Source organism: Saccostrea echinata, unplaced genomic scaffold (genome assembly GCF_033153115.1).
Source record: "Saccostrea echinata isolate AGI-Se365-2 ecotype Australia unplaced genomic scaffold, CSIRO_AGI_Sech_v1 ptg000012l, whole genome shotgun sequence".
NCBI classification, from domain to species: domain Eukaryota; kingdom Metazoa; phylum Mollusca; class Bivalvia; order Ostreida; family Ostreidae; genus Saccostrea; species Saccostrea echinata.
The window spans coordinates 11357334-11636061 of record NW_026889761.1 but is presented as its reverse complement, the minus strand read 5'-3'; the positions used below and the strand labels follow the sequence as shown (position 1 = coordinate 11636061).

The window sequence follows — 278728 nt, the reverse complement described above, 5'->3', positions numbered from 1 at the left end:
AACAGTTTAGCGCAAATTTGTCATAGCAATATTCCAACCTCACCCCATGTAGGTCCTGACCATTGAAGCATGGGTGTAACGACAATAGGCTATCAAAACATTGCATGAAGATGTATAGATAAATATTGATATATCTTACTGTCAAGGATAGCAGGGTCAGATTCATCACGGTGACTGTTATGGCCCGCGGACCTCTTGTCCTCTGGACTAGTAATCATTCATTATAAAGAATTAAAACATCTTTATGTTTTACGGTGGATATTTCATAAAACTAATTTTATGACTAAAGAAAATAAAATATTTTTTTAATCTTTCGAATCAAGGAAAGTTCAGCTTATTCATTTGTATTCATTTCCCTAGTATACTTTTTCCAAAAGGAAAGCGTGGGTGCGATTTTGTACGAGAAAGAATTTCGATATCACGTGGTTTTCATTCAGGATTGGATATATCACTAGTGCACAAAAAATGAAAACAACATTGATGAATGTGAGAATATAAATTTAGAAAAATAAACCGTTCTAGTATTCACAAAAGGTGACACAGGCAGATGGCTCTCTCTCTCTCTCTCTCTCTCCCCCCCCTCTCTGTGTGTGTGTGGCTTTTAAGTGACTAGAATTCATGACTTGAACTACAAAATACTTTTACTTTCAAGCTAGTTGACATAGAATCCATTTAACATGGACATGGAAATTTTGTCTGGGGTGTTTAAACACACACACAAATATACATCCTCACACACACATACACACACACAAAAGACGTGTTAATCTATGTTCACTATTTTCTCAGCTGCTAATACTTGTTAATAGTTGACGCATTTTCTGAATGGAATGAACTATTAAAGAATCGACAACTGTTAACAAAACTAAGACAATTCGAGAAAACAGATTTCTTAGTATGATAAATCTTTTAGGGGAAAAGAAAATTCAAATCAATCAATATATAACATTCATCGGATTGTTTTTCTCAACATTTAGAGCTGAATGAAAAGATTGCTTCAAATACACTGTTTTTAGAAAAATAAAATTTACTATCTAAGCTGAATCAAAGGACAATTTTAATTTAATACAGGTGAGGATCAGACTAAAAAACAAAATTTGTGCTTTTTTAAAGCAAATATTCTGTGATCACTTCTTTTTAAGCAAATAAAGCATTGCAATTTCATTCACATACCATGTCTATAACATCATGCGTAAAATTTCACAGGATCTCAACGACATAATCACGCCGTAGTAAGCAATTATGTTTCGCTCCGGAGAAGAAAAACATTCCATCCTATTCAAGTTTTCCGTTGGTGTAGCAACAGGAAGGGCGTGCTTCAAACAGGACTTCCGGATTGTGTTATGTTTTACGCTACACGTTAAAAGTTATACTAGGTATTTAGATTGTCCTATATCTAGCAACTGGTTACTGTTTTAAATTTCTAATATCTTTGAAACGTGATTGATTTAAATATTGTAATTTAAGGGAAAGTCCTATCTTTTATATAAAATAGTTCAACAAATAGAAAGATCTTTTTAATTTTAGTTAGTCTGAACTGATATATTTAAAAAAAAACAAACACACAATATATGACTTTAAAATATTCCGAGAAAATATATATGTATATATATGGAGGCCTCTCTAAACCAAAAGATACTTCTTCCAGTTTTCATTTAAAAAAAAAAAAATCTTTATTACTTTTTACACTGGCTGGTATAGATAAATTACCAATAATGTTTTTAACATTAACACATAATCACAGATTTTTCGATTAGTGCAATTTCTTTTTTCTTAAGGTATGTTGCAGAGTAGTGTACAATTGTTGGTGTATCATATTATTGCCTTACATACATGTCAACTTGTTCTCGACAATGAAAAACAAAATAAATCTTTTCTACCATCATTTAAATATATACTTTAAGAATTAGATTATTATTTTTTAAAAATATTTTTTCAGAGAAATGAATTTTTATGATTACATCAGGATTAACTTTATCCAAAAATTTCAGTTTACCTGTATTGTAAAAATACATGGTTATTTAAACTTAAATCATGTCTCAACAAGCCATTCATCTATAAAATTTCTGAAATTCTAAGCCCTGCTTATCACCGACTGAAAAAAGATAGATGTTATACTTTATCTTAACATGTCTGAACTTGTTCACAACTGAAAGAAAAAATAAACCACTTCTTCCCTATTTGGAGTGCTCATTCTCAAAGAGTAATACACAATGACCTAATTTGTCATCTAACCTTGATTCTATTTTTATTGCTTATTCAACATCACAAATATAGATGAAATCTGTAAGTTTATCGTAAAGAAACCGAAACCATAGGAGAAAAACATGAAGTTGAAATTAAACTTAATTTCACTAAATACTTACAAATATTCACTAACAAAGAAATTATGCATATCTAAATATAAAAATTCTTTTATCAATCTAGAATTGCCATTTAGTTAAGAGATTCTGTTATTTTAACATCCTCGCAAGCCAGGGGTCCTGAGTCAACATGTTGCCGTTGGACCAACGGCAACGTGTTGACTCAGGACCCCTGGCTTGCGAGGATGTTATTTTAACTGCATTATACACAAGTTTTTAAGAGACAATATTACTTATAATCAATTTCTAAAATGTAACAAATACTCTGAAAGTAGAAAATTATTGGAACAAATCATTTTAAACTTGATGTAATTTTTGAAAACATTTTTTCAGATGTGTGAATTATCCCATCTTAAATTTGATGCCTATTTTGAAGAAAAAAATATAGTCGATTTAAATTTAAAACAAGTCTAAGCATGATCTACTACATTTATCGTGTTTGAAACACATATTTATCGATGTATAAAAGTATCTGAGACTAAAAAGTGTACAGTGAAGACATGTCTAAACTTGTCCAAACATTTAACTATACATTAATTTGAACGCATGAACTTCCTTATTTGGTCAACCTATTTTGTGTTATGTAGACCGTTTAAAAATCTATTTTTACTGCTTATATCATATCGCATAAAGATACAACACCGTGACATGTCTGAACACGTCAAAGCAGCACTTAATTCCACATGTCGATCATGTTTCGCAATTATCCTCTTTCCCCTATTTACTTTCCTCAAATCAGTACAATAACATTTTTTCGTACATTTTTTTTTTGCAGAGGATTCTTTTCTCTTTCTCTCGCTATCGTTCTAATATCGAGATTTAACGGTCTCCTACTTTCCAAAGATTTGGTTTCTTCAAGAAATGCTGAATAACACATTGTCCAAAGATGTAGAGCTTTTTCATGGACATAAAGAAAAACGGAAGTTGCTTTTTCCTTAACCACTTGAATGAAGTGTGCCTTCTAGTTATTTATACAAAACTCAATTTTCTTAATTACAAACATATTTACATCTCTTTGCAGAAGGGCAGAGGAAATTGACAAGAATCGGAACTTAAGATAAGTGTTGTAAACAGACAAACCAGGGTTTAAAAACGTAACATGCTGGGACTTGTTTTACTATATAGGCCAGGAGTAAACCGAACGTATGTGTGTGTATCCAAGGCGTAACCAAGGTGTCAGAAGCGTGCAACACGTCAAAACACGATTTAAAGCTTATAAATAATCCCTGTTTCTACATAATTAAACATCTTGGCATGCTTGCTGAAGTGGGAAGGCGAAATAAGACACGCATAAAACTTGTCCGGACTTGAATTAAAAATAATCGACGACAGTAGATGTTAATATCCTTCGAGGCCATAGGTAAAAAAAAAAAATACAGGAGCAGATCTATTCAACGATATAACTGCCAACATTTATTGCCTGATAGGGGCTAAGATAAAGAAATGAAATGTTGAAAGATGTCTAATTGTTCAATAAATGATTGCACAAAATAAGATGATTCATCAATTAAAGTAAATACTTGGCAGGAAAAATTCACCCTCTCAGGTCTGCTAAGCAGGTTCGATAAAATGCATAGCTCAAAATTACGTTTACTTTACTAAGCATATGGTATTTTACAAAGTTCATTCATGCTTTTTTTCATTTTCTATACAATAACTATTTTAAAAGCAAGTAATCTGGTTCAATAGAGTTGGCATTTCATGAAAACAGTTATTTCCATTACCATCTTAGACTTATGTCAATAGCACATAAACTATTGTTAGGTCATTATTTAAACACTGAATTGTCTACGGATTTTTCCGTTTGCCCGATCATTACAAGGAGCACGCGGGTGGTGTGACCGGTCGACAGGGGATACTTACTCCTTCTTGGCACCTGATCCTAGCTACCTCTGATGTTTTTAGAGGTTTGTGTTCGCTCTGCTTCCCGATTTGTATTGTTTCAATGGACTTATGAGCTTGACTACTGTTAGTTACCTCCATATTTCATTCTCGGTAGTGTTTGATATTCGGGGATATCCCATACCTACAAATTAACAACCTTAATAAAGAGGGTTTTCAACAAATTTTCGTTCCCATAGTATACAAATTAAAATAAATTCATTTTTTCCCAAACACACACACACACAACTAAAACTAAATTACCAACATTGACACATGGCAAGTGCATATTTCCTAAAATCTAATAAGTTTCTAATGGTGCATGAGAAAAAGCTAGCTTTATCGTTCTAGTCCAATTGTACGAAATAATCAGTTTCCCTTGGGAATAGACAAATAATGATTTATAACTAATTTCATAGATTTGAATTTAATTTTAGAAAGAGAATTAAATGCAATTAAATACAATTTAATTATGAATAATTACTTCATACTTAGAAACACTCTCTTTTTACCCAAACTTTAACCCTTTAACCTTTCAACACATTTGAAGAAACCTAAATTGTTTTTGAGATTGCACACACCTGATACGAAATACAACCTACCAAAAACTCAACAAGCACGCTTTGTAAGAACTCATCACGAAACTAGTATAAAATACTAATTACACAGTTAAGAAAGTTGTAATTATGCTAATATATTGTGATGTTGAAGGATAAAATTTTATTTCTCTTTGATTTAAATACGCACATCGTGTACTTTCTCACGAAGAAAACCGTCAAATATTTCATTGACTGCATAAGCCGACATTTAAAGTTAAGTTTTTAAAATTTTATCTGTTTAATTAATTTCTGTGAACACCCTAATCGTGTTAAAACTATTTGATCTGCACTTCACATGCTGTTCTTAAATAGAATTATCAACATTAAATGAGTCAATACATTGAAACGTCCGACAACTTTCAATAAAAGAAAAGTAAAGCAAACTCGTTTGTCAAACAGTGGACCACCCTCATAGAGGGAGTAAAAATGATGACGTGGTTAGGGCCCCACTAAGAGTCATCCTCCAAACCAGTAAAAAAATCAAGCATGAAAGTCTACAAAAGGTGCTAGACGATAGAAATCATAACTAAGTAGGAGTGTGAAAAAAAAAGGAAAAGAGAATCTGTATTAAAACAAAATTTGTGATTGTTCAACATCACAAATAAATATTGAAAAGAGAGGAAGCTATTGAAGATCTACCAAATCGTCACAGGCAAAGAAGGAGATACTTATAAACTTAAAATTACAAACACTTTTTTCAAAGGAGAAGGAAATTTGGACCGCATATAATCCACTCTTCCGTTATTTAATAAACCATTACAACAGAATTCTATATAAAAAACATTGTAGGTGTATCTGTATAGAAGGCAAGACTGGGACTTCTGGAGCATTAGTTGATATATGATCATATTACAATCACACAAAGCAGAGATCTTTCACTGCGTATATTTATTTTGATAAAGAAAACAAAAAAACAGTTTTAAAATTTTAATGCCATATTCAGTTTTTGTTTATAAAGAATAAAAGCAAATTAAAATTTTAATACCATATTCATTTTTAAGAATAAAAGCAAATTTCAAAATAACAAACGTCAACGTTAAATATTTCTTTAAACTTAAACATTAAAGTATTAATACTTATTAACAAAATCAACAAATTATAACTCATTTATAAAATAAATCAATTAAAGTAAATTTAAAATAATATTAAACATACAACAATAAAAAAGATGTTTCCGTGTCTACAGTATTATAAAAGTAATGTCTATATCACATATTCATCTGTCTTTGGTGACTTAACCCTCTGACCAGATGAAAAAAATATAAAGTTCATTATCTACAAAGTTTACAATGTGACACGGAGATACAGAATTGTTGTGCCCAGCCTACACTTAGGGCAATTCACTCTCATTCCTGTTCTATCTGCTACATCACACATAACACAAACCACATCATTCAATGATTTGTACACAATTTCATTTTTGATCATTAACATGGGTTAAAGATGCCTTGTTTACCTTGTAAATATATGATAACCGTAAATAAGTACTTCAGGCCAATTTTCTGGTAGCCTTAGTCCACCACATTATTATTGCTACTATTATAGAGAATTAATATCAAGGATCGATAACTACAAGTTTTCACACAGGATCTCTCAAAAATTGTTTACACTAAAAATTTTGCATAGTATAAAATAAATCCTAGAATGTAGATGAGAGAGAGAGAGAGAGAGAGAGAGAGGTGTTAGTTTTAGTTACATTATAAAAGGAAAACGATTAGTATATAACAATAGTAAAGAGGATGTGAATTTACTCAATGCACAATTTAGATGTCTAAAGATTAAAAAATTGCATACCATATAATTTTCTTGCAAATATAAAACACAAATGAAAATAATTAGGATAGTAAGAACATACACTTATCAATAAAAGGGTTTCCAATACATATTCACATATGTAAGTTTTAGCATGCATGTATTTATATTTTTTTGTGTGTGTAAGCTTATCGCCTAAAGAGCGTAAAATTTCATCAGATTTATTTTAAGAATATTGCATGTGCTCTATTTTTAGCATGTATATATATGAATGTATACGAATGTCTTGTGCATGAATGATTTATCTCTTTAAGAGGCCGACATGTGTTATATCCTTACAAGTAAAATCTTGTTTTTAATTAACAATGATAGATTCCACTTCTTCACGTAAGATAAATTGTAGGTCATTATCAGTGACATTTTAGCTTAAAAAGTTACTACTCTCTGTTAACATTTACCTATGCAACTGTGTCAACTAATAATTTTAAAACAAAGTCACCTTGTGTATTCGTCCCATGAATAAAAAAAAACTTTAAAGATTTGCTTTGAAAGATAAATAATAATTTCTTGAAACCCAAAGGAATTGCAAGATCTTTTGCAGTATGTGAAGGGAAGGTAATGGAATCTTACAAGCTGTTTACGAATGAATAATCAGAGCAGTGTACGTTTACTTATCTGATATATTCCACACTCCATCGTCAAAAGAGAGTCTGATGATCTGGAAAAAAGATGTAATCTGCCAGAACTCTGACAGTTTGACTCTCACGAGTCAATGCACGAGGTCAAGCAAAAAACTATCAATAAGGTCACTAGGTTACGTCTAAAGACACTGCAGTAAGAAGTTTGTGTATAAACAAATTTGTTTTTGGCGTAAATTTTTATGCGATTTAAAGCACCTCGGTCAATGTGGGTTGGCGGGAAAACTTTGTTAGTAAACACAACCTACAAAACCATCTACCAGTGTGACCTAGATATGTCCTCTTTACTCAAAAGACGTTTTTAATTTGAACAAAAACAGGCAGAGGTGAATAGCAAGTGATTATTGATGATGAGATTTAGATGTTAAGAGGATTCATAAAAAGGTCGTTAAAATCAGTCAAGCAAGTTTTGGCGGGAAAATACTACTACGTCTTTTCCTTTAGAGGAAATATGTTGTATCCCTTATCGACAGCATATCCTGTTTTGCAATTAAGCTGAGGAATACCACATTTGTTTATTGTAAAAAAAAAAGGAGACATTTTAAAAGACTACTATAATATATGCCAATATATTTCTATCTCAAAGATACGGCTAGTAAAGGTCTGTTTATTTTTGGCAAAATAGCGCGTTTCAATGTGCACCATACCCTTCATCCTACAGCTACAATGTTTTATTGTTCTTTGCTAAACTGCTGGCGGGAAATGTATCGTGTCGGTCCTGTTAGCATCTCAAAAGTTATGAATGACACAAATAGAACATGATGTATGTGTTACGAACATCATAAATTTTCCCAGAATAAAGGTTAATGTGAGATTATGTGAATAAAGTTAAATAGTTCAACACTTAATACTACAAATGTTTCGTTAACATCTTATGTTTAATAACTTTAAATGAATTTTAAAAAAGATTAAATGATTGTAATCAGTTAAATAACGAACAAAAGTTAAACAATTTCGCATGATTTTATTTGCAGGAGTATACATATTAGATAAACAAAACAAGCAATTATTGCCTTATAGCTGGTGACAGGGCAATTTAATTTCTTTGATTGATTGGTGGATTGTGTATGTTGTTTAACGTCCCATTCGAGAATTTTTCACTCATATAGAGACGTCAGCGTATATCGGTGAAAAGCTTCAAATTTAGACCTATACTCGGCACGCAGGGCCATTGAGCAATGAGGGTCCTTTCTCGTGCCAACGCTACCGTGACACGGGACCTCGGTTTTTAAGGTCTCATCTGAAAGACCCGTGACTTTACTTCTAATGCCGGGCGCTTGGCGAAGGAACAGTCACTAATATATATTTAAGTCTTAGGTTTGACGCGGCGCGGCGAACAAGAATCGAACCCGGGCCTTCCGATCACAAAGCGAGCGCCCTACCACTAGTCTACCGTGACCGGTATTTTTTTTTAAATGAAGCTTTATCTAAAGCATTACTAGGTTACGTATTTGTAAGCAGTGTCTCCTGTGTCCCTGTGATTAGTACCCTATGTGACTTATATACGTAAATGTGGGTTAATTCACATCACGTACAACACCTGGATAAGTTTTTACAACATTTTTGTGGATTAACTTAAACCAGAATCACTTTTGTAATGTCATATGATAAAGTAAAGATTGCCATAGAAACATGGCGTACATGAATTTTGATTTGGGCAACATGACGTGAATTACATTAATTCAGTACAAATAGTCCTTGAAAATAAAATTTGTAAAACGACAAAATCAATCAGAACGAATCAATTGATAATGCAGTCGACGCAAAGAAGAAGAAAAACATGCAATGCACACACTTGAATCAAGGCAATTTCATTTCCTATAGAATGCACTGTTCTAGCAGTATGTGTTTATTATACAGCTGTAATATATACCGGCACCAAAATACGAATTTAAAATCTAAAAAACGAAACATTATAAAATTATTTTAATTTGTAGACCATAAGACAAAATGTTGTAAAAGATAAAATAATAGTCAATTCTTCACAATGTATAATTACATTTAAGTAAAGATAATCGATACATTGAAACAAAGAAAATGTTTGGTAAAACGTCAATGTATATTTTGCATGTATTAATACTACAATTAGTACCACAAAATGAACATTCTGACTCAAATACATTTAAAATGAAATGAAAATGATAATACTATTTGTTTTCTTGAAAACAAGCATAAATAAACATACATTGTTATGAAAACAATTATAAATAAACATGTATTTACCATTCTTCCTACAGCAAATTTCTACTTAAAGATATGCTAGGAAGTTAAAATGACAACCATACGTATTGCTTGATTCATGAACCCGGAAAATAAGACCAACTTTCCTTAAAATGTAATATATGAGTATTTTCCTATTTTGTAAGCAAACAGCTAATAGATTTTTTGCACAACATTATGAACTTAAAACTACATAAAACGTTTATAATTTGTAGTTAAAAAGTAACTGCAATAAAGGTGTAATAAAATTACTGTTATACAATCAGTATATTAAAACCCTAAAGGTTCAGCATTGCCTATAACTTAAAAGTATTTTTTATTCTCTGAAATTTTTTTAGAGATAAAATCAATGACTTAGAAAAAATAGCAACAAACGAACAATACCTCCGGTTACGGCAATTAAGAATGGTAAAAAAAAGTCATTGTCAATCATACAACTCGTATTAAAACTGCAAGTAGCTTTCATAGTACTACTAGTGTAGATTTATATTAAATGATATTTACAATGTTTAGCAAATGATTACTAGTTTTTAACACATTTTATCAAAATTAGTATATAACGAACAAAACATGGAGGTTAAATTTAATGAATACATCATTTTTGTCATGAGCACTGGAAAAATAGCATAAGGTAGAAAAGTACATTTTCTGTTGTTTTAAAATCAACTTTGATACAATATAGTAAGAAAAACAGACTAAGAAACTAAGAACAATACGTATACTTAGATCATCTTTATTGTCAAAAAAAGTAATATTTGAAAAGCTTTTAGAACGAAGTAATATATCATACTTAATATGTAACCCTATAGTTTATTTCTGTTATCATTCATAATAATAAATAAACCAAATCTCTGACATTTTCCATTACAAATACAGATATAGATCTCGCCGACATCTATTTCACAGTCAAATGTTCTAAAATTATTTACCGAAAAAAGTCTTCACCTCCATTTCAAGACATGCCTGAGATGAAAATCTTCAGTAAATTCATTTATTATACAAACCCAAAAAGTGGTTTATAAGAAAGAAGTGCATTTTTATTTTACCTGAAGGGTTATGAATTTAAAATACACTCATAAAACAAATTATACATATCCCAGTGGGTCCTGCATTAAATCAAAAATAGATTGTCTTCAAGATCTGTTGACATATACAAAACAGTCATATATTTCCTGTTTTGGAAACAAGGCACAAACTATTCTTGTAATAGAACCACAAAAACGGTGTTAGCCAAGGTCACCTACTGTCGCCATAATTAATAAGATTGATGATTCACATCATGGGTCACCGAGACGCCAGACCATTACAGTTACGTAACTAACACGTCTCTCAAATACTTAAATTTGATAGCCAAACAAGATACACTGTGTTATTTTAGACTGGCTGGTAATGATGCACAACAAACTCTATTAAATCAAAATGATACATTACTTTAAGCTTTGTGTACCTTGGAGTATTTAGTTGTAAGCAGACCTCATGTTACTTTTGCAATTAAGAGCATTTTCCTGTTTGTTTTCTAAACGTACAAGAGTTTTTTTTAATGGTATTAAGAATTCCCATTCCTTTCTAAATATACATGTTATTCAGATATAGAAGTATTTCTTCAATTTCTTTTCAATTGGCTTAAAGTGCATTTTAACGATTGTCGTACGTAAGGGAAACGTTAAAAGCAGTGTTTCGTGTAATGGCTAATTTTATGCATTGATGTATCGTTTTGGACAAGGGACTTGAATGAACGTGTTTGACCTTCACCTGTCATTAAGAAAAATGCATGAATCATCTAGTTTAATAAAGTAAAAACATTCTGATTCTAATCTCACCACGATCGACCAACGTTAGACAGAGATAAGTTTATTCCACTAAATCAAACAAAATTGCACCTCGGATCAGGGTGGGCATAAAGACCTGTGCATCTTCGCCCATTTACCAGTCAGAAAGGTAAATCTGTGAATGCAATGATTCACTGCTTGATTAGAGTCAGTTGGGGGATTTTTTTAAAGTTAACCCTTTAGTCGTTAAAATCCGGAAATAAGAAGTGGATTGAGTCATTTGAAAGTTCTCGTGTTGTCGTTGCATTTCATGAATACTTTCTGGGAATGTCTCATTTCAGTTATGCCTCTTTCTTACTTGGGTTAAACAAATTCATTTCAATTCTGACCATATTTACATGATTTTCTTAAAGAAATTAATACAGGTCAATGTAGACCTTATTTCCTGTTACCAAAGATGCAAAATAAGCAACTAACATCTCTTCCAAGCCCATATCTTATAATACGTTGTTCAACCCTCGATGAAAGTTTCTAGGTAAAAATATCCTAACCGATCCCCCCCTCTCTCTCTCTTTTTGATCTGTAAATTTGTTGTAATTTTAGCAATATAAAACATCAAAGAAAATTTACTAGTTTTACCGAACTATAACTTTGACCCTTTAACCTTGACCTTAGAGTTCGGCCTACTTTTGAAGAACTTTAACCTTGGCCATAACTTTTGAACGATTGGTGCTATGTCTTTCATATTTTACAGGTGTATTTTTTGTGAGAAGGCCTTTCCTTGGGCACCATTAATTTTTGCCATTTGACCTTGACTATTTTTTTTAAAACTTTAACCTTTTTCATATCTATTTAATGGTTGCTGCTAGGGCTTTCTTTTTTCACAGGTATATTCCTCGAGACAAGACCTTACTTTGGGTAGCAACATATTTGATTTGCATTTGAGAAAGTTTAACATTTGCTATAAGTTGCCATACGGGGGCATCAGTGTTTCACAAACACATCTTGTTTCCTTACTTTTCGAATGTCCCTTCTAGAAATCCTCGTGCCTTTCATTAACTAAACGTGAAGCCAAAAGCAGTATATTTGCCTTAAAATTACCTATATACTCGCTAATAATTCGGTTCTGTTATAAATCAGTACGGTTTTTGCCAAAAGAATGAGTGCACTTTAGAGCGTCATTTGGAACCTTTTCGGCCACCCATTTTAAGCCTTGAATTAGACTATATCGCTAAGTTAATCTATGATTATTGTGCATACATATGCTTTTGATATTTTTACTTCGAATTTTTTGTTTAGCATATTTCTATAATTTCACACGACGTCATTGAAAAGAACATGTATAAGCCTTAAATTCCGGAAATTTGAACGGACCACTTTCGAATTTAAGGTACCCGCAAATGGGCGGAGATATTTAAATCGCATGGAAGTGGACACATAATGTAAACATTTGCACTTTATTTCAAGATTGATTCCACAGTATGAATTTAAATGGAGGAGAGAGAGATTGTGTAGTTGTATGATTCACATAAATAATAAATGATTCATGACCATACGTACATATTGATAATTTTTATGATCCGTATCCATATGTTTGCTACCTAGCACCGAATCAGCTCAATATCTTAAGTTTTCGTATATATCTGTATAAAAAATGCTCCCCCCCCCCCTTAATGTATTTTTTAGGAAAGATTCACATTTACATGGCTTCGATGTCACACTACATTTAATCGTAATTCACTGTACATGTTGTATGTAGTAATACAAACATGTGTAGTGAAACAATTAAAGTATTACATGTATGTAGTACTCACGGTGATACCGGTACATATTTTATTATATGCATGTATAGATAAATAACACTTGGAAATGAAATATAAAGTTTTAAGTTTTAACTGAAAATTTGATTTGCTAGGTTAACATGAAAATTCCAAGAAATACAAACTATCTGTGAAGATTATGCACTTCATGTTATGCTATTGATGATGAATTTCATTTCTTTTTACAATGTCATTGTAATATACAAGCGAGGAATATACTTATAAAAGCCATGCTAGATAATTATTGTTCCTCATTCTATCTCGAATCACCCATACAGAAACTTGAATATATATACTTAGTCCAACTCGTGAAGTTATACTGACTGTTTGCACTTTTATAAAACAATCATTAGAATTAAGAAATAAAAGGTCCACATCGGTATAACATATATTGAGTAAATTACTTAAATTGTGCCTATTGTTATTATATATTATTCATTATTCTTTGTTATTATATATTATTCATTGTTCTCTGGGTTTTTTTTTAATTTTGCAATAAAGAAATTATAAATGTAATTTAAATTAACATTTTTGACGGAACAAGTGTATTTGATATTAAAAAACATGGTCAAAGAAAATTCTACAACGTTACTATGTCGATAATCACTCGCAAATGTCTTCAATATCGGTTTCATTTCGGCAATCAAAATATTGTCACGTATGATACTAGTGTTTAGGAATGTGTCTGTAGATGCTTGCAGACCATAATACAGAGGCGACATGAACTAGCACAGCTACATGTACCTACTAAATGTGCACCTGATTTGCACTGGCAATACCAGAATTTCTTTCAAAATTCCAAATGAAAAACACAATTTAGTGAAAGAAGATGAGGTAAACTTTAAGGCTTTAATAAAATTTTCGCAAAATTCTTCAATATTTTGAAGTTGCTCAGGCCGGTACACACGGCGAGATTTGTAATATAGTACAAGTAGTATATTCATATTATTATACTCCCCTGTACACACGCTTATACATGTCTTATTAGATTGTTAATAGACTTTAGGTATTTCTACGTGTTTCCCTCGCATTATCTCTCTCTCTCTCTCTCTCTGCACTGCATTAAAACTGGAAAGACCACCATTATGGAAACAGCGGCGGAACACTCGTACGTGTACTTGGTGCACATAATGTATCGCTAGATGAGGTGCAAAGAGAACCCCAGAAGTTATAAAAACTTCTTTAGAATAGATAATGCAGCATTTGAGCAACTTTTACAATCACGTGTAGTTACTCCTTTTGATCTCCTTCCCATAAAACATATGTTTACTGCTAAAGTCGACCATTATTTACCATGTCCTTTTTTTTTGTTATGATAAAAATAGGATGACCCCAATGTGAGTACTTTTGATTGTATTAAAAATGAAAGGTAAGTTAAGACTTGTATAAGAAATAGAGCTTTGTATAAGAAATAGAGCTTTGCCCTTTTCTTAATAGTTTTATGATTCGAAAAATCTTATGATTAACTGTATTAAAAGTCTATCCATAGTAAGATTTTGTACTTAAATACATATTCGTGTGTACAGCCATGAAGTCGATTGACAGACACAATGAAAGCATATCGAACAGTGGAATGTCACGTGAGTAAAGTGATTATAATATGAAACGGGTCAAAATAGGTTGACACTCGGTGACCTGTTAATTTAGTAGCTAATTCAACTGACGTTTGGAGAATTTTTCAAAAAATTACATATGAGCCGCAAATTGTCCAACATTGCCCTTTGGATATGTATAAGTTTAGATCATAATACACATTCTGTGCAAATGAGACGAATGGACAAGTTGCGGCTCGATGTAAACAATGTCGTTGAAAACTGGTATGCATATGAATAACAATAGAAATGTGACAAAACTGCTATACCCCGTCGCAAAAACCAGTGTCGCTCGGCATTATTTAATATTTCCATTTGATATAATATATCAAATCCTGCTCTTAAGATATTGTTTAATAATACTGATTCAAAAAGTTTATAAATTTCGGAAATTTATTTTTGGCAAAGCATCGGGACCCAACTCTCATAGCTAAAGTGCACTGATCCTTTGTAGCTAATTTCAGATTAATATTCTATTGTATTAACCTGTGTTACAAGATATGTTTTGGAGTATGACATCGATATTTGATCTTTTATTAACAATTTAAAACAAATATATTAAAAATTATTAAATTGAAAACTTATTAAACTATTAATTTGATTTATGCATATGGTAAATTTGGATCTTCATTTCCTGCTTTAGATTAATTTCTGACCATTGTAAACGATTATCGTTGGAATTGTTACAAAATTACTATAATATTACCATATTTAAATAAAGAATTTCTGGGACTCGCTAATAAGTCAGACATAGAGTTTTTGAGTATATAAGGTAAAGGAATATTCCAATCTATTTACTTTTTGTGTTATACACCTTTTACCTACAGATAACAAATCAAGTGCAATTTGGTGGAGGAAGGGTTAATATAAAGTCGATTCATAAAAAAGAACATCCAACATTTTTTTAATCGATGTGGACATCATTACCTTACAACGGATAACTCAAACTTTAAACTGTGGTAGTGACTCATATTCACACGCCTGTCTAACATAAATAGGTGTGTAAATAGTGAATCCATCACTGAACTAGTAACAGTGACGAGTAGTAGCCTTATACTAGTAACAGTGACGAGTAGTAGCCTTTTACCCCACCTCTGTTAATTTTTTGATGAAATCCTGGCTTACGATTGGTTGAAGTCTGTCACGTGAAGGGGGTGTATTACTTATACCTAGTCGCTTGAAAATCAATACATGGTCGATACGGAGTTATCGTTCTTTTGTAACGTTAGAACAACTCGAGTTCACGCGATTTGCCGAGTGTCTGTTGACAATGTTACAGTAAACTAATGTAAGTAAAGAAGATGGAACCTTTTTTTCCTTTACTGAAAGTCTTCAAAACTTTCAGTACGTTATAACAGCACAAAACAATCTCAAAACAACATTACGTCACACAACGTGACGTCATAATAGGCATTGTATGAGTGATGAAACATATATAGAGTGAGGAAAACAATTCTACAAACCACAGACAATGCATAAATATTTTATCGGTGGGGTAAATTCGTTACATAGTTTTTTAGTGACAGGGTACGGGATGATACCTGGTTAGTAAATTTCATACCTGGCGAGGCGAAGCCGAGCCAGGTATGAAATTTACTAACCAGGTATCATCCCGTACCCTGTCACTAAAAAACTATGTAACTAATAATACTAGTAACAGTGACGAGTAGTAGCCATCGCTTCTACTATATCAGCTTATTACGAGGTGTTAGAGAGTGAGTGAATGGATACTTTTATGACGACACGGCTAGACAGAACACAGAGTTTATCAGTAATACATTAGTGTCATACGTCACTGACCACAATGTTCTTTGCTCTGATGTCCGGTCTACTCAGTGCTTGTACACAACTACCGTGATCTTAAAGGTTAAAGTGACCAAGGGCTTTCAATATAAAAGACCTAGTAAATGTTTTTTTGGCTGGCTTGGAAGTAAAAAGAGGTCAAATAATATGATTATAATAATTTTGAAATGTTTCCTTTTGATTTACAAGGTAACCTAGATTCTCCATTCTATTTGCCTGCAAAGCAGAGAAAACAAAACGCTACATCTGTGCATTCTGTTTGAAAAAAAAAACCCCTAACCTTTTGTTCTTATTTTGAAAAGTTACTTATTCCACGTTAAATTATACTTTTGTTTTATTATTTCCTTTTATATATAAGGTTCGATATAAGTATTTTCATGGCAAATTCCCAAAGAACATAGATGTTGTGTGTTCTGGTCTTGAACTCCCAGGTGCCCCGGTTATAGAAGTGCTTTACAGTTAATAGCCAATTTTCTCTTGATATTAGGAAGTTCTTTTCGTTCTCCGTTCAGTCAAGTATCCCAATTCATCATTTGTCAAACATTATATTATATATTAGATGTGAAGTATACTTAGAACAAGGTAAATAAATTTAGCGTCATATCGTGAACACCTTGGGAGATCGCTGTTGAATTAAGTTTCTGGGCATATATAAATGTACCCCCCAAGAAGGAGGCTCTTGCAATAAAAATGACTCAAGGCGATCAAGAAATAATGAATGTAAGTATGCCACATAGCTACTGAGAATTACAGTTTTTATTGTACCTTTACTAGTTACAACATAGGTGATTGCACACACACACAAACACACACACTTCTTTGGTATGCTATGAAGGACTCTTTTAACTTTTCCCCCTAACTTATAAGTTGAAGAAGTACAATATTCTGTTAAACTTCAAATTTTTTTTAAAAAATCAAAGAGATGACATCAGCTTACCTTGCTCTGTTTTTAAATATGGGCTTTACCTGGCGTGCAGATCGAGACCTCAACTTTTAGATACCAGGAAACTAGACTAGCCGCTCAGGTAATCAGTTGTCTGGAGTCCACGAGGTGTTGATCGCTTTCACCATCAGTACATACCGAAGACTATGGATCTGATCTCCCTCTGTATGAGAAGCAGTCCAGGCCAAGTTTTTTTTATTGGACAAATGTTGACCTGAAAAACAAAATATTTTAATGAATTAAGACACTCAAAAAACACATTCATATCAGTTAACTGTTGGTTTTTAAGAACTAAAACATAACACAATATTTTTTTCCTTTTTTTTCTTCGATGTTGTTAGTTAAGCATCGATGCATTTGGCTTTATATCAGTTTTTATCCAACTTCTTTTACATGTAATATATGCTTTCAAAGAAAAAAATGCTTTGGTCATGAATTTTATTTTCATGTTCACAACTAAAGCTATCGTGCTATTTAAAGCATACGCTATTGTTTAGCATAATGCTCATGTGTATGTCCGTTTTAGGGTTTCTATTATTTCCTGTGATTGTACCGAACAAAACATTCGCTATATTCAGGTTGATAAAATCTTTTTCCATTACGTTATCGACATCGAATAATTCAGTAAAGTGTTTCAATTTCCGGATTTTAATTTCTTGTCGAATAAAAATCTACAGCTATTGGCTGAGTGTCAACAGAAATATTGTACGTATTATGGTGTTCTTAAAATTGCACAAGACGTTTGGAAAAGATACGTCAAAGATAGGATGAAGTCATGCCGAGTAAATATCAAAATTTATGCTGCATTTGACACGTGGACTCGTGGAGGATAGAACACGAGGGCCCAGGTCCAGGATTTAAGTTAAAGTGAACACGTCTTTGTAGAGGAGTGGAGAACTCTGCATCTTCCAAATACACGGTTATTGAACAGCCATTAGTTTCAATGGTAATTCATATCCTCGTTACATGTCACGAACTTCCGCTATTGTCCACAAGACGTCAAAGCAAATTGGCAACTTGCCAATTTCGAGTATGCCACTTCCTGTTTTTATTTATTTACTTTTTACAATACTCTACTTCCTCGAAATGCATATAGTTTTACGATCAAGAATGTATAATAATATGGCACTCTTCCAACCCTTTGTAGGGCGCTTTGTATATATTTTCAAATCACATTCATTTATTATATAGAAATATTATGATGTAAAATGAGGTAGTACTTAGTGTGTACAAGTATTGTAAACTTTTTTTTTTTACAATCTTGATCTTATTTAACAACATATCAATGTGACCTGTATTATCTAAATCGGCTGCACCTCGGTTGACAATGGTTTTCTTGGGGTGAAAATTTTCAATGTTACTTTTAACTACATGCAGTATTTGATTTATATTATACGGAATGTTTTATAAAAATACAAATAAAGGTGAAGTGTGCGCGCATAGATTCAGCGCAGTCAATGTTTTTTTTTTTTATTTTATTTTTGAATACCACCCGTCGTTAAGCAATGTTGACTGTTGCTATGTTCTATAGCGCTGAGGGCGTGGTTTCATCACTCAGAGGCTAACAGTGTTTTTTTTTTTAACAAATGTTTCTTGACAAATCAAATTCAAGTACTTTACATGAAAGTATAACATTTCATAAAATTTATGGAAGGCACGGTGTTCTTTATATTTTAAAATTAGGCACAGGCTGTCTTCCAGATTTCAGCAGTAGAGGAAATATAAAGGTTACACTGTTTTTGGTATTTGTGTTCCCACTTCTAAAACCTTTAAAGGACTGCTGTGCATACTGATCAAGAAATTGTTGAAAATAATCTAAAATAATTTTGAGAAATTGCAGATATTAATTATTCAAAAATAAAATAATTACCAAACATTAAGACCTGCTCCATTCTACGAAAGTATCCTTTTTACTTCTAATTTCGTCAGTTGCAGGGACTTATACATGTATTTTGCTTTCTTAATACATGTGAATTAAGATTTTAAACTTTTTTAGGGGGGTTAAACACCTAGGCAAAATTAGGGTGAATAAACTTTTGCAATCTGCAAAAATACTTTTTTTTGTTGCAAAGTTAATCAAAGGAATATCTTTTCTTCATACATTGTCAAAGAGTTATGAAAATCCTGAAAACTGCCATTAAATCCGTATAGAACTTTTTAAACAAGAGCTCTATACGGCATTAAAAGCAGATTTAAAATACTTGAACAGAGAACAATCACTGAAGCCGGCAACTCAAGAGGCTGACACGGGTCGGGCTCTGTATACAAGCAGCAATTACGTAACATCTGTCACCGTCACTGTGTATCTCCTAATTAGCGATAAATGACAGAAATGCATTATTAATACGGTGCAGTGTAAAAAAAAAATCAAATCCACCGAAAAGTCATCTAAGCGGTGAACCAGACCAAATGTCTGCTTAGAAATTGTAAAATTTTGCTAACAGCTAGCATCATTATGAAGGGAGGTCGAGGACCCTGCCATTAACTTTTGTCACCAAATTACCCTCCCTACTTGTATTGAAACAAATGAGAGATTTCTCCGTGAAGACTGACTTAAACCATAAACTTTCTGTGATACAAGTCGTTGATCATGTTTATTAAAATTACATGATGATTGGGTACCCCATGCCTAGAAGGCACTATCGGAACTGATTACTGAATATCTCAATCTGGCAAAGTAATCGTGGGCACATGAATGCTCTGCGTCAAAATCTCGCGGATCCGCGAGCGTTGACATGGCGACCGCGTGGCTAAGGTTGACGTCCGGTAAGAAAATGACGAAGAAATGAACTTCATCAGAAACAAATTTTCTTTCTAGCATAATTTATCCACTATTAATTATTAGTTTCTTGCAAGCAAGTTGATTGCTATATTCTGCACAGTTCGATATATGCATTATTCAGGGGTCGGACCACTTGTATGGGGAGGAGGTCTCAGCTGTTGAATCTAGCTTAGAATTTAATGATCTTAAGTACCTGTAAAGGTATTTTTCTGCAACATGTTGTAATCCCCCTTTGTAAAATTCACTCTTCTGTAGTTAAATACAGCATAGACTTTTCAATTAAATCTCGTGTCATCGACCTATGTTTTATACTTATTTGACAAATTATCCCCACAAGACATGAAAGACTCGTGATAAATAAGCATCCCTGTTGATTTCAATTAAGACTAGGAGAAATTGTAATATGGCCAACAGTATGATATGGCTACCGGCCATTGACTCGACTTCACGATTTTCGGGAGCTGTATGTCTAGTTAGGCCTTAGATACGATTTTCCATTAAGATAACGAGCGGCAGTAAAAATTACATGAAAATTGAATAATCAAGATTTCAGAACATAAAATGTTATCCCGTGCCCTCCATCAAACGACACGTAGGTCGATGGTCTTTCGCCTCCCAGCATTATAATATTGGTTTAAGTGTACTTAAGTTGTAAACTTATGTCAGTTTACCGGAATAGACTCCGTTAACGAAAGAGTAGATTCGGGTTATAGAAGAATCGGCAGCGGACCATTGTTTACGATTGATTATTTAATTCTCTTCTATAACTGGAGAACGGAATTTTTTTTTCTAATTTCATATTTTTTTCTATTTTCATTTTGTCAGCATGACTCAGGTTAATGGAAAAAATCAATTGAGAATGCAATCAGCACGGGTGCCTGACCCTTGCAATCATATTAAAGAGTAGCATTTTAATTACAATTTTGTTGATTACATTTAGCTGAGGCTCTATTAATGAATAGGGCTGTAAGCAAATCGTATTGGTGGTACTCGCTACTTGCTCAGAAACTTATTTTGCGATGCCGCCTGATAAGCTAACCCATGTTACTTTTCTCTTTTACCTCAACCAGACAAACAAACAATGTGGTTTCTTACATAACAAGATAAAAGGGTTAAAAGTTTGATTCCAATCTACCCCTCACAATACATCCCCGTAATCTGACCCAAGGGGGGACGAACGGAGAGGAAGATCCTGGAGATATCTTGTAGTTTTTGACTGCTGTCAACAAGGGCCCCTTACGTTCTTGTGCAAAATCTGATCTCAAGTGGTTTGTTACAAAGGCCTCCAGATGTTCCGTCTTAATACCTTCGCTAAGTGCTTTGCAACAAGCTTCTTTTTTTCTTCTAAAATAAAGAAACTACTGTTTCTTCACCTCATCATATCTTTTTTCATCTTACTTTGGTATTAATTTGAAAGGTATATGTTACAAAGCAGAGTTTGGTTTCCTTATATTTGAGGAAGGACAGGGAAAGCGGATTTTGTGAGTAAAGGCGTTAAAGCGATTTGGAACCAAAAAACCCCCATAAAATCATAATCGTTATCTTTGAGGAATAAGGCATCTCATGAATCATCTCCGAAGCTCGCGCAAAAATAATTCTATCCGCCAGTTGCCATGGCGACTAATTTGAGTTCTTTGTTGCTGACAGGGGCTGGAACATCTTTCGGAATTTTCTTGTTTTTGCTTATTCTTCAGAGAGATTGGCACAACCAGAGAGTTTCATGTTGATTTAGGAGATAGAGATGGCGTGTGCCTATGTCTACTGCGCACGTGTGCATCATTAAAACAGTAAATACTAGCCGCCTTGTGGTTTCTCTGGGGAGTGCTGCCCAGGGGCAAATGCAAATATTTAAGTCTGGTCAAGGGAAAGAACCAGACATAAAGTCCAACTGTGGACGAAATACATGCGATCTAAAGAAAGAACATTTCCTAACATATTATTTCTGAAATTAATGAACACTACTTCTCGATAAATTCTAATGCACCTATTTCAAATAAAATTATGGGGGGGGGGGGTTGTTTACCAACATTCAAAATAAAATTACACATACGCATTAGTGGTAACGGATTAGGAAAACTGCACCAGAACATACATGTATGTACTCCGAGGTCTTGGTTGTTATAGAATTTAGAAGACAGGTACAGGATCTATCTATCCTATCTGTTTTTCTTCCCGTTAATATCCACCAAGTTGTGACAACTCTGTATCCGGTGTAAGTAAATGTGGAAATACAGGAGAATATCAAAATATTCCCTGTGTGTGTTTATTTTTGTCTGATGCACAGAGTGACACCGACTCTCAAACAAGACAGTGCTTCGCACGGGAAAGTTGAATTCTTTGCTTCCTTTAAAATAGATTCTAGTATAAGTATAAGCACTACCCATGCACTTGAGTTCCTATGCCCCCCCTCTTTATTCAAAGGGCTGTGGTTTGTAATTTTTAACTGATGCATCCCCCTGAATAAGCATCTATAAGAGCCCACACTCTAAAGTCAAGGTTTCCGTGTATTTTTCTCATGCATTTTTTTTTTTTTGTTCCTTTTCACATACACATAGCAAATTTTCAATCGCAAACAGCTGTTACGTATCGATTTCTTTTGACGCATTCATCAACAGCCAGTACAGATATTTAAAGTGAAAACAATGGTTGGCTTATTTTTTTCCTCGTATCCCTGCGCTTTTTAACGTCTATCTCCTTCATGTAACATATTGTAGGAGCTGTGTGTTGAACAACAAATACTACAACTTCAAACATGTTCTTCTCTCTCTTCCGATACATGAATTAAAAGACGCAATTCTTTCAAGAAATACAATAAAAATTTTATGTTCTTTATATCTTTTATTTTTTACAACAATAAGTTTCTCAACAACTTTTCTGACTTTTGTTTTGAGGAACACCAAATATGATGAAAGCATACAAACGTTTACTACATAACATTCAAACAGCGAACACCAAATATCTTCACACATACACAAAAATGAACACTTTGGATGTTAAGTCGTAAAAAGAGTTATCAAAAACAAGAGAAATTTGAGATCATTTTTTCTTTATGGATTTTCTTGACAAATTTGTGCGATGTACAGAAAGTCTAAGGTTGAGAGAAACTTTTTTTTTCTTTCAGTCTTTTCATTTTTTTTTCTCTTTCAATATTTTCCATCCTCTGGTATTTCATACCACAAAACAATAATAAATATGGCAGAAACGTGTCAAATGTTCTGTATTAAAATATCTGAATATATATTTATAAATAATATATATCTATGAAGATATGTTCCACTTTTTCGTGAAACTTTTTTTTCTCTCAAAGATGTAGTTCTGTTAATTATCTTTTTACAAATAAATAGCACAATTACAAATAGGGATTTGTTTTCTTTATAAGAATTGACAAATAATAAAAAATTATATAAATAATTGATGAGATCATACTGCTAGCAATGACACTGTCATTGTCCGGTTGTCAATTGCACATTTATATATAAAGTCTGCCCTTGCACTGTCCACAAGTCCTCAATATGAAGCCGTGTACACATTTACACAGGCGAAGTCACAAATTGTGCAAAAGGGGCATGTTTCGCTTTTAATATCGAAAAGGAAACAGGGCTCACAATGGTAACTGCAAGAAAGCTTTGCAGGATTTCTTTTTTCATCCCATACACATTAAGTCCAAATAAACTGTAATTAGCGTAGGTCTCGGGAATTTTGGCAAGAATAGGGCGCTCTTTGGCAAAATAGTCCTGCATGGAATGCTCACTGCTTTATTTTGAAGATCGGGCCCTCCATTGTAGATCCCTGTTTCTAGCACTATAATCCTGTTAAAAAAAGAGATCCATCAGTAAAATACAACTTTAACATCGTGTTTGGTAATCTGACAAAATAATGAGCTATTGACGCTCTGAAACCAATTAGCTACATGCCCCAAAAGAACATTAACGTTATCAAGTGTTTACTATGAAATTGTTTGGCAAGGTCGTTGGCATCACTTCGTACAACCTTAAAATACCCTACGCCTTCGTCAACATATGGTTAAAAGTTGACAGTTATAAATGAGGAAATGTCACATGATTTGTTACCTTGTATGACACAGGGATGTTTTAATTTCTTATCAATGTGTAGCCAAAACTCAAAATTAAAACATTTTTCTTTCTAAAATTGGTGTTAAAGGTGAAATTGACTTCATTTGCATACAAGATAATAAGCGTAAGACGACCTAGAGCTACGTATCCCATAAGGCACCGCGGTAAGATAAACTGACAGTTATGACCTACAAAAAGCTGCATAAGGAATCGGGCTTTATGCAAATGTACGTGCGTTTCCCAGGCCTTTTCTCCGGCGGAGCGCGAAACACCTTGTGTTAACTACTACGGCGTACTACGAGATGCCTGCTTGTAAAATTCTGAATGACCCCATTCTGACTCGAGTGTCGGCCATGTGGCATTTCTTCACTAAATTTAAATCTCCAAATTTTTAAAACGTGCAATCACCGCAAGGTTTTTTTCTGCTGGTCGTGCACTAGTTTGACTTTTTTCGTGGTCGTAGCTGTTGCACTATTACATTACTCTATTCAATTGATGGCACCAGCTGATCTTTATCGCGATGTAATCTTTCCCTATTTCCCCCTAGCTGTGTGACTTTCCAATAATACGATTACTTCACATAACACGTCTATATATGTACTGAAAGGTTTTAAAAATATGCCCATATTATTTCTTCCGCGTTCAGATGAATCAAAGTCTGATTGTTTTACACCTAAATAAGTATTTTTTTTAAAACTTGGTATATCTTGTTGATATCACTGTTCGAAATTTCGTGTCATGTTTAGCAGACAAGTGCAAATGAAAACGTAAACAAAATCAAAACCCTATTTTGATTCTTCTCCAGATTTTATTGGGCATGTCTCCAGATATTAGCTTAAACCATCGTATGTTGTGTGGGTTTATACTATTTATAGAATCTATATTTGTTTTCGGATTCCATAGTGATTCCCTTACCTTTCTTCATCATTACGTCAAATATTACAAAGAAATCCGAAGGCAGGCATTGATTTTTGTGCAGGATATACATGAATAATTAACTTACATTTAGAAGCCCTTTACATTAAGGGGCTACAGCCGCAGTTGTTTGGTCACTGTCGCTGATGGGGATAGATCGGCCCTCTTTCTCTTTTTCATAAAATCTGCAGAAAATAGAAAAAAGATTTAATTAAAATTTTATCTCACTTTATAAAAATCATTAATATTCCTCACAAAGATATTTATATATGTTTCATTTACAGTACAATGGACATAAATTTCAAGTATATATATAAGTCCATATATAAGTGTAATTATGTTATAAACATATGTTTAGTTCTTGTGAACAAAGGAAAACTTATCTGTCAACAACTCATTACATAAATTATAATTGGGAAACAAATATAGAGTGTAAACAGATTAACGGTCTTGATTGTCAATTTCTTGTATTATGTCATGAAATATTGCTACTTGATTATTACGGCCTGTGTGTATATATAACAGCACGTGTCAACCACTATTACCCGTCCAGCTCGGCATGGGGTGACATGATTGATACAACATAGCTAACGACGACATAAATAGTAAAGTTTAAGTATTGGATACACCGCGCAAAAGCGAAACAATGAACAGCTTTGTATAAACTTGCACAGGGAGATCATGAATGAACCAGGGTTAACGGAAAAGTTGGCATCTCGTCAAGGCGAATCGACATACAGCAATGGTGACACGTCCGTGCACGATCAACCTCGCGTCCAATCGCGCGACCTAAAACTAGTTTCAAAACATTCCCGCACTAAGTTTAAAGATCCGAACCAACACGTTGGTTTTTAAATAGCCAGAAATACACATGGTGTTTCCATTTACAGGTCTACAAATTAAACAATTTCCCCATCAGCTACTCGTACTGATTGTGAGAATTCGTGACTCATCCCCGTACGCACACACATCCGCGGCAATGTCAAAATTACAACTGCCAAGCAGATCGTAGTATTTGTATCAAGTGCAGAGTTTGTTGGTTTGACCTAGATTTGACAAAACACCTTTCCAACTGCGTTGTTTATGTTAACTTAAATTCATCCTAATCAATAAACATTGCAGTTTAGGGGATATGATAAGAAATGCGTAGATTATCGGTTGTCATGCGGAAACACATGCCGTACCAAGTTCCTCATGTGAAAGGAGACAGAAAACGCGAGTCACATAAACGGAACGAATTACAAAAATATCGCAAAATCAACCTATTCTCTCTCAAAATAGTACGTTGAAGGTCCCAGAAATTTTACTTACTTGGCATCTTTGTCTGTTTCAGAACAGGGGGTGTGTTATTGCACGTTGATTCCGTTTCACTTTTCTCTGTATCATTTTCCAATTCCATTTTCCTCTTCAGTGGATGAAGTCGCTCCTGTTTTGATGTGTATATCCTTGTGTAAAATTCAGGGGCCGTAGTTGTAAGTTCCCACCTATCTGATAGTGGAGTGTCCTTACAAATGTCAAAATCGTACTTTTCTTTTGCTACTTTTAAGTCCTCATTTAAACATTCTTTATAAATTTTGGTCATGTATTCCCTCTCCATTACACTCGGAGAACCAAATAAATTCCGGCAACACTTCGGTTTAGGTTTTATTTCGACCATATTTACTGTTTTCACTGTACCACTAGCTCCGTCTAGCATACTGAAACTAACGTGCTCTCGATCCGAATAATAACACTAGAGTAATAGCAAGTCAGAACACGCTACGGTAATCTTGATCATGGCAGCCAATCGTTGCGCAGTTGGGCGGGGTTAGCTTTCATATCATCACGTGACGTCGACGTACATAATAATCAATATGCATGTTATAGTATAAACTACAAATGTTACGATTCCTCACATTTAATAAAAAAATGTACATAGCAATGGGTAAATAGTGGAAATCTTAATAGTGTATTTTAAAAACCTGGTAATAGCAAGCTTTTCTTAAAGCTGCAGTTAACATGGTTAACGTAGTAAACATGGAAAAGTCAGTTATGGTTTATTGAATATCTAAAAATAGACACGAGCCTGGCGTGTTGGCACTTGCTCCAATGTTTACTGAGGCGAAACTTCCTAGCCAATACTTTACTGCATTCAAAGGGAGATAAGACCATTTTTGTTCATTATACTTTTTGGAAATGGAAATTATTTTAACACCCCTCCCTTCATTTTTTTTTTAAAAATATTTACAGAAAATAGAGTATTGGTTGTTTACTGTTCAGATTTGTCAGTCCTCCACTTTGTTCATTGAATTGGAATGTTCACTCGACACTTCTGAGGATTAATATTCCAGATTCTGTTTGATTTCGTGTATATTCAACAGATGTTTGGTGTTATGGGTTAGGTCACAGTTCGTCTGGCCAGTATAAATATTTAACCAGGTTGTGCACACGCACTTTAATTCAATTTCAACATTTTTGGTGTGTATTTAGTCCAACAGATGACAGTGTAATCTGACATAAACCACTCAAACAAAGAACTTATGCTTGAAAATCTATAATTGTCAAATGAAATATTATCGGAGATGAAAAAAAAATGACATCACAAAAACAACAACAAACAAGAAACATAAATGTCAGTTATATTCAATATGCTCGCGAAGATTAGGCAACGGGGCCAATATTTTATGCTGCCCTTTAGATCGCCTCAAACCAGTATCGTGAAACTTGATATCGTTGAACATTTATCCGTGCGGTACCTTAGTAGATGATGGAACTGGGCCATGTCTTCATAAATGGTAATTAGTATACATAATCCACTAATTAAATGCACATTACGAGCTTTGACCACAAACCAGGATGCTAATGAACTGTTTGAAGTAACGGTATGGTGTTTCTGAACAGTATCTCCACTATATATAAGGAGTATCTAACTGGTCAAAAGGATTATAACATTCCCGACATTTCGACATAGTTAACCTTACCAAATCAGCATATTGCATCATTTCATTTATTATCATTAGCACAATAGTAAGCCTAATAAAATTAAATAATTTTTTTCAAACATGAAAAATCATTTCAACTTTTTAAAAAAATTTCAATAAGCTATGTCGACTTCATTCAAATAAATCAAAATCTTTGCGAAACCGTTATCAAGTAATCTGCATGAAATATCGATGTATAATTACTTAAAAATCTCCACCAAAGTAGACAGATAAAATCACGAAAAGATAGAAAAAGTTTCGGCATCTTTTAAAAACTTCTGCAGATTACCAAAAGAGGATTATGATAAATGCTTATCATAAATCAGATGTCCAAATATTTTGTTATGAAAAGATAAACGCGCTACACATGTTTGTTTATTCCTTTCATCATAGGGATAAGTCAAATAAGATCTATTTAAAGACAGATATTTAACAAAAGTAATCCTCGGAATGAAGAGGTATTAAACTGTGTTGTGGGACGCTACCACCGGCTCCAAAATTAAGCACTTAATGGCTCAAAAGATGATAAATTCTGGGAGGTCATTTTGGAATGACCCAACTTCCAAATTTTATAAGAAGATGGTTTTCTTTTTTACTTAAGGACTGGAAGAATGTAAAAATTTCCCTTTCCCGCCAAATGCTAAAATGTGGCAATCCCTGGGGACGGTACGACAGAATTATCTCCCGTTGAGAAGTAACAGTTTCGGCACATTCCGGCTTTTGTCGGCGAGGCTATCCAATTAAGTCACAACTAATTTCTAAATCGATAAAATCACCATGTAATGATTTGTAATTGGATTTTTATTGTGCAATCAAGCGCTAGTATCTTTGAGGTTGAATTAGCTAACTTCTACCATGGCCCAAAGATCAAACAGAAGCAGACAGACAATTCGAAGCGCCACCTTTTCCTTACGGTTAATTTGGGTTTATTTCCGATAATCAAAGAAACAAGTTACTGAAGGGGAAACAATTTGTAGTAAATGCCTCTGCGTGTGTTAATTTCACGTCAGTTTAAAGCTTGTTTTCACCTCTCCTTGATAACGTCCTTTCAAGCTGCTTGCGCAAACAGATGCACAGATGCGCCGTTGATAAACTGAGCCAAAATAATCATTTCTTGAAATTAATGAATTAAAATCAAAAGATTGCTTTCGTTGCATGTTAATCCACAGCGAATCTCAAGATAATGGGGTTTTGTCTCTATTAAATTTTCTTTATGTCACCTTTTATATTCTTTAATTGCCTTTCTTTATCTGAAATCGTAAAGAAATTTTGTGCTTAAGGCAGTCTCATAGACTACAACCAAACATTTTCAGTTTTGGGGAGGGGGCACTAACAAGCCAAAAACAAAACAAAAAAAAAACCAAACAAACAAACAAAAACAAAACAAAACAAACAAACAAAAAACAAAACAAAAAAAACAAACAAACAAACAAAAAAAAAAAAAAAACCAAACAAACAAACCAAAAAAAAAACCAAAAAAACAAAACAAAACAAAAAACAAACAAACAAAAAAGAGGTAGGAGTCATCATATGTAAGTATCTTTGTTTTCTACAGGATACTATATCCACGCTCTCCAGGCCATCTTCCTACGAATTAACACCCTCACTTTAATTAATAATAAAAAATAAATGAATACACATGAAATATCAGTTTAAAATATTATATATATAACATCCGATCCCTCTTCAGGCGGATTTGATGGTAGGAGTTGCATCCGACATTACAAATACCCACGACCATACATTTATTTATTTCAAATTTAGGTTCATGGCAAATGGCATAAACAGATTCCTCTTGAATTAAAAAAAAAACTAAAAAGGAATAATTTTTAACTTACTGTAAAAAATGTGAAGCTTTATAAAACACTAGAATCACTTTTCATTTTTTTTAAGCATGGATTTTTTCTTTCATTATAATTTATAAATCATAATTTTTCTTTCATTTGTACCAAGTCTAACTGGTTATCCCGCATCCCCCTTTAGAACTGACTGATAGAGTTTATTTACTCTCTCTCTCTCTCAAAGAAAACCTATGAAGTCTTGGTGAGTAATTTTTCATCCTCAGCTCTTTAATTTATCTGGATTACTTGTACACAAACATATATATCTAAGTGTGTTTTGACCGGATAGTGATTTAAGATAGTAGATCCTTTATTCTCCATTCCTTATCTAAATAAAACGAAACATTACACGTCCAATAAGCCTCTTTGGTCATCTAATTACTGTTTGTCCATTTGGTACGGTATAGTACCTCAAAGTGACCAACCTTTTGAACTTGGATTTTTGTGGATAAGAGTTTTTTCACTAAAACTAATTTGCTTGTGTAAATAGAGATTCAACATACGAAAAAGCGCCTAAAAATTAAATGAATAATTTAAATTAAAAAAAAAATGAAATAAAAAACATGCAACCATTTAAAGTATCACCTATGATATTATTTTTCAAGCAGATTTACATTCGAAGGCAATGAAAGATTTTCCCCAAAAGTATATGGTTAACAGATGCCTTTTGTATTACGTAAAACTCATTCACGGGACCTAGAATAGGTGAGAATGATAGATCAATTTTCACAATAACTAGAAAGAAATGCCGACTTTGGCCCGTTACATCACTACCCTATGCGAAACAAAGTGCCACCTTGGCGATAAAACCCCCTAACTATTCCAGCTACAGTTTTGCTTTGTGTAATCTCCCTTTGTTCTCCCTGATTGCGGACATGATTGTAAACTTGTTCCCCCGCCCAGGTTCCGACACCTAAGCAGACTCGGGGTACGTGAGGAGCTCCCGTGGTGCCCCGCTATTCTCTCCCGCCTGTTCACAGAGGGCCCTCTCACTGATGACTTTGTAATGTTCCGCAAATCTCGCTCAGTGGTGTAGGGAAAATCCTCGTAGTATATGATTTCACAGAAAACGTGATAGACAGGCACATAATGACCATGATAACCATAATCATGGTACCTAGTTTACACTTAAAATCTTTCTTCTTATTAAAAATTCTCCTGTTTTTAAAAATAATAAATCCATCATATTTCATTTATTGAATTGAATAATTAGGATTGGACCAAAATAAGTTCACAAATACGAGAGAGAGAGAGAGAGAGAGAGAGAGAGAGATTTGAGTACTCTTTAATAAGAAGAGCAATATTTATTTCCATGGTTGTCAAGTACATTTTGATTAATTTAAACTCCGTAAACATCGCGCCTTTTCAGCATAAATCTTCCTTAAATTCACGTTAAATAGAGTGGTCACTCCAACAAAAACGGTGACTGATGGAGTCTGTCGAGGAAAGTAAACTATAGAGAGATGAATATCCGTCCAGGTGTGCGCTTCTTGCAAACTAACTAAAAGTTTCCGGAAGTTATGTTTTGTAATTTAGTCTTCATAGAATTCGAATACAAAGAGGAAAGAACATTAATAAATACATCGCTGATATAATTTTGATTCTTGAAGACTGGGGCTTTAAAAGACGAGTAGATCTGTCAGAAAAATAGTAAATGAAATGTCAAAATAAGCCGTAAAGGCTACTGTTGGATTTTTAAATCACGTTTGTTTGAGATGAAAGCAAACCTGATACCCAGTCCCTCACGGTAGATATAACAATTACAGCAGCATTACAAGGACAATATGGAATCTTATCCAGAAATTGTTTACATTAGTGGGGTGACATGTTGGTCGCAGGACCCGAGGATGCGAGTTAGATAAGGGTGTCACCAATGCCCGAACGATATTGTCCAATTTTCCACCACCCACCCATATGACACGGATACACCCCAGGCAGTATTTGCAATGTTTTGACAAGTGTATATTTATGAAGCGAGATCAATTTGATAAAGTTTCAAAATTTTAACGGCAATTTCGTTTTAGGGCATTGTGCCTTTTAGTCAAATTAGGTTGTATTACAATAAGGAGATCATCTACATTAATTATGTATGTGTACAAACATTTGATTCGAAAGCGATAAGGTGACAATACAGACAAATTAATGTGTTGTCATTTGTAAAAGGGCATGTACATTTGTATAGAAAAATTCCCTTTATATGTTTAGATATAGTCACACCGGAATTTGTGTCATGGGTTAAATTGACAGGTACGAAATAACTGGATTATCAATTATTTTCCGCACATTAGGCAACACAAAATCAAAATGTCAAATAAATCACCCCCCAAAACTTTCTCATGTTAAGAAGATTTTAATAAAATGCGAGGGATGATTGAATACAAAATACAAACATGGTAACGGTTGGGTTAATTAAAGCCGGTTCTATTGTCCGCGGTATAAGATCCGACTGATAGTGTCTGAATTACAGGAGAGCGGTTTATTGTACCTGCCAGCACGTCATCACCTTTCTACTACACCTGTCTGCCAATATTACCTATCTGTTACATATATAGCTGTCAGAAACCTGTCTAGAATACAAGTGAATCAAGATTTTTTTTTTTTTTTTTTTTTACATTCATTGATAAACTGCAGTGAAACAGATAAAATGAATGAAATATTTGAAAGAATTTTTTTTTGTAAGTCCCAGAAAAATCTGATATGTTGAAATAAAAGGAATAATTTAAAACTCCTCTGAAAAAAAAAAACCTACAGAAAATATTCTCACCCTGAATTTATTTTAAATTGTGTCCGTAACATATTTCCTCTCTCTCTCTCTCTCTCTCTCTAAAAAAAATAAATAAAAGAAATAAAGGCTACACCGACTTCATTAATCTAATTAACGATTTTATGTAAAGATGAATCATTGTGTATTGGTTGCTTTAAAAAAGATATAATATTACATCCATGGCAATTCCTAGGACTACACTGTGTTTTGTGAGTAAATAAACCGTCGTCATTAGAAAGTGACACAGAAAAAAATGTTGGCTGTCAAGTGCAAATATTTGGCAGACGGTACATGCCAATCGAGTAATACGCACTTTTGGCTCATTAACTTATACATGTTTGGCAATTAAAAGTCTCCATTTACTAGATCGAAATTAATCTTCCTAATGACAGCTTAATAAATCATAAGATTACCTCACAGAAGTCGAAAAGTAAACCTTCGATGAACATTTCAGCGCCACGGGGTAGCGCGCCAATGTCTCACAAAATGGTTCATTGAATGCAGGCATAGACAGGCCGGTGGTCCACCCCGCGCGCGGGCAACTAAATTTTGTGTATATTATGCAATATAAAAATTATTCATTGTTAAATATTCATGGCTAAAATTCTGTACTTCAATACCAAATAATTAAAGCCAAATTGCCATCTATAGTTAAAAAAAAATACTAAAAACTAACACAAGATAATTATATAGGGATCGATGATAAAGTTGTCCATTTAGTATTATAAGCATCCCAGTGACATTACTTTATCATCTCTATATATCCCCTTTTTTGGGTTTAAAATGACATTTTATTATTACATGCTTTATTTCATTAATAGAGAGAGAGAGAGAGAAAAAAAAACAAATCGGTCGTCCATAAACACTTTGTTATATCAAATCTGAATTCCCTAGATTTTTTTCTCAAAAATAATATTAATATTCTAAAAATGCATGAGGAAAAATGATCCAAATGGATTTTTATACTTTTTGAGTTAAGACTTGGTCTAGAGAAATTTATTTATTTATTTATTTATTTATTTTAACATGAAATAAATAAATGCCATTTACGTTAAATTTGTTACATGTTTTAAAAATTGTCTTTTTATGTACGAATCGAATATATTTTGTAGTTACTTTGTATTTTTGTCAAACGACCACACTAGTAAATTGTAGATGGATTTTGTAATTGAAAAAAAAACCCCTTAAAGTATACATTTGAACACAGGAAAGAATAAACTAACCTGGCTTTGTTGGTTTGAACATATTTTATTGTAGTTTCTAAATTTTACAAAGGGAGTTCTAAAAACTTATTACGCCCTCTCCCGACATGTAAATTACAAAGATTAAATTAGGTCACAGTTAAATATGTACATTCAAAATATTCAATATTTGTGAAATTTACAAATCAATGCAATTTAAAGAATCATACATATAATTTTGTATATACATGTATATATAAATAAATATATTTATATTAATACTAATACTAACATGTGAATCTGCCAGAATGTTTAATAAAAGTTTGAACAGTAGAGAAAAGACGTTGCTGAAGGAAAAGGGTTGAAATAGGCTATGCAAGCTGGTCAATCTTGTTCACTTTTTGTGAATAAAATATTGTTTTAATTAATTATTGATTTTATGTATGTTATTGTTTGTTGTATTCATGACTATATGCCAATGTATGAAGGTGTTGTCAATAAATAAATGAATTGAAATAGTGAAATTAAAAAATGCTCTTTGAGACATCAGATAGTATATGTATTGATTAAGAAATGACCATTTATTGTATAATAACAAAATAATAATAATTCATAATTAATCGTGTCTGGCATGTAAACAAAATATTCAATATATCTGTGCCAAATTTCGTTACCGCCTAGAGTCACTATATAAGCTTTTTTTGTATGTGTACCTGTGCCAGATTCCAGAGTCAAAATATAGGAAATTGGGACATAATTTAAACTGCAGTTTTTATATAACGACCTTGAGCTTCAAGGATAATCCTTTTGAGTAATTCCAATAAAAACACGATTATGAGTAGTTGTGTCAGTAATCATATCAGTGCTAGGTGTTTGTTTTCTATCTGGAATAACAACTGTAAAGAAAACACAAGAAAAATCAAGAAGTTGATGTTACCCAGTGTAAATGATTATAGAAGAATACATATTTGATTTGCGTATTCTGGATATAATACATGTACATGCATAAATTTAAACAGTTCAAGAGAGAGAGAGAGAGAGAGAGAGAGAGAGTCATAATCTTAAAAGAAAAAATTAAGATTGATCTCATTTACCGCTTGAATTAATAGTCCAACTGTCATATTTTAAATTAACTGGATGTTGTGGAATACAAAATGTACTGCAACTGTTGTCATATTGTAAATTTTGTATTTATACTGACACCCAGTAAATCTATCGTTTCCAATATATTATTAAAGTATGAATGTTTTTTTAATGACAAGCCGCTTTTAAGTTGAATCCTTTACATTACTCTCTATGTCCCTTGCATCTATTAATACTCGAAACAAAATATAACTGACACAAATAATGTCGATTTTTGGACATTGGCAGTAGTAAAAATTGGTCATGGTTTATTTTTTGGTGATTTAAAAGTGTCCATGGTCAATGTCCCTTGGCCGTAGACGTCCCATTACTGCCATGCAGCGCCTCTGATGACCCTCAATTATAGAGGTGTTCAATCCATTAGCATTCATTATTTGTACAATAAAAACGTCAATGTGAGGTGTCTACGTTGACGTCCGCGTCCATTTATCTCCATGACAATACAGGTAACAATGTAAGTAAATGGTTCTTTCTTCTCGAGACTCTTTACTTCCCGTGTCAGACTGCCATTATTTCCTTTTATTGGCGATTGAGAAAGTGAGGAATTTGGCGAGTTATGAATCAAACGGTTAATTAAAGGTTACCTTCATGGGAAAAGGACGATTTATGGTCTTAAATTTCCTTCCCACTGAAAGCAAAATAAAAAAAAAAGATAATGAACTCAAATTATAGACTGGGTCAGCGAGTAATTCTTTGAAAATTCACGCAAACTTTACCGGTGTTTTGAAGATTTTTTTCCCATTACTTTCTGGCAATTGGAAGAGTTTTGCGATTTTATATCATATCTACGAATCTAGATGCTTATTTAAATTACTTTTTAAAATAAATATCTACATTAAGTTTGTTTCCTTTCTTTCATTAGTTACTTTTGCAGGTAGGACTGCGAACTGTCAGGACATAACGACACCGTCACGTAACTTTTCAACAGCTGTTCATTGAACAAAAATGGCATTCATTATGGCATGTAGAACCGTTATGCAAATGATGTTATTTGCATACGTCGTATCTAAGCTCATTACTGGACATCAGTTGATAAGATTCAGCGCGGGACTGGCACAGGACCGCAGTAAAATTTCTTTCTTACTTACCTTACACCTCTTGTTTTAATCGCAGTATTTAGTAAGGAATTAGATGTCTGAGGACATAAATAAATTATAGATAAATTTGACACTGAAAGTCCGATAAGCATGTGGCTGGTCCGATTATTTTATTTGTACTTAGCACCAATAAAGATACGCAAGGTTTGCATGTAGACCAAATGGGCCAGTGACGATAACTTTTGTGGTACATTTTAATTCAATGAACCAAGTGCACAGGGACTTTAAATATACGAATGTGTTACGTAATAGAGCAATTACTTACATAAATTGGGCAAAAGTATGTGAATTAGCCAACCGCAGTCTGGATTCAACACTGCAAACCACTCTTCAGAAGAGGCAGGAAGCGGATATTGACATAGAGGTCTTTAAATGACTTAATTTCAAGTGAATTCTATAATAGTTACATAGAACAGACCTCATCCTCTCGAAAAGAGGGAATGACAATATTTTTTATATAATTAATACACCATACTTAAAAAAAATCCCCGAACAATCGCTGAAATTGCTTTTAACCTTTGTTGTTATTAAACTGAATAGTTTGTGACCATTGTTTCAAAATTTTATGGGTTTAAACTAACAACACACACAATGTCCAGATTATGTCATTCGTTGCTCAAGATGCCGGGCGGTTTTGTTCTACACTCTGTCGCAAAATGGCAAATTTTACGCAATATTAAAACGTCTCTTTTAAAACCTTTCCCCCCAAGAACAATGGCTGAAATCGCTTGAGCTTTTTTTTCATAATATCTAAAAGTTATGTTTCAATAAACCTTTTAGTTCATGATTTTTTTTTTTTTAAAATGGGTTATAAATAACACACGAATTAACAACGTTCAAATTTTATCATTGGTTCATTTGTGCAATATGCTCAAGATGTCCACGGTTTTGTCCAAAGGGATGTCTGCCGTTCCTCGGATTTGATTTGTTCTTCATCTAGTAAGTCAACATCTGATTTAATTCATCTGTCCAAAGTATTGTAGGTTTCAATCAAATTTTGTGTATGATGCCATCTGACGAAAGGAAAGTCCCCTTCGCACGAGGCCTGCACGCGCTTTTTCTCGCGCACCAGGCCGCACCTGCTCATGCGTTGCGACACATTCTGCACTGTGCAAACAACGCCGTAAAGAAGCTGCAAGACGGAATTTATCTTCTATGCTACCCGTAATTACTGCAGACCTGTCATTTGTGTGGGATACTTAGCTCTAATGAAATTAAAACTCTATGAACTTTTTATCTTTAAGCACCGTTGTTTGTTATCAAAGATCGATCGCAAAAATCGTCATCTGTTTCTAAATTACGACTTGGAGGCTTTGGTTTGAGACGTATCGGGCTAGTTATTGAAATACTTCGCTGTGAAGTTTATTTAATTATGTAAGTGAAACTTTATAAATATCAATAGCACATCGGTGACATACAGGTGGGCATAAAAGCTGGTTATAATTAGCCTTTGTGCAGCAGGTATGGAAGGTGTCAGAGGAAAAGAGTAACAATGGAGCCTGCTTTGATTGACAAGAGAAGGACTTTGTCAACATCCATAGGACTTTTTGTCAACAACTCTACACGTATATAATACACACAGCCGGCCCTTGTTTTTCTACTTAAAGTGTACTCGGAAATTGTAAATGAAACTGGACAAAGACTGACCACTGGGGTACCGGTCAGTTTTAAAACACAACGGAAAATCACGGTAGTGACATTTCCTTTGTTCTATGAACAGAAAATGTCCGCTTATATTCTGTCATATTTCAGCGCATATATCCACAAAAAAATCGCTTAAGAAATATATATACTGAAATAAAAATTTTCTGCATTTTAAATTGATACAAAAGTTCAAAATTTTGAAAAAGGGACCAACATGGCTAAATTCCTCCCATTGAAACAAGTATATAATTTAACTCTACAATATCCATTAGCATATATTTTTTCCACATAAACACCATCTTGCTTTTCAGGCAAAGGGACAAGGAGGAAAAAAAGACAGCAGGTATCAAGGCGTCCCTCCCTAATTTGGCACGAATCCCCTCACGTTAAGTATCCAGTACGCATATGATTGTCTAAAACCCTTTTGAACACCATGGAAAAGTGCCTTAAATTGTCCTGGTAATTTGTAGATATTGGACAGTTTTATTCGAAACCAAATGAAGGATATAGCGCCAAATTATACCCTTAACGGAACAATTTACTTTTGACGTTTTTATGGCGTTACACGTAGACGTAAAATGGCCCAACACAGTCGTTAAAAATAATCCCATTATGTGAAGGCAAATGCTGATATTCTACGAAGCTTAACCATTTCCAGTCATAAAACAATAATAAGATGGCTTAAGTGGGACTATCTCGTTACGTTCGTTTCTATAGATTTGCGCCTGAAGTTTTGTAACAGGAAACTTGCTTTTTGAAGTCGGCCATTTTTATCAATTGTAGACCATTGTCATGTCTGAATCAAAATGTGACAGGTTGTTGCCATCTCATTTAGCTGTCAGAATTTTCTTTTTTAAGCCAATTCAAGTCATTTCGCATCTGTTTTTGATTATCAATCAATTGTCCACTTTGTCCAATTGGTAATAGGAACTGACCAAATGGTCATTATATTTTGTAAAACTCCTCTTTTTGTCACGCGCAAGTTCATAAATCCCAATTATTCGGGTTAATTTGAACACATTTTTTATCGGAAAAATGCTCTTGGCTCAAACCTTTATGAACTTTTATAATTCGTTCGTGACATTCTCCGGCAAATTTGAATAGCTAATCTTGAAAACTTGAGATTTAAGGATGCTGCATTCTAACACTTCATTTGAACAGATGTTATAAGAGAGAAAGAGAGAGAGGAGAGAGAGAGAATATTCCAATATTTTAAATAAATATTGATTATATGGCCTTTTGTTATCTGGGACACGTTTTAACTTTAACTTGCAGAAGATATCTTTATATACCAGTTTTAATTTGTCAGATTGTACAACAATTTATAATTGGAAATTAAAAAATAAAAACCCATGATTCTGAAATAATATGAATACAGCTGTAATAATAAAAAAGAAGGTCCGATTGTGGCAATGATGTTTCTATCATTACCTGAACCTTAAGGTTTAAGTTAAGCCAAATTTGAGCACTTATGTCTACATCAATCAATTTGCACAAATATAAAGAGAGTTCATGAATTTTTTTTTTATTTACATCTACCTTATATGAAAACGAAGATATGCCTTTAAACTGTGGAATTTGTACAGTGTCAAATTGGAATGTCCAAATGACAAGATATGTATGTCAGCTTTATCTAACGGTTGCTTTAAAGTTTTAACGATGTGACAAAAACAAATAACGTATTTCGCCTCAAGACTGTTTACTAAAGCCACATTCTTATCACTTCCGAGTACTGTAACAATCATAAGATATTGATTTTTGAACACCTTATTTTATGGTCATTGAATTTTGTTGACAGACAATTGATGGTCTCATTCATCGGCTGATCAGAAGGAATAACAAGTGCTACTAATTGTTCTGTTACGTCATAAACGAATTGAACAAAGTGTTTTCAATGTTAACGATTAAAATGATTGTAAACATCTTCAGATCTCTGTGTTTTCACCTCGATGGTGTGAAAGTATGTGCCCTGAAGAATCCAAACTAACGCTATCACTGCCATCTGAAGGAGCCGCCATTTCTTATTACGTCACCACCTGTCCACGAATGGCGCATTTTTCACATTAGCAGACGGTAATTGGAGAGAACGGTTATGTTTTACAACTATTTGGACTATAGATTTGGGAGACATTTAAAAGGGTAAAGCACAATAATCCCATAAAAAGTTCAATTAATTGTTGAACGCAAATTAACGTAAATTAAACAGGAAGCCCTAAAAGGCTCAAATATCGGTCTGCATAACTCATAATTCTAGAAACATGATGTAGATAAGAACTAAACGCAATGAAGAAAATTATTTGAAAATGTTGCTCAAATAAGATATTGGATTGCTAAATGCGATCTCACAACATTAGTGATGAAGATATCGCAAACATTTATCAACGAGTGGATTTTGATAAAAATGAAGTTTTCATCAAATCGACGCTTGTCACCTGTTTGTTCTTCAGTATACTTCTGTATAGGTCTGTGTGTGTGATTTATAAGGTTTTTATTTAAATAAAAATTATCAAGCGACATATGTAATGACATTGTTATATTAAAAACTATCATTCATATTCATACTCTGCCTTGCTCACTGGTCAAATAAATTTCATTCTCTGATAAATTATACAGTGTAGTTGTATAGGAAAGGCACCAGTGTCCCCCTTCTTGATATTTTCACACGAAAAGTACACAATGACGAAGATTAAATTTTACAATTTAATTTCACACCAACAAAACAACCACTCAAACTTCGGACATTCTAAATAATAATTCAGACCTTTAATCCAATTTCCTTCTCTCGGATCAATATTGACCGAGTCATTGGTACTGTCAGTCAACGACCCCTAATCAGTGTATCAACATCGCGCCATGCCAAGGTGTTCCATGTCCTCATGTTTGAAGTACGTACATGTACCAAATTTGTATATCAAAATCTCGTATCCTTTGTCTGGTCGTACCATGGATGGGAACCAATCCAGGTTTATCACTGGGGCATAGGATCCAAATTGCTTTACACACACACACACACACACTGTAATTTAGAAAAGCAGCTTATGTTGCCATTTATGAATTTTGTTAAATATTGATATTAATTGACGTCTATGTTAAATCAAAGAAAAACATGATGTTTGTATTACATGTATTAATTTTTTTTTTCAAGAAATAGAATTCATAAGCTGCATTTTGACGCTTGTTTCTTTGGAAAGACCAGAGATTATCCTGGTAAATTCTTGTATTCATTATGTAGCAGATATTGATGATTAAAAAAGGCATGGGAAATTAAATGTTTAATCACCAATTGAAGTAAGTATCATACTTTTCTTTATTAAATATTGGAAATTAAATATACAAATTATTCAAAAATAATATATCATGACCAAAAATACCTTGAAGTCTATGAATGTATGCAAGAAAAAAAATACACTGACACATTTATAGGTCAGTTAACCCTGATAGCCAGTGAGTGCAGAGCTCACCCTGGAAGCATGGAATGTTCCATATGAAAACCATCAAGGTTAGCCTATATAACGGAAACTGATAGGAGGAGAAAGTACAAGGTAAAAAGCACCTGTTTATTGGTATCTATCGGTCAACAGAACACTGTATTCTGTTATCTAACTCTTGTACACACTGTGGGACAGGTTTATAACAGGAAGGGGTCGATGACCACGGGCTGACCATTGCTTCACCCGATCATGTTTGGTCAGATTTCGAGGCCTCCTGTTTCTGCGGCGTAACCTAACAATGACAGACATTTCTCCAGACAGAAAGGGCTTTTTATGGCACCGGGGTCACTTAAGGTGAAACCACTATGCCGTAATCTGGTGTATAGATACTCTATGGTGCTGCTGATTAAGGATTATTCTTTAGAATTTTATACTGTGTAATCATGCCTCGTGGCCTCAACCTTTGTCGTATTGTATAGGAAAATACAAAATTTCTTTTTTAACAGGTATGTGTCCTGACCAAAGGAGGATATCAACCTGCGACACTGACCTCTTACACTGGACGTAAAACAGTGATAACGTAAAGCAATGATTAAGTTAAGCAATGGTGAAGTAAAGCAATGGTAAAGTAAAGTAATGATGAAGTAAAGCAATGGTAAAGTAAAGCAATGATAAAGTAAAGCATTGATAAAGTAAAGCAATGATAAAGTAAAGCATTGATAAAGTAAGGCAATGGTAAAGTAAAGCAAAGGTTAAGTAAAGCAATTGTAAAGTAAAGCAATGATGGAGTAAAGCAATGATAAAGTAAAGCAATGATAAAGTAAAGCAATGATAAAGTAAAGCATTGATAAAGTAAGGCAATGGTAAAGTAAAGCAAATTATGAAGTAAAGAAATCATGAAGTAAAGCAATGATGAAGTAAAGCAATGATAAAGTAAAGCATTGATAAAGTAAAGCGATGGTAAAGTAATAAAAAATGATAAAGTAAAGCAATGATAAAGTAAAGCAATGATGAAGTAAAGCAATGATAAAGTAAAGCAATGATAAAGTAAAGCAATGATAAAGTAAAGCATTGATAAAGGAAAGCAATGGTAAAGTAATAAAAAATGATAAAGTAAAGCAATGATAAAGTAAAGCAATGATAAAGTAAAGCAATGATAAAGTAAAGCAATGATAAAGTAAAGCAAATTATGAAGTAAAGCAATCATGAAGTAAAGCAATGATAAAGTAAAGCAATGGTAAAGTAAAACAATGGTGAAGTAAAGCAATGATGAAGTAAAGCAATGGTAAAGTAAAGCATTGATAAAGGAAAGCAATGGTAAAGTAATAAAAAATGATAAAGTAAAGCAATGATAAAGTAAAGCAATGATAAAGTAAAGCATTGATAAAGTAAGGCAATGGTAAAGTAAAGCAAATTATGAAGTAAAGCAATCATGAAGTAAAGCAATGATAAAGTAAAGCAATGGTAAAGTAAAACAATGGTGAAGTAAAGCAATGATGAAGTAAAGCAATGGTAAAGTAAAGCAATGATGAAGTGAAACAATGGTGAAGTAAAGCAATAGTAAAGTAAAGCAATGATAAAGTAAAGCATTGATAAAGTAAAGCATTGATAAAGTAAAGCAATGATAAAGTAAGGCAATGGTAAAGTAAAGCAAAGGTTAAGTAAAGCAATTGTAAAGTAAAGCAATGATGAAGTAAAGCAATGATAAAGTAAAGCAATGATAAAGTAAAGCAATGATAAAGTAAAGCATTGATAAAGTAAGGCAATGGTAAAGTAATAAAAAATGATAAAGTAAAGCAATGATAAAGTAAAGTAAAGGTTAAGTAAAGCAATTGTAAAGTAGAGCAATGATAAAGTAAAGCAATGATAAAGTAAAGCATTGATAAAGTAAGGCAATGGTAAAGTAAAGTAAATTATGAAGTAAAGCAATCATGAAGTAAAGCAATGATAAAGTAAAGCAATGATGAAGTAAAACAATGATAAAGTAAAGCAATGATAAAGTAAAGCAATGATAAAGTAAAGCATTGATAAAGTAAGGCAATGGTAAAGTAAAGTAAAGGTTAAGTAAAGCAATTGTAAAGTTAAGCAATGATAAAGTAAAGCAATGATAAAGTAAAGCATTGATAAAGTAAAGCAATGGTAAAGTAATAAAAAATGATAAAGTAAAGCAATGGTAAAGTAAAGCATTGATGAAGTAAAGCAAATGTTGAAAAATTCGTTAGATTCATAGTAGACATAAATAACTATTTATTTATAAGAAATTATATTAGATATAAATATTAGTTTACTGGGTGTATCTAATAACAATTAAATAAATACTATGAAAACGACAGATACCGAATAATATAAGGCTATATTCGCCGTTCAATTGCAAATGAAAACTTGGCCCTTCTCAAGGAAGTATTGTGTGTGTGTGTTTTAATATAATTTCTGTAATATGTCGGTGCTTACCAGAAGTCTCCCAGCCATTTTATGTGACACAAAACGGATACTTCGGACAGTAAATGCTATTTTATATGCCGTGATTTTTTTGTTGTGTCTTTTTATTCAGAAATCAGCTGGACTCTAGACCACCAGGAGACCATACCACCGCCATTCACGAGAAGTCTTATTTGACAGTGTGAACAGGATGGGATATCACATTTTATATTATATTTCACAGGTGTTTATTCAGTAAATTCATATTACTGTTACACGAAACTTGATAAACAGAATATCGTTTTTGGACAGTTCGGTTAAAATCCTCGCCGGTGACTGCACTGACGTGAACTAAATACAGAAATGCAAATTAAAGCTTTATTCAAAAATAAATAGTAAATAAATTCTACAATAAATAATTAATAGGCATCTCCCTTTACTACATGCGTTCAGTCTATATGACAATGTCATTCACTTCATCACTTGATTATAATTTGATACCTTTCTAGATCCGGCTTTTAATAGTAAGTTTCACAACCTTGAGAAACTGAAGAAGCCTGTTACAAATTGCCCTCTAAATGTGAAAAAAAAAAATCATATCCATATCCATCGAGACTAAAAATCTCACAGATTCTCCATCTTGTGATTTACTGGCGACTTATGGCCCAAAATGTTTCTTCGTTTCTCTGTTGATTGTATCTGATAATACTACCTCATTTGACACCATCTGGAGATGTATGAGGTAACGGTTGTTATAACATATGGTGCCGTGGCATTGTGTTAATCTGAGAGGAGCACTACCAACCTCGCTCTCACAACAGGTGCGACCAGGTAGGAGAATGCAGTAGAGAAGCAGAAAAGGCCAATCTTGAGGCGATAAATATTTACTTTTCTCATCCAATTTGACAACACGAATAAAATTTCATGGATCAGTTTAAGGGTTAAAAGTCAAAATGTGCTTGAGAACACACAAGTGTGTCAACTCTTATGAAATTGTTTGCATTTAAAAAATTGCATGATTCACTAAGACAGAACGCTTGTTTTATACAAAGAGACCTCAAATCGATTGCTTGAAAGAAATTTGAATAGTACTAGGATTATCAAAAGAATAAAAGGTCTGAGATATCAAAGGCGATTTCCTTGGTTCCTCATACAATACATGTAGAGTGAAGAGGACTTGAATTAGAGGCTGATAGCATTAAGAGATTTCGATAAAAATTCACCAATTCCGCAACATTCGCCACATGCTATTTTGCGAGAAGCAATGTCCGTCATTAGAGACAATAGACCCCAGAACAAGTTGTGACCAACACTATTTAAAGAAAAACTAATTGAAATGACAGCTAAATATCGTCTGATGGGATACCGTCAGCCTTGTCGTCTGCTTCACGTGCGCGGCGGACGCCTGCTGACTGTGTGCTGGACCACTGAGCCAGATGACCATACATCCGGATGACATGTCAGCGCCTGTCGAGATGGGATGGGGTGCTGATGGGGAGATAATGGGGATGGAGGCAGACACTGATAACAGTAATGTTCATAAACTCTGCGGAACCAGTTTGCTGACAGAGATAGAAGTAGACAAAGATATCGTCTCCCTCTCGTTGTGATTTAAGTTCAAACTGGAAAATTCTAATTTCTATGAAGTTATATTATTAATTAGTATCATTAAGAAATTAAAATGAAAGTGCTTATTTTTTTCGTTTAGCTTAAAAGAATGCTGTATTTCGTTATAAAATTTATGTTATTCGGGACCAAAACAAAAAAAAATCTTTAAAGATGCGACAACTGATTTCATTTGCAGCTGTTACAGTACGTATTTCAGGAAACATGTAATTACAAATCCAATAACGAACCCAGAAAATACCAATTTTCTCTATTATAAAACGAACACCTGTGATTTTTCCGGATTTATCTGTTTTTTATTTGATTGAGTCTCTATCTCGGATTACTAATAAAATGTCTTTATTGTTGGCCAAAGAAAAAAAAAATGGACACAAGAATGACCGATCCAAGTCGGAATTTTCACAGCCCATGTTTGACAAACACCTATCAGACATACATCTTTGATCTTTTACAAGTGTTTAATTACTTATTTCACAAGATGGCTGCAAAGCACTTCCGGCTAACGAGATAGTAGTATTTGATTGATAGTCGAGCAAAAGAAGTAGTTAACGGTAGTCTCGTTTTATAGCGATGGGTGCCTTTGAACATTAAGGGGCCCAAATAGAGTAACCCCGAATCTAAGGGTGTTTATTGACGTTAGTTCGTGATTTATTGTAGTGTGACTGCTTAAAAGATGAATTAAACTTTGAACGGAATTCTTAAGGAAATTTACGAAGGCGGTCGTGCGGGGACGTGTGAAATGTGGGAGGCATAAAGACACTTCATTAATCAGATCAATTTCCGATAAGCAAATGAAGAGTTTTAATATTTTATTAAAATTTCCGTTATGCTTTGTAGCAATAGGATGTACAATATGTCATTGCATTACGCTCGATGCACTATAATTCTGTCCTTCGGATGTCATTTTATCATAGTAACGTGTTTGTAAGAATATAATAAAAAGTCATTTGTTATTCTAACAAAGTCAACAGTTTTTACCTGGATTTGATTTCTATTTTAAAGTTCAGAAAGCAAACGACGAAATTCTTTTTGAATTGCCGAGTCTCTTATTGCCAAAAATCAATCAATATTACACCCATCTGTCATCTCTGTTAGTGACCAACAACAGATTTAATGCGAACAAAAGAAACAGCATTATTAGAATAAGTGACGTCATTCTGCAATATGTTACCGGTCAATTTATTATTTATTGCCCTTAAGGCTAAAATCAGTAACTGTAAAGTTCTTTGTTGTAGTTGTAAGACATGGAATGGTGCAAAGTAACGGATTACGACTACTTTGATCATCGGCGGTGCTGGAAGCCCCGAAGCTGAACATGTACGTGTAAAAATCGAAGTAGCATGCGACTACAGTGTTGGATCAGTTTCACTGTTTGCAATTGGTGCAATTTTTTTGGTGCTTTATAAATCTTTTTTTTTATTATTTTTTTTTTATTTAGAGAGAGAAAGAGAGAGAGAGAGAGAGAGGAGAGAACTCTAAGAAATATTGCCTCCGTTTTTTATTATTCACCCGGAACGGAAACATTTAAAATATTTCTTTGTTAGTCAAAATTAGCATAACTGAATATTTCAGAAATGACATCACACATTTGTATAGCACTTTACAACATCTTGTTTCGGGTTACTTTTGATTTGATACAGATGACATCAAAGACAAACAAAGGTCATTAGGGGAATAGACAAAACCTATGCATCGTCACCCCTGGAGAAACGAAAATCGCTCTCCCGAGCTCTCTGTCACCGCGATGAGTTTCCGTCTTTTGTGAGTGACACTAGTTCTCGCGACTTTTTGCCTTATCGCGATCAGAAATTGTCCTTTGAATGAAGAGACAGAACAAAGACTTTTTGAACCGTGGACTTACGATAAAAGCTTGCATGTAACATATTGTGCTGGTATTTTTTTTTGTTGGGGCGGGTCGTTACGGTGGGAACTAGCTTGTCAGGTTACACGTGATGGTCGGTATTTGTTTGATTTATTTTCCCGTATTTTTTTTTTCTAATAAAGGTAGCCTATAATTAAATAATATGGCACAATGATTATTCAGATGTTTTTCTTTACAAAATACAAACATATAGATCATTAGAGAGAGAGAGAGAGAGAGAGAGAGAGAGAGCAACAGATTTCTAATTAAAGGAAGCCTTTTTCTTAATTATAGATCATCTCACCCGCTCTTTTCTCTTTATGTAACAAAAATCTATTCATACGAGTATTACGTAAACTTTTTTTCTTTTTTATTTTACGCTCATTTTTTTTCTCCGGATATCGGTAAAAATTTTAAGGGGGATATAGGGTTAAAGTTATTACGTCTAAGTACATTTCAACTCTAAAGGATATTGTTCCCAAAAATTTTGAATAAAAACATCAGACAAATTAATATGCAACCATACTTCCCATCAACCATTTGTCGCAGAGAAATCTCCAGTTTCACGCCTCGATCACCTTTTGTGAATTAATCTCTGCTGATATTCATGAATGATTTTATCACACGACGAAACCTCCATAAATGAAGTTTTAACGGCAATACATTGTGATTTTATTTTTTAAATTTTTTGGTTATAGTTAATATGTTTTTTCCATACATTTTTTATAACATATAATTTAAACTTAATGAAAAAGAAATCCAAAATTCTCTTTGGCACATGTTCTTTTAAAATCTCCATATAATCTCCATTTCATTGAAATTTATTAAATCATTTAGAAATATATTTAATACCTTAATTACCACATTTTTTTTTTTTTACATTCAGTGTTTTATTTTATTCTAGAAATACAAATGATCTCCTAAGTATAACTACACTCATTCATCTAAACGGTCAATAGAAACAATAAGTGTTCGATATTAGGCCTACTAAATATATACAAACCAAATCTTGAAGTATAATGTTTTTTATTGGTAACAATTTTGAAGCTCTCCTCTCTGACATAAATCAAAAGTCTTACGTTCTTGTGTATATATTGACAATTTTTGGAAATCTTTAGAGTGGTTCAAATGCAAAAGAATTTGACGAATTAAAAATTCAACCTTTCTGCATTCCTAGCTATGAGTGACTACGAAAGAAAGAAATAATTATAAAATTAAAAACCTTCATACCACTGTTAAATTGACATGGTTACAATTTTTATGATTATTCATTATTTATAGGATGTCCCATGGTTTGTGGTTATAAATACTTATAATATAGAGTATTTTTGGTATGGAATGATTATTTTGCGTTGTTTCCCGATGTTTCCTGTGGTACATGTATACATGATAAATAAGTGTAATAAATATAATTTGTGAAGAAATGTCCAACAACCCCCGGGGTTGATTTTTTTTTTTTTGGGGGGGGGGGGGGGTCCTGTCTACAAGTACCTGTGCCTGTGGTCGGAAAGGCCCAAGAAGTTGCGATTGTCACTCACAGGGGGGGAGGGGGGGGGGTTGCATGCTCCCGGCGGGTAAAAAGTATCAAATAAAAAAAGTCATATACGAAATACAAAAAACAACACGTATTGTTTTTGTAATTCATTACATATAGATTTTTTAATATACAATGCACATACAGTACTGTAGATCTACTATTTTATACGCCGGGAGCAAGCCCCTGTGATCCATATTGTATTTATAAAGGATTAAATATGTGATAACTATATTAATACACTTGAGGTAGAATACCTTTATACATATAGTTTCAAATCACTACTACGATGCATTTATTTTCTTTTAAGAATTGTAAAATTCAGTTGATTTTAGCAATCTAATTAAAATTAGACTTGTATTTCCGCTCCTCTACCATACGTTTCAATACATAATATTGTATTGAAGAGTATAGTAGAAGAGCGAATATACAAGTCTTATTTTAATTAGATTGTAGATTTTAGAAACATAGATTTACCAGATTAAAGGGACAAAACCTGACCAATCAACTACTTACTTTTAAAACCTCTTTTGAATATAAGCATCGGTGGTTCAGTGGTAGAATGCTCGCCTGCCACGCGGGCGGCCCGGGTTCGATTCCCGGCCGATGCAACTTTTTTTTTTTTTTTTCAAATTAAACACATCTTGTTTCAGAATACATACATATGTACACATAAGATTTTTTATTGAACAGTAAATTATATAAACAATGATACACAAAGAAAATCCTCCCTATAATTATAGTACTTTTGCTCAAAGTGGTTACAGTTTTTTTAATTTGTTGCTGTCACCAACAGTCGTCCGCATAGACTACCATGTTTTAGACTTACTTCTAGTTTATCAATTTCTTTTTTAAATCTACTAATTAATTACCATTACCCTCCGAAAAGCCCGTCTTTCCTAGAGTGTTCTTGCCTGTCTTACATATCCTGCTTCTACACGGAAATAGTAAATTATTAATTAGAGTTATTCCTCTTTGAGCGAGGAAACCATAACAATGGACAGCGATCACATCTATATTTAACTTGGAAATTCCCTACTTGTTCTTGCACAAGAGATGATAGTCTAATGTGTTATTTTATTTACTGAGTCCATTTTTTTCAATCTCTTCAGGTAAGCTTGTTTCAGCTTTTAACTATGCTGGGACTTGTAGAGTGAATCAAGGCAAATTTAAGTGTTACTATCATATCACTGAATGTCTTAAGTAGTTATGAAACTCAGCCATGTTTAAAATACATTTTATACGGTAGACTGAGTCATTGACATCGATTTTTGCTTTATTCTTATGTGTGTGATATTCATTGTATGGGTATATTTATTTTTAAAGATATGAGGAGACTTAATTTCTTTCTTCCGTAATCAGGCTATCTTTTTGTTGTTTGTGATGTACACAGTGAAAGGGGGATCACTCCAATCATTGAACAAGTTTCCACATGTCTAATTCGTATAAAACTTGCCAGATTTCTACCTGTTATATTATATATTATACGAGGGTTGTCCGGTAAATTCATGGACAAGTTGTCTAGAGTGAAAAAAATAATCATCACTGCGTTCTAAAATTTTTACTACTCATTAGTACATTTTTCATCAATATACATAGCAAATTTCAAATAGACATATGCATAAATAAACAAATGAGTTTTTATGTCGTGTATGGTATCGCCTTACGGCGCACGGATGATAACGTCAAATGTCTAAAGCAGCGTCACGTTTCCTCTTTGCTAATAAAAAAAAAATGTTGAATAAGCCCCACGTAAACTCGGGAATTTCATTAATGCGCATACTCATGATACTTGAGTTTTCCTTTATTCCTCCATAAACAGTCGATGAACCAATCTCGCGCACACATGGGATCTTCTGAAAATATATTAGTGCGTTGTGGACAGTACTCTCACTATCATTCAACGAAATAGGCTACCTTATGTCGACTGTCTACAGTGACAGCGTTTTTCGCTATTGCCTGTAGCTGTTTCTCCGTATGATTTGTTCTCTACCCGGGTACTCGATCAAAAAGATTTCGCTTAGAAAATTCCCATTTCACTCGTATACTAAAGATCTAGTGATATTTTTATATTTATCATCTGTAGTCATTTAAAGTCTCTTAGGGCGTCATTGCTACATCTAAATCAAACTGAACTGCTCTCCGGTGCGCCGTACGTAACGTCATCAAACGTCGCCATTTTTCGTGTGTTGTGTTTACCACTTTGAAGTTTCCCATTTCAAATGCTTGGGAAACTGCCAAAAATTAAGCAAATGTCTTGTATTAAAAATTGGATAATTTTTACCTCAATCTTCTCTATTCAATACTTTTATTTCGAAATAATACTTGTGTATTCTTTAATGAGACTCTGGGTTTTTGATCGTGCGCCGTAGGACCGTACCCTGTGTACATTCAAGCATAATAAAATCTTTATTTTTGTCTATATTTTGTCAAGAAAATTAAGATGCACTTAAACTGATAAAGATTTGCTGAAAATTTCAGCTAAGTACGTGCGCCTATTATTTTTCGATAAAAACGCTTTGTCCACGATTTTACCGGACAACCCTCTTATATATTATCGTATTGTATGATTATGTATTCTTAAAAAGAATATTTTGGGAAATTTTGGTATTTAGTTAATTAAAGCCGAGTCATGGACAGAAATATTGGCAAGCATGTGATTATGAAGAAGTTCTCACATAAGCAGACTCAGTTAATTAAATTATTATATTTTATAAAGCCCTATTTTAGTTCGCTCCGTTGAACTTTTGAACAGGCAATTGCTGCATGAATAATGACATATTAAAAATGAAATATAGTTTACAACCCACAAGTAGATCAAAGCACTACATAAAACTATGAGGCGGTATTAGTGCTTAATATTAAGTAAGCTTTTTATTTAGTAATTGTAAACATGTGCGAATCTATTGTACTCCATGCAATGACAAGCATCGAATACCGACACTTACCTAACAATGTTTACAACACAGGTACTTTACTGTGCAGTGTGAAAATTTGCAAAATGAGGAAAGAGAATACGTATTTACCTTCTGCCAAGAAGATCTTCCAGCGGTACGAAAGAGCCAAGTTTCAGGAGAATATTTTGTTGGTGGGGACCGTTGGGGCGGGTAAATCAGCCACAATCAACACCATCAGCGCCGCCCTGTCGGGAGAAAAGAAATATCGCGCCCCTATCGGGTCCCAGCTCTCCTCCCCAGACGCTAAAAGAAAGAGGACCACGACACATCTTATGTGGTAAAATGTTCTATTTAGTTATGTTTGTAAAATGCATTTATTTATTTATTTATTTTTAGCATACATCTAATTGATGGCACGTCAAACGTTGCATTATTCGATCTTTTCCATTTGTAGTGTCTAATTTTCCATTTGTACTGTATAATTTTCCATTTTCTTCATTTTCATCTATAATTTTCAATTTGTGTTGAATTTTTTTCTATCTGGAAAATAATACAATGCAAATGGAAATTTTTTTGATACAAATGGAAAATTACAGAATACAAGTGGAAAATTATACAATACAAATGAAAAATTGAAAAACAATTCAGATGGGAAATTATACAAAACAAATGGAAAATTATAGAATACAAATAAAAATTACACAATACAAATGGAAAATTATACAATGCAATAGAAAATTGTACAATACTTACAAATGAAAAATTATACAATATAAGTGGGAAAGATCGTAAATTGCAAACTTTGACATGCCATATTTATTGATAATAAGTTCGATACTACATGACTGTATAGATGATTTGAATTACAGAAAACTCCAACAGAGTTTAACATCTCAAATATGAATAACAGAAGTTTATGAACCTTTTTTTAAAATTGAAATAATAAATGAATGCTGAAATATTACAGCTCATATTGCCTTTTATAGCGAGCGCAGCGAGCGGCGCGAAGCGCCGCTCGTCACTGCGAGCTCTAACGACAACGCCTGGGCGAAGAGAAAATTCGGACTACTGCACATTCATTCAATAGAATTTTTTTCCGCAGTAATTCTGACCCACAATGCATCGCTTCTTGTTCTCGCTGCTAACTTCGTTCACGCGGTGACAACAACTAAAATTTCACAAAAAATAAACTCACCTTAATTAATGGCTATTGCATGCAGATAGTAGATTAAACGTTCTTTGTTAAAATATTTGCACTTTTTAAACTTTGTTTATGGAAATGCAGCTAACGTACGACGTCATGTGACGTCACAGTCTAAGACGTTCCAAATGTCTCGTGCGGTTTGAAGAGGCGGATCTTAAGTACCAGTCCGCGTAAAAATCAGACAAAAGTAATATTTAAGTGATTCGCTGAGGTTCTCAGAATTCAATGATTTTCCACACATAGATTTCTCTTGCACTATGATCCATGAATGTAAAATGAAAAATGTTTTGGATCATGGTTACTATGGAAACCTGGTCAAAGTTATTTCCTTAGCAACCAGCCAATTTTTCCATATGAAAGGACAAAAAATCACTTATTTTTAAAGCCTGAAATTATATATAAAAACTTAAACAATTGTTCTTATTTATTGGTATAATAAAGACACACACTTTAGGTGTTTAAACAACACAAGACATTGATATTTTATTCAAAGGTAGTACTGTGGTAGACATTAGAATATATAAATGTTTTTGCATTTTTGCTGACTCAGCATTTTCCTCGATTTTGGCAATATTGAAAGTCAATTTAAAATTAATACCAAGCAAATACAGCTGTTGTGTTTATTTCACATAAAAGGGGAGGACTACCTCTTTTAGACTCTAACTTCGAAAACGCGGGTTTTTTGAAAAATCCTATCCGTTGCCTAGCAACAAAGTTGGATGTTTTGATAAAGAAAAAGTGAAAAATGGTAAAGAGTTGAGTCAAAAATCTTATAAATTATTATCTTTTAGTTGTAGATACAATTTTTCAAGTAATAGAAAACAACTCTCATTTATTTAAAAAATGAATCAATAATTTATATTCATTTATCTCTATGGCAACAGAAAATTTTCCATAGCAACAATGCAAAAAGGGTTATTTTTGGCATTTTTGTATAGAGTTATAATAGATACAAATAGATAATTTTTCTTTAAAATACAATTTGGCAAAACTGTCAATTTAATATGGGTCTGATAAAGTATTTTTGTACTTTATTAACCCATGGCAACAAATCTGATCATTTATCAACCACTTTTGTAACCACAATATCCTTTTACATTCAGTCATTTTTGGGGCTAAATTTTAAGGGCTGAAATGAGATTTTCAACAAAAAAACATTCTGAATGAAAAATAAATACCTTAAGATACAATATTATTATGTATCAAAAAGTTTGTATGGATGACAAGATTCCATAATCAAATAATACTTGGGTTGCCATGGCAACATGTTGCACAATGGCCAGGAAGCAAACTATCTGTTACCAAAATATTTTATTTGAAATTTTGGCTTTCAGTATTCATACCTTTTGCTTGCATTGAAATAAGCAAAACACTCGGGAAACTTTAGCATTCATAATTTAAGAAACTGTATGTTTTTATGGTTACCATGGATACACTTTGAAGTTAGTGTTGCTTAGCAACTGTGTAATATAACCAAATTTTGAAATTTTCTAATATTTGGGGAGAAAAACTTATTTTAATTGAGATGAATTCATCAATTTAAAATTATTAATTAAAAAAATACTACAGCATTACATTCTAGAAACTTCAGTGGTGTATGAATGCTTTTCTGATTACATTTTGTTTGGTACCTGCCTGTCTGTTTGTCTGTAAACTTTTCACATTTATAACTTCTTAAGAACCATTGTACCCAAACTTCCCAAAAAGTATCATTGGATAAAGGATAATCAAGTTTGGTAAAATGAAGGGCCACACCCTCTTTAAGGGCGAGATAATAAAACAAGAGGCCCATGGGCCACATCGCTCACCTGAACGCAATGGCTAGGACAAAGCACAAATCAATTCAGTATTGAAAAGTTTACAGGGGGATGGTGGCTTGAATTTTAAACTACCTGAGGATGCTTCCATATCAATATAACAAATGGTTTTGCTGTTCTTCGGTAGGGATTTTTAAAGATTTTTTCCTATATATTCCTTTGTAAAATTTGATACCCAATTGTGGCCCCTCCCTACCCCCAGGGGTAATCAGTGGAACAAAATTTAATCTACACTACCCGATGATGCTTCCATATCAATATGACTAAACATGGCTTTGCTGTTCTTGAGACAAAGATTTTTCCTTTATATTCCTATGTAAAACTTAGATCCCCCATTATGACCCCACCCTATCCCCGGGGGACATGATTTGAACAAACTTGAATCTACAATACCATAGAATGCTTCCATTTCAATATGAATAAACGTGGCTTTGTTGTTCTTGAGAAAAAAATTTTTAAAGTTTTTTCCTATATATTCCTATGTAAAACTTTGTACCCCCATTGTGGCCCCACCCTAACCCCAGGGGTCATGATTTGAACAAATTTAAATCTACACTATCTGAGGATGCTTACATATCAATATGACTGAACAATGTTTTGCTGTTCTTGAAAAGAAGATTTTTAAAGATTTTTTCCTATATATTTCAATGCAACACTTTGATCCCCCCTTGTGACCCTACCCTACCACCGGGGGTCATGATTTAGACAAAGTTAAATCTACACTATCTGAGGATGCTTCCATATCAATATTACTAAACAAGGTTTTGCTGTTCTTGAGAAGAAGATTTTTAAAGTTTTTCCCTAAATATTCCTATGTAAAACTCTGTTCCCCCATTGTGACCCCATCCAACCCCCGGGGGACATGATTTGAACAAACCTGAATCTACAATACCATAGAATGCTTCCATGTCAATATAACAAATCATAGCTTTGCTGTTCTTGAGAAGAAGATTTTTAAAGTTTTTTTCCTATATATTGCTATAGAAAACATTGATCCCCCATTGTGGCCCCACCCTACCCCCAGGGGTCATGATTTGAACAAACTTGAATCTACACTATATAACAAAGGTTTCTTATAAGTTTCAACTTTTTTGGGCCATTGGTTCTGGAGAAGAAGATTTTTAAGATATGCCACCAAATTTTCACTATTTCTGAATTATCTCCCCTTGAATAAGGGCGTGGCCCTTCATTTGAACAAACTTGAATCCCCTTCCTCCGAGGATGCTTTGTGGCAAGTTTGGTTAAAATTGGCCCATTGGTTCTGGAGAAGAAGTTGGAAATGTGAAAAGTTTACAGACGGACTGACAGACAGACGGACTACAGACAAAATGTGATCAGAAAAGCTCACTTTAGCTTTCAGCTCAGGTGAGCTAATGAATGAAAATTTTATGTCATCATTTAAGGATCCTCTTTACACTGCACCCTAATTTCAGGGTACTTTTGTTTAGTTAGACTGACCCACCATTTGACATAAAATAGAATAATTTGTAATCTGCACTATATGTCATAATTTAAAATAAGTAATCGAAACATTATATTAGACTTAGATAGAGTAGCTGAAGACTTTTCAATGTGTATGTACATGTATTCTGTATTTGAGTAAATAAAAGCTATTTTCGTTTTCATTACTTCATTGTTTTTGAATTCGAAGGTTTTCCCTACATGAAAAAAAGGCACACTCCCTATATTAAAAATTAATTAGTTGATTTCAAATATCCGTCTTTACGCTGTATAATTTTCTCAAAGTCCAAAAAACATATTTCATCAGTGTAAAGAGGGTCCTTAAAATTCTTCTCAAGTACCACTAGGCCAGCTAAAATATACGAAACTTATATGGACGCATCCTTGGGTAGTGTACATTCAAATAAAATTATTTAAAAACGACTCCAAGGGAGGGGGTTGGGGGTAGGATGAGGCCTTACTGTACGATCAAAGATTAATATGGAAATTTATAGGAAAGGATCTTCTCATGAACCACTTAATAACTTAAGAGATATCTGAGGACAAAACTTCAGATGGTCCTAAGACAGATTTTATAAGCTTGACCCAGAAGCTCCCTTAGGAATGGGCTTACTTGGATATACTTAGGAGATTCTTAAGATAATTCTAAAATGTTGCAACATCGCAGACTATGTTTATATAACAAAGAAATATATATAACATTTAATTAAAAATACAGAGTCATATAATAAATATCTTTATTATTTTTTGGCTCACCTGAGCCGACTTCTCAAGAACCACTAGGCCAATTTCAACCAAACTTGACACAAAGCATCCTTGGGTAAATGGGATTTAAGTTGAAGTTTGTTCACAGGAATTGCCACGCCCTCTTTCAAGGGGAGATAATCAAGAATTCGTGAAAATTTGGTAGCATCTTTTAAAAATCTTAATCTCAGGAACCACTGGACAAGGAAAAATGAAAATGTGAAGTATTCATTACGTATTCTAAACTCAAGATTGTCCATATCATAACCACCGGGGATAGGGCAGGGCCACAGGAAGGGGTCAAAGTTTTACGTATGAATGTAGGGTAACTGTCTTTAAAGTCTTCTTCTCGAGAACAGCAAAACCATGATTAGTCATAAAAGTATCCTCAGGTAGTGTAGATTCAATTTTATCCCAATCATTACTCCTGTGGGTAGGGCAGGGCCACAACAGGGGGTAAAAGTTTACTATAGGAATATATAGGAAATACATGTACATGTATCTTAAAAAAATCTTCTCAAGAACAACTAAACCATTATTAGACATATTGATAGAGAAGTATCCTCAGGTAGTGTAGATTCAAGTTTCTTCAAATAATGACCCATTGGGGTGGGGCGCAGACACAACAGGGGCCCAAACTTTACATAGGAATATATAGAAAATAATCTTAAAATTTTTTCTTCTTTAGAACAGCAATACCATTATTAGTCATATTAGTACAGAAGTATCCTTACATAGTGTAGATTTAATGACATCCAAGGGTAGTTCAGGGCCACAACAGGGGGTCAAATTTTTACTTAAGAATATATAGGGAAAAAATATTTAAAATTCTTCCCCTCAGAAACAAAACCATGATTACTAATATTGAAATGGAAGCATCCTGAGGTAGTATAAATTTAAGTTTGTCGCCCATAAACTTTTCGATATTGATATGATTTCTGCTTTTTCCAAGCAAATGTGCTCAAGTCAGCAATGTGGGCCTTTTGGTTCCTTTTACTACACAATAACACACTTCTCTCTCCTAAAAAATGATGCAGAAGAAATTAAAATGCATATTGGAAAATTGACTGTACATAAATAGATACCTGGTATCGCTTTTCATATAATTATCAAACCAACAAATAATCAAACATATATTTCCGTAAGTAAATTTTCTTTACATATGCACTGTGAGGGAGTAATGTAGTGAACAGTGCATATGGAACTTATGTAGTTCTGTGGGGGAAATATTGAAAAAAAAAAAAAAAAGACTGGAGTCATCATCCCAATTTTTTTCAGGCCAGCGAGCTACAGATATGCAGCAAGGAACTTATATCGCCTCGCTATTAAGGAGCTATCTTTTTCAGTTGCTAGCGCTCTCAAGCAAGCGCTAGTAATAAGTTTTTTTATTAGTATACGCATCCTCGGCATCACGGTACTGCATTCTGGTAATACTACTGTACCATGTAAATTCCGTTATATCAGCAGAAAATACACATGATCTGAAGTTCCCTGTCTTATTCTCTTACCTGTTATAATCTGTACAAAAATGTATATAAGGTAACAGTTACTTAGATATTATTAGATATTACTTCTATATTACTTATCTTCACCCTTTTCATTCAATTCTTGGATATTATAATGCCAAGACTGAAGAGATCAGTCATTTCTAAAATTATAATAAATACCTAGCTTTTACTACCTCACTTGATCATTCTGGCAAGTTCAGAAATATAACCTAGAATATTTTTTTCGAGCTTGCCGGAAAGACCCAAGAAGATGCGATTGCACAAAACGGTACCGCACTGGAATATTTTAAACTAGGTGCCCATTGGTTCTATTAATGTCTTATTTTTCACCCCAGATTGAAATTACAGTAAACTACAGAATGCTTAAAGCAGAGTTAATTAGTTGTGTTATTGTGAAGCCCACTCTAGAATTCACCATTCTGAATTGAGCCCCCCCCCCCCCCCCATTCACTACACCAGTTCACCACCGTGCCTTCTTATTGATGATCATTCGAGTCAGCAAATTAAAGTTCCAATGATTCTGATATCTACTTCTGTGTTTCATGATGGCTACAACGCTAGCTCAACTATCGTTTTAAAGACTGGTTTGTAAATACTAGAAAATAGTGATATGTAAATGTCTTCTTCCATTTCAAGGTACAACAAGCATGCATAAGTACTGGATGAGTGACCTTTTCACTATATAGAATCATGCAAAAAAATCTGTGATTATCCTTATATTCACATGTAGTTTGACTTAATGACTCAAGATATAGTGAGACAAGAAAGAAAATCCCAGCTTCACCGTAATGTAACTTCAAATACTTATGAGTAGTGATGAAAAATAGACAGTACTTTTAGCAACTTCCCCGACGCCGTGATCAATCATCGATTAATGCATTGTACTTTGACACTTACAGTCATGCTTGCAATTACACTAGCATAGGATGAGAACAGTTTCAGGAAGTCAAGGACGTCTTAAGTTCATTTTTGGATGAGACTCAAAATAACTTGACTTTAGTCATGGTACATAGCTCATTATTATGAGTTTAAAAATATTGGATGGTCTAACATATTATAAAGATACTCCCAGTATCTCTTAAGATACGTTTTAGTCCTAATATAATTTCCATAGCTGGAAGGCCCGGGTTCGATTCTCGTTTGCTGCATTGCTACAAACCTAAAACGTAAACATAGGTAGTGACTGTCTCTTTGCCAAGCACCCGTCACTAGAAGTGAAAGTCACAGGTACTTTGGATCTGACCTTAAATGTTATGGTTGGCGTTGGCAGATAAAGAACCTTTAATGATCAGTGGGTCTGAGTGCTGAGTAAAGGTGTAAATTTGAAGCTCTTTATCAATGTGGATGTAAATTATTACTTTAGTGTCTAAAACAACAATAAATAATCAATTGATTTCCAGATATTTTCAAAACCAATAGAGATTTTCACAGAGAAAAAAAAATATTGCCATAAGTTTCAACCGTAAGAGAAATCTTTTCACAAAAATTCTTAGAGATTCTTACGTGTAAAATTTAACATAGCTTTATGATAGCCCTTATCTTTCATATGGAATGGTAGCTAAGCTACATTAATTTAAGGTACTATATCCACGGTAATCATAAAAAAATATACTATCTGAAGAAACAGGTATGCTAAAGCTACTTGTATAACCAGTTAGTTTTGCCAATTTGAATAATAAGCAAAAACTGGGGCCAAGTATTTCGCAAACAAAAAGTTTGTTTTCTGGCCAAGGTGGAACTTGTTACCATGGCAACCCAAGAGTTATTTATTCTATGGAATCTTTACATCAACAAAGATATTTTGATACATACTACTTGTATCTATTTGTGTTTATTTTTCATTCAGAAGGCCTTTTTCGGAAAATCTCATTTCAGCTTCCCCCAGAAATACCTGTATGTAAAAGGGTAAAGTGGTTACAAAATTGGTTGCTAGCTATAGGTATTCAGAATTGTTGCTATGGGTTAATTAAGTAAAATTTACTTTTATCAGACCCATATTAAATTGACAATAGCTAAATTGCAATTTTAAGAATAATTATCTATTCGTTTCCATTATAACTCTATACAAAAATGCCCAAAATAAACCTTTTTACATTGTTGCTATGGAAAACTTGCTGTTGCCATGGAGATAAATAATTATGAATTATTGATTCATTTTTAAAATAAATGAGAATTATTTTATATTGCTTGAAAAATTGTATCTGCAGCAAAAACGTAACAATTTATAAGATTTTTGACACAACTCTGTACCATTTTTCACTTTTTCTTTATCAAAACATCCAACTTTGTTGCTAGGCAACGGATGGGATTTTTCAAAAAACCCGCGTTTTCGAAGTTAGAGTCTAAAAGAGGTAGTCCTCCCCTTTTATGTGAAATAAACACAACAGCTGTATTTGCTTGGTATTAATTTTAAATTGACTTTCAATATTGCCAAAATCGAGGAAAATGCTGAGTCAGCAAAAATGCAAAAATATTTATATATTCTAATGTCTACCACAGTACTACCTTTGAATAAAATATCAATGTCTTGTGTTGTTTAAACACCTAAAGTGTGTGTCTTTATTATACCAGTAAATAAGAATAATTGTTAAAGTTTTTATATATAATTTCAGGCCTTAAAGATAAATGATTTTTTGTCCCTTCACATGGAAAAATTGGCTGGTTGCTAAGGAAATTACTTTGACCAGGTTTCCATAGTAACCATGATCCAAAACATTTTTCATTTTACATTCATGGATCATAGTGCAAGAGAAATCTATGTGTGGAAAATCATCGAATTCTGAGAACCCCCATGAATCACCTTTTGTCTGATTTTTAGGCGGACTGGTACTTAAAATGAAGTGAACAATGCGCTCGCCCCAACGGTCGCACCGTCAACATATTAAAGAAATGTCTAATAATGAAATATTTTAAAATATACGATTGTGCGTTATAATTTTTCATTATCAGGTATAGAGGGTGTGGCATAGATGAGACTAGAAGGAAAGACATGCATGCACCAAAATATATACCATTAGGGGAATAGACAAAACCTATGCATCGTCACCCCTGGAGAAACGAAAATCGCTCTCCCGAGCTCTCTGTCACCGCGATGAGTTTCCGTCTTTTGTGAGTGACACTAGTTCTCGCGACTTTTTGCCTTATCGCGATCAGAAATTGTCCTTTGAATGAAGAGACAGAACAAAGACTTTTTGAACCGTGGACTTACGATAAAAGCTTGCATGTAACATATTGTGCTGGTATTTTTTTTTTGTTGGGGCGGGTCGTTACGGTGGGAACTAGCTTGTCAGGTTACACGTGATGGTCGGTATTTGTTTGATTTATTTTCCCGTATTTTTTTTTTCTAATAAAGGTAGCCTATAATTAAATAATATGGCACAATGATTATTCAGATGTTTTTCTTTACAAAATACAAACATATAGATCATTAGAGAGAGAGAGAGAGAGAGAGAGAGAGAGAGCAACAGATTTCTAATTAAAGGAAGCCTTTTTCTTAATTATAGATCATCTCACCCGCTCTTTTCTCTTTATGTAACAAAAATCTATTCATACGAGTATTACGTAAACTTTTTTTCTTTTTTATTTTACGCTCATTTTTTTTCTCCGGATATCGGTAAAAATTTTAAGGGGGATATAGGGTTAAAGTTATTACGTCTAAGTACATTTCAACTCTAAAGGATATTGTTCCCAAAAATTTTGAATAAAAACATCAGACAAATTAATATGCAACCATACTTCCCATCAACCATTTGTCGCAGAGAAATCTCCAGTTTCACGCCTCGATCACCTTTTGTGAATTAATCTCTGCTGATATTCATGAATGATTTTATCACACGACGAAACCTCCATAAATGAAGTTTTAACGGCAATACATTGTGATTTTATTTTTTAAATTTTTTGGTTATAGTTAATATGTTTTTTCCATACATTTTTTATAACATATAATTTAAACTTAATGAAAAAGAAATCCAAAATTCTCTTTGGCACATGTTCTTTTAAAATCTCCATATAATCTCCATTTCATTGAAATTTATTAAATCATTTAGAAATATATTTAATACCTTAATTACCACATTTTTTTTTTTTACATTCAGTGTTTTATTTTATTCTAGAAATACAAATGATCTCCTAAGTATAACTACACTCATTCATCTAAACGGTCAATAGAAACAATAAGTGTTCGATATTAGGCCTACTAAATATATACAAACCAAATCTTGAAGTATAATGTTTTTTATTGGTAACAATTTTGAAGCTCTCCTCTCTGACATAAATCAAAAGTCTTACGTTCTTGTGTATATATTGACAATTTTTGGAAATCTTTAGAGTGGTTCAAATGCAAAAGAATTTGACGAATTAAAAATTCAACCTTTCTGCATTCCTAGCTATGAGTGACTACGAAAGAAAGAAATAATTATAAAATTAAAAACCTTCATACCACTGTTAAATTGACATGGTTACAATTTTTATGATTATTCATTATTTATAGGATGTCCCATGGTTTGTGGTTATAAATACTTATAATATAGAGTATTTTTGGTATGGAATGATTATTTTGCGTTGTTTCCCGATGTTTCCTGTGGTACATGTATACATGATAAATAAGTGTAATAAATATAATTTGTGAAGAAATGTCCAACAACCCCCGGGGTTGATTTTTTTTTTTTTTTGGGGGGGGGGTCCTGTCTACAAGTACCTGTGCCTGTGGTCGGAAAGGCCCAAGAAGTTGCGATTGTCACTCACAGGGGGGGAGGGGGGGGGGTTGCATGCTCCCGGCGGGTAAAAAGTATCAAATAAAAAAAGTCATATACGAAATACAAAAAACAACACGTATTGTTTTTGTAATTCATTACATATAGATTTTTTAATATACAATGCACATACAGTACTGTAGATCTACTATTTTATACGCCGGGAGCAAGCCCCTGTGATCCATATTGTATTTATAAAGGATTAAATATGTGATAACTATATTAATACACTTGAGGTAGAATACCTTTATACATATAGTTTCAAATCACTACTACGATGCATTTATTTTCTTTTAAGAATTGTAAAATTCAGTTGATTTTAGCAATCTAATTAAAATTAGACTTGTATTTCCGCTCCTCTACCATACGTTTCAATACATAATATTGTATTGAAGAGTATAGTAGAAGAGCGAATATACAAGTCTTATTTTAATTAGATTGTAGATTTTAGAAACATAGATTTACCAGATTAAAGGGACAAAACCTGACCAATCAACTACTTACTTTTAAAACCTCTTTTGAATATAAGCATCGGTGGTTCAGTGGTAGAATGCTCGCCTGCCACGCGGGCGGCCCGGGTTCGATTCCCGGCCGATGCAACTTTTTTTTTTTTTTTCAAATTAAACACATCTTGTTTCAGAATACATACATATGTACACATAAGATTTTTTATTGAACAGTAAATTATATAAACAATGATACACAAAGAAAATCCTCCCTATAATTATAGTACTTTTGCTCAAAGTGGTTACAGTTTTTTTAATTTGTTGCTGTCACCAACAGTCGTCCGCATAGACTACCATGTTTTAGACTTACTTCTAGTTTATCAATTTTTTTTTTAAATCTACTAATTAATTACCATTACCCTCCGAAAAGCCCGTCTTTCCTAGAGTGTTCTTGCCTGTCTTACATATCCTGCTTCTACACGGAAATAGTAAATTATTAATTAGAGTTATTCCTCTTTGAGCGAGGAAACCATAACAATGGACAGCGATCACATCTATATTTAACTTGGAAATTCCCTACTTGTTCTTGCGCAAGAGATGATAGTCTAATGTGTTATTTTATTTACTGAGTCCATTTTTTTCAATCTCTTCAGGTAAGCTTGTTTCAGCTTTTAACTATGCTGGGACTTGTAGAGTGAATCAAGGCAAATTTAAGTGTTACTATCATATCACTGAATGTCTTAAGTAGTTATGAAACTCAGCCATGTTTAAAATACATTTTATACGGTAGACTGAGTCATTGACATCGATTTTTGCTTATGTGTGTGATATTCATTGTATGGGTATATTTATTTTTAAAGATATGAGGAGACTTAATTTCTTTCTTCCGTAATCAGGCTATCTTTTTGTTGTTTGTGATGTACACAGTGAAAGGGGGATCACTCCAATCATTGAACAAGTTTCCACATGTCTAATTCGTATAAAACTTGCCAGATTTCTACCTGTTATATTATATATTATACGAGGGTTGTCCGGTAAATTCGTGGACAAGTTGTCTAGAGTGAAAAAAATAATCATCACTGCGTTCTAAAATTTTTACTACTCATTAGTACATTTTTCATCAATATACATAGCAAATTTCAAATAGACATATGCATAAATAAACAAATGAGTTTTTATGTCGTGTATGGTATCGCCTTACGGCGCACGGATGATAACGTCAAATGTCTAAAGCAGTGTCACGTTTCCTCTTTGCTAATAAAAAAAAATGTTGAATAAGCCCCACGTAAACTCGGGAATTTCATTAATGCGCATACTCATGATACTTGAGTTTTCCTTTATTCCTCCATAAACAGTCGATGAACCAATCTCGCACACACATGGGATCTTCTGAAAATATATTAGTGCGTTGTGGACAGTACTCTCACTATCATTCAACGAAATAGGCTACCTTATGTCGACTGTCTACAGTGACAGCGTTTTTCGCTATTGCCTGTAGCTGTTTCTCCGTATGATTTGTTCTCTACCCGGGTACTCGATCAAAAAGATTTCGCTTAGAAAATTCCCATTTCACTCGTATACTAAAGATCTAGTGATATTTTTATATTTATCATCTGTAGTCATTTAAAGTCTCTTAGGGCGTCATTGCTACATCTAAATCAAACTGAACTGCTCTCCGGTGCGCCGTACGTAACGTCATCAAACGTCGCCATTTTTCGTGTGTTGTGTTTACCACTTTGAAGTTTCCCATTTCAAATGCTTGGGAAACTGCCAAAAATTAAGCAAATGTCTTGTATTAAAAATTGGATAATTTTTACCTCAATCTTCTCTATTCAATACTTTTATTTCGAAATAATACTTGTGTATTCTTTAATGAGACTCTGGGTTTTTGATCGTGCGCCGTAGGACCGTACCCTGTGTACATTCAAGCATAATAAAATCTTTATTTTTGTCTATATTTTGTCAAGAAAATTAAGATGCACTTAAACTGATAAAGATTTGCTGAAAATTTCAGCTAAGTACGTGCGCCTATTATTTTTCGATAAAAACGCTTTGTCCACGATTTTACCGGACAACCCTCTTATATATTATCGTATTGTATGATTATGTATTCTTAAAAAGAATATTTTGGGAAATTTTGGTATTTAGTTAATTAAAGCCGAGTCATGGACAGAAATATTGGCAAGCATGTGATTATGAAGAAGTTCTCACATAAGCAGACTCAGTTAATTAAATTATTATAATTTATAAAGCCCTATTTTAGTTCGCTCCGTTGAACTTTTGAACAGGCAATTGCTGCATGAATAATGACATATTAAAAATGAAATATAGTTTACAACCCACAAGTAGATCAAAGCACTACATAAAACTATGAGGCGGTATTAGTGCTTAATATTAAGTAAGCTTTTTATTTAGTAATTGTAAACATGTGCGAATCTATTGTACTCCATGCAATGACAAGCATCGAATACCGACACTTACCTAACAATGTTTACAACACAGGTACTTTACTGTGCAGTGTGAAAATTTGCAAAATGAGGAAAGAGAATACGTATTTACCTTCTGCCAAGAAGATCTTCCAGCGGTACGAAAGAGCCAAGTTTCAGGAGAATATTTTGTTGGTGGGGACCGTTGGGGCGGGTAAATCAGCCACAATCAACACCATCAGCGCCGCCCTGTCGGGAGAAAAGAAATATCGCGCCCCTATCGGGTCCCAGCTCTCCTCCCCAGACGCTAAAAGAAAGAGGACCACGACACATCTTATGTGGTAAAATGTTCTATTTAGTTATGTTTGTAAAATGCATTTATTTATTTATTTATTTTTAGCATACATCTAATTGATGGCACGTCAAACGTTGCATTATTCGATCTTTTCCATTTGTAGTGTCTAATTTTCCATTTGTACTGTATAATTTTCCATTTTCTTCATTTTCATCTATAATTTTCAATTTGTGTTGAATTTTTTTCTATCTGGAAAATAATACAATGCAAATGGAAAATTTTTTGATACAAATGGAAAATTACAGAATACAAGTGGAAAATTATACAATACAAATGAAAAATTGAAAAACAATTCAGATGGGAAATTATACAAAACAAATGGAAAATTATAGAATACAAATAAAAATTACACAATACAAATGGAAAATTATTCAATGCAATAGAAAATTATACAATACTTACAAATGAAAAATTATACAATATAAGTGGGAAAGATCGTAAATTGCAAACTTTGACATGCCATATTTATTGATAATAAGTTCGATACTACATGACTGTATAGATGATTTGAATTACAGAAAACTCCAACAGAGTTTAACATCTCAAATATGAATAACAGAAGTTTATGAACCTTTTTTTAAGATTGAAATAATAAATGAATGCTGAAATATTACAGCTCATATTGCCTTTTATAGCGAGCGCAGCGAGCGGCGCGAAGCGCCGCTCGTCACTGCGAGCTCTAACGACAACGCCTGGGCGAAGAGAAAATTCGGACTACTGCACATTCATTCAATAGAATTTTTTTCCGCAGTAATTCTGACCCACAATGCATCGCTTCTTGTTCTCGCTGCTAACTTCGTTCACGCGGTGACAACAACTAAAATTTCACAAAAAATAAACTCACCTTAATTAATGGCTATTGCATGCAGATAGTAGATTAAACGTTCTTTGTTAAAATATTTGCACTTTTTAAACTTTGTTTATGGAAATGCAGCTAACGTACGACGTCATGTGACGTCACAGTCTAAGACGTTCCAAATGTCTCGTGCGGTTTGAAGAGGCGGATCTTAAAATGAAGTGAACAATGCGCTCGCCCCAACGGTCGCACCGTCAACATATTAAAGAAATGTCTAATAATGAAATATTTTAAAATATACGATTGTGCGTTATAATTTTTCATTATCAGGTATAGAGGGTGTGGCATAGATGAAACTAGAAGGAAAGACATGCATGCACCAAAATATATACCAAACCTTGTGGACATGACTGGATTGGAGGATATTGACTCACGTGAACAGGAAGAGCTGTTGGAAATGATATTAATGGGAAAGATTCCGAACGAGACTTCAATTCCCGCATTACAAGACATGGAGAGAAGAAGCCCAGGAACATTACGAAGACGTTTTCCATTTATCTACAATCCTCGGCGCATTCATAAAATATTGTTTGTCGCTAGCGCTAACGAGCCTATACCGACCAAACTGATCCAGAGTGTCAGAAATGTTGCACAACCTGACGGAAGCCCATCCAACTACAACCCTAGATGTAGGATAGTAGTTTAGTTTTCTACATAATATAATCCAAGTATTGCTGTAGATTAAAAAAAAAAATACTTCCTTGTAATTAAGCGCTATTTTTCGTTTGCTTTATTTTGCGATTGAGCAGAATTGTTCAGTATCATTCATGCAATGAAAGATTTACGTCGAATATTGCCATAACCAAACTATTCCGTAAGAAGAGCTTAAACATTGGTAATACAAATTCTGTGCGTATTGGCTAATATTGAATACATTTGTATTTCTTACAGATATCCCGGTGTTTGGTTTATTGACAAAGGAGGACCTTGTAGATTGGGAAGACGCTGAAATTCAAAATCGAGAGCGGGAATTTCTTCAGAACCTCGGTATCGACCAAACAGCCTCGTATTCACGGTGGCAAAATAACTCAACAGGGGATTTTTCGAGCAAAGTGCTCTACTTTCTAGACAGATTATTGTCCCCTGAAGTCCGAATGGTTCTTGATCAAGTGTTCTTCTTCAAAATTTGGATGGGATCCCTCTGGGAAAATCCGTTATATATTTTCCCACTAATGATTGTACCATTCGTTGCTTTTTTCATGGCGTATTCTCTTTCTGATGTCATCATGCCAGAATTCGAACTTCTAGATTTTCTAAGAATGAAGACAAAACAATAATGTCAAACATCTTTAGATTAATGTCTCTTTTAAATACTCTCTGAAAATTCATTCTGATTTAATTCCCTTTTCTCCTAGTTTATTTTTCTTCTAATTCTTAATGTTTTTTCTTTGATAACATTGATGTGTTTTAGATTTGAGTGAGTTGAATATATGACACCATTTTCTTGTGAGATAATTTCAATTGTTTCTCTTAATTAAACGTTTTATTTCTTTCATTACTCTGAAATATATTGACTGAGTGGTTTATAGTATTTGTAGAGAATAAAAAGATAACATTAAATTGATTATCACATTCTATACATGTACATTACATGTAGTATAGGACATATTCATTGAACTTATAACGGCATTTTATTTTTTTTATATCATTGAATTGTAATTATTGTTTATGTACTTATAAAACCTTAATGAACTGGGTTTTTTTTTTAGATTTATTGATTTGATACAATACAAAAATTAATATTTTTAAAGATTTATTAGATTAAATGTTATTAGAATTGGTAAAATTCCAGAATGTAATATTTTTGAGATTTAGATTTGAACATATTTTATTATGTACTGAAACATAAATTGATTGTGCAGCAGGCATAGCCTATATAAGCCCTCTCCACAGGTACAAGGTTTGTTTTTGAGATTTACATGTATTAGATTACTAGTAATGTTTACATTTGATGTAATATCTTAGCAATGATATCAACACATTCTTAAAACATGATCTAATGTGCTGTCACATAGGCAAGTCACACGACTTACTGATTTTTTCCCCCAGATTTTCTTGTATATTCCTTACAAAAAAAAATGCTATAGTAAACTATAGTCAATGCTTAAATAGTTAACTATAGTGATAACTTTGACACTTTAATTTACTATAGTGATAACTATGACACTATAGTGATAACTTTGAAATACTATAGTGATCACTATGAAAACTTTGATTTACTTTGGTAATAACTTTGAAAATTTTGGTTACCTATAGTGATACACTATAGTGATCTTCACCATGAAAACTTTGATTTACTGCAGTGATAACTTTGATTTACTATCGTGATAACTATAAAAATTTGATTTTCTATAGTGATAACTTTGACACTATAGGGATCTTCACTATGAAAACTTTGATTTACTATAGTTATAACTTTGAAAACTTTGATTTACTATAGTGATAACTTTGACACTTTGATTTACTATAGTGATAACTTTAAACACTTTGATTTACCATAATGATAACTTTGAAAACTTTGATTTACTATAGTGATAACTTTGAAAACTTTAATGTAGAACTATAGTTTACTATAGTATTTTTTTGTCAGTGAATTATAACACGATCATCAAGAGTGTATTTTAATAAAACTGTTGTCTTTCAGCTGTGTATTTAGCATCCATAGCACTCAATAAAATATGCCAAAGATCGTTATAATACATTTACTTTGTACCTCCATTGATTTGAAAAAGAAATATGAAAGCTAGTTTTGTATTTTTATTTTTTGTAAACATCCATAGTACATTTAAAGAAATACATTTTAAAACATGCAATAATTTACAGTCTATTATTTAAAATTATATATTCTCTATATTCTTTTCTTTTATCGACTAATGTTTACATTTCATACACATGTGTTTTTCATATAAAGTGTGTTTCAATTCACGGACTGGGGAGGTCAAAAAGTTAAAGTATTGCTTTATATTTACATTTGCAAATATTTTCCATAATATAACATTATTTGAGCAAGGCATTTTAGTCACAAATGTAAATGTAAGTAATACCGGTATCATTTTAAAACTTTGATCGGGATGTAAATACGGCTTGGTCTTCGGGCTTTATGGTATTTGATCACATGACCAACCCGTATCTTTAATATTTTGACGTCATCAACGTTGAATGCCGTACAAGTGCACTGATATATATATAAAAAAAATCACGCTAACGTCTTATCAAAAAAATAATTTAGTTATACGGTGCTGCATATCATTTAACAGGTATACATGTAATATACTGAAGCGATCAATAAATGAAAATGCATAAGCACTGAATTGTAAATTTGTCAGCACAGCCCGAGCCGTCCGTGTTACGACACGTTGAACGTCCAAAATTTACAATTCAAGGCTTTATTGTGATTTTTTATTGGTAATGTATAATATTAAATATATCACATATAAATAGTAAACGACAAGCAGTTCAGGAATTAAACAGTATTCAGTTTTCTTCAGCAGCTAAATTTTAAAAGTAACTTATTTAGACTATCTGTTGAAATCTGTTCACAACACGAAATATTGCATTAATATTTTCCATTCACTAGTACATAATCAAAATAATTATTTATAGAAATGTATACATGTACATCATTGTGTAAAACTTCTCCAGAGTAAACAAGGAGATGAAGCACCGACTTTAAGTTTTTTTAGGGTCTTTGGAAGACAAATTCAACAATAACAGTAAAATATATGAGAACAACAAAATAATGCCAACAGATATTAAAAGTGCGTCAATCAATAAAACAGTATTATCAGATCTCCTATTAAGTATACGATTCTATCTTTTATGATTTATTAATCTTAAAAGTGCTTTTTCTGGGGATAAACTTTACTGGATCATTATTTTTTAGCCTTCATCAACCTCACATGACGTTGAACTCGTATATTCTCCAATACTTCGAGCCTTTTTGGTCGCTAGCTGATATTCGGATTCGTTCTCCGGGTCCAGGTGTCTTCATAGTCCCCTCCCAAATGTTTCCCTTTTTCTCCATTGGAGAATCATGTAGCAGGGCTTGAACGATATTGGGAGAAGAGAATCGGAAAATAATCTGCGCATGCGTTTTTAATTCACAAGTGACAGGGGATAGGAGTCGACATTCATACTGTGTTGTTTGAGGAAAGACTTTTGGGAATGGCTCGCAGTTAGGATAATCTTCGCTGCAGAAAACCAAGTAAGCTATTCTTGGGGAATAAGTCTCCGCATTCTCGTTTTTTGTGAGTATGCTAAGCTTGTAATAACCTTTTGAAGGGAACTTAGCTTTGACACTGAGTTTTCCTTTATCCCTCTCTAGTAAAACATAATTATCGTTTGGATTGAGATTTTTCGTTGCATGCTCCAACCTGGCAATTGCTTCAATTTTTTTCGTTGTTTTGATCTGAAAATCAAGTTTTCCGTTTTTACTCTCCACCACGGCGTTTTTCCCAGTAGATCTATGAAACCCTGCTTCAACAGAGTCGTGATAAGGACCAAAAGGGCCTTGATGTTTTGGGAAAGCAAACGCATTGCCTTCACCTTCCTCACATTTCAGCACGTAATTTGCTAAAGCAGTCAGCTCTTCAACTTTTGGATCATTGCGACCGAAAAGTTTTAGTATGTAGGTACCTTTTTCAGGTGGAGCAACCCGAATTCTTATTTTATTGCAACCCATATTTTCTACAAGTGCATACTGATCAAAATCACGAGCAGACAGTTTTTTAGATAACCGCGCCATAACGAAAAAATAGGAAGATTTTGGATATCCCATGGTAATCTCTGTTTTGTTAGAAAACTTGAGGACACCATCAGGATGTGATACGGGCTTGATTTTCCATGTGTACATTCCTGTAAAGCCTTTCAATCGTTTGTTGAATACCTCTAGTGTAAGAGGTCTTGGGAGAAGTTGCCATGCTTGACTTTTGGACATATCACTATCCATATAAGGAAAATGTGTCACGATGAAATGCTTGGGTTCTGTCAAAAAATGGAAATCGGAGAATTTCTTAACAAAATTGCCTCTGTCGTCACGTGATCCTGCTCCCCACGTACACTCTACAAATTGCCAGTCGCCGTTTAAATATACAGCGTTCCACGCATGCTCTGGAGTTTTGTCAGTCGTAAAGCTCGTTTCCGGGTCGTAATTGAACGACTTTGAGTATCCGGAAATGACTTTCACTGGAATTCTACATTCTCTGTAACACAAACGAAATGACAAAGTTCTGGTTAAAATGACCTTTTCTTAGAAAGATAACATAATTAAAAGCTAAATATGTAATTGTTTACCTGCATAATTCTGAAAACAGGTTTGCATAACCTATGCATACAGAACTACGCATGCGTAGAACAGCAGCTCCACTTGTGTCAATATTTCTGTCGTGAAAGTCTGGACGAGTGTCATAACTGTAAAACAGATGATACATCTATTGGTAATGCACTTCCAGTCAAGCATATGCTTACAAATGTTTGTGGCTCGCTCGTCGATGCAGTGGTTAGAATCAATAAGTAAAAATTTGATCTGTAAGTCGCGGGTTCGAATCCTAGGATTCGAATGAGAGTCATGAGACCATATAACACTGAGGCCCGGTGTTGCACAAGGTGTTGACATTAAAAAATATACCCTACTGCTCAATGGCCATAAGTATCGATACATGTCTAAATTTGCAGCATTGGTGGAGTCCCAATATGAGCGTAGGGATGTAAAGAAACAATTAATCGATTAATAAAATGTTTAAGGACAATGATGTTCAGTAAATTTGCAGTGAATTACAGTCAGAAATAATTTTTTATTGTGGTCGATTAAGCTGAAGAGGGAATGGAAAATGATGAAATTAAACGTATTTACAACATTTCATCAACTTATTCATTGAATTCTTTTATTCTTGTGACAATGTGTGATTTCAAAGAATACATGCGATTCATTATGTTGAAAGTTTTGATTCTTTTGCAGTGACATATGGTCGCCTGAGAATTACAATGTTCTATCTGAATTTTGTAAACTTTTGGGAAATTGATAATAACGGTCACAGATCAATACCCGTAAATCTGGAAATTTTTACTGTAGATGAATTTTTAGCAACGCAGCTATGTTAAGGCTTCCCGAAGCTTTAAAACGCGCTCAAAACATATTATGTCATTGCGAGGTCGGTTTTGGTTTTAATTTATAAGTATTGAACTTAAGTATTTCCAATTTATATAGAGGGTTTCCTCTGCTATATATTAACATATTTGTTATGATATCACATGACTTTGTTGATCACGTGACGGTCATTTATAATTTTTTGAAGTGTTTCATATAAATCGCTTCGGCGCAGGTGATTAACATAATTATTATTAACATTTTGTTATATAGATAAACTCATCGTATCCTTGTGTATACGAAATGTGCTTGGGAAAAGTCATAGTATTACTTACATACAAAATATTTCCTGAGAAATTCAACTTACCTACAGATTAGATTTGAGGGTATCTTACACACAATATCGTAATCTGTATTAAAACAAAGCCAACACACATTTTTCCCAAGCAAGATTCAGTTAGAGAACAACCTCTTCTTACAGATTTCCACAAATATTCTCAGATTAATCCTCATTAATCACCTGCGCCAGACTCTTTTATACACACAATATAAATTCTACCTCCAACCACGGGTATGAAACAGAGTACATTTCAAAAGTATATTTTTCATAAGCATTTTGAACATGCTTAATTTCAATCAAGGGTAGGTAAGCGGTGTATTTTTAAAATATTCGGACATATAAGACTTAAAAAACCTTTAACGACCCGTGAATTTTGCAATAGCTATCTAGCATTTTACATGCAGTTTGGAATAAGTGTTAAGTTCATGACACTCTCCCCGTCATAACACCACAAGTTTGCAGTGACTTGACGTCATTTTCCATTATGACGTCATATTTTGGTAGTTCAGAGATGTGAAGGCACATAGTGCACTGTGATATTCTACGGGAAGCCTTAACCTACCTGCGAAATTTGCGCGTGCATTGCATTCGCAAAAATGTTTTTTTTTAAAATAAATCAACATGTAAAGAATTTCCTTTTTTCTGAAAGTTGGTGTCTATTTTTAACTCAGTGAATAGGCGTCGGTAAGCACTGGTCATTTTTAAAAAGAAACCTGTTTTTACAGGCCCGTAGGAAGCAATTTCAGTTTGGGGGGGGGGGGGGCACAGCCATACATTTTTCAGTTGACGTTGAGGAGGCACTACCAAAAATTTCCTGACAAGCAAAAAAAAAACAAAAAAAACAACAAAACAAAACATCAACTATCAACTACCAAAATTCTTTAACAAGCTTAAAAAAAAGGTCATCAGACGTTTTTATTGAGGGGGCACAAGCACACATTATCTATGTTTACTATAGTAATCTATATATCGGCAAAATTATTAGGGGGGGGGGGCACGCCCCCCCGTGCCCCCCCCCCCCCCGGTTCCTACGGCCATGTTTTATACTACTGTAACTACAAGCTAATTACCCGTGCGTGTAAATTGCCCTCATTATATGCAATATCGTCCGATGGTTTGACAAGCACTGAGACGGTATGTCCCTTTTTAATTCTTTTGGCAAGAAAGAGAGACCAGTTATTTTATCTAACCATGTATCAACACGGTCGATAACTCGAACTCAGTGCATTTACTAGAGAGTTCCAAATGTAAACACGGCGTGTAAATTTTAAATGAGAAAAAAACCAAAGGTTGAGAAAATTAGTTATATTTTTGTCTTTATTTGGATCATATTTTAGGTTAAAAGGCATACACAACCTCTAAAAGGTTTGTTTTAATTAATTTAGAAGTTATTTTCAGTGCAAATCCTTTTGTATTTTTATCTTCAAAATTGTTTCGGAGCGATTCTGCAATTTCTTGCCACGTTGTGAGTATATTGGTGGTATTCCAACTGTGCATACTAATTTGAAACATAAACTGATATGAAAATCTTAAGTGAATTTTATTTTTTGCGCCAGTGACAATTCGCAAAATTTTAAAGCGTAAAAATTGATCAACAGCTTTTTGACCAAAATTCGCAAAATTAAATCGACGTAAAAATTTCGAGATTTACGGGTATCTTGTTCACAGATTTGTATTATTTGTAGGTTGGGTGGGCATGGTGGTTATATATTAATAGAAAATACGTGTTCATTACATCTTTAAAAACTTTTTTACATTATTTTGATAAACAGTACATGTAGCTCTTTAAAATAATCGTAAGCCTCTGGTCCCATGGTTCAGATCCAAGAGAAGGACTAAACTGGTCATGAATTGAAAATGCATTACATATACATGTATTAAAACTCTTCAACTTTACTCACGGACAACTCAGGCAAACGTAGTACGACTACAATGAGTATATAAACTTTTACCAAAACTGTAAAATTCATGGCTCATGGTCCTAGCATTTGGGCCCAGGCCGAGGTCATTAGTCAATACAATGAGTACTAAACCCTTCTCCTAAAATTTGAAATCTATGTCACCAGGGGCCCAGCGCTTAGGCAGGACCCAGGGTAGGGCTACGCTGGATATGTATTAAAATTTATTATACAATGTGCCTTATCAAACTTCTGCATAAAATAATAAAAGATAATGATTATGCAATCCTCTACATTCTCCAAACTATAATTTTTGTCTTTGAAATCATAGGTCCATTTCTAGTGGTGTATATTAAAATGGCATTATCTTTTGAAAATCATGATATTCAAGTGACAAGCCCCATGGTTCACTAATCAAGTTTTTATTAAACCTTCACATAAAATTAAGAAGTATGCGTACATGTATACTTGTTTGTCTATTACAATATTACACCGTTAAAATAACAGTCTGATTAAATCAAACCTTCACTAGTTCCTTTTTATTTTGATTGTCGCGTGACAATCAAAATAAAAAGGAGCTAGGGAAGGTTTGATTTTAATCAGACTGTTAAAATAAATACGAATGTTTAAGTGCACTTTTACATTCAAACTTTGCAACACCCCCCTTTTTCATCAAGTCTGATATTGATCAGATCATGTGATCATTGGTAAACATTATGATCGGACAGTAAGGGAGACATGACACTTTAATATTTATAGATTTGCATCAAGTTGAGACAGAAAAATTACAAACTATTATTGTTAACATTCTCTTTATTTTTGTCCATGGGAAATAATGGATTTTATATAGGTAGATGGATCTCAGCGAGCAGATTCCAACTAAGCATAACTCATTTTTGACTATTTTGGTACTTGGAACATTATAATTCTCATGTAGGTGGCGATATTTTGACATTTCTATATATTTCTGTCTAGGAAAACACTGTTAAGTTTTCCAGTTTTATTCATTTTCATTTTAAAATACTATAATTCAATTTCATTAAAAAGTTGGTTCTTTGCTGTCCAAAAGAAGGTTCTAAAGTTATTCTATGCAGGTAAAGATTAATATGTGAATTGATATCACTTAAAATCCTGTAGCAGACAGGTCCCCTGACCTCATCCCTCGCTGGTTCTATACATGTCTTTGCGAGTTTTCAAGGACCAAATTGCAACACTGCTCTCTCTCTCTCTCTCTCTCTCTCTCTCTCTCTCTCTCTCATCATTTGAAAATGATCCAGAATCCATGCTTAAGCTTAGATGATATCAGATATGTGCCAAGTAATGTAAAAAATTATTGTCACAGAATCGTTAATTTTTGGAAGTAATATCAAGATTATATTTCTCTTTGTCTATAGTCTTGACTAGCGAGTGAATAAAATTGGAATTAAAATGCAATTTAAGAATACTTAAAAACATTTTTTTTTAAAATTCAAATTATGAGATAAACAATTTTATAAGCTTTACAATAACCTGATGTTTTCAGTTATCCAACGATAGAAGGCGCGGATCTTTTCTAGATCTGATGTTGCTCCTTCATCAAGGTGGGCGGCCAGCTTTGCAACTGATAGTGTGGCGGATCTAGGTGTCTACAAAATAGAAATCAGTTTCCAATGTCCAAAAAAGTCGCTGAATCCCTTTCTGTTTTTGGATAACAGTTTTTATTGAGATGAAATTTCACTGAGTCTGCTGGGTGGAGAAGATGCACGAATCGTATTATGAAATACATGTACACACACAGTGGTCTGTTTTTGGTTACAGTTAAAAGAAGTATATTTTATCATGCGTAACATTCAATTCTAAAACTACTTTGTTTGAATTTTAATTCAAAGGTGCCAATTGTCACAATGGCTAGAATTGAAAAGAGCAGTGTTAATTATAGTAAAGGAGTATGCCCTATTTGCTCAGGTAAAGCAAAGAGGGAAAATGCCACCTGTATTTAATGTAAATTAAACCCGGTATGAGGAAAGAAATGCATATTTAATAAAAAGATAATTGAAAAATACAATGACAGTGCACAAAAAGAAATGAAAGTAAGCAAATGGACCGCTTCATTAGAAATTTACAGTCACGAAAAGGTGGGTAATATACGGTTACTTCCGTATGTGCTGATAACAGCGATTAAAAAAAAACTTAACCAGACTTTAAACAAACAAAGAATGTCTCACCTTCAAGGCGAAATCGTCAATGTTTTTAAACGTATCCTCTCCTTTGACTAAGTCTCGTTTCAGTTTACGTGGGGGTCGAGGCTGTGGGAGGGGGAGGTCCTCCCCTTCTGTGTATTTCTGGGATGACTGTGTTGAACCCATGGTAGCTATAAATGAAAACGAAAAAGATGGAAAGAAAGTGGGGAAAACATTAAATGAAACAACCATGAACTCTCACGATCTACCCCGATGGGTGAATTTAATTATAAATTGATGAACTGGTCATGTATCAATTTGTTTTTGCTTTTAAAGTAATAAAATTTTAAAGTAATAAAAACTATTTTATTTATTATTTCTTAATTGTTTGACATGCTTGATTGATTCGCAATGTTTGGTTTCGATTTAGGTGTATACACACATTACATATATACATTTGTATTGATCAAATTTCACACTCAAAGTGTACTTTAGACTTACTGTTCAGAAGTTTTAATTCCAAAGGCTACAAACTTAAAATCCTTCTGATTGTGAAAGTAAACGGACAGTTTATACATGTACCTTAATTATTCGTGGGATTTCCCATGATCACATATAGTATATGCAATAAAGTTTACCTACAAAATGTGTCTTATCTGCGAGTACATTATCTACACCTTAATTACTGTCCGAAAATGATTGACAGGACAACTGAATGTACAAAGCTAGGTACACAGAAAAAATAGCTATATATATAAATATATTTACCTGTTTATTCAGAAGGACAATGACAACTATTTAGTTCATTCTGTTCGCCAAGGTTGGTCTCACACTCTCACTCTATGGACCTATATATACAAATAGTTCGTCACGTCTTAAAAAATTGGGATTTTTTTGTCATCTAAATATAGAATTAGCCAGAACAGATCTCTAAATAAATAATTAAATCTTCTGATAATAGATATGAATAACATATGTAGTACTCCAATTTAAAAAAATAATACCAATAGTGAAAGAGGATTGGAATTCAATATAAAACATAAATCTCTTAGACACTCTCATATGCATACTATTTGGTCACGCCTACCCACCCGTTCCCCTTTATCCCCCCCCCCCGGGGGGGCACCATAATGATCAGTGGTGTATGTCGAAATGACAAGAATTTGAAAATTTATTTTATTACTGAGCAATACACGTACAAATCCAAGGTTGCAGTTATGTAGATGGCTCGAAAATTATTAAACTCTCCTGGAATTCGCCCACCCTAAATCTTTCATTGGGGGAGTGGAGGGGGTCAAGAATTTTTTAACTTTCTCACAAAATAGAATTGTTGCAATTCAATGGATAATTAAGAGACGTGATTATCATATGAAAATATTTTATCAAAATTCCTCCCTCCTCTGTTATAACTGTTCCTCATGAACTACTTATCAATGTATAGTAATTTAAGTTATAGATCCTTGAGTAAGGGGGAGTCAAGTTTGTTCAAGTGAGGGGATGCATTCCCTTTCGGTGGGAGATAGATATCAAAACGTGAGAAGGGGTTATTAAGAAATCTTCTAAGAACTGAGGCATATATAAACACCGAATCTTATTTTGAAGCTTCTCTTCATAATTTGGATTCACTCCCCTCCCTTTTCTGAAATGATCCAGGATGGAGGCATGGTAGAGGTTCAAAATTTTACAGATCATACACAAGAGGAATTTTTTTTTCGATAACAACAAGGCTTATTTGTAAAACCTATTTTCTGGCATCCTACTGTAGATTTGTATTTGTTCAATCAAAGTGATTCTATTTTACATAGAAAAGTCGTTTTTTAAAGGCAGAAAGCCGAAGGGGGATAAAGAGTGGGGTCCTGGCCTACTTTTTTTCGGACCATAAAACCCCCACAATCTTATGAGAGATCAACAAAAGAATTCCTAAAATACCAACGAATACAAGTTATAAGGTATAAATCCAGGCCCGTAGGACGCGGTTTTGGGGGGGGGGGGGGTGTTCATCAGACGACTTTATTGAGGGGGCACAAGCATATAGTACCTATTTTTCTAAACTACTCTATATGTCTGCAAAATAATTGGGGGGGGGCACGCCCCCCCCCCGTGCCCCCCGGTTCATATGGCCATGAAGTCTTGTAAGACTATCAGATGTTACGTATATTAGTAAGGGGGCGTAAATGGATGGAGATGAAACCTGTCTATAAGGAATTATGTTGTGTGTGGTGCACCCCTTTTAATTTCCATGTGGTGTACTTCCTTTCACAAATTCATGAATCTGTCTATGCAGTGTTACAGTTTATCACACTAGGATACAAGCAACTGTGCATTAGGAGTGTTCTTGCATTGCCGTAGGAACCAGGGGGCACGGGGGGCCGTGCCCCCCCCCCCAATAATTTTGCCGATATATAGATTACTATAGAAAACATAGATACTATATGCCTGTGCCCCCTCAATTAAAAAAAACGTCTGATGACCTTTTTTTTCTGCTTGTCAAGAAATTTTTGGTAGTTCATAGTGCCCCCTCAACTGAAAATGTATGGCTGTGCCCCCCCCCCCCCCAAACTGAAATTCTGAAATTGCTTCCTACGGGCCTTTCTTGTAATTTGAAATGGGGGTGGGGTTGAGGTTTCAAATTTTTGCATAAGAATGTACATCAAATTAAAATAAAATATAAACTCATATATTCCCAAGATCAATAGGACTATAATTTTTCTAATAAATATTTGAATTTCCACAAAGACAATCATCAGTCTTACATACTTGCACGTACTATGCAGATTTTAATTCGTTCAGACCATGACCTCGGGGGCCACGTTGAGCTACATACGTTATTCAAAGTACTATACATGTAGGTACATGTATCCATGAAAAACCTTCATCTCATGTATAGCGATGATACAGTTTTTCTATTATACATGTATGTACAAAGGCAAATTTACACAGGCACCCAGTCTCAAGGATGACGCGCGAAAGAATTTAAGTAACTCTTTACTGAATATGGGGAAATAGTACATATGTCATGATGTGTGTAAGTAGACTCTTTGGAATACTTTTCCGAAAAATAAGATTATGCACTTTGCTTTGTTTTTTCAAATTATAATGGGCAATGATAATGAACCTTTCTAGTTGTTTTTGTTCATTCTAGAAAATTGTAACTGTAGGATTCAGGCGTATCCCTATATTCCTTGTCTCGATTCAAGACGGGAAACTACACGGGTCGGTTATGAAATCAAAATATATACTTCTCGTTCTGGTATGTTTATTATATGTACATGTATAATTAAGAGCCATTCTCTGTAATGACTTGAACTTTTATATAGGAGCTGTGGCACGCATAGTCTCAGAATTTCTCCAAACTCTCTATGATAAAAGTCTTTGATACCGTAAATTCAAATCAGGCAAAAATTGGTTGCTACGTGTCATGGTTACCATAGCAACATGTCGTAAAGTTTGAAAAATGGCATTTTTCAACATGTTCAGAGTCCCACAGTTAACTTTTGCAGCAAAGCAAACAAGTGGCAATGATTGTTTCTGAAAGTTAAAGGCCTGATGTCTTAAATGCATGATAAACATGTTTGGTAAATCAACTATAACATACGTTACTATGGAAACAAAGTATTCAAAAGTAATAATTTTGTTCATTTAATTTTATAAAGTCATACACTTAAGAATAAAAACAATTATAGGTTGAAATGCAAGCAAATAATAGACAAGAGATCCTTGTAGCATATACCAAGAACAAAATATGATATTTCTTATAGGTTGGCAATGGTTGCCATGGTTTTAATACCACGAAGGGATTTTAAATTTACTCTCTTAGTGTTTTAATCTTATCCTATCTTTTTAAAAAGCATATTTCTATATAACTGATGATCAATTTTTAAAGGCCTTGGTGTGTCCCTAATTTTCACATTTCAAAAAATTCAATTTCAATTCTTTAAATAGTGCGTTGCTATGGAAATAAGGCGAAAAAACATGCATAAAAATCTTTAAAATACTCTGTTTCCTTGGATACGTACCCTTGTATGTAGATTCCCAAAACTTTTATGATTGATATATGTGAACAACTAACCTGACTTTAAATTTTGACTACCACCCAATCTCTAACTGGATGCAAAAATCTGGCACATAGGGTCCAATATTGACATAAAATTAACAAAATCGAACATTTTCTCTTCTTGGTAACCATAGCAACATTGTTTTATTTTTCAACAACCTTTATCAATATATGATATTCAACTTTAGTTCTACGAGATAAGTACCATTCAAGGTGATTCAAATAATATGTTTCTTGATTAAAAGGTTAGCAAATTCCTAAGGCAGCAAAAAAAATATCACTTTAAACAACTAGTACGTTGTTTCCATGGTTACACTGCAAAGTAATCATTAATCTCAATTTTTCTTATGTTGTCGGTGTTGCAAGGTCCTAAGGATGTATATGTGCCAGTCGTGAATTTTATTGTTTTTCCTCAAGACAGTATCATTAATCCAATCATAGCAACAGATTTTGCATGGTGACACTGTGTTACCATGGCAACCATGAAAGTTATTTTTAGAATAATATTGGCAATGCCTAATTACATAAGTTAAATATTTTTCATTGTTTTTCTTAGGTTTTTGATTGAGTTTAATCATGTAACATCTATCATTTGTGAATATTGAGCTTTTTTCAGCATTTTTCAGCATCTAAAATGTATTCCAAATGTACCCATGGTTACCACTTACTTAGAGATAAATTCTAAATAGTTTCTTTATAGCATAAGTGGCAACAAGGTGTCATGTTTTTAGGAGAATAGTGTGTTTGTTTTTCTTAGTCTTTATTAAGGCTTAATAAAGATTTAAAGTAGCTGAAAATCTCAATTTTTTCAACTTTTCTGGCTGTTACCATGGCAACCAAGACACATAGCAACGAAATTTGATTTGATATATGTTTCTGGTGTCAAGTTGTAATAATGGGCAAAGTTTCATCAAAATCGGTGACCATGCGTGGCAAAGAAGTTTAAGTGGTTACAGAGAATCGCTATTAATACCTATATATATATAATATAATTAAGCCTTTGATTTGAGGTGAAAGTTTGTACGTAATCAGGTAAATATTAAATGCAGCCATCATGCATTTTACTCTCTTTTATGAATAACTAGATGATTTTTTTTTAAATTTTAAAATAGATTTTTATATAAGTGAGGTAGGGCACAAACGCTTGTAATGGTTGTAATGGTTTGGACTGTGGATATAGGCCTAGATAGCTCAGTCGGTAGAGCACCTAACTAGTGATGCGGGGGTCCCTGTCCAACCATACATTTTCTCCTTTCCTGTTACATAATTTGATGGACAACTGGACTTGCAGGTGAAAGTCCTGCCAGAGGCAAAAAGGACTTGTGTTGTGTCTTCGAGGGAAAAATTGCAAACAATTTAAGGAGGGAGGAATGTAAAGAGCCGTAGACTTAGCCTGGATAGCTCAGTTGGTAGAGCACCTGACTTGAGATTCAGGGGGCCCGGGCCCGAATCCCAACCTGGTCTGTCGCATTTTTCTCCTCACCTGTTACATTATGGGGCGTGCCATGCCCTGGAAATGACAGGCATGGCCGTCGGAACCGGGGGTGGGGGGCACGGGGGGGGGGCGTGCCCCCCAATAATTTTGCCGATGTATAGAATAATATAGAAAACATAGCTACTATATACTTGTACCCCCTCAATAATAACGTCTGATGACCCCCACTCCCCCTTTTTTTTGCTTGTCAAGAAATTTTGGTACTTGATTAGTGCCCCCCAACTGAAAATGTATGGTTGTGCCCCCTCAAAGTGAAATTGCTTTCTACGGGCCTGACAGGTAAAAAAAAAAAAAAACTGCAGGAAAGAGCCTGGTTGGTGTCTTCGAAGGCGAAGACCTTTAAGGAGGGAGGAATGTAGTGGTGATGAGTTCGATCGCCGGTAGCCAGATAGCTCAGTTGGTAGAGCACGTGATTAGAGATTCAGGGTAACCGGGCTTGAATCCTGGCCAGGTTCGTGGCATTTTCTCCTCTCCTGTTACACTATAATAAAAGTTGACCCAATAGTATAATAATTATGATATAGGGGTGTACTTTTATCACAGAAACAAGTTCCCGTGGGCATGGTGGGGTAGGGGAATCAGTGAGACAGGTGAACGGATCTTTTTTCCACAACCACTTTATCCTTCTCAACCTAACCCCAACCTCGAAATAAATGATAAATGATATAAATGTATCGATTCTTAGTCCTAGACTCAGTCGATCACGGACACTTGCTACAAAAAAGGATGCATGGATTAGTATATATTTTGGACTATTTCAATTCTAAATGATCCAACTATTAAATTTTTACAATATTCAGAAAATATATCATAAATTTCTAAGATGTTCAATATTCTCATTTTTTGTCGTTCTTTTGTATATTTATCACTTTTATCATGTTTATATGGTATGGTTGAAAATTTTTGAAGAAAAACAAAATAAACTGCAAATTGAACTTTATGACAAAACGTTTATTTCACATTTATATAATAATTTTTTTTTAACCAAAAATGTTTGTTTGTAGCAAGTTTTGAAAGGCGCAACTTTATTTCTAATCGGGATCGACATACATTTCCGATTTCCGTATGTTGTCGAATGATGGATGCAGAAGTTGAATCTGTTATGAATTATTTCTGTTTATGACAAAGGTGGAGAATGGAGTAGAAAATTTGAAATATTGACCTGTCTCTGCCACGAGGCAGTGACAGAAAGTAAGCAATCAGGTACATTTTTTTCTTGATAATCGTGAAAGTAAAATGACAATCTACATTTGTAGATTGGTGTAGCCTATCGGATTCAGAAGGACACGGTCAAAACATGATGACCTATTACGTAACTACAGTGACACAAAGGGTGAAATTTTCATAATAATTCAAGGGCAGATTAATACTGTTTTATAATTTCTCTTGCTATAATGCACAATTGCGTATAATTTGACATTGGGATGATTCCGAATTTTCTCAGTCATACCATATAATCTGTCTCATATGGAATATGATATTGTAATGGTCTGGACCGTGGATATCGGCCTGGGTAGCTCAGTCGGTGGAGCTCCTGACTAGTGATGCAGGGGTCCTGGGTTCAATTCCCGGTCCAGCCATACATTTTCTCCTTTCCTGTTAACGATTTAGTGCTGTTGAACACCCTGGGACCTGCAGGTGAAAGTCCTGCCAGGTGCAAATAAGAACTTGGGTTGTGTCTCGAGGGTGAAGACAATTTAAGGATGGAGAAATGTAATGGTTTGAGCCGTGGATATTGGCCTGGGTAGCTCAGTTGGTAGAGCACCTGACTAGTGATGCAGGGGTCACGGGTTGGAGTCCCAGTCCAGCCATACATTTTCTCCTTTTCTGTTACAATATAAAATAACAATTGTCTTGAAAGAAAATATCATCAATACTTTGAAATTTTATCTTTTCCAAACCATTTTAGCCTAGCATGCCGAAAACTTGGAAGAAATCCTTATGGCACAAAAAAATCTATTATAATTAGTTCAATATGTATCTGCAGCCATTATAAAGTGTCTTACTAGAGCATAGTAATTATATCCTTGTGACAAGACAGGGTATGTTTTACCTTGAAGTCTACCATATAATAATTATGACACCAAATACTTCTTGGTGGTTCTTTTTTATGCAAATGAGAAGAACTGTACAATAACTACAGATTAACAGTTTATTTTTTAATTTATAGTGATGATGGAAAGTTATATCTTTGTTTAAAAGTTGAAAGAGACATAGGACTCATTCAGGTTAATAGTGTTAGTATATATAATGTTAATATTTTAATAAGGATACTTTTTCTAACAAATTGCAAACTTTCAAGACTACATGCAAAAAAATTCTTATTTGCATATTACATGAATGAGTGGAACTTAATAAGATTGTCACAAGAAGGTAAACTGGATACTTATGTTAAGATCAAAACAAATTTTGGACTTGAAAAATATTTACTTTGCCTACCATTTGAACAAAGGAAAGTAATATGTAGGTTGCGTACATCTTCTCACAATTTACAAATAGAAAGAGGTCGTTATTTGGGCATTCCTAGAGATCAAAGACTTTGTACTAAATGCTCAATGAATGTTATTGAAGATGAAAAACACATACTTTTTGATTGTTTGAATTATGTTACAGAAAGAGAGAATATGATGAATATTATACAAACACACTGTATCAATTTTGCTTATTTAAATAATGAAAATAAGCTGTTGTGGGTTCTAAACTGTGAAAATATTGAAGTGCTTTTTGCTGTATGTGAACTAGCTAGACAAGCCATTTAAAATATTATGCATATAAAGTCACATTGCAACATTTTCTTTAAATATATAGTACATGTAAATATATGTAATAATAATACATACAAAAATTGACACTTCATGTATTGTAATAGTTAGTACTTTTGCATTGCCACGTGGTATCTTTTGCAATGCCAGGACTGTAAAATCTCCCCACTTTGCATTAGGGTACACGGTAGTACTATATCATTTATCAACATTACTTACGTATACAGTGTCAAATTGTACAATATACAAATACATGTACTGTAGATTATTATTTAGTATACACATAAATTGTCTGTACTGTTTGTAATTGTAGAAATCATACTTGTTGTTTGTGATGCCTGAAAGGGCCCTGATTTGGAAATAAAGAATCTTATCTATCTATAACGTTAATAACATAAATAATTGTACGTTTAAAAATTGAAAATAAAGCAATTCACAATCCAGAATGGTTCCTGTAGTGAGGTCTAGGTGCTTTTTGTGGTCATGCATGCAGTTTTATCATGTTGACCCCCTTACTGTCTCCATCTGATTTGGAGCTATAGGTATCAGTATATTGGCCGGTGTGTGAATTGTTCAGCATTCTTCTGTTTATATCCTCCTAAATACATTTTCATTACATTGAAAAATTATAAATTTGCTTTGAATATACATTTCTCGCATCTTTATATTTATATGATTATATGCATGTACATGTACTAAGTGTTTTGTAGCAATTAAATCTTCAGATTTAATTTTACAAATGCATGTAAACACTGAATAAAATAAATGATAATGAATCATATTCTAAATAAAAGTGGGAAAACAATATTTTAGGAAAACACATAATAAAATACACCCCTCAAGTGATAATTATAAACTGTGGTATTGTCAGTCTGTTACCTGCATGATCACTATATTAAAATTTTAATTGTGACTGCATGGGAACAATTTTTCAACACTTCAACTCACTGCAGAATCATCTGGTTGGTTGAAAAGTAATATCCAAATGCTCATGTAGATTAGTGAGGTCACTAGAAAAGTGGTTTCACAAGTCATTTAGAATATTCTTTTCTCATTGTTTAGTGTTTTCCCTAAGAACTGGCTACCAGCCACAGTGACCAATTCAGTTGATAAAAATGCAGCTTTAAAAAAAAAATCAAAATCAAATTGTTGTAAGGTCCACAGAGATTTGTAATGAACTTCATCTCAAGCCTGTTACAATTGATCTCTAACCTTTTACTTTGAAGTAAAGGGAAAATACTGTTGTATAACTTATTGAGACTTGCCTTGAGCAACACCCTGTATCTCTTATATGATGTTTAGAAAACTCCTTCTCTAAATATCATGAATATTACAAAGATCCCTAGAGTGTGATCTCCAGTTTGTTTACAGACTTAGTGACTTTGCTATGTCTGACTCAGTATGTTTATGAGACAAGAAACAGAAAATTATGAATACTGTATACAGAACCCTTTTACACTTGCAGACAGTTTTGACCTGTTTAAAATTTACACAGTTACAAATCTGTTTAAGAAGTTATACTGTGTTATCTTTGAATTCACCCCATTTTAAATTTGCCCACCTTTGTATAGTGCAAAAAGGGGCAATAATAAAATGGGCACGAAAATTTCCCTGTATACAGTAATGAGAGACCCATTTCAAAAGTGATGACTTTTGATAGTGTTAAAACCCTGTAGACTTTGAATTTGCTGCTGTATCAATACAATTGTTTCAAATCAGGAAGCTTAAAAATGAAAAAAAAAAAGTTTAACAGCCAATGGAGAGATATGAATAAAATTAGTGGAAAAGATTACCTGAAGTTGAGGAAGAATTTATTAGATTTTATGTAAATAAGGCTATAAATACTTGCAGTGCTTGTGATTTTTTAACCCGTATTCACTGCAAGATATTTCAAAAATCTGCATTGAGTAAACAGAGTTATTTCTCTTGTCATGGAATCTTATGGCTTACTTTAACACAGTATTAAAAGCTTGCATCTGAGTTTTTTTTTTTTTTTTTTATCAGATATAGTCTTAAAAATTTAAATGACTGTTTTTTGATTGAAGTCTTTCAAAAATAACTAATGTACATTTTTACTAGTCATGTTTGACACAAATGCTTTTTTAACAATGATTTTGGAATTGTAGGAGTTGATTTGGAGTAACATGATGGAAATCACAGAAGAAAACAATCCTAGTCGAAGTCCACTAAACAAAGATGGCGCACCAATGTTCTTTGTTGGAGAGGATATTCTCATCAAAGGAAAGGTCAGTTAAGCATGAGGGACATGAAAGGCTAATACCCTACTACAGTGTATTTGTACTTGGTATGTTTTAAAGATAAAACATTAGCTGCTAGCGCTGTACAGTTGTCCTGTTAAAGGATTTTGTATGCAATATATAATATGATTTTGAATTAAAACTATTCTAAAAACCAACATCATTCTGTTATGCATTTACCATGAGTCCATTATTGATATTTGCTATGAATTTGGCACCAGCAAACCTTATCTATCTGATATAAATAATAATGTTAACATGTTTGACGATACAAATTAAAAGTTGAGGTAGTTAATGTCACTGAGAAAAAAAAAAGAACATGCTGTAATTTTGTACATGCGTTAAATTTGTCTTCAGGGTGAGAATGCTTTGTTTGAGGAGCTGCCAGAGGGCAAGAGAATCATCCTGGGTGTTTGTGCCATGCAAAAGAAATCTAACTCCAAACCAATGCATGAGATTATAGATCGTCTGGAGAAGTTCATGCAGATCCAGGCTACTATATTTGATGAAGATGTAATCCTGAACAAACCAATCGAGGAGTGGCCTATAGTAGATGTACTGATTAGTTTTTTCTCGGCAGGATTCCCGCTGGACAAGGCCATTCAATACACTAAACTTAGACAGCCTTTTGTTATTAATGACTTAGAATCTCAGTACATACTTCTTGACAGGTAACTTTATTCTTACATTTACTGTAAACGAACTTAATTTTAGTGCCTTTCATGCTGCTTATAGATGTATGTTTCCATTGAAAAAAAAAATTAAGGTTATAATGTTTTCTTCATTATTTATTGAAATTATTGGTTAAAAATGTGAGATGTTTTGGTAGAAAGCCAGAAAATTTATGATTATTCACGATACTATGAAGTGCATCTTGCATTTGTTTATTACAGTATTTGGATATGTTTGGTATCGTAGAGCCATAATACAGTTTCATTAAAATACTGCTATTTATGTTTTTTTATATTGTAGAAGAGAAGTGTACAAGACATTGTTTCAAAATGAAATCCTACATCCACGATATACAGTATTAAACAGAAAAGAAGATGACTCCACAGAGTGTGAGCACCAGAAAACAAACTATTATATAGATAACATATTAAGAGATTTTATAAAATCTTTGTATGATTTACTTAAATCTAAATTAAATTGAAAATATTTCTCCAGTGGTAAATAAAATAAATGTGCACAATGTTTTACAAAACATTATGTTTAAACAATTAACTTTTTATTATATACATGTATATATAATAACTTTATTGATAATGTGGGATCATTTTACTTTGTTGGGTTGTGGATGTCTGTGGGAAACAAAAATTTTATAAGTGATATCATGGCTAACTTGTACATACAGTATATTCAATGAACTCATTTGCTGACAAAGTTATCATTCAAGGGGATGTAAATTTGTTGGTAAGGATAAGGATGGGTAAGGATGACCCATGAAATCCATACCATTGGTTCCTCCATAAATAATGATGTTTCCACAGTATATTCATGATACAGTAGTCTTATCTTAGAACTGTATTTATATCATGTAACAAGGGAGTTTTAATTTTACAGCTCAAGTCGTGATCTCAGATGACACAATAGAAGTAGATGGAGAGACGTTTCACAAACCTTTTGTAGAGAAACCTGTGTCAGCCGAGGACCACAATATCATTATTTATTTTCCCCAGTCAGCTGGCGGGGGGAGCCAGAAACTATTTAGAAAGGTAAATAAATCAGAGAGGGTGAATACTTAAGGTGAAAGCCAAAAAGTGGAATGTCAAAGTCTTTTAAAGAAGTGTCTGTATATTTTGCTAAGTTTAAGTTGAGGATGGTTTAAAAAGATGAATTTAAAAAAAAAAGGATTTTAAAGAGTTAAGGCTGATATATGGGGATAAATCAGTGCAACCTGTAACATTATGTTTTTTTTTTCTTTTTATTTTTCAAAGTTCTTAAAATCAAGTGTGGTGTTAAAAGTTCAGTAGTCTAGTGACAGAAATAAATGTAATCTGAAGGTTTGAAATAAGAATAATTCATGTTCTCTCATCAGTTGAGGAGTCCAGGTAGGAATATTCTGCATTTTCTCTTCTTGAATTTTAATTCTCAAAGCAGTAGCTCGTTATTGTTGGTTTCAGTTTTTAAAATGATAATTATTATTTTTGTGGATAAGGTCTGAATGTACACACAGCTATTTACATGTTGAAAGGTTCATGATGGTCACCCACCTCCCCCCTACACTTGCTATGGGCTGTGGAACTATTTAGGCCAAGACTCAATTCCTGTGAGTGAACTGTTGATTTATCTCCCCTTGCTTTGATACAGTGGTGTAATACACCACAGCATAATACATGTTTCAGCATATTCTGTAACTCCAGCTTGAACCAGCACTGCTAAATAAAATTTGAATATGGGCATGATTTATTACTGCACTATTTTTTCATATAGCCTAAATCCTAGTAGATTGTATGATTTGGGAGCATTGGAATATGCTAATTTGTGTTACATATAACCACGTCAGTATAAAGAGGTGTTACCATACAGAAAAGTTAATCCATATACATGTATAGTCACACAAAATTAAATATCTGGTTCTCATGCCACTTTCTTTTACAAAAAATGATAAGAGAGGGACACATTTTCAGCTCACCTAAGCCAAAGGCTCAAGTGAGTTTTTCTGTTCATAGCTGTCCAGCAGTCTGTCATCTGTGAACTTAACATCTTTTATTTTTTATTCTTTTGTTCACAATTTCAACCAAAATTGGCAAAAATACCCCCAGTAACCTAGGGATGGGATCAGAGTGGCTACAGTAAGGGGTTTTTACTGATCTACATATTTATTTGTCCGAATTATGGTTAAATGTTTGTGACAAATGAGGTCGCTATTCCATTTTTGAAGCCTATTTAAAATTTTTTTTGATTTAAATTTTTTTAATTCCAAATTGAAACAATGAATCAATTTCTGTTTTTGTTACATAATTCATTGTGAGGATGTTTTTGAATATTTTTTTATTTTTCCATCAAATGATATCTGAATCTTTTTTTTCTTTTATTAAACTTTCAGTTAAATTATCTATGTTGCCTACTACATGTATTAGTATATAGATGCAGGTAGTCATGAGAACCAGATAAGTTTTGCCTTATATTAAGTTTGCTTGATTAATTGTTCTCGAGAACTTGATAAAAATCTGACTCTGTTAAATAATATTGTAGAGAAGATTTCGTGTAAGTATGAATTTGTAAGATGAATTATACCCTGTTATACATGCATTGAAAACTGTTTGGGAAGTTTATGGTGGAAATTAAAAGCATAACGGACACCTGCTGAGATATGACTACGGTAATATTTAATTGAGAAATCAAAACTTTTGCTTCTTTATTTGTAAGAGATGAAGTAAAATTGAAAACTGTACTATATAACCAGATTGCTTAAGATTTTGGGCATTTCTCCATTTTATATTCTATTGATCAGTTTCAAAGGTGGGTGACCGTTATGTTCATACTTCATTATTTTATTGTTGGAATGTTACTTGTGTTAACAGTTATTCATGAACTTAGTTGCATTGATGGTTTTTTCATTATGGATGAAATATACTCTTTGGGCCAGATTGTGAAGCAGAACAATCTATTAATACAATTCGTATTGATCAGTGATATCTGTTTGACAATGTTAACAGTTTTGTTATGCTATTGCGTTAGTTTGTGGGTGACCTACTCTGGTTGTAATTTTCTTATTTCACAAATAAGTAAGAGTCTGGTTGTACTATCTTTTATACTATCGGTTAGTTATTCTTGACTCCTGACCTTGCCATTGGTAAGTGTTTCAAACGATGTTAACAAATGTTAATCTATTTTTCTTCTAACTTTGCATAATTGATAAATCAGAAAGTTTCTCAATGAAGATGGACTTGATCTTTGACCTTGGTAAATGTTTTACAAGGGCATGCTTCTTTCAGTTACCTTTGTGTCTTGAGCAGGTAATTCTAAATCAATCACTGCAATCATTTGGTTTCATGTTATCAAAATGTGAAAAGTTTGCAATCTGGCCTTCTGGTCTTCAGTTTCTTATCAGGATTTTGTTGAAATAGATTGTAAGGTAAAATATTTAGGTGCCACTGAATAAATAGGATAATCATCATCTATTTCTGAAGGCATTCTGATTGTTATTTGGTGTCATACCATATAGAATATATAGTATTTATATGAATGTTTGGAAGAATGATTATAAGCAATTGGAGCATTACAATAATCGAAATATGTTATTTGAAGTGGTTTTAAATTTTGTGAATTGTGTAGAAACTGTATTTTTTGTTTTGCATATGTATTTGCATTGTATGTAACAATGATGATACATGTACACACTCAGGGATCAGCAGTAACTGTCTAGTCAAACTAGTGTCCAATATATTTTCCAGCTTTGCCGTAAACTTTTGCAAATTGGTAGTCCTGATGTAAAATTTAACCCTTATTATTAATTTTTGCTCATTGTCCCCTCTAATATGTACTTATTATCTTTGATGCAACTCCAAACTAAGGGGTAATATGTTCATGCATTCTTGTTAACCACAGAGGAAATACTGTATACAAGGTTATTTTCACCCCTTGTTATTTTCGGCCTCTCACACTTTCAAACAATTTTGCCCCATTTTAATTACCTAGATACAGTTGAATAAAAGTAGCCCTTTTCTAAAGGATGACTGCACTTAAGGACATGCGGAATTTGCGACAAAATAAACTTTCAAAACAAGCATTTTTCTTTTCATTGCATGAATGGTCAACATCCAATCCACAACTTTATGTAATTACGTTTAATAAAAGTGTGTATTTACGAAGTTCGAATCTGTTTTCAAAGGCAGGGGTCATCATAATTTCTTGAATTTTCGTTCGATAATGAGGACGCCCACTTTTTTACTGACTTTATACATAGTCAGCGCATGTTTGTCTATTGTTCTACGTTCAACAGTAGTTGTATATTTGCATAAATAATACTGTGTCAAAAGGAGATTAATAGACAAACATGCGCTCATGGTTAAAAAGAGAAAAAACTGCTTCTTCTTACATTCGCTCTCCGTGTTGTAACCAAGGACTGTGACATGTTGAATATTATAATTCACCACGTGATTTCTACCTCAGGTAACTTTGTGAATACTTTATTCCGTCACGTGACTTGTAAGGTAGCATGTTTTGTGCTAACTAGGACATTGTGTTCGAACACGTTAAGTCATCTGGCATTGATATGAAATCTGCTTTAATCACATTGACGTGCTCATATTGTTAATTTCGTTTTGAAACCTTTGTCAGAAGTGTATTTGTGCCATACAGAATAAAGAGGGAGATTGGAAAGAGTGATCACGTTAGCTTTTCCAAACATGTCATTGTTATTTATCAAGTCTAATTTTAGACCCATTCTTACAATGTTAGCTCCACCTCTCATGCATATCTAATGTTCAATCAAGGGCAGGTAAGTGTAAATTCACTATATTTGGAAAGCAGTAAGGACAAAAAACATTGAATCATTTTATTGTATTACAGTCTAAGATCATTTTAAGATATAAATGTGGTTCCAAATTGACAATATTCTTTCATAAACATACAAAAGTGAGATAAGGTTTAGATATAAAAGCAACAGAAGCAACCGAAAAAGACCCAAAAACAGGTGTTAAGTGCAGTCATCCTTTGCCCACTTGCAAAAAGGGCAAAAATAAAACAGCGCGAAAATTTTCCTTCAAACAGTAATGGTAAAATATGCGTTCTAAATATGCAGTATCAGTGGTGCAAAATCTAAATTAATCAAAAATTTCCAAAGAAAATAAGAAATGTTTTTATAATCTTGATAAAATTTCAGACATAACCTCAGTACCATGGGTTATGTTTAAAGAACTAATGGCATTAGAAAATACCATTTTCTGGTTTTATATGCAGGAACTTTTTTTTTCCTTTCACATGTACTTTCTCCAGAAAAAATCATGATACAGGCTATGTTGTCAAACATTTTCTAAACATTTACATGTACCAGTACCTTCACTAGAAAAATGAATTAAATTTTCCTTGTGGACTGAAAATTGGCAATAAAAATGTCAGAAATCTAAGACGTATGTATACATGTATGCAAATTTATAAAGGCAAGCAATAATTTGGTTACTCCAGTTTGAACTGCAGTAAACTTTGTTATTGGTCACTATGTTGTCATTGTATCTTTCTGTCGATAGATTACACAAATTATTTGACTTTTCAAAATAAAAGTAATCGTAGAATAATATGCTAAAATCCTATCAGGAAAAATGACCGTAAGGTATATCCATCCTCGCAATTTTATGGGTTCAAAGTAGAAAAACTACATTTATTTTCAATGAATATAGTTTAAATTAATAAATAATTGCAAAAATATATAGGTTGCCATATTTTTTAAGATGTAAGACATAAATAAAGAAATAGAAGCATATGTCAGCATTAAAAAATTGTACATTTTTAGTAAACAGTATTATAAGAATAATGTAAAAACTGGTTCAAATACATAATTGTGATGCTGAAAGTTCCAAAATAATTGCTTTTTTATAGGGTGAATTCACCATGCATCGGACACCCTCGCACTTCAACAAGTTATAGCGATATCGCTACCGACCGAATATTATCAAAATGGAACTTAATATGTAGTATGTGGTTAAAATATAAATTTTTGACACAACCGTGCCCTATTTATTGAGAAAATATCATTAAAAATCGATTTTTTCGGAATAAGTCAGAATTCACCATGGATCGGACAATATTCACCATGCATCGGACATACGATATTTAAACCAGAAAAATATCATACCTTGATCTCGGTGCTTTAAAATGAGTGATATCAAAACATTTTTATCTTTTATTTAAAAACTAACCTTATAATTAAATTTGAATGACTATTTCGATCCACAAATGTGAAGAGATTTTAGTTGCATCACATCGCCTTAGAAAGGCTTTACAATACTAGTGATTTGGCAACTCGCGCCTTTGTCTCGTGGGTTATCATCATCTGGTTTAAAGAAATAAACAGAGTCCACTTCTAGTCGTCATATATCGATTATTTGTATTTTCACTGAAAATTTGGAGTTTCTATTTTCTATTTCCGTAAAAAACAGCTGTCATTTGGGTTTTATATGAAAATGGAAGTGATTACCCATGCATCGGAAAGTGTCCGATGCATGGTTAATTTGTGTCCGATGTACGGTGAAATAAACGGTGTCGAGTGGTTACGTTCCGATTCCGTGTTCGACCCGCGTGGTTACGACCCCAGTGGTTTCGTTCCGCGTATGTATATATATATATATACCTACAGGTAAATAAAGGGGGTACACACTGCGCGGTAAACAAATGGATATTTGGTAGCTGTATGTTGGTTACATATGGCTTCAGAGAGGGATACGTGTCAACAATAGGTGGTAGTTCTGTATGAGTAAAGTCAACATTCAGTCAATAGTATCAATAGTAAGATGGTTTCTTGTTATCGTTTTTATCTTACTATCTCGGAAAGGGATGTGAATAATTTGACTTAGTAATGATTTTAGTAATAATGGGTCGAACACAGAATCGTGTCGAAACCACGCGGGTCGAACAAGTAATTGGGACGTAACCACGCGGGTCGAACAAGGAATCGGAACGTAACCACCCGCATTCAAATAAACATACTAGTTAAAAACAACTCTAAGAAATATTATACAAACATTGAAGTAAAATTTTTGAAAATTTTTGTAAAATTATCAATTGTTGATAAATTTTACCTAGGTCAGACGAGTTCCGTTGACGTCTATTTAAAAGAACGACAACTCTAAAAATTGCAAAATCGTAAATTTCTGGTTACTCCCCTTTGATGATGCAAAATATGACGTAATTTCAAGGCCATTCCTGTGGTATTTTTATCACAACATGAAAATAAAAATCGGCATCATTAAAAAGTTTAAATCTTCACCTTTAAGACAGAAACAAGTAAAAGCACGGGGAGACTCGGGTTCAATGAAAGTTTATTGCTTAAAGTTGTCCGAAGCAAGGTATGTGTCCGAAGCATGGTTAACTCACCCTAAATATGTTTGAATTGTGAATATCAGGGAAACCAGTTTACATTAGAAGTACAATAAGGAAAATGCCTGAGTATAGATACATGAGAAGGAGTTATTGCCTTTAGCAACATTTTTTAAAGATTGAATAATGGATTAAATATAGAAAATATTAATTTTTTTTAATTCTTGTGCTAAACAGTATTTGTTATTACACCCATTGAAAAGCATTTTTCCAAAAAATATATTTCTATGGGGTATGAATTTAAATTAATAACAGTGTTTGCAAAAACCTATGACATCACAGGAGGCTGGAAATACTTTAACATGGATATTTATGTGTGTTGTTCACTTCAGGAATCATTACCAAGCATATAATAGCTGGTGGTTATTTCTGCAATACCAGAATTAAGTATGGCATGTATTAAAAATGATAAAACTTTAAGAATTTTTATTGTGTCTTTAATTTAAACTACCCCCATACTTAAATTTCCATGTTTACAGTAAAAGCAATGAAACAAATTAATTAAGATTTTATGGGTTAAAAATTGACCATGATATGAAATTTAAACATGATTTTTATTTTTCATGTACTTTCTGAAAAGAATAATTTTTACATGCCCAGTTCAGAATGACCAGGCCGGCTTCTGAGAAGCAAAATCTGCAAGACTGCATGGATCTAACTTTTACTTCACTCATTTGGATGAGCCTTAATCTTGAACCCAGGTAAAAATAGCGTTTACTTTTATTTATTACAGATTGGTTCCAGAAGTAGTGTATATTCCCATCATAGCAGGCTTAGAAAGACAGGGTCATATATCTATGAGGACTTTATGCCTACAGATGGAACTGATGTCAAGGTCAGTAAGGAATATTTACTTGAAACTTAAAACTTGATGATTTTCAGGTTTTAATATTGTTAACAAATCCTAGCTAGCTTATAATTTTTCTGCTCATTCCATACGCAAAATTTTAAATTATCAAATGGTAATTTGATGCAAATTTGAAAGTTAGGATAATTCGTGCCACATCAAGTCAGGAAAACATTTTTAAGTCAGCTAGGAATTGAAATATCCTAATTTAGGTAATGTTAAACCACAAACATACATGCTTTTACTGAATAAATTCTTGTGACAATGAAATTAACATAACACTGGTTTGTATTGTATTATTTAATAAAATTTGCATTCTTTGCAGGTATACACTGTTGGACCAGACTATGTCCATGCTGAAGCTCGCAAGTCTCCAGCCCTGGATGGTAAAGTAGAGCGTGATGAACACGGGAAGGAGGTGCGATACCCTGTGTTACTGAGTGCCAAGGAAAAAATGTTAGCAAGGAAAGTCTCACTGGCTTTCAAGGTTAGTGACAAAATCATTGACAATCTGTAGGATTATTAGGCTTTATTGCTGGATAGTTATAAACTGTGCCTTTTTTTCACCGTAACTTTGAAATACAAATTATTTTCGTGGTAGTTGGGGCTTTATTGACCTTGGATATCAGACTAGCTCAGTGGTTAGAGTACCAGGCTAGTAATACAGGGGTCCTGGGATTGATTCCTGGTCAAGCCATATATTTTCAATATTCATTCTTCCTTTAATACTACATTAAGGGCTAGTGTTGGGGAAGGAGGGCTTGTTCAGGTTATATGTAAATTAGTCATTCCTCACAAGGTGAACTTGTGTTGTTGTGTGTCTTTAATGTCAAAGACTATTAAAGGAGGGAGGAATGTGGTAGTTGGGGCTTTATGGACCATGGATATCAGCCTATCTTAGTGGTTAGAGCACCTGACTAGTAATATAGGGGTCTGGGATTTGATTCCTGGTCCAGCCATATATTTTCTTTATTCATTCCTCCTTTTCTACTATTTCTGTTGATCCCTCACACTCTTTTTGCAGCAAACAGTGTGTGGTTTTGACTTACTGAGGGCAAATGGGAAATCTTATGTCTGTGATGTCAATGGATTCAGTTTTGTCAAGAATTCTACAAAGTATTATGATGACTGTGCCAAAATACTTGGGTCTGTATCAAAGTTATCTTCTAGTTCTTTACCAGCAGTCAATGAAGAATATTTTCTTTTGCATTATTGAAGGTTTGACAGATTTGATTCACATATAGAACTATGTTACAGAACTATGATAATGCGAGCTCTTGCCCCCCAGCTTCACATTCCCTGGCTACTTGGATCCGCCCCTGAGGATATTCCTGTAGTTCCAACGACATCTGGATCTATGTAAGATATCCACTCAATAACATGCTGAAAGTGTAACACCTTTTCTCATTTTGAAAATATAAATTCTGGACATATTTTTTTCCCTTATTTTCATCAAGTTGTTAAAACTTTTTTGTCAAGTGTATGTATATGTATATGCTGACAATACAAGTTAAGAAGGGATGATACTGTATTTTATCTTGTAACACTTGTAATTTTGATTTGCCCACACACAGTTTTGTTCCAAGAGATAAAGCTTTCATCATTGAATTCACCTTGTTTTGAATTTGCTGACTGATGATTAGGGCAAAAGAGGCAAAAAATAAAAGGGGGGCCAAAAATTTTCCTGTATACAGTACATGTATGGATCATTCAGGTTGGCAATTTTTTGAATGTTTCTTAGGATGGAGTTGAGAACAGTTGTTGCTGTAATTCGACATGGAGACAGAACACCAAAACAGAAAATGAAGATGGAAGTAAAGCATAGAAAGTAAGTCTCCAGGAAGTTTCATTGTCGTCCAAGATGATTTCCCAGTACAGTATGTTCTCTAATTTTTGCATAACATTAATACAAAAAATACATTCATATTAACAATATGTCATATATGATTACATTTTCACCCAATGTACGTACAATGAAGGTGCATGGACTTAAATACACTGTAAATGTCTAACTTTGTTACATGTTCTATCCCACTAGATTTAGGTAGTGAATATACTATCTAATACATGTATACCCAAATATGATTTAGGTGGATAGAAATTTTTAGGATGTACATGTACTTGTATCTGAACTTGTTACTCATACAGTATTTCTTTGAGACAGTAATCATCACATTGTTTCAGATTTTTTGAGCTCTTTGAGAAATATGATGGCTACAGAAAAGGACATTTAAAACTAAAGAAGCCGAAACAACTACAGGAAGTATTAGACATTGCTCGATTTCTACTGTCGGAGAACGAAGCTTCGCAGGATCCGGAGATCTGTGAGAAAAAAGTCAAACTCCAACAGCTAAAACTGGTGCTAGAAATGTACGTCTTTTTCTTTTCCGTATTTGACATTTCAATTGTAATGAATATGTTGTTGCTAACTTTAAAAAAAATATTCATATAAAGTTCAAAATTATGTATTTAACAACAAAATGCTCCAAAAAACATATAATTGTTTCAGATTGAATATACATTATATATTTTAGCTGAATATTAGTAGAATTTTCATCTGTCTTGCAAAGAATTTGCTGAATTATAAGTTCTTTCTGCTTTTGTTTGTCATGATTCTACTTCTTAATCATGATTTTGATATCTACAACCAATTTATCTAGGAATGAATATCACTCTACATTTATAGACGGGAAACACATTAAAATTATTTTACAGATTCTTTCTTCCATTCTTTTCCTGAAAGAAATTCTGACTTTTGTGTTGGTGAAAAGTTACTTCCTTTTAAAATTGTAAAAACTTTATAATCCTACATCTACATGTATCTGTTATCTCCTGAACTCAAGAAACTTACTGAATTGCATAATGCGTGCTTTTCATGTTGAAGTAAATGTTGACTACATTGAATCTAAAATTTGTTTCCTCTTAAATAAAGCTTAATACACATGTAAATAAAGCCATTGCATTTCCTGCATGGAATTTCTTGAGAGTAACAGGTTCTCTTTTCTTTGCACTTCTGCCTATGCAACTCCTACATCTAGCAATCATATTATTATAGACCTCATATTACACTTGCATGTTCTCTATGAATAAAAAAGAGATCATTATGTAAGGAGAATACATAAAACTGAATTCTGTAATTAATTAATTAATTTTCTTATGTGTTATTGATTTTGAATTGATGAAATCTGTACAGATATTCTGATATAAAAGACCTGTATCTATTTAGCTAGCTGACATGTTCAGTAAATGTGAAGTATTTTATATTGTTAACCAACTTTAACAAATATACAGATACATAAATTAGTAAAATACCATGAACAACTCATTCTCCACAAGGGCATGTTTTTTGTTTTTTTAAAGAAAATCTCAAGATATCCATTTAAAAAGCTGTCTGATTTTGGAGTTTTATTATGGATGATTGGCATGATTGTAAGCCTAGATTTTCAGGGTAGCAGGAAGTGGTTTGGGATTAGGTATGCTATCAGTGCTGTATATTACTAACAGCTGGGTCTGCTGGGAAGTGTAAGGTAGCTGTTAAATGTATATATATCCCTCATCTGTTCATGTTGTTAAATTTTTAGGTACGGTCATTTCTCAGGAATAAATCGCAAAGTTCAGCTGAAATACCAGCCATTTGGACATCGTAAATCTAAGCGCTCTTCTAGTGAAGATGGTGTGTAGATTGTATTGTATTATGTCTTAACTGACCAGTAGTCCTGTCTTTTAATCACTCAATAATTTGTGTTGTGTATAGTCACATCAGCCATCTGCATGCCCTGTTTCTTGTTTTGTTTGCTTTGCTTTGCATCATTGGGTTGCTGACATCAATACTAAATAACAATGATAACATCAATTTTATATTTTCTTTATTTACATTCAGTTTAAAAGTCCACCATAGTTTTACTCCATGTATAATTTTTTTTCTGAAATTATGTTCTAAGATGTATACTTAAAGTTTTTTTCTGTATCCATTAGAAGTAGGAAATGTAAATATTCCTGTAGTTGTCTTTAAGGGGATTGATGAATTTAACCAGAAATAAACTAATCCCAGCACAAATATCAAACACAGACCAGAGATTTATTTTATTGTGTATGCATATGAAAGAGGGAATGTCACTGTCATGAGAAAAAAAAAAGACGTCAAGCAGATCAATGTATAATTTTATTTACTAAGTACAATGTACACTGTAGTTCTCTGTATGCAGTTATATTAGCTAGGTTCATGCTTTAGTGCCTATGCACAATTGTTGGTAAAGCTAATTCCTGAAAGTATGACATACATGTATTCTATAATTATCATGCTGTGAATATTAGTATTACTTATTCATGGTTGCAATAGCAACATGACTTACATTTGCTTTAAGTTTGAATATAAGGTTTAAAGTGAGTACATCTTCAATATATACATGTATAGCGGTACATGTATATCAAACAACTGATCTAAAAGTTTTGTTTAAGATTTACATTTAAATCATTTCTGATCATGTACATTATTCATCTTTTGGTATGAACCCATTTGAGAACAATTGTTACATGTGTAAATATTCTTCTCACAATTGTGTCCAAGCAATGCACCATAAATGGAAGTTGCCCTTTGAAGAAAATATGTAATTAAGCACCAGGATTAATGATTTCTGGCAAATGTACAGGACAAGTATTTGCGAAGTACACCTGTACATGGATCTTTCAAGTGTATAATACTGTCTAACCTCTCATTCTTTATAATTTTCAGTCAGCTTTCTGCTTTTACTATGCTATTTACAGGCATCCAGATAGTGAAACCAGTTGCCTCTGCATTTTTTTTAACTCTTGCGCTTTTTCTTTTTTCTTTTTTAACCTGAGTGCATCATGATAATTAACTTAGGTCTGGAGAATGTTTGAATCTTTTGGGTCCTCTCTCTATATAGGTACAAATTTACTGGCATCCACCGCAAGATTCAGCTGAAGTATCAGCCCTCAGGGCGGCCATTTGCCACCTCCAGTGAGGGTCTGTACCCAGTGTGTGTGCAGATAAATGGGTGGTGGATCCAGAGCACTTCTTTTATTTTCAGGGGAGTACTCCGCTGAAAATTTATTTTCTTAACAACCATGGAGGAAGATCACAAGAAGTGAAAATTAACGATCATTACAATTATTTTGTTTATTTTCTGAGAAGACATAACAGACTAAATTTTTTAGGCATTGAATTTCAAAAGGTTTGAGTGAATATGAGTACATGTATTGTAGAAAAAGGGAAATGACTCTGGATACACGACCTGTTTCGTTACTTCCCTTGAATTAAAAAAAATCTTTTGCTTATTTCACTGGTGTGAGATTTCGTTAAGTTAATTGTTGTTTGCTTGTTGAAATATACAGTTTTTTATGGAAAAAAATTTTGATTTCATTGATTAAACTTTTATGTGTAAACTTTCATCAAATGAATTTAAACATTTGAGATATGTTAGTGTATTCTTATTTAATAAAGAATATGATTATTTTATTAAAACATTTACAGGCCATTTACATGCATGTTATATTGTCAAATGAAACATATCATTGATTTTTGTTTTGAGATTTTAGAAGTTTCTTCAGTTGATTATTCTAGTAACCAAAGATAATCTTTATTCTTAGAAAATAAAAAAGAAATAGAAATATGAAAAACTTAAAATTGGAAACCATTGAAAAGAATCAGATTTATACTTTGTAAAATTAACCCAAAAAATGCTTACTTCCTAGAATTTCTCATTGAATGACTTTAAAAACAGAACTGTCATATTTTCAGATGATGTACCTCACCCCCCATCTTTACTTCTAATTGTTAAGTGGGGAGGGGAGTTAACTCCAGCGGGTAAAGTGCAGGCAGAGGAACTAGGGAAAGCGTTCAGGACACTCTACCCAGGAGGTCAAGGTAAGACCTAAGTCAAGGACACATTCAGGACACTCTACTTGGGAGGTCATGGTAAGACCTAAGACAAGGACACCATTCAGGACACTCTACATGGGAGGTCAAGGTAAGATTTAAGTCAAGACACCTTTCAGGACACTCTACCCAGGAGGTCAAGGTAAGACATAAGTCAATGACACCATTCAGGACACTCTACCTAAGAGGTCAAGGTAAGACCTAAGACAAGGACACCATTCAAGACACTCTACCTGGGTGGTCAAGATAAAATTTAAGTCAAGACACCTTTCAGGACACTCTACCTGGGAGGTCAAGGTAAGACCAAAGTCAAGGACACCATTCAGGACACTCTACCTGGGAGGTCATGGTAAGACCTAAGACAACGAAACCATTCAGTACACTCTACCTTGGAGGTCAAGGTAAGACCTAAGTCTTGACACCATTCAGGACACTCTACCTGGGAGGTCATGGTAAGACCTAAGACAACGAAACCACCTGGGAGGTCAAGGTAAGACCTAAGTCAAGGACACCATTCAGCACACTCTACCCGGGAGGTCAAGGTAAGACCTAAGTCAAGGACACCATTGAAAAAAAAAATATGGGGAAGTAGTGAATAGTGTTCCACATAATTATTCTTTGACATCTGTATATAATTTTTTTTTTTCGATTGTAAAGAAAATGATAAATAAAATTCTTTGATTAATTTACTTTGTGCTGTAAAAATATTAATAATATTAAATTCTTTTTTAAGTGCTCTGCATCTACATGTATTTAATGCATTTATAATGTATTCAACACAGGACAGTTTGAAACACCAGGCCTTGGATTTTTAAGGCTGCACAGTACTTTCCGACATGACTTAAAAATCTATGCATCAGACGAAGGCAGAGTTCAAATGACAGCTGCAGCATTTACAAAGGTCAGAGGTCACTAGAACAGGATTAAACTGAAACTTGATAAAACTGACACTTTAAGTGATCATTTAGAGGACTATAGTTACAGTTAATTGAGGATCCGTCTTGATTGTTTATATGTGAGAAACTTGTGAGAGTAAATTTTTGTTAACGTGGTTGATATGTAATTTTTCAGGGTCTTTTAGCATTGGAGGGAGAATTACCCCCGATATTGGTCCAGATGGTGAAAAGTGCCAACACCAATGGTCTACTGGACAAACAAGGGGAAACCTCCAAATATCAACAAGTGTAATCCTATTTTAAGTTCATTTTCACAACTCTTGCCTGCTAGTTACTAATACAAATCTTTTCAGATGGATAAACTTAACTTTAATTTTCACTTTGAAATTTTAATTCGCTTTTAAAATACAAATTAATGTAGGAATTCTAAAGCTTTCTCAATATATCTTCTTGTGTGTCTTTAAAATGAAGTAAACTAGTATTTCAAATAAATAATAAAGTACAGTATTATACTAATATCGTATTTATAGTTTGTACTTAAAAAAATAAGCGTACAGCATGCTTAATCAGTAATCTGTAAAACTGGGAATGTTCTTGGCTGTTGCTTTCAGATTCCAAGAAGGGTAAATATCTTACAAAGCAATGCCTGATGTATTTATTTACAAGTTCACTTTAAATGCATTTAAAAAAACAAATACTGGTAGATCTTTGTATTATCTTTTAAAACATTTTGCTGTGACAATTTATAGTGCTTATTGCACAAATATTTGCAGATGATTTTAGAAATGGAAGCCATTAAGTTAAAAATATCAAGTAAATGTATAACATTATTCCAACAACCTGCAGAATAGTTATTACATTATTATATTACATTATTAAATTACACAGGATATTATTTCGCTGGTCAACCTGAAGAGATGTCTTAATAAATGAAACTAGGTTATAAATGTCTTAATAGTTGTGAATTTGAGCTTAAAGATACTTTTCAAGGATATTAATTACTGAAAAAAAAATCAGAATATGAAATGCATTAGCGTAAAATAAGAAAAAAAAAAGGATATATGCTCATAAAAAAATAAGAAAAAAAAGAATAGGATATACATGTGTATGCTCACAAATTGATTAAAATGCTGTTATTTTAAAAGACTGGTCTTTGTCTCTAGAATTCTTTTTTTTTTTTTTTTTTTACTTTGAACATTAAGTGATTTGTTTTTTATAAGCATTATATGGTAGAGTAAAACTATCATTGGATATACATGTATGTAACTTAAGATTCATATTTATATTTTATCCTTCTTTTCAAAAATGCATCCATAAGCTTGCTCAATAATGCCTTTAATCACTATTCCTACCTATATCATATACAAATTACTGGTTTACATACATGTACACTGTATATGCAAATACATGTATCTTAATTTTAGAATCAGACTGAATTTTTATTCAATTAAATGGTTTTACATACACTTTATATGCAAATATTTTTATTTTAGAATCTGTATTTTAAGTAGAATGAATAATAATTACTTAGAGCAGTGCACATTAGTAACATGATTTCATAGTTTACGGAATAGTTAGATTTTTCCACAGTGTATTAAATGAATACACCAGAGCTGGTTATACTTCAGTGCTCAGTAGTAGTGTAGAAGATTCAGGGATTCATGTTTTAATTAAGATATAACAATAGTAGTACATTAACAACAGGAAAATTAAAGAGATAGAACTTTCTTTCAAGTTCCAAGTGAATCAAACTTTCTATTGTACATATAGAATTAACCCAGTTTCTCTCTTTAATGAATGAATATTTTAGGATTATTAAAGCCTTGTTAAAAAAATAAATTTGAAAAATTTCAAAATGTAGTATGATAATGCAAAGTTTGATTGAATTTTTCTACAGTGTGAAAGAGAGATTGACACAGATGCTGAATGAGGACAGAGATTTTAGTGGAGAGGATTATGAAAAGGTAAATCTTTTGTGATAATGATACAATGATAATGAGATTAAAAAGTCTAGTTCTCAGTAGAAATATTGCTTTAGTTAAAAGTGACTTGATCCTGTATTTGTATGCGCATGTACCGTATGAACTATAATGTTTGATAGATTAACATTTCCAATGTTCCATAATAATAGAAGAAAATTGTACGTGTATTGTTAAAGAAATTTGATCAGCTGTGTTTGAATCAGGCCTTTACCTATTCTATTTTCTAGTTGGCTCCCACAAACAGCGAATCTCTCATTAAAGCCCTGGACTTCATTAAAAACCCTGGGAAACTGTGTGAACACGTGTATGCCATGGTGAAGGAGCTGACAGCTAAAATAAGGACACTAAAGCTGGAGCACAGGACCAGAGGTTTGTTTTAGGTCCTGTTACAGATCCATTCAATCAGCTTTCCTTTGTAGTTATACATGTACAATGTATTCAAATATAAATAAACAGGTTATGATTTCTTAAGATTCTACTGCTCCAAGTTGTAATTCATAATACAGAAATAACTCATTCACAGAGACACATGTCAGGTATTTACAAATCTTTTTGAATTGAAGGAATGTTAATTGCATGTACAAAGAAATTGGTGTACTATGTTCTATTGAAAAAAATAACCTACAGTGTCTGTCATTTGTCTGTTTGCAAGAGAAAATGTCAGCATGAGTATACCCTCTCTACTAGTATGCATAACTGTAGTGGTATATTTTACAATTTTTCACCAACTGGATTTTTCAGATCTGAAGCTTTATCATGGAGAATCCTGGGAGCTGTTGATTCGTAGATGGGCCAAACTGGAGAAGGATTTCAAAATGAAAGGCGGCAGATTTGACGTCAGTAAGATTCCTGACATATATGACTGTATCAAGTACGACCTACAGCACAACCAAAAAACAATACAATATGAGAGAGCCAAGGAGCTGTTTGAATGTTCTAAAGCACTGGCAGACATTGTTATTCCTCAGGTAAGGTCATGTGTTTTAAAGCATCAGCAGACATTGTTATAGCTTGTGTATATTATTAGTAATTCAAAAACTTGCACTGCAGTAAAACTTAATACTGATTTGTCAGAAAATTACCTGGAAATTTATTGAAGTCACCAGCTTATTACACTGATTGAATGGGAGTATAGATGGAGATGAGAAGCTCCGTATCTTACAGAGTATGTGTACACCTCTGATGACCTCTCTATACACTTATGTTTTGTAGGAGTATGGAATTACACTAGATGAGAAGCTCCACATTTCACAGAGTGTGTGTACCCCTCTGATGAGGAAGATCCGGAGTGACCTGGAGCAGTGTGTTTGTCCAGATGACGAGGAAGAGAGCACAAGGCTAAACTCACTGTATGTATCAGAATGTAAATCCACTAAAATTTACTGTTTAGTATGATATTTCAGACACCAAGATTTTTTAGTCATAGAGCAAAAAAAAAAAAGAAGGAAAAAAAAGAAATCCATTTTTTCTGTGATATTTTACCTGGAACATCCAACAGGAGGATGTGTAAGCTGAGATAATATTTATGTAATGCTACATGTACATAAATGTCTGTATTGTAGGTATTCCTTAGGAGTTGCCTCCCCTGAAAGATTTGTCAGGACTCGTCTATACTTTACCAGTGAGAGCCACATTCATTCTTTGTTAAACATGCTCAGATATGGAGGTCTCAGAGATGTAAGTCATACACACTGGCTGCATTGCAGTACCAAAAATTTTGAAAGCAGTTTGATTATTATTACTGAAAAATATGATCTTTTATTTCCAAGAAAATATTGCATATTATTACTGAAAATTCAAAAGAAAGCATTTCACTCAAAGTTTAGTGTCCATTTTTCTGTAAGTCATCCAAAAACACTTCTGTATTGGACATTATCAAACAGACAATAACATATATCAAGATATGAACTAATGTGGTAGACAGTGAAGCTTTGGTATGCAGAGCTGAAACCTAAAAAGTTCAGTACTGCATCCAGATGTAACTAGAGCCATGAGACACCAGTATTATGTTATATCCACTGGGCTACATGCTCAAGTACTCTGCATCAACTGATCTGTGATTTTTAAGGGCTAAGCGCAGCGCAAAGCGCTTTCTGTCATCTTAATTCTACTTCCGTTCGCGATCCAGCGCCACTAAGCAAGTTAGATAACTCCACTGGGTTTTCTGAAAATATGCAACTGGAAATCCCTGACGCTCTTTCGGCTATTTTAGTGTAATACTGCGTTACGTGCAGTTCTAATAATAGGAGTCAAGTAGTAAGGTATAGAGTATGCATGTACATTGTACGAAAATCCACTGTTAGTAGATAGGGGCGGTTCTTATCTCTATACATTGTATTTCATTTAAAATCGTGTCGGCACATACCACTTGTGTACCATGTAGCTAACAATTGCTGCATCTATGGCGCAGATACCTTAAAAACGGTTAATTATATGTTATGTACATATAATGTAGTGATTGAATAAGTACATATTTTTAAAACTCAGATGGGATTTTAATAAGTATTTAAAACTCAAACTGGAATTAAGTTATTTAGTAGAAAATTTCGCATAAAATTGATTTACAATGTACCTACTTTTGTACGTTCTATATAATTTATATCCATATTAACTAATATTTCTTCTTCTAGACCCTTATTTAAGACAATGTAACTAAAAACAAGTCTTCCTACTATCACCCTTGCACCATGCAGAGAGCTATCAATGAAGTTGATTTTCACATCTCAGTGTCAATTAGTAACAGACTGGAATGCATTCATGAACTGTCTTTACTTGTGTTGTGTTTTATACTTGTAATATGGGTAAAAAAATATGATGTAAATAATTCGCAAAGAAAGGCAGTTTGCGGCTGTACGTACACGTAGGGAACGTGGAGGCTGTGTTTTCAACGAATCCACTTAGATAGGAAAACTAATTTCTCGGAAATATTGATGACAAATATTGTGCTTTAAAATTGTGTGTGCAGTGTGCAAGATCTGGCGGAAAATGCTAAAACCTTAATTAAACATTCTTAGCAATGTACAGGAATAGCGCTGATGAAATGTTAAGCATACTTGTGTTAGGAACCTAGGAAGAAATAGTTTAGGTAAAGGTGTGCATGTGTTGCTGATTTGTCTGCTAAGCGACTTAATTAGGACTAAGTAAAAACAGAATAAAACAATGTTGCATACCTTCATAAAGATTTATTCATACTTGAGATTAATATAATGTCTTTTCTTTCTTGGGCTGTTGAATTATTTATCATGGAATTAGCAGAAAAATTACGGGTCAATTATTTTCAGTACTAGTATGCCTTTTTAACACACCAGTGCTGTGGATATTTTTTCCCTCTCAACATGTTTTGCGTGGTAGTTAATTTCATACATAAACAAGTACTAGTAAAGATTGGTGTAAGGTATCAAATATCCGTAAAAAAAAAAATACTGAAGCATTTTAAGTATTTCAACAAGAGTCCAAAAATTACTTTTTGGGTTTTAATGACATATTTTTATTCCGAAGAAGAAAAGTATAAAAATTTTATTTTAAAAAAGTAAAATTTACAAATCAGAAACATATATTGTAGATCAACAGAAAAGACTAATTTTTTTATGCAAATACATTATAAATCATGTACATGTATATGAAAATCAGATGTAAAGGATAGCTTTGAATGTGTTATCATCAAACGAAGAAGACAAATATAATATCCTTAATTATAATCAAAATGTATATTTTACCAATTATCTCTAACAAAATGACGTAAACTCTACGGGTGCTCATTTAATAGATTTTTTTCATATGATGATGCCAATATGCTGCACAGCGCGATGAATGTGAAGTTTAAAAAATGTATAATGCACAGCTGTAGCATATTTAAAACAAAATGAAATATATAGTCTAAGTTTTATTTATCATTAATAAATACCGGACGCTTGTAGCGATTGTGTAAATATCTTACACACTCCATTAATTTATTTCTTGTAAAATCCTTTCTACAGATTAGTAAATGTAAAAATCGTTCATGAATATGAAAAAAAAGAGATATACTAAAAAACAATTAAATGAGAATACTAGTATTCGATAGTTTTTAGATCTTTAATTCATAACTTTAATAAAATATGTTATCAATAAGGAAAAATTTTATCGACGCAATAAAAAATAACATTTTTATTTTTTTGGAGCACTTTCTAAAATTAATTCACAATCACAAACAGCCATCTTCAATTTGAAACACTCGTGAACACGGAATGAATTATTAAAAATTATCACCAGAACATTTTAGCTATCAGTGTTGCACATTAATGAGAGGAATATCAGCGACATTTTTGTGTTCAAAATTATTTAAAAATATACATTTTCCAGCAAATGTATAGCTACATTTATAGTCTAAATTTGGTTGGAAAGCTCGTCGACCATCCCCCCCCCCCCCCAATGAATTGCGATTTATACGCAAACCTACCTCTTATAGACTCCTATAAGGCGATGGAGAACGAAAATATTTTTACATGTTCTTTTTTTCGTTTCTTTCTTTTTTTTTATTAGGTTTGAGAAATACATTACTGTTTGGACTAAATATCTGTTATTTAATTTTTATATATATATATATTTTTTTTTATAAAGAAACGGAGAATCTCGAACCTTCAAATGTTTCCTCGTCTGGTTTGAAAAGGCGGATATAAGTTTTATTTTAAATTAAGTGAATATGTATTGAAGAACTGTGCTCACCCCAGCGCGGTTGCACTGTCAACATAATACTTCTTCCAATACAACAGGCAATTTAAATTCAAAATAATTCTGATGAATTTCAAACATTGCATAGCGCTTCCCAGTACTTTCAGTACTTTGATTTTTGTTGTTGTTGTTGACAATTTCATGTATTTGTAAGCATTTTAATGCAGTTTTAAATTTACTGTTTAGAAAAAAATATCTTTAATATACTGTTGAGTATCAATTCAATAAATTACCCTAGTGCCTAGTGGAAATCTTCTTTACCATCTGTGTGTGTGTGTGGGGGGGGGGGGAGGGGCTATTGATTCAGAAATTAACTAATAAAATTTTCAGTAATTATGAATAATTATTTTGGGACTGATAAGAAAATTATTAAGTAATGCAATATAGATTTTCAGTAATTTTTTCCTCTTTCAAATTTACCCATCTGCACGTGTGAAAGTTTTGTCTGTACTTGAAAGTACTGACTACTCTGCGAAAAAGTCTGCATTTTAAAGAAAGTTAGTGACTCTATGCCATGTTTGTTAACTGAAGGCACATTCAATAAGAAGTATTAAATTTATAGCAAAAATTATTGCAGTATGATGAGGTAAACTTTTCTTGCATAAGTGTAATAATGTTCCTATGCAGTATACAATATGATAAATCTATAATTATATTTCAGGAGGCATCTGATGAGCAGTGGAAGAAAGCAATGGATTTTATAAACAATACACCAGAGCTGAATTACATGTCCCAAATCATTGTAATGATGTTTGAGGACCCAAGCAAGGTAACTATTTAAAATGACACCCATAATAACAGCCAGAGCATCAATAGTTTAGATCTAATTATTAAAGTACATGTATACCATATTTATCCCAGTAAATGCCCAGGTCTCTTCCTCGGTCCTGGTTATTTTTATACTTTGAGTTTTTGACAACCATATAATGGTATGAGGTCTTTTGTCTGCAAAACCTGTCTCTCAGCTGTTTTGTGTCCATTTACACTAATCTCACTTGTACACAAAATGTGGAAATCATAAAAACCTTGTCAACTGAAGCACCATGGGAGGAAAGAGTATGGCACAACGTAAAATTGTATTATTAAAAAAAAAAAATGTGTAATGCTCATTCAAAGCATGTACATATCATATCTCACACACTGTAGTGCTTGGAAACTCCAGATGTTTTCACTTGATACATTTTTGGGTTAAGGTATTTTGCGATTCAAATGCAAGACACATGACTTAATAATTTTCATTACATGTACCAGTATATAGCTGTGTACACTCATTTTGGGTGTAAATGATATCTTGAACACTGTGACAGTGCAAGTCTCATCAAATCTTGTCAGTTTTCCAGTTTCAGAAAGTGACTGAAGTACATGTACAGTAATTTATCTAAGTAATCATAGATGTTATACTCACAGATCATTCAACAAATGTCTGATTTTGATGGGTTTTAACCAGTTTTTCTTTTTAGCTTCATGCTCTTTTATAGGGTACCTCATCAGAACGCTTCCATGTTGAGCTCCATTTTAGCCCTGGGGCATATAGTTATGGAGAAAAGGGATTCCATTACCCCTTGGTTCATTCCAGGTCCATGGCCTACAAAAATTCAAATAATCCACTGGTAAGGCTGTAGTTCAGAGCATCTGCTCAGGTAGTGGAATGCATCAGATACTCTGCATAGGTGGAAGTTTTGTTTGTGTTGAATTCAACATTAAATTGTAGATGAAGCTGGATGTTGCAAAAGAATTGTCAGAAGAGAGAAAGCTGTACAAACATGGACATTATGAATGGTCCAAAAGTCCTAAGGACTATCAAAATCGACCCGTGTCAGCTCCAATGATTATACAGGAACAGGAAGAGCTGGAGGAGGCTGATATCTTTGAGCATGCTCATAATAGTGTCCAAAACAGTGAGAAAGTAAACAGCAATATTGGAGCAGATCAGGGGGACCACAGCAGTGAGCTTATCAAAGAGTCAAAGTTCACTTTGGAACCAGTCAAGGATTCAAAGTTCACATTGGAACCAGTCAAGGAGTCAAAGTTTAAGACTGAACTTGTGAAAGAGTCAAAGTTTGTAAGCGAACCAGTCAAGGAGTCAAAGTTCACAGTAATGCATTTTCCCCTATTTCATTGCAGTACAATGTATAAATTACAGAGTTGTAGACTATGAAATTAGTTATGCAAATGAAATATGATGGCATTATTCAGTATAAATCAGATTCCAGTCATATTCTGAGATACATGTATATATAGGACACTGGCAGAAGTACAATGTTTCAGTTTTCTATAAAATGTATGAATCATTACACTGGTTCTTTCAAAACCATATCAGGATCTCATTATCAATTGATATTTTTATGATAAATTTGAATCTGAATGAATAACCTTTTGTGCATGGCTTACATATTTTTATCAGTTGACTTTATTTAGTTTGTAAAATTTCGATTTTGCATATTACATTGAGAAAAACTTTTTTTCAGACTGTAAAAGTTCCAGAACAAAAGTCTCCTAAATGTAACCCTGACATTCCGGAATGGGACTGGGGAAGTGACCCAGAACATGAAGAGGAAAAAAATCTCCAGGTTAACGTGTCATAATAGACACACGTGGCATAAAAGATACATGTGTTATAATAGATACATGCGTCATTATAGATACATGCGTCATTATAGATACATTTGGCATAATTTAAACAATAAAATGCTTTCTTTGGTTGTTATTACGGGAATTAACATTGCACTATTGCAGAAAAAATTACATAACCAGCATAAGCAGGTTATGTAATTTTTTTCAGCAATAGCTGCAATGTTAATTCCCGTACTAACAAACAAAGAAAGACATTTTATTGTTTATATTTATATCTGTGCAAATATTCATTCAAAATAGGATTTAGCAGATGAAATACAGGTGACTCGAGATGGCGCGAACTCTGATCTCGAGAAGTTCTCGATCTCTCAAAGTGAACCTCCGGTCCCGTTTTTTTTCTCTATATAACTAAGTAAATTTACTCCTGATCTCTTGAACTCCTGATCTCTCGAAGTTCTCTATCTGGAGAACCAAGATCTGGGTCCCGTTACACATATTTCATTGTTTTTTACTCTCTATCTCTTGAAGTTTTGATTGCACATGTATACAGGCCAATTAAGCGTAAATTTAATGCAGCTTGGACTTACCTGGATAACAGTGAATGCCTGGGGCTGGGATTGACATGTTAATTGTGTGTTTACATAGATGATACTACACCTGTGAGTCGTCCGAGTGTTGATATAATTAATTGGTTTATTGGTAAAATATAAACAAATCGCTTCACAACTTATTTCGACTGGACGAGACGATAATTTCAAGAAAATAATTAAAGGACGTGTCAGAAATATTCCATAGATTATGAACTTTAATATTATCAGAGTCTACACAATCCCAGTTTGGCAAACATTGCACAAGAAATCCTATCTCAAGAATTGAATACCGATTAATTGCGAGCAATCTGGTGAAGGACCGATCAAGCCCGGGGAATAGGCACATTGACAATTGCTATTCAGGTTTCATGTAATCATGAAATGAGAAAGAACAAGGTATGGTTTCAATACAAATCTTGCCCTATGTTTTTCTTAAAAATGAAAGTGATGTAAAATATTAAGGGTGCGTTCCTTTCACGCTTCCGAAAATCCAGAACGCGTAGAATTGCAATGGAATGATTTGGAATCCGATTCCGGACGGATTCTCTCTGTCCTTTCTAAAGAGGTGGTGCAGCGGGAATTATTACGTAACAAAAATGGCGGAGAAAAACGTGCTTTATCAATGTGAAGACTGCAATTTGTACTTTTCCAGCTTAGATGATGTTAAAATGCATAGATGCACAACGGAATCAAGTAAGTTTTGTTACTGTGCATACGTTTTACTGCAAATGCTTATTTAAAAACTTAAATTTATAGGGATATTTAGTGCACACCTTATTAGCCATCATAAAGGCCCAAGATGGGTCAAGAAAATCTTAAAGGGAAAGTGGGGGGGGGGGGGGTACAAACCTAAAAAAATGACATATTTACGAGGAAAAAAGTGCATTAAAAAGGACAAGTAAAAATTGTAATAGTAGGGAAAGGGGTCGATCACAGCGGCGATCTTTTTTCGAAAGCATATCCAAATGGTACTAACTAAATGAATGTTTACCTTTTAGCACCCCTCCCCCTTTTTTAATTCTGCCATTTATATCTTTTGCAATGCAGCAGTATGTACTTTGATATTAATGTATACTATTAGTATAAAAGATATTTTTTCTCATTTAGGCGGAGGAAATAATTCCATCCTTGTGACAAAACAAACAGCATATGAAATTAATGCCGAAAGTCAAATGAAAAAACGCACGGTAACCCAGTGCCAGAAGTGCAGCATATACTTCAACGACATGGAGTTGATGTCTGAGCACATATGTCAGAAACCACCAGCAGGGACACCATCATCAGGTAATTAATGTTAAAGTTAAAAATTTTACAGATGAGTATACCTGGGAGGTTGCACTTTCAGGAGATTAATATTTCCTCCTCCCATAATAAGTAGTAACTAATTTTGTACTAATTACATAGGAGTAGATATATTTCACGTCAAGAGAAAAATATTGAAACTGTTAATCAAAAGCAGTAATTCTATATAGTATATGATCTTCATATTCTGGAATAAACACCATAAATAAATACATGTAACAGGTTGTGTCTAACATGTATTTTTTTTAAATGTTAAGCATTGAAAGTATATATTTATTAATTTTAATGTTTTCTAGGAGATGAAAAGGAGAGTAAAGTTGCCTCATGCAGTACTGCGGATATAGGTATGTCTTGGACACGCTCTAGTACCTTACTTCTTATAACCAAATACAAAACATATCAAGAGAAAATTAAGAAAGGTTTGATCAAGAAGAAAACCATGTGGGAGGAAATTGCCACAGGGATGAAAGATGAAGGATACTCCTATAATCATGAGCAAGTCTCAGGGAGATGGAAGACTTTGCAGAGAGGATACAAAGCAGTCAAAGACAGTAAGAAGAAAAGTGGATCTGGAAGAAAGCGTTTTGAATATGAGTCTGAATTGGATGAAATATATTCCAAAGATCCTGCCATTACTCCAGAAGTAACTGCCTGTAGCACTGACTCCAAAATTTCTGCAGAAGTTCCCAACGATTCAGAGGATGGTGACGATGAGAGTTCAAGGTCGTCTACGCCCACACCATCAGGCTCAGGTACTAATCCAAAGAAAAGAAAGCTTACATCTACTTCTACAGAGGTCATTGATGTAATGAAAAACTTCATTGAAAATCAGGAAAAAAGAAGAAAGGAGGAAAGTGAGCGTAAAGAAAAAATGCATTATGAAAAGATGGATTTGATGAAAAAACTCATTGAGACAATGGGAGCACATCACTAGTGAGTGTTGTGTTCCTTTTACCTTGGCTCAGCACAAATATCCTTACATGATAAAATTAAAATATGCATATGGCTGAAAATTATTATTACATGTATTTACTTGTACTTTTTGTATAAATCCTTAGAGAATTGAATTATCTAATTTTAATTTTAACATTATTATATTAAATACATGTACACATTAAGTTCCTTGAAATCAAAGAGTAGGAAACATTTCATTACATGCGTTTGGTCATTATTTTTACAATACATGTACAATCATGTACTATTGTTACATTTAATCCATTTATAAGTTCTTACTCCATGTTAAAGATTACATATTACATGATCTTGACTTTGCGCATAGGAACTCCTGTTTAATTTTTGTTGATATAATCTCTTTTCAGGTGAATGTGAAATCTGCATGGAAGAAAGTCATCCAAAAGAAGTAGTGTTTGTTGACTGTGGCCACCTTGTGTGCTGTATTCCATGCAGCAAAGCTCTAGAAGTCTGTCCAATATGCAGATCAAGAATTGCGAAAAAAGTTAAAGTGTTTTTTACATAGACTCTTAACCACAAGGGCACAAAATAGTGAATGGCTTCTTTCATTTTTTAAAACTTGTTCTAAGTTGTGCCATAAAACTTTTCAAAGTATTTGTGGTAGGATTTTCAATATTTCATTTTATCACTGAAAGCAATGCAGTTGTTTTTGTTTCATCTGTTTGTTGATTTTTTTTCTTGCAGAGGAAAAGTTATTCTCCTGAAAATTCAACTATGTACTATACATTACACAAACTGTTATTGGATAATTGCTAGTCAGAATTGTTTGCATTTTTTATTTTGTTTTGGTACAATTTAACAAATAGTTTTTATTATTTACTACAAACTCCCAAATAGGTTATTTTCATTATCATTTTTCTATTTTATTATGTCCAAGTATTAAACATTTTTTTCTACATTAGTTCATGATTACTTGCTTGGAACTGAAAAAAAAACATGGATGGATAATGTATTACATGTAATTTAGACTTGGCTACAGCTAAAAAAAACTTTGTTTGCAGTTGTTTACCCACAATTCTAAGAGTGGCTAGATAGTTTTTTTTAAAGAAATAGTTTGGCTTTTATACATTACAAATCTTGTGACTTTTAAAGGATGCTTGAATGCACCAGCCTGCTTTATTTGAGTCCCTAACCAAGTTCATTGATGGACATAATTGAGAACTAAGTAAAATTTTTGTAATATTTATTGCTTAGAAAACTAAATTCTCTTAAACTTAAGTGTTAAAAAATAATTTTGACGAATAGGTGAAATGGGGGGGGGGGGGGGGGGTAGATTCATTGAATCTATAAGTGGATTTGTATAGGCAGCTGCAATGAATGATTAATTTTTTGACCTAGTATTACGTTCATTTATGGCAATGTCTATTGGAGAAACAATCTTTTTTTTCTTCCATGACCATGATATATTGAACTTAAGTATTATTTGTTGTTATTATCTTTTAAGCTGTAAGGAAAAGAATGTTTGTGGCATGTAGTCTTAATACATGGATTACACTCTAAATTTCATCAAAACCATCTGTGAATTAATCTGTAAAGGACTTTTTACAGCTGACTTTAAATACCTGTCAAGATATATCTTACTCTTTTTGACATGTTCCATAGTTTTATTTACATAAAAAAACATATAAGTTCGATTTGACATCTTTTGTTGAGTTTTGTTACATTGTTATATTTTTCTGTATTAAATTGTATTGAACAGTTACTGTATTCTTTATTGAATATGATATTTAAAAACATGATGCATTCATTCTGAAGTTAGCCTATCACAAAAGATTCCTGGCTATTTGATTACGTTTCTGTACACCCTGGGCTTCACAGTCCTGGATTCCTGGAACATTATAATTTGCTGCAATAACATCTTGCTGAATGAAATCGTCTACTTCATCATGGTTGAAAATGCAGACATTATGTAAAACACAAGAGGTCATGATAATATTGACAGCATACTCAATTTTCTGGGTTTCCAGGAAACGCAATCGGCGGAATCTACCCTTCAGAAGAGCAAATGCTCTCTCAATTACCATTCTGTTGCTGGACAGGTAGTTGTTATAGCGGCGTTGCTCGTGTGTCAGGTGACCATTGTCTCGGTAGGGAGTGAGTAGCCATATTCATAGTGGATAGGCTGCGTCAGCTATGATATGGTATATATTTGGAATCATTTGTAATCCATTTTCCCATAAATCGGAATTCCTAAGAACTCTTGCGTCGTGACAGCTTCCTGGAAATCCGGTAAATACATGAGTAAACATCATGTCTTCCTTGCATACCGCTTGTAACTGCAAGGAAGGAAATCCCTTCCTATTGATGTATGAATCTCCATGGTTTGTTGGTTTTGCTATTCTAATATGAGTCCCATCTAATGCACCAGCAATCCCTGGAAATCCGTTCTTTTGCTGGAAATTGTTTGCGATTTGGTTTAATTCATTGGGATTGGGCCATTTTATAAATTTTGACTTGAGATGAGTTAGAATTGAATTCATAACTCGGTCTCTAGCCCTGATTACCAAGGATGGCGAAATGCCAAAACGGTCTGCTATCCTGTCAATGCTGTCGAGAGTCCCTAGGTACCATAATGTGGTTAAAATATCTTTGTGTGGAGACATTCGTTCTTTACCACCATTACCGTCTTTCTTCATCTCTGGAACTTCCTCTAGATATGAAGAGAGGATTTGAAATGTCTGTCTTGACAGTCGAAACATTCTTCTAAATCAAGCATCAGAATAAAGGGGAACCACATCCTCCACATATCCATATATTTTTGGTTTTTCTTTCTTTCTGTAAATAAAAAACATCCAAATGAATATTTATTTTATATGCCAACCTCACTTAGGTTTTTTTTAGCTCTACTGGTCAGAGACCAGAAGAGCTTATGCGATAGTAATGTGTCCGTCCGTCCGTCTGTCTGTCTGTCTGTCCGTCCGTCTGTAAACAATTTTTCAAAATGCTACTCCTCCTACAGTTTTGGTCTGATTTCAATATAACTTGTCACACAAGTAGACTTCACTAAGATACATAATTCTGTGTATCGGTTTTTGATTTCGATGAACGGTGTTGCCATGGTTACTAAAAATAGAAATTTCTGTGAAGAACATTCAAAATGCTACTCCTCCTACAGTTTTGATCTGATTTCAGTATAACTTGGCACACAAGTAGACTATACTAAGATGCATAATCCTGTATATCGGTTTTTGATTTCGATGAACGGTGTTGCCATGGTTACTAAAAATAGAAATTTCTGTGAAAAACATTCAAAATGCTACTCCTCCTACAGTTTTGATCTGATTTCAGTATAAGTTGGCACACAAGTAGACTATACAAAGATGCATAATTCTGTGTATCGGTTTTTGATTTCGATGAACGGTGTTGCCATGGTTACTAAAAATAGAAATTTCTGTGAAAAACATTCAAAATGCTACTCCTCCTACAGTTTTGATCTGATTTCAATATAACTTGGCACACACGTAGACTATACTAAGATGCATAATTCTGTGTATCGGTTTTTTATTTCGATGAACGGTGTTGCCATGGTTACTAAAAATAGAAATTTCTGTGAAATACTTTCAAAATGCTACTCCTCCTACAGTTTTGATCTGATTTCAATATAACTTGGCACACAAGTAGACTATACTAAGATGCATAATTCTGTGTATCGGTTTTTTATTTCGATGAACGGTGTTGCCATGGTTACTAAAAATAGAAATTTCTGTGAAATACTTTCAAAATGCTACTCCTCCTACAGTTTTGATCTGATTTCAATATAACTTGGCACACAAGTAGACTATAATAAGATACATAATTCTGTGTATCGGTTTTTGATTTCAATGAACGATGTTGCCATGGTAACTAAAAATAGAAATTTCTGTGAAATACTTTCAAAATGCTACTCCTCTTACAGTTTTGATCTGATTTCAATATAACTTGGCAAACAAGCAGACTACACTAAGATACATAATTCTGTGTATCGGTTTTTGATTTCGATGAACATTGTTGCCATGGTTACTAAAAATAGAAATTTCCTTGAAATACCTTCAAAATGCTACCCCTACAGTTTTGGTCTGATTTTAGTATTACTTAGCATACAAGTAAACTACACTAAGATACATAATTCTCTGTACCAGTTTCGGATTTTGATGAATGGTGTTGCCATGGTTACTAAAAATAGAAATTTTCTTGAAATACTTTCAAAACGCTACTCCTCCTACACTTTTTGTCTGATTTCAGAATAATGTGGCATACAAGTAGACTACAGAGATACATAATTGGTGTTATTGTTTTTTGATTTTGTTGAATGATTTTGCCATGGTTACTTAAATCAAAATTTCAGTAAAATTGTTTTAAAAGGATACTCCTCCTACAGTTTTAGTCTGATATAATAATAAATCTTGCCAAAAAGAGACTAAACCAAGGATCATTATTCTATTTATTGCTGTTGCAAAGTTTCAAGTCCAAGTGCTACTTTTATCTTCCTTTATAAATACAACCAGTAGAGCTACAGTCTCATCAGAGACTTCTGGTTTCATTTTTGTTTCAATACTAATACCTAAGCCACTATAAAACACACGTGATCGAAAACCTTTTAGTTTTTGATTGATTCATAAATAGCCTTTACTTACATAGCGACTGCTAGTGCAGGTAATAAGATATTTTCGTCCTCAGAATCAGAGTCAGTGTCGGAATCTTGAAATAAAACAAAAAGCAGACAGGTTTTCCGCCCATTGGCAGCCATGTTGAAAATTTCTCTTCTGTTCCGGTTCATTCCATTCATCACGGAGAACAGAACGTCCGGAATCGAATGGGAACGAATGAATGGAATGCACCCTTGAACTCATGCTTTCTGAATCATAGAAATTCCACCCAGAAAGATCTTGTAAGTCATTTTTCTCACATGACCTTCTAAATGCTAATTGTGACGTCATAAACTTGTGCAATTTCCCGTATTTTCTTAAAAAGCTGCAGAAGACATCAATTTTCAATGGAATTTTCTTTCAGATAATATTGTCCACAGGCATCGCCCACAAAGATTTTGAGATATGTGATTTTTCAAAGAATTTTACGCAACATATCTGAAAATTAAAGTGGGCGACGGCTGTGGACACTATTTTCTTAAGGAAAATAACCCTTGAAATGAGTCATTTTGAGGCTTTTTCTGTTTAAAATAGAGAAATGCATCAAATTAATGACGTCATATTTCCAGAATGGTATTTCTTCATGGCCTATTCTTTCCTGATTTATCACATTCATATACTCACCTAATATTTAAGCCAGTTTCAAAACTTTTTGAAAACATTAAATTTTTAGGGCACAATAAAGCTAAAACTGTACCTTCTTCTTTATATTGAAAATTAAATAAAAATATTTTATTAATCAAAATATGATCATTGTTGTTGAAATCAAGTAAATTACCTGTAAAATACGAATGAAAATGTGCAATGACATCATCAACATTTATTTCCGGTATGTATGATTATAGAACGATGATCGGAACTGAAAATTCCGGATTTTATTCACTTTCTATCTCTTGAACCCCCTGATCTCGAGAACTTTTTTTAAGGTCCCTTGAACTTCGAGAGATCGAGAGTCACCTGTAGTGTATTATTGATATGCACATCATTGTACGTTCCATTCATAAAACAGCCACTGCTCTAGAAATCTGTAGAGGTGATATGCTTAGTAGTGTTTACGGACTGATGAATGGCATTTGCAATGGTTTTCTTAAGAAATAAATATAATATTCAGTGGATGTAAATTTAGATACATGTAGCACATTTTATACATTGTATCTTAATTTAAAGAGTTTTAACTTGATTAAAATGTGTGTTGATAGATTAATCATGTGAAATTGATAAAACAGTACATTGAGGTTGAAAAGAAAGATGAACAGGAATTAAATGGTTTAATTGATTGCAGTGAATTCATCATTAGCATGTTTGCTGTAACTGTTTTATGGGAAAGAATAGCAAATGTGTTTTTAAACATTGTAGGAGAAGCCAGCTAGCCTGCCCATTGCATCTGTTTCTGAACCAATAGAAATTCAGTCTCCAAACTCAAACCCAGACTTAGAATTATCAGGTAATTCTTTAAAAGGTAGTGCATCAATTTTCAGATTTTTTTCTCATTTGATGGTGAAATATTTACAGTTTATAATTGTATTGGGATGAATTTATGGTTGCAAAGGAAAGTATTCAAGCAGTGGTGATTTGGGTCAAGAATCCTCGTGTATTAATTGGTCTTGTACTATGCTCTTGTCTGGTGTTTAATCTTTATGTTATTTGCACAAGCTGTCCAGGAAGCCAAATCTAGAGTTCGATTCAGTGGTCCCGGTAAGACACGCACCTATATGTAGTCATGTGACTTGTAAGATGTGCACGTGGGGTAATGGTTATTATACTCACAAATTGTCCTACATGTATATGCAAAAATGAAATACAAGCATCTTTACCTATAAATATCCTGTTACTCTGTTGAATAGATAGTATTTTTGTGTTTATGTACATGCATATCTAAATAATAAATTAGTGTAGTAGTTTTCTCGAAGAATATCTGTCATGTTAGGTATTTTTAACTCACGTTGATAAAGTCAAGATGAGTTTGTGCTATTCCCTAGACATTATTGTTGATGACTTAGAAAGTTTTGGAGCAGGTTCATTTATAATTATACCCTCCTGCAAATGAAGCCTTGGGACATAATTTTGTGAGTGCTGCTTACTGATTATAAGCACTACCTTGGCAAGACTTGCATTGATAAAGCATCTGGAGATGCTGAATGCCAGTCTTGCTGCATCTTACCTCTGTTTATTAGGGAAAATTTTTTAGGTCCATTTTGAAGTACCTATAAACCCTAGACTAATTTTGCATGGATTGTACATCTAGGAATTATACTTTTGGACTTGCTGCAGATGCTGCATCTGACTTTCTGTATGAGTAAACATAAAGTTTTTGAAGAAGGTCCTTTCCCAAGAAACTGGAAACCAACTTGCAATAATGATATGTTTAGAAATGCACACTGACCAAACTTTCTTTTGATGTTGCCTCTGACCTATTTTCCTTAAATAAGTGACCAGCAGACCATGGTAAAGTTTTTGGAGAGTTGTTCCCAAGAAACTGTAAGCCCTACCATGACCAAACTTCCATGGATGAGCTTTCTATGGATGCAACACCATCAGACTTGCTTTGGACATCTAAAGAATACACTGACTACCGTGCTTAAAAAGCTGCAAGTTATGTGTATAAAAAGCTGTTTGATGAAAAGATCATAATGTTGAACTTACATTTATTTTATGGATCTTGCTGAGCTATCATTTGATATGAGACCTTGTCTTATGTAATGATAAAATTTGTTGAGGTGAGCTTTAAATTGTAATCTTTGATTACTTTTGTTTCTAAACAGAATTTTAAAAAAGAAAACATGCATATGTACATTATATATAGTTGTATCATATGAGAGGTATTTTTTTTAGGCCACTATTACTTTTATGGTGGTTATAAGCCAATTGTATCTGAACAAGATTTTATGTTAAATGTTTCTCTTAAAAAAGAAATATTTGATTTTAATTAATAAAAGTTTCTGCATGATGTTAATTCTTGCTCATTCACTAATGTCTTCCCTCTTCGTCTGAGGTCCAAACCATAGGAACTGCAAATAAAGCTAGTTTGAAGCAACCATGTTCAAATTTGATCATTATCTTCATATTTCATTGTAAGCAAAGTAGATTGCTATGGTGATTTTACACATACAACTATTCATATGAATTAATAAATCAGATTTTTTTTTTCTATGAATTACATGTAGATGCAATGACGCATGTACTTTGGACTTGACAAAATCATGAAAAAAGAAAGAAATATTCAGAAATTGTAGTATTTTTGAATTGTAATATTTTCATACAAATATAGGAAGACTTATGCTTATTTGATTACTGTATCTTCTTTATACCTTGTGGTTTTAAAAACACTAAAATAATATATGCAATTAATTGGCATCCCTTTGCTTTAATCTGCATTGATACACTGTACATATATCTGTCAATACAAGCCTTTTATAAAGGTTTGGAAGCCTTTTTTAAAGGTTTGGCAGTTTGACCATATTTGCTTTTGAGGTTATATTCTCGTATTTGCATAAAAGTTAAAAAGATACAGGGATTTTAGAATGTTTTAAAAATAAATGAAGAGTTTTGTTATAAAATGTATTTAAGGAATGTTTTTAAGTTTTGTGTGAGTTATTGGTGTCACGTAGGCATATTTCATGAAGTGCATTAGCGCTTCATGAAAAATATGTCTACGTGCAAGTCTGTGTGATTTACACACCAATAATTCACACTAAATTTAAAAACATTCCTTATATTTATATTTTACATGTTCAACAGCACCAAAAATATACTTAATGTTTGAATTATTCGCTGCCCTTTACATTTTTATTAATGTCTCTGTAGCTCATTGTGACGTCATTTTAGCGCGAGTTTCTCCATGCATATTTCTATGCTTGAATATACATGAATATACACAGTTGGCTTAATAGAAAAACACAGCAAATGTAAATGTATGTATTTGCATGTTCATCCATTTTAATTTAATGTCGATTAATTCATCCTGATATACAGTGTGTCCAGAGATAGACTTCGATATAATTACACTGTTGTAATACCCTTGATACCCTATAATTGGTATGATGCATGCTCATGCATTTATCTATCAGAAGTGTAATTTTACTCCCTAAGTAGAAATTTAGAGATGACTTTTTTGTTTAAAATTAACATGCCAATCATTTGATGCTGAATTGTTTCATATACAATTGTCACTTGATTATATGACATTTCATTATATATAAAGCCAAGATTGCAAACATACATATTGACTTTTCCATTTCATTTCATTGATTGTCATGCTGTTGTCAGTCAGCGTAAAATTTTAATTATTATGATATCAAGTTATTAATTTTTTGGTCTTATTTGAACAGAGCCAGTCAGATCACAGAGTCTAGAGGAGAAGAGAAGCAAAAGTCTTGAGGATAAACCAGCTGAACCCAAAGTAGATAGACATTGTAAGTGGATCAAAGATCAAAGGTCATCAACTGGGGAAAAACCATTCGGCATAATTATTTAGAAAATAAGAAACCCTGATAGATAATTTAAAATATGTTCAGTTTACAAAATTGCACTTGTTAGATCTGTACATGTTGAATGGATACATAGTATTTCTTTGAAATTCAGAATGGAATTTTTGTCCTCAATTACTTGTTTACATGTAATACTAGTGATAAAAGAGAAACTGTTTTAAATTTGAATGATTTGCATGAGATAATTGAATATTAAGCAGATAATACACTTGTTGCTTTAAATCATTGATTAAATTAGAGTCATTGAAATTTACTAAATAACAATCAAAAACTAGAACTTCATGTGTTATTTTCTTCAAGCTCATCTCGGTTAAATTTAATAAATTTTCTTATTTAATATGTGTATTTAATCTACTGGGTAATTTTCTTACTTAACACTTTTACAGCACTCTATGACAGACATTATTTGACTGTTCATCTGCCACTGGCAAGTGACAAAAGAAGAAACTCCTGCTCAAGTTTATTTTATTTGAATCCAGAGGCTTTCAAAGGTAGGCTTTAATTAAGTGACCTGCATTTCTTAAAGCTAGTATCTGATCAAGAATGCAATTCATTATGTATGTCACGTGTGGAATTATAGAAGCATAAATAGAAGCATAAAATGCAAGGCTTTCATATCACTCTGAGGTAACTCTGTACTGTTCCCATTAGACAATGCCATTCAAAGCTTATCATGATAGCTCTGTAACAGAATTTCATTTGATTAGTTTTTCAGTTTTACAGTGAACTATGTTAATTTTTTTTTTACATACACCTGAAAGCAATATTTTTTATCTTGAATACACACTTTTGTATCTATCTCAATTTTAAAATACATGTACATGTTACTTACTCCAGTGTTTCCTACATATAGTATGGAAGAAAGGTAAATTATTGTAAAATTAATTTTATTCTAGAAAACTACATCATACAGAGTGAGATGAACAGAGCTAGATCTGCTTCTGTCTTGGGGCCTAGTAATCCGGGTAGGGGTTTATGTAGTGTACACCTGTCCACTATAGTGGACTTGCTGCTTGTTACATAGAATGACATTTTAACATCTGCAGGAAAAAGCTTGTCTACAGTTTGTAAAGATGAAGCATGTCCTTTCCCTATTTTAAGACATAAGTGTATGACAATAAATAGAGAAAAATAGCACTGATAACTTCAATTTCAGTGAGCATGTAAATGTTATGTGTTCTAGATTCCTCTTCAGTTGTATGTATCTACCACATCTAGCATGGAATACTTCTTTTGAACATGTCATACATGCACAATCATTTTTAACTGTTTTATGAAGTTTACATAACATACACTCCAGACTCAAACATGACTTTTAACTATGGGACATATTGCCTTTTCATTCCTTTACATTTTAACTACATGCATTTAGCAAATATGCTTTGCAAGCAGAGTAGTTTAACATACAGGAAGATTTGTTGTGGCTGTGATTTTATATTACATGTAAAGGAATAAAGTTGTTTGAAATGGGAAGGGATGCTTGAAGAGTTTGATAACTAGATAATATAAGGGCCCATTTGGTCACGATGATTCTGAATAATTCAATTTTTTACATAACTACTTTTTAAAATGAGTATTGTCATTAAACAAAGGTCATGCTGCAGAGAAAGTGTCTTAGGTTTATTCAAAATTCCAAATTTCCTTGTTTTTAATGAGTTTTCATGTTTGTTTTTTATAACGCTAAATTTGTCAATCTGGCATTATGAGGTACATCTATGTCTTATGTCAGGAGGATAAGTTTGAAATTGATGTTTTTAAACAAACACTATATTAATTTGGTGAAAAATCATTAAAAATGAATTTTTGACTTATCAGCAAATTTTTCATACTCAGGACTTTCTTGGACCTTTGTTAATGCTGATATTCAAAATTTAAACAAAAGTTTCAAATGTGCCCTATATCATAATCTTGTTCTTTTGGAGATAAAACACCCTTGTGCACTTCAACCATTAAATACCAAAATTTTTTTTTAAGATAAGAAATTACCCTCTGTTGCATGTTGACTTGTTGCATGTCCTCTAAGCTGTAATTTGCATAGTATGAAGTAAAAAGTAGGTTTTTATAAATCTTCAGCATTTATTGGATTAAACTATTTGTATGTATTGGTAATTACCATAAAAACAATGCTTTTATCTTTATTTGCATTACATGTATTGAGTTTCTGATTAATTTACAGAAGGTTTTTGTTTTATTCCTAGTTGAAATTAATTCATATGTTTTCAAAAAAATGGTTTCTTTTACCAATGCATGTCTTTGTGTTTTGACAGGACAGACTGGTATGTATAGAGTGTTTCATTTTAATGCAGTTTTATAAGTTAGCACTAACTGTCCCTATTTTCACTGTACGGCTAGGAAAGGGCATCTCTAAAAACAATGTAGAATGTCTTCTAATGTCCTAAAAGCCTATATGCAGGAGTTGTTTAGTTCTCTATGATGTCTTTTGGGTATGGTGTCTGTGTCAAAAATGACTGATCTATTCTTGGTAGAGAAAGTAACAATGGTAATATTTTATGAAAATGTAAATCCTAAATCTAAACTTGGTAATATATTCATGAATGTTAAAAGAATCATAAGTGATTGAATTACTTTATTTCCCAAACCAGTCTGTTATTGATGAAATTGGTTAAAAATTTAACTTTAAGCCTCTTTGCAATATTTTTGTACAGTTATTAAGGGCAGATGTATTACATATGGCTACAAATCTGCTTTTTCAGTACCTGACGAGGAACTTTTGCCAGGTTTATCTTTCTGCTGTGGTTTATTTTTCATCTCTCCCACCTTTTATGCATTAACTTGTTCAAAACTACAGTTGTGATTGTTGACACCACAACTAATATCGTTGCTGCAAAAGCTACAGTTACTTATTATCCTAGTTAAACATTTCAGCAATAAGTGTGTGAATTGAATGAATTCCTAGTGCCTTTAAACATTTTGAAGCCCCAAAGAACAGCTAGAGCTTTTGTCTACAAAAGATTTAAGAATTCAACAAAAATATATATTTGCAAAATTTATTGACATCTTTAAAATCTTGCGTTATTAAGGTAAACTTCCAAGAAGGGTTTTGATAAATATTTTTATGTCGGAATAAAAGGTTAATTGTCTGAATGCATATAGATAAGCTAGACACAAGGGAAGCTTCTTGTACCAGTACACATCTGAAATACATTTTGTTTGATAAATCAAAAAAATAATTTTATCGCTAAATGCACTTGGTTTCTCTCTAAAACATAAAAGCTTAGCTGAAAAAGATGCAAAAGAATCTTGATCATTTTTTAATATTTCAAGAATTTTTTAAATATCATTACAGCATTTGAAGGATTTAACATGGTGCCCAGTCTGCATCCACTGGAAACCTTGCATAACAAATTAACGATGAAGGAGCTGGATGATTTCTTAAAGAGGGCAACTACATGCAAGTTTGTGACACCCATTTCTTCACCTCCATACAGTTATACACCATTGGCCTCACCTCACATACCTGTCACAAGAGCACAGAAAGGTACAATTTCACATTGAGTACTTAATGTTTCATGAAAGGGATAGAATAACCTACCTAGTTTGAGTGATGAGAAATAGACTTGCATTCTGTCAACAATACTATACAAATGTTTTAAAAAGCAAATTGTTTTTCAATGGAAAATGAAACCAAATATCCAAAGCATTGTAGGAAGTTGACACTGTAGTGTCTTTTCTATTCATCATTTCATGTGTCGTTGTGTAAAAAGAAAAATAGACTTTTAAAGTCCATGCACTCCTGCAAACATTGTAATAATTGTATATGTATTATGCACTACACTTGACGTGTCTAGATGTGTGCCACTATCTATTCATTTTTCTGTGTTATATCCTCATAATTGTTGCAGATCTTTAAATTAGAGTCACCAAGAAAACATTCTAATAGACTATTTAATTATTTATTACATATATAAATATATGAATATATAATGATATCTTGGATAAATTGTGAAATGAAAATATTCATGGGGAATTTGAATCCATTGGTCTTCTGATATACTCAACATTCAACAGTAAATAAACAGAAGAAAATTAAAAAAAAAGCAATCAAACAAAAAAAAGATTTGATTTTAACTATTCTTTCTTAATAGATTTATATAATCTAGTCTTTGATTTAAAAGGCCTAGACATACTTCGTATTCATTTGATAGAAGAGCAAATATAAAACAGTGAAACTTGTCTAATTTAGATGTTACGTAATCAGAAATTGTCTATTGCGGTGAAAACTTTTAGTCCCTTTGAGTAAATTCAATTGTTTAAAATGTTGTTTGTTTAAGGACAGATGATACCTTCCTCAATAATATATAATTTTTTCTAAGATTTTGTCATTGAAGTATTGCTACTTTAACATGTTTACTCGCAAAAAATTGAGGTACCTTACCAGGCATTTGTGCAAGATACCAGAGGATGTTTTTCCTATAAAATCCTTTTGGAAAAAACTTAATAAGCCAATAACACATTTTTTGGTGTTTCATTTTTTTTAAAGACAATTAGAAAGCAGTTTAGAAATCAGAAAGTAACTAAAGTTTTGAATATTTTCCACACAATACGAAGATATACAAAACAGATATTTGAGGAACGTATCATCTGACCTTAATATGGTCAATTTCTATGGAAGTGAGGTTTGCATTAAAATGTTGTTTAATCTGGAGTATTGTTTAATCTGATCAATTTCTATGGAACCAGTGAGGTCCGGATTAGATAAGTTTTACTGTATCAACTTATTTATGTATTGTTATATACAGTCACACCTCATTATCATGAATTCAATGGGGCAAAGAAAAAACTCCAAGATATCTGAGAACTCATGATCACATATAAGAATAAGTGGTTAGGACTTCCACCTCACTTCAACATATGATTTATCCATAGTATTCGAGATTCTGATGTTCAAGATACTGAAGTTCAACTGTAGTTGTAAAATTTATCAGCTCAATTCTTTTATTTGCAGACCCTAATTTGTTGTATTTATGAAACTAACCATTGATTGTTTCTTAAGACCTGAGATTCTCAAATGTTTATCGCTCTGAGTTATCTTTTTTTTTTCTCTCACAGGAAACCAGTCATCCAGCAATTCTTCCACTGGTCCTAGTTCTCCTGTGTCAGGAATGGGAAGCCTGGTCCTGAGCAGATTACAAGAAGCTGCAATGTACATATTCCAGAGACAAGACAGTAATCAAGAGGACCAGACGAGCTAGCATAGAGTCTCAGGGCCAGGAGGTTCCCAGTCCTGATAGCAGCCGGGCTAAAATTCCAGATCTGAATAGAAGGGACCCAAGGAAGTTAAACGTCTTGTTATACATGTACAATGTTGTTTTCATCAGTTGTTAATACATGTATTAAATGTTGTGATGCTACATAAAATTAAAATTGATTAATTTTTATTTATCCAAGGAGATGAAGATATCTGAATCACATTTTTTGAAAATAAATAAATGATGTGATAATTAAGTGGTCTGTTCTTGAAGGTTTATGTTTTGTTTTTAAGTCATTTTGATAGTGAGAGTCATGAATGTACCTGTGTATTCTTTATCTTGTAAGTTATTACTGATTTATAATTCAGTATTTACAGTTGCTTAAGAAATCCTTTGTTACATGTTTGCAATAAGTCTTAATTTGTTTTGAGGTACATGTACTAGTATAATCGTGTCATAGAGAAATGTTTCTAATATATTTTAAGGCAAATTTTATACATATCAGTTCAGGGTCCAGAAAGTTGGGAAGAGGGATCAAAAGTAAATGTACAAAACAGGTTTGCCACAGAAAAAAACAATTACAGCTTTTTGAAGGTCATTATGAGCCACGTTTATTTGAAATGAAGGGTTTTCTTAAAAAAAAGGGGGGGGGGCAGGCTCCTTTTGTCTTGTTATAAGATAAAAGTGTGAAATATACCACGTGCACTGTCTTTTTAATAAATTGCATTTAAGATGAATGACATAGTTTAAAGCAATTAAAATAATTGGAAGTTTCAATGTTTCTTCTTTATTATCAGTTTAGTTGTTTCATGTTTTATGTGCCTGAGTTTTTCTGTTAGGACTTTGTACAATCAATGATCACTTTCTGGATCCGAAGTGTTCTGCTCTTCATTTCTGAAGGTTTCATCGTCATTATCCCTAGACACTTCTTCAATCAGACTTTCTTCTGTCATTTCTTCCAGGTCATGAATTGTGGAAGTTTGATCATCATCCGAGTTCATATTTAAGTTTTCTGGATTTTCGGAATCATGGTGCTCTTCTGTTCGTTCTGATTCTGTGACAGTCAGTGTGCCAAATCTCTTGCGGATTTCTTCTTTATCAAGCTCTGGTAATTGAAGCAGCTCCTCCTGGTTGGGAATGGATAAGCTTTCAGTTGTGGACCAAGTGTGCTGCTTCAACACCAAATGTCCGAACATTTGCCTGATGAATTCAATATCGACTCTTGGTGATTCATATGTTGGTGGTCTAACTTCTTCCAACTCGGGGAGCTGTTTCAGTCGTTTGATTTTGTCCTTATTTTTATCGGCAAACTCTTTTATTTTCTCAGGATCTCCAGTTTGTTCAGTCTCACGATACTCATTTATTGTATCATGAATTTCTGCCATGTGTCCCTCCAATTTCTGTCTTTGCTGTTCTAATGTGATTGCACTATTTCTTTCCATCTCTTTCAATTCCCTTTGACGCTCTTCAACGATTTCATTGACCATTTCCTTCATTCTTTCTGCTTGAGCAATCATGGCATCCTTAATGCTTTGAATGTAGGCTTTGTACACTTCAACACCGTCCTGGATATTCTGTACTTGGTTCTGAATTTGTGGTGATATTATGTGTTTACCTTCAGCGTGTTCTTTGATAATCTGGTTTCGTTTTATAAGTGCGGCGGATTCTATATCTAAGACGTAGTGGTCATCTCCCGTATGTTTTTCCTGCACACAGGATTGGCACAAAGATTCCTGACATGTCCAGCAGTAGAGAGTGCACGTAATATCGTGTACATCGCAAACCGGCATATCCGGTTCCATGGGTGGTAGTTCCAAAATGTCGTGATCATCTTCGTTGTCAACATGTTTTTCTTTGCACTTGTCACACAAACTAGTAACACATTTCAAACAAAAACATGTACGATGGCTACCACAACTGTCGCATTCTTCGTTTAAGTCTTCTTCTGGAAATGCGCAAGCCATGTTGAAATCTACAACAGTAAATTCGTATTCACAAATTGTACAAGTATGGTTAATCCAAAGTTCATTAAACAGTCGGTAGCAGGATAAAATTCTTTATATATATATATATATATATATATATATATATATATATATATATATATATATATATATATATATATATATATATATATATATATATATATATAGAGGATATTCAATGTTTTGTAGATGAATATGGAATTTATTTCACGAGTGGAACAGGATTTTTTGTTATTTTCACGAGTGCGAAGCACGAGTGAAAATATCAAAAAATCCTGTCTCACGAGTGAAATAAATTCCATATTCATTTACAAAACATTGAATTTTCTGTTTATTACATTTTCTTTGATTTTCCCTTTGCCTCTCATAGTTGAGCGGATGAGACGTCATAGCTTAGAAGTTGTGTGTCAGATTGAAAACATTACATAGCATGGATTTTAGCAACATATTTAGGAAGAAATTTGCAGTTTTAGCTCTATCAAGATGTTTAGTTACTATATCTTATGAAAGGCCAGAAATTATTTTTTACTTACATTGATATCCTTTCACACTGTGAGAGAATATCATTTTTGGTATCCTTTCACACTGTGAGAGAATATCACTTTTATTCAATAAATAAATCACAGTATTTCACTGTTGAAAATGTAATATATATATATATATATATATATATATATATATATATATATATATATATATATATATATATATATATATATATATATATATATATACACACAGATGGTGCCTTATTTCTACTCTTTTTCAAAAAATGTACAGGGAAAAAAGAAAATCATCCAAATATATATATAGAAAAAGAAAATGTTTTCAAGTTTTCATGTTTGCACTTCATACCTAAAATTAAAAATAATATTGGAAAGGAATCGATATGGACTGATGTACGGCAGACAAAGCATCTTTAAAAAATAGACCTATAACACCCTGAATCGTATTCCACCAGGTCAGTATAACTCCCATTAAAGGGAAGTTTTTTGTTTTTTTTAAATATATATATATACCATGAAAATGACTGCTGAGTAAGATATGCATATGCATGCAATTCTAACTGTACAACCTATACATTGCTTTATAGTTTTGCAGGCATATTATGTTGACGTTACATTTGCATGCACACAAAGAATATCGGCATCAAATGAAGTCTTCAAGATAGAAGATTCAGGGGCGGATCCAGGAATTGAAGTGGGGGGGGGGCGACTTGAGGCCCCCAGTGGGTCCAGGGCGAAGCCCTGGTGGGCGCCCAGGGGGCGAATCTCCTGGAAGCTCCAGGATTCTAGAGCTTTTGTAGGGTAAAAAATGAGGTCTACCGAGTATAGACATTTTTACATTTTCTCGACGAAACTATGATTTACGTAAACTTTGACAGTTTGGGGGGGGGGGGCGGCGCCTGGTGCGCCCCCCTTAAATCCGCCACTGAGATTGAACTTTGATTGAAAATTGTCTCCAATTACAGAAATTCATTTTTCGTCCATTTAATAAGCTCAGTTTTTATACATGTATATATAATTATATTGATCTTTAAAGACCGTCCGTTAAATGTAGTTGTAACATATAAGTTATAGGTTGAAGATTCAAACTGATCATATATTTTACCTTCGACCTTTCCCATAAATAAATATACTTCCTTATGCGGCCATGATAAATCAAAACCCCATGTCTGAGCATGTTTAGAACTACTCAATAGACCCTCGTACGAACCACTGAAGGCAAGTATATAATATATACATAACTAAATATATATTTTTCCCTTTGAAATCGCACTTTTTTTTCACACCAAGTACAGGTAACAACAAAAAGAAAGGGAAACAAAAAGGAGGACTGTATTCAAGTTGTTTAGGTAGCCATATAAAAATCGATACAATTTACTGAAGACCTGGTGAATAAAAATAATGATCAATGAATGTGTACAAAATAAGCAATTGAAAATGGACCACATTTTACGTACCTGATCTTCCGTCGGCTTGGCTGTTAACTAGGTCGTCGATGAAATACGACAGCCCACAAGGACAATTTGAACTTCGTATTATAAGATTCCTCGGATACAAAAACGTTTAAACAGGAAATATCATTTACTTTGCAAAAGTTCTCTATAAAAATGGGATTTCAAAAATGCTAGACACTGTGACTGAAAAGATTGGCAAAAATAAATTGCTGTATAACTCAAGTAAATCAGACAAGAGACCCAATGGCCATGGGCCACATTGCTCACCTTAGTAGCTTATTGGTTACTAGGAATAAGCAGAAATCGCTTCAGTATTGAACCGGGGGGGGGGGGGGGGACTTTCATTTGCACAACCTAAGGATTATTCCATATCAGTATTACTTATCGTGGCTTTGCTGTTCTTAAAAACAGAAGAATTTTAAAGATTTTTCTCTATGTTTTCCTATGTAAAACTCTGATCTCTCATTGTGGCCCCACCCGAAATTTCAGCAAATTTGAATCTACACTACCTGAGAATGCTTCTATATTAATATGACTAATCACGGCTTTGCTGTTCTTGAGCAGATTTTTTCAAGATGATTCCTATATATTCTTATGCAAAACTTTGACCCTCTGTTTTGTCCCCAACCCCTGGGGGTCATAATTTGAACAAACTTGATTCTACAATACCCAAGGTTGCTTCTGTATAAATATGACTAATGAGGGCTTAGTTTTCCCTAGGTTCCCATTGATAAATAAGAACCGGGTGTCTCAATCTTCTTCAGATTTTCTTACACTTAGAACTTAACATCAATTCCTTAGGATACTTGCCACTGGTGTTTACAACTTTTATTTTGCTCTTACCCTTAAGGTTTTCCATCCCTAATAGGACCAAATTCTCTATCCTTAAATGTCCATCAAATACATTATACTCTGATATTAATTTAAAGCATTTTACAGTAGAGAAAGATTTACCAAAAGAAAGTGTAATGGGTAATGCAATGGGTCTATACCTTCCAAACACTGAGGTGTGACTAGGACTAATGGTATAGTCCAGGAGCCTGTTCACCCCTGTTTGGATGGTATAGCCCTTTTCTATATAAAAGGCTGCAGAGGCAGTATTTGTCATTCTGAAGTCAGAAGTCTACATTGATCGGAAGCTTCTAAAGAAGGTAATTATTGAAGTGACCATAGTGAGAAAAGTTTGAAAGGCTAGGGTGGAAGTAGTAGCACTAGTGAAAAGTAAACCAGGGGGTTGGGAGATATGAGGTGCAGTAATCCTGAATAAGGGTGAGACACCGAGTACTCTTCGAACTTGGTTGTGGAACACAGTACAAGGTGTCCAGCTAGCTCTACATTTAACCCAGTAAGAAAGAAATTCAGTTTGTGTCACCGCTGTAAAAAAAAAAAAAAAAATAGAACACGGGACAAGTAACCCAGTAAATCAACAATAATCATTGTAAATAATATTAATTCCAAGTGTTAATCATAGACTCAAGTAGAGCCAGAAAAAAAAAATTATTTATGCTTGTCCAAATTAAGACCCTTTTCCCTTTGAAAACGAACCCTCAGGTTACTCGTTACAAACGTTTCTAAAATGTAATTAACTAGAAGCAGCTTTGGAGAGAGTTCGAATTATTTGAGGCTTTTTATCTTTTCATATATCGTAAAAAATAACCAAAAATAAATTGTCAATAAATTATTCAACAAAATTTAAAGAATCAAAAGTGCAAAACTTTTTGAAAAATACGTGCATAACTTTCCCGTGAACTTTTAGAATTGAAAAATATCTTGTCTCAAAGCGGGATAGTCCTCGTCTTGTACGCCCCCTTTCTTTCAAATTGCAATTTTCTACAATTACACATCCTAAGCTCACAACGTAAAGGGTCCTGGGACAACTCCTTGCTGTTGCACCCCTGACAAATATCATTCAATGTTTTATACGGGCCGATGCAACAACGTCTTTTGGGGGAAATTACAAATCTTGATTGTTTTTCTGATCTCTCGACCAATCACATTAAACCTTTCGGTGAAAAACAACCTGTAACATGTGCATTGAGGTGTCAACTGCTTACTTTCTATTTTCGCTTTCTATCAACTTATGAAAGCCCCAATTTGATTGGTGCTTCTCAATGAGAGAAGCAAGCCCGTAGAATATCGAATGAAATTTGTCAGGGGTCCAACTTCAACATGTTGGTTCAGGACCCCTGACGTTGTGAAGATGACAATTATATTATTAGGCCAAATAAAAAAAATATGTGTGGTTCCGGTTACCCGACCTTCCCTATTTTATACCCCCGACCCTAAACTTTTTTTTGGCAGTTTTCATATTTTTTCCGGAATTTCCCCCGATTTCCGTCAAGTATTAGTTTCAGCAATGACGGCCTCCTTGCAAAACATAGTGCAAGTGTTTAATAGTGTTAAGTCCAAAGCAAGCTAGCATGTAGGTGTCCCCTACCAATATTGACTAGTATATTATCACACCACATCTAAATGCCATTTGCAAAGCAGTGATAGGTATTATTTAGAAAAAATTAAGAAAATCATTTTGTTAAAAAAAAAATCCCTACCTACCTACCCTAATTTTTTTGGAAGTGTAACCGGAACCACACATATTTTTTTGTTTGGCCTTAGCATGTTTATTCTTTCTCTAGCTAGAGTTACCGGTATCTACTGTACACGTGCAGCCTAATCTTTGAAAATTTTTGTATTGAGTAATATCTAGTCCATTTCATTCATAATGTATTTAAACCAAACTTCCTGAAGCTTTCAATATACATACATGTACATCATTATGGTGTTACTGTTGTAGACATAAATGTATTATTTGGATCATTACTAATATGCTGAAACTATTAATCTATTTTTAGAATGAATCCTCAGCATAGCGCACAAGATGTCCAACGGTGTGAAATCTGCGATGTTGCTGTGGTGGAAATGTATTGCACATCCTGTCCCTTTAACCTTTGCAAGACCTGTGTTGGGAATCACCTATCTGATGAACCTCAAAAACACAAAATTATCAAGTATCAAGACAGGAAAACCGTGCTTATTTATCCTAAGTGCAACATCCATCCCCAAGATCGATGCGAGAATTATTGTGAAGACTGTGATATACCCGTATGTTCCTCTTGTATTGCTTCTGATTTACACGAGAGACACAAATTTCCAAGAATTAAACAGATCTTTAGTAAAAGGAAAGAATTCGTCAAAAATGACATTAAAGAGTTGGAAGACGTCATTTATCCTTCCTACAAAGACATAGTTCAGCAACTAGAATCTGATATCTCTAACCTTGAAGAAGAATACAAGGTAATGATACAAGACATAGAGAAACAGGGTGAACAATGGCATCAGACAATAGATCTTATTGTTAAAGCAAAGAGAGAAGAAACGGAAAATATGAGAAAAAAGCAGCTCGGGGCTTTGAAAGAACAACTAAGAATATTTAATCAGCTTCTCTCAAGAGTTCAAGAATCAATAAGATCAAATAAACACATCCTAGATTCTTCAGATGTTTCTAAATCGTTGTCATACTCTAGCTCAAATGATGCATTGAAAGCTCTTCCACCAAAAGTTAATGCTACCACTCCGCGTTTTTCACCCAAGTCGATTAATAATGAGCAGATTTCTGAGATGTTTGGTACAATAAATAAGTTCTCCATCACAACTCAAGAGCATGGATACAAGTTAAAAGCCCTGTTGGACTTGTCTTCTACCAAAGAAAACGTGATTGAAGAGGACACTAAGGAAAACAAAAAGCTCCTTCCTGAACCAGCGGTTACCTACATCATAGAAACAGGATATCGGGATCTGGGAAGTATAGCTTGTCTGAATGATGAGGAAATATGGACGTCCGGTTTTGATAATTCTTTAAAACTCTTCAAAATAGCTATGCCCTCCCATATAAGCCGTCTTTCTTTTGGAGTACTTGGATCATCGGTTTTAAAAGAAGTGAGCACAGGAGTGGGATACAAAGATATTGCTGTGACAACAACTGGAGAACTGATTTTATGTAACAGATCTGCAAACATTTTAAAACTCACCAGAAATAATAAAATGGATCCGATGATAAAGATAAATGGTTGGATCATTTTAAATATCTGTATCACAGTACGTAATGAGCTTCTGGCAATGATGGTTAATGCCAATAAAACACAATCTAAAGTTGTTCGTTTTGCAGATTCCAAGGAGAAACAATCAATTCAGTTTGACCATGAAGGGAAACCTCTGTTTTCATCAAGTACCTCAAGCAAATATATCAGAGAAAACAAGAACACAGATATTTGTGTGGCAGATCGTGATGCCAGTGTTGTAGTGGTGACAAATAATGCTGGATGCTTAAGATTTCGATACACTGGACATGACAGTACGCGAGAGAATGGAACATTCAGTCCTGCTGGCATAGCCACGGACAGTCAAGCTCATATACTTGTAGCAGATACCAAAAACGACTGCATTCATATCATTGACGAAAATGGACAATTTCTCAGTCACTTGTTCATCTGCAAAAGTCCGACAGGGTTGGCTGTTGACAGCAATGACAATCTTTATGTAGCTGAAAAAAGCTTTGGAAAAGTAAAAAGAATTAGGTACATCTGGAACTGAATTATTTGAGGATGAAAATACATTTAATAAGCTTCAAGTGGACTCTGTATATGTAAGAAATGTGTCCGTCTCTGAGAATATTGACTTTTTCACAAAACATGACAACTGGAATACATAATTGTACTTAATGAATCTTTGGGATGTGGCCTAAAAAACCAAACCAATCTGATTTGACATGATGTCAAACTTCAGGAACAAGTTGGAATTAAACTAGTAGTTATCAACGAAGAACCAGCTAAAAGTGATGGACCAACATGCACCACAAACTGTACTTATGACAAGAACAGTTGTAAAAGTTTATCCTTTTAAACAGAATTATGTAACACTGTTTGAATACAGATATGTTAGCCATCAATGCATTTGATTTTTGTAAATTTACCAAACTTCAAATTTATACTGTTTTCTTTTCATCATGAATTCTTTTATTCCTAAGAAGACTTTGAAGACTACATTATGTTATTTTACATTGTATGAGAATTGTGACTTGACTATTATAATTGGTTGTTTTTGGTACTGCAAGTCTAAAAATACCACTTTTCAGTCAGCTGAAATGAACAATGAAAGTGAAAGTGAAAAATGAACAATTGATTTTTCAACTTATTCCTAAACAACCAATATGATTCCTAGACACTCTTAATCATGTAACCGAGGAAAAAGTGAGAGAAAGTTCTTGATTTAAATTTCAGAACATGGTTGGGACATTGGACTTGTGTAATGTTCATGCCTCTGTCTTCAAGAACTTTAAGTATTTTGATAACATCTTAAAAATGAAAACAATTAAAAAATCCTCTAGCATATAAAGTTACTTTAATATATACATATATTTTATATGGCATTACACTTTCACAGCTAAAATGGCTCTTTTCTTTTTCTTCTTCTCTTTGAATTTTCCTATGGCATCACTGAAGAAGATGGTGTCTTGTGACATTTCAATTTGTCTCTGAATGAATTCACATCCTGCTTTATTGAACCCAATGGTGTCCCTCAGCTCACTCACTCGATCTCGAGTCTTCTGTCTGAGTCTATCAATAACAGGAAGAAGAACAAGATTGGAGGTGATCTGGCCATGATGAACTCGCAGAAGGAAGAACAAACAGCGACAGGAGAGTTCTACTTCCCATCCAGAGTCGATAAACACCTCCAGGACCTTCAGTAAGTCCACAACATAGGAGAAAGGTAGGACTAGAAGAGATTCCTCCAGTTCACTGCAAAAAAGATTGTTACACATACAGGGGAAAAACATGAAACTTGCTCAATAGATAAATAATTTTCTATAAGGATACTACAAAGGAAGTTAAAATTGTATGCACTGACATGATCTAATGATGGTGTCTACCATTCAATTAATCTAAACTTATTCAAATACATGCATTTTCAGTTCAAAATATGTTTTAAGTTACCTTGATTTAATTTTGCGCAGCATCTCCAACATATACCTCTCTGGTGTGTCACACTTGTAAGCGATTAACAGTGGATTCAGTTGAGGAGGAGGTAACTAAAGACAACAAACCCAGTATAAACAAAACTTATTCAAACTTTACACATATATTCATCAAAATGCATTCTCTTTGGAAATCTCAATTTACATGTAGAACTTGGTACTGTAAATCAGGTTTTGTCTGTAGGATTTATTTCTGTATTTTTATGAGATTATGAAAATGAAATTCCAGAAATGGCAGAAGGGAAGTTAATCTTTTAAAGCTATATGTGGCGTATCTGAGCTAAAAAAAATAAAAATACGAGATTGATTGTAAATGAACATGATATTTGTTATTTACGTTCAAATTAAAATTGTCACCGATTTTGAATAATCCCATGTTTCTATAGTTAAATTGACTTTAAACTGTGTCTGATATTTAAGTGCGGAGTCGGTAAATTAATCGGTTAATGTTTTAAATTTCTAATATTTATGAAACGCAATTGATTTAAATTGTGTAATTTACAGGAAAGTCCTATCTTTATATAAAGTAATAAAACAAATAGAAAGATCTTTTTAATTTTAGCAAGTCTGAACTTATCAAAAATACACCATATATGACTTAAATAATTATGTATGAATGACACAAGAATAACTTCTAGTGGATGTTTACATGCTGCTGGCATGTGAAAACAAAGTTTTAAGTATAAATAATTTAATTTTAGCTGTAACAAGTCATTTGATTGGACAAAAGATTTCGTTTATATCGTATAACATAAGTTGCCTACATCATAATGACTTACGTCAAAAACGTATTACTCCCCTTGACGTTACTTTTAAAATATGCTCAATTTAAAGCCATTTTTGGAGGAAAAATTGTCTTACTGTCTACACTGAAATTAAATTATAAGGAATGAAGCTTATTTTAACCTATGTTACACAATAAAACATAACTTGTGGCAGTTTACACTTTTTTTTAAACCGCTTAGCGGTTTATAAAGCATAAACTGTCCCAAGTTATGTTATATCGTATAACATAGGTTAAAATAAGCTTCATTCCTTAATTGATTTATAGTGGTATCCAAGTGACCTGTTTTCCTTTCCTTTTACACTGCTCTTTATGGTCTTTCAGTTTGGCTGATTCCTCTTTATAAAGGTCCAAAGCTTCAATTATTCTCTCAGCCTGTAAACAAAACCCATAGAACTGATAATCTATTTTTCTAAATTATATTAAGATACAGTCAAACCTTGTAACCTCAAACTCAATATGACCGAGATTAAACTTCCAGATGTCTGAGAATTCAAAATAGTTAAAAAAAACATAATAAAAGGTGTTTAGGACTGCCAAATCACTTCAACATATCCCATGTAAAATTTTCCAAATTTGAACAAATTTCATGTCATTTCCCCCTATTCTACAGACCCTGGACCCAGTTTATAAATGGTAGGAAAACCTCTGATTTTTTATCACTCTTAATATTTAATGAATTAGGGTAGGTTGTACTCTGCATGGATAATTTACTCCTTAGAAATCTTCTGCTGTTTTCATGGCAACTACACTTTATTTCCAGACTGTTTTCCTGGTATTCTTGACAGTCTATACTTTATACAGCTGTATTTTTTTGTTCCAGCCAATATACTTACCCCTTTGACTGTTTCTATGGTTTTCTTCCCAGCCAGTGTAACTTCTGTGTTGGTTTCTCCTGGGATGACCGTTTCTCCCCCTATAGCCTCTTCATCCTCTTTCTCCCTTTCCTTTAAAAGTAATAATACAATGTATGAGAAAAGGCTGCATTTTCATCATTCAAACTTAATATCATTACTAATCTCCCCAAGGTAAACTCTTTTAAGTTTCTTTGTGTACAAATTAATTATCTGAATGGAATCAGGTGGTTATCTGCCTCCAAAATAACCAACAAGTATACTGTAAATGAAGAAATATTCTTTGGGAATTAAATTTCGTTTATTTTGTTGTTAACAATTACATTTTGTATCAACAAAATTGAATCCCACATGAATATTTTATATGACTATATATTAAATAGTTACGTTCGAAACAAAAAAATTTAATGCCTTTGAATCCTTTTTAGATAATAACTCAACAAAATTTTATCCCCACTTGTGCTTCTACAGTTAATCAATCCAGAAAGAAGCATACATGATTAATTACTGATTTCTGCCGTGAGTAATTTACACTATTAAAGGTGAATAATAAAGAAAATTTTAACATTCAAGTTCTACAGTAATAAATGGCTACCATCTCTCTCTCTTCCTCCAGTACCACGATCTCCCGTGTTTTCTCCCATAGTCTGATTGATTTGTCATGTGATGCCGTGACGAGGAAATTCCCCGAGGAACTGACCGTCATACTCCACACCTCAGCATGGTGACCCTACAAATAAATGCATAGGTTTAATAAACAAGATAATACACTTAAAGAATGCTTAACTACATTGTAAATTATCACTGCAGATGGGTTTTTCTTTGTTAAATGAAGATGTGAACATTTCTGTTCTTTGGGCAAGAAAAAATGCCATATTTAAAGCAAAAATGTGATGCGAGTAAATAATGTTACCATTACTCAAATAGTGACTAAAATTGAAATGTTACTATCATTCAAAGGTGCAGATCACTGTAAGTACATATACCTGAAGAGTTACAATATGTTCAAAGTTGTCTGCATCCCATTGTTTGATTTTCCCATCCTTTCCACCAGTAAAGATGAGATGAGTTTTAGATATAAACTGGGCACACATAACACTGAATAAATAAAAGAAATTTCACTGCAATCAAGTCGAAACAATTCATACAAATTAAATTGTACACCTTAAAGCATTATCCATATCAAACAGGTTTTATCTTCACATTTCAAGCCAACACAATTTTAGATCGTGGTTCTCATTTGTCGGCCCTCTGAAACTAACGTGTACCTGCATTAAATATTACAACTTAAAAAAATAAACCAAAATGTTTACCTATCATCATGAGCAAATAGAGATTTGTGGCAGTCTCCAAAATCAAGCCCCCAGATTTTGATGTTACGATCAGCAGACCCTGAGACCAGCAGTGTACTGTCGTGTGAAATGTCCATACAGGTAACAGGAAGTTTGTGTCCATACAGTGACAGGAAAAACTGATTAAAATAAAGGAAAAATTAACAATAGATTAGTTACAGCAAGCAATCAAGCCATTCACAAATCTACAGCCAAACGTCTACATCTCAAACATCTTTCTACATCTCAAACATCAATATTTCAAATACAATAAGGTCAAAATGAGTTGAAAATCCAAACCACTTTCTCTTTATGTATTTCAACCTCAATATCTCATTTCCTTAGATATCGTAAAAGTTTTATCCTGGTCCTATCAAGTTTGAGATAATGAGGTTTGACTATGCCCTATATTAGACATTTAAAGATGTTCAAGATGTTATTAAAATTACAGAGACTGACCTTCAGAGTGTCAGCAAAGAAGACTTTTATAGTGTTGTCCAACAAAGAGACGGCTATCAGGCGATGATCTGGACTGTGATGGCAAACACAACAATGTAAATATTTCTTCATATATAACAGATGCATTCAAAAAGTGTTTTATGAATAATATTAACCTCTTTATTTCAAATAATCCTACAATGAATATTTTAAATGAACGAGTGAAGACAGATAACACAACTGTAAGATGACAGATTAAGCAGTCTGCAATCCTGTACCTGTATTTGACACACAGAACATCTTCATCCATCTTCAATGTTTTCTCCAACTCAAGTGTAAGTCTCTTACTGCAAGAAAAAAATCAAGATTTCCCACAAGTTGTTTTGCCCTAATCAGCCATAATTTACACAATTCAAAAAGCAAATTTCTTAAATTTATTTATAATACCTTGTGAGGGAAAATTTTTCATCCGTAATCAACTCAAAGTTCCAAAAGTTAACACTCTTGTCAGCACTTCCTGTGGCTATGCCTCTCTGTTGATAGGAAGTATTAAATAAAATCCTCAGATTTCAATGAATTCAATTAGATTTGTACTCATTTAGTGTCAAATATTAGAGATACATGTAAATATTTCTCTGTTTTAAAAATTACTGTCTTTGATAATATGCAGTGAATTACAGATTGTTCACATGTACGAACACTGAACTAAAATACACAATAATGTTATATTTACCCTATCTGGAGACATACAAAGTGACCACACTGCCCCTGTATGGGCCTCCTTCTCCTCTAAGAGCCCCCCACTTCCAACATCAAATATCTGTAACTTACCACTCTGCAAAAAAGCAGTATAATGAAGTACAGATTTAAATATGGATTTTAAGATGCATCAATACTTCAATAGTAGAGCTGTTTAAAATAACATCAATCTCGTCTTTCATCTGCACATCATAAGTCACCTATAACTTCTGAAACAGGAATGCTAATGAGTAGGAATGGACCTCCTTTCATATATTATATTTCCTTAGATCATTCTACAAATATCAGAAACATGTTTCTTAAAATTTCAATTCAAGGTCTGTTGCAACACAAAGTTATAAATTTGATTTAATTTAATTGAAGATATTATCACAGTGTCTATTGTTAAACCAAGTAATAAATTTGATTGATGTTACATGTACATGTATTACCACAGAGTTTTTGTTACATCACACAATAAATTTTATTGTTGAATTACCACAGAGTTTGTTGTTACATCATACAATAGATTTTATTGATGTTATTACCACAGAGTTTGAAATTGCATTACTTCTACCCTGTTTTCTTACCAATACAGCTATTGCAAAAAAGAATTTTACAGTGCAGGAGTTGTGAAGTCAAAAGAAATGTTTCGAAAAATATGCACTGGTATTAATAACATAAATAAACCTTCATTAAATAATATCCAACTCTATCTTTATAATTTTGAAGACAAGCTTTTTTTTCAATGAATATCAAACATTTATTAAAATAACTAAATGTGAAATGCACTCACTCATTTACTAGAATGACCTTATAACATACCTTGGTCCCAATGATGATGTGTCGATCCCCAGGGGCAAATACTGAACACAAGGCATAGTCACAAGTCATAGTTCTAATACACTGAGATGAAGCTCTGAAAATCGTAATATACAATATAGGTCACATACAATAAGTGGATACACACAACTGCATCATGACAGAGTGTTATCAAGCCTAAGACAAACTGCCATTAAATAGCTAAATAAATTATAATAATGTGAAGTGATAAAACTCAATATTTACAGTGCATTTACATCTCTGTACATTAACACTATACAAGATTTAAAATGGAAATTTTCAATGTATAGTTAAAAGACTTTCACCTGTTCCAGATCTTGACTGTTTCAGCACTAGCTGACAATATGGCTGTATTGTCTGAACTGAAACAGAGAGTCCTCACATCAGACCGGTGTCCTGGCAGGGCTAGCTTGGTCATCCCCTGGGGGTCACATTGCTTTTGGTCCAGCCCCAGGCTGCAGTGTTGTAACATATTGTTATTCAGCAGAACTAGGACCTGTTGAGACAAAAATGTTAAAATTCATATCTTGGATTGATTTTCAATTGCAATAGTCATACTGATAATGAGTATAAATGACTTGTAGCATATAAAAGAGATAAAATCATAACTGTTTTTTTTTTTAACCAAATCAAAGAAATTCTGTATTGTAAAGCATTAGCATTCTTTGGAAGAAAAAAAAAATGAATTGACTAGAAATCAATAGTAAAAACTCTTATTTTGACATATAATGAGTATCTTTAGAAATTAAAAATCAATTTTTTATTACCTTACACTGGGTAGGATTCTCCAAAACAACATCTACTGATACAATATTGGCTGCCATTTTGTGGAAGCCATATTGCACAATTTCGTCTTTGACAGTTAGTACTGCCTCCATCACTTCCTCTGTCCCTGCATCTCTGCAAACAAACAACAATTCTAATCATCTTTATACATGTATTTGTTTGAGATTTGAAGTTCCATTCATTAGCAGTCAATTTAATACCTTGCTTTCTTTCGGAGCTTTTTCTGTCTTTTAGCCAGGTGCTTTTTGAGATCCGCTTGTGAAGGCAACTTGAACACTTCCAGGAATTTATTGTTTCCCTAAGTATATCATCAAGACATTTCATTTTTCTTTTTATATATGTATATGTATCAAGATACATAAAGAGTATATAAGGTTTAGTAAATAATTTTGGCTCAATAATAATTGATTAATGGTCTCTTCTTAGGTGGATTTTTACACACATAACTTTGTTTAATTGCTAAACAGGTTCTGCTTTAGTGTATTTTTAATTAGCTGAAAATACAATACAGAAAAACAATTTTTTTTCAGTTACAATAACCAATACAAAATTCATACAATAGATTTTTTTTTCAATAACCAATACACATAAGATATACACATCAACTGAAGACCATATCAAAAATCCAGACTTTGCCAGACTTACATGACAGGAGAGAACAGAACCTGTGGGGTCTGTCGTCATGGACACCAGGCGCTCCCTCCCCTGCCTCATCACAGAGCCAATCTTTGTACACTTCAGTATGTGCTAAAAATAACATCAAAGTCAAGTTAATGTCAAACTTTCATTGCTTAATAGTGCATAAATAGCCATTTGAAATGTCAAAAATTTTCAATACTTAAGAGAACAAATCCATTTAACATGTTATTTATGTTTCCAAATACAATTCAACTTAAAGCTGCATGGTCTAATCTCTAATCTCTCAGAAAATATTTATTTAAAAGTTCCTTACTTTCCTATGGTTACTCTCTGAAGAATGTCAAATATTTGATAAACAGTTAATTGTGATGTCATTGGTCAAAGTTTAAAAAAAAAAACTCTCTGACATATAGAGCATTACAAAATGACAGGAGTTAGTTTTTATTAATTTCTACAATTTCTAATTCTATTCAGTTCTAGGAATTAAAAAAAATCTTAAAATATAAATAATAAGAAATCAATTCAACAGTGTTTTCCCTAAGAACTGGCTACCAGCCAAATTGATCATTCTGACTGATAAATCAAAATTTAAAACATAATTGTTGCAAGGTCCACAGAGATTTGTTCATAAACCTGAACCCCTAGCCTGTTACAATTGATCTCTAACCCTTTATTTTGAACTAAAGGGAAAACACTGTTCAAAAGTTCAGTGTCATATGGCTTACTGAAACATCATACAGTGTATGATTTGCAGATTTAGACAAGTCAGAATATCTGTGTACAGGCTTTACACGCCCACAAAGTTCATCACACCTTCTGATATCATATTCACTAATTTCGCAAACATTACCTTGGACCCCACTTCAAACTTCCAAAAAGGGGTGTATCAGAGTGTCTTGTCAGAGCACTTAAGCAGTCCTTTGTCATTTGATTTAAGAGAGTAACTGATAAAGAAATGGAAACGATGACTTCAATAATTGAATTTCATGTTATGTCTGAATTGATCAAAATTACCAGGTCCTCTTCCTCTCCTTCCTCCTTTAACTTGTCCTCCTCCTCCTCAATCTTCATTCGCTTCAATGCCGGCTCGTCCTCTTCTTCTGCAGTCTACAATAACAGGTGCTCTTTCTACTGGTACTGTCAAACTACATACTTTACAGAAAAAGTTTTCTTGTTTTCTGGGCCTACATATACATGTATTGACATATAGTTTAATACTAAATAGAGTGATGACATCACATCACAATCAAATTACTAATAAGCATGTGCAATTTCACTTTTTATCTTTCTTGTGTGGCATTTGATCTTTCAGCTTAACAACAAAATTGAATATACTTTTACAACTCAATATAGCTATGTACATGTATGAAACCCCTGTTTAAGGCCATACTATACACTCACCAGACTGTCTAGGTATTCAATATCCCAGACTCTTAATTCACTGTCTGCTGAACCTGTGATCAAACGCTGGCCATTCCTTACAATCACAAAGTCATACACCTGCATTTAAAAAAATGTTTTGATTCCTGATTCCTTTAACCGTAAAATGTAATAAATATTTAAATATCATCACCTAAGAAACTACTATCTTCCTCAATTGACTCATACAACTTTAGTATGTGTTAAGGAATAATGCTACAAGATTTTGCATATTACTCTCTGTAATCATGCAGGAAAATTGGAAATTTTTTACCTCTGATGTTCAATAATTCATTGACTCAGGTGCTTTTCCATTAAAGAAACTCGAATGATTTCTATTTACCTCACTTCTATGTCCCACTAGTGTCTTGAAACAGTGCTGTGTGTCCAAATCCCAGAACTTGATAAAGGTGTCTTTGGAACTAAATGAAGTAGTTCAAAACTTAGAAAAATTATATGATTTACATAATAATACTTGTTTTCTACAAAAATGTGATAGATCCATCTTTGAAAATTTATGCATGCCCCAACGATCTGAAGCATACTTTATGTAATACTTTAACACATATGAAAAATCTTATACGACTGTTTCTAGTTTCTATTATCATATGAATAATGCCATCAATGTATGTAAACTAGAGGTACTGTGAGCACTGAGCTCACAAAATAACTCTGACACCCATAAGAGTATAATGGCACAAGTTTTGATATGGGAATCCCCAAATATTGCCCGATAAAATAGCAGGGACAATGCAATAAAGATTCTATGAAAATTTCAATAAATAGTGTTGTAAGAGAAGTGATGGCTACCCTGAAGTTTACCAAGAATGTCAAAATGGGGGACCCCTAATATCTGTCCTATGGAAACATAAAATAAGAGGCTCCCTCTTGGTTACCTCCAATATTATAGAAAGAATGGCATGTTTTGTTATGGGAAACCCCAAATATGTGTCCAATCGAAAACATAAAATAAGAGATGAACAATGCCATTATTAAATAAGATTTTGTGAAAGTTTGATTATCAAATTGCATCCAATGGTGTAAGAGGAGTTGTGGATAAGGAATGGCTACCCCCAATTGTAACAGACAACTTCATCATTATATAACCCCACTTTTCAAGATAGGGGTATAATAATTTACATACCTTGATACTATGACATTTTTTTCCTTTAAGAACTGGACCTGAGTAATTTGCCCTTTGTGACCTTTCAGTCTGAATAGACCGGACTCATTAACTATGTCCCATACAATCACATCAGTGTCCTGCAAAGAATTTCTTAATTGAAATTCCTGAATTAGGTCTTTTTAAAAAAAAACACTTAAAATTTCATCTAAAGTCTGTACATGATATTATTTTTGATATGAAAATTGATTTTTTACAAACTTCTTTAGTTATTTATAAAAGAATGAAGTTATTTGATTTCACACCCTGTAATACAACTCAATCACAATATTTTCATCCTGAATACCTTTGCACCAGAAACAAGTCGAAGTCCTTGATGGTCATAATTTAATGCTGTGACAGCAGATTTGTGGCCACTGAAGTTGACCTTGACCTCTCCTGCATGAAGGTCAAAGACCTTCACCATACCATCACTGTATCCAACAGCAACATGCCTCTTGTCTGGTGACCTGGCAATCTGTGTCACTTCACTCTTATCTCCTTGTAGTTCTATATACTGGAAAACATAAACAAAATATATAAAATGTCAAGACTCTACAGTAAACTGATCTCATTTCTCTATACATACATCATTAAGCTGATTAATATATAAGTAGGTATTTTCAGGAGGGTATTAAAGTTAAACAAGAGGCCCATGGGCCACATCGCTCACCTGAACACATTGGCTTGAATTTTAAACTACCTGTTGATACTTCCATGTCAATATAACTGTTACAAATGGCTTTTGTTGTACTTGAGAAGATTCTAAAAAAAAAATTCCCATATATTCCTTTGTAAAAATTTGATTCCCCATTGTGGCTCCTCCCTATCCCAGGGGTCATCATTTGAACAAACTTGAATCTACACTACCTGACGATGCTTCCATATCAATATGACTAAACATAGCTTTTCTGTTCTTGAGAAGAAATATTTTTTCTATATGTTCTTATGTAAAACTTTCCATCCCCCATTAGGCCCCACCCTACCCCTGGGGGTCATCATTTGAACAAAATTGAATCTACACTACCTGAGGATGCTTCCATATCAAAATGACTAATCATGGTTTGCAGTTCTTCAGAAGAAGATATTTTCCTATATATTTCTATGTAAAACTTTGATCCTCCATTGTGGCCCCGCCCTACCCCCAGGGGTCATGGTTTGAACAAACTTGAATCTACACCACCTGAGGATGCTTCCATATAAATATGACTCATCATGGCTTTGCTGTTCTTGAGAAGAAGATTTTAAAAGATTTTTCCTATATATTTCTATGTAAAACTTTGATCCTCCATTGCGGCCCTGCCCTACCCCCGAGGATCATGATCTGAACAAACTTGAATCTACACTAACTGAGGATGCTTCCATATAAATATGACTCATCCTGGCTTTGCTGTTCTTGAGAAGAAGATTTTTAAAGATTTTTCCCATATATTTCTATGTAAAACTTTGATCCTCCATTGTGGCCCTGCCCTACCCCCGGGGGTCATGATTTGAACAAACTTGAATCTACACTAACTGAGGATGCTTCCATATAAATATGACTCATCATGGCTTTGCTGTTCTTGAGAAGAAGATTTTTAAAAAATTTTTCTATATATTTCTATGTAAAACTTTGATCCTCCATTGCGGCCCCGCCCTACCCCCGGGGATCATGATTTGAACAAACTTGAATCTATACTAACTGAGGATGCTTCTATATAAATATGACTCATCATGGCTTTGCTGTTCTTGAGAAGAAGATTTTTAAAGATTTTTCCCATATATTTCTATGTAAAACTTTGATCCTCCATTGTGGCCCCGCCCTACCCCAGACAGACAGACAGACGGACGGACAGATGGACGCCGGACAAAATGTGATCAGAAAAGCTCACTTGAGCTTTCAGCTCAGGTGAGCTAAAAAATTAAATAAAAATGCAGTGTTCTGTGACACAGCAAAAAAAAATCCACAGTTTACTGTGGTTGACATTGATTCAGCTCATTCTGGAATAAATTAGACACACCCAGGCTGCGTGATGCCATAAAAAAGATTAAATGAAAATCTTTTCTGATTAAGATCACTTACAGGGTATGGCATTTGATATCTAATTCTGAGTATTATCTGTTAATTACATGTAGATAAAGGTCCAAAGAGTCTTTTGTTAATTAAATTACAAGAAATGAGATCAATCTTGAAAGAAAAATAATGTGGTGTGCATACAAGGAAGAAAAAAAATAATGACAGATAAGGCCAGGATTTGAAAACAAGACCTCCAAACTCTAGAGATGCTTTACCAAATGAGCTAAATGGAAGTCAGTGACAAACTTTCTTGAACACTATTAATCTATCATTAATAGCGAGCGCAGCAAGTGGCGCAAAGCGCCGCTCGCCCGCGAGCTCTAACAATTCCCGGGCAAAGAGAAAATTTGTACTGTGCACATTCATCCAAACAAATTGTTCTCCACAGTAACCTCTGGACCCATTGCAATCCAAACAAAAAATATGTGTGGTTCCGGTTACACCTCCAAAAAAATTAGGGTAGGTAGGGATTTTTTTTTTTAACAAAATGATTTTTTTAATTTTTCTAAATAAAACCTATCACTGCTTTGCAAGTGGATTTAGATGTGGTGTGATAATATACTAGTCAATACTGGTAGGGGACTGGTTCATGCTACATGCTAGCTTGCTTTGAATTTAACACTATTAAACACTTGCACTATGTTTTGCAAGGAGGCCGTCATTGCTGAAACTAAAACTTAAACTGGAGCTATTGATGGAAATCGGGGAAAATTCTGAAAAAAATCTGAAAATTGCCAAAAAAAAAGTTTAGGGTCGGGGGTATAAAATAGGGACGGTCTGATAACCGGAACCACACATATTTTTTTGTTTGGCCTTATTGCATCTCGCCACAAACTATAAACTACATTCTCACGGTAACAACAACTAAAAATTCACAAAAAAGAAACTCAATTTAATTTTATGGATATTGCATATGGATATAGTAAATTAAATGTTTTTTGTTAAAATTTTTGCACTTTTTAAACTACTTTGATGGAAATGCAGCTAACATACGATGTCATGTGACGTCACAGTCTAGACATCCCAAATGTCTCATACAGTTTGAAGAGGTTTGAAGAGGCGGATCTTAATATTAAGCAGGTTGGGCACACCCCACCAAATGGTCATTTATCCCCCATTTGGTGGACAATCTCCCATATCAGAGATGAATTTTGCTGACCAAATGGTGGACTTCTTTATTCTATTCCAAATTTTATTAAAATAAAGCAAAAGCGCATTTACTTAGGCATTGGGGAATTTTAGTGAACATATTCGTCGCACAATTAACATAGTTCGGTCGATTTCCCATGTGCAATTTCTCCGTAACTTCCTAAAAACGATACCCATAGTTATCCGTAACAGCCGAACTTCTTGATCACTTGATCAAAAAAAATTTGATTGTGTCTAGTAGGATAAAAATTCTATTTTATCCAGTGGTTGAACTCTTGATAACAGGGTTCTCATTAACGCAAGAATCTGCATCCTAGACGCAGCAAAATTACTTGGGACGCAAGGTTCTTAAAATCGATGCGTCCGCGGACTCATGATCGGACGCGTCCTCGTTAGCGAGAAAATTCGGGTAATTTCAAAAACGGGGAATTTAGATGTTAGGATTTGTCAAAGAAATATTTAATCGAAACCTTCCTGTAACTATCATAAAGTTCATCCAAGAAATAACTTTTCTTGTACTTATTTCTCTTTTTTTTTTTTAAACCGGGTCCGTAGGACAATTATCATTTTAACGAAAGAACGTTCTATCTAGTCAAAGTCCGACAGCTGTAAACACACTGCAGCTTCTTCTTTTTTTAAAAAAAAAAACACTTTTGAATCTTGAGTGTCTACATGTAGAAACCATAATTACTGCTTGTATACACAATGCGGCTTGATTATCTTGTGAATTTCACCCAGTGCAGACTACCGACAGGATTAGTTACGCCTCATTGCACATGACACCTGTGATTGTATACAGTCAACTTTCGGGTACTAGTTGATTATGCAACAGTTAATTTTAGCTTTATAAACACCAAGTTAATTTTTATGGCAACTGATTACGCGTGTATTTTAGAATGTATTACCAGTTTACATGGTTTATATACTTGAATATGTTAATATTGCGTAAACAAACTGATAAAATGATAAAGATTTTTATTGATGTTTGGATGGAAGGATACTGCAATAATTTAGTTGGGACTCAACATAATTATTCTGGGACGCATCAAATTTAGCTGGGACGCAACCTTCTCAGAAATCTTGAGTCCTGGGACTCAAGTTGGCAAAATCCTAGTGAGAACCCTGTGATAAGTTAAGTTTCAATCGCTTTTTGGATCTTCGTCAATATTTATTTCCATAAAATCCTGTTAAACACGAGCTCCTCCTTACTTTACTGGTATGGTGGGCACTTACTGCTATAAAGTTAAATTTTTCTATACTTGAACATAATATCTGTTGTTATTTTTCATTTAGGATGAAGTTGCATATTCCATACGACCTTTTTATGGTATAATATGTATATTACTGATGAATTTAATATACTTGATAAATAATTTTCAATAAAAGATTTACAAAGTGACTTTTGCAATTATTCTTGTATTCGTTCGAAGTACATCGTTTTAAAACAATAATTATATCATAATCTAACTTCATTTACTATTTTTATAGAGAACAAAGCTATTGCATACAAAATAAAATGAAATAAAGGCGAAAACTTATTTTTCTTTTGATTTTCTAATTGAAAATTGACACTAATGTGCCTCCGTAGTAAAATCCAACTTTTGACCAGGTTAAAAAAAGATCATCGTTTTTATTGGTTTGCATTATTTGATTGGTTGCCCAGATAATCAAAATAGAAAGTAAAGAACATGATTGACAGGTGCAGCATCGTTGAAGGAGGAAATTTTCTTTTTAAGTAAAAACGGAGAAACGTTGCACTTGTTTACAAACGTGACATTTTTTGTCAAATTTTTTAACGACTCTGTGCAAAAAATAGTTGAATTTCCGATTTTTTTCACTCAAAACACCGATAAATATCTATATTTTATTCCACATGGTTTAAATTATGCGCCATTCCACGCCATTCTATGGAATTGAACACAACCATTTTTCTCTCCCAAATGGTCAGTAAAATTCGTCTCCGATATGGGAGATTGTCCACCAAACAGGGGATAAATGACCATTTGGTGGGGTGTGCCCAACCTGTTAAGTGAACAACTGTGCTCGCCCCAATGGTCCCACCGTGAACATATCAGCGCCTTAAAAACAACCCTGATACATCCCTAGAAGTAGCAGTATTTCATATGTGTGACATTCAACGTCACCGGGTATACAAAGATTAAAATATGCAGATAAGATAAAGATTTTACCAAAGCAAATGCCCGACATGCAAGAGTCATCTGAACGCACCCCCCTAATACTACTATAAGTAAAAGACAATCATCTCTGCAACCACAAACCTAAATTCCACCTATGTATATAATGTAGGTCTCTACTGTAGCTTATTAAGTTTGATACCTTTTCTCCAGTTCTGAGATCCCAAACCAAAACATTTTCACAAGCTCCGACTGCACAGTACTTCCCCTTCACGCCTTTGATGTCCAAGAAAACGACATTAGATTTCTGTCCGCCAATAAGTCCCAGCACTGGTCCGGGTACATAACGTAGGTATTGCTTTGTTACACCCATCTGGCAATCATAGGGGAAGATATTTCGCTTTTATCTGTCCACACGTGCTCCTCCTTCAGTCCTTGTGCAAAATAGATTGACTTCCGGTTGTTCTAACTGGTAAAAAGAAACAGGAGGAGCAAATAGTTCCGAAATATCAACTATGGTAGAATGCTGGGGACATTATTTCGTTCGCGAGGATTCAATGATTTTTATCTTTAAGCACAATTCTCTGATTAATTTTTTAAAATTGCTTATATAATCGTAAGGGGGTGGGGGTGGGGGTGGGGGAGAAAATCATATGAAAATCAACGAGGGTCAGGATAGGCCATACTAAATAATAAAAAGAAACATTAACCCAAATATTTACCGAATAAAGTAATCTTGTTTGAAAGCAATTAAATTGTATTCCAGGCACATAGCACCGGGGGGGGGGGGGGGGGCAGGTACGCAGGACTGTTAAGGCGTACTACGAAGAAATCAACGGAATATAAACGTGCCTAAATACACACATTTTTAAACTGAATTTATTTTTGTAAATCTGCTATATTATCACATGACTTTAATTTTAACTGAAATAACATTGTATACCCCACTATGTACGGAATTTGGTTTGGTCACGTTATTTGACAGTCACGTGATAAATGCATGTAATGTGTACAGTATGTAGGTCATAAACAAATTTCAATATCGCAAGGGCATACCCTAGTTAGAATTAAAAATTTCAGTAATAAATAGTATCTATATAACTTGTAGTTTATGAAAAGTGCTGCTGCTTTAAATAGAATTCGCATTTTATTAGTTTAAATTTCAATTTACTTGGCTCTAGTCGAAATATGTGTTACCTTTACCATGTATTTTATTTATTTATTTAGTAATGCTCTCGATTTCAGGAAAGCAGCAGCACTTTTCAAGTTAAGGAATGTTTCCGTTATGCATATTCAAAAAAATAGTCAAGATCTATTTAGTGTATGCCCTTACGAAAAGGCGATTTAATGAGACACCTCGGCGTGAAACATGCACACCCTGTGCACAAAAACGTGGTAGAATTAATTCAATACATTCTCTCGATAGTTTTTATATAATGGTACTGAACAAAGGTTTCAGATTTATATTAATGGTCTGCCTAAGATTTGCAAGTAATATTCTGTTTAATAATAAAATGTGTTTTTCACTGTGGAAAAATTACTTGATCCGCCTCTCACTGCACATAAAATGCGTCAAATTTTATCATGATGACGTCATGTCGACAAGTGCATTGCGATCAGTGACTTGATTATATCTTTCTGTGTGGGATTTAACTAGCGACAGAAATGAATGCAGTGGTAAGTTTTGATGTAGTTCATCACACTTATGCAGTTTAAAAACGCAAATTATTTCATTTTCTGTTGTTGTTAGGAATTGCTATATTTGTGTGATGTCACAGGAAGCATTTCCCGTATAAATTAGGCCCCGCCCCCTTTATGCAGCCTTAACAGAGCTGCGTAGGACTTCCCCCTTTTTTTCCAAACACAACTCTTTCTTTTGAAAATTTCACTGAAAGGCTTGTCCCCCCCCCCCCCCCACACACACACACACACCGACACTTTTTGTTTGTTGCAATACATAGTCAAATCAGGGTAATAGGGCTATGTATTAATTAATTCAATTAATACAATTTGGTTGTGGAAAAGAAGTTGGAATATCACTCCCCGGCACTTTGTCTTTTTATTTGGCATGTCCATGTGTTTTTTTTTTTAAATTGTACCCATCTCTCATCCACAACTCCTCCTATACCACTAAATAAAATGACTTTTACGGAATCTTTATTACATAATGCCATTCTGCACCTTTTATTTTACGTTTTGATCTGACAGATATTCATGATTTCCCACAACAAAACAATGAAAACAGACTTTGCCATTATACTTGATGAAGGAGGTACACATTTCTAATAACGAAACTCACCCCTGAATAAAATTCAATGGAACTTTCACAGAATCTCACTGATTTACATCCGTTGCCAAGAAATGCAGATTGCCATCATACTTATATGGGAGCGGTGGGTATAATTTTGTGAGCTCACAGCTCACAGTACCTCTATTTCAAAATTGTACACGGGATTCATACAATACAAGTGCCTTTGTTACAGAAGTATATAATTATGTGTCATATTCATGGATATCCGTAATCGCATAAAATATTAGATAGAAATGAGATACCCCTCCCATAACACAGCGAATATTGTATTTTTCGTTTGTTTAATAATATCAAATTCTGCTATATTTGTACAAATCTTCAAGGTTGCTTCTCGATCATATGATTACCCCCGGTACTCATCGTCATTATCCTTTGAACGCAAAATTCCGCTTAGATCTTGCAAATGGAATCATCCTTGTTATACGTTACATTTGTGAAGATTTTTAAATTATTTCAATTTTCCAGAAGTAAATTATAGCAAAACAGCAAACAAATTTCATATATTTCTAATCAGAGATTAAAATAGCCATCTAAAAATGTGAGTAACTTAAACCTCAGAATAAAGTCAAAACATTAACTTCAATTTACTAATTATCAGGCAGGACATGGAAGACCCCTTTCCACCCCCTTTTTTCACGAGGAAGTTTTTTTGCCTGTGATAATGTCTGCATGATAATTTTTCAAACTTAGATCTTCTGACCCCCCCCCCCCCACTTTTACTGTTATGATTGAACCCTAGCTATCATGTTATTGTACCGAGAATTAGTCTTAACCACCCCCTTCCACGATTAATGACTTTCTGTTTGTTTTTGTTAAACAACCTATTTTTGGGGGTGGGGGGAGGGGGTGGGGTTGTGAAAGCTATCTGGAGTGTCAATTCTTTTTGTTACTGCCCTTCTCTCCTCTCCATTGAAAGACGTTGCTATGAGCCCGATTATGCTTCTTTTTCAGTAGATCACACGACCTTAAATTATATCTATTGTATAAAACAACGTCCAACGAATCAAAGTGATTTTGTGAATGAAGTGCTAGGTAATCGTTAGAAGTTCATTTCCTTAATTTCATTCATGGATCCACTTGAAGGAGATAAACCAAAATGATTTTCACACAACGAGTATAGATTATCGCCATTCCCCTTCCTTCAGTCTTGATAATGAAGTTTCAAGTCTTCTGAGAAAAACCAAATGTTTTCAAATGATTATAAACCGTTGGCATCCGGCAGCCCCCAATTAAATAATAAATCGTCTTTGATAAGAACTTTCGCTAATACTAAAAATGACAGTTGACAGCTATTCGAAGAAAAACAGCGCCTCCTCGAGTAACATCCTACAGTTGACTGCAAAGGTTGTTCACTCGTAGAAACCACGTCATGATGATCCAATAAAAAACACTTCTAGTAAGCCAAAGGCTTCAGTACTCTGTCCTACCTACATATACTTGGCCTTTCTTTGCATCGGATTGTAGAAAATAATACGTACATAAACTTCCTTTTAGCTCACCTGAGCTGAAAGTTCAGGTGAGCTTTTCTGATCACCCTAGCCTTTTTCTGGAGTCCGTTCGTCTATAAACTTTTCATATTTTCAACTTCTTCACAAGAACCACTGGGCCAATTTTAACTAAAAATTGGCATAAAGCATCCGTAGCTTAAGGATCGGAATTCCAAATTGTTCAAATGAAGGGCAAAACCAGCTACCAAGGGGAGATAATCAAGAAAAGGCAAAAATAGGGTGGGGTCATTAGAAATTTTTGCAAGAACCACTGGGCCAGAAAAAGCTGAAACTTATGTGGAAGCTTCTGGAAGAAGTGTAAATTCTAAATTGTTCAAAATTCATAAAAAAAAAAAAACCGGGGGTAGGGTGGGACCACAATAGGGATGAACTTTTTACAAAGAAATATATTTGAAAATTCTTTAAAACTCTTTTCCTCAAGTACCACAGCACCAGAAAAGGTAAAACGCGTGTAGTAGCTTCCCGAGGAAGGGTATATATATAGATTTTAAAATCTTTAAATCATAACCACCAAGGGTAAGGTGGGGTCACAAAAGAGGATGAAAGTTTAAAATTGAAATATATAAGAAATAACTTTAAAAATCTTTTCAAGAACCACTGTGCAAGAAAAGGTGAAACTTCCGAAGAGGCTTCTAAACATAATGTAGATTCTAAATTCTTCAACTCATAGACACTGAGGTTAGGTTGGAGCCACAATATGGGATCAAATTTTTACTTTGAAATATCTACGAAAAAAACTTTAAAAATCTTCTACTTAAGAACAATTGGACCAGAAAAGATGAAACGTATGTATTGGCTTCCGAAGTAGAGTATGTGCTAATCTGTTCAACTCATGTCTCCCGGGGGTAGCTTTGGACTATAACAGGGAATCAATGTTTCGCATGGAACTAAATAAGAATTAAAACAAAATCCTCTAAAGATTCACAGTGGAACCATTAATTTCCAAACATTCCCATGTTGTGTGAATTCATTTTTTTAAATTATTGACCCTGGGTTAATGTTGGCTAAAATCAGGATCAAATTTTACCTAATGCATGTTTACAGAAAAGAAATATCCTCTCCATAACTGCAATACCATGTTAGTCATATTGATATTAAAGCTTCCACATGGTGTGTGGATTCAGAAACCCCTTAGAGTTACATGTAGGGTGTGCATATTACAGGGTAACAATTTTTCAACGGAATATAAAAATCTGATGAAAAAACAACAGGGCTAAGATGAGTGCTATTACGGGAATCGTAAACTCCTTTACGAATCTGTAATTTACAAAGAATGAGTGCACTTTAGTACGTCATTTGGAACCTTTTCGGCTACCCATTTTAAGCTTTACATTACAATATATCGCTTAATTAATCTATGATTATTGTGCAAGCATATTCTTTTGATATTTATTCCTTGAATTTTTTGTCATACATATTTCTATAATTACAGACAATGTCATTGAAAAGAACATATACAAACCTTTAATTCCGGAAATTTGAACGGGACCACTTACGAATTTAAGGTATCCGCAAATAGGTGGAGTCATTTAAATCGCATGGATGTGGAATGTATATGATTTTTTTTCGCACTGCGAATTTAAATGGAGAAGAGAGAGATTGTGTAGTTTTATGGTGCACAAATAATAAATGAATCTTGTGTTTAGGGATGGGGAAGATGTCTCGCCCTGCAGACCATTATACAGAGGCGACATGAACCTGTACATGTACTTACTAATTACACTGTCAATACCAGAATTCTTTCAAAACACCCGTAATGAAAAATACAAAGTAAAATAAGAGACATATAATCTTCAAACCCTATTAAAATTTGCGCAAAAATCTTCCATAGTTTGAAGTTGGAAGTACGACAGATACTGTCACAATAGAAACTTTCAATGACAAACACAATGAAATGCTCAATGAAAGCCTTAGCGTATCGAACAGTGGAATGTCACGTGAGTAAAGTTATTATAATATCAATCGTTGACACTCGGTGAACTGTTAATTTAGTGGCTAATTCGACCGTAGTTTGGAGACTTTTTCAAAAAATTAGATATGAGCCGCAATTTGTCCAACATTGTCCTTTGGATATGTTGAAGTTTAAATCAAAATACACATTCTGTGCAAATGAGACCAATGGACAAGTTGCGGCTCGATGTAAACAATGTCGTTGAAAACTGGTATACATATGAATAGCAATAGAAATGTGACAAAACTGTTAGACCCCCGTCTCAAAAGCTAGTGTCGCTCGGCATTATTTAATACTTTCATGTAGTATAATATACCAAATCCTGCTCTTAAGACATTGTTTAATACCTATAAAACAATAAGTTTATGAACTTTGGAATTTTATTTTGCGCAAAACACCGGGACCCAGCTCTCATAGCTTAAGTGCACTCATCCTTTCGTGAACACATTATCACTAACTGCAGAACTGTAGCTATCCGAAAAAAAATATTGACAGACCGGAGACCTACAGTACGTGTCACCTATATAGAAAAAAACCTGTATATTTATTGCGCACAAAAGGTTGCTCTCGGTTCTGGATTTATTTCTTCATATTCTTACCTCACATACAAACTGCGCAAAAGCTCGATTTCAAAAAAAAAAAAAAAAAAAAAAAAAAATCTTAAACTTCTATCAATTACATTACTCCTGTAGTTGACATCTGCTCGAAGCGCATATTGGGCCAATTTGGATGGTCTTAATATCAAGCCCAGGAAAGCTATTAACAAGTTATAGGAAATGTATTGATGTAGAAATAGTGAAAGAATATCTTAGGAACACACGGTTAGTAATATTTTGAGATTGCAGTTTAAATATACGGAGAAATAAATCGAGAAACGGCGCACTTTTTGCAATGGGTGGCACTGTAGCTCTCTGGTCGTCCATCCCATATTTTTCAGACCAGCGAGCTACAGCTATGGCACCCATAGAAAAAAATGTATATTCGATGGTTTCAATTACAGGCTGAGAAAGGCTATTTAACAACAGGTAAGGGAAATGTTTAGCTGTGGAAATAGTATACACTTTTTTTCAAATGGTAGCACTGTAGTTCTCTGGTCGTCAACCCCTTTTTTTCATACCAGCTAGCTACAGATCTACAGCTAACATCACCTACCAGCGAGCTACAGATCTACAGCTAACATTACCTACCAGCGAACTATAAATCTACAGCTAACATTACCTACCAGCGAGATACAGATCTACAGCTAACATCACCTACCAGCGAGCTACATATCTACAGCTAACATTACCTACCATCGAGCTACATATCCCTACCAGCGAGCTACAGATCTACAGCTAACATCACCTACCAACGAGCTACAGATCTACAGCTAACATCACCTAACAGCGAGCTACAGATCTACAGCTAACATCACCTACCAGCGAGCTATAGATCTACAGCTAACATCACCTACCAGCGAGCTACAGATCTACAGCTAACATCACCTAACAGCGAACTATAGATCACCTAACAGCGAGCTACAGCTCTACAGCTAACATCACCTACCAGCGAGCTACAGATCTCAAGCTAACATCACCTACCAGCGAGCTACAGATCTACAGCTAACATCACCTACCAACGAGCTACAGATCTACAGCTAACATCACCTGATCTACAGCTAACATCACCTACCAGCGAGCTACAGCTCTACAGCTAACATCACCTACCAGCGAGCTATAGATCTACAGCTAACATCACCTACCAGCGAGCTACAGATCTACAGCTAACATCACCTAACAGCGAACTATAGATCACCTAACAGCGAGCTACAGCTCTACAGCTAACATCACCTACCAGCGAGCTACAGATCTCAAGCTAACATCACCTACCAGCGAGCTACAGATCTACAGCTAACATCACCTACCAATGAGCTACAGATCTACAGCTAACATCACCTGATCTACAGCTAACATCACCTACCAGCGAACTTTAGATCTACAGCTAACATCACCTACCAGCGAACTATAGATCTATAGCTAACATCACCTACCAGCGAGCTACAGATCTACAGCTAACATCACCTACCAGCGAGCTACAGATCTACAGCTAACATCACCTACTGTTCAGAGTAAACACATAAAGACAAAATCTAAATACACTTATTTCAGTTTTATGCATTTTAAAATTCTTTAAAGAAATGTAATAAATTAAAGGACAGTGTTTGACTATAGTATATTCATATATCCCTACAAACTATACGTAAAATAAATGTGACTAGTTACTGTTGATGCAGAATATATCACTCTCCTTTCATCTTTGCAGCCACCCCTCCCCCAAAATAGAGTGACCTACCCCTCCCCCTCCTTTACAGGCCCGTAGGAAGCAATTTCAGTTTGAAGGGGGGGGGCACAGCCATACATTTTCAGTTGAGGGGGCACTATCAACTACCAAGAATTTCTTGACAAGCCAAAAAAAGGTCATCAGACTTTTTTATTGAGGGGCACAAGCATATAGTATCTATGTTTTCTATAGTAATCTATATATCGGCAAAATTATTGGGGGCACGCCCCCCCCGTGCCCCCCCCCCCCGGTTCCTATGGCCATGCTTTACCCCCAAATGAGTAGCACCCTGTCCAAGAGTCCATCACATATTTATTTTACAACCACAGACCAAAACATTGCATCCGGGTAACTCAAAATTTAAAACATGACACAATATGCTGCAAATATATTAAGTTTAAACCCTTGAAAAGAATGTTAATAAAAATAAGTAAAATTCAATGACTACATTTTACTGAACTTAAATTCTCTTTTTAAAAAATGTTGTCTGACACAAACTATTAATTTTAGATTTATTACCTTTTCAATGTGCAATTAGTTACAGCCCGAAATCCCCATAGAATGTACTGACGTCAGTGACAGACAAAAACTGTGAAGTCGACGATGTAATTTCTTTTTTAAAAATATGCACATTTCAGCGGTCCGGTAAATCAGCCTATAGATCGAGTCTTGTGATTTCACTATTTTGCACATTTTTGATGAAATATATATTTTTTCACTATCTCTTCAGGATTTTATTGTTTCACCCATTGCACACTACTATACATTTGCAAAAGACTTCTATTCTACTTAAATTTCTATGACAAGACAGACAAATACGACGTAAATTTTAATGGACCATGTTTCACATCTAAATCTTTCTTGTTTAAAGCCATTGAAAGAAAGGAATCATATGGATTTATTGATTTTAATAAAGATGATAGATCAATGGACGAATACAGTTATCACTGGAAGAGTTGATCGATCATTTTGCACATAAATATTAATTTTACATTTTCAAATGTCTTTGTCCTACATAAAACTACAAATAAAGAAACAGCTTTATTTCTCCAGAAAACAAACCCTTGTTCATCACGTGAAAGAACAGCCTTCTCGCTGTGTGTAGCTCAGTAATACATAGGACGAGGCTTGCAGACTTAGATGTCTAATTATTGAATAATATTACTTTAAATATTTCATTCTTTCCCTGTTGAATCAAGGATCAGTTAAAATATAAATATGAAGAATAACTCTTTTTTTGTTTTATGATTTTGATCAAACAGTTTGGCGTTCACACAATTTATCATGTGAGCAGACTGTTTATCACATCATCATCATCCAAAAAAAGAAAGAAAAAAAAAAACAGTTATTCTTTTAATAAACACTTTAACACTGTTCTTCCAAAGTTCCAGGAACCCTGGCCCAGGATTAAGTAAGGATGCAGAAAATCTTTATCATTAAATTACAATCTTTTGCGATGTGTATGAGAAATCTTAGCGGGCATCTGATTGGTACTTTTGATCCCAGTAGAATTTGCGAAATTCGACTTTAAACGAGATTGTTTGTATTCTTGTTTCATCACTTTGTTTGTCAATAGCTTGCCCCGTTTTAGAGATTGTTCGTACGTAGAACATGCTCTTGCGTATCGAATCAACTGAAAGACGCACTCCATATCTAGGTGATAATAGTATATTGCTACATAAATAAGGGAAGTTGACAACAGAAAAATTGAAGTCATCACATTTATCATGAAGTTTTGTTAGGTTACCATTAACGTCTTTTTCTAAAATATCCAAATATGAAACAAACGTGCCAGACTCTGTAGAATCTTTTATTTCGAGTTGAAAGGCATACATCGAATCAACATAAGAATGAAAATGAGTATTTTTATGGATAAAATGTCGTCGATATAAATGTATCTAAATGTCGAATTGAAGGCCACAGGAAGAGACTTCTTCTTTTCTTGTAGAAGGTTTTGAATAAATTCTGCTTCATATGGATACAAAATAGGTCTGCACCGATCTATGATGTTAAAAAGCATGGGCTTAAATTTAATTTATCATGGTTAATGGTTGTATGAAGTGATGAAAAGTTGTACGTTTTGATGTTACTAATTTTGTTAAAATTTTGTGATTTCAAAATTTCTAAAAGTTCCTTTGAGTTTTTAAGTTTCCACATCTGATTTATAACACTTCTAAAAATATATTGTTGTACAGCACTTCTGAAGTTTCCCCGTCACTGCTGTTAATATTTAAGTGAGGAGTAAAGAAAGTGGCTTGGTAGAACATTTACTGGAACCCGTCTTGTATCTTTATTTGTAAGGATTTTTATAAGCAATTCATTAAAACCTGTAAGTTAATATTTTAGAGGATGTACATGTAATAGTATAATTCGATGTCCTTAAAAAGCAAACGGGGTAACACTTCTCAGAATTGAGTATTAATTGGAAATACCTTCTCACGTCATCGAAAAAGAATAAATTGATTGAAATGTATAAGATGCTGTACGTAGTGTGAGAAAGAGTAAGAAAATGGTTGAAAATGCTTCAAACTAAGGTGAAGTAAAGATATAAGTCACCAACAACTAGTGAGCCCATGAAACATATGTGATGTCCCTCATGGAACAGGAGCCCTGATTTATTTGTATACATACTTTTGATGGAGATATGACGGTCTCAAATTATTATTATTTTTGAAATGCATATAAATTCATTGAAGCATAAATATGTCATTGTATATTTTCTCATTTTGATTTTGGTAAAATTAAATAACAAATCAATAATCAACAATAAGATATTTGAAGAAAAATCGACAGACCACAGGGTGGAGGTCTAAAGTTTAACAAAGTTCTAGCAAATCTCCAGGAATCTCAGCACTGAAGCATTAATAATAAGTATGTATGCATAAAGTAAAGCGTTTCACATTGAGATATCTATGGGATGAAAGTTCATTGTCTTTCTATAATCTTCCTTTAATGCTTCGCTACATTAGTATCCCTATGGAGATTGCTGACGATAGAAACCCAGACTATTCTTTTGTAGGTTCATCTGTGGCTTTATAGAGAAATGAATGGATATAACATCCCCAATATATACTGGAAAAAATGCATAAAGCCACATTAATCATCGAGTTATCATAAAATGTCACACAATAGTTTAATCTTTCATGTCCTACACTCTAAAATCGATAAATTATAAATGTAATTTTACAGAACGTTCACAATTTCACTTAATCCATAAAAGGATTTAAAAGAAAGGAATTATTGTTTCACATTACTTGAATTATAGAACAGTCTTTCGTGGCGTGTGTGATGTTACGGTTAGAAGGTATGTGTTGGTCCATGCAAAGGAGCGTAAGAACAAAAAATCGAGATATGAACAATATCTCGATCTTTACCCGTGTAACATATTATTAGATAAAAAAAAATGATTGGAAATTCATTGAATGTTTTGACTTGGTTCGTTTTTCACAATTGTGCATGTATGTCTCTTATAAGAAATGTAATTCCAAGAAAGTTATGGATTCATCATATTTTTTATTTAGAACATATTACTTACTTCAGCCTTCATACCCGAGAGGAGCATATGCCATAGAGATGCTCCTCCATCTGACTCGGCTCTGGGCTGCTGTTCTTGCTTCTGTCAAGATGGTTCCTTGCAAGAAATTGGCTCCCAGCCTTATCTTGGCCAACCTCTATTCCCCGTGTTCTGTGGGTTCCAGGGCAATATAGCACCTGCTGAATGATGCTCAATGCAGGTTCCCTGAGGATGTGTCCAATCCAACTCCACTTCCGGTGTAAGATTTGTTTAACTGTAGGTTCTTGGACCGCTCTTTTCCATAGGTCTTCATTTCTGATCCTCTTTTCTGGCCCCCTAATGTTGAGGATGCCTCTCAGATAGGTGTTTATGAAAGTTTTAATCTTCTGTTACGTCATTTTTGTCATTCTCCATGTTTCAAAACATAAAGCAAACACGATTTTGATTTTTTACGATTGGAATTGAAGACATGCATTTTTGTATAATAAGGAATAGTAAATAAAAACATTTTATTTAAACCATGAAACTTGCTTCATTTTTTTTTTTCAGACATGACGTACCTCATCTGTTTGTGTTTAGTTAAGTTAATCATCAGAAGGAAGCTTTACATACCACAGTACCGGTATTATCTCATACTAAAAGACTTGAACCTAGAGTATCACGAGTGTGGAAAGGTACACATTAAAATAAAAAAAGGAAAGATCAACGACTACATGTACGTAGTTACCTTTGTTACTTTTTATTGATTTGATGGCCAGATAGTACTTGATAACGCCAACATGCACCGCATGCTTCGTTTAGTTACTTCCAAATTTTCCTTTATTCTCCTCTGTGACTTTGCTGTCAATAAAGGCTTGCATCAATTGTTAAAAAGGCACAAACACAAAGTACAAAGAGCTCAGATCATTCATTAAGTTGGACGTAGTTATGTTATCAAAGTTCAGAAAGAATGAAAGGTAGAAATTTGACATATAATAAAAGTTTTATAAAGTGTATATACATGTGCTTGAACTTTCTAAGGTACTATAAGAAGTTTGAATTAGTTCTCAGTTATGGTACATACATGTAGTTGAATTAATACATTATTTAAACAATAATATTACTTATCGGTAAAGCTAATTCTTAATCATTAGAAATAGATAAGATTTGTAAGTGCCATTGATCTTGTTAATATGTATTTCAATACCTGTTTGATTATAAGGATCTCTCATGAAAAAATTGTTCTGATAAGTAATTGAATTGCTGATTAAACAAGCATTCTGAGAGTATTGCATTAGCAATACTAGTCCCCTACCGGCAAGTGTAAACTGGTTCCCGTTAAGAATTGAAAATGCCATAATTCCGTCAAAAATTAATGAAGCGGGACTAAATGCAAACTTGTTCTATAACTAATCAAGGTAAAGCCACATACCAAAAATCAGCTCAATATCTACAAGCGTTTAGAAGAAAATTGCGGAAAACCTGTAAAAATTGAAAAAGCCGTAATTCCGTCAAAAATCAATGAAGCGGAACGAAATGCAAACTTGGTCTGTAACTCATCAAGATACACTCACATACCAAAAATCAGCTCAATATCTGCAAGCGTTTAGGAAAAAAGTGCGGAAAACCAAGTGGGACAGACTGACAGACAGACAGAGGGACAGACAGACAGACAGACAGACAGACAGACAGACAGACGGACGGACAGACTCAGAGGAAACCTATAGTCCCCTCCGGTTTCACCGGTAGGGGACTAAAAAGACGAACCTTTATGTCAAAGATTGCGCCATTTGACATCTTAGCGGAACAAAAGTGGAAATTTTCGCGGAAGATTTATAGGACATTTTAGTGAAAATCATCCTATATATTGGTCATTCGGGAGCCTACATTTTAGATTTTGTATATGCCATCTACATGCGATATGAACGTCTGTTATTAAATGCAAGTAAACTTTGATCCATTTATTGTCAACAGTGGAAACCTGATATTTGGACATATTTGTAAGAAGTCTCCATTCTTTATCAACAATAAAGGTCAAGGTCACATTAAGAGGTCAAAGGTCAAATATTGTGACGTCATCTTCTGATTCTTTTAATTTTTTGCATTTATTTTTTTTTTATCGCCAAAATATCTGAATCCGTCGGTTCAATTTTACTCATTTTGACACATTTAATATGGGTTCCATTTCAATCATTTTGTTGAATGTTAGTAAAAATTGAATCATACATTTTCTCTTGAGAGAACGTAAAGTGTAGCAGATTTCCATGTGAATTTTCAATTCCGAGACTATGTATGTTCTATTTTTACATCAAATTCTGCTCAAATATACCGGTATCAATATATTTTACTGAATATTAGTAATAAAAGTTTGCCTTAATAAAAAATCACACAAATTTGCAGTAGATCGATTCGTGGTTATTAAATAATACACATTTCTTCTTACATGGGTCTGAAAGACCAAATTTCAAACTATGTGGGCAAAAAAAAATGTGCGGTTGATTTTTTTTCTATTATATTACTTATAAAGCGAGATTCTGTATCCAAGTACAAAATATCAAAGTTTAAAAAAATTGAATTTGAGGAAAAAAATTGGTCTATCTATTGTATACTACCTTATTGTCTAAAACAATATCAAGTCAGCATTGAAACACATTATTTTTACACTATTTACATGTACATCTCAGCATTGTCTCTGTATCAAAATTCACAACCCGTCTGTATATATATATATTGAATTTGGACGTTAAGCGTTATTATGCCATTAGATTGATGGCTTAACATTGCTTTCTTGTGTTAAAAATATTTTGTTAGATATAACGCCTTAAAAATCATATAATTACATGTTTTCCTTTATTTGCTTAAATACACATCTTAACTTCGTGATAAAATGGTCTTATGAAAGCCTCAATAACGCTTCTTTTGCTGTATATACCTTTTTTGTTTTACTACTTTAAAAGTCCTTTTTAAAAGGCATAATAACGCCTTTTTGTGCTACTATGCCTTTTTTCACGTTAGTATTTCTTTTCATTTCACCTAATTCTGCCTTTTCACTTTATGATTATTAAGTGAGTGCCTATTCAGATAAAAAAAAAATATACATGTACATATATTTTAATGATTGAAATTTTAATAAATTTTAATGAATCATACTAAGATATAATTTAAGAAATTTATATTCTTTTGATTTGAAATGAACACGTTGGCATTTGAAATGGTTATATTTATACAGTATTGTGTGTCCTTTTCCCTGGAATGCGTATTGTATTTTGGTTAATTTTCAGATAATTTCGACAAGAAACGACAAGACGACAATTTAAAAATGCTTGATCAGAGAAAGCATCTTGTGATAAAATGTCAATGAAAGTGGCAAAGGGATTGTTTCTATAAATACGTTTAAAATGTATTTCATCATATACAGAGAAGACTTTAAAATACGGTCAGGTAATATTCACTGTGTAAGCGATGCCTGTCCTACGTAATGCATCCAATAAGAGCTACGGAAATTAATTTCTGAAGCAAACGGGGACTAAAAATGTTATTGCTTTTCTTGTAACATAAAAATCTATGACGAAAACCTCCTTCTTTTTTTATCAACATTATTAATTTGGAAGCACTCAAGAAGGTCTTAGTAGGTCTACATAAGATGTTTATAGATGTTTTTAATGAAACTGCACATTTACAATACTCTTTGTAGAACAAAATAAGCTATCTTAGTGAATACTGTTTCCATGTTGATAAAAACTTTCCATTATTCATCACAACAATCTTAAGAAACGGAAAACATTAAATTAAGGCATTTTGCCGCAGTCTTCAATGCGGAAAACATTGACGCAAAACATACATTATGTTAGACATGCGACGTGTACCATACAAAAATTAACCTTTAATTTAACAAAATCAAGAAAGGTTAAAGGTATACTACTAAATCATTTCTTTTTTGACATATTGTTTTAGACCTGTTTGTGCCTCTCTTTATCTGTGCACAATTTTAAACTTGCTCACGATTTTTAAAGAAAACGACTGACGATGTGGTGCATGATCAGAGAATGTCTTCTGACCCTGTCAAGGTCATTTTGACAAGTACAAGGTCTCAAGAACTAACCATGTTAAATTCTCGTGTGGCCAATATCTCATGATTGAGAAATATTAGTGGTTAGTTCTGTACATAAAGATTATAATTATGTTTATAGGATATATCTATATTTTTTTAAATAATAAATATACAGGTAATTTTTTTCTGTCCTTCTCTTCAGTTTATTTGTTTTTTTTTTAATTCTGTCTACAACTCTTATCTTCTTCATGACTGAAAAAGAAAGAAAAAATGGAGATTCTTACTTGAACAGACGGTAGCTTATAATTACATGACCTTAAATAAAAGTCATCTTAACAAAGCTTAGAACATAGGAATCTTAACTTAGTCATGGGAAGAAAGACGATTATAATTAGTACAGGTAGCTTATAATCTGTCTTAATATGAGAAGTTTGGGATAAGTAGTAATAAAGAAAATAATAACTTTTTGTAAAACGTGATACCATGAAGAAAAGATTAGCCTTGTCTATATGACCAAAAGCGTAAGAAAAACAAGACTTTAATAGGTGATGTATATAAAATGTTCTAGTTTACTGATCTACTTCTAGGATAATACAAATGTCAAAAACAAATTTTCATTACGACATATTCGTTATAATAAAAGTACATTTAAATGGTCAATTGAAAAAAAAGAACAAAAAGAAACCCGCACTACTTAATTTCTAATGTTAATTTTAGCTGGCTTTCTCCTGTACCTCTTCCTCCTCCTAATGTAATTTTCAACCACAATAAAGGCATAGATTCTCTAAACTAATTCAGTTTGATTCAAAGGTAAGGCTGCAGTAGAGAGAGTTTCATTTTGTCATTTATCAGAGTTCAACATCAAATGGTGTTGATCTGTCTGAAGCTATTCATCTTGTCCATTCAGAGACATCTGCATTGTCAATTTGTCTTTTCCAAGAATTTTTGAAGAGGATTTTACGTAAGTTTCACACAGAACGCAGGACTAAAATTAATGATGTCTTAAAATAATTTAACAGTGCAAGTCTGTTTCATTTGTCTTAGATAACTTATTGAGTTTTCTTTTGGAAACTCGGTACTACATTATGCAAGGAATTTAGTACGTGTATTTTTCCTTTTTACCTTAGTGATGAGTAAGATTAATGTATCTATCGATGTTACATGTCGAGATGTTTTATCGAGTTTTGTTGTAATTCAAATTCAGAAATCTGTTGCATAACGTATAAAGGTTAAAATCCAGAAAAAAAAGATATTTTCAATATCTGAATTTCTTGATTATCTTATCCGTAGTGAGGAAAAATGGAATATATTTATTAATACTTCAAAAGTATGTTTACAAACAGATATCAAGGAAATTCACTGCAATGCTGTTAGTTTAATAATATCTAAAATTTGAAGAAAAAAAAATGACGTCAAGAGTGTACCCCCCCCCCCCGAAAATGATAACCATCTATAAACAATTTTGTGGCTCAGAGAAAGGGGTGACCTTACGAGAACTTCCCCCGCACCCCTCCCCCTTTTTCCAGAAATCCTGCAACGGCTCTGTACTACATTGATATCCAGTCAATACACTGTGCATTCAAAAATGAATAATCAAACTTGCAATGTATTCCTTTATCCAAATTTTTAGTAAGGACAAGGGAATTAAATCAATCTCATAAGGTTTTGTAATTTATTTAACTTGTTATCAGATCTGATCTCATGGATCAAAAACTTGATCATAAAAGTTAAATAACTTGTAATTGGAAGGTACTAATGAAAAGGTAAATAGAACGTGTTATAAAACCATAAACTGCACTTAATAGAGCGCATCTTTCATTTAGACACTTCGCTGTTAATGTTATTCAACTAACAAGTTTTGGTCTAAATATTTACTTGCACTGTTAATGTATCATATTCCTTGATGATATCAGTCATTAAACGGACGGTCTTTAATCTACTAGTTTGCTTTTCACTCTATTTAGCTATTGATCACTTTGACATACTTATCTACCGGAAAAAAGTTTATCTGCAAGGGTTTGACAATCATTTACAATAAGAATAGGTCTGTGATAAATGTAGCAATGCTTAGCTTTTCCTTTTGGGGATTAGATCCATTACATGTAGTTTTCCAGAGACAAGGCTTTTCCTAGTGCAAAAAAGTGTCATAAAGTACATTATTCTCAGAATCAAACTAATATACTAAATGAACCAAACATTAAATGTAAGTGACATTGATCAAAGGCAAAAGTAACTGAATGAGACTGAATCATCGATTTAAGAACTAGCAGATAGGCGAAAAAATACTTTGATTAATCATTATTTATAACTAAAAAATGAAAAAAAAAATTTATTCCTTTTATAAACATGATTTACATATAACTAGAGTACGAGTTCGATTCGGTATCATCTACATACATGTGCGCGTATGGACACACATTAATTCTGCAATGAAGTCAAGAAACATAAAAGAACGAGAAGAATCATGACTTCTTATTTTTACTTATTATTTACACATTGAATTGTGTATGGTATCACGAGAAATAGCACAGGGCGGATGTGACCGGTCAGCATGGAATACTTACTCCTCCATGGCACCTAATCCAACCTCTGATGTTTTTAATGGTCTGTGTTTGCTCTGTTCCTGATTTGTATTTTTTTGTAAGGACTTTTGAGCTTGATTACTGTTAATTATCTCCATATCTAATTCTGTAATAAAAATTTACCCCATCGTATAACAATAACACAAGGTATCTTACTCCAAATTACATGGCGTGTCCCTTTCCAAAGAATAGCAGTGATTTTCGCTTTCAGTTAAACCCAGTGGAAAAGTGTCTCCTACGATTTTTCTAGAATAACTTAGCTGTAAAACCATATATGGCACGTATGCCTTTATTTTCTCTTCTCTGCCTAAAGGTGTCAAAAACACTGCTCTGCGAGTGGAAAAAAAATCGTTTCACACCATCATGTACGGATCTCAGACAGTTTTGATTCCAGGAGCGGCATACTTATAGAAAGTGCACAAAGGGAAATGAGACATTTTTTTAGTTCGGTAAATAATTCATTAATGCTAGGATGACGTGTAATAATTATGAGTGAAATATTTTTAAAAAAACTTGCTTTAAACTAAGTTTTAAATGAAATATGGAGATAACGAGCCGTAATCAAGCTTAAAAATCCATTCATGTTTATTTCAAGTTCACAGGGATATATCGAGTCGACATATTTATGGAAGTAACTATTGATAATATGCCGTCCATATATAAATGTCGAGTTGAAGGCTACAGAAATTGTTTTCTTCGTTTCATATATAAGTTTCGGAATAAATTTTGCTTCATATGAACATAAATTAAGATAGGTCAGCTAATGACGGGGTGCAATTGATACCTATAGAAATTCCTACAGATTGTTGGAAGATCTCCAAAAACTACAAAGATATTGTCAATCAGAAACTCAAGCATCTTTTTAATATCAACTTCTGAGTACTTGTGTGTATAATCAGAAAGTTTTTCAAAAATGGTTTTTAACAGAATAATTTTTCAAATGCTCAATGACAAGGTAAGCAAATTTACGAGTTCCATTTAAAACTAAACAGCTGTCTATGATGTCAAAAATTCTGGACTTTAATTTATCGTGGGGAATGGTTGTTTAAAGTGTTGAAACTCGTACGTTTTGATGTAATTAATTTTGGTAAAATTTTGTGATTTCAAATTTTCCAAAAGTTCCTTGGAATTTTTATGTATCCACATCTGATTTCAACACTTTTCGAATATATGTTGTACAGTACTCCTGGAGTTTCTCCTTCACTGCTGTTAATATTTCAGTGAGGAGTAAAGAAAGAGGTTTGGTTGAACATTTATTGGAACTTGTTTTGTATCTTTGTAAGGTTTTTTTTATGTAGTTTAAGAATCCAGTATAAGTATGGCAAATCAAATTCAATTTAATTGTTGGGCTATTAAAAATATTTAAAAGTGACATATGATTTCGAAAAATTTCCTCCTTAGAAAGGGAGCTATAAATTGGATTACCCCTTGCAGAATTAAACCCCAGCTCCTCTATAATACAATTGAAATAATGAGCCTTACACACAAAGACAATGTTGTTACCTGTTTTGTCAGCTGGAACCAGTATATATTGATCGTGTAATCTATCTAATTCTTTTTTTCACTTCTGAATTGTTGAACACAGAAGGATAGATGGTTTTCATATTGCCCCTCAGTCGCTTAATGCGAGATTTCAACATCCACCTGATGCTCTTAATCCATTCTGACAAAACGTTAAGGCCTTTCTTGTCTTGTTTAGCCCATCGCCTGGCGTAATCTTCAACAGAATTCATAATATTTATGAAATTAAAGACACCAGTTAAAAGATCGGGTGTCCTTAAATTTTGGCTCTTTTAAAATAAGTGATATAAGGTCCTCATTATGAGCTATATTTAAGTCACCAGTAATGACGTGTCCAGCAGGATTATAGTTGTAAGGTGAAGAAGAACATGGATTTGTTGGAAGATTATATTTCAGATGTTAGATACAGTGCATGAAACTAATTTTGTTACAGCATCGATGCTGATTTGAATGCTTCCTTTGCTTGCTGATTTGAATGCTTCCTTTGCTTGCTGATTTAATGCTAGTAATCCTTATCCTGATGCTGTTTTATAATTAGGTCAATGCTACCGGAAGTAGATAATGAATTTCAGCATTGCCGTTTAAAGCAATAAAAGTGCCTTTTACAATTATTTGATCATAATATCTCAGTATGTATCAATAATGTGAATACTTTAACTAATATTCTTTCTTTCTTTTTTAATTTTTTACTGAATTAAAACTCATTGATTTTCTGATGCTAGTAGGATAATGCTGATTTTATGTAGGTCAATGCTGGTTTTATCCTTTGCTTGCTGATGCTGATCCTGGTAATGCTGTTTTTTAAATGCTGATGCTGATGCTAGCTCGATCCTGATGCTACTAATGCTTATGCTGATGCTGGTTTATGTAACAAAATTAGTTCCCTGCACTGTATCTAGGCACTGTAGAGTTTTTTTTAAATTAAAAATTTTGGAAGCAGTAATTGATGTATATTTATAAGATATACAAAGTGTGGACTTCAACTTGAAATATGGTATTGTATTTGTCAATTTTATTTTTCATTTTCTCATCAGACAATATCTAATTTATGACTTTATAAAAAGGGTTAACAATACGTACTCCCCAACATGGAAGTGTGTAAGATATGAACGCAAATTGCTAGATTTTCCGGATACTAACACAGTGGCAAAAGTGATGAATAAGAATTGAAAATTTGGTAAAACTAGTAAAACTTGTTTTGAATATGCTAGAGCAGTGAATGACACAAAGGTAATTTTCTTAACTTTGCATTTATTGTGTTGTCCTTCACCGCCCTATACAGTACAGTCTGCAGAAATCATCGGCATCATCACGTGACAAAGATCCAGGGTATAAGCTCGATATATCTTTAGATTCTTATCATTTATCCCTGATTCTCATATCGATGAATCAATTTAATTTACAAATGCACTGAAAGCACCTGTCATTTCTTTTTATCTTGCAATTTGTCCTTTTTTTTGCTTTGAAGTATGAAGACAGTCTGAAATGACTTACGCTTTTCTCAGACACGTTATTTTAAATGCTTAATTCTGTTTGCTGCCGATTTGATACTTTGCGAGAATTTTATACTTGTTATTATACTGTTGAGTAAACTTTTATTACAGAAACAAGTGCTCCGATGGGTAGATTACATAAGAGTGTTCCCTTTTTGCATTCTACGAATGTTTAAAAGGTGTGCTCTGAAAATTTTGCGAGACACAAATGTTTAGTTATAGGTCACAAAAGTAACTTTTAAAAACGTAACACTATTTAAAGAAAATGATTGGGAAACGTAATCTTTGTAGAATAACCGAACAGTCAATATTCTCACGTACGAATTAACTTTCTCCCCTTACATAACGAGTTAATTTTTGAAACACTGAAAATAAATGAATTAATTGTTTCCTCAAAAGGGAATTGGACGTGAACAAATTTCTTCCACACTTGCAGGAAATAATAGTTTATGAATACTTTATGTATAAGTCTTTGTTTTCAAAGTAAATATGATGAAAAAGCTAATTAATGCATAACCAGTGACGATAATTTCATATCAAACTGTTATGCATAGTCACGAGCGCGCAAATGGTGACCTTTTCCGTATCATATGGAATAAATTGTGATCGGCCGCAGCCGGTCCGCAAAACGTTATGCAAGTAATTGGCAAGTAATTAATGCACATCCCTAATAACCATTAAAGTATTTTGTTCAGATTCATTAAAGTTCGAAACAAACCACTCTCGATAATCAGCACAAACAACAATTTTATTTCCCAGGTGAGGTTCTACAGAGAATAAATCAACGTAGATCAAAGGCTACATATAATCCTCTAGGTGATGACAGACAGAAAACTCTGCATCAATACGGAAGTTGACAGATGAATTAGTTTTGGAATAAGAAACGCATCAAAGGAGGTGTAGTACTTTAATCTCCATTAGTATACTGTATCAAAAACTTCTTAGCGATGTACAAATTTCCTACTGCAAAGTTCAGTAATTAACCTGTAAGTAGAATGAATTAATGCAATACTTACAAAATAAGAAGCATATGAGTACAGTAAACTGAATACAAAAAGTTAAAAGTGTAATAACATTGAAATGCCCAGTAGTCCCTTTGTTGTCGCCCTCTTTCACGAAAACGTTGGGATATTAAAGCTCATTCGTCTGTCCGTTTGCTGTTACAAAAACTTTAACCTTGGTCATAACTTTTGAATGAAAAAAAGGCTTTCATATTTCAGATATGATTACTAGTATGATGGACAGACAAAGCAGGACAGACATGGCAACTATTTCTCTCAAAAGTATTTTTAACATCGGAACAACCAACAAAATATGCGCAGGAATTGATCATAGACTTTCCTAGATTTACTTTAAATCAATTGTTGATGGTACAAGTCAATTCATATGCAGTGAAATATTGACACAAGTACATTTAGTATCTTTAATTTATATGAATTATTTCCCTGGGCGTTGAAGTACCATTTTAAATGCATTGCAGTAGTTTTACCTGGACGCAGTAATTAATCTATTCTAATGATATTTTTCCAAAATATTTCACCCCAATACAAAAATTATATGATGAATCTGCTGAATATTAAACATAACTTTCTGGGATTTTGGCGTTTTATGTAGACCCTTGCCAATATACTAGTGCACCTGTCTCTTGCTTGTTGCATAAATCTGAGAAGTTGACAAGAAAAAAACACAGTTAAAATATGCATGTTATGCCTGAAATGATACTCTAATGTTTTGTCGTCAATCCACTTCCAAGACAATGGCATGCACTTTACATTACAAAGAATCCATGCAAATTTAAAAAATATTTTATGATTCTTTGAGTTATGATTCCGAGAATTGATCAATAAAAGCGTAGTGAGTGAACGCATGACGCAAATAGATTTACATGTTAATCAATAGCTAAGTACATTTTTAAAAGATAAAGCTTTATTTGTATTTTAGAAATAAATAATTAATAAAACTGAGTAGTGGTGATCAATTTTGATTCACTTGTGAACAGTGCATATGAAGCTTTTAAAGGCAGAAATGAATATCAGTTAATTATTCAAATATCCTTGCTTTTTGTAGTTAGAATGTCTTGCATATTATGTTGATAAATTCAATTCTTCGTACAGCAGAAAGAATATACACAAATAAGTAAAAACAGAGTTCTTTAGTTAGCTATACATAGCTGTATAACTGCCTGAAGAGATAGACACCGTACAAACACTGCAGGAATCCGCCAAGCTCGGCAGTCGCTAGGAGCCAACATGGTTGAAAGTGCTAACAGTGAAAATTTTTATTTCATTTGGAATGTAGCGTTCTGTTTTTATTCATTTAAGTATATATATATATATATATATATATATATATATATAATGAGTAATATTTTAAATGCATGTAAAGTAGTGGCCAAGATTAAAACTAAATCGCAATGACTCAGTTGAATGTCCTGTATACAGCATCGACCACGTGATTATGGGACACATTTTTAATTATTGAAATATATTTCCATTCTTATGTCGATACGATATATCCTGGTGAACTTGAGATAAAAGATACCACAGAGTCTGACACATCTGTTTCATATTTGGATATTTTACTTGAAAAAGACGTTAATGGTAATCTAACAACCAAGCTTTATGATAAACGTGATGACTTTAACTTTTCAATCGTCAACTTCCCTTACTTATGCAGCAATATACCTTCATCACCTGCATACGGGGTATATATCTCTCAGTTGATTCGATACGCAAGAGCATGCTCTACGTATGTACAATTTCTAAAACGAGGTAAATTATTGACAAATAAGTTGATGAAACAAGAATATCAGCTGTCTCGTTTAAAGTCATCATTTCGTAAGTTCTATGGTCGATACAATGACCTTGTCAGCAAATAAAATTTATCATTGAGTCAAATGCTGACTGACGTTTTTCATACTAATTGTTAGGCCATTATTTACACACTGAATTGTCGACGGATTTTTCCGTTATTTCCCGATCATGACAAGGAGCACACGGCGGGTGTGACCGGTCGGCAGGGGATGCTCACTCCTCCATGGCACCTGATCCCACCTCTGATGTTTGGAGGTCCGTGTTTGCTCTGCTCCTATTTTGTATTGTTTAATGGACTTTTGTGCTTGAATACTGTTCGTTATCTCCATATATTTCATTCACATCTTTCAAAATGTTGTGCGAGATACATTGACCATTGTTTCTTTTTATTGTTCTAGGCTTTCTCAGACAACAGTGAAACATATTCAGGATGAAATTCCACCATCCAGTTGACGGAATGGTAACTGAATGGCCACTGAAAGGTCACAAGTCACTGAAAAGTTCCTTTCCCGTGACTTTTCCGTGGTCTTTCAGTTACCATTCAGTCGACTGAATGGCAGATACATTTCAGTGACCTTTCAGTTATCTTTCAGTTGTATCTTTTTATTGAATAATCGGTTTATTTTTATAACTTAGAAATTTTATTTCACGTTTTCTTATTATAATGGTATTAAATTAATCTATTTTCGAATAAAAAAAATTAAAAAAGGGAATTTAAAAAAAAAATAATCATGCCGAAATCCGGGATCGAACCGTTGCCTTCCGCTTGATAGTCCGTGACATTATCCATTACGCCATGGCGTCTTGTTTATTAGTTGGTTATTTAAAATCGATAAATTTGTGGAAATCGAATTGGGACACCCAGTTCACCTGTTGTATCGAGGAGCTGGGCAATGTGTATATAGCTTGTATACATTTTGTATATTCTACGTTAATTGCGCGGATTTTTGAGGCTGACTAATTAATTACACATCTCCTATCGGGATGATGACAATTATCGGCGACGGGCACCCGTTTTTATTTTCTCCAAAGAAATGATTCAAGATGGATCTTCATCTCGGAAAACGTTGCAAATTCTTGAAACGATATCTTTTAACATGCTAAATTATCGTGCTATTTTATAAATCAAGAAACAAAATTTACAATTTAAGGGTTCTTCCACAAGAGGCATGAATATTTAATTTTGTTTATTTAAAATAATTTTAAACGAAATTCTTTAGAAGCTAAAATATTATGCAATTTTAACAATTAAGAAACAAAATTTACAGTATCAAAGTTTCTTCCAGAAAAGGCATAAATAATTAATTCTGTCTCGTCTTTCCAGATATTTCCATGAAAACTAACTGCATTATACACTGTGATTGGTGGATATAAAATTTAAAAAAAACTATTTTTTAGTTGAAAAAAAAATAAGAAAAACTTTTTTCTTGTTTATTCTAAGAGCAATTTGACCGATATCCTCGATTTTTTTTTTTCAGATTGACTGTCTGTTTATTCATTTAACAACTTATCAAATTGAAAAAGCTTGTGAAAATATTCGTAACAGATTTAGAGATTTTACAGAAAGAAAAAATAAGACAATTCTATTACTGTTAATTAAATTCTGATACGAATATTATTTTTCATCATTTGAATAATTTTCTTTTTCTAGATCAATTTTCATGAAACAAGTTAGAAATTCGAAAATAATTTTGAATTTTATGAGTCCACAGTTGAATTGTAATCTTTAATGTTTATAAAAATATGTTAAGACATAAATCTTACAGCTAATAATCACAATTTAACATTGTAGTAAACAATTTAAAGACGATTGAACATCTAACCATTACCAGTTCTACTTATCTGAATTTTATATTCAATAAGAAAACACATTTAAAAATGTGAATAAATTTATTTAAAAAAAATCAAGGAATAACTACTGATAAACTAATGAAAAGCTGATGAAAAGGTAGTTGAATTACGACCGAAAGGTCACTGAAAGACATGTGTCTGCTGAATGGTGACTGAAAGGTGCCTGAATTATGGCTGAAAGGTAACTGAAAGGTCACTGAAATGTACCTGCCATTCAGTGACTGAATGGCCACTGAAAAGTCACTGAAAGCCACCTTTCAGTTTTAACTGAAAGGTCTTGTTTCTTCCTGTGATACAGGTACGTTTAATTTTTTTAAAATCCATCATCAGGTTGCCAATTGGTTGCTTTGTTAGGAAAAACTATGCATGAAATAAATAAAATATGGTTTGTATTTTCTTTAACAAGCTTAATTTGCATACCCTCCATATAAATATCATCTACATATCGCTGTATCTATATTTAGATATAATTCTTGAAGCGTGGTGGGTATTTAAATGTCCTCGTTGTAGGGAATAATTGCAAGTTTCTGTAACTCCCCCTCTTGCATCTCTCAATATCATACCGAAGATTCTTTTTCATTTTTTTTTTGCATAATTTATCTTTATGATAACAATAATCTTATAGATTAGGACACATAATTAATTCAGCAAAAATAGAAATTGAAAATTTTAATATCTTCTGATTGGTCATCTACAAAATTACTTTGTTCAAAATCATTCTGATTCCACAAAAATTCCTTTGTAATTGATATAAAAATGGTGCCGGGGTTCCTTATTGACAATAGCTATTTAGTCTTTGGAGACCAGATCTTCCGACAAGCTGTTGCGACTTTTATGGTCACTAACTGTGATCCTTTTTTAATCGACCTTATTTCATATCCTTACGATGCACAATTTATTCAAACATTCAACATTGGAAAAAGGAAATCCTTGCTGTGGCCTTCAACAGTTAGATACAGTAAAACTCGTTTAGTACGAACACGGATATTGCGAATTCACGGATATAGTGAAGTTTTCTTGGATACCCCTCTGTATAAATTTTACGAATTCCTTATAATAGAAGTAATTTCACAAGTCCCAGTGACTTCATTAAGACCAAGTTTTACTGTATATTCGACAATCATTGTTATTTGATTCATATATCGACTCAATTATATCTCAGTGAACTCGAAATAGAAACTCCATGCACTGAGTCTCTCGCACGTGTTTCATATTTGGATTATTTACTGACTATAGGCGTTAACGGTAAACTAACAACAAACCTGCATGACAAACAAAAGAGAAAGAACTAGCTTTTCCATTGTCATATTTGCCTACTTATGTAGTTATATTCCACGATCACCCGCATACAGTATTTCTGCCCCCCCCCCCTCCCCCATCTTATTCGGTTCGCAATTGCATGTTTCGAGTAAAATAAGTTTTATACCGATGCGGGTTTTGTCAAATACGTTGATATTACAAGGTTATCTACATTTTTGCTTAACGTCAGCATTTAGCAAAATGTATGGTCGTTATTATGACCTTGTTTGCAAATACCCCGTTCTTTTACAGGTTTTATGATATTAATTGATAACTGTTCATTATCTTCACGTTTTCATCCTTTTTGAGAGACACACGTAAAAGCTTATGTGTAATCTTAAAGCTGTCCTATGGTAACTGTTTAAACAATCAGTGAAATCAATACTTTTTCATAGACTACCATTTCATTTATTTATTTTATTACACTGCATGCTCAGAGAAATAAATTATTTCACCTTAAATCTTTTGAATATGCTTTGAATATGCTATGACTGATCGATTCGTCATTGTTTAGAGAGAAGGTTTAAGTGATGAAGTGAAAAGGAAGTACGTATTTTCCATTACGATAAAACATCTATTCTTTTGCTGATATTGAATGAGGAAAAAAATTGTTGGATTTTTTTTCGCTTTAATGGGCGAGAATCCTACGAAAAAAAAAATTCATCATAATTTTCATGAACTCCTTTTTGTTAAACTCAAAATATTCTGACAGAGACCTTAAATTAAGACGTGCAATGCATCATTTATTCCCTTCTCTCTCAGCTTTTATTGTTTTAAACCATGGGTTTAAGAAAGCCCATAATTTTTTCATTTTTTATTTCTTAAACAATACATCTCACTTATACTGGCAATTTCCTTGACTGGTTCAATTTCCCATTAAGGAGGATCGATCCAGTTTGGAGTGAAAAAAATTATTTTCATTACAGGCTTGTGACAGAATAAAACAAATAGTGTTAAAATCTATACTGCATTATCAAGCTAGGTTTCATATCCACAAGAGGGATGTCACATAGACCAGTCTTGCTGATCACGATCGAGGGTCACGTGATAAGAATAGAAAATAGAACCTCATTTATCACTTTTGCATAAATAATAGTGAGGGCATAAGAACAAAGACAGAATAATTATTAGATATGCAAGATAAGGGGAAAACGACTACAACGTATATTAGTTGAAGGATATAGATAAAAACATATTCTAGTCTATTTGTAAATCTAAGATAGTTCTTCTAAATATCAATGGCACACCAACGACAACGGAGCAGAAGTTTCCTGAATTTTATGTAGATAAAAACTCCACTAACAAAATGACAGTTGTATGCATAACAAAATAACATGAATTCTCTAATTGTGTTTTTTTTTTGTTTTAAAACGGGAATACGTGTAAATTTTCAGAATTATTTCTGTTATTGATTTATATATACTGCTGTTTCTACAAAATGCCTCTATCAAGCAATTATTATAAAACTAGACACTGAATTATTGAATATTATGACAAATGGGACAAATTTGAGATACCGAGATGAATTTTTTTTTTTATCTCATTACTTTATGTTATACGAGCTAATACTATAAATCGAATCAATAGCAATTAATGATGAATTAAAACAATATCAATCCCCAAAATATTTCTCTATATCTAATATATACTATTAACAATGGAACCTAGAAAAAAACTTTAAAACGCAGAATTGAGAATTGCAGAATTGCAAAACAATTGCACTTAGAAACTACAGACCAGATTATTTTAATCAACATTGCATACATGCAGGTTATATCCTAAAATGGCAATTATTAAAATTACGATATCAGAATCTTTTCCTGTTACAGCATTGGTGAGATTTTCTTGAATCCCTAGATTTATGCTGAAGACTTGATTATGCTGGTTGAATGATAGGCATGTCAGTTATGCCGCTTCACTTTTTATTTAATTTGGTCAATACTACCACATAGATACTAATGACACTAGTGTAAGAGGAAGTTGGTACATTGAGTATCAGCAATATACTACCGTATATTAATCCCCAATAATTTTAATAATATGTATGTGTGATGTCTTAGAGGTTCGTGTTTGCTCTGCTCCTATTTTGTAATGTTTAATGGACTTTTGAGCTCGAATACTGTTCGTTATCTCTACATATTTCATGTAAAAGATTTTTTCATGATTGTAAATGTGAAACTCTGAATTTGGGTTCCAATACTGTAAACCAATTTTCAATCGCGTGCTAGAAATTTATGCCGGTGACCTTTAATCGAAAATTTCTCTGAGCAATTTAGTTAATAAACTGTGTATTTATGTAGAATAGTAATGTTGATTGTATGCTGGTAATGTTCGATATGTTGTTCATGCTGACTAAATGCTAGTAATGCTAGCTATACTTGCTGTTCATGTCATTTTACGCCAGTAATGCTAGCTATACTTGCTGTTCAGCTGATTGGATGCAATTAATGCTACGTATGTTTGCTGTTCAGACTGATTGTATGCTAGTTAATCTAGCTATTCTTGCTTTTCATACTGATTTTAGCTAGTAATAATACAAGTAGCTATCTATGCTTTCTGTTCATGCTGGTTGTAGCTAGTAATGGTAGCTATCCTTGTTGTTTATGCTGTTTATTGCTGGTAATGCTAGCTATGCTTGCTTTTCATGTTGATTATTATTGCTAATGCTAGCTCTTTATGCTCTTTGTAGCTAGTAACGATACATGTAGCTATGTTTTCTGTTTCTGTTGATTGTATTCTGATAATGCTAGCTATGCTTGCTGTTCGTGGTGATTGCTTATCAGTTAAGCTGATTGATTGCCGGCCGATGCATCTTGTTGTTATGCCAGTTATTCTGATTTTCCTGATGTAATAAAATAAGTGCAATAGAAAGTATTCCCTGGTGGGCAACAGACCTTAGAAAGTTAAATTGATTTTAAAATCTGTTAAACATTTAAAAATATGCATGTTTTGTCTGAGAAAGTCATTTAATGCCATTTTTCGATCAATTAAAGCCTTAGGAAGCGTTATCTTATAAATACCTTTAGACAATGTAGCTATTGAAATTCATACATTCCTATCCTCATTCAAGATAACCAACCACATACTAGTATTATTGTAGCAAAGTAATTTAGCAACTTAGCTTTAATCTCGCAATTTACGATGTCTCTTTCGTGTTAGAGCATCATCATGTTTATTGTAGGCTTTTGGTTTGGTATCGTGACAAAATCTAATATCTGTAACATGCTAAGGTATCGAGTCTCTCCGTCTTTTGAAAACCAACACAAAAACCCTACAAGTTGCACTAAATTCATCGTTTAAGTAAAACTTTATTTATTGGAAATACAGCAATGTGAAAAATTACCGAATTACAAATACAGACCTTATTCGCTTCATGGAGAGATCAATACATAATAAATATTTCATACAATGAATTGATAATGTTAGGATAGACTACAATGATATAGCAAGTAAAAGGGATAAAGAGGCGCGAAAAACCAAATGAGATGATACTTTGTGACTGTGTTGTATTGCAGTGAATGAACGGACAATAATTAATTGCAACTTCCGATCGTGATTTCACTGCTGCCGTAAGATATATCAAGTCAAAGACATTCCGATAATCAACCCAGCTTTTCCTGGACTGCGACTGTTGTCATCTTTATTCTTCCTCAGAACTACTTCTAGCAGCAGCGCGGGAAAAAACGGGATCGCGCGGGAAAATCCATCGTATGTTAGACGCGCTTGGGATCATCTTGTTCATTGCCGTTGTTGATTTCGTCTGAAAGTGATTTGATGCATCCTTGTCGGTTTCTGTCGCGGTCCATTGTAATCTATACTCTGCGTTATGTACATCGATTGTAGTGTAATGTGCCACGGTCCCATGTAAATTTCCAGGAATCGTAAAAGGTTTTCAATGAACACTTGATGATGCATCCCGTGTAAACATGGACGTTGTGTTTAATCAAGGAAATTAACAATGGTACAGAGCAAAGATGAAGGTAAAATTTATATATAGAGCATTCAACATTTATGAAAATCAACTATGTTAACTTCTTAAGAAATAGAATTTTTTATGAGCAATCGAACCCTGTCTTTTGAAAATCTTGAAGCATTATTTTCATGTGAGCTGTTACAGCTTCCTAAATTGCTTTGCCATATAAATTTGGGTTAAATAGGTTTGGATATGCTTAATTGTAAAATAAATGGAAACAATCTATAATTTAAATACATTCTACTGCTTGACTACCACCTCTAGAGTATTAGAAAAAAAGATAATGGTATAGTTCATGAAAAAACTACATCATCCACATTCTTTAAGATCAACATTTTCAAGAGTCTATGGAGATTTTCATGTACAGATGAAACCATTTCTGAAAATCATTTCAACCATTCGCAGCTCTTTGAAGTCGCAATAAATTTAAAAGGCATATGGACATTTGAATATTGACGTCTCCGATCCATATTTTTTTTCACGGATAGGGATTAGCTGGGATGCGCATCCGAGTGTAGCTAATGGATTATTGATAATTATCAATCGGCGTGATATTCAATTCACCAGAGCAACTCAACAGACAAAATCATGTTTGATTTGCAAACACATAAACTTGTATAACTTAATATATTCTAAATGGACATCGATGCAACAATTTATAAATTGCCTACTTATTCTCTTGATTATAAAATCTTTATCGTAATTCAGTAATAATTTCCTACTATTCCCACATAAATTTAAAGTGTGAACTATATTTTTATAACAAAAAATCATGATCTGAACCTGCTAAATGCATTCATAGTTTTTGAAATCCGAATTCATAGTATACTATCACCATTGAAAACGTCGTTTGTTTTTTTTTTCTAAATTTAGAACTACTCAAATACACATTTAAAAATTATATTACATTTATTTCAAGTTTTTGGCTTTGAAGTCGTGAAATGCGTTATGAGTTCCAAATTTTTAATTATTTTTCACTTACTGCACGAAATGACGAATTGATTTTTATAAAAACCATTTTCCATATTAATGTCGAGATTAAGCCCTATATGACGAGGGACGATCGTTGTTCACAGTTGTAAATTCCAAATTCTTTGTATTATTTTTTGTATTTGCAATGTGTAGGTTATTGAAAAAAATATCTTAACAATAGCAAGTCTAAGTCATAAAATAGAGATTAGTACTTGCCGTACTAGTGTTCGAAATGATATATCCATTTAATGGCTTGGTTGGAGAAATGATGCTTATTCATACCAGATTATGATTTATCGGGACAGGAGAGACATGTTGAAGACAGAAATAATATGTCTGCAAAGTTAGCATTGAAAATAGAAACCCCTTATCTGAAGACTACGAGGCACCAGCTTCTAATAAACACTGACGTACGATTGTAAGATTTATGATTTTTTTCGTCGTCAGTTATAATGTTAGGATACGTGTATACCATTTGATACGTTAAAAACATTACAAATCACCCAGTCTAGATACCTTAATGACGATGCGATGAATAGATACTTCCTAAGATTAATTGCTTGTTGTTTTACGTCCAATTCGAAAAAAAAAATTCACTTATATCGAATGTTTCATTTGTGAATTGTCTGACATTGACTAGGAAGTACCTACATGAACTTATACAAACCAATTCTCTATGCAACAAAGTCCAGGAATGACATCCTTATAAATCTGCTCTCTGTGGAGCTGTAAACCGCAGTGCGGGGTCAACAATACAATAACATCCCCGAAACCAGTAAAATTCTGTATAGTAATGTATTGCCTGAGGGAATTGGATTCACTGAAATCTTTATTGCAAACTGATCTCAGTGATACAAATGATTGTATGATTTACTTAATTCTTATGAATGAAATCAAATTTGAAAGCAAAAGGTTTGGGAGATTTCTTTTTCCTTGTATAAGCAGAGTTCTCTTTTTGGCAACATTTTTTAGAGTTCAATGGAAAATTTCGAGATTGCTATAAAAATCAGATTCATAGTCTCGCAATTTCTTCAACGAACTTCTAATTCTACACACAAGTACGCTAAGGTTGATATTAAAAAGGTGCTGGAGTTCTTCATTAACAATACCTGTGTAATCTTTGGAGACATGGTTTTCCAACAATTTGTTGGATTTCCAACTTATCTGTACATTTCTATGAAGCAGAATTTATTTAAAAAAAATCTACATGAGGAGACAAAAATTGCTGTGGCCTTCAACTCGACATTTAGATATATCGATTTTTCACTAAACATTAGTTACTTTCATTCATATGTCGACTCCATATGTCCTAGTGAACTTGAAATAAATATTTAAAACACCCACATCTGATTCAGATTAGGATGTTTTACTGACTATTGACAATAATGGCCAATTTACAACTTAACTCTATTAAACGAGATGGCTTCAGCTTTTCCATCGTCAACTTTTCTTATTTATGTAGTAATATTCAACTATCACCTACATATTATGTTTATGTCTCCCATCTTATTCGATATACAAAAGAAAGCATTGATCAAGACAAATCTTAAAACCAAGACAAGCTACTGACAAATAAATTGTTTGTTCAGGGATCTCAACAACCTCGTTTAAAGTCATCATTTCGAAAATTCTATGGTCGATTTAATGATCCTGTTTGTAGTACAATCTAATCACTGGGTCGTATATTTTGACTGACATGTTTCATACCAATTGTTAGGTATTGTTATTTTTATACAAAGTTTGAGATTACTCCGACTACCTGATCAATGTAAAGGGCTCACGACAAGTGTGGCCAGTCCACGGTGATGCTTACATGTATTAGGCACCTGATCCTACCTTTGGAGTTCCAAGCGATACTTCTTATGCCCTGTTCATAAATGTGTGACGTATTTAAGAATTTGGAGATAATCACTGTTCGTTATATTCACTTATTACATTTGAGTGTTAAATCCATATCAATACACATTGAAGTTGCTTATATTGTTCGTTGCTGAGAAATACCTAAAAATCCTAAAATAAGAACCCCTAAAATGATCCGATAGAAGTGCTTGTTCTCCGACCAAGAACATACATGTATACCAGTCTTCTTCTTGAACAACGTACAAAGCAGTTGTAACAATGGCTGTTTTACGTTTACGAAAGAAATTGTTTCATGAATGATGTTTTAGAGAAATTAATTAAAATTATTTGGTAATTGAGAATTACCTATCTAGGGACACTCTAGAATGAAATGGAGACTCTTTGTGAATTGTGACTGTATGAGGTAAATTTCTGTGAATTGTGACTGTATGAGGTAAAATTCGTTGAATTGTGACTGTATGAGGTAAAATTCTGTGATTTGTGACTGTATGAGGTAAAATTCGGTGAATATGACCGTATGAGGTAAAATTCTGTGCATGTATGCATAAACAAAAACTACGCATGAATTTATAGTTCATCTAAATATAAGCTCCATAAATTAATACGCTCCATAATGTAACGAACCCTTGAATACATTTGTCTTTAAAGCATCAGATTATACGTCAACTAATGGATTTAATGGACCAGCCATGTCATATACATGTAGCTTCATCAGATAAATCCGTCTGAATCCTGAAAAAAGATACATACGCATTAACGTAAAGCTATCATCAGCAGAAGATAAAAATAAGACTGTGTATAGAAAATTCCTTTTTCCTTTTTTTTTTTTAAATACAATGCTTTTATTTCATAAAATGCTTTTGGTACGCCGAATTTCAGGAGTTAGGGATTTAGTATTGTCAGCCTCCCCCCCCCCCCCAAAAAAAAAAAAAAAAATGCATGCTTTCATTATTTTTAGCAGTGTAAGCAATAAGTGGATATAAATCTAATAAACTCTTGCTAGCAGTTTTTTTGCCAAGGAAAGTTTCAACAAGCACTTAAATATTGCATATATTCATGAAAATAAAAATTTCACATACAAAACGTTTCTAATATTAAAACAAGATCATGAAGCTGGTGTTGGTAGTGTCCAATAGCCGTCAACACTATCTCGTTATGTGAAGACAACACTCCCGTAAATCACTTCGCTGTCATGACGTAATTGGTCCTAATCAAACAAACATAAGGAGAGAAAGCTTTATGACTCTTTTGCGTGAATTTAGGAATTTGGTTACTTCCACCGGGAGCAGAATTGCCCTGGAAATTGGCGCGCTATACTGCCTACGTTCCCCTTACCGTGAGCTAACTCTATAAAGAAGACCTAAAATTACATTCTATATTTCTTAGCAAGGTATTTTAATCATCATGGGAACAAAATTGGCAGGCTAAATTTTCATTTTAATGATGCATTTATGCTGTTGACAACACCCAGAATGTAAAGCGACATTATTAACGGGAATTAAATATGTGAGATCGTATTTGTATTGTTCTCCCCTTTCTTTTTTCATACTTTAAGTCATAGATGTTTGCTTAAACCTAAAATAGGTAATAGAAAGACCAACAAAAGACCAACAAAAGAAGAAAAAAATAACCTCTGATCTGATTGGATGAAAAAAATATTTCCAAATCATAAATGCTTCTATTCTATGAAGAATTCGTAATGCCTTGTTCCTTGGGAATATTTTGTTTCCTTCGCATAAGATGTCAAAGGCTTAAGCCAACCTTAACATGTATGACCAAGGAAAAAACATTTTCTGCTTGAGAGAGAGAGAGAGAGAGAGAGAGAGAGAGAGAGAGAGAGAGAGAGATTGAAACAAATATTTTTTGTTTTAACACACCTTTTTAATGAAACAAGAATGATAAATGCACTTCGCTAACACCTACCTGTAACATTTAGTTTGGTGAAAAGATAAACATCTTTGCATGAAGTGTGAACTATCATTATTAAATGTGACCAAATTCTAATGCATGCATGATCATTTTTTGCATCAGATGAAAATAAAGGGTTTATATATATGTTTTTTTTCGTAAAAGAATTCGAATCTTCCAAAGTTTACCATAATGTCCACTTCTTTCTTAAAAAGAAAGAACTACGGACACCGCTTTATTTGATGATAGGACAAGATGAACACAGTGATGTTTTCTTGGAATTTTATTGAGTTCCCTTTTTTTCTTGGCTTGCTAATTGGAAAACTGGTACGATCAATGTAGTCCTGCGAAGGAATAATTATACCTCTATAGTCGAAAACGGTCTGAATTAGATCCATTTTGCGTTTCTCACAGTCGTCCTAAAACTTTCACATTAATTTATCTTTAAATCTTTAGTTGAAATATAGAATATTTTCAGTTGCATTTTAAAATGTATTTTTGGCAGTGAGACAGAGATTATACTAGTATGCTTAATTAATTTTCACATTATTTACAAATATTCTAGCCAGAATATCTATGTTTGTTTTAATGTCTTTGATTCACAGAATGGTCATAAAGTGAACCATCATTAAAAGCTATAAGATTATTATACAAAAAATTGTAAGATTACGTTTGAAACTTTTTTTTATTAAAATTATTTTTTAAGATTATAGGGAAAGCAATACCTGTGACGCTCACTTTGTTCTGTTTGTCCATCCATCTGTCTATCAATTGTAATCAAACTTTGGACACAGTGTCCTTAGGTAAGGAGATTCGAGGTTGCTTTGTCCCCATAGGCACTTGTTTCCGTAATAATTTTTTTTAGAACCAGTAGTATATTAACACAGGGTATCCAACTCCGAACTACATGGAGTACCCCCTCGATCCCCAAAATTGCTCTCATTTACACTTTAAGATGAAATATACCATAATTTTAGAAACAGATGTTTGAGACCAATAAAAATCCAGGAACATATTAAGGAGGTTAGCACATTCGGTTAGCAGAGTTTTGACGCTGTTTACGGAGATAAGAGAAAATAAAGACAGGCATGCCATATATGGTTGTGTAGATAAATTGTCGTTGAAGACAATGGTAATAAACAGTATGCCAGTGCATTTTCTATGAAAGTGTAAATGAGTGTGATGCTGGGGACGGGGGTACTCCATGTAATTCGGAGTTAAATACCTTGTGTTACTATGGGTGAAATTTTTTTTTTACAGAAACGAGTGCCTTGCTGTATCAAACCACAGGGTGATACTAAAGTAATCAAACTTCTCACTAAATAGGACCGAGTCAATTGAAAATCTCAAGAAACACAGGCAAGAAAAAAGGGAACTTAAGTGAAAGCTTTCTGACATAGAGTAAATTGAATATTTGTTTTAAAACATGATCAGTGGGAAATAGGAAAAAGTCATACAGTTGTTTTTGGATGTGAAGAACATATCAAAAGAAATGAAATACCGGTATCATGCACGAACTATTCAAAGGCTTATCATCCGCATATGCTGAAATTAAGAAATCTCCCTGGGCGTCTGTCACACATCATGCCCACTTTAGTAAAATGACATAAAAACTCTTTTTTGCTGTCTTTAATCAAGAATAATGTACATATTTTTGATTGACAAAAACGGAAATCTGAATATCTGCTATAATCCTTGACAGCACTAATCATTACTTACTCTCTATGGATAAAAATGGGATACTCACAAAAAGAAAAAAAAGATATTGATTTGTCAGTCAAAATTTCCATTTGAAAGAACTTCAGAAAGAATTGATTAAAATTTTACTCCGTATTTACAAATTATAAGCAGCTAATGACTTAAACTGCATGGGCATCTAAATCAGGGAATGTATGTTTTATGTGAATATCGTCCATACTTGAATTAAAATTCACTAATCCTTTCAAAAATTGGACTTCTTATTCTAATGTGATCAAACTGATTCACAGCCTTTTATAAAGTAGATGCTGTTAAAAATCTGCCCTCTCTTCATTAGCCGTTACTTACTATGATCTTAATTTCCCCATCTTACGGCTTGTTTCGAAATGTTATTTCCGATGTGTGAAGGCCATTTCCCTCTGATTTGGTTCCTTGTACCATTCTTAAGTAAAGTCTTGTCGATTCTGTTCTAAACATCGCTTTGTGTGAAAAAAGTGCTGTATCTATTTTCCTCCTTGAGAAATAAACTGTTTCTATTATCACGACTGACTTCTGTAAAATAAAACAAAAACATGCAATTTATACTGTTTTAATTAAATGATATCTTGTGTTAGAAAGGTGAAATAATGATACCAACACATCATAAAGGAGTGGCATTATTCCTTTCATTTAATTCTTTAATGCAAAATGTAACAAAATCTTTTCGATGAGGGCCTTTATGTGAGCAGGAATCAGTACCTGTAGTCTGATACTTCCTTACAAAAATACTATAGTTAACTATAGGTTACATACTAATTGTTAGGCCATTATTTACATATTGAATTGTCTACGGATTTTTCTGTTTTCCCCGATCATGACAAGAAGCACACGGCGGGTGTGACCAGTCGGTAGGGGATGCTCACTTTTCCAAGCCACCTGATCCCATCTATGATGTTTTTTGAGGTCAGTGTTTGCTCTGCTCTTGATTACTATTGTCTAGATGGACTTTGAACTTGAATTCTGTTCCTTATCTCCACATTTCATTACTATAGTTAACTATTGTGATAATTTCGACACTATGAAAACTATAGTTAACTATAGTAATAACTTTGACACTTCGATTTACTATAATGATAATTTTTAAGACTTTGATTTACAATAGTGATCAGTATGACACTATCGTGATAACAAAGAAAACTTTGAAATACTATAGTGATCACTATGAAAACTGAATTACTATGGTGATAAATATGAAAACTTTAATTTACTTTAGTGATAACTTTTGAAAACTTTGATTTGCTATACTGATAACGATGACACTATAGTGATTACTTTGAAAACTTTGACTTACCATAGTGATGGCTATGATGCTAGAGTGATAACATTAGAAACTTTGATTTACTATAGCGTACTTTACATATAGTTACCGGTAACTATAGTAAACTGGGCGTCATTAAACTAGTCGTCATTTCTTAAGTTCTATGGTCGATACAAGGACCTTGTCAGCGAATACAATTTATCATTAAGTTAAATGCTGACTGGCGTTTTTCATACTAATTGTTAGGCCATTATTTACACACTGAATTGTCGAATTCTTTTTTCTGTTATTTCCCGATCATGACAAGGAGCACACGGCGGGTGTGACCGGTCGGTAGAGGATGCTCACTCCTGCATGGCACCTGATCCCACCTCTGATGTTTTAGAGGTCCGTGTTTGCTCTGCTCCGAAATTTGTATTGTTTAATGGACTTTTGAGCTTGAATACTGTTCGTTATCTCCATACATCTCATTCAATAACGCTATAATACTTAATTTTAGCTTTGGAGAGAGTTTGAATCATATGCCAGCCTCTTACCTTCAAAACATAACTGAAAAAATATATCATTTATCAAAAAGTAATTCAATGCATCAAAGGAATCAAATGTTGAAAAGGATGACACAGACACGATGTTTGAAAAAAAAACCCAACTTGTATGAACTCTTAGAATTGAGAAATGCATTCTTACACATATCTTTTAGATACACGTATCTTGTGTCGGAGCGGAATATTGTCCTCATCTTATACGCCTCCATTCTTTGTTTTTATTTCAACTCCCCCGTTCACATCGTTAAAATTTTCCATATCATAGAGTTTCAATGGTCTACAGAGAATGAAGAGAATTTACCTAATCGTACAGACTTACTTTCAATTTATATAGTCAACATCTAGTTCATAATGGTACATTTTAATGAAGGTGCTTATGCCTTATGACTTCGTATTTGTCTTGACGTTTCTGAAAGAAAGAGAAAATTACAAGCAATTGGAAGATTTTACTTTCTAGAGTTCCATTTACATAAAAAAAGATCAACAGTGGACCCGTTTACATAAAAAAGATCAACAATGGACATTTTGAATTTATGAGTTTTCGCCAAGGTCATGTTTTCACAGGAGATTTTAATTTTTGAGTTAGTAAGATGTCAAGCATTCAGTACAGAAATTGACCGACTCATTAGCTATTGAAACTTGAGTCTTGCATATGCAGTACAGAGGGAATGTTTTCAATATAATGAATTCTCTCCTTATTCTGAGGAGAGTGGATATTACTTCATGTGTCTACAATCCTCCCCATATCAAATACGGTACACAAAATGAATAATATTTTGATGTTTTTTTTTAATAGAAATCTTGTATAACCACACAAAATTTTTTAACTTGAATAATGTATTAATTTTGTATGCAAAATGCTACAAACATATTAGAATCTTCTTAATTGTATATAAATGATTAAAAATGACCAAGGAAGCAACAATCATGCATTCTTAGAATCAATCAGTTCAACAGGAAAATCATTAACCATAGTCCTACATCTAATTCAAATCGTGATCAAATAATAAAAACAATATTCCATATTTTAAATTAAATCACAAAAATCAACACTTCCTTCAGACCGAAATCATATGGACAAAGTGAGTATGATAATTTTAGAATATCAATTTTAACCAATTGGAAAAGCCGATGAATGGAACATTATAAAGTATTCTTTACATCCTGAAATTTTTTTAATGATGGAATTTGAAAGGACTGTTCGGTTTGAAATTGCTTAATGTAAAATTACATTTGATCTTCCATTAACCTTAATGAAAAAAAAAATCAACTCACGACAAGGAAAATGAATTTCAAGTAAAACACAAATTAGATTTATTGACATGTTTAGGTTCTCTGAGTATTGTCTAATAGTCCATCAGTCTAAGTCAGAGTAATTATGTGTTCTATGCTTTTGTAAAAGATATTACACATTTTGTTTAATTGATTCAGGCTGAAAACATCGTTATTATATAAATGTCTCTATATCTACACCCACAGAGTATCCATAGGTCGTATATTATACAGTCAAATAGCATAGCATAATAGTCAAATAGAATATGAAGCCAAATTTGTAAAATGTTGATTAAAAAGCTGTAAAAAACCGATCAAGGTCTAACACTTACAATCGTAGAAAATTGAAATAGATATGATTTAAGCTGTATATATGTAGCATAGAGTCTTCCTGTGCTATTGAGATTTTATGTTGGCTTGATAGAACCATAAATTGCCTATTCGATATACTTGCCTTGTTATTGGACATTTGCAAAATTATTTTGTTAAAAACATTCTGATTGTACACACAAGTACACCAAAGTTGATATTAAAAATATGATTGAGTTTCTGATTGACAATAGCTATGTAGTTTTGGAGATAAGGTCTTCAAACAATCTGTTGGAATTAGAAAAAGACTTTCATGGTACCTAACAATACATCTTTATGATAGACGTGATGGCAATTTTTCAATCGTCAACTTCCCTTACTGATGTAGTAATACACCCTTATCACTTATAGGGTTTTCGTCTTCCAGTTGATTCGATACGCAAGAGCATGCTCTACATATGAACAATTTCTAAAACGAGGCAAGATATTGACAAACAAATTGATGAAACAAGGATATCAACAGTCTTACTCGTAGTCATCGTTTGGCAAGTCTTATGGTCGATACAATGGCCTTGTCAGCAAATTCAATATTTCAATAAGTCAAACGCTGACTGACGCTTTTCATACTAATTGTTAGACCATTATTTATGCACTGAATTGTCGACGGATTTTTCCTTTTTCCCTGATCATGACAAGGAGATAACGACGGAAGTGACCGCTCTGCAGGGGATGCTCACTTCTCCATGGTCCCTGATCTCACATCTGATATTCTTGGAGGCCCGTGTTTGCTCTGCTTCCGATTTGTAATGTTAAATGGGTTTTTGAGCTTGAATACTGTTAGTTATCTCCATATTTCATAAATATAATTTATGCAGTATATATGTAGCATGGAGACTTCCTGGACGAGTGCTATTGAGATTTTATATTGGCTTGATAGAACCATAAAACAGCGATTACCTATTTGATTATTAATAACCATACGTAGAACATGACATTGGCTTTCCTGCATTCACATTGACATGTGGACATAATTAAGGATAGACAAATTATAAAAATGTCTCAGGACGAGAAAATAATTGTCATTTTCAATCAATTCTCTGCTGTAGAAAGTGAAAGAAAATGCGAGTATTTATTGAACCATGCATTGACAGTTGTTCCGTAATTTTAGTATCTGTAGGAATAGGTTCCCGATTATATAATTTGCAAGTCATATTGTTCTAATCGATCCGTCTTGTTGTGGTGGTTGTCTCTCGATAAATCTGAGACGAAAAATTATCGGTCTAGGTGACAAATTACCACAGACCTGATGATTGCAAGACAAAACTTCTATATAGAGAATCAATCTTCACACATTTCCAATTTACTACTTTTGCCGGATGTAGAATATATGTCTTTTGCTAAACACAGGGGAATTCTGGGTATATGTAGCAGACGACGCTGTATGACAGCGATGACTTGTGATTTACTCTCGCCGTCACTAGTCGATAGAGCTGCCAGAAACCTGATACGATCACGTATGTCAGTGACCGAGTTTAAGTGAATTATAGAATGATAGTCTTATCCATTCATTATCGTGTATGGTTTCCTTAACCACTGTTCAGTTGCATTTTTTTCCCGATCAAATATGAAAAGTTTTATTAAAGATATATTATTCCGTAACTTGGATACTTGAAAGCAGGAATAGAGTACCTAATGAAATTGCGTAGATAATCGCCACTCGGGAATCTTTTAAATATGCTTTACTGTACTTGCAATGAGAATCGATAATCTTGTAGATCGATGATCTAAGTAAATATATCCGATTACCCAGTAGACCTCAACTTGCGATGAATCATTTACTTGCAATATGATTTGTGTAACTTTAATTCAACAAGTAGATCACTGATAATTTTTTTGAAACAACTCTCTCTCTCTCTCGCATTTTGAATCAGTTCAAATTTACTTCATGTCTGGCCAATCAGAACACAGCTACTACATGTACCTTACATGTAGCATATAAATCAAGACTACAGGCTTTTTAAAAGATCGGTTAATTATCAAATTCGGCTAATTGTCGTATTTTGGATAATGTTTAGAACTGATTTCAGTTTCATATTGCACCGAATCGGGAAACAAATGGAAGGGCATCAATCCTTTTTTTCTTTTTTTTGGAAAGTGTCTCAAAATAAATACTTGTTTTGCAACTAAAATCCATCTCATTTTTATTCATTTATTTTTTGTAAAGAAAAAAAATAGATTGCAAAATAATATTATAATGTGAAAAGGACAAATGTGAACAGGAAAACCGTTAATATTTCTAATGACTTGTTTATGAAAAGCCACAAAGAGCCGTGAGTTGTTGGTACTACCAAGGGATTTTACGACCCAATTTCGCTTTGTTCTTCTTCAGCAATAAATTCTTTGCTTTTCATTAGAAATTTTCTGTTTTGAATGCAATTGATGAGAGTATTAAAGTGTTTCATACGAATATTTATACAAATTTTCTTGAGAAATATTTTTATAAATTGAAAATAAAAATCTGAGAAAACTGCAATATTAAAGTGAGTCAACTATTAAATTATTTCAGGTTTCCCTGTCCGGTACACAGTTGCCATTGTAACAGCTGGTGTTGCCGTGGTGATTACAGTGATTGTTTACATTACATGGTTGTACTGTAAGCGGAAGCGGAACCGGTTCCAGTGGTATGAGAGCTCGGACGAAGAATACTCACCAAATGCAATACAATCAGGTTCTCGTTTACGAATATCGCAAAGTACGCCAGAACTCAATAAGCATTTTCTTGAAGAAGACGACAAATTCGGTAAGAAAGGTATCTTCAAGTTAACAAACGTCCGACAATCTACGCTTCCTACTGTATCACAGCGCCATGAACTGTTCAAGCGTCAACTATCACATAAATTAGATCTCTCAAATATAGAGTTCCAAGTTCAAAGCGTAAAGCATAAGGAACAGCCTAGTCTTGGAGTTATTAAACCAGAGTTGTATAAGCAAGTGTCGATAGATAGCGTTAAAAGTGAACACTGTGTCTGCGGAAAAATATTTTTTACCCTTGCCTACAACCATGGGTCTGAGAGTCTAGTTGTAAATGTATTAAGGTGCGAAGATCTTCCCGCCAAAGATTTTTCTGGAACGTCTGATCCGTACGTCAAAATTTATCTTCTACCAGACAGAAAACATAAGTGTCAGACAAAAGTCCATCGAAAAACTTTATCCCCAGAATTTAATGAAAAATTTGCCTTTTCAGTTCCTTATAAGGAATTGACATCAAGAGTGTTGCAGTTTAATATTTACGATTTTGATCGTTTTTCCCGCCATGATCTCATCGGAACTGTGGTTGTGAAGGACATTTTGTGCGAAGGAAGCTTAGCAAATGAGACTTTCTTTGTCCGGGATATACTGAGCGCTAATCAGGTAAGATCTATGTAAAGGTAGACACAAAATTGTCACCTGGTGTGTACCCAGATGGTTAAACACTAGAAACTATTTTTATGAGCACGGGACAGAGTGATTACAATTCACTGGAGAGTGGAAGATATTTCTTTAAGATAGTCATAACAAATGTAAAGGTAGTAATTATACACTTTTGTCTCTCTTTATCTCAGTACAATAGTTAAAGGTACTAGCAATTCACAGGGCAACTCAGGAGACGCATCCCGCATCACACACACACACACACACACACACACACACACACACACACAGAATTCATGTCCAGCATAGGCATTTATGCATTTGGTTGAAGCTTCCCCTATCAAAAATCATATTCTGCATGGATCCAAAGAAACACATCTTAGTCATTGAGATATATGATTTTTTTCATTGAAATACTTGCGTACAAAAAAAAAAAAAAAAAAAAAAAAACACAAACAAAAACAAACAAACAAACAAACAAAAAAACACAGAGGCAGGTTTTTTTCCCTGTAAATTGAAAGAAAATAATGTTTCACTTCAACTGATTGTTTTTTCTTAAGGTATAAAAGATTCTAAGATTGCAATTTTTCTAATTCTTTACAGTATACTATATTTGGCTCCTTATTTATTGTTTCCGAAATACCTCTTGTTAAGGACAAATGCAACGTAGTTTTGAACTTTATTTTCTTAATCCCACTATAATTTACAAGTTCCAGATATTGAAAGACCTTTGTGCGATTTTATGATGCCTGGTAATGCTGTACATCTTTTTCGAATCAAATTTCGAGGAAATACCAGCTCAAACAATATAATTTTTCTTAAAAACACACACAAAAGATTTTCATCCTTCAATATTTGTTCAAAACTCCTGAAAATATATGCAAAGTCAAAGAACGTTTGATGGTACATTCATTATAAATTGAGAATATTTTTGAAAATTATCAATGGAAAATGTACATTCTAAAGTACATGTACAAGTGTGTTTGAAAAAGTCAACGACAACTAATTTTAAAATTCCTCGCTATGTCATTATCATATTGATGAACAAGAGAAATATCTTATAAAACAAGGTTATAAATGTCTTTTAATTTCACTGCATTTGTAATGTAATTTCACTCCCCCTCGAAGATTTCATTCAAGGTTTATTCAAGATTTCATTTCAAAGGTGAATTAATTTCTTTAACGGTTCTCAGTTAAATGATATTAAATAACACATAATGTTATTATATCATACTGGTTCATGGGTAAACTTTTATTTCGTTGAAGTTGTAAATTCGTTGTTAAATGGTGCCCATAAAAATCTCGATGATTGAATCTCTACGAAATATAATGATTTCCTATAATTAAAAGTACGCTTGAAATTTGCAGATGTAGCTTTTAAACTTTACTTTTTTGGATAGATAATGCAGAGACTCGATATAAATTGGCTATACGACAGAATATATTTATTTAAAGAATATATATATATATATATATATATATATATATATATATATATATATATATATATATATATATATATATATATATATATATATATATATATATATATATAACAATTTTAATTGATCCATCTTTTACAAGATTACCATCTTTATTTAAGAAAAAGAAAATGAAATGTGCATGGTTGTAACAAAAAGGCAGATGATTTTGGTAACTCAGCTACAAAGTACCGGTACTTTTCAAAATACACATATGGCTATGAGTAAAATTGAAAATTTATTTCTTTAATTAAGGTCACACGCAACGTACCTCATACAGCACCTGAACCATTGGTAATTTTTGAAGATATTCTCAATTTAAAATCTTTAAAAATCAGATGTTCTTAGAAAAAAAGAATCAGAATAAATTACCAGGACATTTGAATAGGTATGAAATGATGAAAAACCTTGTGTTATTCAAAGAAAAATGACCAAAAAACCTAGTTTTCACAAACATTTCCTCAAAAATTGGTTTAGAATAGGTTTAACAGCGTTATTAGGCATTATAGAAGTCATGGAAAAGTCCTTTAATTATTGAAAATCAATTATACAGGGAAGAAGTAAAAAAAAGTTCAAAAGTACGTTGCGTATGTCCTTAAAATTTCCTATCCTTATTATATAAACATTAAAAAGGGATATTTAACACGTTTTATTTATTAAACGAATCAATGTTGGATATTATGGATATAGACAGGATTAGCTTATTTTAAAAATAACTCACAATTTTAAAAAAGAATATCTACAAGAAAAGTATTTATACCTGGGCTTAAGCTTCAGGTTCGATGGTTGTTTATGTGCTAGCTGTTTTAAAATGTATCTGGACTAAAAAAAGAAGGTTAATTAAATTATGGGTAACTTATGCGACTTCTGGCAGAGGAATACTCTTTACGTTTCTGAAGCACGCAATACCAAGGAAAAACGATTTATCTGCTTGATTTCAAACAAGAGTACATTTTGCTATCATGTCATCGTATGAAATTTCATCAAGTTAGACCGACCTTCCCTTTTTACAGAGGTTAAGTGTAATCACACTAGATACGAAAGCAAACTCCAGTTTAACCTCTTTCATTTTCAATACAATTTAACTCTTGTTAATGTTTTGAACAACATGTGTATGCAAGTATTTGTATTGTTTTAATGGAATTTAAACAATGAATTGTTGACGGATTTTTCCGTTATTTACCGATCATCACAAGGGGCAAACGGAGGGTGTGACCGGTCGACAGGGGATGCTAACTCCTCCATGGCATCTAATCCTACCTCTGATGTTTTTGGAGGTCCGTGTTTGCTCTGCTTCCGATTTTTATTGTTTTAATAGAATTTAACTTGAATACTATTCGTTATCTCCATTTTATATGTAAAACCTCTAGATCTAGTGAAGTCTGCATTTGTACCTGGCGTAGAAAAGTTGTCTTAATTACCTGTAGTGTAAACACTGGTTTATTCAAGGCATTGTTTAAATATATTAAAAAACATATTAACTTTTTTTGAAGGAAACAATGTGACTCATTCCTTGTAATTCTGAACAAGTGCAGACATGTTGCTTTGAAAAGCTTTATAAGAAATAACGGATATTTTTGTCTTTGAACATAATTAATCAGATTAAAAATAAGATAAAGTAGCTTATCGTTTGTTCATCATTTCTTTCGTAATTTTCAAGAATTGAACAAGCACACAGGTAACCAAGAGTCTGAAATTGTCGTAGCACATTTCTGAAGCTTCCAGTGAGTGCATCATAAAGTATTGATTCTTAGTAAACAGAGCAAAGAGATGATGTAATATTAATGAAATAGGTATTCTTGGTAACATGTAAAATAGAGAATTTTATTTTTAAGTTCCAGGGTCCTTTAATGGCACTCAATTATTTAAAACAATTTAAGAACTAATTCAAAGGGAATTTCCGGGAAAATCAGGAGTCAAACTGTACTTAAAGTCAATGGAAAATCTGTGATTTATTGTGTTAGATGTATCTATGGAATAAATGATCCTGGTGATTCCAAGGTCACCAATCTCCCTGATTGATAACAGAAACGATTCTATAAGCCTCAGTTCATGATCTCCCAAACCAAAGCTTCCGGGAATACATCAAAAATAATGATCCACAAAGCACGCACTCATTTTGTGTTATTTATTTGATACAAAATGGACATTAAGATCATTTTGATACAGGCTTTTAGAATATGGAGTAAATAAGATTATATTTCTATTATGATAAACACAGTTTACAGAACAATTATTTATAAGGTACTCTGTAATATTCCAAATAACCTTTCAATATTCAACAATCATCCATGTGGACCTCTCTCGAAGACCTTTTACAAGATCATATAAAGATGGTTTATGTTGTATTTAAGACTATATTTCGCCATTCTGTGGTCATAAGTGGTTTGTCAATTGTCCCTAACCTGGACATAGCCAGACAAGATTCTTACCGGGCCACTCTTACTGTCTCATCTTATAAGGGGAAATAGGGACAGTACTACTACTTAGCTAAATAAAGCTAAAAGCAATGAAAAACTATTCTTACTGCAATCCCTTGCAAAACATTTATCAAGAAATGTTTATGTATATCTAATTTTGCACTGGCAAATTTGTGCCCCCAAGGGCCTAAAAATGCGTAGCTTGAAAATTAACCTCATCATTGGAACCATTTTATAAGCTAGAAGCACTTATTTGCATGCGATTAGCGATGTCATATAAATGTTTAAAGTTTTTTTCCCGTACGAAATATTGTCAGTGGAACTCCATTCATTGTGGTTTTTAAAAGAAATCGAATCTGTTACTGGATACTTTTAAAAACATTATAGATGAGCCATCAAGTTTGCAAGTAAATACAATTTAAAAAGAAGCATTATTTTTTTTATTATTAACATTTTGCCTCGGACTAGAATGACACCGTGTTATTGAAGATATGGATGAGACGCTTCACTTTTGCCGCGTAAGTTTTGTTACACAGCAAAAAGCAAACTTTGATAGTAACACGGAACGTCTTTTCAATGTTGACACGGAATCTTAATAGATTTTCTACTGACTGTCTCTTTTTGGTCAATGAAAATGAAATATTTATCAAATTTGTTAGACTTTCTACTGAAAATTGCAAGGTTGTTAAAGTCCATAAAAGGCGAGACGAAGCAGTATAACAACCCTTATAAGAAATATATTAGCATAGGTATTCCTAGTACATGTATCTATGATTTTTTTTATAATAATTGTGTAAACATGATTGTGACGTAAACATTTTGTTTGGTTGTCCATTCTATATCTTTTTGATAACTCTTCAAATAATCTATTAAGTTACCTGTAAGTATCCATTCTTTTTGGAAAATTGTCCATTTTTTTTTTTAGATTGGACAGTTTTTTTTTCAAAAAGAATGGACAGTTAAAACAAACAGAATGGAAAGTTACAGGTAAAGGCTAAAATGTACCCAAGGGGGGATAAAACCCAAATATATTAAATTTCATTTAATTAACATGTAAACAAAAAAAAAGAAACATATAGGTCTTAGTTAACCATGAACACAATATCTGTACAGTGTCCTTTTAATTTTGCACTCTTAAATCCATGAATGATTTACGTTATTTTAACACTTAAAACACTCTTTTCACTCTTTTTATCCCATTGCTGAAGTTAAAATATAGTCAAAAAGTAAATGAATAAAGAGAGTTAGATAGAAATACGGCTAATATGAAATCCAACACTCAGAACACAGTTTGCACCAAACTGTTTCTAATATTTCTAGATTTGATTCAAATTGGGTTACCTCTGTTTTGTTGGAAAAGAAATCGATTTTCAAGTCGGAATTTGGCTAGTAGGTCCAGGTCCGGATTTTACTCATTTCGTTCATCTTTTCCATTGTTAGATTTTGATTCTGCCATACTCTCTCCATTGTAGGAAAACGTATTTGACCTTACGAAGCACAGTTTAAACTGATTTGTAGCATCACATACTTTCTGATACCTGTATCCCAATTTCACCTGTAACTGTCCTTCTTTAGACAAAAACCTTTCGCTATTTTGCTCTCTGGAAAACAAAAGCTATTCAACCAAATGCTGTGCACTTTTAGCTTACCCGTGACTGTCCATTCTATTAACAATGAACCTGCCATTGTATGTGCTACCCAACACAATTCATTCTTTAAATTTATACGATACTAGATTTCTTAATTTAATTCCCAGAACAAAGACAATCATGTTCTTAGTAAGAAAAAAAAACATACTACAAGTCATTCTGTGGATGCTGCATGCGAAAAAAAAAATAGTTTTGAGATAATGCTAAAATGTTAGAACTGGCCAGTTTCCATGTAAATACGTCACCCATTAACCAATATTGCAGGGGGATTTTCAAGTGGAAATTTAAATGTAAAATTAATAAATCCTATGTTGAATAAACTTGCAGAGTTGTTGTTTCTGGGTTTGAATGCCACAAATGATGCTCGAATTCTAGATCTGCATGTGACTTATTTTTCTGGATAGATGGTGAGAAATAATTTCTGAAAAGATGTCCTTTCTCGAGCGATAAAAGCCCAACAATAGCAAAACGTGCAAATATGCTACATGGGGTGGGATAATTGAAATTAAGATACAATTAAACTAGAGTAAGGTGCAAATGAAAGTAAACGAAAATAAAATTTGTGAGAAGTCTCCTAGCTTATACAGTATAAGATTATTCTGCAAATTATATCTAAGTTGATTATATACTTTTGATAAATTGAACTTAAGACTACTTTATTGTAAATTTTATTTGCATATATAACCAAGCATCAATGTTCTGTATATTTTCCCAGGAGAAGTTTGATCTCGGTGAGTTGATGCTATCTCTCTGTTATCTCCCCACTGCTGGGCGCCTTACATTGACCGTTGTCAAGGCCCGAAATCTAAAAGCCATGGACATTACAGGATCCTCAGGTGAGATGTGTCATTATCGTTATTTTAGATTGCTTCTTGGTATGAGAAAATTAGTGTGCTGAAAAGATGTGTTAGCTGTGGCTATTCAGTAGAAAAGTCTTTGAAGTATTATAGTACTTTAGACTGTATTCAACACTCTATTGAATCTTTACATTTTTCTGCAATTAAGACAAACATTTCCTTCATTAAATTTTCAGTAATGCTCTATTTTTCACATCATGATGGTATTTTGTTGATGTCTTAAATGATGCATTGTTACTCATTGATGTCTTTTGACGGAGATTGGGTCTTACTAAAAAAAGCACCCACGTGAATTTTTTATCATGATGACTTAAATGATGATATTATTTGTTTCAGTAAAACATATAATGTGAAAAAAAGAAAACTTTCTTTCTGTAGTTGGCTGACTCATACTGTTTTAGCAAAAATTCATTTTTATAAACAATATTTAAAGTCATAAGCAAAAAGTATGAATTATCAATACAATATTTTTGGGTAAGTTTTCTACATATTAGGAAATAAGAATTTTACAGTATCACTCTGCTCTTTTCTTCCTCAAAAGACCCGTATGTAAAGGTGTCACTGATGTGTCAAGGTAAACGTATAAAGAAGAGGAAGACGTCTGTGAAAAAGAACACCTTAAACCCGGTCTATAACGAGGCTCTGGTGTTTGATGTTCCTCAGGAGAATGTTGATGACGTGTATTTAATTGTCAAAGTGATTGACTACGATCGGTAAGTCAAAGAAAGAAACTTCACATGTACTGATCTTTTTATGTCATTTTGCAATTCATATGCCTAACCTTAAAATTGCAAGCACTTAAATTCATCAAAGTCATTATTTAAATCATGCTAATCAAAATAAACAACTGCAGATCAATACAGTTGATGACATGATTTGATTATCAAAATGACTACCACAGGTAGGTCAATATCTAATTACACAACGAAGTTCCATCCATTATTTTGTCTACAAGTGTTTGCACATATTCTTTAAACAATCTGAATGAAACTTCTCAAAAATAATAATCACCTGGCCTAGTTTATGTTCAACGGTTAAAACTTTCACAATAGAAACCATCGCCACTGAAACAGAAACAAAAGAATAAAATCTGATAATTTGAAATCTTTTCAGTAAATATCGAACCAATTAAAAAAAACTTTTTAAAGTGTTATTCCTTGCATAAAGTCAAACTTATTTTTGAAAAAAAAATGAATTGCTTTGACAAATTTTTCATTGTTGCCATGAAAACAGAAAGGGGGTGTTTTTTGTTGTTTTTTTTAAGTCTTTTTTCTTTGTGTAAAGTTATCTCAAAACTGCATAACATTGATGTGTAACTATCTTCACTAGTTACTGGGGATTAAGATTTAGAAAAAAAAAGAACTTTCAACTTTTTCATATATATAGATTATAACGCGTATTCTATTTGTACAAGTTTTACAATTGCTGTTTTTAGATACACAGCTTACACAGAAATCCCGAGAAAGAAATGTGGGAATAATAATAGATGAATTTTTCAGAATAATTAAGATACTTTACTTTTGGAAGATATATCTGACAAATTTTCGCTATCATGAATAAAATGGTTTGAACCAAGATTTTTACTACATACATGTACATGTATATTTTATATAAACATATGATATTTTACTCATTAAATACGGCGAATTCATAGGAAAAGTGTGGATAATAAAGGATTAACACTTCCTTTTTTCAGAATAGGGAGTAACGAAGTAATGGGCTGTTGTGCTCTGGGACCCAAATACCCAGGACTAGGAAGAGACCACTGGTTTGAAATGCTAGAAAATCCCCGGAAACCGCTTGCTCAGTGGTACACTCTACAAGAACACGTACCCTTTTGTACCAGTGAAAACATCACAGGTAAATGTAAACTGAACTGTCAAGGGCAGTCTAGACAGTCCACGGTGGATTCTAGCGAGGGAAGTATGTATGGGTGATGATTTCTGATGAGGAGTCAAGAAAAAATGGATACAATTCTTTTCCTTGTATATGTTTTTCTCTAATTTGTCAAGCAATGCTTTGTGAATATTTGTCAAAAATACAACCTTAATGATTAAATTTAGATGTACTGATATATATATATATATATATATATATATATATATATATATATATATATATATATATATATATATATATATATATATATATATATATATATATATATATGCTCATTGTGTTGTAGTGAATCTAAATAATAACTAAATATTTGCTTTAAACACTTTTTAACATTTGAAGCTTTATAAATATATTATCAAATAATTGTTATGTAAAGTATATATTTTATAAAGATTTCTTTATACTTTTCATGATAGTTATTACAGAGAAAACTATAATTTGTATGTTATCCAGATATCAATGCATATTATATTCCTGAATCATTAAGCTATACATTGTATTTATTTTTTTATTCTCAATAGGATGTTTTGTCCATACGGTAGTTTCCAGTATTTGCTATCTATCTAACTGTCAGCTGTTATAAAATACAAAAAATTTTTAAAAAATTATTCAGTCCAGTATTCAACAGGACATAAAATTTTTTTTTAGTCCTCTGTTAACCATATATTCTAAGCTTTGGAAGAAGAACTGAGTTGACTTATAAGCACCTTATGATGTCATTGTTGTTTTATAGATATAGCGTCATTATCTATTGGCATTGTTGTGTTTATGAATGTGTGTCTAATGACTGTTATCAGTGTGGAAGAGTTAATATATATGATTATTAATACCTTAATCTATATTATTTTACTACATTTTTAAAAAAATGAAAACTGTTTATATTTCAACTTTATTGATATTTTGAACGATTTAAGTCGTGTGAATAAAATTGAAGAAATGTTGCAAGATTTTAAGACATTCTATTTCTTTCTTATTCAAAGATTTTAATCAATGTATTTCGTTGGTCTTTATTTCTCTTTTATTGAATTCATATTTAGCCCTTACCTAGGGTTTTAAGATTTCTCAAATTTTAATGGTAAGCCTCCTTACTGAAGATGGGGGAGGATGTACACATATAACTGCTTATTCCAACTGTCGTTTGTTGTCAATTAGGTTTCACGATTCTCATACCATATTATGAAATAACTCATTGATTGACAAAAATAGTAGATTAAAATTGAGATGTGTTATTATACCAAGGACATTAAATGTCATATGACCGGGAAAAAATGTAATTGAATATATATCACTTCAGGAAAATAAAAAAAAAATAATTAAATTTCTAAATTATCATCACCTAGTAAAAACAACATTGTTTCACAATTCTGCATTTCCCAGAGCTGCAAGCATTCTCTCTCAATTCTTTGGATTTGTGAAATGCCTGAGAACGTCTAGGTCATTAATTTTGGTTGCTATATGGTTGGAGTAATGTATTCCCCAGGGTGAAAATAGATAGATGCAAAGTGAAAACTTATACCAAGCTCAAGTGTATTCATATGTAGACTCAATACATCCCAGTAAACTCGGAATTAAATACATCACATAGAGACTGTCACTCCTTTTTTCATATTTTGATATTTATCGCTATAGACGTTAGTGTCCAAATAACAACTAAAGTAACTGGATGTCTACAGCTATTTTATAATCTCTTTTATCTATTTATGAAGTAATATTCCTTTTTCACCTAGGTATGGTGTTAATGTCTCCAAACTGATTCGGTATGCGAGAACATGTTCTTATTTCGATAATTTTTCATTCCAGGGTACTGACAAATAAGTTAATGAGACAGGCTTTTAAAGTCAACATTTGGCGAACTCTATTGTCGTTATAATGACCTAAATTACAATTTCAACGTAGAATTTGGTCGTATGTTGACCGGTGTTTTTCATACCAATTGTAAAGCAATTGTTTTAAAACTAATTTTGAATACGATTTACTCCATTTATCTGATCAATATAGAGTGCCCACGGCTGGTGTGAGCTGAGGACAGGGAATGCTTAATCTTCCTTGACACTGTATCTGGTTCTACCTCTGGAGTTCCCAGGGGTCCTTATGCCATTTGGATTTTAGTCCTGTACATCAATATTCGTTGAAGGTGCTTAATTGATGCTGAGAAATATCTTAGATATCTACAAAAATGATGACCCCCTTGAAATATTATACAATTATTTAATGCCCGAGCAGTCAATAGATCAAAATATTTTTCACGAGGTACAGAGAACAGCTCAGTGTACTCTATTGTACGAGGCCTTGTTAAATTCGAAACCCGGATCGGTTTTTCCGAAATACGTTGCCGGTCCAATAGATCGGAGTCTATTGACCGGCAGTTCAATAGATCGGTTTTAAAAGATAAGAAAACTAAATACGAGGGGTTTTAAAAAAAAATCGCGAACTAATTGAATAACTTCCTTAAAAGAAATGAAATTAAGTTTCAGTGTTCATTATTTTTAACAGAGTCCTCTTCGATTTAAATGCACATCTGACACCGTTCTGTCCATGCGCGAATCACGTGATACTGGCGGTCACGTGACATGCTCCGTAGCGTTCTGTTCAGAGAAGCTAAAAGATTTTTCCGAGTCTTATATTTCTTACCATGCAAGTTATTTTTTATAACAAGATCAGTCCATTTGTCAGAAATGGCCAAATCTCGGCAATAGGATGGGTGGATAAGGATATTCTTTACCAGAATGAGCATGGTGACCATCACAATCCGAGTCTTCTGTCTTGGGAACGTCGTTTATCCAATGTGGATAAAGTATGGGCGTCTTCTTTTTATCATATCAGACATGTTTAAAGTACAAAATAAACGATATTTTATGGAATTAATAATTATATTATCGTTAAGATATTCTGCTTTTTTTCTAACTGTAACTTTGCGATCTTTCATAACAAATTGCTCAACTATCGACGCATCTCTTCCCCAGCTTGCTTTCACTGAGCAACAGAACAAGCATTATTTTTAACCATCTCCCTTCCTTCACTAATACAATCAATGCAATAAATGATTAAACTTCTGGCAAGTCTTTTGTCTTCATAAACCTTATACAAATTATTATATGCTACTGCCAAGGAATTTCCAAGATATACGTTAAACTTTACAACAATTTGTTTCTCGAGTATGACTGAGTCAACCATTTTTTGTCAAAAGTCTCCTACATATTGACGTCATTTTCACATTGTGACGTCACAAACATTGAACAAAACATTACATAATAAAATGATGTCAAAGAAGTGTTTGTTCTCCGACCAAGAATATGTACGGTAAAACACGCTCATACCGAAGTGCCAGGGACAGAAAAATTTGCTTCGTTATAAGCATTTTTCGTTATATCCGTTAAGTGTTCAATATATTTTAAAGTCAATGAGAATGAAAATCACTTCGCTATAAGCGTAAATTCATTAAAAGCGTGTTCGCTATAAGCATGTTTTACTGTATACAACTCCTTGAACAGCGAACACAGCAATTGTATCAATGACTGTTTTACGTTTACGAGAAATTTTGTTGCAACAATGAATTTTAGACAAATAAAATTAAAAGAAATAAAAATCATTGATAAGAAACAAAGCAGCAATGATTTCGAGATATCTAATTTTAGACGTTTTAAAAATAATATTACACAACTTCAGCCCTGGGAAGCATTTCATAAAAAAAAAAACAATAAGCTGAATTGTTGAAAATCTTCTATTTCAATGTATCCGGCATACAATATAATATAGTAGTGAAGTAGTAATGAAGTAGAAAAAAACTCCGTTTTTTCTTGTTAAATACCATTAACAATTACACAATGATATTCCTTAGAGATGAAATGGAAGCTATATACATTTATCATTTTATCCAGTAGAGAGTTTGCGTTATTCAAATCTGTGAACTATTTTCTATTATTACTGCTCAATACTGGCAAATAAAGCCCAATAGTATACGCATTTCTGTGGTTTGGCCTAAATAAAATTGCTTTTGCACTTATTTTACTATACATAGAGACAAATACATGTAGATGAATTTATTAGAAAGAGAAGTTAGTCCATCCTTAAAGAATTTGTCATCAGCATTTAAACTTTTATTACTGATTTTTTCCCCCTGAAGTCTTCATTAGCAGTAAATGCTTATACAAATGCTTTTTTAAAATTTAAAAAAAAATTATGGCATATCATTTTAATTGCATACAAAGATATATTTAAGCTTCAATCCTATTTTTTAAATCCCAAATTACATATTGTGCATACATGTATATCTCGATCATAATACGAAGGTTACATACGTACTACTACATGTATTTTAAACAATGTGAAATGAAAAATTTATGCAAGAAAAAGAGAAAGGATGATAATCACAACCAAAAGTAACTAAATCTTAAATGTCTCACATATTATTGGTCTGTTCCCGTGGGAAAGATTCGACCCCCTGAACTTTTCTAGTTTTCTTCTTTACTTCGGCGGAAACCAAACTTTATCTCTCCTCGATCTCAGACAAATTAGGCCCTGCCATTTGTACATGCACATGTTAATGTTGGTCTTGGATAACCAATTTTTTAAATCTCAATTTGTTTATTTATTCTTTTTCCTAAAGACAATATACATGTATATTTTTTTTATTAAACAGTGTTTTTCCTCCTTATTATTGTATGCTGACTGCTGAAAAATAAACAAAAATATTCCTGATGATGACTAATTCGATTTAAAACAAGGATCGATTTTATAGACATTTTCAGCTGCTCAGGAAGACGTATAACAAATGTTCACATGGTTATCACGGCTTATTACGTAAGTATGTTCTAGGGGGAATTCAAATTCAAAGAGCAATGAATGATAAAATGACATTAACTTGAAGCTAATCCTAGAGTCATTGATAACTCAAAAGGGGAAAATGTGACATTTCATCTAGGAGAAATTCGTTAACTTAAACGTTTACTAATTTTCAAAGGAATTTATCATTCAAATATTCGCACATATAAGAAGTCAGATTTCAGTAATTATTATTTTTTGGCTCTTTTTTTAATAATACAATGTAATAAAATAATAAACATGCAACAAATTTTACTATATACAGTAGCGTCAATCTGCATCCTACAAGACAATGTTGCACAAATCATGAAAAATTACGGTGCATACTATCTATATACACAGATTATATGTTCATTCTCTTTACAAAGAAATATATTACAGGGGATATTACTTTTTGATTATGACATTTAATTTAATTACAAAGTAAAATAATACCATAAGTTCTGAGGTAATAATTATAATGCATCTAATGTTGGTTGCCAAGTTTCATTAAAAATATCTTAATTACTAATTGAGCAATACGCTGTCCTTTTAAGTAGTAATTTCTTTTTCAGAAGGTATAAAAAGGCATGAAAACTTGGTTCTTTTTAGGGACATTCAAATTAGCTATATATGAAAGTAAACGAAAATAAAATTTGTGAGAAGTCTCCTAGCTTATACAGTATAAGATTATTCTGCAAATTATATCTAAGTTGATTATATACTTTTGATAAATTGAACTTAAGACTACTTTATTGTAAATTTTATTTGCATATATAACCAAGCATCAATGTTCTGTATATTTTCCCAGGAGAAGTTTGATCTCGGTGAGTTGATGCTATCTCTCTGTTATCTCCCCACTGCTGGGCGCCTTACATTGACCGTTGTCAAGGCCCGAAATCTAAAAGCCATGGACATTACAGGATCCTCAGGTGAGATGTGTCATTATCGTTATTTTAGATTGCTTCTTGGTATGAGAAAATTAGTGTGCTGAAAAGATGTGTTAGCTGTGGCTATTCAGTAGAAAAGTCTTTGAAGTATTATAGTACTTTAGACTGTATTCAACACTCTATTGAATCTTTACATTTTTCTGCAATTAAGACAAACATTTCCTTCATTAAATTTTCAGTAATGCTCTATTTTTCACATCATGATGGTATTTTGTTGATGTCTTAAATGATGCATTGTTACTCATTGATGTCTTTTGACGGAGATTGGGTCTTACTAAAAAAAGCACCCACGTGAATTTTTTATCATGATGACTTAAATGATGATATTATTTGTTTCAGTAAAACATATAATGTGAAAAAAAGAAAACTTTCTTTCTGTAGTTGGCTGACTCATACTGTTTTAGCAAAAATTCATTTTTATAAACAATATTTAAAGTCATAAGCAAAAAGTATGAATTATCAATACAATATTTTTGGGTAAGTTTTCTACATATTAGGAAATAAGAATTTTACAGTATCACTCTGCTCTTTTCTTCCTCAAAAGACCCGTATGTAAAGGTGTCACTGATGTGTCAAGGTAAACGTATAAAGAAGAGGAAGACGTCTGTGAAAAAGAACACCTTAAACCCGGTCTATAACGAGGCTCTGGTGTTTGATGTTCCTCAGGAGAATGTTGATGACGTGTATTTAATTGTCAAAGTGATTGACTACGATCGGTAAGTCAAAGAAAGAAACTTCACATGTACTGATCTTTTTATGTCATTTTGCAATTCATATTCCTAACCTTAAAATTGCAAGCACTTAAATTCATCAAAGTCATTATTTAAATCATGCTAATCAAAATAAACAACTGCAGATCAATACAGTTGATGACATGATTTGATTATCAAAATGACTACCACAGGTAGGTCAATATCTAATTACACAACGAAGTTCCATCCATTATTTTGTCTACAAGTGTTTGCACATATTCTTTAAACAATCTGAATGAAACTTCTCAAAAATAATAATCACCTGGCCTAGTTTATGTTCAACGGTTAAAACTTTCACAATAGAAACCATCGCCACTGAAACAGAAACAAAAGAATAAAATCTGATAATTTGAAATCTTTTCAGTAAATATCGAACCAATTAAAAAAAACTTTTTAAAGTGTTATTCCTTGCATAAAGTCAAACTTATTTTTGAAAAAAAAATGAATTGCTTTGACAAATTTTTCATTGTTGCCATGAAAACAGAAAGGGGGTGTTTTTTGTTGTTTTTTTTAAGTCTTTTTTCTTTGTGTAAAGTTATCTCAAAACTGCATAACATTGATGTGTAACTATCTTCACTAGTTACTGGGGATTAAGATTTAGAAAAAAAAAGAACTTTCAACTTTTTCATATATATAGATTATAACGCGTATTCTATTTGTACAAGTTTTACAATTGCTGTTTTTAGATACACAGCTTACACAGAAATCCCGAGAAAGAAATGTGGGAATAATAATAGATGAATTTTTCAGAATAATTAAGATACTTTACTTTTGGAAGATATATCTGACAAATTTTCGCTATCATGAATAAAATGGTTTGAACCAAGATTTTTACTACATACATGTACATGTATATTTTATATAAACATATGATATTTTACTCATTAAATACGGCGAATTCATTGGAAAAGTGTGGATAATAAAGGATTAACACTTCCTTTTTTCAGAATAGGGAGTAACGAAGTAATGGGCTGTTGTGCTCTGGGACCCAAATACCCAGGACTAGGAAGAGACCACTGGTTTGAAATGCTAGAAAATCCCCGGAAACCGCTTGCTCAGTGGTACACTCTACAAGAACACGTACCCTTTTGTACCAGTGAAAACATCACAGGTAAATGTAAACTGAACTGTCAAGGGCAGTCTAGACAGTCCACGGTGGATTCTAGCGAGGGAAGTATGTATGGGTGATGATTTCTGATGAGGAGTCAAGAAAAAATGGATACAATTCTTTTCCTTGTATATGTTTTTCTCTAATTTGTCAAGCAATGCTTTGTGAATATTTGTCAAAAATACAACCTTAATGATTAAATTTAGATGTACTGATATATATATATATATATATATATATATATATATATATATATATATATATATATATATATATATATATATGCTCATTGTGTTGTAGTGAATCTAAATAATAACTAAATATTTGCTTTAAACACTTTTTAACATTTGAAGCTTTATAAATATATTATCAAATAATTGTTATGTAAAGTATATATTTTATAAAGATTTCTTTATACTTTTCATGATAGTTATTACAGAGAAAACTATAATTTGTATGTTATCCAGATATCAATGCATATTATATTCCTGAATCATTAAGCTATACATTGTATTTATTTTTTTATTCTCAATAGGATGTTTTGTCCATACGGTAGTTTCCAGTATTTGCTATCTATCTAACTGTCAGCTGTTATAAAATACAAAAATTTTTTAAAAAATTATTCAGTCCAGTATTCAACAGGACATAAATTTTTTTTTTAGTCCTCTGTTAACCATATATTCTAAGCTTTGGAAGAAGAACTGAGTTGACTTATAAGCACCTTATGATGTCATTGTTGTTTTATAGATATAGCGTCATTATCTATTGGCATTGTTGTGTTTATGAATGTGTGTCTAATGACTGTTATCAGTGTGGAAGAGTTAATATATATGATTATTAATACCTTAATCTATATTATTTTACTACATTTTTAAAAAATGAAAACTGTTTATATTTCAACTTTATTGATATTTTGAACGATTTAAGTCGTGTGAATAAAATTGAAGAAATGTTGCAAGATTTTAAGACATTCTATTTCTTTCTTATTCAAAGATTTTAATCAATGTATTTCGTTGGTCTTTATTTCTCTTTTATTGAATTCATATTTAGCCCTTACCTAGGGTTTTAAGATTTCTCAAATTTTAATGGTAAGCCTCCTTACTGAAGATGGGGGAGGATGTACACATATAACTGCTTATTCCAACTGTCGTTTGTTGTCAATTAGGTTTCACGATTCTCATACCATATTATGAAATAACTCATTGATTGACAAAAATAGTAGATTAAAATTGAGATGTGTTATTATACCAAGGACATTAAATGTCATATGACCGGGAAAAAATGTAATTGAATATATATCACTTCAGGAAAATAAAAAAAAAATAATTAAATTTCTAAATTATCATCACCTAGTAAAAACAACATTGTTTCACAATTCTGCATTTCCCAGAGCTGCAAGCATTCTCTCTCAATTCTTTGGATTTGTGAAATGCCTGAGAACGTCTAGGTCATTAATTTTGGTTGCTATATGGTTGGAGTAATGTATTCCCCAGGGTGAAAATAGATAGATGCAAAGTGAAAACTTATACCAAGCTCAAGTGTATTCATATGTAGACTCAATACATCCCAGTAAACTCGGAATTAAATACATCACATAGAGACTGTCACTCCTTTTTTCATATTTTGATATTTATCGCTATAGACGTTAGTGTCCAAATAACAACTAAAGTAACTGGATGTCTACAGCTATTTTATAATCTCTTTTATCTATTTATGAAGTAATATTCCTTTTTCACCTAGGTATGGTGTTAATGTCTCCAAACTGATTCGGTATGCGAGAACATGTTCTTATTTCGATAATTTTTCATTCCAGGGTACTGACAAATAAGTTAATGAGACAGGCTTTTAAAGTCAACATTTGGCGAACTCTATTGTCGTTATAATGACCTAAATTACAATTTCAACGTAGAATTTGGTCGTATGTTGACCGGTGTTTTTCATACCAATTGTAAAGCAATTGTTTTAAAACTAATTTTGAATACGATTTACTCCATTTATCTGATCAATATAGAGTGCCCACGGCTGGTGTGAGCTGAGGACAGGGAATGCTTAATCTTCCTTGACACTGTATCTGGTTCTACCTCTGGAGTTCCCAGGGGTCCTTATGCCATTTGGATTTTAGTCCTGTACATCAATATTCGTTGAAGGTGCTTAATTGATGCTGAGAAATATCTTAGATATCTACAAAAATGATGACCCCCTTGAAATATTATACAATTATTTAATGCCCGAGCAGTCAATAGATCAAAATATTTTTCACGAGGTACAGAGAACAGCTCAGTGTACTCTATTGTACGAGGCCTTGTTAAATTCGAAACCCGGATCGGTTTTTCCGAAATACGTTGCCGGTCCAATAGATCGGAGTCTATTGACCGGCAGTTCAATAGATCGGTTTTAAAAGATAAGAAAACTAAATACGAGGGGTTTTAAAAAAAAATCGCGAACTAATTGAATAACTTCCTTAAAAGAAATGAAATTAAGTTTCAGTGTTCATTATTTTTAACAGAGTCCTCTTCGATTTAAATGCACATCTGACACCGTTCTGTCCATGCGCGAATCACGTGATACTGGCGGTCACGTGACATGCTCCGTAGCGTTCTGTTCAGAGAAGCTAAAAGATTTTTCCGAGTCTTATATTTCTTACCATGCAAGTTATTTTTTATAACAAGATCAGTCCATTTGTCAGAAATGGCCAAATCTCGGCAATAGGATGGGTGGATAAGGATATTCTTTACCAGAATGAGCATGGTGACCATCACAATCCGAGTCTTCTGTCTTGGGAACGTCGTTTATCCAATGTGGATAAAGTATGGGCGTCTTCTTTTTATCATATCAGACATGTTTAAAGTACAAAATAAACGATATTTTATGGAATTAATAATTATATTATCGTTAAGATATTCTGCTTTTTTTCTAACTGTAACTTTGCGATCTTTCATAACAAATTGCTCAACTATCGACGCATCTCTTCCCCAGCTTGCTTTCACTGAGCAACAGAACAAGCATTATTTTTAACCATCTCCCTTCCTTCACTAATACAATCAATGCAATAAATGATTAAACTTCTGGCAAGTCTTTTGTCTTCATAAACCTTATACAAATTATTATATGCTACTGCCAAGGAATTTCCAAGATATACGTTAAACTTTACAACAATTTGTTTCTCGAGTATGACTGAGTCAACCATTTTTTGTCAAAAGTCTCCTACATATTGACGTCATTTTCACATTGTGACGTCACAAACATTGAACAAAACATTACATAATAAAATGATGTCAAAGAAGTGTTTGTTCTCCGACCAAGAATATGTACGGTAAAACACGCTCATACCGAAGTGCCAGGGACAGAAAAATTTGCTTCGTTATAAGCATTTTTCGTTATATCCGTTAAGTGTTCAATATATTTTAAAGTCAATGAGAATGAAAATCACTTCGCTATAAGCGTAAATTCATTAAAAGCGTGTTCGCTATAAGCATGTTTTACTGTATACAACTCCTTGAACAGCGAACACAGCAATTGTATCAATGACTGTTTTACGTTTACGAGAAATTTTGTTGCAACAATGAATTTTAGACAAATAAAATTAAAAGAAATAAAAATCATTGATAAGAAACAAAGCAGCAATGATTTCGAGATATCTAATTTTAGACGTTTTAAAAATAATATTACACAACTTCAGCCCTGGGAAGCATTTCATAAAAAAAAAACAATAAGCTGAATTGTTGAAAATCTTCTATTTCAATGTATCCGGCATACAATATAATATAGTAGTGAAGTAGTAATGAAGTAGAAAAAAACTCCGTTTTTTCTTGTTAAATACCATTAACAATTACACAATGATATTCCTTAGAGATGAAATGGAAGCTATATACATTTATCATTTTATCCAGTAGAGAGTTTGCGTTATTCAAATCTGTGAACTATTTTCTATTATTACTGCTCAATACTGGCAAATAAAGCCCAATAGTATACGCATTTCTGTGGTTTGGCCTAAATAAAATTGCTTTTGCACTTATTTTACTATACATAGAGACAAATACATGTAGATGAATTTATTAGAAAGAGAAGTTAGTCCATCCTTAAAGAATTTGTCATCAGCATTTAAACTTTTATTACTGATTTTTTCCCCCTGAAGTCTTCATTAGCAGTAAATGCTTATACAAATGCTTTTTTAAAATTTAAAAAAAAATTATGGCATATCATTTTAATTGCATACAAAGATATATTTAAGCTTCAATCCTATTTTTTAAATCCCAAATTACATATTGTGCATACATGTATATCTCGATCATAATACGAAGGTTACATACGTACTACTACATGTATTTTAAACAATGTGAAATGAAAAATTTATGCAAGAAAAAGAGAAAGGATGATAATCACAACCAAAGTAACTAAATCTTAAATGTCTCACATATTATTGGTCTGTTCCCGTGGGAAAGATTCGACCCCCTGAACTTTTCTAGTTTTCTTCTTTACTTCGGCGGAAACCAAACTTTATCTCTCCTCGATCTCAGACAAATTAGGCCCTGCCATTTGTACATGCACATGTTAATGTTGGTCTTGGATAACCAATTTTTAAATCTCAATTTGTTTATTTATTCTTTTTCCTAAAGACAATATACATGTATATTTTTTTTATTTAATCAGTGTTTTTCCTCCTTATTATTGTATGCTGACTGCTGAAAAATAAACAAAAATATTCCTGATGATGACTAATTCGATTTAAAACAAGGATCGATTTTATAGACATTTTCAGCTGCTCAGGAAGACGTATAACAAATGTTCACATGGTTATCACGGCTTATTACGTAAGTATGTTCTAGGGGGAATTCAAATTCAAAGAGCAATGAATGATAAAATGACATTAACTTGAAGCTAATCCTAGAGTCATTGATAACTCAAAAGGGGAAAATGTGACATTTCATCTAGGAGAAATTCGTTAACTTAAACGTTTACTAATTTTCAAAGGAATTTATCATTCAAATATTCGCACATATAAGAAGTCAGATTTCAGTAATTATTATTTTTTGGCTCTTTTTTTAATAATACAATGTAATAAAATAATAAACATGCAACAAATTTTACTATATACAGTAGCGTCAATCTGCATCCTACAAGACAATGTTGCACAAATCATGAAAAATTACGGTGCATACTATCTATATACACAGATTATATGTTCATTCTCTTTACAAAGAAATATATTACAGGGGATATTACTTTTTGATTATGACATTTAATTTAATTACAAAGTAAAATAATACCATAAGTTCTGAGGTAATAATTATAATGCATCTAATGTTGGTTGCCAAGTTTCATTAAAAATATCTTAATTACTAATTGAGCAATACGCTGTCCTTTTAAGTAGTAATTTCTTTTTCAGAAGGTATAAAAGGCATGAAAACTTGGTTCTTTTTAGGGACATTCAAATTAGCTATAGACACTGAATGTATATAAAACTTAGAAGCAAAATAAAGTAATTTAAACAATTAATTTTTCTCTCATACAACATTTTGACAAGATAGCTTGTCTATGTGGAAAATGTGTAGATCATTCCACCAAGTTAGAAAGTGATTCCAAAATGTTGCAACACAAGTACAGTAATAAAACTTGTGCTCAACAGTTTTCAGTAATTAACTAATCTTGGAGGCTTTTAACAAAGAAATGTCATGATTTACTGAGTATATTGTATTCAAAAGTAGGTCATCATTCAAAGCAACTGTCCTTTACATCTGCAATTCAGTCATCCCTCCTATAACTAATTAGGAACCAATAATGGAACTTGACCAATGTATAACCGCCTTTAATTACGAGCACCTGACAAATGCTCCCATCCGCTGTTGTGAAGTAAATCATCATTTACGATGGCATTTTCTTTGATTTTTATGCCGCCGGATCGAAAGATCCCGGGGATATATTATGTCCTCTCTGTCTGTTTGTCTGTTGTCAACTTTAACCTTGCCCACAACTTTTGATTGGTTGGACCTCTGACTTTCATATTTCACATGTGTATTCCTTGTGACAAGACCTTTCTTTGGGTATCATCATATTTGACCTTTTGACCTTGACCTTGGAGTTTGACCCACTTTTGCAAAATTTTATGAGACTTTAACCTTGGACATAACTTCTGAACAGTTGGTGCTTGGGGTTTCAAACTTCACATGTGTATTCTTTGTATCAAGGCCTTCCTTTGGATACAAACAACTTTGACCTTTTGACCTTGGAGTTTGACCTACTTTTGAAAACTTTAAGCTTGGCCATAACTTTTAAAAAGCTGCTGCTTAGGGTTTCAAACTTCACATGTGTATTTCTTGTGACAAGACCTTCCTCTGTATATCAATCTCTTTGACCCTTTGATCTTAACCTAGGAGTTTGACCTACTTTTGAAAAACTTTAACCTTAGCCATAACTTTTGAATGGTTGGAGCTAGGGCTTTCATACTTCATATATGTAATTGTTGTGACAAGACCTTTTTTTGAATACCAACCACTTTGACCTTGACTTAGGAGTTAGACCTACTTTAAAAACACTTTAACCTTGGCCATAACTTTTGAATGGTTGGTGCTAGGGCTTTCATACTTCACATATGTAATCGTTGTGACAAGACCTTTTTTTGGATACCAACCACTTTGACCTTTTGACCTTGACGTAGGAGTTTGACCTACATTTGAAAAACTTTAACCTTGACCATAACTTTTGAATGGTTGGTGCTAGGGCTTTCATACTTCACATATGTGAAGGTTATGTAAAGGTTAAAGTTTCTCAAATGCAAGTCAAAATCCAGGCCAAAAGATAAAAAATGTTCGTACCCAAAGAAAGGTCTTGTCTCGAGGAATATACCTGTGAAATTTGAAAGACCTAGCTGCAACTGTTCAAAAGTTATGGCGAAGGTTAAAGTTTTTTTAAAGTAAGTAAAACGTCAAGGTCAAGGTCAAAGTGGTTGGTATCCAAAGGAAGGTCTTGTCACAAAGATTACATATGTGAAGTATGAAAGCCCTAGCACAACCATTCAAAAGTTATGACCAAGGTTAAAGTTTTTCGAAAGTAGGTCAAACTCCTATGTCAAGGTCAAAGGGTCAAAGTGGTTGGTATCCAAAGGAAGGTGATGTCACAAGGATTACATATGTGAAGTATGAAAGCCTTTTTTTCAAAAGTAAGGTCTAACTCCTAGGTCAAGGTCAAAAGTTCAAAGTGGTTGGTATCCTAAAAAAGGTCTTGTCACAACAATTACATATTTGAAGTATGAAAGCCCTAGCTCCAACCATTCAAAAGTTATGGCTAAGGTTAAAGTTTTTCAAAAGTAGTTTAATCTCCTAAGTCAAGGTCAAAGGGTCAAAGAGGTTGATATCCAGAGGAAGGTCTTGTCACAAGGAATACACATGTGAAGTTTGAAACCCCAAGCACCAACTGTTCAGAAGTTATGTCCAAGGTTAAAGTCTCATAAAATTTTGCAAAAGTGGGTCAAACTCCAAGGTCAAAATTTAAAAGTCAAATATGATGATACCCAAAGAAAGGTCTTGTCACAAGGAATACATATGTGAAATATGAAAGTCATGGGTCCAACCAATCAAAAGTTGTGGGCAAGGTTAAAGTTGACAACAGACAGACAGACAAACAGACAAACGGACAAACAGACAGAGAGGACAAAAACAATATAACCCCGGGATCTTTCGATCCGGGGGCATAATAATGAAAATAAATACTAGTAAAGGTTACCTTGACAGTCACTATGAGTATATCATAACTTTTGTTAGGCAATAACCAAGTTATGTCTAACAGGGATGGAACTCTGAACTCATGTGACATGAATTTTACAATGTAATGATGATTCATATATATTCATTATTAATTGCATAAAGCTTACCTTCTACACGCTCATGAATAGAGAAAAATTCAAGATGTAATGCATTTTAACTAAAGGATCAAGATAGCTCCATCGTGGGAAGTTTGCTCTCCGGACTAAACTTTTACAATTTTGGTAAAGGGGTTCAAACACATGTAGCTTACCGTCATGAAGCATACAAGCATTGCTGAATTTAAGGAATAGATGTAAGATTTCAAAGGCAACTGTTCATTATAAACATACTGCCTGCGAGTAAAGAGGCTTACAATTTAGTTGTTATAATAAGGTATAATGCATTCTTACTAAGTCCCATCCTTGGACCTGAAATCTGGACACAGGGGCATGAATCTCACTAATAAACAAGATATCCATGCGCCACATCACTCACCTGAGCACATTGGCTAGGAAAAAAGCAGAAATCAGTTCAGTATTGAACAGGGAACAGGGGACTTAAATTTACACTACCTCAAGATGCTTCCGTATCAGTGTTACTAATTATGGCTTTGTTGTTCTTAAATATTTTATGTAAAACTTTGACCCACTGTTGTTTCCCCAGCCTTGGGGGTCCTAATTTGAACAAACTTGATTGGAAGGATTATTAAAACAGCCCTGACTGAGGGTACATCACACAGTACTTTAATTTTCTCTTGTCTAGATACGTGAACTAGGCAATTTTCTACTTGTACCGTGTTTCTCCACTATGTTTTTCTTCCATTGCTTCCCATTGATAGATAAGAATTGGATGTCTCAATCTTCTTCAGATTTACTACTACCAGAACTTAACATCAATTCCCTAGGATACTTGCCACTGGTGTTTATAATTCTTATACTTTCATTTTGATCTTACCTGTAACTTCTCTATTGTGATTCAATGTCCAATTTCGATTCTTCCGCTAGCTTCTGAATGCCTTACTTTCCCAAAGCTTTGCCTTATATATTTACCCTTTGGTTTGCCTATTTCATTCCAAGGGTTGTCAGGTCATTCCTATATTTGAGGTCTTCAATGCGTTTTACTCAAATACTCCTTAACAATTACACCTTCATTTCCCTATGTGTAACTTTGACCAATTGTTTTGGCCCCGTTCTACCCCCAGGGGTCATTATTTGAACAAACATGAATCTACAGTACCTGAGGATACTTCTGAATTAATATGACTTATAATTGCTCATCTGTTCTTGAGAAGATTTTTAAAGATATTTCCTATATATTTCTATGGTTAACTTTGACCCCCTGTTGTGGCCCTGCCCTACCCCAGGGATCATGATTGGAAAAAAACGTGAATCTACACTACCTGAGGATACTTCTTTTATAATATGACTAATCATGGCTTTGCTGTTCTCGACAAGAAGATTTTGAGAGATATTTCCTTCATACTCTTATGTAAAACTTCGATCCCCTCTTGTGGCTCCGCTTTACTGCCGGGTTTTAATTATAAGATATGAACAAACTTGAATCTAAAGTATGAAATGAAACGTTCACTGAATTTTCATTTTTTCTTTCCCAGTTGTTCTTGAGAAGGTTTTTGAAAGATGCCACAAAATTTTCACGAATTCTTATTTATCTCCCCTTGAAAGAGGGCGTGGCACTTCCTGTGAATAAATTTAGATTCCCTTTACTTAAGGGTGGTTTGTGGCAACTTTGATTAAAATTGGCCCAGTAGTTCTTGAGATGAAGTCGAAAATGTAAAAAGTTTACAGACGATGGACGACAGACTGACGCCAGACACTCTTTGATCAGAAAAGCTCACTTGAGCCTTCTGCTCAGGTAAGCTAAAATGACTTATTGTTCAGTATACTTGTGTAAATTGTCAATGAGTAAGGTATATGATTTTTGAACATTGTAACTTTTAAAAAATAATTTTGACCTGGTCAAAGATGAAACACCTTCTGTTTTGTTTTTCAACAAGTATCACCTTTTGGGATTTTTTAATTGGACGCATTGCTCTTGTCAACATAACCTACTAGAGTCTCCATTTGCGTTGATGGAAATGGTATCGAAAAAATCAAAAAGTGGTTTCACTTTTTATTTCAAGATAACACAAGAAAAAAGTAAACTAAACACACAAATAAAAAAGTTATTTACATTATACAAATGTATATACAAGAGAAATTTTAAATACAACAAGTTCCTACAGTAATATCAAGTGTATAATTTTAATAAAAATGTATATCAAATGATTAAATACAACCTTCGACTTTTTGTTATCATATACTGAAACTGAATAATAACACATTAATATTAATACTGATTAATACAACTTTAATTTGATTAACTGGAACAGACACCACAAAATGTAATATTTCTCACATTGTTAAGCTTACCGGTAATATCAAGAAATATAAGTGGACAAAGTCACTTTGGAATGTCTTCTATAATTTACAGGATCTTTACAAATAGAATCTTACCCTCGATCTGAATATAAAGCAGAATAAATCACACTACTCTTCTCTGACATCTTCTTTCTTCGTCTGCATTAACTATTTAAGCTGGGTATGTTTTAACTGTACCTTTAATAAAAGCTCTACAGATTGGACATTTGCGAATTGCAGGTGCGCAATGAGAACAGCAACACAAATGACCACATGGCAGAAAGGCAATTGCAACATCCTCTTCCATACAAATCTGAAAATGTTTTAAATATCAAACTAAAACTTAAAACCATTAATGATATAAAGTTACATAAAATATGGCATTTCTGAGAGTAAATAACGTTGTTTAAAAGGATCTTCATTTTGCTCCAGTTAAGTTGGGTGAACGGAACAAAATATGTGTGCAAGAAAAATTTATTTAACGTACCCTGCAAAGTCTCTGTTCTTTCAGCTTTCTATTTTCGTCCATCAAAGACCGTGTTTCATCTAAAAAACAAAATAATCCCATTGGCACAAGTCAGTTTCTTTCCATTTAATAAATTATCAGTTGTAAATATTAATCAAGTAATATTATTCACCAAATGCACTTTTTTATTTTATTTTAATGGCCAATTTCTTTCAAAAATTTACAATATGTCTTATATTCGGTATCACAAATATTTCTGCTATACGTTTCATTGAAGAATATATACCACTCATGCTCATGGCCCCAAATTCTTCAGATATCTCAGAGGTTGACAATGGATTGCTTGCTCTGCCTGTCACAAAGAATTATACACAATCTTCTAATTTTGATTTTCATTCATCAAAATATGAAGCTGAGAGAGAGAGAGAGAGAGAGAGAGAGAGAGAGAGAGAGAGAGAGAGAGAGAGATTTACTGGTAACATTTCCATTAGGTTCTGGTGTGGAAGCAGACGAAGAAGAACTTGTGGGCTGTTCTGGGGAAGAATTCGGTGCTGCTGAATCACTAGCCAGAATTTCCTCTATCAACTCTGCAGTAGTCACATCTGGAATATATTACACAATATATATATATATATATATATATATATATATATATATATATATATATATATATATATATATATATTAGAATGAATTACACAGTCTCTCTCTCTCTATCTATCTATCTAATAACACTGATTCCTTTAATAAGAAATTTCTTTTATTTATTACTCTGAGGGAATATTACAAAAGAAAGACATTATTGTGATATTCTAAGAAAAATAACTCTAAAATCACAAAAATACCCAATTATAAAATAACCTGTTTTTTTCTTGTTAAGTTTTCTATACGCCTCCTTAATAGTATTCCAAGTATAGCCCATTTGATAGATTTCATATGCTGCTGGAAGTTGCTCAATTTCCGTTAAGTTTCCAGTTTGCTCTTGAGAGGGGTTATTTTCAAAATCCTCTTCCTGGACGTTCTGTACTAGTCTTACAAAATCCTGTCCTTGATTTTGAATCAAGAAAGGACATTTTGGAAACCATCGAGCATGTTCTATCCAGGCGTCATCACCAGGCTCCCAATTCCTCAAGCCACCTAAAAAACAGACACAAAAGGGAGATAACTCTCTGGTGCTCTTCTAGAAATGAATAGAGAGCAAACATGTTTAAATAAATAAAACATAGAATATGATGAAAAAACTTTATATTTATAATTAGTATCATATGATCAGAAAAGATTACCTCCACAAAAGAAACAACGGACGTAGTCTCCATATCCAACATAAAAGAATCCTGCAAGACTAAGGTCCCTCGGTGTTTGTGTCAAATGTGACGGCCATTGCTGGTAACTGCTAACTCTGGTTGCCATTACAGCGTAGCTTGGATATCTTGGTCTATCAATGACAATTCCAAGAGGCTCTAAAGTTTCTTTCAAGCGATTGGGTTGTGAGTTAGACGGAGGTTGGCTATGATGATTTGTATGAGCATTACAACTATCATATTGTTGTCGTCGTGTTCCCCGTGATCTTTGCAGTGAACACTCAGCAGGTTCATTAGTAGTTATAGATGAGGTATTAAAATTATGTAAATTATTAGACTGCCAACTTTCTCTTGATCCAATTGGAACATTAGAATCGTTACTTCCACGCAGATGACGACAGTCTGGAGATAATTGTCTGTGTAACTCTGTAATATTTTGTCTTGTCCAATTAGAATTATGCACTCCACATGAAAAACAAACACATTCTTGGTTCCTTCCTGTAAAATAAAATCCAGAACGAGCTAGTCGGACGGGACTCTGTGATAAAGTCAGAGGAAATATGGAATAGGACCTCAATCGCAGCCATTCATAGCGCATCTCATTTACAACGTCTGCGTTTTGAAGTGAGGCAGTAAAATACGAGTTTAATGAATCTGCTTGTTCAGATAGCGGCAATGTTATCCAAAACGACAGGTCTGGATGACTCGAACTTTGAAAATAGATATCGCCAGCAATTAATAGAGGTATGCAAAGTACTTTGAGTTTTTGGGTTCCGAAAAATGTCTTTTTGATATAATTACAAAAGAACCCAACAATAAAAATAAGTAAAATCACAAGTTTCGAAACACCAATCATTTCGACTATTTACTCAGGTCGACAGTTTTTCCTTTTGCATAAGACCTCTAAAATTTTCAAGGAACTGTTTGGTTTGGTCTCTGTTCTTGTAATACGTTCAAAAAAGGCCATGCTGATCATCTCTGAGTCTGAAATATATTTGATAATGTATTAATTACAAACATTGTTATAACAGAAAGTAAGAAACTTGAATCATAAATATTATTTTTTTCCTAAAAAGCTTCTTAATGCAGTAAAAACATTTTTTTGGTTTTTTACTTAAAAGGTGCAAAAAGTCAATATATATAGCTTATCTTAACAGTTATAACACGTGCTTCCTACGTTATTTTAAAAGTTTCGCACAAAATAATTTATATTCGCGAAAATGCTGTTGTGTGATTATATAAATATATACCAATTCAGCAATCAAAGGTAGACAATAAAATCGAAATTAAACTACATCATGAAATAAGCCTTTAATCAGTTATATAATCTTTACGAGGCCAGGAATGTGAAAACCGCCTTACATGCTCCCCATTGTGAAAGAAGTCTTCAAAGACATTATAAGTACTTAAAAATAGACATTATGAAATTCCTTTGCGTAAGAAATATTTTAATCGTAATACGTAAGTTGAAAAGATATCAAAAAGGAAAAACAATAGTAGTATATGAGAGAGAATACAGATGACGAAATGAAATATATACTATGAATAGGTATTTCATCTTATCTTCTGTATTCTAGATAGATAGATAGATATTTAGATATATTTTAACGTATATTATTGACGTTGGTCACGTAGCATAAGAGCAAAAACACGTGTTTAACTGGAAAGCTTAATTAAAAGTTTATAAGACAAATGTTTTGTCACACATGTCGATAGAAATTTAATCTAATCATTACCCAAATAGTCCACCATATCTTTGAGGGTATTTCCAAGTTCATTAATAATCGAACTTAGCTCAATTGCGCAGTAGTTTGAAAAACTTGTCAAGTTTTGCATAACTAATGTCAGCTCAAAACGAAAAAAAATCCTGGGAAAAACTATGTTCGTTCATCCTAAACATTATGATGCTGTCTGTCCTCTTTGATATATCCCCCTGCTTTTTTCTTATTACTGTCATGTTGTACCTCTGACCAGTTTGTGTAATATGTATATAACAGCTGTATAAGCCTACATTTGTACATGTTATCAATATTGTACCCCATTCATAGATATTTTGGTCTGGGTGAATAACATGAACCAACATTTTTTCGACAGGTAGAAGAAAAGTTGTTTTTAAAAGGAGTACCTTTATATGTATGTTTTTTCAAATTTTGTCAATAATAAGTTCGATTGTAAATTGACAGGTTGAAAAGCATTAATAAATATTTTTGAATGTCGATGCTTGTCATAATCTATATAAATGAATCTAAATTGATGAAATTCTCAGTATAATTTAAAACAAAAATTGTAAACATGCCCCCCCCCCCCCTCCCCCCGGAAAAAGAAATGACCTGTTGTAACTTTCATAATTTCCGTCACTTATCCGCAGGTGAATATTGCTAACACAGACATGTGTCCGAGTCTTTTCTTTTGATGTCAGTGAAATAAAAAAATACTCACATTTATACAGTATTTCCATGCAGTCCTTTTGGTTCATGGATGTTTACATTACACAATGTTTATTTTGAAATGGTTTATTTACGTCGTATATACGGAAACCCATTTGGATCTCCATTTCATCTAATAAACAGCATTGCATTACTCAAACAAAAGATAAATTTTAAGGATCTGGTGTTTGTAAATTGCGAAAATCATCATATTTAAATGACTAAATATGATTTTAAAAAGCCCTTTAACACAATAACGATAAAATCTCAGCCTCGATGATGTACGTCTTAAAGGTCGATACGAAAAATAATTCTCGAAATAAATTATGGAAAATACTACCAAAGTATGTAACTATATTATAAAAATACGTATTGAAATTCATATCTCATATCATCACCTTTTTCAAATACAAACATTGAGAAGAATATTCATTTAATTTAGTTCATAACATGTATCGAATAAAATTTGAGAATAATGCATTGAAAGAAAATCTAGAAAATTTACTTCATTCAAAAAATCACTTCTGAAGTGATCAGAATTTACGTTCACCATGATTTGGTACACGTAATTTCAGGACACTGCATATTGATGTGAGATGTCCCATTTACAAATATTTCTATTAAGAAGTAAAGAAAAATAATGCAGACAGCTGTTACGTATTGTACCCGATGCGGCTTTTGCTATGTGGAAGTGTACATTAGAATATATTTAATTTTTTTTAATATTGTACAGTTATTGCTGGTTTTTGAGATCAATACGATGATTTTGATATCTGAGGAGTACAATATTCATGCACCTCGCCCTTAGGGCTTGGTGAATATTGTACTTCGAAGGTGGCTAAATTATCGTATTGACCGAAAAAAACAATAATTGTTTTATTATATGATTCAATAATTAAATGATACGAACTTATCAATCATTAAGCAGTTCATGCCATCTTACTTGTTTGTATTTACTGAAGTACTAGCCAGACATAATGAGAGAAACGAGGTTAGAAAGTTAACATGTAACCAGTTGTATATGTCGGAATTTAATTCAAATTCTAGTTTAGGTGCTATGTAGAAAAAATAAATGCCAGGCACTTATATAGGATTGATTTTGAAAAAAGAGGGCATTATAAGGAAAAAAAAATTACAACTAACCTGAAATTAAATCTTTGACTAGTCCCCCTCCCCCCCTCCAAAAAAAAAAAAAAAAAAAAAAAAAAGGAAAAAGGAAAATAATTCTCCCAAATCAAAATTTTATTTGATGGGATATAAAGGTCCATAAACAAGGGGAGGGGATTTCATTGAAAATTTTTATCCTTATTGATTTTATGTATTTTATTGTTTATTGTATTCATGACTATATGCCAATGTATGATGGTGTTGTCAATAAGTAAATTGAATTGAATAATAAATATCAAATTAAAACTTTACATTCTCAGAAGGTGGGGAGAGGGACAGGCCTCCTGCAACCCCCCCCCCCCACACACACACCCATATACACCTTCATCCAAAAATCTATTTGCCTAAATACAGTGTATTATGTTCATATGAGTGGAAGTCAGAAAGAAGACTCTTTTTGATAAAGCCAAGTTTTGAATTACTTGTATTTTGATTTTCATTCTCGGTTGTTAAGCTGAAATCGATTGTTGAATTAACAGATAAAAGACAAATGCGATTTCATTCATTACAATCAAAACAGTGATTTATCAAAGGGTCAAAATAATTTTTCATAGTTACACTACTTATAATGGGATAGTTATTCGTATGTTCGGCACACCTTTCATTACCACACAACACAACACAACACACAACAGTACCAACAAACTACTTTGTTACGATGTCGGCAGTTACGCGAGGAGTAGTGAAGTCGTTCTGAATAGTATCAATGTCGCGTAGATTAGCAACATTATTGCCCTCAGCCTGGATACAGGCCAGTAGGAAGCAATGTCAGTTTGAGGGGGAGGCACAACCATACATTTTCATTTGGGGGGGGGGGCACTATCAACTACCGAAAATTCCTTGACAAGCAAAAAAAAAAAAAAAAGAAAAAAAAAAAAAAAAAAGGTCATCAGACGTTTTAATTGAGGGAGGACAGGCATATAGTAGCTATGTTTTGTATAGTAATCTATATATTGGCAAAATTATTGAGGGGTGGCGTCACGTAAATGTGTAAGTGTAAATATCGGCTTTCCAACGTCATCAACATTTTATTTTCTTAGGGGACTGTGTGTGTTTTTTCGCACAAGACTGGCATCTACATCTGTTGATGTACTTCAAATTCTTTTGTCACTAATCGTTCACCGGCTATGTAATGGATAAATAACGAGATGATTCAACACTATCGAGTTATCTTACTTAAAAAAAACTTCTCCACTTTGGACTCCAAAGAAACATTTACATGTACCAATTCATATACATGTATTCAACTTTACTGTAATATAATGGAATCTAGCCCATTTAGACATCCAATAGTGACACTATAAAATAGCGTAATCGAACACCCTTTTTATATATGGACTAGAGAGTATGAAACTACATGGTGCTAATGTTATTTCAAACCTTTCCATTGTTTTGAATAGTCATGAAATCAGATGAAGAATAGTTTTAAATCCAAAGCAAATTTAGAGAGGTTCAGATAGTGTTTTGAATACTTTTGACCTAAAAGCAGAAAAAAAGTACAGAATGTTGTAAAACGTTTGGAAATCTATCATTACATATACTTGATAATGATTTGTTGAGGATAAGTGTTGAAATCTTATGGAGTGTCATTCGGACAATACTTCTAGCAGTGCTAAAACAGATGAAAATATTGTAGGTGTTATGCGGAACCTTCTTTAAAAATATTCCATATCAAGATCTGCAATAAAAAGGTGACAAAAATAGATGGGTTGTCAATTCATTAAATTGTTTTGGGAAGTACGCTGGAAAAGTATGAGAACAGGATGAACCTCGAAAAATCTGAGAGGATTTGCTGATAACGAACCCTTGAAATAATATTCAGCAACAGGAAGTGGTGTGGTTTAAGGTTCAAGGTGAAAATGTATTTATACGCGTGTCAAAAAGTGATGCTTCAAAATTTAAGACCTGAAACATTCCGTTAAAATACCATTGGATAAGTATTGGATATTTTATTGACGACAAGAGTCTAATAGTGTGCAAAATTCGGAGAAATTGTAATTTTTGTGAGCATTGGAAGAACATTTTAACATGATTCTAATGGTGTGAAAAATGCGAAGTGATTAATTCCGTGTGCATTGGACATAAATTCTAATAGTGTGACAAATTTAGAGTAATCATTTTTTTGTGCATTGGAAATACATTTTAAACTCTTTTATCTCTTTTGTTCATTGCTTAGTTATGTTTGTATGCACAGTTGGATATTTAAATATCCAACCAATCGGGATTTGGATATTTGAATATCCAACTGATGACCAATTGGTTCTTTAAATATCCAACTAGTGATGGCTTCGTCAGGATTTTAACTTCTTGGGTTAGCAATTTAACAGTCTCAGAAAAAAAACCTGTGTACTTTCTGGGCCATTACATTGTTACAACTTGTCTGTACATTTATTTTATATGGTCGCTTAGAGTTTCTCCGGATCGAAGTACAATTGGGGTATCGGCAAAAATTTTGCATTCTGTTAGAGAGTCAGATTGGTTCATATCAAGTTGACTCTTTACCTCGATTAGAAAGTTATTTCTATACCATTCAAATGCACCAGTTTCCTGAATGAGAACGGTATTTGTGCTTTCATAAATTGTAAAGTTACTGAAATATGGAGATAACTAACAGTGATCAAGCTCAAAAGTCCATCGAAACAATACAAAATGGTAGCAGAGCAAACACGGACCTCTAAACTCATCAGAGGTGGGATCGGGTGCCCTGGAAGAGTAAGCATCCCCTATCGACAGGTCACAACCACCGTGTGCTCCTTGTCATGATCGGGCAAAGGGAAAAATCCGTCGACAATTCAGTGCGTAATTATTGGCCTAACGATTTGTTCGAGAAAAAAAAAAACGTCAGTCACACTTGGATTTGTTGATGCAACCATTTCTCTTATTATTTCCATGTAATGAAGCAATTTTTGATGCACAGATGAAATAAATTCATACTTCTGGCATTCATATTTTATGGTCACACAGTCTGTGTTCAGCTATAAACCCGAGGAAAGTCTTGTATACTCACTGTGTCCAGTCCATAATTTGTAGCAATAAATGGTTGTGGTAGTCCACTAAATGAGTTTAGAATTGATTTAACAAAACTAAAATCAAGCTTCTTGGCATGGAATACTTCTGGATGTATTTATTTATAGTCACAAAAAAGGTTCTGAGTATGTGTTTGAGAAATGTTATAATATCCTATAATAAAATAAAGTAAATGAAAAAGATGAAATTTTTTTTTCCAAGTTTACGAATGCATTTATTTTATAAACCCAAGCACCAATTACAAAAAATTAATATTGATTATAATGTTTCATATAAACATATGGATAGTAGTTAGAAATTAATGAACAGAAAAACAAGTAAACTTTTAAATCAACGATGCTATATACAAAATAACTATTTTGTCATTTTTCCAAGAGTATATCTTCATGAACCATTGCTGTAATACTTTATGTCAGCACACGAAAGGCATCTAAAATGAACTTCTTTAAAAATCCATTTATAGTATTAATCATTCAAGCTGGATACGTCTTCACGGTGCCTTTGATGAACGCTCTGCACATTGGACATTTCCGCATAGCGGGTGAGCAGTGAGTACAACAACACAAATGACCACAGGGCAGAAAGGCAATTGCAACGTCCTCCTCCATGCAAATCTGAAAACATTTTGTAAAGTTCAGGAAGAATGTGAATGTTCTCAGTGGGTTTTAATTATATCAAATATTAATGTACTTCAAAGTTAACAGATAATTGTTGACAGATAAATATTTCATTAGTTAGACTTACTGGACACTAAAAACATTTGAACTCACCCTGCAAAGTCTTTGTTCTTTAAGTCTTCGATTTTCTTCAATCAAAGTCTGGGTGTCTTCTGAAAAGAATGATAAAAGAAAGGAAAATATATAATTCTACGCAAAGACGTTATATACAAAATTTTAATTTGACCGAGCAATAAACTGGAATAGAGAAAACTATAAGAATGAATCCTAGTAAGTTGTCTCAGTTACGTAAACTTGAAAATTAAAATTCATAAGTATGTTACATGTAACATTTCATCGTAATGCCCAATTGCTATATTCCAAATATCTTCTTAAGGTTTTCTTACCGTTTGAGAAAATTTAATATAATGGCTTTATATGATGTTGCATATTATTTATTTTAAATACTCTACAAGGGTAAATACAGTATACAAACATTAATAATGAGATATGATGTACCATTCAAAGTCATCGCTCCAACTTCCTCAGATAGCCTGATGGTTGATGGTGAATTATTAGTATGGCCTAAAATAAAGATAGATTCAATCATATCATTTTCTCTGAATTTGCTGAAATATGAAAAGAAACTAAATATAAAAAAGTTCTAACCTGTCTCATTTCTGCTGTACGCAGAAGGCTGCGGGATAGAGTCTTCTTTATTCGAAGAACTCATTACACGATTATAGGCAGACGTTGAGGGGCTGTTTACCAGAATTTCTTCTATCAACTCTGCAGCTGTCACCTCTTAAAGCAGCATGTAATATATTAAGAAAAATACGTAAATTTTAGAACAATTTCAAAAACCTTCTCATTTAAGATATTTTCAATTATTATAGAACGACTTTTTACGTATCATCACCAAAGCACTCTTCTATATATATATATATATATTTTTCAATTTAGAAAGTATTTAATTCAAGACTATTTAAAAGCACATTCGAAATAAATTTATAATTTTCTAACCCGTCACATTCTTATGCAGTTTTCTGTACGTTTCCTTGATCGTATTGCACGTGTATCCCATCTGAAGAATTTCCTGGGCAGCTGGAAGTTGTTCAATATCTGCATGTGCTTCTTTTTGTTCTTGAAAGGGAATATCTTCCAAGCCTTCGTCCTGAACACTCTGTACCAGCTTCACAAAATCGTCTCCTCGATTTTGAATCAAAAAAGGACATTTTGGAAACCATCTAGCATGTTCTACCCAAGCATCATCGCCTGGCTCCCAATTGCGCAGTCCTCCTATATAAAAAAAATCATACAAGAGATTTTTCCATGGATGATGATAAAAAAATCTGCAATATGGCAAAATATTCATATTGCTGATTTTTATTTGATTCAGTGAAATATGTAAACATTCTTCGAACCGGATTTGTAAGCAGGATAAATATCCTATTAATTTCTAAAAAAGAGTTTTACCTCCACAAAAGAAACATCGAACATAGTCACCGTATCCAGCATAAAAGAATCCTGCAAGACTAAGGTCCCTCGGTGTTTGTGTCAAATGCGACGGCCATTGCTGGTAACTGCCGATCCTTGTCGCCAGTACTGAGTAGCTTAGATATTTTGGTCTATCAACAACAATGCCAAGAGGTTCTAAAGCTTCTTTCAAGTGATTAGATTGTGGAGTGCATGGCTGAAAAAGACCTGGAAGACTGGGATTATTATGTGCATATGGACTATAACCTCCCAATGGCTGCTTTAGGGGTTTTCTCGATATCTGATGTGCATGTTGTGCAGCATGTTCATTGTTTACTCCAGAACAGATAGATTCGGAGTACAAGTAATTAGTACGGCTACTTTCACTTGATCCAACTGGAACATTTGTATCCTCATTTCCATGCACATGACGACAGCTTGGTGACAAATTTTTATGTAACTCGGTAATGTTTTCTCTTGTCCAATTTGAATGATGTAATCCACATGAAAAACAGACACATTCTTGGTTTCTTCCTGTGAAATAAAATCCAGAGCGAGCAAGACGGACAGAACTCTGAGAGGAATTCAGAGGAAATGTGGAAAATGACTTTATGCGCAGCCATTCATATCTCATCTCATCGGCAACATCTCTATTGCCAAGGGTAGCGCTAAAATATCTGTCCAATGAATGCATTTTTTAAGATAGTAAGATGCAAACAACATAGGGGTCAGAACTTCTGTGATTCGTTTTTGACCTCCTCGTTAATTGTTAAAATGTGTCTCAAATGGTTCCTGCTTTATGTTTTTTTGTAAAGTCAGTTAAATCGTGTATTCTTCCTTTTACACAAAACCTTTAGAATCTTAATGCTGACGATGTCATGTAAAGCATTTCTTTGTGAGACACACATGCATGTTCCCATCTTTGCCAGTTCTGTAGGAATAAAATACTGTAATATATAATTGAAATTGAGAAATACATGTTATCAAGAATACACATGCACAAACACTTATTTTAAATTCATTGATTATTTTTAAATGACTTTAAAGAAATTCAATATTGAATATGTATCACATGCTTCATCATAACCTATGGTATCGGTTTTCGGTAGCAATAAAGTAAATATATATCGCTTGACTATCAACGATATGATGTACGTCACTTGAAATGTATTAGTTGCTAGAATTATTTAGTGTGAAACATAATGCTATATTTCTGAATGCGAGGTCGGTATTGTTACATCAAATTACAAATATCATATTGAATATAATATGTAGCTTTACACAAATATAAGTTAAAAAGTTTTCTCCGTGTTGAATATTTTTTTTTAATTTTAAATGTAAACATGCTTTCCGATATCGTTTTCTATATACTGTGATGACATATACATTTTATATAACGAGCAAACAATTTTAAGATAAAAATCTATATTACTTTCTTCATTTCACTTATATTCAAATATTACAAACATGACTAAACTTGCCTAATCAGTGTACGATTGAAATTATGAATCAATTTAACGAATTGAAGGCCCGTGAATATAAATGGCGATGGAAATTGCTCACTATGTGATAACTCGCATTACTAATCGATATAAGCATTTCATAATCTTCAGATGATTTTAGCATATACTATTTCATCACATTAAAAAGATTCAATTGATAAATGAATAAAAAAAAACATTACGAGAATAATCCCATTCTTCTTTAAATGCTTTTTGAATTTCCCTCTTGGGCATGCGCAGTCAATATGTTTTGTTTCGATTTGTTTTTTTCTTTAAATTATTAATGCTTTTTAAGCTAAAACTTACCAGGCATTATTTTAAACGTAAAAATCTCAGCATAGGTTTCTTCAAATTATCTTTTCATGAAAAAAAAAAAATTACCCATTTTTGTGGTACATCTCTGTGACCTTATTTGATGAAAAATGTCTAAACTGTTATCTAACTGGTATTTAAAGTGTCCCGGAAAAAAAAAACCCGAATAAGGTTTATTTAAAAACCAAAAATATTACACAACGATATGAAACTAAACAAATATATATACATGTATAGCAATCAACTATTCTTGATTATTTTCTCAATCAATGTCATTTATTTAGAAGACGGAACAGAAAATGAAAGATAAAATGAAGTTTTCTATTAATTCCTTTTTGCATGAAAACCTTAGTTGTTTATGTACAACTATTTGAGTAAAAGGACCTGTCCAAAATCATTATAGCTCCATTAAGAACTTATTTAATACAATGTATTTGAAAAAAAAGGCATTTATTTGACATCAAAGGAGTTATCAGATCAGCTGTTATATAACAATGAGGATTTTTTTTTTGCATTTTATACTTACGTACTTCCCCTTTTCACTTAGTTGTTTGTAAACAACCTTGATATATTTAAATCCTCGTCATTCAAAACATCACGTGATAGCGTGATATATATATAGCTTATACAGCTTTTATATACCTTGAAATAGCCATTGTGATAGCACGCACTTCATAATTTGTAACAATTATTTAACAAAGAAACAAACACCGAAAACATGACCTAGTTTCATGTTTATGTGTTATATTTGAGGTTTATATTGCTGTGAGAAGCATTTTATACAACAAAAAATGAGTTATTTTCTCATTGGGTAAAAATGTGATGTGGAAAGTACTATTTCATCAAGATTCTTAGAAATGTACGTCATTTAAAAAAAAAGGAGATTAATAATGATTTTATTGGCCTTGTCTGTTCTTGCATGAATTTTTTCTTCTAAGTACATAATCTATATTACATGTATAATAATTAATCTCTTATTTTTTTTTATTGATTAGTGAAAAAAGTATTCAATACTTCAGAAAAGTTGCTGATTGAGCCTGTTGCTAAAGAAATAAATTTTTTCAACATAATCTGCCAAAGCTTCAGACATATTGGAACATTCAACATTCAACATACTCATAACATAGCTTTTAGCCTGAAATTTTTATGATTAGATCCATATCTCGAAATGTACATCACTTGCTCTAATTTTTAATTTCATTTTTGAAATTACATGATACTTTTCACCGATCAGCATTAAATTGATAAAAAGCTTGATATAAAAAAAAACTTTTTTATTTAGTGTTTAGATTTTAGTACCCGAATTCATGATATATAATAGTGCAAAAAATGGAACAAAATAATTAACGCGCATCAATTGCAAAATGTTTTCAATAACATTTTTTACTCTTACTATTCTACATAAAATAAGATTATGTTTATTGTCATGATTACATCTGAAAGAATATAATTAAGGTTAATGCGATTAATATAGAAGTTACAATTTAAGTGCAAAAAAGGAAGGTTTCCATTGTACTTTTCCTTAGTAATATGCACTGACCCCCTAATATCCAATCACTGAGTTATGCTGTATGAGTAGATATATGAGTAAATATTATCTAATTTACACTTCTCAAAAAAAAAAAAAAAAAAAAAAAAAAAAAAAAAAAAAAAAAAAAACAAGCAGTGTCAGGAATGGCATACCTTTAACTTCAATCGTTTTATGCAAGGAGCAATGGTCTTGCTTTGTTCTAGAGTCACACAGTAGGTCCTTATGTCAGTTACACTGTTTTTTTTCGAGTATAAAATGGTTTTAAAAACTGATAATACAAAATGCTTGCTAATATAGACACATCAGAGAAAAAGGCAAAACTATTAAGTTAATGCCAGCCATGTCTTCCATGTTCATGATAAACGACTTCTAAATGTTGAAAACAGTTCATTTCAATAAACATATAGACTAAATATGGTATTCTTTGACATAAAAATCTTCAGATAAAACCAAGAAGTTCCTTACTCTGAAAACTAATTTGCTTGCTTTACAATACATTTTTATTGCTCTCTATTAATTTCTATCTTGCTATTTAGGATAATGCAAAGATATTTGTTTCATGAAATATATGGAGATAACGAACAGTATTCAAGCTCAAAAATTTATTAAACAATACAAATTTGGGAGCAGATTAAACACGGACCTCTAATACATCAAAGGTGGGATCAGGTGCCATGGAGGAGTGAACATCCCCTGCCGACCGGTCACACCCACCGTGAGCACCTTGTCATGATCTGGAAATAACGGAAAAATCCATCGCCAATTCAGTGAGTAAATAATGGCCTAACAATTATTATGAAAAACGTCAGTCAGCATTTGACTGAATGATAAGTTGTATTTGCTGACAAGGTAATCATGCCTTATCGTCAAATGTATCATTGATATTACTATTTTACCTCATTTTGTTATAACCTGAAAGGAATGTGATTGTTATTCAACTTCGATTTGCTTAGCAAACGAATTAATGATGTTATATTCCCGGTCATTTTAATAACTCTCCTTAAAGACGTAAAAATTTTCAGGTCTTGCACCTTATATGACAATTGGAAGCATTCCAAACAACCAAAATGAATTTGAATTACCATATCTATATTGGATGCCAAAACGTCATAAAAATCCTTACAAACAAAGATACAAAGCAGTTTCCAGTAAATGTTCAACCAAGCCTCTTTCTTTACTCCTCACTAAGATATTAACAGTAGTGAAGGAGAAACTTCAAGAGTACTGTGCAACAATATATTCGAGAAGTAGTGTAAATCAGATGTGGATACTTAAAAATTCCAAGGAACTTTTTGAAAATTGGAAATCACAAGATTTTACCAAAATCAACAGCTTAAAAACTTATGACTTTTCAACTTTATACACGACCATTCCCAACAATAAATTAAAGTCCAGGCTTTTTGATATCACTGACAGCTGCTTTTTCAATAAAAATGAAACTTCTAAATTTACTTACCTTGTAATCGGCCATTTACAAAATTATTTTGTTAAAAAACATCCTGATTGTACACACAGGTACTCTGACTATGACATTAAAAAGATGCTTGAGTTTCTGATTGACAATATCTATGTGGTTTTTGGAGACCAGGTCTTCCACCAATCTATTGGAATTCCCATGGGTACCAATTGCGCCCCGTTATTAGCAGATCTTTTTTGTATTCATATGAAACAGAATTTGTTCAAAATCTTTTACGTGAAAAGAAGAATACACTTGCTGTGGCCTTCAACCTAACATTTAGATATATCGACGACGTATTGTCAATAAACAATGGTTATTTCCATTCTTATGTCTATACGATATATCCCGGTGAGCTTGAGATAAAAGATACCACAGAGTCTGACACATCTGTTTCATATTTGGATATTTTACTTGAAAAAGACGTTAATGGTAATCTAACAACCAAGCTTTATGATAAACGTGATGACTTTAACTTTTCAATCGTCAACTTCCCTTACTTATGCAGCAATATACCTTTATCACCTGCATACGTGTTTTATATCTCTCAGTTGATTCGATACGCAAGAGCATGCTCTAGGTATGTACAATTTCTAAAACGAGGTAAATTATTGACAAACAAGTTGATGAAACAAGAATATCAGCAGTCTCGTTTAAAGTCATCATTTCGTAAGTTCTATGGTCGATACAATGACCTTGTCAGCAAGTACAATTTTGAGTCAAATGCTGACTTTTTCATACTACAGTCCCTGAAACGTTCTACTTTCCCACTTGAACGGTGAGCGAACGCTGAACGAACGGTGAACGAACGCTGAACGAACGCAGAGCGAACGGTGAGTGAACGATGTGTGAACGCTGAACGCAACTTGGTGAACGATGTGTGAACGCTGAACGCAACTTGGTGAACGATGTGTGAACGCTGAACGGTGACCGAACGCAGAACGCGAACGGAGCGCAAACGCGAACGCAAAGTGAACGGTGAACGAACGGTGAACGCAAGATAAACGATATATTCGGAATGCCTCTGATCTTTTCCTTGCATTGAAACTATTTTATTGTATTATAATGTCAGGTGCCAAAAAAAATTAATAATAATAAATAAGTAAACAAATTAATGAATGAATAAATAACTCAATAAAATAAATTCTCCAAAATTGTCCTACGAAAGACGATGCATGCACATTAAGTTTTTAATCACACGATTTTTATCGCATTAAAACATTGCAATTGTTGCCGAACGCTGAAGTATAAAAGATATTGTTTTTAGTTGGAAAATTAAATTGTTTATTCTTATTTGATAACAAATCAGAGAAAACTTATAGAATGAATTAAAGCGGTTGTAACTTATATTCATATATATATCTCCGTGTCAAGGCGATTTCGTGTGAAGTAATGAAAAAAAATTAATTACATTTATACGCTCGTATTTTAGATTTTTAATACAATAATATATTATGTGTCATTTCTATTTTTCATTATGATTTATTGAGCAGACGTCTACATGTATCTCTAGATGGCCGTGATTATACATGTACTCGGACAAGATGATACAAAGATACATATTCATATTATTTGTTATAAATTCAATTTTCAGAACATGATATTTAAGTAATATGGTGTTATAGTTTTTTATTAAACAGACAAATGAGAGAGAGAGAGAGAGAGAGAGAGAGAGAGAGAGAGAGAGAGAGAGAGAGAGAGAGAGTACTAATTAAACAGACAAATGAGAGAGAGAGAGAGAGAGAGAGAGAGAGAGAGAGAGAGAGAGAGAGAGATACTATTCAGTTTTAGCCCTCCCCTCCCCTCCTTTCAGGCTTCACCAAATGTTTGTACCTATATCAAACAAAAACTTTGAATTTTTTTTCTAAATATATCAGACAGTGAAAGTAACTTTTTTTTTTATCAACAAATCATATCCATTTGTTTGACAGTCATACTCGTTTTTATTTTCCTGCTTCAAGTTCACACGAAGTCCACGTGCTTGTCCTGTCAATCAAAATCATTCGACACTGTGCAGATGTGAAAGTTTCGTCACATCGAAGACGAAGTGCGAGCATTTCCAACAAGTTATAACATTTATTTTTATCATTTCTAGATTTGATTCCAACATTTGAATAATAAATTAGTAAAATACATTGGGCATTAACACTTGAATGTGAAACATACTCTCTGCCAATTTCAAATACCACCGCCGACACGTGTACATTTTGATCTACTATTGTTTTGTGACTTTTTTAGATGCATGTTTGTTTTGAGACTGAAATGTTTGTTCTAAAAAAGACCGTAGCTTTTTTTTAAAAAAATGTTAATTAAAATATTCTGGAAATAACTGACTAAGTCACTGATTTAGGGGGAAAGGGGGGTATTAATCATATCGAATGGCAAACATGTAAAGTTACGGTGAAGAAGGATTTTTTTTCTCTATAACTATAGACTTTACATATTACAGTAGAGAAATTCTGTAGTGCATTACATTTTAATTAAATATTTCCTTTAACCACACTATCATTTTAATTTGTTCTAAAGATAATAAATTAACAGGATATCCGCAGTACTATGTAAAACTCTCAGAACTAGTTCTATTATATTTTCTGTTGTAATTGAAAAAAAAAACGTAATAGAAATAAATATTTTCGTAATTTTGCTGCGTAATTATTTGACTTGAATAATTATATCTCCATTAACGATTTGTCGTCTTTAACAAAACAACAAAATGTTGCAGTGCTTGAAGTATTTGCACATTGCCCTTAGTTAAATTTAATATTTCAGCATCGTTCTACATAGGTACAGAATGTGCTTGTAACAACATTTATTTTCCAGAGTAATTTAATAAATAACCTAACAGCTAAGTTAGAATAATAAAAATATATATCGTAGATATTATTCTTGAAACACGATATGTTAGTTAATAAATTAAAAAAAAAAAACTGTAACTCCTTAGCTACAAAAAGATAAGTCCTTTCACTTCGGAATTCCGAATGACAATGAAAACTGAACGATAGGTGAACGCTGAACGCAAGGTGAACGCAAAGTAAACGGAACGAAGAGCGAACGCTGAACGCTTTGTGAACGGTGAACGCGAGCGCACGGTGAACGGTGAACGCAAAACTGTGAACGGAGAGCGAACGGTGAACGCACGCTGAACGAACGGTGAACGCACGCTGAACGAACGGTGAGCGAACGGAAAAATGGGAAAGTAGAACGTTTCAGGGACTGTAATTGTTAGGCCATTATTTATATACTGAATTGTCGACGGATTTTTCCGTTATTTCCCGATCATGTCAAGGAGCACACGGCGGGTGTGACCGGTCGACAGGGGATGCTCACTTCTCCATGGCACCTGATCCTACTTCTGATATTCATGGAAGCCCTTGTTTGCTCTGCTCTCGATTTATTTTGTTTATTGGACTTTGAGCTTGAATCCTGTTCATTATCTTCAGATTTCATGGAATTTCAACGTTTCAGAAAGGATGGGCCTTAATTTCTTACATCACTTCCATATCTTAGAAAAATAAAGGGGAAAATTTGTATTGAAATCGTATCTTGTACGTTTATAAATAAATGAATTTGATTATTCCATGAAAATTTATAATTGTTTTTGGCCCTTGAAATTAACCCTAATAGGGTTAGGGTCTTATCAGATCAATATGTTTATTTGATGGGGAAGAAACGGGAGCTGGGCAAAAATCATGCAAGGCTTGCTAAGATTCCCATCGACAGGTTTGTTGATACATATTAGCATTTCTGCTATCTCCATCGCGTTCAAAGAAAGCATTATTGCAAACTCAACATTAAAAATCTATGTCATATAAATACTGTTGTTATTTAAACTGCCCTGAAAATATGTTTTAAAATACATGTATGATTTGGTGGTTTAATCTTCTCGTGTCCCAATAAACAAAACGTCAACATGTTTACTTTTAATTCTTTAAAATGAAATATGAAGAGAACGAACACTAATCAAGCTCAAACGTCCATTGGAACAATACAAATAGAGTGCAGATAAAATACGGACCTCTAAAATCCATCACAGGTGGGATCAGGTGCCATGGAGGAGTAGTATTCCATGTCCAATGTCTAACGGACACGTCTGCGGTGTACTCCTTGTCATGATCGGAGAAACAAAAAAATCCGTTGACAAACAACACCATGCTAAATAAGCGTGTTTATCAGATGTCGCCCACAAAGAGGGAAAAGTACTTTTGCTGCTTTTTTGTCATTTAAATAAGCAATTAAGTCAACAACTAAAGGTTCATTATAATACTTGATCCTTCATTTTGACCGTTGTTTGGATCTTCTTGTATGATAATTATGCTATATCAAAAATATTTTTAAAAATTTACTTGGAGGAGAGTACATATTTATACTATTATTTAGACGTCAATACCTATGAAATTTTACAGGAACATATATCTGTATGATTCAAGGAACATTTTAGCAATAAGAATAATAAATATATGGATATATATTTGTAATGAAATTCTTTGAATTGATGGAATAAGCGGAGCAAAAACTTTAAGAAAAAAACTTACAAAATGTAAAATTGTACCTTTCTAATTCTAAATATTTTGCTTATTGGTGCCTTGTTGGTTCCTTGTACACTACACCAATGGTAGTAAAATTATTTTTTGTGTTAGTTGAGCGTACAAAGAGGTCCTTTGTTTTTCCTTAAAACTCAGTCAGATTTCCCGGTGGTAATCGGTGGTGTGAGCGATGCCCCAACATCGGTCCTCATCGGCCAAGTAGTCCTTTAACACATCTGTCACAGCAACAGGCATCGTACGGAGGCCGTGCATTACCCCGCCGATGATCGTACGGCGAGTGATTCCAGAGGGAAACATTTTTGACCGGCGTCGCACCGATTACCGACTGAACATCGATAGGACATCGGATAGTCTTCACGGATCATCCTATAATGTTCGGCCGGTGACCGGACGGTGAATAGGACATCGTACGATTATTGGCCGACCGTCTAACAGAAATTGTAGGATGCCATGTTGATGCTCGGCTGAAGTAATAACTTGAACTTGATAATTAGAAAGTGCTGTGGTCGATTTATTTTACAATTTAAGTCTCACTCTTTACCGTTATCGTCTTCAAATTAGTATCAGGTCTTAATGATTCGTATAAAGACAGCTGATAAAATCACATAAACAAACCTCAAAATATAAATCATTGGCATAGAATCTAAAATATTCCAGTTCATCTGAGTTGAAGACAATATATAATTTTAGATAAAAATTTGCATTTACCTATTTCTGTCTCCTTTTACGGAAAACTATTAATTTGTTTTAACGATAGAGATTCTGGAAAAGATTATGAGAATATTTATTTTTTTTAGAAAATATTTTTGTAAATTGACAAGGATGCGAATAATTGTTAAACATAAACTCACATTAAAAATTCCAGATTTATTTAGAATTTATTAGAACTAAAATACATGTAATAATTATAATGATGATAATAAATCTTTCTTTATCCACGATAACATATATAGGAATTTTTCAATGTGACCCTGCATACAGACGGATATGAGTTGAGGTCAGACGACACATTCCTAAATAATATACGTATGATTTTTCTCATGTATTTGTGACTGAAGTATTGGTACTTTTAGAAGCCTCCTAAAAAGTTGGAGAACATTACCAGACATTTGTGCAAGATACCAAAGAGTGTCGTGTCCTATATATCCCCTACTACCCAAACTCAGTCACCATAAGCGGAAAACACGCCCGGTTACTATCTGAATAATTTTTTTGATTTGTTTTTTGTTTGCTACACTTAGTAATGAATTTAAACATTGTTTTCTGAACTATTTTAAAAAATTCAGTTATTGGGCTCATACAAATCTGCTACAAATAGAACGCGTATCACATCAGTGTACATTACGTCCAATGAACCCTAACTCCGTCACCAGGGCCCTCTACAATATGTCATCAAAGTATTAAATAGAATTTTTTTCCAGTTTAGTTTTTTTCTCCCTTCTTCTTAAACTTGCAAACATAGAAAATTAGTTTTGAAGATTTAAAATATACTGAAACGCAAAAGAAACGCAACAAGCAGTAATCTACAAATATTTGATTTTTTCATCAATTGATTTTCAAAAATGAATACACTAAGGTAAAACTTGATTTGAAAACATCAGAGATTTGATAAAAATGTTAAGTGACTATCATTTAACTTTAGAAAGTAACACATGACTGTTAAAACACCCCCCACCCCGGCCATTCAATTACAGCGTGCAAGTCTGCCATGCACAACAGTTGCAGCTTGATTTCTACGATGCAATAGGTTCACCAATCTCGAGATCTGAGCGAAAGAAATATTCTTTGCCATTTTTAAATGCCTGTTTTTCAGATGATGAGATCGAATTGTCACTAGCCAGTGCAGTGTAGGAACCCTTGGACTTCCGGTCCAAGGAATGTCATTCATGCTTATGATACGTAAGAGCCTGTTGAGGCGTGATGTGTATCATATTTTCATCTGTAACTATTCATCACCTTTATTTTGAGATTTTCCGGCTAGAGCAATGGAAATGCGTACTTAAGTCATTTTCAGAAAGCCTTGGTATCGCTTACGGAAAAGAAAGGGGAATTTATTTTTCAGAACATTGCTGCATTACTTATGATGAACAGATGCAAATCCTTAAAACCCCATATTATTGCCAAATGTGTTGTTAAACATGCAATTTTTGATTTCTGTTAAGCAGACTCAAACTTAACTTCCGGAAATGGTATGAAAATCATTCAACCGTTAAATTACCGATGATTACAAAGTTGAAGATGTCCTTACTTTTTAGATACACAATTATAGCCTATATGTAATATTTCCCCCTAAAATATGACTAGACTGAAGCTAGCAGCCAATAACAGCAGCCATTAAGCCCGTAGAAGCTAGCAGCCAATAAGGAAATTCATCAAAGGACTGAGAGTACTCTGACGCAATACTGTTTAATGCCTCATTTTCGACAATTTATAATTAATAATTAGATAATTAATGCAACACTTTATTATTTAATAATTCAAACACTTGGAGGCAGTTAAGCTCACCTGCATAAGGAAAATTATGCGGTTTCAAAACAAACACACAAAAAAAGAGAAAATGTCACCATCTTTGACCGCTAAAGAACAAACCAACATTGGAAATAGGTTAAGTACTTCCGGGAGAATCCCTTTTAAGCTCTTTTACGGGTCTCAGGAACATGATGGTGCCAAAAGGCTAACCTGAAATTTGCTTACTCCTAATATTTACATTGATAAGGGTTTGAAGGTAATTTAATCTATTTTAAGTTATTATCCTTGAAATGTGAATCGAACAATTACTGGCACAAAGTAAAGGGTCCACAGGGCTATTATATACGGCCATGAAAATTAGGCTGAAGTGGTACCACCAAGTGGTGCCAAAGGTGAGTTACATATTTCAAGCAGCTATCATACCTCTTATCTTATAAGAGTGGTGTGCTTTAAATCATTACTGTGGCAAGATAGATTTCTAGGACTATCATTTCCCGCAATCGGTATGAGGCTGTAGTGGCACCACCAAGTGGTGCCAACGGTGGGGAACATATTTCAAGCTTTCATTTTTCAACCATCATTGACCACTAGAACAAACTAACACTAAACTGGAAAAAAGTTAAGGGCCTTAGGGAGTATCCCTTGTCAACTTTTTGACAGGTTTCAATGACTAGAAATGGCCAGTTAGGTAACCTGAACTTTGTTGTATTTTACTTTGTCTATTGATATATAGATTAAAAGTCAGATGTTATTCCCCTTATCTTTGAAGTGCGCTTCAAATCATTACTGGGGCAAGGTAGAGGGCCGCTAGGACTATCATTTCCCGCTATCAGAATGGGGCTGTAGTGGTACCACCAAGTGGTGCCAAGGGTGGGGGACGTACTTCAAGCATTCATTTTGAAAGCATCTTTGGCTACTAGAACAAAGTAACACTAGTGAAAGATTAAGGACCTTAGGGAGAACCACTTGCCTATTTTTGAAGGGTGCCTGGGAAAAAAAGGGTCAGTAAGCTAACCTGAATTTTGTTGTTTTTTCACTTTGTGTTTTAATATACAGGTTAAAGGTCAGCTATTATACCCCTTATCTTTGAAGTGTGCTTCAATTTATTACTGGGGCAAGGTAGAGGGCCCCTAGGACTATCATTTCCCGCTATCAGAATGGGGCTGTAGTGGTACCACCAAGTGGTGCCATAGATGGGGACCGTATTTCAAGCATTCATTTTGAAAGCATCTTTGGTTACTAGAACAAAGTAACACTAGTGAAAGGTTAAGGACCTTAGAGAGAATCACTTGCCTATTTTTGAAGGGTCCCTGGGAAAGGAAGGGGCCAGTTAGCTAACCTGAACTTTGTTGTTTTTCACTTTTTGTTTTAATATACGGATAAAGGTCAGCTATTATACCCCTTATCTTTGAAGTGTGCTTCAAATCATTACTGGGGCAAGGTAGAGGGCCCCTAGGACTATCATTTCCCGCAATCAGAATGGGGCTGTAGTGGTACCACCAAGTGGTGCCATAGGTGGGGACCGTATTTCAAGCATTCATTTTGAAAGCATCTTTGGCTACTAGAAGCTGGAAATGATAGTCCTAGGGGCCCTCTACCTTGCCCCAGTAATGATTTGAAGCACACTTCAAAGATAAGGGGTATAATAGCTGACCTTTAACCGGCCAGTTTATTAAAACACAAAGTGAAAAACAACAAAGTTCAGGTTAGCTTACTGGCCCTATGTCTTCCCCGGGACCCTTTGAAAACCTGGCAAGTGGTCCTCCCTTTGGTCCTTAACCTTTCACTAGTGTTACTTTGTTCTAGTAGCCAAAGATGGTTTCAAAATGAATGCTTGAAATACGCCCCCCACCCTAGGCACCACTTGGTGGTACCACTACAGCCCCATTCCGATAGCGGGAAATGATAGTCTTAGGGGCCCTCTACCTTGCCCCAGTAATGATTTGAAGCACACTTCAAAGATAAAGGGTATAATGGCTGACCTTTAACCCGTCTATTAAAACACAAAGTGAAAAACAACAAAGTTCAGGTTAGCTAACTGGCCCCTTCCGTTCCAATGGTCCTTCAAAAATAGGCAAGTGGTTCTCTCTAAGGTCCTTAACCTTTCACTAGTGTTACTTTGTTCTAGTAGGCAAAGATGCTTTCAAAATGAATGCTTGAAATACGTCCCCCACCCTTGGCACCACTTGGTGGTACCACTACAGCCCCATTCTGATAGCGGGAAATGATAGTCCTAGCGGCCCTCTACCTTGCCCCAGTAATGATTTGAAGCACACTTCAATGATAAGGGGAATAACAGCTGACTTTTAATCCATATATCAATAGACAAAGTGAAATACAACCAAGTTCAGGTTACCTAACTGGCCTTTTCTGTGGAAAAATTGACAAGGGATACTCCCTAAGGCCCCTAACTTTTTTCCAGTTTTGTGTTAGTTTGTTCTAGTGGTCAATGATGGTTGAAAAATGAAAGCTTGAAATATGTTCCCCACCGTTGGCACCACTTGGCGGTGCCACTACAGCCTCATACCGATTGCGGGAAATGATAGTCCTAGAAATCTATCTTGTCACAGTAATGATTTAAAGCACACCACTCTTATAAGATAAGAGGTATGATAGCTGCTTGAAATATGTAACCCACCTTTGGCACCACTTGGTGGTACCACTTCAGCCTAATTTTCATGGCCGTATATAATAGTCCTGTGGACCCTTTACTTTGTGCCAGTAATTGTTCGAAGCACATTTCAAGGATAATAACTTAAAATAGATTAAATTACCTTCAAACCCTTATCAATGTAAATATTAGGAGTAAGCAAATTTCAGGTTAGCCTTTTGGCACCATCATGTTCCTGAGACCCGTAAAAGAGCTTAAAAGGGATTCTCCCGGAAGTACTTAACCTATTTCCAATGTTGGTTTGTTCTTAAGCGGTCAAAGATGGTGACATTTTCTCTTTTTTTGTGTGTTTGTTTGTTAGTTTTGAAACCGCATAATTTTCCTTATGCAGGTGAGCTTAACTGCCTCCAAGTGTTTGAATTATTAAATAATAAAGTGTTGCATTAATTATCTAATTATTAATTATAAATTGTCGAACATGAGGCATTAAACAGTATTGCGTCAGAGTACTCTCAGTCCTTTGATGAATTTCCTTAGTGGCTGCTAGCTTCTACGGGCTTAATGGCTGCTGTTATTGGCTGCTAGCTTCAGTCTAGTTAAAATATGATGTTGCGTTTCTTTTGCGTTTCATTATATATATATTTTAAAGTATGACAACATCTAGGTAGTCTTTGGAGACCAGGTCTTTCAACAATCTGAGGAAATTCCGAGCTGCATTAATTGTGCTCTTTTATTAGCCGAACTGATTGTTTTATTCCTATGAAACAGAATTTGTTTTAAAAAAATGTACAAAAAAATAGGAAAGCACTTGTCGTGGCCTTCAACTTGACATTCAGATATATCAATGAACAGTAGTTACTCTATTTATATGTCGACTCGATATATCCAAGTAAAGAACTCGAAATAAAAGAAAGACACCACAGAGTCTGCCAGATCTGTTTCATATTTGAATGTTTATTGACTATATATTGATTGATTGTATGTTGTTTTACGTTCCATTTGAGAATTCGTTTTATTCATACAGAAACAATACCAGAAAAGGGTGAAGGCCGGGCTTCATATTAAGACGAATAAAGAAGAGTTAACGCAAGATTTACAGTTAGGCGAACAAGAGTTATCTATCTTTAATGTAAGGATGATTTTCACTCGAATGGACACGAAACATAATTAGCTTACATATGGACATATATAGTAAAAACATGTGTTTTATTTTGTTTGTAGCTTTTTAAATAAAACTTTATTTCTAAAATAATTTTGACCAAATAATAGAGCAATGTGTCAGATAAATATTCATATCCAAAAATAGGGGTATTCAAAGCGGTAGTCCAGGTTATTAATAAGCTTCTGACGTCATGTACTCAGAATAGCTCTTGGTCGGCTTAAAAAGTGTAAACAAACCAAATTACCTCCCATTTCAATACACATTTCTATGCATAATTTCTGCTTGAAAGACACCTTAATGCATATCATTGTAACTTGAGACATTTAACTTTCATTCTATACCCAACAAGTATCACAAACATGTCAGCGGTTTTTATTGCTAGCGCTCTCGAGCGCTAGCAACTACGTTAGTCTATATTTCTGGAATACGCATGCTCGACTTCACGGTCGGGCATTCTGGGAAAACTACTGAAGATAGACTGTACGATGATAATTTCGTTTTATAATTAAAAATTGATATGATCCGAATTCTGAATTTCTTAATCTATTGTCTAACCCATGATTAAAAGTACAAGAAAATTTGGGTCATATAATGCCAAGATTGTAGAGATCAACTGGTAAAACCTAGCTTTCCTTAAAGCTAACCATGGATACTACCTTCCTAGATAATTCCGGCAAGCTCAGAAAAAAACCCAGGAAATCTTTCAGAGTTTGTCGGAAAGACACGAGAAGCGATTGATACAATGCAGTAGCACTGGTATAATTATAATTCTTTAATTTTCCATTTTTCCTTTTTTAACGGAAAAACCCGAGTAATGATCCGATTGTTATTGCTAGCGCTCTCGAGCTCTCTTCCTGGATCTTTCCGGCAAGCTCGGAATAACAACCTCGGATATGTTTTCCGAGCTTGCCGGAAAGGCCCGAAAGGATGCGATTGCTACAAAACAGTACCACACTGGAATATTTTTAAACTAGGTGTTCATTGGTTCTACTTATCTCTTATTTTTCACTTCAAAATTGAAATTACAGTAAACTACAGAATGCTTAAAGCACAGTTAATGATTCATGCCATTGCCAATGTGAAAACCCACTCTGGATATCCCGAATTTAATCCAACAATAGCTCTTTTTTTTATAAATAGTCTGATGAATATTCTGTATTAAACACTGAATAGCTGATACATTCACCATTCTTAATTAAGACACATCCCCCCAACATTACCTCCAGTGTACCACTGTGTCTTCCTATTAATAATCAGGGACGACCATTTGATTCTGAAGGGGGGAGGCTGGAAGATTTTGGAAATAAATAATCAGTTCCTCAAAAAAGTTGAAAATAAATAACTGTCTTTCCACGACCGGCAAGAAAATAAATAAATAATCTGTCATTGACTATTGCTACTTAACCCCCCCCCCCCCCCATTCCGGCCCCTCTTTGAACTTTTTTTTGTTTTTGATTTTTGATTTTTTTTTTTTTGTCAAACTTTTTCAGTGAAGAAGAAAATAAATAATCTGTCCTTGATCATCTTGAAAATAAATAATCTGTCCTTGACTGGCATGAAAATAAATAATCTGACTCGAAAGATTTTGCCAGACCCCGCTCCTCAGAATCAAATGGTCGTCCCCTTATTCGATTCAGCAAATTAGTCCAATAATTCAGATATCTAATTCTGTGGTTTATGATAGCTACAGCGCCAGCTCACCTATCTTTTTAAAAGATAAGCTTGTTATTGTTATTATATCGAGGCATATGAATTGTCTACATGTAGCTACATTTCAGACTGGTTACCTTCACCTTTTAATTGTTGACCGGATCCGAATGTGAAATGTGTGCGGATATATTCACTTGTACCTGGAATAATATAAATTATATATTTTAAAATTATAACTAATATTGTGACTGATAATTAACGATGGATACGTAATTATATCTATTAATCCGTATGTTTAATAGTCGAAATGCCAGTCATATTAACAATGTTTTAATATAAGTTATCATATATTAATGAATTGTTGACAATCATGGGTTATTTAAACTCAAAATAAAACCCATTTATCTAAATGATCTTTATTTCAATGTCAATTTGCCTTTCGACTGATGCAATTTGATGTTTATGTGTACATGCCAATATAGAAAGCGGGGGGAGGGGGGTCTATTATCCAGTGGAAACAGGCAGGTATCGTTATTTTTAAGACGTGAAATACGATATAGAATAGAATCAAATCACGTGTAATTCATTATTTTGATAATGAAACAGTTTTTGACTTACTCAAGTTATAAGTTAGAGTTAATTGACCAATACACAGGGCTCACGGCGGGTATGACCAGACAACAGTGGATGCCTACCCTTCGTAGACACCTGATCCCACTCTGGTATTTCCGGGGGTACGTGATCATGACATGTTCACAGATTTGTATTGTTTGAAATTATTTTTTAAATCGAACACTGTTCGTTATCTTCACCTTTTACATTAGAAATAAGTATGCCCCCCCTTAAATTTAATGAAATAATTATACGTATATTACTTCTAAGAAATATGCCTTTATCAAGAAATTAAGCACATATTCTCAATTCTTCTGACGAATACCACCATTTGAATTCCATATATATGTATGCAATTTTTTTGGTCGAACTGATGAGCACCAATCTTTCAAATATATATTTAATCATATTTATAAGCATAAAACATTATGGATGTTTAAAGTATATGCTTTAATTTGATACCGTTTCCCCACACAAACATTTGCATTAACTCATTTTATTTGTGCACTCAAGCACAACCCGATAGCAAGGCACCTGCCATTTTTCGGTTTGCTACCTCAAGGTAAGTTAGAGGATTTTTACATTAATTTTTGTGCTCTCAACTCTATTTTTGGCAACGCTGGAGCGCAGAACGATAGATTTTATTATTAAGGTGGGACGTATCATATCTTTGACAAATTCTGTTAGAACTGATTACCTTATTTTTTTTTTTTTTTTTTTTACATTTATTTGTAAATTAGTCACAGTACTGTCTCTTTGATGATTTTATTGTAATCTAGAATTGTGGACTACTTTAACTATCAACTAAAAATTTAAAAATTAAATAGGGTTACATATATCTATTTTGATTTTAAATCTAAGTGTAGATATATCCATCAAAAAGAGAGCACGGTAAATATAAGTATTGTTTTGAACTGTATTGGTGATTAAATCTTTAAATATCCCAATACACGAATGTCACACTCAGGCACAATTAGAATTTTAAACAATTATTACAGGTTGCTGCTTTTTTACACGAGTCAAAAGAATTCTGTATGCATTAAACGTTATCTAACCTGCATGAAGAAATCAAACACAATTTATCAACCAATTGACGTCAGTTGTAATACCCTTTTTTGCTATAAAGAAAATGTGTGATTCAGAGTTTTTATGTTTGTTTGGTATAACATTGCCTTTGTTAATAGCATACAAATTATCAGTCGCGCTAGAATGTTACAAATTCTTAAACTTCGAGTTGTTCTGATCGATATAAGATATTTAGTTTTCTTAGTCAGGATTGATCTGGAATCAGTTAGAGGTATGTATTTTTTGCTGAATTTGTTTTGAGCGAAAACCCTGAATATGAGAAAAGTGATACATTTGGTAAATACGACACAATTGTTGCACTGTATATTAAAAAAATGTTTCATACTATGTGTAGACTATCCCAGCAATACGAATGTAGCAGGTTAATGCATGAGTTTTACCTGGGTTTGTGTTTTTTAAAACATTACTTTTCATGTCGGATATTATTCTCATCAATGCTTTATATCATTACAGAAGTCAGGATGGTGTCTGGTAAGAAGTTTACATCAAACTAAATATGAATTTATCCGTATCAAATTTATCTGAACTATGGAAAGAAGACGGTATCAACCAGGGGTTAAAGGAATCTTCCATCGATTTACTAATAGCCTGTGGATATGAAAGTGCTGATGCAGTTTCCACATTAACAGAGAAAGATATTCAAGAACTGGGCTTGCCTATGGCACAGAAAACAATTTTGAGAAGATGGGTAATAAAGATCCTGCGATCAAAAGGCGAACATGAAACGGTAGTAAATGCATTCCCCGAAAGTTTCAATGAAACTTTGAGTGAACAAGCCGAAGTAAGGAGTAAAAAATATAAAGCAAATATACGACCTGCTCTGAGGACAGAAAAATTCCTCCATGACGATGCCTTACAAGGTACTACTATATAAAAAGATTTAATTTGTGAGAACGTCCACAATGTAAAACGTCTTGACCCCACTTCTTTCAAAAAGTTAGATTTTTTGAATTTACAGTCTCTGATACATCCTCTGAGGAAAGCAGTAAAGATATAGGAGAAACAGTCGAATTAACTGATTCCGGTCATATGGCTAAACTTCCACCAACCATACAGAGGTATCAAATCTTTATTACATGTAATTCAAAGATAAAATGTTTTTCTTGAAAAGGGAGAAATATACAGTAGGAAGATACATGTTTATTCTTGATCTTCATAGGTTTTAAAGATCACTATTAAAGGTTTTTTCTTTACAATACGTTATTGTAAGAACTCATTTCCAATAACAGAAATCGTTTTCTTTCCTAGTTACGTTGTGCAGGAAAATGATACTTGTATTATCAATTATGCGGAAAGGGTTATAAATTGCTACTTTAAATAATAATGCTTAAACAGTGCGATAATTAAAGGCAAAGTTTAAATGTAAGTAAATTTATGTAAACAAATTAATGCATTTGCGAATCATGTAGTTCATAAGTACTAACGACTTTAGAATGAAAATGCAGCTCTCAGGTATCAGGTATTGCTTTGCTGCTAACGACCTATGTTACAACGCACTTTAAAAAACTACGAACTTTGAAAAAAAAATTTCAAAGTGAGTTAAATTCGGGATCAAGTAAACGCGCTTTGAAAAAAAAAATCAAAGTGTATTAATATAGGCCATATTAACGCACTTTGTAAAAGAATATATACACGGCACGCTCAATATTCCTACTAATTATTTGATTTTTATAACAATGAACATTAATGGATTTTCAATTTTAAAATGCATAAAATTCAGTGTACTTAAGACTTCCTTATACTTTTAAATATATTAAGAACTTTCTAGTTTTTTTTTTTCAAATATGCGAAAAATTGGGTCCAATTAAGTTAGTATGTACGGAAGCCCGTTGAGGCCAAATCAGAGAAAGAAATATTTTTTATTGCGTTTAAACGCAATAATCATTGCGTTTAAACGCAAAAGATTGCGATTAATCGCAATGTATATTGCGTTGAAACGCAAAACACTTTGCGTTTAAACGCAAAAGATTGCGATTAAACGCAATCTTTTGCGTATAAATGCAATACTTTTGCGATTAAACGCAATACTTTTTGCGTTTAAACTCAATAATATTTTTGCGTTTAATAATTTTAGCGTTTAAACGCAATAATTTTTGCGATTAAACGCAATACTTTTGCGATTAAACGCAATAAACTTTGCGTTTAAACGCAATAATCCTTCCTTATAAGGATTTGTTTTGCCTTTAAACACAATGATACTGTAGTTTCTCCTCTATAAATTCTTATTAGTGATTTATCCTTTCAGAGAGCGTTTGCTCGGAGAATTCTGATTCTATAAAGCTAAACAATACGCAGTTTCCTCATAAGTAAAAAGAGAAAGAAACAAAAGATATAAGTATGCGTTTAATCGCAAAATTATTGCGTTTAATCGCAAACATCATTGCGCTTAATCGCAAAAGTATTGCGTTTGATCGCAACATCATTGCATTTAACTATTGCGTTTAATCGCAAAGTTATTGCGTTTAAACGCAAAAGATTGCGTTTAATCGCAATCTTTTGCGATTAAACGCAAAGTGTTTTGCGTTTAAACGCAATATACATTGCGATTAAACGCAATCTTTTGCGTTTAAACGCAATGATTATTGCGATATAACGCAATGTTTTGCGTTTAAACGCAATACTTATTGCGTTTAAACGCAATAAAAAATATTTGACTGCCGTCATGAGAAAAGGGCCCTTAAGGTCAAAATTTCACAAATTGACTTTTTGGTATATTTTGATAGCCTGACTCTTTCTGAATGCAAAAATACGTAACTTTTAAAAATATCTCACTTTTTCAATATTTTATGAGCATTTTAGTAAATCGCCTCAAAATAACGTTGACGTTACTCACTGAAAATGTAATGACGTCGCGTGCGTCAAATTCAGTTTCCAAACATTCTTAAAATTATTTAAATAACTTTAATCGTTTTGACACAAATAAACTTGAAAAAAAAATTGATTTCTTCTTCCAAGCTTCTAGTATGTAATTATTCTTAAGGAAAGTTGCCTTTATAGTTCATACTATTTTAGAGACAGATTCAGTGATATCGTAAAGGAGGGGGTGGGGTGGCCATGACAGGATCTAGGAACGGTTTATATTCATTTGAAAAAATAATATTTGTACAATTCCACTATTTCAGCACAAGATATTCTTTTTATATTTAATACTCTAGCCAAATTTATACAATATATAAAATACAATATATAAAACACTTGTAAATTAAAAACATTAAAAGAAAACTTCACAGGTGTCCAATAGAGAAAGGATAGATCCAACCCAAGGAAGGGCAACGCGCGTAACGCGGGACATCAGCACATCGATCCCGATATATATATAAAAAAATATTTTTGGTTTAATATAAGCAGGCATTCACTAAGCCCCCCCCCCCCCCCCGACACACAGACACACACACGTTGTTATAGGAGGGGAATAATACATGTAACACTTTAGGTATTTTCTGTATCACCAAAGAATTCTAATGGACGCCATAATGTTTAAATTCTTTTTTTTTTTTAAAGCATCTTCTGTTCATAAAAAATCATAAATAATAAATATGTTCTGTACATCCGAGCGATTTTTTAAATTAAACTTTTTAAAAATACTTTGATAAAACAAATGTTTAATAAATTTTCATTGTTCATCATACAATTCATTTTCTTCTCCTGTCTTAGTAACATAAAAGAGAGACACATAATGATGTCAAAGGATTGTCGTTTAAGAAAGGTTAATTCGTACTTGAAAATTGAAACTGTTTCTCAACTTCTTTAAAAATTTCAAAGTAAATCATGCTTAATAAAAAAGCTGCTATAAATGCTTCTATACTTTTTTTGGGGGGTGGGGTGGGGGTGCTTTGCACCTGTGGTTTCGACGCTACTACTGTATCACTTGGACACAACAATCGTTCAATATTTCTTATAAGGGTCGCTAATGTAATCTCAAAAAGAAAACTTTATAAAAATTGGTTTCTGTAAAAATGATTCAATGTCGAAACGATTTGGCAATTCGCTATCATATTGCCAGATACTAATTACTCAGTATCACCTGCTGGACATGCAAAGATAGCCGGCAGACACGTGTCATATTTTAAGCTTATCAATGCTCGACATTTCAATTCTAGAAAAATTTAATTCCTTGTAACATTGCGCTCGATCTGAAATAATAACCTCCCTGGATTTTTGGAATTGATAAAATCTCGTCAGATATTAATCACTCACAATGCATGTGTAAACGATTGTCTGGTTTCCAACTCAGATTTACGGAAAGTTCTGTAAAAAATAACATTGTATAGTTTGATCAAAGAGAGGGCTGTACTGTTCTTGACTCTTTTTAATTCTAAGCAAAATAAAATATAGTTGCGTTACAATTTTTACGAAATCTATTTGAAATTGAAACTGAATATTTTTCAAGACTTAAATATATTTTTACGCAATTAAGGTCATCTATTCATCTTAATCCGTGACATCAGCTAACTTGACATCAAAGGTTTTCAGAAGTCTTAAGCAATGATTAAATATTACGTCCAATACACGTTATATTTTTTGTATGATGCGTTTAAGCAATATTCCCTTGAATGTTTGAAACTCTGCCGCTCTAAGTTGAATCTCTTCATAGGAGACTTAGTATCTGCTTGTGACGTGAAAGCTAAAAGTAAAATAGGCAATCCATTTTTCAAAGAATACCACTTTCTTGGAATGGTGAGATTAAAGAACATGACTCGTATTTTTTGCCTGTCACCACTCGACTGGAAGAGAAATACATATTTTTTATTTAAAGCAGAAAGGTATGTGTGTTTGTTTAATCCTTCCCTTAAAGTCAAGTACAGTTATAAACTTCGGCCTAATGGTGTATGGAATAAACCCGGGGTAAATCCCCGTACACCCTTGATTGGACCTGGATAACTAATAGTATCCCGGCATCAACGGAACTTTCAGAAAATGTCGGGATATCCGGGTTATCGAGATGAGACTCGACGTCCAAGATTACATACATGATTTCAATAGTCAGTAAAAAAAAAAAATGCTTCCCTTCATATTTCACGGTCATCAAAACTTTGCATGAGCCTCCGTTTTTGTTTTGTTTTTGTTTTGTTTTTTGTCGCTCGAAACATCACCGTTGCTTTTATTTTCCATCTTTCTCAAAATGTAGATTTTTTTATTGTTGTCTTACAGTTGGTGTTAATGTCGTTGATGATCAGAACATTTTTATGACAATATAATATGACATTCATAATTTAACCACTTGTTACTAGTACTTTTTTCCTCTATCAGTGATTTATTCTCAAAAGATGTCGCTATATCAACATATACCAGAAGTTCGTAATTTCTTTATATACAGCCTAATCTATCGTTTAATCGGTTTTTTTCTTCTGTTTCATACGCATATTTTCACGCATAATGTCACGTTCGATATAAATGTTATTTTCTTCAACGTTGAGTATAATGCTCATGGAAAAGCTCACATTAGATGTATTTTAATAAAATTCCTAAACCAAGCGCAATTTAATTTCAAGCCAGCTTTCATCGGAACAATTTAAGAAAATTGATACAAAAGTAATTGTGTATCAGAGAGTACTATTTTTTACGCATTATTTGATCATTTCATTGTTTTTCAAAATTATATTTTGTAGCAAAATTTTCGTGGCACCCTTTTCTCCTTTTTTTCCCCTAAGTATATTCTTTTGCTGTTAATTTTGTAGAGAATTATTTACATAACATTTATACAATCCCCCCTTTTCATTTGTTGTAGTACATGTAGGTTCGAATCTCCCATGTTACAAGTATCTATATCAAAAACAAGATGTTCTCTTTTTTTTGTTTGAACTTTTACCGGTTGTCTTTTTTATTCGTCGATTTATTTATTTATATTTTTTTTGTTTGTCAATAATCTCCCGATCACCCCCCCCCCCCACACACACACACACATCAACGCTTCACTCTTCTCTGGTCTAATTGTGCATATCAATATGATTAACTATGGATTAAAATTTAAATAACCATTTTAAAATGAAGGAATTTTTAAAATAAAGCACTTATAAAGTACGCGTATATGTGCATTTATCTCTATCTCTCTCTCTCTCTCTCTCTGAAAAAAAATATTTACGTGCATGTAGAATACCTTTTAATAATAAGTCTAATTCATATGAGTCAAATCTAAGTATTTGCAAATTGCTCAGAAAACAAAATCGCTGTACCCAACAATGTGTCCAATGTCGCGATTAGATTAATTATGCGATATCAAGAAAAATGCTTATTAATAAACAGAATTATGAATAAATACATGTACTAAATAGTAATAATATTATTTATTACAAATTTCAGCATCAATTTTCAAATATTTTTTTTATTTCACCTGGAAATCCAATTTTATTTCTTGTTCACAAAACGCAGTCGACAAAAATTACTTCCGTGTTTACAACACCGCGACTTTGACGTCGTTTTCTGAGCATTATGACGTAAAAAGATAAGGGCCCTTTTCTCATGACGGCAGTCATTTCTTTTTCTGAACTGGCCTCAACGAGCTTCCGTAAGTATGAGCTCATTAAATATAATTTTCCCTCACGATATGATTGTCTTTTAATAGTTATTTAGTAAGTATTTAGAAGCAATAAAAGAAAAAAAGTTTATTCCCGCCAATTTGATGGCTTTTTCTTTAAAAGTTATTTGATTAGTATTAAGAGGTATGAAAAATTATCTATGCATTTTATACAATTTTTTTTATATATGTATTTGATTTTGTAAAGCTACTTTGGCCAAAGTACAGTCAGTTGGCTATTGTTGCTTAGATCAGCGATATGGCCTCTTCTTTAATATCAGAGGGTGCAGTTTTTTTCAGGAAGGCTTACGTCAATTTTTTTCATCCATTTTACGTTGAATCAAATGTGTTGAGAGACATATTAATGTTATACAAGTTATGTAAATGCTTACATGTATATTTGGGTAGGAGAGATAAAATTAGATATATTGACGGCGTATTATTAATTAACAATAGTTATTTCCATACATATTCATATGTCGACACGATATATCCCAGTGAGCTTGAAATGATATAATAGAGACTGATACATCTGTGTCATATTTGAATATTTTAATAGAAAAAGACGTTAATGATAACCTACTAACTAAGGTTTTTGATAAACGTGTTGACTTAAACTTTTCAATCGTCAATTGCAACTCCCCTTACATATGCAGCAATATACAATTATCACTTGCAAACGGGGTTTTATATCTCTCAGTTGATTTGATACAAAACAGCACGCTATACATATGAATAATATATAAACGAGGTAAATTACTGACAAACAAGTTGATGAAACAAGAATATAAACAGTCTCGTTTAAGGTCATCATTTCGTAGGTTCTATGGTCGATACAATGACATTTTCAGTAAATCACAATCTATCATTAAGTCTAATGTTGACTGACGTTTTTCATACTAATTGCATTGTTAGGCCATATCTTACACACTGAATTGTCGACGGATTTTTCCCTTATTTCCCAGTCGTGACAATGAGCATTCGGCGAGTTTGACCGGTCGGCAGGGGATGCTTAATCCTCTCTGGCACCTGATCATACCTCTGATGTTTTAGAGGTCCGTGTTTGCTCTGCTCCTGATTTTTATTGTTTAAATGGACTTTTGAGCTTGAATACTTTTCGTTATCTCCATATATTTCAGAAAGAGTTGGTCTGAGGGACCATATATCTATATGTACCTGTCTTCTCGTTCTTGATGTGGCTGAATCAATTTATCAGTTTTTCGAATGAAAAACTGTGAACCAACTTTTGGTCGCATGCTAGAAATATCCGCGAGTTTCGCAACCTTCGTAATTCGCGTACAATAATCGCTGCGAACCATTTATTTTTCTTTGTATTTGTAGAGAATGTTTCCTCAGTCACAAAAAAATAATCGTCGCGGATTGCCAAAGTGACGAATCGCGAGTAAAAGATGACGCGAATAAAAGATGGTTTACAGTATAACAAAATAATGCTGTATATTACTAAAATCTAAGTCCAGAATTTTTGTTTTATACATATTTTTTTTTTTCAACGTACGTTAAGTGTCTTTATGGTAAAAATGTTGATGAGCACTCTTAACGCACTTCGAATTTTTTTCTAAATTGCGTTTTGTCCCATATTGAATGCACTTTGAAAATATTATTCAAAGTGCATAATTATTTCAAAGTGCGTTGTCACAGACCTACCTTGTTAACTTTAAATATAGATGCTACCCCAAAAAAAAAAAAAAAAAAAAAAAAAAGAAAAAAAAAAAAAAAAAAAAAAAAGAAATGGATGCCTGGATTGTTTTATATTTTTGACCCATCATTTTTTTTTTCGTAATTGATGCAAACTTCTAAAGTATTAAGAAATTGTAAACTTTATAGTTATGTTATTCAAAATTCTATCACTTTCAACGCTCTAAATCTATACAGTTTTTTTTTATCAATTCATACGACATTACAGTGAAAGTTTGAATAAAAATGTAATATATGCGGCTAAATTTATTCATTTTACTTATTCAAAATTGGGTTTCATTGTTATTTTCATGATCTTAAAAAGGTTTATTTGTATCATATGTCTTTAAAGTTAAATGAAATCGTAAAACTTGCTTGTAAATCGAAATACCATTGAAATTCCAGTGTATTTGGATGAATATTTCTTTTAGAAAAGTAAAGTGTAAAGTGTTTGACCCGATAGTTATTAAATTTCTGGATACCTGTTACAAGAAATGACTGCTTTTAATATCTCCGTTTCTTGTAGGAACTGACTCTTATTCCTTTTTGTGTTAAGAATAGTGAGTTGCTATTAAGTTCATGGTGTGTTTATTAATTCAATAATTATAGTTTGGTAAACGAAGAACTTTTATCATCAGACAAAGAGAACACGAATGAAATTGAACCATACGGTGCTTCAACGAAAGGTAGAAATTGTTTGTATATAATAAGCGATGTATATATATATATATATATATATATATATATATATATATATATATATATATATATATATATATATATATATAATAATGAAAACGTTAACATTGAAAACCGATGTAGAACATTCATTGATTGCGAGTTTAATTGATACCTATATTACATAATATATCTGAAATCATTAGTTATGCTTAATATTTACTTGAGGTAGTAATTTCTATTTACATTTATACTTATTACAATAGGTGGGGGATCGATCATCATGAAGAAACGAACAGATATCAGAAACACATCTAATTGTATCATCGCCGATAATGTTCACGTTGTGAAAAACGAGTTTTTAATCCACGGAAAGGGTAAAGAAGAACAGACATTGGCAAAGAGCATGAAAGGTTCATATAAAATTTAATGATATAAGTATCAATAAGTGGTATTATTCAATATGTATTTACTGAAAGGTTGCCTGTTGGTTACGAGACAATATTATTAAATACCATGCAAAGAAAATGAAGACTGCTTTGTAGGACAAACTTAATTATTTGGAGGATTCGTATTTTAGTGATTTGTTTCTAATGCGTAATCATCCATGCAGCTATGTTAATGCTGTCCGAAGGCTTCCTATGCATTAGATATATACTATTTTATTTTAAGCTCTGTTTTGATTTCAATTTGTAATCTATATATACATACAACGTTAAGTTGTAAAGAGAGTTGAATAAGGTATTATAAAAAAGAATTTTTGTGATGTCACATGATTGTTCTGATCACATGACGGACACTTTTAAATTTTCTTAAATGTTGCACAAAAATCGCATCGGCACATGTGAAAAACAAAATCATTAGAGAGTTTAAGATTTCATACATGTACGTGTAGGGGTACGTGTGCACAAACTTTGACGTACACGTACACGTTTTTTGTAATTTGTCTGTTGAGATTTTAATGACGTGTAACACGACCGTGTAGACTGCAATCGATGTCTCTGTTTCAACTATTTAGTAGGTTTGTAACATTAGTTTGACTTTAGTTAGTGAACAAAACGTGGTTAAAATAAGTGTTCATGAAACTTAACATCCTAAATAATGAACAGCAATAATAGTTCCACACATAGATTGACTAGTTTTTATTGAAAAAGCTACAAGTTTACACCTACGTGTAGATGCCTTTCTACAAGTTGTAGGAACGTGTAGAAAACTTATCAACTCCAAAACTGATGACGTAATACGCGAGAAATTTAGGGAATTCCCCTACTAGACGTACCCGTACACGTACACGTATGAAATCTCAACCTCTCTAATATTGTCAACGTTTTGTTACATGAATCAATTAAACATATTCTTGGGTATATATAAAGTGCTGGGGGCAAGTCTGAATTTTATTTATTAAGAAAATATTTTACGAGAAATTCAACTTACCCACATACAAGGGGTCATTTTCTACTCCTCATCGCAATTTATACAAAGTGGGATAAATAACGTACAATCCCCCAGCAAAATTCAGTTAGAGGACATAATTCTCTTGTAGATTCACACAGAATATCTTCAATTAATCCTTATTATTCACTTGTGCCAGTCTAATATATAGAAGATTTATAAATTCTAACTCTGTCTACGGACGTGTAAGGGGGAGCTTTTCACATTCTTTTTTGTAACTGTTTGAATGCGTATGTGTCAGACAAGAAAATAAATAACTATACTATAAGTTGCAAATATCCAGCATCATAACAGCATACTGAAGCTTAGAACAAGAATCCAGACACATGAATTAAACATCAACGTAAAAAAGCTCTACATGTGATGTGCAAGGAATATAAAAGTTATGACACTTTCCCCGTCATGTCTACTCAAATTTGCAGTGACTTGACGTCATATGCCATTATGACGTCATATCTATGTAGTTCAGAGAAGTTACTACGGCTGGTACACTGTGACACTCTTCGGACAGTCTTATCCTAGCCGCACAATGTAACATTTCTATTTTTTTTAACTTACATTTGATATCAATATACTGTTAATATAATGTTTGTCAAAGTATTAATTCTGTCAGTTAAGTTAGATTAGTCCTTATCCAAGATTTCAAACATCTCTGCACTTCATCAGATCGGTTGTTAGCATAAGATTGTCCTAATTACCGTACGAAATATCATTTATACATCAAATGCTTATTTAAAATGATCATTCTCAGAAAAATAATCATTAAATTTATAGAAATTTATTAGATAAATCCATTTAAGATTTATTAGATAAATCCATTTAAGGAGAAAATTCCTGCATATATTTTTAAATCTCATACTACATCCAAGAAGTACAAAGACTTATTCATAGTATAAATTTCATAGTATAAATTTACAAACTGCAGGTTTAACCATATATTGTAATTTCAGGAATGACTAAAATGATTCTTATACAACAACAACAAAAGGATATGCTAATGGCAACTAATGCGTTTAAATTAGCTGTGGAAATACTGGAAGACTTGAGTTTTGTCATCATATCAGGAAGACCTGGAGATGGTAAAACCTGTACTGGACGAAAAATATTAGCTCTCAAGGCTGAACAAGACTTTGAGGCTTACTGTATAAACTCTGTTGAAGATCTTAAAAAAATCATGGACACTTCTAAACACCAGATTTTCTTTATGGACGACGTATTTGGTACAGTTACTTATGATAAATGCAGAGTTAATGAATGGTTTCACGCTTTTGAAAACTTGCGATATTTCATAGATGAGAATCAAGGAAAAACTTTACTCGTCTTTGCATCCAGGAATTACATACTCCAAGACATTCTGCACCTTCCTGACAAAGGATCTTTTTTCAAAGCATTTGGAATAATTGATTTGTCTAATGATCACTGCCTGTCATTCGACGAGAAAGAAAAAATGGCTAAAATGTATAACGATGAATTTGGCTTAAATTTGTCCGAAGATGATATCGAATACATATGTTCGCTTGATACATCATATGGATTTCCATATGCCCTAAATCTGTTTAGTAAATCATCAAAACTCCAAAAGTTAGGATTAAGTTTCTTCGAAAATCCAAGAGAGAGACTACTTTCTGAAATTTCAGGGTTTGCACAGGAAGATAAGATCAAATATTGCGCATTTGTAATGACTTCCATGATGGAAAGCGTCAGTATCTCCAAGCTAGACGACAGTTGTGAAAAAACAGATGAACAAAAACTCATTTTTAGAGTGTCTGGATTGTACGATAACACCCCTTTCAGAGACATAATTAAAACCTTTACAAAATTGAAAGATATTTATTTTCAAACGGATGATGGTGATTTGTTTACCTTCTCACATGAAACATACAAAGAAGCTACAATGGCCAGCATTGCAGAAACACATCTCAAGCTTGTGCTAGAAAAATTTGATTTTGATTTTATTTTGTCTTCAACGGCTACGACGAGTTCTGATCAAGACGATGCGAATTTCATAAGGATAATTCCTATGTCTCATTTTAAAGTCTTAGCGCAAAGGTTAATTAACCAATATGAGCAAGAAAGATACAATTTAGACATTATTATGAAGCATCGATGCTGGGATGACCTTTGTTTCATCTCAGAATTTGATCGTTTTGTGTCAGAGCATCCACGTTATGATAGCATGATAGATTTTATGGAGTCCAAGGGAATTTTGGACAAAACAGCTTTCTTCTGGGCTATTTGGTATAAAAAAGAAAAACTTTTACTCTACACCTTTGATAAATGTACATCGAAGAACTTGGCGCGTAATCTATTGTCTTTGCAAAAGGACACATCAGATGGTTTAATTGCTGCATCATACAGAGGTTTGAGTAAAGAATGCTTGGAGCTTTTAATAAAACTTGGGGGTGACGTTAATGCAGAAAGTAGTTTCCGAACGTATGGAGAGGATGAAGATGGATATTATGATGAAGAATTTTCGTTATTTGAATTGACGTTTGATGAATATTTTGGGCGCGAAATACTAGTTAGGAGGATGACCCCTGTCATGGCCTCTATTTATGGCAATCAACCAAGAATTCTACAATTCCTACATTCAAAAGGGGCTCGATTGAGAATCATTGAAGACAATGGCATGTCAATGGTGCATTTAGCTGCTATCCAAAATAATGCTCATATTCTGAAACTCTTACTAGATAACCCGTTGATCGAATTTCGTGCTGTAGACGACAAAGGTTACACGCCTTATCATTATGGAAAGTCACTGGATATTATCAGAATATTGTTTGAATATCATCCACATATTTTACAATTACGATGTAGTGGAGGCAATACACCATTGCATTTATGGGCTCGACAATTTTCTTATCCCCAAAGTAGTGTACTTGATAAAGATATGTGTAAATGGATATGTTTGAAAGCCCCTCAACTTTTAAACAGCAGGAATGAGAATGGCTTAACTGTTCTTCATTCTCTCGTGAAATCTGACCTGGAAGACAAAGTAGTTGCAGAAATGATCGACATATTCATCACCTATGGAGCAAATGTGAATGTTTCAACCAATACAGGTAGAACTCCATTACATTCAGTTGCAAGATCTTCTAACATCCGATTGCAAACCACAAGTATTCTCCTAAAATATGGGATTCAAATAAATGCAAGAGATATGGAAGGCCGCACTGCTCTATTTTATTCTCTTTTCATGAACAATAAAGTTTTCAATGTATTGGTGAAAGCTAAAGTTGATCCAAATATCAAAGACGAATATGGACTTCCTATTATACATAATATGCTAATAGATACAGCTGATCCTCTTTTTTATGTAAGGAGTCACCAATTCACCCATGAATATATATTTGATATAGAAATAATTGTGCAACTTATTGAAATTGGTTTAGACGTTAATATAAAGAGTGAAAAACGTTATGATACAATTCTGCATCTTCTCTTGTCTATCAAATACAGATTACCGGCTTATGAAGAAATAGAAGCTATTTTGAAATTGGGAGCTGATCCAAATATTAAAAATAAAGACGGGAATTCTCCAACCATGCTTGCTGCCTGTTTTGGTATTCCTTTCCTACAACTTGTAATAAGATATGACGGAAACGTTTTCTTGTCCAATTGTAACGGTGAAACTATTGCTCACATGGTTCTTTTAAAAAGCACTGAAGAAAAAGCATTGTCAGTTCTGACTTATTTACATGAAATGCATGTTTCTCTTCAAGAACTAGATAATAACGGGAAAACACCTTTGGATATAGCAATCGAAAGACAATTCAGAAGCATTGTACAATTTCTATTTCCAAAGAAAGAGAACATTCTTCATTTGCATCAAAACCTTCTTTTAAATGCTTTTGCATATAAGCACTGTAATCCTCGCTTTATACTTGATATAATTCAAGAGTTGAATATCACCGACGAATTGTGGAAATCTAGAACAGAAGACGGAAAAACACTCTTAATGATAATATCGGAAAACTGTCCATCAAAAAAATTGGTCTCTTTGGCATTATCAAAAGGCTTACATTTGGAAGAATTTGACAAGGATAGGAAAAATGTTTGCCATTATTTAGTATCTGCGAATCTTGATGAGGATGAACTTATTCAAAGAATACAGGAAATACTAGAAATATGTAAGCCAAAAATGCTATCCTTTCTAAATGATGAAGATGCTATAAGGACAGCATTTAATAGTAAAAAGTACAAACTTTTGAAATACATGCTTGGTATTGCAACCCCAGTAACAAGAAGGTCTTTAATAGATTTAATACCTGATATCATTCATTCAACAATGCACGGAAAATTATTAATAGAACTTTTAGAGATGCTATCATGTCAAATGAATGTACAAAAACTAACAGATGCTTTTGTTGAGGCAGTAAAAAAACCGAGGGAAGATTTTGTTCTGTCGTTCTTGTTAAGTAAAGGATCACATGTAAAATTGTTTTTTGAAGGAGAAAGCGTTAGCTACGTTTTCGGTCTTCTTGGGTCAGAATGCCCTGACCCAGTCTTAGAAACTGTGTTCAAATTTCTGATGAATAACCGTACTCTTTTAACAATAACAGACACCGATGGATTAAATTGCTTGCAAGCAGCCATTGCATATGAGTTAACGAACATGGCAACAGATAATAGGATAAGTGTGATAAACTTTTTGATCAAGGAAAAAATAAATGTAAATCATCGATCAAAATCCGGAGATACTGCTCTTCATCATTGCATTTCGTCCAATCGACCTTTTGATGAAAAGCACAAAATAATACAATTACTGATCCAGAGTCATGCTAATGTTGATGTTAAGAATGGTCAGGGCGAAACGGTTTTGACAACTGCTTTGAAAGCAACAGAAAAAATATTGTGCTGTACTGAATCTCTGGATACACTTATCAACTTTTCTACGTTTACTAAAAAATACATCTTTACCAAATATCTAAAAGAATATATTTTTAGCTACATAAATTTTATTGACCCATCAGATGAGAATGAGGAAAAATTTTCCTTTTTATACGTATTACTATTACACTCAAGAAAATGTGACCTTATCCAACCATTAAAAATGTCAATGTTAAAAACCTTACCTGTTCTTACAAAAATGTGTGTGGATCTCGGCGCAAATGTAAATGAAAGTGGATCTGAAGGAAAAACTCCTTTACATTATCTTTTCTCGTCCTATACAATTCAACTAGAAAGGGATGGAATGTGGATGTGTATACTTCAACATTCTCCATCAAACAAAGACCACGAATTCACATTTAAAAATGCTTTTTTTCACCACAGAGGTATACAGCAGCTTAAAATTTTATTGTCCTCTGGGGCAAATCCAAACATTGTAAATAATGATGGCAATACCCCTTTGCATCTGTGTGCAAAGTCAAACTTTTTACCAATATTTACTCACCAGGCAATGTGTATCCTTCTAAAACATGGTTCAGATATAAATCAAAGAAACAAAGAAGATTTGACTCCACTTCTCTTGGCAATTCAGAATTATGGGAATAGGGACCGCATTGTGAGGATTATAGAGCTTCTTAAAAATAAGAATATTCAATTATTTGGAAATATGCACACCATTGACACATATCTCCAAGTTTCAAGAGAAGGTATAAGAGAAGCAGTAATAATAAATCAAAAAGCAAAGACATCCAGCTGTTACACTGAAATGTTTGACTTTTACACTAGATGGTATATTAGCAACGGACATGAGTCTGACTAATGAAAATAGCTATGATAAATAAATTTCCTGTATAGATGAAGTTATGGCTATTAACAAACAGTCTTACAGCAGTGACAATGGATACACCTTTTACATTGATGTAATATATAAACTTTTTACGAAAGCTAAACATTTGTATATCAAAGGAATCCTTCGAAGGACACCTAGCGCTTAAATCCAATGTCATACATAAATAAGACGTGATCATCAACAAGGAGCATACCCTTCTGTTGTCGCCATATTTTCCTTACCATGACAGTGAATTGAGTTTGATATACATTGTATTATTATATAATAAGTCAGAAAAAGGTAAAAAAAAAGTTATCGAGACTAATAAATGTGGAAGCATATCTTATTTGCTTTTTCCATTTTGAATCATAATCATTTTGCTTTATGAATGAAATGAAATATATGGAGATAACGAGCAGTATTCAAGCTCAAAAGCCCATTAAACAATACAAATTTTGGAGCAGAGCAAACACGGACATCTTAAACATCAGAGGTGGGATCAGGTGTCATGGAGGAGTGAGCATGAAATGTCAACTAAACTTGCCCAAAAGCACTCTGCATTACATAAAATATAAAATATAAGACAATTATATATAATATCAATGTCGATACATTTAATTTAGTAGCATGATTTACAAATGAATTGTTTACAAATACTAGTATGAGTTAATTTGTGTTTAGTCATAAATATCCTTACTTGTAGGACGTTAAAAAGATACTATTACTTAAAAGGTGATTCACAAACTTAATTCCGCGCCTGGCCACCATTTGCGTTACACATATTTGACACCGTAGTCTCATTATTGCACGCAATTTTTCAAAAATGCCTGGGGAATGTTATTCAAGATATTGATTATTTCCTGGCTTAAATCGTTCAGCATCAGTAGCTGATTTGGTAAACGACGTAAACAAGAACATGTGCTTGCAGAGCATGAAAATCCGTGCAATTGAGTCGAGTTTAAGCCTATTGTCATTAATATCACCACCATATCAATTATTAATCGCTTTTAAATATCAATGTCATGAATTATGTTTTCTGCTTAATTTACCTATGTACAGTATTTTTTTCCTTTAGTATATGTACATGCGCGGATCTAGATTGGGGAGGGGGGAGGGTCGGGGGACCCCCCCCCCCCCTGGAATTTGCAGAGTTATTTAAAGTATATACTGTAGCAAATAAAAAATGACTTTGGACCCCCTAGAAAATGTGGATCCCACCATCATAACCACGAAATAGGTGTTTTTCACGTTTGGGAAATAGATTTTACGTTTTTTTTTTTAAAAAAATCTATTTTAATTTGATTTTTTTGCTTGTCAAGATATTTTTGGGTTAGAATTTTTCTTTTGACTGGGATGCCCCCCCCCCCCCCCCCCCCGGAAAAAATTCCTGGATTCGCGCCTGATGTATAGCGGAATAAACGAACATTGGAGAGATGACTTTAAAGTTATCCAGCATAGTGGTATCGATGTAACATCGATAAAACAACCTTCTTTCTGCCAAACAAAAAATTGCCAGGCACGCTATCGGATGAGTTAACGCAAGCTCTTTAATTAGAATACTTATTTTCTTTGCACACAGTTGTGGATTGTCAAGAATAGGATTATTGAACTTTAAAATTCAAGAAATATAATTACGTTTTATTTCATGAAAAATTATCATTCTGAACTTTCATTAAAAAAAAACCAAAAATGATATGAGTGTTTATGATGAAAACATGCATTCATTTTTATTAAAAAAAATAACTTTTTTGTTTCATTTTAGACGTAAAAAACGTTAGTGCATATACGAGGGGCATATTAAAAGTTCTGAGAACTACTTGCTAAAATATTAACCATTTCATGGAAGTTGATAAGTTTGATACAGTTGAAAGGGCTGGAAAATTTGCACTTATATTAACGTCACTTTCTTATATTTATAACGTAATAACTCCAAAAATGACGTCAGAATCTCGAATGTTTAGCATACTGAAAAGTCGCGTTTTAGTCCACATGAGAACATCTAAAAAGTGCTGTCAAAGGCTTCTTTGAAAAGATAGGTCAACAAAAATTTGCATGGAGGTAGAGTAAGACTGTAAGAATTATACGGGAAATCAGCAATTCCATATTTTATTTTTTTGTTTGGTTGATAAGCACGGTTATGTCCAGTAATATTATCCTAGGCATTCATAGAAGATTTCTATTTATATGATATAGCTGGATTTTCAGTCTATTATATAGCTCTCCACTATATCAAATAAAAGATATTCTATGTAAAACTAAAGTGTAACAATGCAGTTTTCCACAAATGTATCTTGAGTATCAGGACTTTTACCGTTTACGAATAAAACGTACAAAAGTCTTCCCCCGGACATATTTTTGTGCGTATTTTTTTTTCGTATTATTTCAACTTCGGTGGTCCAAAACTCACTATTGAATTTTGATTTTCGCTTCCAAAAAATAAATCTCAGTTTCATTGCCATGTATAATCTTACTTATTTTCCATGATTTAAATTTTTCGAACATATCGAGTTATGCGCGTGGTGGGGTTAGAACTACACTGGCGCCATTTTGGTTTTTACAAGAAAATATGGGACACCCTTAGCTTAACCTCTCTTGAGCTTTAATCGTTCCCGCAAAATTGGTTAAAACACCTGACGAATTAATGCCAGCAAATTCTGTAACACTGTCCACTATTGTCCTGTGATTGTAAACTTTGTGATTTTCTCACAGGAGCGTCTTTTTTACCCAATATTTTGCGCGAGATTCGATTATAACATGCTATGTTTAACACACTCTTAAACCACCTCAGAACTATACGAGCTACTGAATATAACTCCATTTGATGGACTGTAGTCTATGTAAACATTCTTCCAACTGGCAGTTGTGTCCGTTAAATTGCATCCGAGTAACGAACAAAAGTTGACTTTAAAATTTTACTACTGAAATTGTGTATTTTGTTACGTCATTTCTATGGTCAGTATGCTAAACATTCGAGTTTCTGATGTCATTTTCTGAGTTATTACGTAATGAAAATTTCAAAGCGACGTCAAAATATGTGTAAATTTTGTGATCTGTCCAATGATATCAAACTCAGTATAACATCCGCTAAACGGTTAATATTTAAGCAAACAGTTCTCAGAACCTTTCAAATGCCCCTCGTATTCTTAATTTTCGTTCATTGCGAAAAAAAGAACAACCTGATGATGATATAAAAGAAAAAGTTTAAAGCTTGATAAGTTTTTTTTAATAATGACCGAGTACTCGATCTGAAAGGCATATGTGTAACCTGTTAATAAAAATGGATCAATTTGAAAATTCTAATATAATTGCTGTAAACAAGAAACTTCATACGTACTTACAACTCGATTTTTACGCATTATTAAACACATCCTCGCGATAGATTAAAATAAAAAAAATACAATTTGTTACTTAGACATCTACTATCTGTACACTTCAATGAAAACTGATCTCGGAAATTTTCACATCTTGTGATAGGTCATCAACAAAATTACTTCCAATCGTTAATATCACTCTGATTTTACGCACAATTGTTCCGAAGTTGATATTTAAAGGATGCTTGAGTTCCGCATTGACAACATTAATGTTCTCTTTGGAGACCAAGCCTTCCAACAAACTGCTAGAAATCCGATGGACACTAATTGTGCTCTTTTTAGGCGATTTGTCTTTGTATTCCTCTGAAGCAGAATATATTTAAGAGAGAATGTCACGAATCATCAAGCTTACTCAGTGTAATTGATGGAAACTATAAAATTGAAAATTTTAGGATTTTTGCTTTAATAAACTTCTTTAACAGTTTTATCATTTCTGGTAAAATTTTATATTGATTGGCCAAATCGTTTCCATAGAAACCATATATCAAAGTTTTTTTTGTTTGTTTGTATGTTCTTTAACGACCCTCTTGAGAATTTTTCACTCATATGGAGACGCCACCACTTGCCGGTGGAGAGCTGCAAATTTTGTCCTATACTCGGCGCTTACGGCCATTGAGCAGTGAGGGATCTTTTTCGTGCCAACACCTATTGCGGCATGGGACCTCGGTTTATACGGTCTCATCCGAAGGACCGGTCTCCACGTCCCACAGTGGGATTCGAACCCGCGACGTACCATATATCAAAGTAAGTAAAATACACACTTTAGAAAAATTCAGATTCAGTCGATTTGCAGTACTTTTGCATAGTTCAACAAATAAAGAATCAATAAATATAAATAAAACTGATTAAAACTATTAAAAAAAAAAAAAAAAAAAAAAAAAAAAAAAAAAAATAATTTTTTATATTGTCTGAATTTGTCTGTATGTGAACAAAAAGTTTTTGATTTCTATTAGTTTTTCTACATGCACTTAGCCTATTTTTGCCCCTGTTTCAGTGACTGATTTCTCAAATCTACAACAAGAAAATAAATATTTGATGCTATTCTAAAAAAGGTGAACATCATTACTGTTCATATCAAAATTAAAATTGAGAAGCATTCTTAAGTGGGCTTAAATTGAAAGGATTTTTTCTCATTATGATGGGTACTTTTCCCATCTTTTATTGCCATGAATTACTCCCCTTGGAAGCTCTTCTGTGATAGAAACAAAAAATGTTGGCAACCTTTGGAATGTTCTGGAGCACTGACTCAAGGGAAATTCATGTTGTTTCAAGAAGGAAAAAAGATTCATAAGCTTAGAATCTTTTCAGCAACAACAACAACAAAAAAACCTACCGGGAATGACAAATCAGGTAATAACCTTTTAAAAAATATATCTATTTCTAAAAGCGATCGTTTTCTTACAAATCCGAATTTTCTCCATTCTCTTGTTCATAGAATCATAATGCATGTAAAATCCAAATGGATAAGTTTCCTTTGTTGATTACCCCAAAAATCGCTCCTTTTTGCAGAAGTATGCAGAGACTATACGGATTAAACACGAATAATGCAGTGGCATTGCTGACATCATTCGAACTGGTAGCGTATTTTCTCTATATTCATATGGTATTAAAATGCCTAATATATCTATGTACATGCTATTTTCATAGATCGTTTAATCATTATTTAATTTTATTTAACAGTTTAAATGTTCTTAAAGTGAAACATTAATTTGTAAATAGAATAGAATAGAATAGAATATATTCAATCAATTTGGGCCCACAGTGGAGCATAAAGATGAACAATGTCCGAAATCATAGTCATAAATAACAATAAACAGAACAAAACAAACAATTGTATATTGAACAGAGAGTTAGCTGTCAACATTTAGGATGCATAAAATGTATACAAATAGTATATGTATAATGACTGTAATAGGCCTATATTGTACTATGTTGTTTTCTCATATTAAAATTTTCATTTAAATGTTGGCATGATAAAACAACAAACTTATAAAATTCAGGTCCGGATCAAAGATTTTTTTCCTCAGGTCAGGGGATGGGTGGGGATGGTGGCGGTGGGGTATTTCACATTAACTTCAACAGATGCCAAATCTGAAAATTTTGACATGTAAGAAAAAGTTTAAAAAATCCTTGAAAACCTTTTTGATTTCGGGATTGGGTGGGAGGGTGGGAGGTGTATGAAAAGATACTTTCTTAAGTCAATTTCTTCTGATATATGGCTCTGATTGCCAATATAAAAGGGAACCTTGTTTCCTCAGCAAAGGTGCCTTAGGTCATTTTACTGTTACTCTTTCTCTAAAAATCCGGGAGGGGTGGGGGTGGGGGGCTGGACCCCACCACTACCCACTGTAGATCAGATTTGCACATGGATATTGCAATACATTAATTAACTTCACAAGGTAACAGTGTCAAGCTGATTAGATAATGCATGTAATGTCGTATAAATGTACTGTATTTCTATGTTTTTTTCTTTTTTTTTTATTCTATGAGTGGTGAAAACTTGACAGTTACAGAACTACATGTAAATTATACAGGGTAGCTCTACAGATTCAACAGAATAATATTCTGCTAAGCATCTAGCAAATAGACATTTTAGCCCTTTGCAGTTATTCACTGATATTAGCAGTTATTATTTTAAAATCGAAAGACTTATTAAATAAGTATAAAGGTATAATTTAAATTATTTATTTATTTTTTGTTTAAGTTCCTGATGAGAAGAAAAGAAATACTGTAAAAAATATATTTTTGATTGGTTAAATTTTCGAGTTTTGAGAAAAAATATTGTTAATTTTGAGGGGTTTTAATTTCATGGTTGAAGAAATGTGGCTTTGTTAAAATTTAACGTCCATAAAAAATAGTGATTCCACTGTACATGTGCAGTACTGCATCATATAAATATACATGCCGGGCATGTAAAACCTTCCAACAGTGATAACTGCATTTTAATTCCCTCTGTCAATTAAAAAAAACGTGTTGCTTTTAAGTGTATTTTATTTCCTCCAATATTTCTCAGTTTTCAAGTTGAATGGATGTGTGACATAACATTTTGACATTTACGGAAAAGTCAGTATAATAACAGGCATATTTTCAAGGTCAGACCTAATTATAAATTTCTTAATATACTTTTATCATATTTATAGAGAGGAAGAAGAAATTATCCATTGAAACCAATATCATTGTTGTTAGGAAGATGGATCTTAAGATAATGTAAGTAATTCGCATGCACTGTATGATTATTATTGTTTTTCATTTCCACCTTTTAGCTAATCTGAGCTGAAAGCTGAAGTGTTTACATTTGTTCAGTGTTTGTATATCTGTCCATTTGTAAACTTTTGGACTTCCTTTCCAGAACCACTAGGCCAATTTCAACCAAACTGTTAAATAGCATTCCTAGGTAAAGGAAATCCAAGTTTATTCAAAGAAGGGCCACACCATCTTTCAAGGGGGAGAAGACTTAGTGAAAATTTATTGGAAACTTTAAAAAAATCAGAACCACTAGGCCAGATAAGTTGAGATTTCATGAAATAAATCGTGTGAAGTATCCTAGTCCATGTCCTTATGAATTCTCAAAACTTGAATTCGTTTCTTAAATGAACTCGGTGTATCCTAGTGTGCCAATTATAAGCAAATTAATGGTGTGCAATATATTTCATGAGAAAATCAAAATGCCCAAGTCTTGTGGATACAAGCTGGGTTAAGAGTGGGGTTAAAATATGGAAGCAAATTTTACATTATATAGTAAGGCTACATAAGTCATATTGCTATCCAGTGAGTAGATTCAAGTATGCATAAGTCTGGCCTCTTGAGCTTAGGGTACAGCCCTTGTATAAACTTAGATGTTTCATGGGAAATATAGATGGGACTTCTAAAAATAATTATAGCAGTGCATAGGTGGCTCAGGTGAGCAGTGTGGCTTATGGAACTCTTATTAATTTTTCTTTTAATTCATAAATTGCTAATTTGAACCCAAGGTAATATTTTAACTCTACTCAGATTGAGGAAAATAAACTATCTTTAGTGATTGTCAATTTTTCTCCATTTAACACTGTTTAAGGAAAATGTAGTTCTAGCAACTTTGTTGAAATAGTCCTATCAAGAAAAAGATGAAAACTAAATGGATGGAATCTTTCATAAAAATTGGAAGATTATTCAATTAAAAGAAGAGAAATATTGAATTTAAGACAAATTATGTAAAGAACAAACCTTAAAAAGAAACCAATTCTGAGATTCTCATAAATAAATTGATGATGCTTTTGTTTGAAATCTCATAGATAGTTCATTGGAGTGTTACCAACAGTTTTTGATAATTTAACAAAATGTCTGTTCAGCTCTGTTGCTATGGACATCAGTTGGTTGCTAGGCACAGATTATATAAGGGATGCAGAAAATTAAATATGATTTTAGAATTCATAAGAGAGATGAAGCTTTAATATTTGTTTTCTTTATATAAATACATGTTCTCCTTTATTATTTGTCTCTGTTATGAAATATGTTGGTTACTATGCAGTAAAATTGGTTGCTAAGGGCACATTACATAATTATTTCACCATTATATCACTTATTAATGATGCAAGAGCATATTATCAAGTATACATGAAATAGTATCAATAAGGAAGAAATTGAAGGTTTTCCCACCAAAATTGATGTGTGTTTTTAACCTTTATTTGGT

At 33.2% G+C, this 278728-nt stretch overlaps 11 protein-coding genes, 1 long non-coding RNA gene and 2 other non-coding genes across 21 annotated transcripts; 8 read left to right on the top strand and 6 right to left on the bottom strand.

The window, feature by feature from the left end:
* Nucleotides 1–23040: 23040 nt before the first annotated feature.
* On the bottom strand, nucleotides 23041–26968 carry LOC133185347 (uncharacterized). Its single transcript, XM_061320493.1, has 3 exons — nucleotides 26522–26968; nucleotides 25299–25395; nucleotides 23041–24031 (listed from the first exon to the last, which is right to left on the bottom strand). Exons 1-2 carry the CDS (start codon nucleotides 26904–26906, stop codon nucleotides 25325–25327), a joined length of 456 nt encoding a protein of 151 aa, XP_061176477.1. The 5' UTR covers nucleotides 26907–26968; the 3' UTR covers nucleotides 23041–24031; nucleotides 25299–25324.
* A 22282-nt stretch (nucleotides 26969–49250) lies between these two features.
* Trnag-gcc (transfer RNA glycine (anticodon GCC)) lies at nucleotides 49251–49321 on the top strand. The gene has a single exon. It is a non-coding gene; the product is annotated as a tRNA-Gly (tRNA).
* A 402-nt stretch (nucleotides 49322–49723) lies between these two features.
* On the top strand, nucleotides 49724–61353 carry LOC133185936 (uncharacterized). The gene is made up of 3 exons (XR_009720978.1): nucleotides 49724–49822; nucleotides 51680–51944; nucleotides 61291–61353. It is a non-coding gene; the product is annotated as an uncharacterized LOC133185936 (long non-coding RNA).
* Nucleotides 61354–63620: 2267 nt separating this feature from the next.
* On the top strand, nucleotides 63621–63691 carry Trnag-gcc (transfer RNA glycine (anticodon GCC)). The gene has a single exon. It is a non-coding gene; the product is annotated as a tRNA-Gly (tRNA).
* A 401-nt stretch (nucleotides 63692–64092) lies between these two features.
* On the top strand, nucleotides 64093–68815 carry LOC133185346 (uncharacterized). Its single transcript, XM_061320492.1, has 4 exons — nucleotides 64093–64191; nucleotides 66041–66305; nucleotides 67446–67804; nucleotides 68067–68815. Exons 2-4 carry the CDS (start codon nucleotides 66073–66075, stop codon nucleotides 68450–68452), a joined length of 978 nt encoding a protein of 325 aa, XP_061176476.1. The 5' UTR covers nucleotides 64093–64191; nucleotides 66041–66072; the 3' UTR covers nucleotides 68453–68815.
* Nucleotides 68816–70001: 1186 nt separating this feature from the next.
* LOC133185345 (kyphoscoliosis peptidase-like) lies at nucleotides 70002–78480 on the bottom strand. Of its 2 annotated transcripts, none has more exons than XM_061320491.1 (5): nucleotides 78426–78480; nucleotides 77703–77848; nucleotides 77008–77123; nucleotides 72468–72584; nucleotides 70002–72376 (listed from the first exon to the last, which is right to left on the bottom strand). In XM_061320491.1, exons 2-5 carry the CDS (start codon nucleotides 77841–77843, stop codon nucleotides 71071–71073), a joined length of 1680 nt encoding a protein of 559 aa, XP_061176475.1. In that variant the 5' UTR covers nucleotides 77844–77848; nucleotides 78426–78480; the 3' UTR covers nucleotides 70002–71070. The 2 variants fall into 2 exon arrangements, with proteins under 2 accessions (XP_061176475.1, XP_061176474.1); XM_061320490.1 differs by lacking the exon at nucleotides 78426–78480 and adding an exon at nucleotides 78159–78192.
* A 5821-nt stretch (nucleotides 78481–84301) lies between these two features.
* LOC133185348 (inositol hexakisphosphate and diphosphoinositol-pentakisphosphate kinase 2-like) lies at nucleotides 84302–131137 on the top strand. 7 transcript variants are annotated; one of them, XM_061320496.1, is made up of 32 exons: nucleotides 84302–84397; nucleotides 88095–88214; nucleotides 88584–88897; nucleotides 89199–89287; nucleotides 89790–89941; nucleotides 90421–90495; nucleotides 97000–97101; nucleotides 97439–97600; nucleotides 98138–98259; nucleotides 98371–98472; nucleotides 98855–98941; nucleotides 99298–99483; nucleotides 100695–100786; nucleotides 102875–103000; nucleotides 103795–103913; nucleotides 104084–104196; nucleotides 105806–105872; nucleotides 106118–106259; nucleotides 106632–106858; nucleotides 107103–107239; nucleotides 107453–107567; nucleotides 111262–111369; nucleotides 112079–112210; nucleotides 112312–112695; nucleotides 113069–113170; nucleotides 122020–122107; nucleotides 122317–122358; nucleotides 124992–125075; nucleotides 125537–125641; nucleotides 126047–126115; nucleotides 128458–128649; nucleotides 130221–131137. In XM_061320496.1, the coding sequence occupies exons 2-32, from the start codon at nucleotides 88113–88115 to the stop codon at nucleotides 130361–130363; spliced, it is 4080 nt and encodes a 1359-aa protein (XP_061176480.1). In that variant the 5' UTR covers nucleotides 84302–84397; nucleotides 88095–88112; the 3' UTR covers nucleotides 130364–131137. The 7 variants fall into 7 exon arrangements, with proteins under 7 accessions (XP_061176480.1, XP_061176482.1, XP_061176481.1 ...); XM_061320498.1 differs by lacking the exon at nucleotides 100695–100786 and adding an exon at nucleotides 102021–102100 and having other exon boundaries at nucleotides 84308–84409; XM_061320497.1 differs by having other exon boundaries at nucleotides 84308–84409; nucleotides 122023–122107.
* LOC133185351 (uncharacterized) lies at nucleotides 130959–132340 on the bottom strand. The gene has a single exon (XM_061320504.1). It carries the CDS (start codon nucleotides 132322–132324, stop codon nucleotides 131212–131214), a length of 1113 nt encoding a protein of 370 aa, XP_061176488.1. The 5' UTR covers nucleotides 132325–132340; the 3' UTR covers nucleotides 130959–131211.
* Nucleotides 132341–137155: 4815 nt separating this feature from the next.
* On the top strand, nucleotides 137156–138892 carry LOC133184997 (E3 ubiquitin-protein ligase arc-1-like). Its single transcript, XM_061320063.1, has one exon. The coding sequence runs from the start codon at nucleotides 137156–137158 to the stop codon at nucleotides 138890–138892; it is 1737 nt and encodes a 578-aa protein (XP_061176047.1).
* A 788-nt stretch (nucleotides 138893–139680) lies between these two features.
* Nucleotides 139681–155084, bottom strand: LOC133185350 (WD repeat-containing protein 3-like). Its single transcript, XM_061320503.1, has 22 exons — nucleotides 154870–155084; nucleotides 149635–149844; nucleotides 149310–149428; nucleotides 148509–148587; nucleotides 148148–148246; nucleotides 147761–147853; nucleotides 146753–146854; nucleotides 146308–146405; nucleotides 146089–146221; nucleotides 145627–145817; nucleotides 145304–145397; nucleotides 144474–144575; nucleotides 144188–144273; nucleotides 144019–144087; nucleotides 143762–143834; nucleotides 143285–143442; nucleotides 142958–143069; nucleotides 142567–142701; nucleotides 141954–142064; nucleotides 141400–141492; nucleotides 140293–140387; nucleotides 139681–140097 (listed from the first exon to the last, which is right to left on the bottom strand). The coding sequence occupies exons 1-22, from the start codon at nucleotides 155038–155040 to the stop codon at nucleotides 139728–139730; spliced, it is 2793 nt and encodes a 930-aa protein (XP_061176487.1). The 5' UTR covers nucleotides 155041–155084; the 3' UTR covers nucleotides 139681–139727.
* A 30250-nt stretch (nucleotides 155085–185334) lies between these two features.
* LOC133185365 (synaptotagmin-6-like) lies at nucleotides 185335–207563 on the top strand. Its single transcript, XM_061320527.1, has 5 exons — nucleotides 185335–185839; nucleotides 198260–199104; nucleotides 205370–205490; nucleotides 206053–206224; nucleotides 207208–207563. Exons 1-5 carry the CDS (start codon nucleotides 185818–185820, stop codon nucleotides 207446–207448), a joined length of 1401 nt encoding a protein of 466 aa, XP_061176511.1. The 5' UTR covers nucleotides 185335–185817; the 3' UTR covers nucleotides 207449–207563.
* Nucleotides 207564–212965: 5402 nt separating this feature from the next.
* LOC133185373 (synaptotagmin-9-like) lies at nucleotides 212966–215215 on the top strand. Its single transcript, XM_061320536.1, has 3 exons — nucleotides 212966–213142; nucleotides 213705–213876; nucleotides 214860–215215. Exons 1-3 carry the CDS (start codon nucleotides 213001–213003, stop codon nucleotides 215098–215100), a joined length of 555 nt encoding a protein of 184 aa, XP_061176520.1. The 5' UTR covers nucleotides 212966–213000; the 3' UTR covers nucleotides 215101–215215.
* A 9717-nt stretch (nucleotides 215216–224932) lies between these two features.
* Nucleotides 224933–229460, bottom strand: LOC133185343 (baculoviral IAP repeat-containing protein 7-like). The gene is made up of 7 exons (XM_061320488.1): nucleotides 229383–229460; nucleotides 226926–227927; nucleotides 226504–226779; nucleotides 226116–226244; nucleotides 225929–225994; nucleotides 225664–225722; nucleotides 224933–225489 (listed from the first exon to the last, which is right to left on the bottom strand). The coding sequence occupies exons 2-7, from the start codon at nucleotides 227797–227799 to the stop codon at nucleotides 225349–225351; spliced, it is 1545 nt and encodes a 514-aa protein (XP_061176472.1). The 5' UTR covers nucleotides 227800–227927; nucleotides 229383–229460; the 3' UTR covers nucleotides 224933–225348.
* Nucleotides 229461–233803: 4343 nt separating this feature from the next.
* Nucleotides 233804–236569, bottom strand: LOC133185344 (baculoviral IAP repeat-containing protein 7-A-like). The gene is made up of 6 exons (XM_061320489.1): nucleotides 235696–236569; nucleotides 235243–235518; nucleotides 234889–235023; nucleotides 234739–234804; nucleotides 234334–234392; nucleotides 233804–234177 (listed from the first exon to the last, which is right to left on the bottom strand). Exons 1-6 carry the CDS (start codon nucleotides 236387–236389, stop codon nucleotides 234037–234039), a joined length of 1371 nt encoding a protein of 456 aa, XP_061176473.1. The 5' UTR covers nucleotides 236390–236569; the 3' UTR covers nucleotides 233804–234036.
* Nucleotides 236570–278728: the final 42159 nt, after the last annotated feature.

What these genes read in the sequence shown, in the direction of transcription:
- LOC133185347 (XM_061320493.1), bottom strand. Translation starts at nt 26,906, where the DNA reads ATGCTAGACGGAGCTAGTGGTACAGTGAAAACAGTAAATATGGTCGAA. An exon ending in GAAACAGACAAAGATGCCAA is followed by an intron (nt 25,396 to 26,521) that starts GTAAGTAAAATT and finishes TATTTTCTGCAG; the next exon opens with ATTTTATGAAAAAGAGAAAG.
- LOC133185346 (XM_061320492.1), top strand. Translation starts at nt 66,073, where the DNA reads ATGAGGAAAGAGAATACGTATTTACCTTCTGCCAAGAAGATCTTCCAG. An exon ending in ACCACGACACATCTTATGTG is followed by an intron (nt 66,306 to 67,445) that starts GTAAAATGTTCT and finishes TTTCATTATCAG; the next exon opens with GTATAGAGGGTGTGGCATAG. An exon ending in ATCCAACTACAACCCTAGAT is followed by an intron (nt 67,805 to 68,066) that starts GTAGGATAGTAG and finishes TATTTCTTACAG; the next exon opens with ATATCCCGGTGTTTGGTTTA.
- LOC133185345 (XM_061320491.1), bottom strand. Translation starts at nt 77,843, where the DNA reads ATGGGTTCAACACAGTCATCCCAGAAATACACAGAAGGGGAGGACCTC. An exon ending in TTGACGATTTCGCCTTGAAG is followed by an intron (nt 77,124 to 77,702) that starts GTGAGACATTCT and finishes TCTATTTTGTAG; the next exon opens with ACACCTAGATCCGCCACACT. An exon ending in TGGATAACTGAAAACATCAG is followed by an intron (nt 72,585 to 77,007) that starts GTTATTGTAAAG and finishes TCTGTTTTACAG; the next exon opens with TTATGACACTCGTCCAGACT.
- LOC133185348 (XM_061320496.1), top strand. Translation starts at nt 88,113, where the DNA reads ATGATGGAAATCACAGAAGAAAACAATCCTAGTCGAAGTCCACTAAAC. An exon ending in CAGACATTGTTATTCCTCAG is followed by an intron (nt 106,859 to 107,102) that starts GTAAGGTCATGT and finishes TATGTTTTGTAG; the next exon opens with GAGTATGGAATTACACTAGA. An exon ending in TGTCACAAGAGCACAGAAAG is followed by an intron (nt 128,650 to 130,220) that starts GTACAATTTCAC and finishes TTTCTCTCACAG; the next exon opens with GAAACCAGTCATCCAGCAAT.
- LOC133185351 (XM_061320504.1), bottom strand. Translation starts at nt 132,324, where the DNA reads ATGGCTTGCGCATTTCCAGAAGAAGACTTAAACGAAGAATGCGACAGT.
- LOC133184997 (XM_061320063.1), top strand. Translation starts at nt 137,156, where the DNA reads ATGAATCCTCAGCATAGCGCACAAGATGTCCAACGGTGTGAAATCTGC.
- LOC133185350 (XM_061320503.1), bottom strand. Translation starts at nt 155,040, where the DNA reads ATGGGTGTAACAAAGCAATACCTACGTTATGTACCCGGACCAGTGCTG. An exon ending in GACTTGTTTCTGGTGCAAAG is followed by an intron (nt 149,429 to 149,634) that starts GTATTCAGGATG and finishes AATTCTTTGCAG; the next exon opens with GACACTGATGTGATTGTATG. An exon ending in TTGAATACCTAGACAGTCTG is followed by an intron (nt 147,854 to 148,147) that starts GTGAGTGTATAG and finishes CTGTTATTGTAG; the next exon opens with ACTGCAGAAGAAGAGGACGA.
- LOC133185365 (XM_061320527.1), top strand. Translation starts at nt 185,818, where the DNA reads ATGGTACAGAGCAAAGATGAAG. An exon ending in ATATACTGAGCGCTAATCAG is followed by an intron (nt 199,105 to 205,369) that starts GTAAGATCTATG and finishes ATATTTTCCCAG; the next exon opens with GAGAAGTTTGATCTCGGTGA. An exon ending in GGACATTACAGGATCCTCAG is followed by an intron (nt 205,491 to 206,052) that starts GTGAGATGTGTC and finishes CTTCCTCAAAAG; the next exon opens with ACCCGTATGTAAAGGTGTCA.
- LOC133185373 (XM_061320536.1), top strand. Translation starts at nt 213,001, where the DNA reads ATGTTCTGTATATTTTCCCAGGAGAAGTTTGATCTCGGTGAGTTGATG. An exon ending in GGACATTACAGGATCCTCAG is followed by an intron (nt 213,143 to 213,704) that starts GTGAGATGTGTC and finishes CTTCCTCAAAAG; the next exon opens with ACCCGTATGTAAAGGTGTCA. An exon ending in AAAGTGATTGACTACGATCG is followed by an intron (nt 213,877 to 214,859) that starts GTAAGTCAAAGA and finishes TCCTTTTTTCAG; the next exon opens with AATAGGGAGTAACGAAGTAA.
- LOC133185343 (XM_061320488.1), bottom strand. Translation starts at nt 227,799, where the DNA reads ATGATTGGTGTTTCGAAACTTGTGATTTTACTTATTTTTATTGTTGGG. An exon ending in CCGTTGTTTCTTTTGTGGAG is followed by an intron (nt 226,780 to 226,925) that starts GTAATCTTTTCT and finishes TCTGTTTTTTAG; the next exon opens with GTGGCTTGAGGAATTGGGAG. An exon ending in TGGGGCCATGAGCATGAGTG is followed by an intron (nt 225,723 to 225,928) that starts GTATATATTCTT and finishes TTTGTTTTTTAG; the next exon opens with ATGAAACACGGTCTTTGATG.
- LOC133185344 (XM_061320489.1), bottom strand. Translation starts at nt 236,389, where the DNA reads ATGCATTCATTGGACAGATATTTTAGCGCTACCCTTGGCAATAGAGAT. An exon ending in GTACAGCAGAAATGAGACAG is followed by an intron (nt 234,805 to 234,888) that starts GTTAGAACTTTT and finishes TCTTTATTTTAG; the next exon opens with GCCATACTAATAATTCACCA. An exon ending in AAGAACAAAGACTTTGCAGG is followed by an intron (nt 234,178 to 234,333) that starts GTGAGTTCAAAT and finishes AAATGTTTTCAG; the next exon opens with ATTTGCATGGAGGAGGACGT.